This window comes from Aquarana catesbeiana, linkage group LG09, assembly GCF_042186555.1.
Source record: "Aquarana catesbeiana isolate 2022-GZ linkage group LG09, ASM4218655v1, whole genome shotgun sequence".
In the NCBI taxonomy this organism is placed as follows: Eukaryota; Metazoa; Chordata; class Amphibia; order Anura; family Ranidae; genus Aquarana; species Aquarana catesbeiana.
Window position 1 is genome coordinate 66,311,825 of NC_133332.1, and position 288,358 is coordinate 66,600,182.

General features: G+C 43.7%; 3 protein-coding genes and 1 long non-coding RNA gene across 7 annotated transcripts in view; 2 read left to right on the forward strand and 2 right to left on the reverse strand.

Moving 5' to 3' along the window:
- Positions 1 to 42,481: 42,481 nt before the first annotated feature.
- NOP53 (NOP53 ribosome biogenesis factor) lies at positions 42,482 to 74,749 on the reverse strand. Its single transcript, XM_073598688.1, has 13 exons — positions 74,511 to 74,749; positions 70,209 to 70,273; positions 67,790 to 67,871; positions 65,944 to 66,140; positions 65,793 to 65,863; positions 64,202 to 64,297; positions 63,673 to 63,777; positions 60,996 to 61,151; positions 51,440 to 51,615; positions 50,697 to 50,763; positions 47,985 to 48,061; positions 46,827 to 46,883; positions 42,482 to 43,239 (listed from the first exon to the last, which is right to left on the reverse strand). The coding sequence occupies exons 1-13, from the start codon at positions 74,702 to 74,704 to the stop codon at positions 43,233 to 43,235; spliced, it is 1,350 nt and encodes a 449-aa protein (XP_073454789.1). The 5' UTR covers positions 74,705 to 74,749; the 3' UTR covers positions 42,482 to 43,232.
- A 5-nt stretch (positions 74,750 to 74,754) lies between these two features.
- Positions 74,755 to 149,252, forward strand: LOC141107756 (uncharacterized). 4 transcript variants are annotated; one of them, XR_012235961.1, is made up of 5 exons: positions 74,755 to 74,860; positions 82,786 to 82,909; positions 90,504 to 90,650; positions 132,421 to 132,485; positions 149,185 to 149,252. It is a non-coding gene; the product is annotated as an uncharacterized lncRNA (long non-coding RNA). The 4 variants fall into 4 exon arrangements; XR_012235960.1 differs by lacking the exon at positions 149,185 to 149,252 and adding an exon at positions 141,747 to 142,144; XR_012235959.1 differs by lacking the exons at positions 132,421 to 132,485; positions 149,185 to 149,252 and adding exons at positions 100,595 to 100,683; positions 114,071 to 121,324.
- A 1,684-nt stretch (positions 149,253 to 150,936) lies between these two features.
- EHD2 (EH domain containing 2) lies at positions 150,937 to 228,819 on the reverse strand. Its single transcript, XM_073598687.1, has 5 exons — positions 228,142 to 228,819; positions 215,171 to 215,268; positions 190,061 to 190,473; positions 161,940 to 162,104; positions 150,937 to 156,277 (listed from the first exon to the last, which is right to left on the reverse strand). The coding sequence occupies exons 1-5, from the start codon at positions 228,543 to 228,545 to the stop codon at positions 155,741 to 155,743; spliced, it is 1,617 nt and encodes a 538-aa protein (XP_073454788.1). The 5' UTR covers positions 228,546 to 228,819; the 3' UTR covers positions 150,937 to 155,740.
- A 38,774-nt stretch (positions 228,820 to 267,593) lies between these two features.
- Positions 267,594 to 288,358, forward strand: part of LOC141107755 (calpain-2 catalytic subunit-like) — a 77,969-nt gene continuing 57,204 nt past the window's right edge. The window contains exons 1-2 of the mRNA XM_073598689.1: positions 267,594 to 267,866; positions 287,128 to 287,197. Of these exons, the coding sequence (XP_073454790.1) occupies positions 267,633 to 267,866; positions 287,128 to 287,197 (304 nt within the window). The 5' untranslated portion in view covers positions 267,594 to 267,632. The remainder of the gene's footprint in view (positions 267,867 to 287,127; positions 287,198 to 288,358) is intronic.

A 288,358-nucleotide genomic window follows, 5' to 3' on the forward strand; every position in this document is an offset into this window, starting at 1 on the left:
TTGCTTTATTAAACGTGACCAATTACGTCATATGCCTTTGCTACAGGAGCAGATAGCATGTCTAATTTTATTTGTTTTCTTTTTTTAATGCACAATAAAAAAAATTGTGGAGAATAATACTCGGCTATGTGTTTTACTTCAAATGATAGTTTGGGAGTAGGCAGTTACATTTTAAAAAATACAATGTAAAATTAACAAGGGACACCAACATAGTTATATCTTTAATCTTAAAAATTACGGGATAATGGTATTGTGGTAACTTGCACCAAAAAAAAAAAAAAATAACAAGCATAATAATATTATTCTTGATATCATTAGAAAAAAAAAGCCTTTGAAAATTTGTTTGCCAGAACTCCATCAGTATCACCAGCAAAGCAGCTTCATTATTATCCCATTAAAGAAGAAGAGAATTGTGCGCTGCATTTCAAGATTTCATAATTTGCCACGTCACGGATGTTAATTCCCCATTACCAACGCTAGTGTACAAGACTGACCGCTTCCAGCTCGTCCTTGCTTCCGAGCATGCGTGTTTGTACTTTGGACTTTTGTCTGACGGACTTATGTACACACGCTCAGAAAATCCAACAACAGACATTTGTCCGTGGAACATTTTAAAGCCTAACATCCAACATTTGTCCGTGGAAAATTTGACAACAATTGTCCGAGGGAGCATACAAACGGTTGGATTTTCCACCAACAGCCTGTCATCACACAATTCCCATCGGAAAATCCGATCGTGTGTACGAGGCTTTAGACTGGGATGCCATTAAAGTCCATTTGCGTGTAAAGGCAGGTTTCCCAATACTTTTGACAATATAGTGTATATTAAAGTCGAGAAAGGAAAGAAGGAAGCCATTGATCTGCATAACTATTCCAGGCCAGTGGCTCCGAAAATGTAACGCCTTTGGATCAACATGACAGCCATAGAGCAATTCATTTTAAAGGAGAGCTCAGCAACAGCCCCCTTGTTATATTTTTGGTGCAGTTTATCCTTAAAGCAGGTGTAGGCAAACTTTGGCCTTATGTCCCATGAGGCATTGTTAGATTCTGACCTTAGTTGGAGGGCCAAGATGTCAACAGTAGCAACACCTGCATTTTATCATGGAAGGTTTACTTTAAGAATAAGTAAACCCAACATTTCATATTCCTGATATGTGCCTGTTGTACCATGTACTTGTATGAAAAAGTATCCTGTTCTCTTTGCATTGCTTCCTTTGTGTGAAATACATGGTGCTCCTGCCAGTCTCTTTCCTAATAAAAATGGACTACGCTAGCACAGGGTGGTCAGTTCTCTAGCTGTACTTAGAACTCAGCCTGCTCTCCTCCAATGACCATACTTGTTGTCCCCACTCCCTGCACAGCCATTCACTGGGAAGATCAAAGTATTGCTGTTTCTCCACACCCAGCTCTTATGCAGGAACAGAGGGTGTTTCATCATTTATAAAAAAAAGAAAAATATGTATTTATAGTGTGTGTGTGTGTGTGTGTGTGTGTGTGTGTGTGTGTGTGTGTGTGTGTGTGTGTGTGTGTACACACACACAGTATCTCACAAAAGTGAGTACACCCCTCACATTTCTGTAAATATTTAAATGTATCTTTTCATGTGACAACACTGAAGAAATGACACTTTGCTACAATGTAAAGGAGTGTACAGCTTGTATAACAGTGTAAATTTGCTGTCCCCTTAAAATAACTCAACACACAGCCATTAATGTCTAAACCGCTGGCAACAAAAGTGAGTACACCCCTAAGTGAAAATGTCCAAATTGGGCCCAAAGTGGCAATATTTTGTGTGGTCACCATTAGTTTCCAGCACTGTCTTAACCCTCTTGGGCATGGAGTTCACCAGAGCTTCACAGGTTGCCATTGGAGTCCTCTTCCACTCCTCCATGACAACATCCCGGAGCTGGTGGATGTTAGAGACTTTGTGCTCCTTCACCTTCTGTTTGAGGATGCCCCACAAATGCTCAATAGGGTTTAGGTCTGGAGACATGCTTGGCCAGTCCATCACCTTTACCCTCAGCTTCTTTAGCAAGGCAGTGGTCGTCTTGGTGGTGTGTTTGGAGTCGTTGTCATGTTGGAATACTGCCCTGCGGCCCAGTCTCCGAAGGGAGGGGATCACACTCTACTTCAGTATGTCACAGTACATGTTGGCATTCATGGTTCCCTCAATGAACTGTAGCTCCCCAGTGCCATCCGCACTCATGCAGCCCCAGACCATGACACTCCCATCTCCATGTTTGACTGTAGGCAAGACACACTTGTCTTTGTACTCCTCACCTGGTTGCCGCCACACATGCTTGACACCATCTGAACCAAATAAGTTTATCTTGGTCTCATCAGACAACAGGATCCAGTAATCCATGTCCTTAGTTTGCTCATCTTCAGCAAACTGTTTGTGGGCTTTCTTGTGCATCATCTTTAGAAGTGGCTCCCTTCTGGGACGACAGCCATGCAGACCAATTTGATGCAGTGTGCTGCGTATGGTCTGAGCACTGACAGGCTGACCCCCCACCCCTTCATCCTCTGCAGCAATGTTGGAAGCACTCATACGTCTATTTCCCAAAGACAACCTCTGGATATGACACTGAGCATGTGCACTCAACTTCTTTGGTCGAACATGGCGAGGCCTGTTCTGAGTGGAACCTGTCCTGGTAAACTGCTGCATGGCCTTGGCCACCGTGCTGCGGCTCAGTTTCAGGGTCTCGGCAATCTTCTTATAGCCTAGGCCATCTTTATGTAGAGCAACAATTCTTTTTTGCAGGTCCTCAGAGAGTTCTTTGCCATGAGGTGCCATGTTGAACTTCCAGTGACCAGTATGAGAGAGTGAGAGCGATAACACCAAATTTAACACACCTGCTCCCCATTCACACCTGAGACCTTGTAACACTAATGAGTCACATGACATCGGGGAGGGAAAATGGCTAATTGGGCCCAATTTGGACATTTTCACTTAGGGGTGTACTCACTTTTGTTGCCAGCAGTTTAGACATTAATGGCTGTGTGTTGAGTTATTTTGAGGGGACAGGAAATGTTTTACAAGCTGTACACTCTCTACTTTACATTGTAGAAAAGTGTTATATACACACACACGTTTTGCCTTTTATTGCTATTTTGAACTAGATGGGTTGTTTCACAAGGTGAATGTTTACATGTACTTTAAGACACGCTGCTGTTTTATGGAGGTTCTTGGATCAGGCATATAGGACGCCAGTTTCTTCCTTTCTTTTATTTCTTCTGGCAATCTTTCCCAAATATAAAACTAATTGATGGAATTGGTCAGACAAATGGGGCTTACTACAAGCAATTATATATCATAACCATACATTAGCAACCCCCTCTTGGAATTGGGAGGGCTGAGATCATCATTGATCCAAGACGGAGAAGTAGAGGTCACACACTCCATATGTACTGAGTGTCTGACGTTGTGAGAATGCGGTTGGATAGCCTCAGTTCCTCCAACGGTTAATGAGATTTCAGCAACAGAGCAGAACAAGGTAGCCCCGGAGACTCGCATGTTCGCTCCTCCACACGCGAGCCCCCATCTTTCTTTGCGCCGCAAGAACCGCAGGGCAGCCTCACAGCTAAATTTAGAATGTAAAAAGGACAGAAGAAAAAAAAAATACAAATTCAGTGTTTCTATTTCTGTAGCATCAGCAGGAAAGGAGGAAGCATAACAGAATAGAAGACAGTGAAAATGCATTAAACCCTTGAATAATACATGGACCACAGCCAAGAAACCTCACATCAGCAGACAGCCAAAGAATGAGCAGTCGGGGATTAGGGGGGAAAAGGACATTTCTGCATTAAGCCGCAGCTCAGACTATGAACTCGTAATGACTGTATTGCATCTCTCCAGATACCTGCTACACCATGTAATTTAATAAACACCTCCTTCCCAGTACACATCAAATAATGGAGCATATAATTCAATCAGGATGTATAGTCTTCCATGCAATGAAATCATACAAGGTGCTATACAATAAATATCTAAAAAGTATACAAAAGGCTAAATGTGGATTTCAGAAGGGTGCTTTTAAAGCCACATCATGCTTAAAGTCTATATAAAACAGAAAAGAATGAAATACATTGATTGCCAATCTTAGGACTGATGTCAGACGGGTGACTCTGCTGCTCTGTCGCAATCACCAGTGGCAGAATCAATAAGAACCTGCCTGTGTCTCTATAGAATCCCTCCCTCACTACCTAAGGAAGCATGATGTTGCCCCCATTGCTAGCAACTGAGATTTGCAGCATTCGGTGGAGCAATTCAGCTTCCAAGGGAGAGATTTCATTAGAGACAGGCAGCGAGCCTCTTAGTGATTTGACTTTGGTGACTTAGTTGCTAGCAGCAGAGTCGCCCATCTGACATCAGTCTTAGGCTCCATTCACACCTAGGCGTTTTGAATTGCGGGTGGAATCACTGCAATTCTACCCGCAATTCCAACATGCAGGACGCATTTGCGATGCCATTACTTCTTAATGGTACCCCAATCACTGTTGCCCAAAAGAAGGTCCTGCTCCTTTTATTGCGCGATTTATCGTGGCAAAAATGGCACTGTGTTTGGGGTGCCATTAAGAGGTAATGGCATAGCATACGCATCCTGTGTTTTTCCACAATTTGGAATCGTTGGCATAACGTTGGCGCTTCTGCCTAAGATTCAAATCGCCTAGGTGTGAATGGAGCCTAAGATGTGGTGGTTGCATTCGTTTTCTTTTCACCTTCTTTATTTTCACAGCACTGCTTGGGTTTTCAGTGAAGCAGAGGCAGATTGCATAGGAAGTTGCCTTGCAAATCTGGAGAACAGTCGCTTAAAGCCAAAAAACAAACAACCCCTGGAGCACTCGGTATTGGGGAAATAGGATATCAGTCTTGCTGAGAGAAGCAATGACTGATATATACTATACACCGATCAGCCAATGTTTATGACCAGCCACCCAATATTGAGTATATCCCCCTTTTCCTGCCAAAACAGCTCTGATCTATCGAGGCACAGACGCTACTAGACTTCTCAAGGTATATGCTGTGGTATCTGTCATCAAGCTGTCAGTAGCAGATCCTTTAAGACCTGCAAGTTGTCAGAAGGGGTCTTTATGGATTGGATGTTTTTTCCAGCACATCCCACAGGTGCTTGATTGGATTGAGATCTGGAGAATTTGGAGGTCAAGTCAACACCTTAAATTCATTGTGCTCCTCAAACCTTCCTTGAACCAATTTTTGCAGTGTGGAAGGGCACATTATCCTGCTAAAAGAGGCCACTGCCATCAGGGAATACCGTTTCCATGAAGAGGTGTACTTGGTCAGCAACAATGCTGAGTTAGGGGGCATGTGTCAATGTATCATCCACGTGTCCCAACAGGACATTGTCCAAAGCATTACACTGCCTCCAACAGCTTGCCTTCTTCCCACATTGCATCCCCGTGCCATCTCTTCCCCAGTTAAGAGGGGCTCACGCCATCCACATGATGTAAAAGAAAACATGATTCATCAGACCAGGCCACCTTCTTCCATTGCTCTGTGGTCCAGTTCTGATGCTCACACACCCATTGTAGGTGCTATAGGCTATGGTCAAAGATCAGCATGGGCACCCTGACAGGTCTGCAGCTACACAGCCCAATACACAAGAAAAATTACAATGCCCATCTTTTGTGCTTTCAACACATCAAGTTCAGGAAAAACATGTTCACGTGCTGCCAAATATATCCCACCCATTTTCAGATGCCTTTGTAACAAGATAATCAATGTTTTTCACTTAGGGCACTTTCACACTGAGCCACGCCAGGCGTCGGCAGTAAAGTGCCACACGTTTTAGCAGGGCTATACCGTCGCTTTTCCCCTTTCACACTGAGGCACTTTACAGGCGCTACAGCGCTAAAAATAGTGCCTGTAAAGTGCCTCTCCTGTCACTCTAATGTAAAAGCCCGAGGGCTTTCACACTGGAGCGGTGGGCTGGCAGGATGTCTAAAAAAGTCTTGCAAGCAGCTTCTTTGAGACGCTTTAGGAGTGATGTATTTATCGCTCCTAAAGCGCCCCTGCCCATTGAAATCAATGGGCAGTGGTGCTTTGAACCCTTTTTTGGCCGCTAGCGGGGGTTAAAAGTGCTCCGCTAGCGGCCGAAAAAGGGTTAAAAGCGACGCTGCAGGGGCACTTTGCCGGCTCTGCCCATTGATTTCAAAGTGCAGGGGCGCTTTAGGAGCGATGTATAAACCGCTCCTAAAGGGCCTGAAAGAGGCTGCTTGCAGGACTTTTTTTGACATTCTGCCAGCGCACCGCTCCAGTGTGAAAGCCCTGAGAAGATCCAGGGAAGAGGCATGGACTTGCAAAAAGGGAAGAGCAACAAACTGGAAAAGCTGCTCAGCCACAGAAAAATGCAGGAAATGTTAGTGTGGAGGAAAAATTAAGATATAAACATTTTTCATGTTCGTGGAGCCCAGGAGAAACAGTGAAAACAACTGATCTGGCAGATTTTTGAACCCAGAGAAATTTGTTAATGATCCTCAGGGCAAATGCCACCTTTTTCCTTTGGAATAGTAAATCAATTTAAGGAGAATCCCTGAAACTGTTCCTCTGTAGGTATGGGGGGTAATGACCCCCAGAGAAAGCAACTGCTGCATGAAAGCATAAAATCTTTGTGGAGAGGGTGGTAAATCTGGGAGCATAAAGTGGGGTGGAAGTGGAGGTTGAAACTCCAGTTTATACTTCCTGACGAGTGTTGTTTAATACTGCTTTAAGCTTAGGAGAGATAGCGGCAGAATGAGCCCCCTGCTGCAGTGAATCCTGTGAAGAATCCACCTCATCCTCTGCCACCTCCTCCTCCTCCAGAAATGTAGTGCCCCTAACGATAGAATCTGAAATAGACTCAGGAGGGAAGGCAGAGAGGGGTCTCCAACAGGGCAGAAAACTTTCCTATGACGTGGTGCCTCAGAGCTCCTCCTTGATCCGATAGGAGGAGGGAGGTGCAGCCAACTGAGTATTAGAGGTCTCAAAAGGAGGGGCCATGGGTGGAGCAGTACTCATGACCAAAGAGTGCAGAATAGAAGGGGTTAAAGCTGTCCTGTGAAAGAGACACCTTGATATCGGTGCCTTGTCATAGCAGGAGCCATGGCAGTGATCTCTAAGATGTCTCAGAGTATGTGTATTCAGTCCGCAGGTGTAAATGGTAACAAATTCAAAAGAATGGGTGACTCCAGCCAATGTGACATACTGGAGAGTGTGGTGCAGCACTTGCCTAATGGCTGTGACATATCATTTAAAGTGCCACAGTCCATGCCACAGCTTTTGCTTCTTACAGCCCACACTCCATGTAAACCATGAGTGGAACTGAAGCTGCTGCATCCTGGTTTAAAGGGAAAGGCCCTGACTTACCCACACTCACAATGACAGGCCAAAAAGGTCTCAGAATTCAGGGAACCAGTCACACCCAATCCGTATGGCCCTGGATTACTATAACATCCTGTACCTGACATAACACATATGCACTACATACTAAAAGGTGGGCACCCAAAGCAACAGGCCAGTACCACGTTTTTCTTCTGGCAGGGTGGTAGAGTGCCTGAGGAACAACCACATTAAGCTACAGTGCAGCCAGAAGCTTGATAGAAGAATCTACAGATAACTTTCCACTGATAAAATAAGCCATTTACTTCTCTTAGTAGAGAGAAAATGTCCAACACACTGGCAAATATCTGAGGCTTTCTATGAGTAAGAGGGGTTTTACGGGGCAGTCCATACAACTGTTTGCCAGTATCCAATCACCTGAAGGTGGATGCATATAACACAGTAGACCAAAACGAGATCTGCCCTGTATTTTAAAAAAATAAGAATTTTAATTTTGACTTACCAGTAAATTCTATATCTTGAAGTACAGTAAAGGACACAGATCAGGAAGTTACAGACCATGGTTTATTTGCCACTACTTTCAGGTGATTGGACACTGGCAAAAGCTTTGCTGGGAATGCCCCCAGTGCACCCTCATAAAACCCTACCCACACTGAGGGACTCCAGTATTGTGGCAAACAATAAGGAGAAACAGAGGACACAAGGGAGGAACCATGTCCTGTACTTTAAGATATGGAGCTTACTGGTAAGTCAAAATGTCCTACTATCTTAATTATAAATAACAGGACACAGGACAGAAAGCTATAGTGTCATAAATCCAGAACTGCGTGACTGTGACAGAGTGAACCAAACGTAAGTAGGTAAAAAAGTAAGTAATTTATTAAGATAAATGCATTCAAATATAAACGCTCCACCAATACCAAACAGTGTAAATAAACCAAACAACGACAACAAACTAACCAGCATATACAGCAAAAGTAGGTTACCGGAATCGTAGTCTTAGCCAGGCCAGGGTCATAAACAGGAGATTAGCAGATGGGGGGCAAGGAGCAAGACAGACAGGGAGAAGGTAGAAGGGATCAGACTGCAGGGAAGGGGAACAGGAATACAGCATAACAGGATGGGCAGGAACAGGTACAAATACAGGTACAGGATCAGGTTCAGGTTTGCAGGTTCACAGGGTACAGGTTAGGGCTCAAGGACAATACCAAGGCAAGGATGTGTGAGCTTGCCGCGTATTTATTCCATTTTCTGAAATCAGGCTCAGGTGATGCCTGACTGCAGAAGGTGATATTGGCTCCTTACTGCCAGGATCCACCCGCTGGTGGACGCCAGTACCGCGGCCCAAAGATCACATAACACCAGCAGGGGAAAGCTCTCCTGACAGTTCCAAACTGCCAGGAGACACCTGCTGGTGGACATCAGTACTGCACGCCAAATGTCAGATAGTATTACCAGCGGGGGGAACCTTTCCTGACAGTATCCCCCCCCCCAAAAGGAGCGACTTCCGGACGCTCCAACTAGCCGCTGCTGGGGAAAGTTCATGGCGTCAAGGCAGGCAGCGTCACATCAGGCTAGGCATGAGGAAGGTCCATGGCTTTAAACTAGGCAATGGGCAGAGGCACCTCAGGCTGGGCAGCGGGCAGTGACACATCAAACTGGGCAATAGGTAAGTCAAACTGGGTAGCAGGCACAGGAACCTCAAGCTAAGTAGCAGGCACATCAAGCTGGGTGGCAGGCACATCAAGGTGGGAGGCAGGCAAATCGAACTGGGCAGCAGGCATGGGCACATCAAGCTGGGCAGCAGCCACGGGCACATCAAGCTGGGCAGCAGCCACGGGCACATCAAGCTGGGCAGCAGCCACGGGCACATCAAGCTGGGCAGCAGCCACGGACACATCAAGCTGGGCAGCAGCCACGGACACATCAAGCTGGGCAGCAGGCAAGGGCACATCCGGCTGGGCAGCAGACAGAGGCACATCCGGCTGGGCAGCAGACAGAGGCACATCCGGCTGGGCAGCAGACAGAGGCACATCCGGCTGGGCAGCAGACAGAGGCACATCCGGCTGGGCAGCAGACAGAGGCACATCCGGCTGGGCAGCAGACAGAGGCACATCCGGCTGGGCAGCAGACAGAGGCACATCCGGCTGGGCAGCAGACAGAGGCACATCCGGCTGGGCAGCAGACAGAGGCACATCCGGCTGGGCAGCAGGCTCCTGGTCCTCTGGCAGGGCAGCAGGCTCCTGGTCCTCTGGCAGGGCAGCAGGCTCCTGGTCCTCTGGCAGGGCAGCAGGCTCCTGGTCCTCTGGCAGGGCAGCAGGCTCCTGGTCCTCTGGCAGGGCAGCAGGCTCCTGGTCCTCTGGCAGGGCAGCAGGCTCCTGGTCCTCTGGCAGGGCAGCAGGCTCCTGGTCCTCTGGCAGGGCAGCAGGCTCCTGGTCCTCTGGCAGGGCAGCAGGCTCCTGGTCCTCTGGCAGGGCAGCAGGCTCCTGGTCCTCTGGCAGGGCAGCAGGCTCCTGGTCCTCTGGCAGGGCAGCAGGCTCCTGGTCCTCTGGCAGGGCAGCAGGCTCCTGGTCGTCTGGCAGGGCAGCAGGCCCTGGTCGTCTGGCAGGGCAGCAGGCTCCTGGTCGTCTGGCAGGGCAGCAGGCTCCAGGTCGTCTGGCAGGGCAGCAGGCTCCAGGTCGTCTGGCAGGGCAGCAGGCTCCAGGTCGTCTGGCAGGGCAGCAGGCTCCAGGTCGTCTGGCAGGGCAGCAGGCTCCAGGTCGTCTGGCAGGGCAGCAGGCTTCACAGGCGAGAAATGGGCATCGCAACCTCAGACCGGGAATTGTGCACCGCAACCTCAGACCGGGAAACGGGCATTGCAACCTCAGACCGGGAAACGGGCATCGCAACCTCAGACCGGGAAACGGGCATCGCAACCTCAGACTGGAACACTGACACTTCAGGCTGCAACACAGGCACCGGGACTTCAAGCTGAGACACAGGCACCGGGACTTCAAGCTGAGACACAGGCACCGGGACTTCAAGCTGAGACACAGGCACCGGGACTTCAAGCTGAGACACAGGCACCGGGACTTCAAGCTGAGACACAGGCACCGGGACTTCAAGCTGAGACACAGGCACCGGGACTTCAAGCTGAGACACAGGCACCGGGACTTCAAGCTGAGACACAGGCACCGGGACTTCAAGCTGAGACACAGGCACCGGGACTTCAAGCTGGAACAGATTAACTGGTGTGGAGGCAGGTTGGGTTAATGGCAGGATCGTATTGGTTGGAAAAACTCAGATCGGGAAACGGGCATCGCAACCTCAGACTGGAACAGACACTTCAGGCTGCAACACTGGCTCTGGCACTTCAGGCTGAGACACTGGCTCTGGCACTTCAGGCTGAGACACAGGCACCGGGACTTCAGGCTGAGACACAGGCACCGGGACTTCAGGCTGAGACACAGGCACCGGGACTTCAGGCTGAGACACAGGCACCGGGACTTCAGGCTGAGACACAGGCACCGGGACTTCAGGCTGAGACACAGGCACCGGGACTTCAGGCTGAGACACAGGCACCGGGACTTCAGGCTGAGACACAGGCACCGGGACTTCAGGCTGAGACACAGGCACCGGGACTTCAGGCTGAGACACAGGCACCGGGACTTCAGGCTGAGACACAGGCACCGGGACTTCAGGCTGAGACACAGGCACCGGGACTTCAGGCTGAGACACAGGCACCGGGACTTCAGGCTGAGACACAGGCACCGGGACTTCAGGCTGAGACACAGGCACCGGGACTTCAAGCTGAGACACAGGCACCGGGACTTCAAGCTGGAACAGATTAACGGGTGTGGAGGCAGGTTGGGTTAATGGCAGGATCGTATTGGTTGGAAAAAACTTCAGTTTTTTCTTTGGCTTAGCCACTGAAGCTCTGTGGGTGACTGCAGGACTGTAGGTAAGGGGTGCAGCAGACTGGAAAAGAGGGTTGGAATATGGCAGGGGAGAGGTAACAGTTGCTGGGGGAAGTTCTTGTGGGTTTGTAGGCAGCTGAGAAGAGGCAGGTGGGTAAAAGGCAGGATAGGTGCAGGGAGCAGAAACTGGATATTGGTATTTGGTTGGAAGCAGCATATACTGGGCTGCAACCGAGGTTGCCGTGGGTGATGGGGAAAAATACAATTGGGTAGGCAGGTGTCTGATGGCAGAGATGGTTTGTTTGGCTGGGGCTGATTGCATCATATCAGACCATGCTGAAACTATAGGTTGCATAAACTGCAGTTTTAATTCTGCCTGTCTAACCAAGGACTGAACAAACTCAATGCACTGTTATCATCTGTTGGGAACAGGTAGTGCTCACAAAAGTATGTGGGATCATCTTCGAGAAGCCACACCAGAGATACAACCTGATTAATACTAAAAGGGGGAGAGAAATCATCATGGACCTTTGGAATACAGAGCAGGGCCAGCTCTGTACAAATTTGGATCAAAGGCTGCACATCCCTAAACAGTATACAACCCTGATCAACCAGGGAGTGAGCCAAACTAATAATTTCTAGTCATTGGTCACTAGTCCACTCTTGCAATGCCTGGCGGCAATATTCACTACTCTCTGACGCCAGCAGAGCAAAATAAACAACCTCATCGGCATTCATGTTAGCAAACAAACTGAATCAAAATGGTTCCCCTGTGCAGCCACTTCTGGTCAGGGGCGCCTTGGTATTCTGTCATAAATCAGAAGTGACCAGAACTGCGTGACTGCGACAGAGTGAACCAAACATAAGTAGGTGAAAAAGTAATTTATTAAGATAAATGCATACAAATTTAAATGCACCACCAATACCAAACAGTGTAAATAAACCAAACAACCAAACAGTGACAAACAGTGACAAACTAACCAGCATATACAGCAAAAGGGGATACCAGAATCGTAGTCTTAGCCAGGCCAGGGTCATAAACAGGAGATCAGCAGATGGGGGGCAAAGAGCAAGACAGACAGGGAGAAGGTAGAAGGGATCAGGCTGCAGAGCAGGGGAAGAGGAATACAGGATAACAGGATGGGCAGGAACAGGTACAAGTACAGGATCAGGATCAGGTTTGCAGGTTCAGGCTCAAGGACAATACCAAGGCAAGGATGTGTGAGCTTGCCGCGTATTTATACCATTTCCTGAAATCAGGCTCAGGTGATGCCTGACTGCAGGAGGTGATATCGGCTCCATACTGCCAGGGTCCACCTGCTGGTGGACGCCAGTACTGCGGCCCAAAGATCACATAACACCAGCAGGGGAAAGCTCTCCTGACAGTTTCAAACTGCCAGGAGACACCTGCTGGTGGACATCAGTACTGCACACCAAATGTCAGATAGTATTACCAACGGGTGGAACCTTTCCTGACATATAGACCATGGGATAGCCTCAAGCACAAAACTGAGAGATGGGCATCAACATAGTAAATAGATCCCCTTGCTTGAAGCTAAAGCTTGCATCAACAGAGGCCTGAACATCTACCCGGTAAAGCTTTGAGAAAGTATTAACAGAAGAACAAGTGGCAGCAGGTGCTTGATTCTAAAAGGCCCGATAAACAACCACAGAATTGGTTGAATTTGTCCTGATAAGGAAATCCAGAGCACAAGCTCTGGAAATGAGAAGCCTGAACCCTCACAGCTGTGACCAGGCAGTGGAGTGAAATCTCCTTGGCATGTTTCGGAGCAGGACATAGGAAAGGGAGAGCAATATCCTCATTAAGGTGAAAAAAGGAATACCTTGGGGAGGAAAGAGGGTCTGGGTCTCAGGACCACCTTGTCCCTATGTAGGATAAGAAAAAGCCCCTTTCGAGAAGAATCCATCAAATCAGAAATATGATTGATGGAAGTAATGGCCACCAAAAAAGCCATGTTACCCGTGGAATCCCCCAGTTGGATATTCTGAATCAGTTCAAAGGGAAACTAAACCACCAGATTAGTTACACTACCAAGAATCCAAAGCTAAGGGTTTCTGCAATAAAATGGATAAGACAGAGACCTATCCTTTTTGGATGTTGGAAGGCAAGGCCGTAGCTGAGGCATCTTTCAGCAGATGATCATCTAGGTACTCTGTGACATGGATGCCCTGACTTCTTAGCAGGGCCAGGCACAGGTCAAGCATTTTTGTGTGGCAGGGAGACAAATTGATTGTGTTGGTCTCACACAGAAAAGCATAGAAAGCATTGGTGAGTGGGAAAGATGGAAATGTGAAGATAGGCACCATAGATGTCCACTGATACCAGAAATTCCACTGATCTGAGAGCGATGACAGATCTTGTGGACTCCGTGCAGAACTTGGAGACATGCATATATCTATTTAGGGATTTCAGGTCCAATGCCATATTTGGTTTTGGGACTGTGCATATGTTTGGAAAAAACCCTCTCGACATTTCCTCTGCAAGAATTGGGAATACTACTCTTTTTGCCTGTAGCTGACTCAGGGCTACCCACAAATCAGCCTGTCTTTCAGGTAAAGTTGGCATATAGGAGGGTAGGAATCGAGGATGGGGCAGTGATAGAAATTTTATTTTGTAGCTCCTGAAAATGACAGATTAGATCCAGAGGTCTGGGACTTCTGTGATCCAGACTGGCACAAATGCCAACAGACATATCCCCAAACGGGCTAGTGAAGGCACCCCTTCATTGAGAAGAGGACATCTGAGTAGGCTTTGAGGGTTTTGACATCCAAGACTTACAACAAAGGGATGGACCCACCCTTGACTTAGAAATGACACTTGGAGAGCAAAAGATCCCCTTGTGGTAATAAGAGGTATTAGTATGCTTATGCTGTTTTTTGTGGAGTAAAAGTACCTTTACCGCAGTAACTTCCTTGATAAATTAATAAAGGGATTCACCAAACAGGTATTCAACATCCAAAGGCATCCATAACATGTTTTTTGCAAGCAGGCTATGCAGAGAAGCCAAAGAGAGCAGTGTCATCCTAGAGACCTGGTGATATACATCCTCTAAGGCAGCGTTTCTCAACTGGGGTGCTGAGGCAAAAGGGCAAAAAACTGGCTACATGTTAACACCTGTATTTAGACGAGAGAGAGAGAGAGAGAGAGAGAGAGAGAGAGAGAGAGAGAGAGAGAGAGAGAGAGAGAGAGAGAGAGAGAGAGAGAGAGAGAGAGAGAGAGAGAGAGAGAGAGAGAGAGAGAGAACAACCCGCACCGCCTCCTGGCTCTCCCCTTCTCTGTGCTGCTATCTGAATTCTTTGTGACAACCTATAATCTTGTATGAGCTGCCTGCCCACGTCCTACCAACGACGTCATTGGTTGCTCAGGACGGGTCAGGGGGACCGCACAGTCTTGTGGGTTGCCAACAGGAATAAAGAAAGCAGAGAGTCGAGAGGAGGTGCAGGTTGTGCTCTCTCATCCCTGTCTAGAGTTAACACAGTCACTACTCCTGTAGTGATGAGATGGGATGTGGTGAGATTAGTCTTTGTAAAGCTTGAAGGGGCATTTGGAGAGAGGGGGAACAGAATTAGTGCTCAAAGGGGATATGGGGGGTATTTATACTAAGAGAATTTGGGAGGGGGAATTTGTGGTAGCAGGGGAAATTCGGGGGGGGGAGAGGATTTATAGTCTACAGACCACTGAACTCTGCCCCACAAACATTTTATGCATTGTTCACACCAGGTGCAGTGCGGTAACGTGCAAAATCTTGCATTTTCCTGCACCGCACAAAAATGCACTGTAGGTGATCAACAATTCTTAATGGCACCCCCACGCATCTAGCAAATACGCATGCTTTGTGCCTGCGAAAACGCATTGTATCACAGTACCAAGTGTTTTGGTGCAGTGTAATTTTAAAAATCATGGCAGCACCTTTTTTGCATGTATCACATGCATAGAGCAGCCAACTAAAAAGAGTATGCGGCGGAACAAGCAAAAAAGCATGTGCCCGGACGCACCTCCTAGGTGTGCACGAGCCCAGACTGTTGTGCCCAAGATTGCGCACAATTCTAAAAGATATGTTGACTGAAAAAAGGTTGAGAAACACTACTCCAGAGCATCAACACAATATAGCAGCGCTGAGAGCATAAGTTGCAATTATTGTAGCAGGACAGGTACCTCAAAGGCAGAATTGTGTTCTTTATTAATTTGCCCATATCCAGCGAATAATACCCCACATATAAAAAGAAGACCTGGTCAAAAATACAGGGAAACTCACTTACCTTATCCAAGTTTCTGGTTACAGGAGGCAAACAAACTTCACCTATCGCAGTAGGCGTAGCCCTATAGCCCTGAAGGGGTCTTCAGGGTCTGGGTGTCATTGAAATGGACCATGACCCTGGACCTACATAACACCCTGTGGCTTACTACACTCATTGCACCATGTGCCAAGGTGAGTGCCAAACGCAGGATCCAGTGCCTAAAGCAAACAGAGGCAAACCAGCTTTGGGGTCCTGATACGGTTCATTTGGTGTACATTGAGTACACAATCCAGAATTTGCTGGTGAGCCCCTGAGGCAATAAGAAGTTGGATCCTGATAGAAGTGTCAGTCGAGGTAGTGAAGAAAAAAAACCCCAAAAAAACAAATGTTCAACACCTCATGGTCTCATGGAGTTGGTAGGGTTATAGGAGGGGGAACTGGAAATGTTCCCAGAAAAGCTTTCATCAGTGTCCAATCACTTGCACGTAGTGGCAAATAACCCATGGTCTGTAACTTTCTGTCCTGTGCCCTTTACTGTGTGATTAAGATAATTTTTTGTTCCATTGTTTGAGACTACATGCAGCTGTATTGATGTGTACAGTCACATCCTGCTAACATCATTAAATTAGAAGTCTGATCAAGAATACATTAATGTGGTCAGAGCTGGAAGTACAAACATTACTTTTTTTTTTTTTAAATACAAGATATTACTACATTAGTATTTCAGTCATAAATCCCCCAAAAAAAACAGTGGGCTCATTTTGTACTTAAACACTGTAGATTTGAACGGTTATGTTTGTTTAGCCACAGGACACTTTTGACGCTGACAGTTTCTGTCCACTACTAGCATTAAGCCTAATTAGGTGGAGTTGAGGAGAGGACTGAGTTAAAAGAAACCCTGTTACAATCATGGGCAATCCAAGCTGATTATATAATTAAAGAATTGTGTAAACAGATTGGTTTCAGTAAAATCTGCATTAAAAAATGTTAAGGTTAGAGCATGTAAATCTCATGCTTTGCTAGGTTGAGGTCAACACTGCCTCATTAAACCTCTTTATTGGCCAATAAGACTACGCATTGTAGGGAACCCATATTGACTTTTGGCCAATTACACTTTTTTAATTCATGGCCTTTTAAACTTTATTTTTGTGCTTTCTCTATAGTGTATATCCACATGCACACAATCTTCAGTTCAGTTCTTATATTCAAATTTATTTCATGACAAAGGAATTTCAATGAACTGTAAGAAAAATAAGGAGACAATGGGCACTCCCTGCTTTTCTGGCACATTGAGGCTTCAGACTTAGCAATTTGAGGATTGCCGCTATTATTTTTAGGCACTCAAAACAGCAGTTCTTGTATTTGTTTCATAACAGCTTTAGGTTTTAAGGCTAGTTTTACACTTGCAGCAGACCTTGCCACCCATCTGAAAAGCAATTTGCAGTGGATGCTTTTAAGAGGCATTTGACAGGTGGTGAGGAGGCAGTCGCTTTCCCACTGCCTGTTTAAACACAGTAAAGCCTGCCCCACCACATCATGAATCCTTTCACTTGAATAGGTTACGTTCAACGGCATTATTGCCTGCTGAATGTGACAACAGGTAAAAATTTTGCTGCAGCATGTGTATCCTGTTCTTCTGCCTTTGCAGCTTAAAAAAGAAACGTGGGATTTAAAGAAAAAAAAACGAACATAGGTACTCACCTAGGCAGATGCAGCATCAGTCCCCTGCCGCCTCAATAGGAAGAACTGAGCAATCAAAGATCGCTGACTGCTTAGTTCTTGGTCTTCAGTAAGCAAAGAGTCAGTAAATGTCAGACCCTCTGCTCTGCCCCTATAGCAATTACTGGAGAACTAAGCTGTAGAGGGGGCAGGAGCAACTGGTTCAGGCTCAGTGGCTTAGCCAGCTGCCGGTCCAGGCATCTGGGTGGATCCCACATTAAAGCCGCAATCTCTAAAGAGCTTGGACCGGATGAGTGACGTCACCCAACAGCGGACATTAGCCCACTGATGGCTGAATACGGGTCACAGGAGTGCAGAGCTAAGTGCAATCCTGTAACCCATAGGAGAAGCAGGGACAAAAAAAAAAAAAAAAAAAAAAACTTTGGCCCTACTTCTCCTTTAAGGGAGCAGTAAAAGCACATTCTCAAACACCTATTTCTACCTCCCCAACTGAAAGTGTAAAAAAGCCCCAAGGGATTCACAAGCCTCAAACCTTTTTTTTAATCATACAGTACAGGCCACAGTCAGATTCAGACTAGCGAGTATGGGCAAGTTCAGGTGATTGGATACTGTAAAAAAAAAAAAAAAAAAAAGTACAAAACTGTGAGAACCCCCATAAAACTTATCCTGTTCCCAGCAATCCTCAGTCCTTTCCTAGTCTCTTTATGTGATGGATGTACCCTGTGCTGGTTAGTAGCACTTACTAAAATTCTTCAATCAACTTTTCCTGCCTCGACATTTTACTTAGCTACCGGATCGGTGTGCCATGGTAAGAACTTTGGGGTATGTACCTGGACCATGCCAGAATAGACAATGGGCTGGCTGTGAAGTTGTTTTGGGCATTGGATCCTATGTTAGGCACCCCCCTTGGCATGTAGGGTTAATAGCAGGGTGCTATACAGGTCCAGGGCAGAGGCAACCTGCTCTGGCGTGGCCCAGTCTCTGAAGACCCTAAGGGTGTCTGGCCATACGAAGTGGGTTAAGTCAGGGATATTGAGGATTTATCCCTATGCTCTCCTGGGTGAATCACTGGGATCTGTATGGGATGCTACCCTAGGTGTCTCCCTTTCCCAGGGTGGGGTTCCTCCCTCCTTCTCACTAATGTATGGGGTGTCCAAGCTGTCCTCCTTGCTTCTGGTTCTGCTTCCCTATCACCTTTTTGTGATTGCTTAACCTCTCACTGTGGGCAGCCAAGGTTTAAACCCCGGCTGCTCGAGCACTGCTGGACAGTCCTGTCACCCTCTTTGGGGTTTTCAGTGACTCAAGTAATCTGCTCTGCTCATCAGCCAGATGGTACTACATATCCTGGACATTGACAGTGGTTCTTCACGCGTCAGGGCACGGTTTGCTGAAGGCTCCCAACCTAAGCCCACCAAAATGCGCTTCCTTAAAAGGCTCAAACCATCTAGGACCTTTCCTGTACACTGCTTTATGGATGACATACGATATGGGGACTGGCAACATCCTGAAAAAAGTACATGCGCTGCCTAAGCACTTTGCTCAACAATATTCTATAGAAAACTTATTTCTGAAAATACTGGTGGTCCCAGGGGTTGATTTAGTTATTGCCCTTCTCAACAGATCTCTCATGGTACCAGTGGAGGATCTCCTTGATTATAAAATTTTAAGTCCTTTTCAAATCCTCCTTTGCTTTTATTGTTTGGACTTTTATTGCACTATTCAACCTGTTATCACCTCTCTTCCAGTATGCAAGATTCTGGCAGTTCAGATGAAACGCATTAAACAAAAACTTGATCGATCACAACAGACCCTGAGCTCCTTCAGCACCTGAAACTACAGACAACTGCTCTGTGGTAATGTATGGATGGATTGGCTGACTTCCTGCATCGGATGTTTAGGCCTCTTTTGTGTCCAGATGCACAGACCCCTGCGGCTTAAAGGATAAGTTCACTTTTTAGAAAAAAATAAATAAATACACATTTTTTTGCAGGTAAAAAAAATGTGCATTTATTAATTTTTGGAGCCTGTAAAGCATTGTACCAGCGATCAGTAGATCGCGGGTGCCATGTAGGTCTCCAGCAGATCTGCCAGTGTATCTGTGTGCCGTACATCCTGTACGGGTAAGCAGATGCAATCTGACAGGAAGAAGCTGACCTTGTCGTTTTCCATTCACAGGACACTGTGAATGAGTAACGCAGCTGGAGCCCTGTTCAGCCACTTTTTTTTTAAATTGTGACAGCTAGTGGGGGGAACCCCTGCTAGCTGTCAGATTGGGAATCGGGGAGGTGCAGAGGCCACTCCTTTCGTAACATGTTACATACGGAATACGGGTGTAACATGTTACGAAAGGTGATCTTTTGAATATGAGTTGTCAAAACCGAAGTGCAAAACTTGGCGGGAGTGGATTCCCTTTGCAAGGAGGACATCTCTTTGATGAGGAACTCGACGCTTTCATCAAATAGTCACTGGGAATTCCAGTGTGCTGGATACACAATTTGATGCTGGAGTTGGGAAAGTAATTTCTCATGCTGCACAGTGCTCTCGACAGATGCCAGGTCTGTTTCAGGGCATCTGATGCAGGTTCACTCAGATAACATCTCAGCTGTAGCTTACATCAAACAAAAGGATAGGAAGCGGACCAGATTCTTCTCTGGGAACATCACATTCCAGTTGCAGAAAACTGGCAGACGGGCTCCCTCAGCACCAGCAGCTAGACTGGTAAGAGTGGCCCCTACCCCCAAAGTATTTTAGGACATTTGTTAGAAATGGAGGCTGCCAAACGTAGTCATTCTTGGTCTATATTCAACCACAAACAGGAGAGGTTCATGTCTTGGTCAAGGGATCATAAGGCTTTTGCGGTGGACACACTGGTGCACCTCTCAGTTCTACCTGATATATGCCTTTCTTCCTTTAAAGATCCTCTCTCATCTGCTTTGCTGAATAGAACTTTGTACACTGACATACTCCAGCTTCTGCTGGATGTTCCATGGCCATTACAGGCCAGACAAGCCAAATTTACGGTCTCAGGGTCCGCTGTTCATACTGCTTCTCAGTCTCTAACTTTGATAGACTGGCTGTTGAAGCCCAAGTCCTGAGAAATAAGTGTCTGAATCCCATTATCCCTACGCTTTTTAGTGCCAGAAGGCAATAGTCTCAAAAAACCTACCACGGAAGTTCAAGCTTATTTTGCCTAGTCTTCAGTCAGGGCTCGATAAGAGGTTGTCCGAGTATGATCAAAGGCCAAATTTAAACTTTGGCTATACTCTCTCAATAGCTGTTGGCACTTTACTGCCTGGTGAAGGCTTTCGTGTGTGTGTGGGGGGGGGCTCATATTGTTCCCCCCTCCAGCAGCTCTCCGGTGGAATGATGGGGATTCTAATCTGGTATTTTCTACTCTGCAGACCTTTGAACCCAGAGATATATCTTTGGCCTTTGAACCCAGAGATATATCTTTGGCCGACCTTACTCACAAGGGTTTTTTTCTTATCACTATCAGCTCTGCCAGGCGAATGTCAGAACTGGCTGCATTATCTTGAAAGGAGCCCTTCCTGGTGGATCACAAGGACAAAGGTCATCCTTCCGGCTCAAGGTATCCTTGCCTATGGTAGTGTTTTCTTTTTCACCTCAGTCAGGACACTGAGCTTCTATTCTTTTATCCTGCTTCAAAACACCCTTTGAGATACCCTCAGGAAGTTGCACTTTACTCCTGGAGGTTGTTTTTTAGCTGTTAGAATCTACCTCACAGCCACACTAGGACAGGGTTCACATATGCGCAGCTGCCGTTTGCAGTCCGGGGTGTTTCTGTTCACTGGTTGAGGTGCAAATTTTTGGCCTGAATTCGCCCCTGAGTTGGACCCAAAAACGCAAAGCACCCTTGTTAAAATGCTGATCCGGACATATGTGAACAGGCTTTATTGAGAGCCAGTCGTATTCACGCCATGCAAATTTGCATATATGTGAACCCAGCCTAACAATCTGATTCTCACTGTGCTTCAGGAAAAATCTCACAGGAGGCATCTTGCTCCACCATTGCTAAGTGTTTTCATCTGGTTGTGGTTCAAGTAAAAAGTGTCCTGTCCTGTCCGAAGACTGGATTTTATTATTTACCTGTAAAAATGTCTCAATTTCTTATTGTACAGTATGGGACACAGGCCACCTGTCCCTCTGTGGTCCTTTGATTGCTTGCTAAAGAACTGAGAATTGCTGAGAGTGGAAAGGTTTATATGGAGGTCCTCGCAGTTTTTTACCAGTATCCAATCACCTGAAGATACCTCCCTATAACACACTCTGAATCTGCCTGTGTCCTGTTATCTACTCCAAAAATAGTCAAAATCCAATTTTTTAACCACTTCAGCCCCGGAAGGATTTACCCCCTTCCTGACCAGAGCACTTTTTCCAATTTGGCACTGCGTCGCTTTAACTGCTAATTGGGTACAGCATTGCATGACCGCGCAAACGAAATTTGCGTCCGTTTCTTCCCACAAATAGAGCTTTCTTTTGATGGTATTTGATCACCTCTGCCGTTTTTATTTTTTGCGCTATACACGGAAAAAGACCGAAAATTTTGGAAAAAAATGATATTTTCTACTTTTTGTTCTAAAAAAAAATCCAATAAACTCAATTTTAGTCATACATTTAGGCCAAAATGTATTTGGCCACATGTCTTTGGTAAAAAAAATGTCAATAAGTATATATTTATTGGTTTGCGCAAAAGTTATAGCGCCTACAAACTAGGGTACATTTTCTGGAATTTACGCAGCCTTTAATTTATGACTGCCTATGTCGTTTCTTGAGGTGCTAAAATGACAGGGCAGTACAAAACCCCCCCCAAATGACCCCATTTTGGAAAGTAGACACCCCAAGGAAATTGCTGAGAGGCATGTTGAGCCCATTGAATATTCATTTTTTTGTCCCAAGTGATTGAATAATGACAAAAAAAAAAAAAAATTACAAAAAGTTGTCACTAAATGATATATTGCTCACACAGGCCATGGGCATATGTGGAATTGCACCCCAAAATACATTTAGCTGCTTCTCCTGAGTATGGGGATACCACATGTGTGGGACTTTTTGGGAGCCTAGCCGCATACGGGGCCCCGAAAACCAATCACTGCCTTCAGGATTTCTAAGGGCGTACATTTTTGATTTTACTCCTCACTACCTATCACAGTTTTGAAGGCCATAAAATGCCCAGATGGCACAAACCCCCCCCCCCCCAAATGACCCCATTTTGGAAAGTAGACACCCCAAGCTATTTGCTGAGAGGCATGTTGAGTCCATGGAATATTTTATATTTTGACACAAGTTGCGGGAAAGTGACAATTTATTTATTTTTTTTTTTTTTGCACAAAGTTGTCACTAAATGATATATTGCTCACACAGGTCATGGGCATATGTGGAATTGCACCCCAAAATACATTCTGCTGCTTCTCTTGAGTACGGGGATACCACATGTGTGGGACTTTTTAGGAGCCTAGCCGCGTACGGGACCCCGAAAACCAATCACCGCCTTCAGGATTTCTAAGGGTGTACATTTTTGATTTCACGCTTCACTGCCTATCACAGTTTCGGAGGTCATGGAATGCCCAGGTGGCACAAACCCCCCCCAAATGACCCCATTTTGGAAAGTAGACACCCCAAGCTATTTGCTGAGAGGCATGGTGAGTATTTTGCAGCTCTCATTTGTTTTTGAAAATGAAGAAAGACAAAAAAAAAAATTTTTTTTTTCTTTTTTTAATTTTCAAAACTTTGTGACAAAAAGTGAGGTCTGCAAAATACTCACTATACCGCTCAGCAAATAGCTTTGGGTGTCTACTTTCCAAAATGGGGTCATTTGGGGGGGTTTTGTGCCACCTGGGCATTCCATGGCCTCCGAGACTGTGATAGGCAGTGAAGAGTGAAATCAAAAATTTACGCCCTTAGAAAGCCTGAAGGCGGTGCTTGGTTTTCGGGGTCCCATGCGCGGCTAGGCTCCCAAAAAGTCTCACACATGTGGTATCCCCGTACTCAGGAGAAGCAACAGAATGTATTTTGGGGTGTAATTTCACATATTCCCATGGCATGTTTGAGCAATATATCATTTAGTGACAACTTTGTGCAAAAAAAAAAAAAAAAAAATTTGTCTCTTTCCCGCAACTTGTGTCACAATATAAAATATTCCATGGACTCGACATGCCTCTCAGCAAATAGCTTGGGGTGTCTACTTTCCGAAATGGGGTCATTTGGGGGGGGTTTGAACTGTCCTGGCATTTTATGCACAACATTTAGAAGCTTATGTCACACATCACCCACTCTTCTAACCACTTGAAGACAAAGCCCTTTCTGACACTTTTTGATTACATGAAAAAATTATTTTTTTTTGCAAGAAAATTACTTTGAACCCCCACACATTATATATTTTTTTAAAGCAAATGCCCTACAGATTAAAATGGTGGGTGTTTCATTTTTTTTTTTTTTCACACAGTATTTGCGCAGCGATTTTTCAAACGCATTTTTTGGGGAAAAAACACACTTTTTTACATTTTAATGCACTAAAACACACTATATTGCCTAAATGTTTGATGAAATAAAAAAGATGATCTTAGGCCGAGTACATGGATACCAAACATGACATGCTTTACAATTGCGCACAAACGTGCAGTGGCAACAAAATAAATACATTTTTAAAAGCCTTTAAAAGCCTTTACAGGTTACCACTTTAGATTTACAGAGGAGGTCTACTGCTAAAATTACTGCCCTCGATCTGACCGTCGCGGTGATACCTCACATGCAGGGTGCAATTGCTGTTTACATTTGACGACAGACCGACGCTTGCGTTCGCCTTAGCGCGAGAGCAGGGGGGACAGGGGTGCTTTTTTTTTTTTTTTTTTTCTTTATTATTTTTTTGCTTTTTTATCTTATTTTAAAACTGTTCCTTTCATTTTTTTTTTTTTTTTAATCATTTTTATTGTTATCTCAGGGAATGTAAATATCCCCTATGATAGCAATAGGTAGTGACAGGTACTCTTTTTTGAAAAAATTGGGGTCTATTAGACCCTAGATTTCTCCTCTGCCCTCAAAGCATCTGACCACACCAAGATCGGTGTGATAAAATGCTTCCCCAATTTCCCAATGGCGCTATTTACATCCAGCGAAATCTAAGTCATAAAATGCTCGTAGCTTCCGGTTTCTTAGGCCATAGAGATGTTTGGAGCCACTCTGGTCTCTGATCAGCTCTATGGTCAGCTGGCTGAATCACCGGCTGCATTCTCAGGTTCCCTGTTGAGACAGGAGAGCCAGAGAAAAACACGGAAGACGGTGGGGGGGGCATTCTCTCCCACTGCTTGTAAAAGCAGTCTAGAGGCTAATTAGCCGCTAGGATTGCTTTTACATGAAAGCCGACCGCTGGCTGAAAAGAATGATACCAAGATGATACCTAAACCTGCAAGCATCATTCTGGTATAACCACTCAAAGTCGTGAATGGTGTACCTGAAGACAAAAAAATGGTTAACAATAAAGCACAGTAAACGGTAAAGTATAAAAAATTGCATACCTGAAAAGCAAACATGATAAAACATAACAATAAAACATTGCAGAATAGAATACAGTAAAAAAGAGCAGAACAATAGAGAGAATAGAGAGAGAGAGAACAATAAAACGACAACTATTATTTTTTATTTTATATTTTTGTTTGTGTTTTTTTTTTTTTTTTTTTTACACTTTTTTTGTAACTGTAACTTTTATAACTGTAACCGGTTCCAGGTTCGGGTCTCTCAAAATGCGATGGCATCTTGGGAGACCCTGTGAAAGTGTGTCCTAGTCTGTGCAATGCTGTACCCTACGCTAATACTCAACTAGTGAATGGTAGCGTTCAAAACATTCACCAATGCAAAGACCAGGATTGACAGGAGGGACAATAATAGCGGGTGTCACGCCTATATCCGCGTTTGCTGCAGACACAACATCTTTTTTGGGGGGGTTCGTTGGGTAGGGGTACTCGGGAGGACATAAAAATGCCTCTCATGCAGCCGACTGCATTTGGTTGGGGATGTGAATGGGGGAAGTACGGGCGCTGCAGAAGTGGTGGGTTCCCAATTAGGATTGGCGAATGCAGCAGGAAGGGCACTATGGGCACGACGGGCCTGTGTTTGTCTTCTTGGTGGCAGCGGGACACTACTTGTGCTTGCCACCTCACCAGCTTGAACTGCACTTATGGGACTCGCCACGTCAGCAAGTGTTACTGCAGTGCTGGTTTGACTACGACCGGGGTGTACTAGGCCGCTGGCGCTTGCCAGTTCACCAAAACGCTACCAAAAAAACTGTTAGCGATCGCAGGGATCAGGCCTGACTCTGCGAACGCTGCAGTTATGCGTTTAGTGTTTTGTAAGTGACAGTGATCGATCGATACTGCACTTGGGTGGGCTGGGCTGGGCCGGGCGGAGGGGCAAAAAGCAGGTGCTAGCAGGTATCTGGGCTGATCCCACTAACACTGCGTTTTTGGGAACCCTAAACTGCTGGGGACGCCAGTATAGATCTGATCGGATCAGATCAGATATTGATCAGTTCAGATACTATACCACTAAGGGATGTGTACGGTGCGTGCGTGGGTGTTAGCGCGACCGGCGCTAACCTGACGCTGCCTGGGGCTGGTGCTTGCCAGTTCACCAAAACGCTACCAAAAAAACTGTTAGCGATCGCAGGGATCAGGCCTGACTCTGCGAACGCTGCAGTTATGCGTTTAGTGTTTTGTAAGTGACAGTGATCGATCGATACTGCACTTGGGTGGGCTGGGCTGGGCCGGGCGGTCGGCTGCAGTCGGCTGCATGAGAGGCATTTTTATGTCCTCCCGAGTACCCCTACCCAACGAACCCCCCCAAAAAAGGTACTAGTACATGTACTAGTGGGATGTCACCTCAGCCCCAAAGGGTTAGGACCCATGCAAGCCTTCCCTATGCCCTTCAGAACCCTCTTTAGCTTCCTCCTAGCTAAGGAGCAGCTAACATTCCCCCTTCCACTGCCCAACAAGGAGTCCGTGTGAACACAGAGCATTTAGCCCCAATAGATTTCTTTAATTACATTTTTACAAAAGGACCTGTTATCATTAATTGAGGCCCAATGCAACCTGTATGTACAATTTATACCGAGTAACCCAACACCCTATTATTCCCAGCTCTATGAGTGGAGAGACCTAACAGTGGATTTTTGTTGGGCCTTACATTCAATATGGGACTCACCAAAAACAAAAAATAACCTACGTTCATACTGGTCCACCAACCCCATGCCGATCTACTTGGCAGTAAAGCCCCGAACCAGATATTTGATAATGAGGTTACTCAATTAGAACAACAACACCCAGTGCCCTCCCCGAAACGAGCCAACATATGACAAGTTATATTAAATTCGGCCACTTTTAAAATAATTTTTCTGAAAAATTCCCTGTTAGTTATTTACCCAGGACCAAAATATCCCTGTGGATAAATCGCTTGTCCACTTTACCGGCAGGTTGGGCTTTAAGCAATTCATCCCAGCAAAAAGGCCCAGTATGGGGTAAAAATGTACAAATTATGCAACTGAGCCACAGGGTACACCTATGCCTTCATGGTGTACGAAGGGAAGGACACCCAGCTACATCCCCCTAAATGCCAGGACTACTTAGGATCAAGTGGGAAAGTCAATCGGGACCTCATATACTCACTCCGGAACAGGAAGGGGTTCCCTCGAAAGCTTGTGAATATGAAGCTAAGAAGAGGAGACAAGGCGAGTTTGCAGAACAGACAAATTCTGGCTGTGAAGAGGGACCACTTCTACGATGTTACCTGTGATACGTGAGGTGACCTATGCAGTTAGAGGATTATCTGATCACTACCTGTTGGTTCATAAGTTGGCTTTAAATTTAACTCAGAGCCGCATTTTATGGAAAATTAACCCTTATTAGTTTGACCTTTTTCCTTCAAATCAGAAAATAATGCATGATATTTTGACTTATAGTACTGTTAATAAGCCTTCTGTATCTTCAGGGATTTATTGGGATTCTTTAATAGCTTATATGGAGAGGTTTATTTCTCAAATCCCAAGGATCAAAAAAAAGTCTAAGGCTTGGGAACGCTTAGTGATTGAAGAAGTTTTAAAGGCCGAACTATATATAGTGAACCCTACCACAGAAACACAACAGGAGGGGATACAAAAACAACAGATATATGCTGAAGTTTCCCATAAAAAAAAGCAGAACAGAAACGTTTTTTCCTTCAGCAACCTTATTATGAGGAGGGGGAAAACACAGGCCACCTTTTGGCAGCAATAGTTAAAGCTCAAAAACAAATGACACAAGTAGTAGAATTAAAAATCTCACCAAATGAAACTGCACAAACTACTTTGGAGATCCCAACAGTGTTTCTTGATTTTTATAAAAACTTGCATAGTAGTAAAGTATCCTATAAGGAAACTGAATTGCAATTATTTCTTAATGCTATCACCATTAACAGAATTGTCGGTGGCTGACAGAGATGTTGGACCAGCCTTTGACATTAGGGGAACTCCAGTTTGCCTCTGCCAGCTTACCTAATAATAAAGTCCCAGGTGCAGATGGGTTACCAGGGGAAGTCTAAGGTTTATGGAGCTGATTTGTTGCCTGAATTATTGGAGATATTTAATACAGCATTGGAATGTGGTCACCTCCCACTCTCTATGAATGAAGCAATTATTATGGTTTGGTTAAAACCTGATAAAACTCCTAATAATCCTGAAAGGAAAAACATAAAGAGGATATGGGACTTTCAAGGTGCAAAAATACACAAAGTGACAAAAATAGGATTTTTATAATAGATTACCTGTAAAATCAATTTCTTGGAGTACATTACGGGACACAGCCACAGTAATTAAAAAGAAATAACTCCTGCGCACAAGTGGATGGCCAGACAGATGATACGACACAGGCCTTGCTGCCCTCAAGGATGGGGAATCCTAATAAACAACGAGATATATGACATATGAGATATATGACACCAGCACACCCTAAACAGGAAGTTCAATTGCCCATATAACCCCTCCCCTTACCGGGATTACCCCAGTTTTGTAACAAAGCAATACACGTGTAACCAAAAAGAGGGAAGGGACCTCTGTGTCCCGTGATGTACTCCAAGAATAGGATTTTACAGGTAAGCTGTTATAAAAATCCTATTTTCTTTATCGTACATCAGGGGACACAGAGCCACAGTAATAACTGTATGGGATGTCCCAGAGCAATGCCACCTGAGGGGAGGGGACACAAGCAAAAGTAGGGTGCAAACAGACCTGAGGACCTATACTGCAGCCTGCAGCACACTGCGTCCAAAGGTGACATCCTCATGCCTTGTTACAATCCACCTGATAGAATCTGGTGAATGTATGGACTAAAGACCAGTTTGCGGCCTTGCAGATTTGAGCCATGGAGGCTTGGTGATGCACTGCCCACGAAGCACTAACAGCCCTGGTGGAGTGCGCTTTGACCTAAAAAGGTGGAATCTTCCTCTTCAAGCCATAAGCTTGAATAATTACCTGCCAAATCCATTTGGCAATAGTGGATTTCGATGCTGCCTGTCCTTTCCTAGGACATTCAGGCAACATGAACAAAACATCTGTTTTCCTAATCTGAGCAGTCCCCTTCAAATAGATTTTGACTGCTCTCACTACATCCAAAGAATGTAGTGAATTTTCTTCCTTAGAACAGGGTTCTGGAAAAAAATAGGGTAAAACAATATCCTGGTTTAGGTGAAAACCTGAAACCACCTTTGGCAGAAAGCTAGGATGAGGACACAATACTACTCTATCCTTGTGAACGATTAAATAGGACTCTTTAAAAGAAAGAGCCGCCAACTCTGATACCCTTCTTGCAGAAGAAATGGCTACCAGAAAAACTAGCTTCCTTGTCAAAAGGACCAAAGGAATATGTTGCATCGGCTCAAAAGGGTGTTTCTGTAATGCCGACAGAACTAAATTCAAGTCCCAAGGGTTCAGGGGTGCTCTAAAAAGGTAGATTAAGCCGCGTTACCCCCTGTATAAAGCTTCGGACCGAAGAATGCAAAGCAAGTGGACATTGAAACAATACCGATAAGGCCGAGACCTGGCCCTAGATAGTACTCAAGGCCAGTTTTATCTCTAGCCCCATTTGCAGAAAGGCAAGAATTCTACCTATGACATACTTCTTAGGATGCCAACCCCTGGATTCACACCAGGAAACATATGCCTTCCAGACTCTATAATAAACGAGTCTGGAAGCTGGCCTCCCTGCATTAATCAAGGTAGGCATCACAGAGACTGAAAGCCCACGATTCTTTAGAACGTGTTTCAATAGCCAAACCATTAAATTTAACGTCTGTAGGATGGACCACTGGTCCCTGCGATAGCAGGTCTGAACGTGGTGGTAGGGTCCATGGGGCCCCTACCGCCATCTTTACTATTTCTGCATACCAAGATCTTCTGGGCCACAAGAACTACGACTTCCTTTCCTGCTTGATCCTGCGAAGAAGTCGAGGTAGCAGAAGAATAGGAGGGAATGCATAAATCAGTGAAAACTGATCCCACGGGGTCACCAACGCATCTGTTCCGCATGTGAGTGGATCCCTTGTTCTTGACACAAAGTTGTTGACTTTGTAGTTGAACCTGGACACAAACAGATCTACATCCTGGATCCCCCATCTTTGGCCTATAGTCAGAAAGATGTCAGGGTAAAGGGACCATTCCCCCTGTGGCATTGTCGGATTGAATCCTGACAGGTGAATTCTGCAACCTGAATGTCCAGGCCCTTAGGGCTAGACGCGCTGCGCGAATCTCTAGAATGTTGATGGGCAAGATCCTTTCGGTTCTGGACCATTTCCCTTGGGCAGACGCTTCCTCCAGGACTGCTCCCCAACCTGAAAGGCTGGCATCTGTTACCACCTTCCAGATAACCGGTAAGAAGGATTTCCCCTTCTGCGGATTCTCGGATATCCTCCACCAACTGAGGCTCTGGCGCACCTTTTGCGACAAACGCATTGGAAAGTGCCTGAATCTTCTTGTTCCAGGCCGATAGGATACTGTTTTGCAGCAGTCTCGAAGGAAACTGAACACAGGGAACTGCTTCAAATTAGGCCACCATCTTCCCCAACAACCTTATACAAAGGCGAATGGAAGGACCCTTCTTTGCCCCTTCTGGGCTGTATCTATGACCAGACCCAAACATTCTAATCTTCTTACTGGCTTTAAAGAAGATTTCTCTAGGTTGATGACCCAACCTAGGTATTCCAGGTAGTTGACTGTGGTGACCACGCTTTGGTCCAAGCAGGCTACTGACCCGTCTATTAAGAGCAGGTCATCCAGGTATGCTATTATTGTTATACCTTGAGTCCTTAATCTGGCCAGAGGAAGGACCAAAAGCTTTGTAAACACCCGAGGTGCAGTAGCTAGACCGAAAGGAAAGGCTACAAACTGCGTTCGAAGTAGAAAAACTTCATTTTCAGATACTTCTGGTGAGCGGGGAAAATAGGTACATGCAGGTATGCATCCTTGATGTTGATTGATGCCAGAAGCTCTCCCCCTTGTAGGATTGAGACTACTGATCAGATTTATTCCATGCGAAAAAGAGCGAATCTTCAGGAATCGGTTTAGATCTAGAATGGGTCTGACACCCCCATTTGGTTTTGGTACCGTGAAAAGGTTTGAATAAAACCCTGACCCCTGCTCTTCCACGGGGACAGATTCTTCCTGCCAGACCTTTGAGAACTGCAGAAATCTTATCCCCACTCGAGCGAGCGGGGGCGCCCCTTCGTAAAGAGGCTTTAGCGTTCTGTCTTGCGGGTTTCCTCCCCCAGGACTTCTTTTGTGGAGGCTGCCGCGACTGCCTGGAGGCTAATGCCCCTGGCACTGGAGAAAGAGCCCGTTTAAATGAGGGACGTTTACGCTTTAACTGGCAAAGGGTAATTTTCCCACTTAATATTTTTTGGATATATTTGTCCAAATCCTCCCCAAAACAGCTTTTCACCGTGGAAAGAAAAACCAGCCAGGAGCTTTTAGCATGGCGCTTCGGCTGACCAACTTTTCAGCCATAAGATTCTTCCAACCCAAGCGTAAGGCAAGAGATTTGAAGAATAGAATCTCTGATTGTGTCAACTGCAAAGCACAAAGCTGCTGGCAGCTCAGCTAATTTCTGGGCCTGCTGTTCAGGGAATACCTTGAGTACCTGTTTCAAATGGTCTCTCGAGGACTGACATACCCCAATTGCTACCACTGCAGGTTGAGCCACTGAACCTGCCAGGGAGAAAATGTTTTTTTTAACAGGAATTCCAATTTTTTATCAGTTGGATCCCTAACATTGTCAACTGGACAAGTCACACTTTAATTCACAGAGGATATAGCAGCGTCAATTGCTGGTATACTCCACATCTTGGTAAATTTTTCCTCCATAGGATAAAGTGTTGAAAACTTTTTAGGAGGGAAAAAGTGCTTATCTGGGTGATCCCACTCAGAATACATAAGCTTTTCTAGTAATGAATGGACAGGAAAGGCACGCAAGGCTTGCGGAGGCTTTAGTGAACCCAAACAGAAAGCGGGCTCTTCAACAGACTCCATTAAGGGTAGCTTAAATGTGGACCATTTCAGTAAGAGAATGCACCAGCAATTTCTCAGCAAGTGAAGCTGAAAAAGGTCCTTCCCCACTTGATTCCTCCGAAGAGGAATCATCAGCCTGTTCACGGTCCCCTAAGGGGGATTCATCTTCCCTCTCCCACAGTTCCTCCGTTTGAGGATCCTGGGTGGTAGAAGAGGACCTAATGTGTTTTCTTCCACTCTGTGAAGACGTGATTAAAGCCACTAATCTTTCCTCTAAACCACTCATAGCTGAGGAGAAAACCTGCTCAGTTATATAGACAGGGGCTAAAGTAACGGAAGCAATTGCAGCCCCTAATGACCCTATAGGCTCACTCTGACCAGCCTCCTTAGATAGGGATGGTGATGCAGAGAGAGGGTCCTTAGGACCTAAGGGTGACCCCCTTTGTGTCCTTGGTTTTTGTGGCATTTGAACCACCCCCTTTGGTCCTAGTGCTGAGCACAAACGCAAAAGGTACCACCAAAAAAATGCACCCACTGCTGAGCAATAGTCCAGCAACTATCGCTGCTATTAAACTCAGCCTGATGCTTAAGTAAATGTGCCTGGGAATGCCTGTGTCACCCACTCACATGCCACCCGTCCGCTCTGTGTCCCTCCTGAAAAAAAAGGTGCAGTTTATAGCTATACAGCCTGTGTTGACGCTGAAGCGCGCCAACGCCACTAAGCCCTGCCCCATTCCTCCAACCACCCACCGCGCCCCCCCTCATCTATTTTAAATTATATTGTTTTCCCGCACGAGTGGGCTCCGATCCTGACTGGACCGCATGGAGGACTGGGGTGGAGGGGAAGAGGAGCGCTGCCAAAGGGAACCGCCATAATGGTGGCGTGGCATACCGGCGTCTGATGCCATGCTCCCTCTGCCTGGAGCAAAGCTATCCAGGTGTGTGTGTGGGGGGGGGGAACGACATTCCTAGAAGAAAAAAAAACCCTTTCCCACGACTTTACCTGGAGCCTGAGGCGGAGGAAGCGTACAGCTTGATACACAGAGCGAGATTGACAAGCATGGAACAGGTACGTGCTCTTGCCAGCCCCCGGTGGTGACTATAGGCATGAAAACAACATTTACTTAAAAGGATAAAAAAAATCCATAAGAATTAGAAAAATTCCTTAGGAATCTCCCTTACCTTATCCAGCTGGAGGGTTCTGTTATAACAGACCCAATCTTCACCTCTCACGGTGAGCTCCGTTGAAAAAAACCTTCAGGGACTGGAGCCCCCTTTTTTATCTTGGGATCCACAGCCCTGGGCCTGTAAAAAGCACCCCACCAGGAATATGGCTGAAAAAAAAAAAAAAAAAAATACAGGATCCTGGGGTCCAGCTCTCTAAAAAGAGAATTGTTACAGGTAAAACCTTGTTTCTTCGGACACAAGGCCCGGATACCATTCAATTTGGCCTGGAAAAGACACTTAGAATGCATCCGGTTGCATGGCTTGCCCCAGCAAGAAGTATTCCAGCGGAGCTCAGCACAGCACATCTTTACTCGTGACCAACACCTAAGACATTGGCGAAAAAACTGAGTAGTAGGTGTATGGGGTAAATCCGCGCAATGAATTGAATGTTTTAGTTATGGATATGGCTGCTGCCTCTACACATACAATACCACCTAAGTGGAAAGTATTAAAAAATGGTAAAAAAGCAGGAGTAGTATGGCGCTGCCCTTATGGAGACAAAATTTTTATTTTTTTTTTCTCTCTTTCCCTTTTTCCTTCTTTGTAGTGAATGTATTGCCTAGTATCCTTATAGAATTGCTTCTAAAACCTGTATATGTTCAAAAATTGAATAAAACTGACTGGTGGTGAATATTTCTATTCAAAATGAAAATACAACAACTGGTGCTCCAATTGTTCAACAAAGGTGCATTGTGCCCTTTAAGTTAAGTAATAAAGTAGTTGTGGATATAGATGTAATATCATCTAGGTGGAAAGTGTTAAAAAAAAAAAAAAAAAAAAAAAAAAAAAACACCTCTCTTTAAAATGACTTTATAATTCCTAAAGTGTGTGTGCCAAAAATGAATAAATATGTGACTGGTGCCAAGTCCTTACTGTTAAAGGTACAATTGCAACATAAGGTGCTTCAATTATTCAACAAAAGTGCATAGTGCAGCTTCACTAAAGTGACCAGTGTTAAATCATACAAATCCATACAACATTGTGCAAAATATCCATCATAAATAGTGACTTTTGTGCTGTGACCAGTATTGGTTGGATAGGAAAAGTTCCGTTTATGAAAAAAACAAGTTCTTTTTGGAGTAGTTTGTAGTGTTCAATCTTTGAGGGTCAAATATCTGTAGGAAAGCTTCTTATCCAGGTGCTGGTTTCTTTAATTAGTGCCTTGTCTGCATGTTCTGACAATGCTTGCACTCACCGGATTCTCCTTTCCCCTGCAGGGGTATGGATGGTCACAGTGTCTGCCACTGTGCAGCAATCAAGGATGTCCCCCAAACTTTACTTGCGTATTGTGGTGTAGTAATTACATGTAAAGGAAAGAAGGTATGCCCTAGGAGGACTTTTATTAAAACTTAATAGACAAATGTACTCACATTTCAAATGAACAAATCAAGCATGCCAAAAGTTAGCGAATTCCCTTTGTTAGAGGTGCTGCAAGACGTTCGTAACCCGCCCTACGCACGTTTCGTCGTCAGACTTCTACTGAAAAAAACTGAGGTACTCCCTGTAAGGGGAGGGGTTATATGGGGAATTGAACTTCCTATTTAGGGTGTGCCAGTGTCCATCCCCTGAAGGTGCTATATAACCCATACAGTTATTACTGTGGCTCTGTGTCCTGTCATGTACGATAAAGAAATATAAAAGAAAAATATATACAATTTTTATTAAACGAATTACATCAATAAAAACAGTACATTCAGTATACTCATGGCCAAGGATGAGTGCAAGACATCTTATGAATGACAATGGTTTACTGTAGTCACGTTCAAGTTTTCTACATGTTTCACCATATGGCTTCTTCAGGAAGGAACGTGAAGATTCTTCGAATATCAAGACCTATGCTTCAACAGCTTTAATCATACCGCCCAATATCATTACTTACATAGGATATGAAGTTATTGGCAAAGGTGTTAGCCATTAGATTAACGAAAGTAATATCCAAGATAGTGCATATAGATCAGTCTGGCTTCATTCCAAATAGATCTACTGCAGTGAATTTAAGGCACCTATTTCTTAATTTGCAAGTCCCATCCGAAAACGTGGGCAATAGGGCTATATTGTCGCTTGATGCAGCAAAAGCTTTTGACAGCATAGAATGGGACTATTTATGGCATGGTTTAGAAAAATTTGGTTTTGGATCCTAGTTTATAAGATGGATACTCCTTTATGCTGCCCCAGTGGCACTGGTGCAGGTAAATGGACATATATCAGTGCCTGTCTCACTGCAGAGGAACAAGACAAGGAAGTCCATTATTACCTTTACTTTTTGCTTTCGCTTTGGAACCGTTAGCTGCATCTGTTCGTCAGTCATCTAATATTGTTGGATTGCGTAGATCTTTAGGAGAGGATAAGATCGCTTCATATGCTGATACATTGTTATTTTTGGGAGATACATCTTCTCTAAATGCAGTGATGTCTTTAATATTTATGGTTCTTTCTCAGGATTTAAAATTAATTGGGATAGGTCGATTCTTTAACCTGTGGACCCCTTGGTGACCAATCTGCCAACATCTACCTCTCAGATAGGTGTGGTTTCTGTATTAAAATATTTAGGTGTACAAGTTACATCACAAGTGAATACATACGTGAAGTGGAATCGAAGTCCACTATTTAAACGGTTTAAGCAAGTGGGGAAAATTTGGAGTTAAATGACTTTAACGGTAATAGGTAGAGCTAATCTGATAAAGATGCTATGGATGCCACACATATTATATTTGTTGCATAATTGCCCTGTATGGCTTCCTCAGAAATGTTTTAAACAAACAGACACTCTGTTTAGAGACTCAATATATGCCTATATGGAATAATCTGCAATTACCTGATGTGGCAAAGCTTGAAGATTTTGATTAATGGAAGAGGGCTGGCATTCTGCTTTTCGATAGAGGTTTTGCATCCATTTGATACGTTAGCAGAGTTACCATTTGCCTAATAAATTAATTTTTTCAATTTTTACAGCTACGGCAGGCTTTGCAGAGCCAAGCAAGGACTTTCCTATTTAAATATAATCCCTCATCGATTTTAGCCTTGGCAGTAACTAAAATTCTCTAAACAGGGACTTATAGGGAGTATATACTCTTCTATAAACTAGTTGGAACTAATCCACAAGAGTGAGAAGATCATAAACACCTAGTGCTTGGAGACAGCAGGTGACACACACCTATCTCCAAGCACTGGGTGTTTATATGATCTTCTCACTTGTGTTACTTTCTCTTTTTTTATATATATTATTTTATCAGTATTACGCTATGTTGTTAATTTTTTTTTGGGGGTAAATTTTTTGTGAATCCACGCCAATTTCACGAGTGTTAATCGTTACAATCTACTGTGACTGGATCCTTAAAGGCCCAGGCTGGGTTTAAGCCACCTGCTTCATTTGGCTTACTATCTGGTAAGCATGTCATTCAACAGTTGGGACTTATTTCTACATTAAGTGTTATCAATTGGACAGTCAAAGAAGTTTTTTTTTGGATTTCCTTTTTTGTTGGACTTTTATTAGTTCTATACTATCAAGTAATCTTTCACATATGTTTTTCACATGTTTACCTATATTAATTTATTTACGCATCAGTTCAGTGCACGGCTTTTTCCACTTTTACTTTTTTGTTGTCGTGTGACAGTGATACTGATAAGGTGTCGAACGTGGCAGTATTTTAGTTTTATGCACTACAATTTTTTTTACTATTTGGTGGGATATCAGGGGTTTAAACAGACCCCTGACATCTCCCTTTGAGACAGGGAAATGGACTAAGCACACAGACTCCCCAGTCTGTTTCTCTGCAGCCTCAGCTGCACCAAAAATAAATGGAGGGGAGACAGACTCCTCTCCATTCATAAACTGAAGCATCATAAACACAGGTTACAATGTTTCAGTTATGAATGGACAGAGTCAGTAATCACTGACTGTTAATTCAGTAAAGGAAGGAGCCGGTAAATGACAGATTTACCAGCTCCTTCCTGCGCTCTCCATCCTGACAGATCTGGGACAGGGGGACCGGAAGACTCAGGGAGCCAGGGACCAAAGAGAGAGGGAGGACACAAGGGACAGTCGGGGGTGATTGGTGCGGCCGTGGGGGTAGTTAAAAGCTGCCGGACCAAATGTCTCAGCTGGCACCTACCCAAGGAGAAGATCTTATAAGTAAATATATTGCAGACTCCTCCCTTCCAAAACTTACAAGTGATGAAAAAAAAATAGCACTTAATAAAACTATAGGAAGAATTTATCAAGGCCTTAAAGAGCCTGCCGGTGGGTAAGGCCCTGGGGCCAGATGGGTTCACTTTATTTTATTATAAAACATTTAGTCAAACCTTAGCCCCTAAATTCGTATTAGCATTCGATTCAATACTACAGGGCAACTCTTCCAAAGGACACCTCACAAGTGCATATTACCGTACTTTTCAAACCCGATAAAGATCCCTCGCTCTCTGCCAGCTACAGACCAATTTCACTTCTTGATATAGATTTAAAACCATTTAGAAAGATATTGGCAAGAAGACTTCTTCCTTATTTAGAAAGGCTTATCTACATGGACCAGTCAGGTTTTGTACCTGGGAGAGAGGCGAGGGATAATACTACTAGAGCCCTTAATGTTATACATCTCTGCAACACTACCAAACTTCCTGCAATGCTTCTCTCCACAGATCCCGAGAAAGCATTTGATAGGGTGAGCTGGAAATTTTTTTTGAGGAATACCCTTTAATATATATTAATTGAGAAAAATGAAATGGATAGAAGCCCTATATGATTACCCAATACAGGTCAAAGCTAACCAGGTGCCATTTGCCAATTTTACATTGGCAAACAGTACACACCAGGGTTGTCCATTATCACCGCTTCTTTTTATACTAACATTGGAACCTCTGTTGAGATGTATTAGATGTAACCCAGATATATCAGGTGTACAGGTTGGGAAGACAATAAAGTAGCTGCATTTGCAGACGAACTACTGTTTATTACCAACCCAGAAATACGCTTACCTAACTATCAGAGAATTTGATTGTTACCCACAACTATCAAACCTAAATTAATCTAGCAAAATCTAAGGCAATAAATCTAACAAGCTAGAATTCCTGTTTTAGAACTCAATTTCCCATTTAAATGGGCAACAGAAAGACTTCAGCATCTGGGAATATACCTCACACGTTCTAATATAATTCCCCCCCCCAAATTGCTCATTAATATTAGGAATGACCTTAGGCGATGGCGAAACTTGACACGTGTGGTTTGGGAAAAATTGTATTCTAAAAATTAATGTACTGCCCCAGTTACTGTATCTTTTCCAAATTCTTCCGGTGACAGTCCCAACCAATTTAAAGACAAAATTAGAAGAGAGTTCATACAATTTCTGTGGGCCGATTACCTACCTAAGATCAAGGCTGATATACTTAACATGCCAAAAAAAAAAAAAAAAAAAAAAGTGGGGGTACAGAATTACCAGACCCAATTCGATACTACCAGGCAGTACATCTATCCAGAAATCTGGATTGGTGTAATCCAACGAGAGTAAAGAACTGGATACCTATTGAACAATCACGCCCATCCCCCTCAAGGCAAACCCCGTGGTTGAGCAAAAGAGAAATTGTCCAAACCAAGTAAAGAAACACCCTAATGTAGGCACTACATACAAAATTATCTACAGATGACAAATATGACACCAATGATTGGGAACCCAGATTTTCTACCAGGAATATCAGATCCTAAACTCCAATTTATTAAAATCAACAAGTTTCAAATACAAGACTTTAGTGACCTGGGAAGATGGAAATCTATAACCAATATCCAATGCTTACACCAGCCCTTCCACTATGGTAGGCAATCCAAATAAGACAAAACCTTAGGTCACTATCATTTCGACCCAATGACAGCAGACACGCCCACTACTTTTGAGCAACTATGTATGTCTGGACAAAATAGTAGGCAGCGTCTCTCCAGGGCATATGCAGAATTGACTGCACCGTCAGAAAATTACACCCCACTTTATATTGCCGTATGGGAAAGAGACTTAAGCACAATAGTTTCCATTGAACAGAGATTTTATGTTCTATTTTGTACATAAACCATCCATACCCTCTAGAATACAAGAATCATGATATAAGTTGATCACTAGGTTGTATATATCACCAGAGAAACTGCATTGTATGTTACCAAATGCAGACCCTACCTGCTGGCATTGTGGAAAAAGATAGAGGAACGCTCTTCCATATATTCTGGACATGCCATGAAATAGGCCCCTACTGGCAAAATATATGTATTATAATTAAGCATCTTACTGGCCTAATACTTGACCAGAATCCAGCAATCTGTCTACTACATCTTATTTCTCTCTCAAAAAGTAAATATCAATCACTGGTGAGGCATCTTTTGAATGCGGCTGGGGCTTGTGTGCCAACACATTGGAAATCCCCCAACCCCTCCTACTATAGGTCAAAGGATCAGAGCGGTATATGAAAATCATGAGAATGGAGGAACTTACGAGATTTTTAAATAAAAAGATTGCTTCCGTAAAACATGGTTGCAATTGACCAACTTTACTTTGTCAACAAAATATCAGGTACTAGTTGACCATTGATCTGGAGAGATGTCCCCCCCCCCCCCCCCATCCCTCTTGAGGTTGGGGGGGGGGGGGGGGTGGGTAGAGGAGGGGGAAGAGAGATGGCAGACCAATGGGATTCTGCTGTGTATCACTACAAGCAATACAAGCCTATTGAGGCATGGACCGTTAGAACAAAGGTAACAAATTTTAAAACCACTTTTTGGTTGACTAGGTAAAGAAGGAAATTTGTTACTTACAAAATATAGTTTTTTTATTGTATGTATTATATTGAGCCTGGGAATGCCCAATAGGCGCGCTGTTCTGTATTTTAAACCTTTAAAAAAAATTGAAGTAAAAAAAAAAAAAAAAAACACTGATCTCCCTGTATAACTTTCAATAAAGCACCTGACAGCCGTGGGAGGGAGAGGATTAAGCGGCTGTCAGAAGAACTATACTGGGGAATCAGTGCTTTTAACTGCCCCCCACCGATCACCTGTGAGGCTGCCCAGCCCCCTGTAGAGCTTGAGGATGCCTGGTCTCATATAACAGGTATCAGATTAGGCATCGGAGCATTTGCACGCGTACCGATAATAGTGCAAATGCTTAGTATTGGCACCAATACTAGTATCGGTGCATCCCTAGTTCCAAGCCTACCTTGCCATGAGAAGAACCCACCCATTGGTATAAAAGTCTCAATTTACTTTTCATTTTGCCATATACAATACTACTGTAATTTACCGCACATCCACGTGAGACCCTTATCCTTAGGAGGAAATCATCACTGCCCTTCTATATCCAAACAGCCCCCAAGAAAACATCAGATGTGATCAGCAGACTCCACAAACGCCATTTTCCCGAGAAAATCCCTCCCAAACAGACCAAAGACGTAAAAAAAAAAAAAAAAAAAAGTTAGAAGAGACCTTATTATTGCTCCCAGTGTCCTTACCAGGCTTCTGCATAGGTGACAGTTACCGCTTTGCTCTACATTATTAGTGAAATATGGTAAACATAATTATTAATTCCTGCCATTTACCTTCACACCCCTTATGCCACTGCTTGCTCTTGATCTGACCCTGGCTTGTTATTCGGCCACACCTTTGCCTGCCACTTTTGTACATACCTCTGCCTGCTCCGGGAACTGACCCCGACTTATTTGACCACGCTTCTGCCTACCACTACTGTACATACCTCTGCCTGCTCTGGAACTGACCTTGGACTGTTTGACCACGTTTTCTGCCCGCCTCTTGGACTGATCTTTTACGCTGCTACTGGAGTAGTGGGATTCATAACACGGGGTCTCAAATGCGAGGGGCTAAACTTAAATTGTTTTTTTCTGGATGAAGAAAACACTTTTTTTCGGTTTTCTCATTCCCAGATTAGGGTCTGGAGACCCGAAGCTTCAAAGAGATTTGGGTGGGAGAAGTCCCTACCCGTCCCCATTCTGTCTTGACCAAGGCCCTACACATCTGCCTGCAGGACTTGCTGTCATCATGCCTCTGCCTGCCGCATGAACTGACCACTCCTCTGCCAGCTACCTGTACTATGGACCATGTTCCTGCCTACTACCAGGGCCAACATTTTGGCACTGCTGACAATATCTCTGCCTGAACTGTATATGGACAGTATCCCTGCCTGTTGCCTGGCCAATATCATTCGCTGACCAAGTCCCTGCCTGCTACCTGGACCAGTGCTCTCCTAAAACCACGGGTGATCTTTTGTTTATCCTTTGCTCAGCAGAATATATTTTGGGGTGTAATTCTTGGCATGTGCATGCTATGAGTCCCTAGAACACCTGATGGTGCTTCTTGCGTGTTTGGCCTCTGTATGTGGCCAGGCTGTGCAAGTCTCACACATGTGGTATTGCCATACTCAGGAGTAGCAGAATGTATTTTGGGGGTGTCATTTTTGCTATGTACATGCTATGTGTTGGAAAAAAAAAAAAAAAATATTCTTATAAAATGGACAACTTTGTGTAAAAAAAAAAATAAATAAAAAAATAAAATATTTTTTCACTTTTCCAAAAACTTGTGAAAAAAACCCAAAATGTTCAAAAGACTCATTATGCCTCAGATTATACATTGGGGGTGCTTTCCAAAATAGGGTCATTTTGAGGGAGTTTCCATCGTCCTGGTGCTCCAGGGCCTTCAAAAGTGTAATAGGTGGTTGAGAAATTAGGTGCTCCTAGAACGCCTGAAGGTACTACTTGAATGTTGGGCCTCTATAAGTGGCCAGGCTGTGTAAAAGTCTCACACGTCTTATTGCTATACTCAGGAGGAGGACTAGCAGAATGTATTTTGGGGTGCAATCATGGCTATAGATATCTTGGAGAAAAAAAAAAAAAAGGAAGAAGAAGTTTTAATTTCCCCCCCCCCCACATTTTCCAAAAACTTGTGGAAAAAAAAAAAATAATGGCTAATTATGCCTCATAGAACTGGGGCATTTGCTTTCCAAAATGGGGTAATTTTTTTTGGAAAACGTGGAAAGAGAACGCTTTATTTTAAAGCTGTAGCTTCTGCCTCCTCTCACATTGTAAACACACATCTAAACCAACATGACGCCGGTTTGTTAACAGAACAATCACGTTGTAAAGGGCCCGCCGTCATTGGCCCTTTACCCCAAGCGCATTCTTGGGAGGAAGTCAATAGACGCTCTTCCAGAACTAGCCGGCCGCGCTGTAGCCGCCATTTGGCTTTAAACGCAGTCAGCAAGTGGTTAAGCGATTGAACAAAGTTTTGCTTAGGCAAAAACTGCTAATCTAGGTCCTGAACATTAGCAGCTGCTACGCCAACCATCTTCACTGCCAAGGGTACAAAATCAAGTTATATTCACCACACCAGTAATAAATGTACATGGGGGGGTAGTCCTGTCAATCAGGAAGACCTTTAACAAACCAATGAGAGATCAACCTTTATTTTAATTCTATCCAGAACAATCTACTTTTGGTGGGGTTGTGCTTGCACACCAAACTAGATGTTTTGGGTTATCTACAAAAAGAACAGGAAACATGGCAAAATTATTTTATAAATTCCTTTATTCTGCACAGAAAAATACATTTTTGTTTTTGTGTACTGGAAACAGAAACCAGAACATTGTTCAAATACTCAAGTCTATGGGGAGGATTTCTATGCATAAATGAGATGAACTCAGGTTAGAGATCTCACACAGTCAGGCCCATACAACAGACATCCTCACTCAAGGTATCCTTAAACTTTGCCAGATCAGATAATTATCCTTATGTTTACAGGCGAAAGAAGACTACCAACCAATTTCAGGTAGCTGACCCTCCCCACCTGTCCACATTGCACTAAGAAAAAAATGTGTGCGAGATACCAGCAAGTGTGTTTATGGGAAGATCTTTGAAAAGTAAGCACTATTAGCAGTCAGATGGTGCCTGCACATCTGACTTTCCTCTTGGGTCTTTTGGCCAGCTGTAGTCACGAAAGTGGCTTTTTTCTCAATGAGGTATGAAGAGGAATTTGATTAGATTATGGTGACCTGTGGTGGAATGCCCTGCAGACAGAGTTAAGCGAACATCAGTCACAGAGTCTAATGTAAAATAATTCAGTCTGGATAAACCACGTAAACCAGAGGCCTGAGTCTAATGAATCTGGTTAATCCTTAGGACAGAATTATAAGGCAGGAAGAGAGGCATGTCTGGGCTCAGTCATAACTGTAGCAGCTTCCAAGCCAAGCTTTCACAACGTCCACAATAAATAGAAAGCCCCGTGCCAAGGCCAGGTGCTGATATGGGGCCACGGTGTTTACTATAACCTAAAAGAAAAAGGAAAAACGGAGATTAGGACATGGCTGTATTAGTTTAAACATGCTTTAAAACCAGCCCTCAGTATTATTATAAAAGGGACATACTGTTAACTTAGTGATACTAAACACACACACACACTGTTTAATTCACATAGTTACTTCTATTTCTGTATGCGGATGGCAATAATTTTAATAAAAAAAAAAAAAAAAAAAAAAAAAAAGAAATCCAATTAACCTTTTCCTATTCGATATACAACTGTCACATGACCCAGCTCTTTCCCAGCCTGTCTGCGGGGAACCTAAGCAGGAGGAGCTTCTAGTTCACTGCTGCTGGTCACATGTTCAAAAATAAACTGGTTTAAATTGTCATACAAATATATATTTGAAATCAAATCTTTATTATTTTGTGGAACTAACATAGTGTAGGCAGATTTCTGCCAGTCACAAGCCGCCACGACCCTCCAGCCTGTGTCAAGAGGGAGGCAAAGCCTCCATCAATTTACATGCAATATCCCGCCCCCATTGTGTTTAGCTGGTTAGTGGTCATGGGCTGCTCAGATGTGATGGGGAGGAAACGCTCAGCATAGAAACGCACAGCAAACTGAGCATGTGCAGAGTTACCACCACAGCTGAATTGGAGACATGAACAGAATGGGGAGATGGAGAAAAGCAAGATCAACCAGGCTTTGTGCAGAATACAGAAAGCGAACCCCATAGTGACAAAGTATGAACAGCATGTAATACATTTATAGGTTTTTTTATAATGTGGGTTTAGTGACTACCAGCACTAAACAGAAGGGAGAGAATATTCCAGGTTTAGGTTATGTAGTTCTCATTTATTATTATTAAATAAAAATATATATATTCTAGCCTGCTCAGATATTAAAACATTTTGACCACAATCTTTTCCCTATATTCCTATAATGCTTCTATCCTGCCTACCCATTTTATAATAAATTGAAAGAAAATGATCACACCTATATTGCCACATTCTATACTCTGCGCCCTCAGACCCCAGGGGCTGGGAAGCACACCAGACCCCGAGACAGCAAACGTTTGCCTCACATTCCCAGCACCCAATGCTGAAAATCCTCAGTGCAAGGATGGATATCGTCATAGGGCAAAGCAGATGTTCAGCAAGTAAATTTAAGTACCATAATTAAAACACGTGACTGTACATTAAAGTGTGGTTTTAAAGGCGAAGGTTTACTCAAGGGACCCCAGTAGATATTAAAAACTAACATGATTAAGGTTATTGGTATAACCTGTAGACCATTTGGGCCCTCCCAAAAGCCTGGCTGGAAAACTCAGCAACCTCCAAGTCCTGCCCTGTTGCTAGGATGTAAAAACATTGGCTATTCACTCCAAGCATTGCAGGAGCGAAAGCCAACTGTTTTCATGCCATAGCACACAAGGAACATTTTGAACATTTTTAAAAGTTGCAGTTTAATACTTACTGTGGTGTTTTCTGAAAAAGGTGATCTGACAAGTATTCTAGCAGACTTTTCAAAGCGGATGCAAACCCTCGACTTTCTGCTCAACTTACTTTGTAGTAAATGCGAATAAACTTTTGGCTGAACATCTTTATATAGTTAGGCTACTGTCAAGAAATCCTTGTTAGTTTTTACTAGCTACCCACTGACTTTGAAACAGTAACAGCATATACCATTGCCATCTTATAAAACAGCTTTAAGCCCCAAACTCAGAGCCTGTTACAAAGGAATCAGCCGTCTTAATGTTTGGGATGGACAAGTTTTCTCCAAACATGTTGGTTAGAGGCTATACCCGATACATATACCAGTGTCCACTGGAATTTCCTGCTACGGTCCACAGACAAATCATTAAGCAGAGCAGAAGAGAAGTACTGGCAGAGACGGCTGTATATACATCAAAAAACAGATGCTGCATGACATGCGATGTACTCCTTTAAAAAAGTATGGCAAGTGTGCAAAAATAAAAAAACACACACTTAGCTTGGTTATGCTGAAACTCCAGACTGCACATGCAGCCAAGCAATCTTCTGGCTCAAAAACTTGGGCAGGAGCCATTAAACAAACATCAACTATTAATAACGTTAAAAGAGAAAGCAGTGCAAGCAGAGTTGTGGATGGTCAACGTCATTGTTTATATGAATAAGGACCTTAAAGTCTGAAACATAATCTTACCCACTGATGGTCAGGTTCAGATATTAATTAAGAGATGTCCTTCACAGGGTAGGCGCAGTTTCGGAAAGCCTCAACCCCCTTTTTCATCCTTCTCAAAATATGAAATCGTTTTTACAGGACCCCAGCTGTAGAGGAACGGTGATGTGCGTGCTGCAGGGAGTAACTACATTGATGCTGCAGAGGGGTCACACCAGTGTCAGCCCAATCCGTAGGGTTAAAGCAGTCTCCAGAGACAGCAAATATTTGATATGGTTTTTACAGAAGGAATTTCAGAGATAGACTGCCCAGCCCACTGGCAGACATAATTTGAAATGGAAGGTAAATGGGATGTGGGCTTTTTATCAATTACTGCTTAAGTTAATTCTTAGGGCTTTGACTATGCAAATAACAGGAAAGTTGCAAGAGGGAATTTAAGATTTACATCTAAGTAGAAGGTAGAGATTTGCATATAACGCATGTTCCCAGATTCAAGGGTGTCAACGGCATGTGCAATGGGGATATTTGGACAAAATAAATAAATGTATGTAAAGAAGCCTTTATGTGCCTTTGCAGAATTAAGGTCTTCATGATGACAACAGGCACATTTTGACAACACTAGTGATGCGCAGTTACCTGTAAAAAGGTAACGCCTGTCTTCAGCTGCCAGCACTAAGGCAAGCACCAGCAGGAATGCAGAGGAAAGGCAAGGCATTCCATGGGGAATTTAATAAATACTGTAAAAGTGAAGAAAGCCCATTTCTCAGAAAGGGCTGCCTAATGCTACAATGGACCTAAAACCATACATGCAGCATTTTGTGTAATGCACGTTGTTAGCGGTTATCACAACACATTGCTGGAGACTGGCTCTAAGGGCTCCTTCACACTGCCCCTCACACTAAGCCACAGCAATTTAGTGTGCAGGCAGCTGTCCATTTTGGCTGCAGTGGGTGGTGTGACGCCCATTTTACAGCAACGCTCCCTTTGTCTGAAATTTGTGAAGTGCACAAAGTGATACTTCATTCATGTCACTGCACAGCAGTGCAATGACATGCAGGGTCATCCAGAGAGGTGCAATATTATGCAAACATTTTATAGAACATTGCACCTCTCTGGAACAGTGAAACACCGCATTCTGATGTAAACATGACATGCAGAAAACTTTTTTACATGTCATTGCAGTTACCAGCATTTATGCATGAGGGAAAAATTAAGGTAACTGCACAAAGTGTGACCAGATTCTAAACATGAATTCTTAAGCTCTCTCAAAAATGTGTCCTCCCACATTTCTTTATTCTCTTCACTACGTCATATTGTGTTTCCTGTGTGATGTGCATGCCTGTATAAAACACAGCTCCATGGATTACCATTTTCACAAGTGCCTAGCAGGAGAAGGAATAAGATAAACCTACAATACCACCATTCAGATTTCCCATTTTCTTTCCTACAACTTACGTGATCTCCCGGAATGCCCGCTTCTCCACATATTTTACCTTCAACTTTCGCTTGAACCTGTAGGAAGCAAGAACAGTAGTTAATTGCCTAAACACTTTTTAGTCCTGCAGCCATTACAAAATGTTAAACTTAAATCTACTGACTTTTTTTGGATCTATTTTCTATAAAAGGTTTTAAAGTGGTTGTAAACTTTTGCCTGAATTCGCAACTGAATCAGAACCAAAAAGGCACACAGAACCCTTTTTAAAATGCAGACCGTGGTCACCCCCAGAGCTGTGGCATTGAGAGCTGGTCACTCTCCTGTCATATGAATTGGATGCGGATAAACCCGCATCCAATTTGCATTTGTGAACCCAGCCATAGTAAGGCTATTTTTACATTTTGCCATTGTGAAAACCGGTATTTCTTTCACATGTTTAGATTTTAGATTGCACAATTACATAAGTTTAAGACTGAACAGTCAAATCTCTCTCAAGCCCAGTAATGTCTGGCTCTCCCAAAATGATTAGGGTTTGTAGTTAAAACTTTTAGGCAATTGGCAAAGACACCCTAGGTTTTTTGAAAACTATTGTGGACATCAATATCCAACAGATCCGATTTCCTTTTGCATATACCCCTGCAATATTATATAACTGTAAATGCTGGATGACGTTTTTCCAGTTGGCCTTTGTGTGGGATTTTAGGTTCAAAAGTTGGATACTACTATGGATAAGTCAACATTATCATTGGGTTGTTTGTCATATTTGAGATAGTAATGGTTAAAAAGATCACCTGAACACAGTTGTCCAGTCACAACAGATCTACTTGGCAGCACAAGTAATACGACTATATTGAAGGACATAGAAACAAAAACTACTGCGGTTTAGGGCTAGTGAGACTGAACAATGTGTTTATTTTGCCGATAGTACGACTTTATGTTCCACAAAATTTACAAAGCGAGGCGGACATTTATGCAGGACCCAGGAGGCTGGCAGAATTTAGGAGCCAACAAGAAGTTCAAGCCAAAGAACAAATGCTTCTGCTGACAATAGCAAAAGGCATATAAAACTGTAGGCGTCAGCTGTTAATAAGGCACCCTGGCCTTTAGGATTTATAGAACCTGCATCAAACTAGTTTACTGATTACAATAATTCAGCACCATACTCAGCCAGCACTCACTTGGCTCTCTCTCTTGGTTCAATGAGATTTCTCTTCTGGAAACTTTTGAATCGGTCCTTGGCCAAGCTTCCCTCCGGCTACATAAAATAAAAATTTCTATTAATGGTCACAAAATACCGGTAATAGAGATAGATATATAATATCCTATCTACACACACGAGGTTGATCTGCTGATACTAGGCGTTTAAGACACAGGGCCATTTATTTCAATCAGCACCTTCTAAATGTCAACTTCAACACTCCCATCCACAATAGGTGTTCAAATCCATCTACACAGTCCAAAACTATAATAAAAGGTTGCCTTTAGTTCTGCTTTAAGCCAGCCTTCTATTTTCCACACCACTTTCTTTGCAAAAGCTCTGAAACCAGCTTTTCCATTTCCCTATAGCGGTGGGGCCTCAACAAGCAGTCTGCTATGATCCAGAGCAGCAACAGTGCAGCTCTATACCAAGGAGCTCGCTCGATCAGCTCCCGGGCTTAAAGTGAACTTCTGCCAAACAGTTAAAACACAAAAGATGACATACATATGAGGATGTGTTTTATGTGCATTCCTGCCCATCCAGTCCTGTTATTTGCACAGTTTTGCATGGCAAGAAAGGAGACCCAATTTTTTTTTTTTTTTGCTGCTCTTAACATGTTCCTTTTTAGCACAACTGATTGGCTCCTTGTGATGCTTCTCTCTCAACCAGGCAGGGCTCTGCTGTACATGGACTACAGGAGGTCAATAGATCATGTTCAGGTGCGTACACATTTAAAAATAAAAATATACTGATTCGGCATTGTGTTAAAAGGGATGTGTTGCAACGTCATCAGCACGTCATGTCTGGCTGCGGACATGACAGAGCCGATTTAACTCTGCACAACAGATCACGGCAAAAGCACTTCACTGCTGTAAGATCCATTTGTATCATCTAGTGTGCGATAGCACCAGACAGTCAGTAGTGAAAATTGGTTCTGATGGATCAATCATACATTTTCCTGGCTGCCTTTAGTGCCAGACAAATTACGTAAGCCTTAATACAGGTCCCCTAGTGCATTCTGTTGTGTTTTTTTTTTTTTTTTTAACATGGACGGCTAGAGCCAAGGCTTTTTCCCTCGAAATACTTTGGATTTGAGGCTCTTAACTAATAAACTTCTGAACCAGGCACTCCTCAGTACACATCCAAGAAGTTGTATCCTCAGGTGTACGGCCGTACCGCCTTTTTACTACCAATTCACCATTATTTACATTGCCCCAAACTGATACTGTTCTCCATAACACAACCATTTTCACAAGAGCTAATATGCCAATAAAATCATTGAATTTATATAGTCGTAACAAACTAGTTCAGGATCAATCCGTGTGTTTAAATATATTGTCATTGTTAATCTTATCACTGTTACCGGACGCAGATAGCATCTCTTCTATTTATACGCAACTTAGGCTTAAACTTGGCGGGAAATGTGGCAGAGGAGGGAGGAGGGTGCGAACAAGTGGCTCTGCTTTAAAATGTTACTAAACCCACAAACGTAAAATCTGTCTGTATATGCAGTAAAGCACGCTTGTTATACTCACTGTGGAATCTAGACCCCATACACACTTAGATTTTCTGCAGATTTTTGTCTACAGATTTACCAAAAGCATGTAGTGCAAGGGCCTGCCTGATTGCATACAAATTGAATCTCCTAAGGTTTGACCTCATATTATATGGTTTTGGTAAATCTGAAGACAAAAATCTGCAGAAAATCTAATAGTGTATATGAGGACTAAGGGGTAAATACTCTGAATTGTGTAAAAAGGCTGTTTGATCCAGTCTTCTCTGATCCTCCCCTGCTTGCACTATCCCCAGTCCATCTGCTGATGGTACAGAGCCTAGGGGGCACACTGCACATGCTCAGTTTGGTGCATATTACTAGAGTTTTTTTTTCCCTTAGGAGAGTGCATGTGATCAGCACAGGGCCAATCAGCACTGTCCAGAGGGTCCTTATTGAACAGTCAGAGTACAAGAAACTCCTCCTACAACTTTAACCAGACACCGATAGAAAAGTTACATGACTGCTATGTACTGCTAATGCGAAAAAACGTATTTAGCCGTTTATATCTACTGAAATATTTGCATTTCCATGTACTGTGGGAGACCAGATATTGAGAATGCAGGGTCCTGGGTTTAGTAACACTTTAATCCTTCCTAATTATTTATTCAAGTTTTACCTTTGTCACATTTGTAGAATGCCTATATATTTCCATCTACAGGTGTACAGTTTCATTTATAAAGAAGCCTTTCAAAAAATGACTCGTGATTTTATGAACTAAGTTATAATGAGCTTGTATGTCAATTTGCATTTAGGAAACCAAGTTTGGCAATGTTCACTTTTTTGGTCTTTATTCGCTTATAACTACACAGTAAAAAAATACATTTGCATTTTTTTTAAAACCTTTAGTCCTGATGAAAGGGGATGATCTTTTGACCCCGACATAGGTTGACTGTGCCATTTGATTTTCAGTAACGCAGATGGTTTGAAAATCGTGCTTTGTCACAGCTACTTTGGCGCTTTCAACACCCATTTTCACATCACAACAGAAAGTTCTGGTTTGTACATTTTCAGATCAAGAGGCCATCGATATTCATGCCTTTTTAAAATTTCTTAAAGCAGCATGCCCTTCACTAGATCCAGCACTGTTACACCTACTTCCTAAGAAGTTACACAAGATTTTACATGCAGAGAGCTCACCTTTAACTTCCGCAGGGAGTCTGTAAGCTCTTCACTCAGAAGTACAGCAATATCAGGCTCCTGGTACCTTTAAGAGGAGATAAAGCAGGGGGATTATATCAGAAGACAAGCCTTTCTATGGTACAGAATACCACCATTACCTGGAATTCCTATAAAGATGTACAAGTAAAAGAAAAGTCTCCACTTAGACAACGGTTACTGAGACAATACCCACTAGAAGAATTCCCACTCCATTCTTGCTCTGATGACCAAGGAAAATTTTGAACTTTTCCCCATTTTCATTATTACCAGGATTGGTCACCAAGACAAATCACATTAGAACACCAAAAGATAGATAGATATCTATCCATCCATCTCTTTCCCGATCCTCTGCCCTCAGACCCCAGGGATGGTAAAACACACCACTACCCAAGGGCACCCAGTGTTGGCATCACATTTCCAGCATGTCATGCTGGAAATACTCGCAGCGCAAGGATGTTTCTCATCACAGGGCAGAGGCCTACAGAGATACCGAAGATTACAAATCTCTGTAGGTTCTCAAAAATGCATTTATGTATATAACCAGTTTGTGATTATACCAAAGATCCAGAGGCCGGGCGGAAAACCATCTTCAAAATGTAGCTTTCCCGGGAGAAAAGACTTGCATGTATAGCTGACATAGTCCTGACTTAGCTCCAAAAAGCATTGTATCAGATCCTCCGACTCTCAATACTGATGAAGCATAGCCTTTCAATTGTTCTTACTTGAGGCGACCCAGCCGCCGTGGCTGCAAGGACTGCAATTTGCGTTTCTCCTCCCGAAGCTTCTTGCGTCTTAAGAGCTCGGCTTGTCTGGACTTCAGTGATGCATAGATAGACTTCAGCTGGAAGAGGCTCTGACGTCGCAGTCTCTCCGTTTTCTCTTTTTCTTGTCGGGCTTTCTGAGGAAAAAGCAGGACAAGTGTTTTTACCTTTACATAACTATGGCAACACTTTCTGCTAAAGCAAGCTACTATAAATTCATAGTCTAAAGTAAAATAAACTTAGGGATTTTTTTGTACATGAAGATTTATCCAATGCAGTCTGAATTAATGGGAGGATATCATAGGGCTTTTATCGCTCCCGTATCAGGAGTGCAGCATGTTTTCCGGACATTCACATTTTCTGTACTAAAAGAAACCGGTTGTAAAATAAAACAGTCTGCAGTTAATAATCTCTCCTTCTTAAAGTGTTTGTTGACAGTCATTTCATCTATTAACTTCAGTACTGTATCTTCTTTCTGGTTCTATATAAAATGCTCAGACATTCCCCCGACTTTCTAAAGTTGTAACCTTGTTCAGGATCAGGGATTCAAAATACTCAGGTCATTAGCTAGTCACATTCAGCTGCACTTGATCTGCAAATAAGATGACGTTTCATAGCTTATTCAAGCCACTCCAGTCTAATGTGTAAGGAAGATACCCCAATATCTATTGGCACACTGGTAACTTAACCACCATGGAATGTGTCAAGACAGATGTTGATTGTCCAAAAACAGAATGGGAAATGTAACAGTTGTGCAACCACCCCAGTTTTACTACTGACAATCCCATCCCTTGATGTCAGGAAACCTGCATGTCAAAATGATACTTTAGATTGGTGATAACAGGATGTGATCAACTACTACTAGCTATGCCATGACCTGCAGACATACTGAAAGGGATTGTAAAGTCTCGTTTTTACTGCTATAAAAAGAACATACATGTTATACTTACCTGCCCCGTGTAGTGGATTTGCACAGAGCAGCCCGGATCCTCCTTTTCTTGGGTGCCTCTTCTGTACTCCTGGCCCCTCCCTTCTGTTGAGTGCCCCCACAGCAAGCAGCTTGCTATGGGGGTACCTGAGCCGAGCTGCAGCTCCGTTTGTCCATTCAGACAGAGCTGTGGTTCGGCCCGCCCCCCCTCCTGATTGGCTGACTTTGACAGCGTGAGCCAATAGCGCCACTGCTATGTCTCAGCCAATCAGGAGGGAGAGTCCTGGATGGTCGAGACACTTGTGGACATTGCTGAACAGAGATGGGGCTCAGGTAGTTTAGGGGGCTGTTGCACACAGAAGCTTAGAACGCATTAAGATAAACAAAAAAACAAAAAACAAAACAAAAAAAAAAAACCTGACTTAACCCCTTTAAGTCATTGATACATCATGACAGCCAGGCAACTAGGATCTTCTGAAGCAGTCAGCATATCGTGGTCCTTTAAAAACAAAGCAATCCACCAGTTTACCCTTCTTGGTTTGGGTTTATTGTGCCAAGCTAGATCAACATAGAGTGCCACCTCTTGGGGAATAAGTCAATCTCTTCACTAATGGTGGTTTTCACTTTAAAGTGGACATTAAAGTGGTTCTAAACCCTCATCTTTAGTGCCAGCGGTATAAACAACCTTTATCAGTATTTTTCTACAAAAACGCTTTTCGATGATTAACATATCGATATCGGGCCCTTCCTGGATTACTTTCCCACAGCTTCCTTTCCAAGTGCGCTTCAGGGTGCTAGCCCACATAGCTTTCAGGACTACATGTTCTAACATGCTTAGTGCCATCGCGCATGTGCCTTCCTTCAATTCCGGGGCCGCTCGCTCAGGGACAAGCAGAGTTCTCGTCAGCCGCTGAAGAGTACTCGGTGGATGCTCCTCCCAACGAGATCAAAGCACCTATGAGGCAGAGCTACAGCGTCCTCCGGGGCTGGGATCCACAGGCGTGCAGACACACCCAGCATTGCCACACAGGGCTGTAGTCCCATAGATGTGAGTGCGCACACACACACACACAGGCACCCCTATGAGATCAGCAATACAAAGGGGGCACTTAATAAAGAGGGCAAACGGAAATTGGAAAAACAGGTCCAGAGGAAAAAAAAAAAAAAAAAAAAAAAAAAATTCATTTTCACAGGAGCCCATAAAGCACTGCATACACAATAAGTGGACTGCGGGTGCAGTACCAAGTTCCTGTTGGAGAGCTGGAGGAAGTGTCAATGGACTTAAGCCTCGTACACAGGATCCGATTGTTGCCCAACCGAGCGTCTGCCTGGATCTTGTATTGCATACCAACGGTACACAATTGTCGGCCAACAAACACGGACATAGTGAAGTACTACGAGGAATTTCTGCTCTTGAGCACCACCCTTTGGACCCCTTCTGCTAATTTTGAGTTTGGTGAGCACGGATTCTATGCGTATGCGTGTTTGTACTTTCAACTTGCGTGACGGACTTGTGTACTGACAATATGAAAAACAGACAGACCGTTGTCCGCCGAAAATTTACTAGCCTGCCATCCAACATTTGTTGGCCGAAAGTTGGACAACAAATGTCAGATGGAGCGTACCAACGGTCAGATTTTAGGACAACAGTCTGTCAACAGACAATCTGATCATGCGTACAAGACTTAAGAGTGCAGTAATTACTGCACTTGTTTTCCATCTAGAACTACAAGTCTGCCACGGTGGCAGACAGGCCTTATATTTCATTAATTTAAAAAGCAGTTTACTGAGAAACAAGTTACATCCTAAATATAGCTGTAACATGCTGCAAATGGTGGAGTTAGCCTTTAAGATAATTTCACATTACACATCAGAGACCACAATCCATCCTGTGTTCAAATGGGTACATTTACACTGATCAGCCATATTATAATGACCCACCCAATACAGAGTAGGTCAACACCTCAAAATTGTGTTGCTCAAACCATTTTTGCAGTGTGGCAGGACGCAGTATCCTGCTGAAAGAGGCCAATGCCATCAAGGAATACCATTTTTATGAAATGGTGTTGCTGGCCAAGTACGTTTCAGTAGGTAGTACATGTCAGGTAACATCCATGTGCATGGCAGGACCCAAAGTTTCTCAGCAGAACATTGCCCAAAGCATCACATTGCCTTTGCTAGCTTGCTCTTTACTCATAATGCATCCTGGGGCCATCTCTACCCCAGATAAGGGATGCACATGCACCCGGCCTTCCACATGATTTAAAAGAAAAACATTCTGCCATTACTCTATGGTCCAATTCTGATGCCCATATGTCCAGTGTAGGCACTTTTAGCTGTGAACATAGGTCAGCATGGGCATCCTGACCGGTCTGCAGCTTCACAGCACCATATACAACAAACTGCAATGCCCAATTTTTCTGCTTTTAACACATCAACAGGTTTATTTGCAGTCACCAACTTTTAGATGCTATTGTAATAAGATAATCAATATTGTTCACTTTACCTGTTGGGGATCTTATGGTATGGCTGATCTGTGTATGTTGGTTAGAGAAAAGTTTGCCATACCCTATAGCATACATTCATGCTCAGTCACTCAGTGACACCCCCCCCCCCCCCCCCAATGTCCAAGAGAGCGGAATTCCTTCTCCATTTTAAGAAGAAATGTAAAATGTAGACCTCCTCACTGCTCATATTAATTCTCACACAGCAGCAATGAATCTAGCTTTTATATGTTTAGAAGGTCTCAAACTGTTGGTTGGAGATACACTGCTTCAAGGCTGCATTTAATAACAAATAGGCCCCTGGTGAGAGATCCAGCTTATACCTCATTACACATTCATGTATTGTAAAAAATGAAAATAAATGTCCACTAAAGTATTTGTATCAGCACATTTGTGCTTGAAACGATTTTGTAGGTTTAATGCAATGTCTGTAAAGCACTATAATTTATGTCAGTATTCGTTCACAAGGATAATCACCATTTCCAGACAGATAAAGTGGTAAAAGCATCATTAGGATTTACAAGCTTAGTACAACTCAAACACTGAAGGAACAACATCACCTGGTGGTCAGAATAGGCAAGTACAGATTTTAAGGATCATTGCCTAAATGAAAGTCAGCAAACTACACCCCCCCCCCCCTACACAATTTTAATATGCTAATATTCTAGCAATTGTAATGAAGCTTATTGATCCATTAGGTCATGAGCGGTTGTACTAGCATACCCCTTGGTAGCTTTTCTATAGGGTTACTGGAAAGGAATTTAACCATGTGAGTACTAGCCTACCAATACCCCTTTATTACCAAGCAATTCTCAGTGCTGTGATAGTTTGACAATTACTTGGTGATGCAACACAGTACCCAAAATAAAGTTAGATATCTTTTGGCAGTATGAGGCAAACCCAAAATGAATTCTCTCATCTGCCACCTCCCCCCTCCCGCTTACACAAATGCACATAGTTTAGATCTTTTAGGAAAAGTAAATGACCTTTTCTATTATATAGTGGTGTGGCACCCCACTTCCGATTCCCTACCCATGCAAGGATGACATGGGAATTGGCCACCTGCTGTCGCCCGGGATGTCCACATCACACATCCAAGGAAGCAGTGGTTCAGCAAGGGACCGGAGTACAGAACATTTTTGATCATGGTAGACATGCAACGTAATCGGCCAGGTATTTGGGACCTTGCATAAGCATATACAAGCCACAAGGGCTCTGCCAGATCCCAAAAATGTGTCTACACATGTGCAGGATCTCGTGATATGCATGCACATGAAAAATCAGGAAGGAACAGGCGTTTCAAGATGGCAGCGCAGAAGCAGAGCGGTGTGAAGAGAACTTCGGCTGCAAGACAGACGACTCTGGACTTCATGGACTAGTACTATTTTTACATTACCAAAAAGGAACAAAAATGGAATTGTAATTTTATCTAGTCGGGTGAAGCTCCTCAAATAACCACTAGGTTTTGTTTTATTTAATTTTTTTTTTAGTAAAGTGCTATGTAATGAAGCATTCAAAAAGGGAACATTGGCCACCCATTAGTTTGTTTTTTATACACAAAAAATCCTGAGGTAGTAAGGTGGTTAAAGACATACCAAAAATATATTGCAACTCAGTCTAATGTAGTGGCTGCAGTCATTTTCTTTACCAGTAGATCCTGCCAGTAACAGGTACTGTCCTTGAACAACACTCCCCATACTGTATCTATGAAAGTAATATTTTCACCCTAGGACAGGGCAAGAAACTCAATCTACAGTATAGGGGGGTGATTTTGGGGTTGTAGCACTGGGAGCTGGAAGCATGCCGATAGGAGCCAGCATGGGCAGCTCCAACACCAATTGACGCTGTATTTTAGTGGCGTTTGCAAGGGCTGGAAGAGGGCTGGCGAGGAAACTGTAAAATGGTCAGAGGGTGGCTTTTATACAGACATCAAAAACTGCTCTGTATAGGCAAGGTGAAGGTCTCTTTAGATACCAATGCAGAATCCCAACGCACACCTGTAGGCTGTAGTGACCATTGGCTGGAAACGAAGAAAGTCAAGGCAGAAGGACATCACCAGCACACAGTGGATCTCCAACGTGGGGCCAAAGGGTTATTAAGCTATCACATTGTCTCAGCAAGAACAACATTTCAGAGCCTTGCAGGACCCAGGTCCTGCGAGGCTCAGAAACGCTGCTCTTGCTTTAACAATGATTGCTGAATAAAGCTTTGGACCCACATTGTAGATCCAGTGTGCTGCTGACATTCTTCTGCCTTTAGTTTCTTTAACCACTTGCCAACCAGGTACTTACACCCCCACCCCCTTCCTGCCCAAGCCATTTTTCAGCTTTCAGCGCTGTCGCACTTTGAATGACAATTGCGCAGTCATACTAAACCGTACCCCAACAATTTTTATCCTTTTCTTTTGGTGGTATTTAATCACTGCTGGGTTTTTTATTTTTTACAAAAAAAAAAAAAAGTTATTTTTCGCCTTCACTGATGTGCTCTGATGAGGCTGAACTGGTGGGCATTGATGAGGAGGCACCAATATGCTGCACTTATGGGCACTGATGAGCACTGTTAGGCAGCATGGATAGGCAGTACTGATTGGCACTGATTGCTGCCACTGGTGGGCACTGATTGGTGACACTTTTTCTTTATTGTAATCAGGGCCCTGATTACATTCCTACATGTCCCCCTGTAAGGAGATGCCGCTGATCGGCTCTCCTCGCCTCACACTGACAGTGTGAGGCGAGGAGAGCTGATTATCGGCATCTCCTTGTTTACATGTGACCGGCTGTGTTTGGACACAGCCGAGCACATGGTTAAAGGGCCGCGGACACGGCTCTTTAGAGATCGGGGTAGCGCCGTGTCCTAGCACATGACGTCGTCCAAGAACGAGAGCTGTATCGCCCCGCTAATTTCCTGAAGTGTGTTCCCGTTACCCCCTTTCCCTCACAGATTGACACGATAGACAGAGTCCATGAACATTTAAAAACTTTAAGGCTTTATTTTGTTTCTGATATTTGTTGTTGCATTGAAGAGCCACTCTGAATAACTCACAAAGATTTGGGCAATGAACATATAACACTCAAACCAGAATATGTAAAGCCTTTTTCCGATATAAGCTCTATCTTGCACTGGTTCCAAATGTGTAATGCATCTTTCCTTCCCCCTGTTAGTCACCATTTCCTGACTGCAAAGCACTTCTAATTTAACTCCAAGGACGATACTCTGAATAAAGTCCAAAGAGATGACCTTTTGGATTCCTCCAGGGTGTTAGTTCTTTAAGGCCCACTCCTATTCCTTTTCCTGGACCCGAACTCTAACCCCTTTATGGTCTCTTAGAAGCACTGTTCCCCTGGGTACTCACGTGTGTTACCGAGCAACCATCCATTATTCCACAGAAGATCCTCTCCCAGTCCTTGTGTTTGTCAGTAGTAGCAACCTTCTTATCACTTCTCCTGAAGTCTCATCTCCACATGCATATTCTTCCTCCCAAGGGGAGAGCACCCAAGCTGCACTGGGCTCTACATCCTTCTCTGGATCTTCACTCTCGGGAACTCCCAAAAAAAAAAAAAAAAAAAAAAAACCCCTGGAAGCATGTGACTTAGTCTTTTATAGAAGTCCCGCCTCTGCCCAAGCAATCAATGATTGGCTCAGAGGGGTCTCCAGAAAACTACCTGCCACTCTAGTCCTTTATTCCTCCCACTTCCCAGACCAGGTCATGGAAAATGAAAGAAACTACACAGGCAGAGTGTAGGTGGCCAAACCTTCCTCTACTCTAATCAACCTCCCATGCCAATCAAACCCACCAGCTTACACCACAGGGTAAAACACTGGCAATTTGGCCTATTTTTAAACCTAATCTAGCACACACCTAAGTAGGTGGGCGCTACACATATAGAGATAGATATATATATATATATATAGATATAGATATAGATATAGATATAGATATAGATATAGATATAGATATAGATATAGATATAGATATAGATATAGATATAGATATAGATATAGAGAGAGAGAGAGAGAGAGAGAGAGAGCTATAGATATATATATATAAATCTATATCTCTATAAAAAAAATAAAAAACACTTCATTTATAAACCAGACTTAAAACGCTACACAAAGAATTCACTGTTAGAATTTGGAAAAAAGGAACATTTCACTGCAAGGTAGATAACTGAGCCAATAGCAACTTTCTCCAGAGCAGAGAAAAGCAATAGAGGCTTAGCAAGTGTCAGACAGAAAACGCACCTTGACAGCAGACTGAGAAGTCATAGGACTGGGAGGGGGTGGGGTTGTAAGCTCATTCTGGCTGTATGCCCAGCTGGCACTGACTTATCAAGCAGGGATTTAAAGCCTGAGAAGGGCATCACTGATTAACGCTACCATGGGGTCACTAGACCTCAGATAAGCTCAAAATATAGATGTATGAGCAAAGTTTAAAGCAGTTGTATAACCGCACAGAAAAAAACAAAAACAAAAAAACCCCCCACACACCTGTAAGGCAAAGGCATAATGAGCTAGTATGCAGCGCATACTAGCTCAATATGAAATACTAACCTCAGAACGAGGCGTCGGCATCCGATGCCGGTCCACGTCGAGGGAGCTGACATTTTGCCCTCTGCGTTTCTTCAGTGTTCACGGATCTGGAGCGGAGTGGCCTGAGCCGCGATTATCTCACTCGTGGGAGTCTTCTTCCCGGCAAGGTCCGGCAGCGTCTGCTGGACCTTCACATCGCATGCGCTGCTGACCTCAGCGGCTGCATGCAAAGTGAATATCTCCTAAACCGTACAGGTTTAGGAGGTCCCACAGTCAGAAATGTCATATTTGAAAATGGGCTGGAGCACTCCTCCCCCTCCTCATTACCTCTTATTTAGTGGCCACCAGTGCATAGGATGTATCCCCTTCAGTTCTCCCACATAGAGGAGTTCAGCTCTCATGGTTGAGACAAAGGATCTTCCATTCTATTACTAGAGTAGGACCCACTAATTCGGGGTACTTTGTCGCAGTAAGTGGGCTTAGCACTATATGACCATATAGTGTGACCAAACCCCCGTATTTTTTGAATATGTTCAGGTGTTTTTAACTAGCCTTGCAGGAAATATCATTCTTGAATGTGTGCGCGCTGTAAAATATTTTATACCTGGAAAAAATAAAAATCAGGCCTGGGTCAATAGACACAGGTAGGTAGGTACAGTTTCCTTTTATGTGCCTGCATTGAAGTTATATTACTTTAGTCAATGGTAGATATACTTAAAGTGATTGTAAAGTGGCACAGGAGCAAGGCCATGCAAGTCAGTCTCTCTCTAGGGGCTAAGCAGAGAGCACAGTGGTTACATGACCTCCCGAATGACGTCAGAGGGATCTTAGCCCCTCCTACTGTTGCCCTTAGATAGGGGGAAGAGAGCTGCCGGAGAACATGTCACTGGCCAGAAATGAAAGGTATTTACAGGTACAATTTTATACAAACATGTACACAGTGTAGGATGGCTTAGTAGAACAGAGGGGCTGGTATTAATCTTTGACTTTACAATCACTTTAAGTATATCTGCCATTGACTAAAGTAATATAACTTCAATGCAGGCACATAAAAGGAAACTGTACCTACCTTCAGATTTTTTTCTAAGGCATACCATTATACAAATACAGTATTGATTAAACTTAATAAGGCAGGTTCCCCCCACCCACTGTCTGTTACGCTGCCAATGAAATTACTGGGCGAATGGGAAATTAGAGGCTAGCAACCTGGTTTGGGGCTTTCAGGGGGTTCTAGAAAATAACAGGCTCCTTTTTATTTAAAATTACTGGTTTAATAAGTACACTTTGTATTTCTTTAACTCAGTTCTCTCAGTTCAATGCACCTGTATTCGACGTCAATTTATATATACACGGGTGTGGACATGAGTGGATAAGCCTTAAATGGTTAGTATCCAAAGTGCACTGAAACGTTACCTGTTCTATAGGGAATCAAAGGATGAAATGTAGAGTGGGTCAATATCTTTTCTACCTGTGGCATCCAATAGTGCAAGCTGCTACTCTTCTTGCCCATTACTGAATTTTGTGGTTTTCCAAAAAAGTGTAATACATTGCTTACCAGAAATTTGGCCTCTTTCTGCTTCTTCTTCTGGCGTTCTGTTTTTCGTTCTCTCTGTGGAAAGGCTACAGCTTGCTGCTCCGTGCTCTCCTTCTGTTCCATTTCATCATCAGACTCCTCCACCAGACCCTCACAAAGTTCTTGCAGGCGGCTCTCCTGGAAGTACACAGAGCATGCATTTGCACCATTGTTTTGACATTCAGCATAAGGCCAAGGGGCTGCACAGAAACCAGTTTGTGGTAGGACTTTGTTTCAATGTGTAACACCAGTCAGACAATTCAGAACAAGCTGCATGTTGACAGCCTTAGTCAGAAAGACAAATCTCTAGACCATTATACTGCATGGCTGACACAGGTGCAGCATTACACAGACCATGGCAGACCTGTCAGATTTGTCGGCTTCTGAGGTCTGCATTTGTTAACTTTTTGGTGAAGGCAAGGGATGCAGGGGTTCTGTGTTGATTTTACAAAATTAATCTATAGAGAAAATCTGAATATTTATACTTTTATATTTTCGTACCTCTGCTTGGTATAGCTTACTTTAAACTGCAAAAAAAGCCTGCTTATATAGTTGGACCAGGTGGAAAAGCTTCCATTGCATTTGCACTCTTTATGCAAATAACAGCGCCGCAGCCATGATTGACACCAGCCCAGGTGTTGTGTCTATCTCCTGTGTAGGCTTGACTATGCACTAAAAACATAGCCCATTATGAGGATTGTGTTCGCCCTGTGTGTAGGAGAACACAATATTCATCACTGGCTGTGTTTAGTGCATGGCTACGCCTACACAGGAGGTGGTATCGTGGCATCAGGTTCGATGTAACTTATACCTTGCAGTACTGGTGTCGGAAGAAACACCAAAATGGAAAGGGTACCAACATGTCAAATCATAAGCAGAATTTCTATTCAATTTGAAGGGAAGAAAAAAAAAAAAAAAAAAACCCTTACACTCTTCACCAGTGATAAGGGGAAAACAACTCGAAATATATTATAATCATATGGCCTAGACTTTTAGATTTAAGTGGCCATTTCATTTCCAACATGAAAGCCAGGGATGACACCTGCAGCACTAAACCTCATTTATTTTGCATGCTCTAGAAACATACCAATTCAACGTAATTCATTGAAAAAGCAATCATGTATATTGGGAGATCCTGAAGTATATCGGTCTTGAGGATAATATGAGAAAGTGACTTGATACCACTCTACGCTCACCCAGTTGCAACTGTCCAAGTAAAATAAGCTCTATTCACGGACTTCCCTCTCAAACAAAAACACAACAGATGCACTCCCTGTCTCTTCTTATTTTAGCATTACAGCAAAACACATTAAAAAAAAAAAAAAAAAAATGGGAACCCCACTTTAAAGTCAGCAGCTACAAATACTGCAGCTGCTGACTTTTAATTGGACACTTACCTGTCCCAGGGTCCAGCAATGCGGGGGATCGAAGCCCCGCTCATCCCCCCCCTCCGCTCAGCGGCACTGGCATTCTAACTGTGGGCACCCCGCTTTGGCTTCACAGACGGGCACCCACTGCGCATGCACGAGCCGTCACTGGCCCCGCAATCATCTGGGACCGGCCACATGTCCCAGATGATTGACAAGAGGGAGGGGAGAGAGGCAATCTCCCTTCCTACGCCGAGGGAAGTGACGTCAGGAGCCCAGGCACCGAAGGAGGCAGACTACGAGGGACCCCCTAGCAACAGGCATTTAGAGGTGAGTAAAAAAAAAAAAAAAATCTCTCCAAATGTTTTTAAACATGTTACAAATTTTTTTTTTTTGGGGTTGGAACTCCACTTTAAGGGTATACAGTCTTCCAAACACCACTTAAAATGTCTACATTAAAGTGTTAATCCACTCTAACACTAACCTCCCTGCATCTACAGGCATCCATGATCAAACACTAACCTATCTAAGCCCTGTAAAAGAAGAAATCAGTATACATACCTTTTTTGAAGCAAATCCAATCTGCAGCGGCAAGCTCTGTAGAGGACACAGCCCATGGCTGTGACATGAATGGGGATTGACGTCACCCATAGACTATGGGGCTTCTGCTGATGGGTGTGTCCTCTGCAACCCCCTCCACAGCACAGCCACAGCTGTGAAACTTGTAGAGCTGCAGTCTGAATAGACAAGCTCTCTGCTTATCTACCTCCAAGTTTCCTCCCCAACACAAATTTCCAGATGCTGTTATCTCACTGGGAGCTTTGGAGAGAGATAAGTAAACACTACAGATATGTGCCCAGGTCAGATTTCATGAATGGGGTTTACTTCCACTTTAAAATAAACTTGACCTTGAAATGGGCCACCTGTAACATTAAATACCTAAGGGTGCAGATTACACCATCTCTCTCAGGCATCTTGGGGGGGGGGTTTGTTGTAAAAGCAGTTGGTTAGGGTCCCCCATTTCTTTTGACATGGAAAAGATACGTTGTCTCACTTTCACTCAGGAAGATTGATCATATTCTGTTCCTTGCACACAAATCTCCAGCAGAATCTAGGAAACCGGATTCTGACCAGGTGGTAGGGAACCCCAACTTTACTAAAAATTTGCCCCTGCTTTTCCTCTAGAGCCGTTGCATCCCCTGCAACAGGGACTCTATTACAAAATGGACACTATTACCTGCCCGGGTGACATGGGATATTTCAGAAACACCAAATGGCTAGAAAAGACAAACCTCTGTTGTGACCTCAGCTCCAGCAGGGAGCTTTAGCTGTCTCTCCAATTTCTCCTCCATCTTCAGCCTCTTCACTTCTACCTCATGAGCCTCAAGAAGCAGTGCCTGAGAAAAAAAAAAAAAAAAAAGACATAACAAATAAAACAAATCTCTGTGGATAACCAAGTGCTAAAAAGCTTAATAATTGCAGTTTTAAGGTTATAATTTGATTTAAAACAATGTCTCAACCAGCAGGACATTTGCATTTGTAAAGTGGTACTGTCAATTATGGATTATCTTTGCTGCAGTCTGTGTGTACAACCTCTCTTCTACCAAGGGGCACTGTCAAAAGCCTAGAGTAGAATTCCATAATCCCCTTATATTTTGCAAGTGGTAATTACCAGAATGCAAATACCAATAGGTTTCAAAATTCTAGTGTATTTCATATGTTACAGCAGAAGTCGGAATCACTGGTCAGTTACACAGCAGCACATGCTGTGATATTTTTACTTCATCTCACTGACAAGATGCTGACTAAACAAAGTCTTACCTGGTGTGACTCAAATGTTGGGTTGTAGGAGGCCCCAGGAGCAGCAACTTCAACCGCAGGTAGCTGTGATGGTTTCTTATTTAGTCTTTCTGGACGCTGCAGAAAAATAAAACAGATCCAGAAAAGGTGAGGCATGGAGGGAGGAAAAGTAAAGGGATCATGAGAAAGGCAAAGGGTACCTGACATGCTTACAATTGGATTTACATGGTTTTGTCAGGAACTCAGACTTTTTGTCAAATTACTGGAGGTAAACCTGCTGCAAGAACGACACATGAAGAATATTTGTCCTCTTATATTATTGGTAAATAACGTGCCGATGACCATGAAACCGTTATTTGTAGTAGATGGGAAATTCTGAACTTATTAGTCTCCAACCTACTACTGGACAGAGTTTACTAAGGGACAGCAATCATCTGCAGACCACAACACCACCCTAGAACCAGCTGAAGATAAAGAGGAACTGCTTCACCAGTATGAGCTATACCCTTGCACCAGATACCAAGTCCTCACATTTTGCTTTGGATCTGGCCTATGCATCATTCCTTATCATTCGTTCCATTGGTTTGTTGTGCCATTCCTAATACGTCAACCCAGTAACGCCCAATAAAATATAGGGAATGAATGTGGTAAAACTATTCCAGCAGAGGGAAACACCGGTAGGTCAGTTAGACTAGTGGTAGGTGCATATCTTTGGATATCCAACTATCTAGGGAGGGATCAAAACCTACATTCACCCAAGTACTTATGCAGACCTTAAACCAGGCGTCAGGAACCTTTTTGGCTGAGAGAGCCATGAACGCCACATATTTTAAAAATGTAATTCTGTGAGAGCCATACAATATGTTTAAAAGTAAATACAAGTAAATGTGTGCATTTTATGTAAGACCAACACTTATAAAGTACAATAAGTCTCTGAATTCTTTTTAACAACGTTATGCTGTTGCTAACCAATGATGAATAAAGTACTTCTTACCATTAAAGCGACTTTTCGTGCTCGATGAATCGATTTTTTTTTTTTTTTTTTTTTTTAAAAGAGGTTTATGATCATGTGACTGCCGTGAATGCCTGTCACAGCAGTCACATGATAGAAAAGCGACCGCTCGCAAATAGCAATCAGAAGCTTTCCTTTAGCCGCCGGTTACGATGCTGGGAGCATACAGTGCACATGCTCTCGGCAAAGCTGAGTTTGCAAATGTGCAGCCTCTCCGTGCCAAGGCCCACTCCACCAAGAGGCTGCATATTTGCATACCATCGGCACCAAGGGTTTAATTTAAAATTGAACATTTCCCATATTGTAGAAGAAAGCTAGGCAAGTTAATTGTGGCTAAACAAGTTACCTTTCTGGCATGTAATTGTATCTAGGTTCTTGTATATATCTGCATTGTGAGATGAAAGGCACTGTGCCTTTAACGGCAATCCTCAAGATTTAGCAATGCCACTAATGTGCTGCTCTCAATTGTCTTTAAGGAAGCTGCTTTCATTCTTGCACTTCCTCTGTCTCTCCTGTTACTGATCATTACCCCAATTTTTTTTTTTTTTTAATGAGCCTTTTTGTATTTTACTAAATATTTGCAGAAGAGCAGAAATTTACCTTAACACGGCTCTTCTTGGTCTGTTCTAGATACCATTGGTCTTTTCCTTCCAGAGCAGAGTCCAAAGGATCTGCAAAGGAACAAAAGCATTAAGATATAGTAGATTGGAAAGTGTTCCCAGAACTAAAGCACTACAGTACTTTTACTTACTGCTGTGTCCCCAGAGATCATAGAATCCCCGGGATGGGTTGTTGTTGGCCTCTGGTTTGTGTGCCTTTTTGGTCTGGTTTAGCTGTGCTCTCAGAAGTCTCTCTGATCGAGGAAGAATCCCCTTCTTTTCTTGTTTCTCTACTCGCTCCCGTTTCCTCTTAAGCTTCTTCCCATTGGGTACTTGGTGAGAGGAAATACTAAGGAAAAAAAGGGATAAATGTGACATGACACAAATGAAGTGTAACAAAAGAAATACTTTTTTTGTCTCTTGGAAATTGGCAGTAGATCAGGGAGCAAGCAGAGGCAGTAGTGCAACTATAGTAAGCAAACTGGGGAAAAAAAAAAAAAAATTAAACCCCACTTGTTCACTGGACAATGAGGGAGTAGCTGATTTGATGTGATCTCCCCTTGCTGCAAGCATGCTCACACGCAGAACTGTGCAAAGCAGCAGGGCCCCAACTGGTTAAGTGTTGCCTATACCAGTCTAAGTGCTGCTCTACAGAGGACTTCAGGTTGCCAAGATCATATTATGGTTACAAGACACACACTGATAGATATCACAAAAAATTATAACAAATGCTGCCACCTAGTGCACAAGAATCATAGAACTCCCTTGTCCTAATTAAAAGCAGAAGTAGGACCAAACCTCTTTTGGCCCCACTTCTCCTGTGGGTCACAAGAGTGCACTTAGATCTGCATTCCTATGACCAGTATTCATCCGACAGTGGACTAAGCCTGCTTTCGCCAGGCGTCACTTAACCAGTCCAGGCTCTGGAGGGATCCTGACTAACCCACCTGTAGCCATGGTGTGAGCACTCGACAACGATCCACCAAAGCACCCTGCTGCCAGACCCTCATCTATCACTTCTGAGACAATGAGCAGTCATTTGCGTAGTTTTGTTGCGGGATACAACTTGGTTAGGGTAAAGGAAGGTATGAGATGCCGATAGCACTTATTGAATTGTCACCACATTTGTAGAACATTGATTAGCAGCTTTAGCCCTGAAAATGATGCACTTCTAACTTTCACAGTCTGTTTCCCCTGAATATATCTCCAATGCAGACAATTGCTCCTCTTCCTCTGCACTCACTCCTGCAGATTATCACTCCTCTAGCTTCCTCTCTTGTACAAATCCTCTACTGCAAAACTGTTATATTCCTGTTGCTTCACTTCCAGCAATACAAAAAAGGTATCACTCTGAATAACCTCAGTTTGCTGGCTGTAATTTGTTACTGTAAGAAAGTCTCTTGAATAGTGTTGCTTCAGCAAATCAATAAGCCAGAGGCATGCAATTACCTCTCCTAACAGGCTATTTAAGATTACCTATTAAGTCTTAAAGCTGAACTATGAATAACGTTGATGAGTTTGTCAATAGCATTACAACTAATTTTTGCTCCTCTACGAGTGTCCCCAATAAGACTAGGTTCACACTTAAGCAGCTCTGAGCCGCAATTTGAATGGGCTGTGGTGCCTCCTGAAAATGCAGGGAAAGGTCCCTGCTCCATTTTCAAAAATGCTGCCCTCACAGAAGCTGTGCAGTGTGGGAAGCCGCGCTGCGATTTCCAGTACGTAACCACTTTAAAACATGGTTACAGAGAAGTATTAACATTCAGCAAGTTTTGAAGAAAAGATCAAGCTAAGGCGGTGGATACAACCACTGCAAACACTTCAGAAACAGAACATAGACCTTTTGTTTACTATCAACAACAGTTACATCTTTCAAAGGGTAATATAATCAGTTGCAACATCAGTCTAGTTAAAAGTTTTTATTATTCAGCCCCCAAAATATTTCTCCTTGCAGGTGGGAAGTTACCTATCCCAAAACACAACACAGCAGGTACTTACTCTTTGGGTACAGGTACTTTAGAATCTGGCTGTAAAATGAGGTCTATCCTCAAGGGCTTAACACGTTTGTTGACCTTAGAATCTGTAAAGATGGAAAATATCAATTGTTAAATCATTCAATAAATAATTCTGTATAATTGTGCCTCATAAGTAAGCAGGTTTTTTTTTTTTGTTTTAATAAAAGATTCTATAACCGAACCCCCACTTAAATTAAAATTGGTTTTGAGTAGATTTTTTTTTACTTTATCAACCCCTTCATGCCCAGCCCCGGGGGTCGCTTTAACTCTTTTGCTGCCACAGGCGTATGTCATACCTTGGCATGCCATGTGTAAATCTGTCAGAGGTAAGCTCGCACACCCCCTGGGAACATTCAAGGAATGGATTTGAGAGCAAGCAAAAAGTATTTTAGAACACACAATTTGGGGTTGACTATGCATAAAAATGTTGATTGCGCTACACAAGTTATCACCGGATTTAGAGCAATAATTCATGGCCCATTTTTCATTGTTAACTCTAAATTAATGTTTTTACATAGAGGCTTTTAAAAAGTGTACGGAAAATTTTGGGTAATAAAGTTTGTTGCTGTTTCATGGGTGCATGCATTTTTAATGCTTTACGTGTCGGGCATAATTTTTCTGAATGCAACCTCATTTTTAATATTTTGCCAACAAACGTGTATTATATTGCATTTGTGTGGCCTAAAATTAAAGCGATTGTTACCCCAACATTTCATATTCCTAAAATGTGTCTGCTGTACCATGTACTTGTATAAAAGTATCCTGTTCTCTTTGAATTGCTCCATTTGTGTGAAATCCCTGGTGATCCTGCTAGTCCCTTTGCTTTCCTATTAACAACTGACCACAATAAACAGGACAGCACACCGTGGTCAGCTCTCTAGCTATGCTGGGAGTTCCGTATGCTCTCCTCCAATGATCAGACTTCTGATACGCCCTGCTGCACACCCATTCACTGGGAAGCTTAGTGTGCTGCTGCTTCTTCTCCACCCCCCCCCCCCTCCCCAGCTCTTATGCAGCTGAGAACAGAGGGGATGTGATCATTTATTAAAATGGGAAAAAACAAAAATTAATGGTTTTTCTATATCTATACAAAAAAAAAAAAGTTTGCCTTTCTTGTCTACTTTTAAACTGAATGGATCGTTTTACAAGGTAACCTTTACTCAAATTTTGCGCTATTATGTGACATGGAAAATTCAAACAGCCATTTTTCCCAGGGTGTCCAATCACATGACCACTGTTTCCCTGTCACAGTGATCACATGATCAGGAGCTGGTCCCACCTAAAGACCGAGAGGCAACTTCTTACTGTCCATGTAAAGCATTACATGGACAGTAAGAAGTTAAAATGAACCAAAGAGATATAGTGTGCATCAAACTACACTAAGCTACTACAGCCGATATCTGATTCTATGGATTGCTCGAAACCTTAACCACTTGCCACCCACCCACTGTCATATGACGCACCCAGAACAGCCCCCGGGGGCACGCAGCGTGGCGATCGTGCCATGTTGCTAGGACACGGCCCGACCCCGATCTCTGTAAAGAGCCACGGCCCTTTAACCATGGCGCTCCTCGCCTCACACGGACAGTGTGAGGAGAGGAGAGCCGATCAGCGGCATCTCCTCAGAGGACAACTAGGGATGTAATCAGGGCACTGATAATCAGTGCCCCGATTACAATAAAGCGCTCACCAGTGCCAGCAGTGAGTGTCCACCAGCGATGCCCAACTGTGCCACATATTCGTGCCTTCTCATCAGTGCCCATAAGGGCTACCTCATCATTGCCCATCAGTACTCCCTCATCAGCGCCCAAAAGAAAGCTCTATTTGTGTGAAGAAAATGATAAAAAATGTTCACATGGTTACAGTGTAGCATGGCCGTGCAATTGTCATTCAAAGTGTGACAGCGCTGAAAGCTGGCTTGGGCAGGAAGGGGGTGTAGGTGCCCTGTATTGAAGTAGTTAAAGAATTAAAAAAGGTATTTAGAAGCCATCAATGGAATTGACAAAGACATTTGGAGAGAAGCTACATCTGGTAGCGGTGTCAAGCTGCACCCGGTGTCACCGGAAGAGACGCCACTGACGGAGCAAGATGACTGCTGGAATGAAACAATGCCTCAGATGACACATCCGGCCAGGGAGGTCTTACCAACCCAGAAGCCCTAAAAAGCAATGCAATGGAGACCAAAGAAAAAAAAGCCAAGGTAAATGCTGGGGGCTTCAGCAGTTGCCCCTGTAAGCTACAGAGCAAAATCCTGGCATGGGCATTACCTGCCCACAAGGGGGAATCCCTCTAGTAAAAAACTCCAGATACGCAACAGTTAATAAGGGACCAATGACCCAACGAAAAAAAAAAAAAAAAAAAACAATTGTCTAGATTTTCTTCTGCTGGAAGGGGAGGCTTACCTTTTTGTTCATTACCAGTGTCCACAAAGAACAAGCTCTCATCTTCCTTCTCGGCTAGCAGACCACTGTTAAAAGAAAAGACAAGTCAACTTTATACATTTTCAACTTTCACAAATTCTTGTCACCAGCCCATGTGCAGTCTAGGAACGCTCATCTGACTGTGCACAGACATCCGACCATCAGGCAGATCAGGAAACGATTCAGAGCTCACACTAGTGGTTGGGGGGCAGTAACACCCCACGGTTGAGCACTGCTTTAACTACAGAAGCAGTGACTAAGTGTGTACACGTGCCACGGTGCTTTGCTTCACAGGAGCAATTATTCCCCCATTGCTTTGGGTGGGCGTAGCACCTGCTGAATGCAACTCATTCAAGTGAAAAGGGGTGCTCTGCAAGTGCCCTGCAACCGCATGCAAGTGTGGGGTTCAAGCAGTTAAAGCAGGTGGTGAGGAGCGGGGGAAACACTGCCTCCTCACCGTCTGTCAAGTGCTCTCTCCCAATGCAGATCTCTCCCCAGAGACCAAAGCAAGTGTGAACCAGCCCTAAAATGAGAAAGGCAAAGTCTACAGATCACCTCCTGTACAAAACACAGGGGGAGGTGTCCTATAGTTCACAGAGGTAGACTAGGAAGAACTGGAATCGGTGCTTGAGATATTACTACAGACTGTACAGGAACCTAAGAACTGTACTTTCTTTTAAGGATCAGGGTTTTTTTTCCCTTAAAAGGGGTTATAAACCCTGTGTTTTTTCACCTTAATGCATCAAGGCTGCAAACTTCTGGCAGTGACCAACCCGACCTGACCCTGTATTTCCCTATGGGGAGACGCACTGTCCCTCTCTGCACGGGTTCCTGGCTCTTGATTGGATAGACAGAAGTGCAGCCATTGGCTCCCACTGCTGTCAATCAAATCCAATTACGTGGGCGCCGGGGCCCGAGTCCGGTATTCGCGTCTATGGACGCCGAATGCTGTACTCGGGAGCGCGCCCGCGAGGTAACCCCCCTGGGAGAGCGCTTCTCCTAGGGGGTTATCTGATGTGGGGTGGAGCCACAAGAGCCGCCGAGGGACCCCAGAACAGGTGGATGGGGGTCACTCGGTGCAAAACAAGCTGAAGTATGACATGTTTGTTATTTTAAATAAAATTAAAAATCGAGCTTTACAAATCACTTTAAGTGGTATATTTGACAGATCTAACTATCAAAAAGAATAGAGGCGGCAGAATCTGTTAGCCATCACTGTGTGCACTCCATATACACTTCCCGCCCCAGATATATACACAATAAGGAGAAATCTCCTCTCAAACAGCAGTTACTCATAGGTGTGCGCAGACTATTGCATTAGTGTGTGCACCCCAAAGCTCAAACACACATGCCTTTCTCTGCAGCCTCAGCTGCACAGACAGTGAATGAATGGGAAGTGCTCTCTATGCTGAGCGGCTTCCTGTTCATTAACAAACAAGCATAGTAAACAGTTTGCCATGCTTTGGTTATGAATGAACACCATGAGTGTTCACTGTGTTAATTTAGAAAAGAGAGGGGCTGGTAAATGACATTTACTAGCCCCTACTCCCACTCTCACTCTCCTTTCTGGGAGCACAACATGTGGGGAACACGTTAAGACTGCAACAAGAAATGTAAGGGTGCAATTAGGGCAGCTAAGATAGAACAGGAAAGACACATAGCGGAGGAAAGCAAAAAAAATAAAAAAATACAAGAAATTCTTTAAGTATGTAAACAATAAAAAAGGGAGGACAGACCATATTGGCCCCATAAAGAATGAGGAAGGACATCTGGTTACAAAGGATGGGGAGATGGCAAACATATTGAATTATTCTCCTCAGTCTTCACAAGGGAATCGGGGGGCTTCAGTAACCAAAACTACAGTGTTTATCCTCATGACATATCACAGGAAGCACCTCCATGGTTAACAGAGGACAGAATTAAAATTAGACTTGGGAAACTTAACATTAATAAATCACCGGGACCAGATGGCTTGCACCCGAGGGTACTTCGGGAACTCAGTCAAGTAATTGCCAGGCCATTATTCCTCATTTTAACTGACAGTCTACTGACTGGAATGGTACCAGCTGATTGGAGAAAAGCCAAATGTAGCACCAATATTTAAAAAGGGCCAAAAATACATCCCTGGGAATTACAGACCAGTTAGCCTAACATCAATAGTATGCAAGCTCTTGGAGGGGATGATAAGAGACTATATACAAGATTTTAGTAATAAGAACGGTATCATTAGCAGTAATCAGCATAGATACATAAAGACTCGTTCTTGCCAAACCAATCTATTAACCTTCTATGAGGTGGTGAGTTGTCATCTAGATAAAGGAAGGCCTGTAGATGTGGTGTATCTGAGACAGTTCCCCATAAACGTTTACTGTACAAAATAAGGTTTGTTGGCATGGACCATAGGGTGAGTATACATGGATTGAAAACTGGCTACACGGTGAGTTCAGAGGGTGGTGATAAATGGGGAGTACTCAGAATGGTCAGGGGTGGGTAGTGGGGTTCCCCAGGGTTCTGTGCTGGGACCAATCCTATTTTTGTTCATAAACGACCTGGAGGATGGGGTAAACAGTTCAATCTCTGTATTTGCGCACGATACTAAGATAAGCAGGGCAATAACTTTGCCGCATGATGTGGAAACCTTGCAAAAAGCAAATTAACAAAACAAATTCATGGGGTGAGCAACTACATGGCAAATGAGGTTTAATGTAAAAATGCATTTGGGTGGCAAAAATATGAATGCAATCTATACACTGGGGGGAGAACCTCTGGGGGAATCTAGGATGGAAAAGGACCTGGGGGTCCTAGTAGATGATAGGCTCAGCAATGGCATCCAATGCCAACAAAGCAGAATATTGGCATGCATTAAAACCGGGATCAACTCCAGAGATAAAATGATAATTCTCCCGCTCTACAAGACTCTGGTCCGGGCGCACCTAGAGTATGCTGTCCAGTTCTGGGCACCAGTCCTCAGGAAGGATGTACTGGAAATGGAGCGAGTACAAAGAGGGGCAACAAAGCTAAAAAAGGGTCTGGAGGATATTAGTTATGAGGAAAGGTTGCGAGCACTGAACTTATTCTCTCTGGAGAAGAGACACTTGAGAGGGGATATGATTTCAATTTATAAATACTGTACTGGTGATCCCACAATAGGGATAAATTCCCTTCCGTGAAAAAGTTTTAACAAGACACATGGCCACTCATTAAAGAAAAGAGGTTTAACCTTAAATTACGTAGAGGGTTCTTTACTGTAAGAGCGGCAAGGATGTGGCATTCCCTTCCACAGGCGGTGGTTTCAGCAGGGGGGGGCATTGATAGTTTCAAAAAACTATTAGATAAGCACCGGAACAACCACAACATACAGGGATATACAATGTAATACTGACATATAATCACACATAGGTTGGACTTGTGTCTTTTTTCAACCTCACCTACTATGTAACTATGCAATGGGGGGACTGGAACTGCACGCAGTGATTACGGTATGCCCAGGAACACACTTTCCAGTTACTGAAAAAGATTTCCTTATCGGGCCAGTCAAAAGTGTAAACACGTGCCATAGGAGTTGTCGTAAACTGGGGACATGCTTCAGATAGTCATAGACTACTATAACAGGACAATGGAGAAACAGATCAGTGTTTGAGGGGGTCCCCAGGGGCCACACAAAAAGTACCAGAGGTCCAAATTTTGGTCCCGGGGGGGGGGGGCGCCTCTATACCCTCTGTCAGTTGTTTAATGCTGACTGTTGGGGAGATCCTCCCTCTGTTTGTCCCGGTGAACATTATCACCAAGACCAGAAAGGGAGGGGAAATCTGAAATTTTAGATTTGTCACCAGAGCAATAGATGACGGGAAAGAATTCCAACAGGGACACCTGTCTAAAAGGTTGCCAAACACACACACTACAACCTGATTGTACAATCTCATTTACCATCCTATGTAATGTGAGGACTCACCTATACAACCCAATCCATTTCTATCTAATCACACAGGACTTAACATTACACAGATGTCAGTAGATTTAAAGGAGATTGTACACTCGGGTTATATAATGTATGGTCACTTTAAGAGGAGATTTCCTCTAGCTTCCTGCTGCATCTCTGGGACAGGAAGTGAAGGGAAACCTCCCCAATGAAACAAACACCAAAAACACCCTGACAAGGGATTAACTCTTCCCCACTCCTCCAAAATGTAAAGCACTTTAAAATCTGAAAATGCCCCCCAGGCTGAGGGGGGGGGGGGTCATGGATGGGGGACACTGAACTCCCGGGACCCTCCAAGCTCTCACCCCGCAGTCCTCTCTTGCAGCCGCACATCCTCCAGGAAGTCCTCCACATCCCGGACATCGCTGTGCCGCTTCCAGTTCTTCTTCTTATTCCGGTTCAGCCGCTTCCTCTTCTCCGTTCCCTTCTGTCCGCATTTGGACAGCGCGCTGAACCCCAAGAAGTCCCCTTCCACGCGGGGACCACCGGTGGCCGCCATGTTGGACTTAAAGGACGTGAGGACGTCAGCGCAGGAAGTACGTCAGCTCGGCGGCGTGTGAAGCCAGGCGGTGGCCATCTTTGTAAAGGGCATAGTGCGGTAACGCTGTGGTGAGGTCATGGGACATGAGAGGGCTCGGTGAAGAGAGGCGTGAGGGTTGGTATCGGGAGTTGTCTGCTTCTCATAGTCGTAGTAGCTCAGTTTTTGTATGGTGAGGGACAATTATACCTCCCAACTATACAGGGGTATGTGAGGAAAAATCTCCAAATTTAGGTGGGTAAATGAGAGGAAATCTCCTAATGTGAGGGAAAATCTCACAACTTGACTGAAAATCTCTCAATGTGAGGGGAAATCCCACAACTTGGGTAAGTAAATGAGAGGAAATCTCCCAATGTGAGGATGAATCTTGCAAAGTGAGGGGAAATATCCCAACTTGGGTAGGTAAATTTGAGGAAATCTGATGTGAGGATAAATCTACCAACTTGATGGGCAATCTCTTAATGTGAGGGGAAATCTCACAACTTGGGTAAGTAAATGAGAGCCAATGTGAGAATAAATCTTGCAAAATGAGGGGAAATCTCACAACTTGGGTAAGTACATTTGAGGAAATCTCCTAATGTGAAGATAAATCTCTCAACTTGATGGACAATCTCTTAATGTGATGGAAAATCTCACAACTTGACTGAAAATCTCTCAATGTGAGGATAAATCTTGCAAAGTGAGGGGAAATCTCCCAACTTGGGTAGGTAAATTTGAGGAAATCTCCTAATGTGAGGATAAATCTTTCAACATGACGGGCATTCTCTTAATGTGAGGGAAAATCTCCCAACTTGGTGAGAAATCTCGCAATGTGAATTCAAATAAGTACCGTGTTTAAGAGCAGCTGCTGCTACAAACCTATAGCTTGAACTGTGATATGTATTCCACTAGAGAAAAGCTCCGTGTTTAACAGCGCTTGTATTATGTATCCACCAAATTAATGATTAACAATAAAGTGACATTGTGCAAACAATATGAAGTATCAAATATTGTGAGGTGAACCAAAAACCAAAACAAAAAAAAGGCAAAAAAGTGAAGTCCAAACAACAAATGTTGTGATCTCCATGATCCTGTGTATAAAGTTCTCTCAGGTATACGAGAAGCCTTTACTACGTGTGACCTGCAATGGCTGATTGATAATCAAAATATTCTTCTCCAATGGACAAACACATCAAAGAAAGGTGAAGTAATGATCCCTACTCACCAGACATCGTCAACTTTCTTTGCCTTATGACAAGAAGAGTCAAATCGGGCTTAAAAGGTCTTCATGACTGGATAGTATTCACCGACCATTTCTCCCGTCCTCTCCACACGGCAGTTCAGGGTTCCAAGGGCGGGCCACTTTGGAAAATTATGGTGGAAGGTATATATTATGGAGCCACACACCATAACCTTTAGCTTCTGACATCACATCGATGAGGAAACGTGTCAAGTTGAGACACACAGCACACCATGCTGAGTTCTAGGTGGAACGCATGCCGATACCTAGACGTTTTATACTGCAATACCACTACATGCGGTCATTGACAAGGGATATTTTCATGCTTTTTATCGATGTTGCCTTGTTGAAGGATTTTTAATAAACCATAGAAACTTTTTTGCGCTATGAGGAGCTTCTCTTTTTTCCTTTTTATCCTGCCAACTGAGAGACCTTATCCTTGGAACCCTGAACTGCCGCGTGGAGAGGACGGAAGAATTGGTCGGTGAATACTATCTGGTCACAGAGACCTTTTAAGCCCGATTTGACTCTTCTTGCCATAAGGCAAAGAGGGTCAACGACGTCTGGTGAGTAGGGATCATTACTTCACCTTTCTTTGATGTGTTTGTCCATTGGAAAATAATATCTTGATTATCAGCCATTGCAGGTCACACAAAGTAAAGGCTTCTTGTGAACCTGAGAGAACTTTATACACAGGATCAAGGAGATCACAACATTTGTTGTTTGGACTTCACTTTTTGTTTTTGGTTCACATCACAATATTTGATACCTCATGTTGGTTTTGTAACTGTAAGGAAATCTCCTAATGTGAGGATAAATCTCCCAAAGTGAGGGGAAAGCTCCCAACTTGGGTAAGTAAATGTGAGGAAATTTTCCAACTTGGTAATGTAACTGTGCGGAAATCTCCTAATGTGAGGATAAATCAAAGTGAGGGAAAATCTCCCAACTACGGTAAGTAAATGATGGGAAAATCTCCCAACTATGGTAAGTAAATGAGAGGAAATCTCCCAAACTGAGGGGAAATCTCCCAATGTGGGGATGTGTATGTGAGGAAATCTCTCAACTTGGGTAGGTAAATGTGACGAAATCTCTCAAAAGTGAGGGTAAATCTCTTTTAGGTCTCATGCATACGGCGCTTGAAAACCGACTCTCATACAGGCCTTTTGCTGTTTTTTTTTCAGCCTGTAAAAGCTAGGCCCATGTATTCATACACACAGTGGTGTATTTAGGTTTTGTGCTGCCCTAGACCTGACTAAACTTGTGCACCCCCTAATTTCAATATGACACACCCCTTCCTGTCAAGACCGCACCCCTTCCTGTTTAAGACCCACCCTGAAATTTTCCAGTGGGGACACTAGTTCTGGGGGCCTTTGGAGGGGGACATTCCCTTAATTTGCAGAGATTTCCTCTGACTTCCTGTTTGGCTATGGGGCAGGAAGGGAAATCTCCACAATAGGACACAGATGGCAAAAAATAAACTGACAGGGGCTATAACCCTCCCTTACTCTATCCAAAATGAGAAATAAAAAAAAAGTGTTGCCTATAGTTCTACTTTGAGCACAAATTTCTGCTAAGTTTATGGAGAGGACTAAGAGGATAGTGGTGCAGCAGAAAACATTGCACAGTGAAGGTATGTGGTCCTAGCATTGAACAAAGGAAGGATTGGGGCTGGAATAAATAAATCAATCTGTTTATTTTTCTTATCAGCAATCAACAGAAATAAAATGAAGATTCCTTAATACAGTATGTACAACTGACACTAGCAAAGGATTGCAGGAGAGTTCTACTACCTACCTGCCAGGTATAGGTGACCATGTCTGTGTCATGCCTGCACCATCCCTACTACCCAGATTAGAAGCCCAGTGGCAGGTGGATAATTGTCCTGCAATTTCCACTCAACTGGTGTGGTTTTCCTTTCAGCCTGGGTACTTACAGCCTGCCTTTCTCCTTTCCAGTGGCGACCCATCCATAAGAGGCATAAAAAGAGAACATCCAACCACACCCATAAATAATTGCCAACATCCCTTAAAACAGTTAATAAAGAAAGGAGCTACCCCCCAAATGAACTGGGACTTTAACGGCAACAAAAGTACAAAGATATGAATATAATTTATTCAAAAAAGTATACATATAAACAAATATGAAATATCAAACTAATAAAAATTGATAACAATGATGATGAAATTCCCATAGAGGTCCAGACAGCCCAGCGCGTTTCAGGACATAAAACGTCCCTTCGTTAGGGGAAGTAGTCAGGAAGGAATCGCACCAGGACGATCATCATGTAAATATACTGCTGGAGTGGAGGTGGCAATGGCATCACAGACACATCACTGGTGTCACAAGGACATTGTTGTCCCGGATGGGTCAACAAGCATCCACACAAGTCCCACACTCGGGCAGCAAGAGATGGCGCACAGAAGAGTATACCACTCAACAGTCCTAAAGGCTCCCCAAAGTATGTAATCTTAGTGGAATCCACAATGGAAATATCGCCAGGAGAGCACAACGGCCGAGGACATGCACACAAGTATCACTTTTTAAACTTTTCTGTTTAGGGAGTGAATCTTTGTATGTGTTAATGTAGGGTATATGAAAAGCCAAAAAATCCCTCCATCTAGGTCATCCGGCGTGAGGTGCGCGCCCCTCCATCCATTACAGTGACCATAAGAGGCGCTGCCCCCCCTAATCATTGCATCCAGGCCCCTAATCTCCATGCCTGAGGGTCTAATTGGATTCAAAAAAGGGTGGGCTCGGGGTGCAGAGCACTGCACCCTGAGCCCACCCAGTTGTGTGACAATAGCAAAGTAATATTCGCTAATGTCTTCCTGGTTCTCCTCCCGGCCAATCACGAAGTGGGTCCAGAGACCCGATTGGCCAGGGAATCTTAGGACTCCTAGCCAATTGGGACTCAGGACCCACTTCCTGTTTGACCTGGAGGAGAAGCAACGTCTGCTCAGCCGGGAGGAGAATCCTCGGCTTTTTCCTTGGCTGGAGCAAGGAGAAGCAGCCCTACCCCCGATCCTTGTCATCTCCTAAGGTAAGGCCGCCTTCCCATCCATCTCACATGGGGGGGGAGTGGCTTGGCGGCAGTGCGAGTGAGGGGGGAGGTTTGTTTGCCCCCCCCCCAAATATTGAGCAGCAGCTGCCACTGCTCCCTTCACGTGTCTCCACTGCACCTTTCCTGACATGGGGTTTCCTCCCGCAGTGAAGAGCTCCTCCCACTTTTTCCACTTGCCCGCGCCTATCAGCTGACTTTCTCCTCCAGACAGTTTCAGCCTCCCGACATGGCATTTGTCTCTCTGTAGCTGAAAACTCAGGTGAGAGGTCCGCTGTAATGATAGGGCATTCAAAACTAGAAGCGGCGGGCCCTCCCCCACAGTTGCAGAATGACGGCCGCCCGAACAACAACTCATTGGTTGGGTTTTGCCGCCTGGGCCCCTTGGGATCCTTACATATGTATGGGCTGTCTCCCCGTGATGGCGGCCCTGTCAGCATTATCATACCGGCAGCAGTGTGGCCGCTTTATGGGGGCGCCAGACCGATTTGCCTCCCAGCCCAGCCCACCCCATAAGACTGCCGCTACACTAAAAGTGTAGCGGAAGCCAGCGGGGAATCTTTTCGTGCTGCTCCCATGCAAAGTGCCGCCCTAGGCCAAAATACAGCGTTGCATACACACACAGACATTTACAGGCAGAAAACAAAAAAAAACCCCAAAGGCTCACTCTTGAGAGAAGCTGAAGGGCAGGAAAAACACACAACTTTTCTAAATGCGTTTATTCACACATAAACACAAGATGCATAAAGCATATACGGTCAACAGTATATGGCTTCAAACATGCTTGGGACAAACATACAGTCAGGTCCATAAATATTGGGACATGGACACAATTCTAATCTTTATGGCTCTATACACCACCACAATGGATTTGAAATGAAATGAACAAGATGTGCTTTAACTGCATACTTTCAGCTTTAATTTGAGGGTATTTACATCCAAATCAGGTGAATGGTGTAGGAATTACAACAGTTTGTATATGTGCCTCTCACTTTTTAGGGGACCAAAAGTAATGGGACAGATTAACAATCATCCATCAAACTTTCACTTTTTAATACTTGGTTGCAAATCCTTTGCAGTCGATTACAGCCTGAAGTCTGGAACGCATAGACATCACCGGACGCTGGGTCTCATCCCTGGTGATGCTCTGCCAGGCCTCTACTGCAACTGTCTTCAGTTCCTGCTTGTTCTTGGGGCATTTTCCTTTCAGTTTTGTCTTCAGCAAGTGAAATGCATGCTCAATCGGATTCAGGTCAGGTGATTGACTTGGCCATTGCATAACATTCCACTTCTTTCCCTTAAAAAACTCTTTGGTTGCTTTCGCAGTATGCTTCGGGTCATTGTCCATCTGCACTGTGAATCGCCGTCCAATGAGTTCTGAAGCATTTTGCTGAATATGAGCAGATAATATTGCCCAAAACACTTCAGAATTCATCCTGCTGCTTTTGTCAGCAGTCACATCATCAATAAATACAAGAGAACCAGTTCCATTGGCAGCCATACATGCCCACGCCATGACACTACCACCACCATGCTTCACTGATGAGGTGGTATGCTTTGGATCATGAGCAGTTCCTTTCCTTCTCCATACTCTTCTCTTCCCATCACTCTGGTACAAGTTGATCTTGGTCTCATCTATCCATAGGATGTTGTTCAAGAACTGTGAAGGCTTTTTTAGATGTTGTTTGGCAAACTCTAATCTGGCCTTCCTGTTTTTGAGGCTCACCAATGGTTTACATCTTGTGGTGAACCCTCTGTATTCACTCTGGTGAAGTCTTCTCTTGATTGTTGACTTTGACACACATACACCTAACTCCTGGAAAGTGTTCTTGATCTGGCCAACTGTTGTGAAGGGTGTTTTCTTCACCAGGGAAAGAATTCTTCGGTCATCCACCACAGTTGTTTTCCGTGGTCTTCCGGGTCCTTTGGTGTTGCTGAGCTCACCGGTGCATTCTTTCTTTTTAAGGATGTTCCAAACAGTTGATTTGGCCACACCTAATGTTTTTGCTATCTCTCTGATAGGTTTGTTTTGTTTTTTCAGCCTAATGATGGCTTGCTTCACTGATAGTGACAGCTCTTTGGATCTCATATTGAGAGTTGACAGCAACAGATTACAAATGCAAATAGCACACTTGAAATTAACTCTGGACCTTTTATCTGCTCCTTGTAAATGGGATAATGAGGGAATAACACACACCTGGCCATGGAACAGCTGAGCAGCCATTTGTCCCATTACTTTTAGTCCCTTAAAAAGTGGGAGGCACATATACAAACTGTTGTAATTCCTACACCGTTCACCTGATTTGGATGTAAATACTCTCAAATTAAAGCTGAAAGTCTGCAGTTAAAGCACATCTTGTTTGTTTCATTTCAAATCCATTGTGGTGGTGTATAGAGCCAAAAATATTAGAATTGTGTCCATGTCCCAATATTTATGGACCTGACTGTAGCTCTATATTCAGACTAAAGAGTAAACAAAAAAATGGGCAGACTCATTGGACCAATTGGTCTTTTTTCTTCTGTCACTCTTCTGTGTTTCTTATGCCCGTTAATGCATTCCAATGGGCAGAATAAAATATTATTCTGGCCAGTAGAAAGCATTTACGCTGAAACACTAGATGCACCTAAACGCCTGTGTAATATGCAGCTTTTATCACATTTTTTAAGCAGCATTTTCCTGCCAGGAGTTCTGGCATTCAAAGGGGCCTTTACAGACGCCTCGTGTGCGTGAGGCCTTAGGCTGGATTCACACCATGCCCATTGCATTTAGCGCACGTTGACACACAATAAATGTTGCACGCTGCATTAAAATGTTCCAGTTCCAACAAGTATGCATTAATGCAACACAGAGCCTGTTATAAGCGGTAGATTTCAGCTTGTTGTTTTGTGCCCATAGTGTGAAAAAGCCCTTAATCTAAGCGGAGATCACCCAATGGGGACACTTTTCTGAGGCTGGACTCACACCCATGTGTCTTGCTTCGATGCTTCTTCCATTGAAATCAATAGAAACGCGTCAAAACGTATGTGGACGTCATTATGATGCTTTAATATGTGTCACGATGTGTTGACATGCACCTTGCCGTGTGTGCTGAGATGCGTTTTGAGCCTCTTCCATTGATGTCAGTGGTAAAAGCATTAAGCAAAAACACAAAGGTGTTGATCCAGCCCTTTGACAGAAGTTGATTAAACAATTGACTTTTATTAAGCAGGGACAGCCACACACTGATCTAACATTGGCTGGTCCTTGCTAAAGCGTCAGAATTTCGATCAGTGTGTGACCAGCTTAAACCCCATGTCAGACTAGTGATCCAGTTGTAGCAAAATCGCTAGCAACAGGATCCCTATATTGTGGAAACTCACTTTCTTCTACAACATTGTCTCACTGGCCAAAGTGCTGCAGAATCCCCCCACTGGTGAGGAAGAAGTGTTGGAGAAACATATGGGAACGGCGTGCAATCCTGGTGTTTTAAAGGGTTAGTTTACTTTTTCAGAAAAAAATTAAAAGGTGAATTAACGCCCTACATCCTCCCATCACCCCACTGCCCCTCTCAGGCCCCGCATTACTTATCTCTGTGGGTGTCGAGCTGTCAGTACCAACAGAGCCCATGTAGTGGTGCTGGGATTTGAAATCCCCGCTCTTCTCTCTCTTCTTTATGCAGCGCTTCCAGAATGGATCATAGCAATGCTCAGTGCCGGCGCTGGCCAATCACAATCACTTTATATATTCCTTATAAATGATTTCTAATGTTCTTTCTTTTTTGACAGGAAATAAGTGATGACTGTAAAAATAATTCACCTCGGTGATTAACACCTGCTCAGATGGAGGCCAAGATAAGGAGATGCAAGAGTACAGACAGATGTCACAACCTCAGTATAACCAGCAGCACAGGTATCAGATTATTATTACTATTATTATAGATTCACTAGCAAAAGGTTAAAGCAGCCTTTCTCAAACCTTTCACCTCAGAGGAATGTTTAAAATACTTTTCAGGTCTTAGGGAACCCCTGATGAGTGATCAGTAAGTTGTATCTAGACTTGACAAGGCAAATCACTTTTTTTAAGTTAACACCCTTATGAGATAATTATTTTCAGTAATAATCATACAATGAATATGAAGTAAATATTATTAGTCAGAAAAGAAAACCAGATAGTGAAAATAGTGTTCAATGACATTGGAGGTCAGCAGAAGAGGCCCTTCCCTTACATTGGTGGCAAATAGAGAAGGTGGCCCCTTATCTTAGTGGCCAGTGGTAAAAGGATCTTTTGATGCTGGTAGCCATTGTATTTTTCCCTTACATTAGTGGTGAGTAGGAGATAGGCCCCACTACATTGGTTGTTAGAGGGTCACTGGGAAAAATGCCCCTTACGCTGAGGATCATTAGAAAAAATGCCAGTTATATTGGTGGTCACTGGAAAGAATGCTCTTTACGTTGGTGGTCAGTGGGAAGAATGTCGCCCTTATAGATGGCTAAGAAGATCTTTGGTGTCAGTGGTTACCTATCAGAGAGCAGTGGGGTGAGACTCCACTGGTTCCAAACCACTGACACAGCCGGATGACATTTCCCCTAGAAATTTTCCACATTTTGTCATGTTACTATTAAAAATGTAAATGTTATTTTACAGTAAAACCTCGGATTGCGAGTAACACGGTTTACGAGTGTTTCACAATACGAGCTATTTAAAGAAAAAAATCCTGACTCAATTTTCAAGCATTGTCTCGCAAAACAAGCAGGGTATCAAGCCGCTGGGGTGTGCAGTCCCACATCTGGCCAGAGGTGCAGGGGCGCCGATGGCGCTCGGAGACACTCATAGACACTCCATTCCCGAGTGTCTCTGAGCATCTCCGAGTGTCTCTGGCGCCCCTGCACCTCTGGCCACATGCGGTACTGCATGCACCAGCACCCCTGCACCTCTGGCAACATACAGTATTGCATACACCAGCAGTGACTGTGGAACAAATTATCTGAGTTTCCATTATTTCCTATGGGGAAACTCGCTTTGATATACAAGTGCTTTGGATTACGAACTATGCTCGTAATCCACGCTACTACTGTATAGGGATTTTATGTGATAGACCAACACAGAGTGGCACATAATTATGAAGTGGAAGGAAAATGATAAATGGTCAATACTTTTTAGAACCACCTTTTGCTGCAATTACAGCTGCAAGTCTTTTTCGGTATGTCTCTACCAGCTTTGCACATCTAGAGAGTGAAATTTTTGCCCATTCTTCTTTGCACAACAGCTCAAGTTCTGTCAGATTGAATGGAGAGCGTCTGTGAACAGCAATTTTCAAGTCTTGCCACAGATCCTCAAATGGATTTAGGTCTGGACTTTGACTGGGCCATTCTAAAACATGAATAGACTTTGATTTTAACCATTCCATTGTAGGTCTGGCTGTATGGTTTAGCATATGGCTTTCTTCTTGCCACTCTTCCATAAAGGCCAGATTTGTGGAGTGCACAACTAATGCCGCGTACAAACGATCAGAAATTCTGCCAGAAAAAGTCGGACGTGAGCTTTTGGTCAGAAATTCCGACCGTGTGTAAAAGATTGAGAGCAGGTTCTCTAATTTCCTATCCGAAAATGCGTTTGTCTGTATGCAATTTGGATGCGCAAAAAATCACGCATGCACGGAAACAATTCGACGCATGTTCGGAAGCATTGAACTTCATTTTCTCGGCTCGGCGTAGTGTTGTAGGTCACCGCGTTCTTGACGGTCGAAAGTTCAGAGAACTTTTGTGTGACCGTGTGTATGCAAGGCAAGCTTGAGCGGAATTCCGTTGGAAAAACCATCCAAGTTTTTTCTGAGGAAAATTCCGCTCGTGTGTACGGGGCATAATAGTTGTCCTGTGGACAGATTCTCCCACCTGAGCTGTGGATCTCTGCAGCTCCTCCAGAGTTACCATGGGCCTCTTGGCTGCTTCTCTGATGAATGCTCTCCTTGCCCAGCTTGTCAGTTTAGGTGGACGGTCATGTCTTGGTAGGTTTGCAGTTGTGCCATACTCTTTCCATTTTCGGATGTTGGAGTGAACAGTGCTCTATGAGATGTTCAAAGGTTGGGATATTCTTTTATAACCTAACCCTGCTTTAAACTTCTCCACATATTTATCCCTGACCTGTCTGGTGTGTTCCTTGGCCTTCATGATGCTGTTTGTTCACTAAGGCTCTCCAACAAACCTCTGAGGGCTTAAATTACACACAGGTGGACTTTATTTACTAATTAGGAGACTTCTGAAGGCAATTGGTTCAACTAGATTTTAGTTAGGGGTATCAGAGTAAAGGGGGTTACGAGTTCTGGGGGGCCTCAAGGGATTCCCTTAATTTGCAAGAATTTCCTCTCACTTCCTGGTTTGACTATGGTACAGGAAGTGAAGGGAAATCTCCGTAATAGGACACAGATGGGGTAGAAAAAAACCTGATGGGTTTTAATCCTCCCTTAAGCTGGGTACACACTGTACGTTTTTTTCCTTCAACCCAGCGCTCTGAATATACAGATCACTGTACTAACACAAGTGATGTTAGTGCAGTGATCTCCCTCACTGAGCTATTTTGTTCTGACAGGGGGACTGCCCCCTCCACCAGAACACACTAATCAGTGCTCGAAGCCATTAGCCATTAGCTGCGAGCGCTGGTCGGATAATAGTTTTCCAGCATGCTCATTCAACAGATGCTGGTCATGAAACCGGCTTCTGTTGGAAAGGAAGCTGTACACACGGACTGAAAGTCAGCTGGTTCCTGGCGAACCAATCACTTTCATCTGATTTTCGTCCCATGTGTACCCAGCCTTATTCTATCCAAAAAGAAAAAAAGGTTTGCTTATAGTTCTACTTTAACTATTTCAGTATTTGGTATCATTGCCACCTTAGTAGTAGTTGTCTTTAAGGACTTGCATCAATAGGTTGATATGGGTTAATGCAGTTTATGTGCTGTTCTTTCTAAATCAGTGGAATAGCACTGAAAATTAAAATGTGACTTATTACATAATGATTTTTTTCACTTGCTATAAATAGTTCAAGTTAATATTTCTCACACATGATAGGGCATGCCCACAGATTTCTCCTTCAGACCAAAATTCCTTTGTAATCCAGATCTCCTTTCCAAACCCAAATTTCTTTACAGTCCCAGTTACGCCCACATCTATACTATGTGCCAATTAGACCATTTTCAGAACTTGACAGTAGAGGGCGCTTCTATATTATTAATTCAGGTCTGCAGAAAGGGAACTCCCTGTCTTATCTCTCTTCCTATATGGGAGCTGTTTGATGGATTTTCCCTTGTGATTACCAGGATTCCCTCCGCTAGATGATAGATGGCTCAGGGTGGTGATGGGGTTTTTATTATAGTTTTCCATCTGCTGGTTATTCTCATCTGTCATTATTAGGTTGGCCTCACAAGGTAGATTTTCTTTCAGATCGAATCTGTTAAATCAGCAAAACAGTTTGAGTTCCAACCTGCTTGGGTGGGACAGCTTAAATTTGAAAGAAAATGATGACACTGTTTGTGTCCAGTATAAGAGTTTAGAACCAGAAACATCTAATTGTTTATTATGACATCTCTCCCACCCTTGCAGTAAATGGGTATTGGAGGTTCGGTGATTAACTTCTATAAAAATGGTTCACACTGATGGAATTAAAGCTGCCATCCAAAACTTGATTTTCTCTTGTTCAACCTGTGGGCCGGACAAGCGAAAATTAGTCAATTCCCCCATCCACTCTACAACATGGATGGAGAAATTTCCACTGTCAACATTGTATTCAGCTAGTCGCAGCACCTGCAGCTGCTTAAATACACTGGCACCTATTCAGTGTTACCAGGCTCAGTCAATTTTTAAATTGGCTTTTGTTGAACTGGGTGGTGCTTGCAAGGTCAACTATGGCCCTAATTTCAACCAATTTAGCAAGTTTCAGCTAAGAATCGAGCCATTTATGGGTGTTTTTAGACTGCCCATAACAATGCAAATATGTCTTAACAATCACATGTACTATCTACAAAGCCTAATTCAAAGTGTTACATCCTGCAATATACCCGTGTTAAGCCAGCCATAGATGGTTCGAATCTCGATTCAGTCCATCTATGGGCAGGCTGATTGTACCCATGTCGATCCATCAAACCACTTGGGTACAACCAGCCTGTCGGATTTCTCACCTGCCATGAACATAAAAAAAAAAGATTGACTTTGAGGGTCGTAGCTTGGCGACCTGGGGTCTCAGAGACCCCAAATTTAGGGGGTAGGTAGCTGAAGTCCTACCCCACCACTGGTTCCTACGACCTATGGTTCCGGAGATACAGGGCAGGCTGATTGTACCCATGTCGATCCATCAATCCACTTGGGTACAGCCAGCCTGTCGAATTTCTAGCATGAGATTATTGCCAGTGGCTATAGCCGCTAGCAATAACAATTGTGTTCTCCCAGCAAGGACGGTTCCCCACTCCCCCTCCTTGGGAGAACACAATAGCTCAACAGGAAGGATTCCCGTATCAACACTGGCAGTGTTGTTGAGGGAATCGAGCAGGGACATGCAGTCAGGGGAGGCAGGTGAGGCAGAGCCATGCCATGAACATACTACCCCACCACTGGTAAAAAAAAATTGGGGCTCCTACGACCTATGGTTCCAGAGTTACGGGGCTCCTAGTGCAGAAGCTACAATCAGAGCAGTCAGTTTAAATAAAAGCTGGCACACTCTGTTTGCAGCAGACTGAGAGGATGAGTTCACAGTGCCTCTTCTCGCTTCTTGTCAGAGGCACTGAGCTCAATGGACAGCTTGGAGTCTTGGACCAATGATAAAGTACCATTGGCCCTAGCTGCCCAATAAAAATGCTGCAGTGGAGACACGCCTCTCACTGCAGTGTCATAGAAGGGGGCGTGTCTAAAAGACAAATGCTCCCTTCCAGCCCAGCCCTCTTATCTACAAAGAAAAAACATGTGTTTATGGGTATAAGATTTACCCACAATCCAATGTTTTTCTCACAAAGTTAAGAGGGAGAATGAGAATCTGCTGCTGATGAAAAGGTACAAGCTAAATCATATATTATATATGCCATATGTTATAAGATAGTAATTTATTATTTATCTATTTACTGTGAAAATACTGGTTGGAAGTTATAACTTCAAACTTCAGTAATTTGTCTGTTAAAACACCTGCTTGAGTACAGTTTTTGAAAAATATAGTAAATTACCTTAAAAACAATATATAATAATTATTTGTATATTACTTACTTATGGTAATTAACCCCTTACCACCCAGGCCAATTCTGACACTTCTCTCCTACATGTAAAAATCATCATTTTTTTGCTAGAAAAATACTCAGAATCCCCAAACATTATATATACAGTTGTGCTCATAAGTTTACATACCCTGGCTAAATTTATGATTTCTTGGCCATTTTTCAGAGAATATGATTACACAAAAACTTTTCTTTCACTCATGGTTAGTGTTTGGCTGAAGCCATTTATTATCAATAAACTGTGTTTACTCTTTTTAAATCATAATGACAACAGAAACTATCCAAATGACCCTGATCAAAAGTTTACATACCCTGGTGATTTTGGACTGATAACATGCACACAAGTCGACACAAAGGGGTTTGAATGGCTGTTAAAAGTAACCATCCTCACCTGTGATCTGTTTGTTTGTAAATAGTGTGTATGTATAAAAGGTCAATGAGTTTCTGGACTCCTAACAGACCCTTGCATCTTTCATCCAGTGCTGCACTGACGTTTCTGGATTCTGAGTCATGGGGTAAGCAAAAGAATTGTCAAAGGATCTCCGGGAAAAGGTAGTTGAGCTGTATAAAACAGGAAAGGGATATAAAAAAGATCTGCAAGGAATTGAGAATGTCAATCAGCAGTGTTCGAATTCTAATCAAGAAGTGGAAAATGAGGGGTTCTGTTGAAACCAAACCACGGTCAGGTAGACCAACTAAAATTTCAGCCACAACTGCCAGGAAAATTGTTCGGGATGCAAAGAAAAACCCACAAATAACTTCAGGTGAAATACAGGACTCTCTGAAAACATGTGGTGTGGCTGTTTCAAGATGCACAATAAAGGAGGCACTTGAAGAAAGATGGGCTGCGTGGTCGAGTCCCCAGAAGAAAGCCAATACTAGGCAAATGTCACAAAGTATCACACTTACAATACGCCAAACAGCACAGAAACAAAGCCTCAAACCTTCTGGCACAAAGTCATTTCGAGTGATGAGACCAAAATTGAGCTTTTTGGCCACAAACATGAACGCTACATTTGGAGACGAGTCAACAAGGCCTATGATGAAAGGTACACAATTCCTACTGTGAAACATGGAGGCGGAGCGCTGATGTTTTGGCATGTGGGCTACAAATGCACAGGAAATTTGGTCAAAATTGATGGCAAGATAATTGCAATATGTTATCAAAAAATACTGGAGGAACATTTGCATTCATCAGCCAGGAAGCTGCACATGGGACATACTTGGACATTCCAACATGACAATGATCCAAAACACAAGGCCAAGTTGACCTGTCATTGGCTTTAGCAGATTAAAGTGAAGGTTCTGGAGTGGCCATCTCAGTCTCCTGACCTCAATATCATTGAGCCACTCTGGGGAGATCTCAAACATGCAGTTCATTCAAGACCGCCCAAGAATTTACAGAAACTGGAGGCTTTTTGCCAAGAGGAATGGGCAGCTTTACCATCTGAGACGATAAAGAGCCTCATCCACAAATACCACAAAATACCTCAAGCTGTCATTGATGTTAAAGGGGGCAATACATGGTATTAAGAACTGGGGTGTGTAAACTTTTGATCAGGGTCATTTGGGTAGTTTCTGTTGTCATTATGATTTAAAAAGAGTAAACACAGTTGATTGATAATAAATGGCTTCAGCCAAACACTAACCATGAGTGAAAGAAAAGTTTTTGTGTTATCAATCATATTCTCTGAAAAATTAAAGCATAAATTCTGCCAGGATATGTAAACTTATGAGCACAACTATATTGTTTTAGCAGACACCCTAGGGAATAAAATGGTGGTCATTGCAACTTTTTATGTCACACGATATTTGTGCAGCAATTTTTCAAGCTCATTTTTTTTTGGAAAGAATCTGTTTCGTGAATAAAATATAAATAAAAAAAACAAAAAAAAGTATAAATTAGCATAAAAAAACATACTTCTCTTTTAAGCTGGCCATACATTATACAATTTTCTTATTTAATTTCCTTTAGATTTACCTTTAACTATGTAGTCCAAGGGCCTGTCTGATTGGATACAAATTGAAAGTGTTTAGGTGTGACCTCATATTATAAGGTTTTGGTAAATGTAATGGAAAATTGTACAATGTATGGCCAGCCTGTGTGTTATTCATTGCAGGTCCTTATATAGCACCATCAATTTAGGCAGCGCTTTACATATATATATATATATATATATATATATATATATATATATATATATATACCGTATTTATCGGCAAATAACACACACTTTTTCCCCCTGAAAATCAGATGGAAACTGAAAGGCTGCAGATGGAAACTGAAAGGCTGCAGATGGAAACTGTAAGGCTGCAGATGGACAGTGGAAGGCTACAGATGGACAGTGGGGAAGGCTGCAGGTGGACAGTGTGCAAGGCTGCATTGATGGGCATTTAAAATGTAAGTTTTTTTCCTTAACCACTTGACCACTGGGCACTTAAACCCCCTTCCTAACCAGACCAATTTTCAGCTTTCGGTGCTCTCACACTTTGAATGACAATTACTCAGTCATACAACACTTTACCCATATGAAATTTTTATCCTTTTTTTCACACAAATAGAGCTTTCTTTTGGTGGTATTTAATCACCGTTGGGTTTTTTATTTTTTGCGCTATAAAAGAAAAAAGACTGAAAATTTGGTAAAAAAATGAATTTTTCTTTGTTTCTGTTATAAAATTTAGCAAATTAGTAATTTTTCTTCGTAAATTTTGGCCAAAATTTATACCGCTACATATCTTTGGTAAAAATAAGTACAACTTGGTGTATATTATTTGGTCTTTGTGAATGTTAGAGAGTCCAAAAGCTACGGTGCCAATATCTGAAAATTGATCACACCTGAATTACTGACGGCCTATCTCATTTCTTGAGACCCTAACATGCCAGAAAAGTACAAATACCCCTCAAATGACCCCTTTTTGGAAAGAAGACATTCCAAGGTATTTAGAAAGATGCATGGTGAGTTTTTTTGAAATTGTCATCTTTTCCCACAATTCTTTGCAAAATCAAGATTTTTTTTTTCTTTTTTTTTTTTTTCACAAAATTGTCATATTAGAAGGGTATTTCTCACACACAGCATATGCATACCACAAATTACACCCCAAAACACATTCTGCTATTACTCCTGAGTATGGCGATACCACATGTGTGAGACTTTTACACAGCATGGCCACATACAGAGGCCCAACATGCAGGGGAGCACCTCCAGGCGTTCTGGAGCGCCCAGGCCAATTCTGACATTTCTCTCCTACATGTAAAAATCATAATTTATTTGCTAGAAAATTACATAGAACCCCAAAACATTATATATATTTTTTTTAGCAAAGACCCTAGAGAATACAATGGCGGTTGTTGCAACTTTTTATCTCGCACGGTATTTGTGCAGCAATTTTTCGAACGCGTTTTTTTGGGGAAAGAAACAGTTTTGTGCTTTAAAAAAAAACAAAACAGTAAAGTTAGCCCAATGTTTTTGCATAATATGAAAGATGAAGTTACGCCGAGTAAATAGATACCCAACATGTCACCCTTCAAAATTGCACACTCTCGTGGAATGGTGCCAAACGTCGCTACTTAAAAATCTCCATAGGTGACGCTTTAAAATTTTTTCCTGGTTACATGTTTTGAGTTACAGAGGAGGTCTAGGGCCAAAATTATTGCTCTCGCTCTACCGATCGCAGCGATACCTCACATGTGTGGTTTGAACACCGTTTTCATATGTGGGCGGGACTTACGTATGTGTTCGCTTCTGCATGCGAGCACACGGACATGGGCGCTTTAAATTTTTTTTTTTTTTTTTTTATTGTTTATTTTACTTTATTTATTTTAGTTTGACACTTTTCCCCCCCAAAAAAAATTTTTGATCACTTTTATTTCTATTACAAGGAATGTAAACATCCTTGTAATAGGAATATGGCATGACAGGTCCTCTTTACAGTGAGATATGGGGTCAATAAGACCCCACATCTCACCTCTAGGCTGGGAAGCCTGAAATAATAATAAAAAAAAAACGATCTTGGCTTCGATCGTAGCGGTGAGTCGGTAGAAGCACCGGAGGGTGGCGGGAAGGGGGGGGGCGTCCCCTCTCGCCTCCCATAAGAATGATCAAGCAGTGGAACAGCAGCTATGATCATTCCTATGGTGTAGGAAATCGCCGGCTAAAAAAGCTGATATCTGAATGATGCCTGTAGCTGCACCCATCATTCAGATATACCCGCTCAAAGTCAGGGATGTCATATGACTGTGGGCGGGAACTGGTTAAAAATTGCGGAGTATTGCGGGCTATTGCAGAGTATTGCGGGCTATTGCAGAGTATTGCGGGGTATATTGCAGAGTATTGCGGGGTATATTGCAGAGTATTGCGGGGTATATTGCAGAGTATTGCAGGGTATATTGCAGAGTAGTGCCCGCGTATATTGCAGAGTAGTGCCCGGGTACATTGCAGAGTAGTGCCGGGTATAATGCAGAGTAGTGCCGGGTATTATGCAGAGTATTGCGGGGTGTTATGCAGAGTATTGCAGGGTATAGTGCAGAGTATTGCAGGGTGTTATGCAGAGTATTGCAGGGTGTTATGCAGAGTATTGCAGGGTATAGTGCAGAGTATTGCAGGGTGTTATGCAGAGTATTGCAGGGTGTTATGCAGAGTATTGCAGGGTGTTATGCAGAGTATTGCAGGGTATAGTGCAGAGTATTGCGGGGTGTTATGCAGAGTATTGCAGGGTATAGTGCAGAGTATTGCAGGGTGTTATGCAGAGTATTGCAGGGTGTTATGCAGAGTATTGCGGGGTGTTATGCAGAGTATTGCAGGGTATTATGCAGAGTATTGCAGGGTATTATGCAGAGTATTGCAGGGTGTTATGCAGAGTATTGCAGGGTGTTATGCAGAGTATTGCAGGGTATAGTGCAGAGTATTGCAGGGTATAGTGCAGAGTATTGCAGGGTATTATGCAGAGTATTGCAGGGTGTTATGCAGAGTATTGCAGGGTATAGTGCAGAGTATTGCAGGGTGTTATGCAGAGTATTGCAGGGTATAGTGCAGAGTATTATGCAGAGTATTGCAGGGTGTTATGCAGAGTATTGCAGGGTGTTATGCAGAGTATTGCAGGGTGTTATGCAGAGTATTGCAGGGTGTTATGCAGAGTATTGCAGGGTGTTATGCAGAGTATTGCAGGGTATAGTGCAGAGTATTGCAGGGTGTTATGCAGAGTATTGCAGGGTGTTATGCAGAGTATTGCAGGGTTGGCTGAGCATGGAGGGATGGATGGATGTGACTACAATTGTCACTGAGCACCGCTGTGGGCACTACACATCCAGCCCACAGCGGTGCTGCCATCCGATCCCTCCCCCTCTCCCCTCGCACTGTACCGATCGGTACAGAGAGGGGCGGGAGGAACCGGCGTCATGAGATGACGCCGGTCTGTTGACATGTGATCGCTCCGTCATTTGACGGAGCGATCACATGGTAAACGGCCGCGATCAGCGGCCGTTTACCGTGATCCGTGATGCGCCGGGTCCTCTGGACCCGGCGGTCACGGAAGTTCTCGGGTGCGCGCCCCAGGGGGCGCGCGAGAGCAGTATTCTGGGAGGACGTCCATGGACGTCCACCCAGAACTAGCCGACCGCGCTGTTGCCGTCTTTCGGCTATGGCCCGGTCGGCAAGTGGTTAAACTTCCCTCCTTAAAGTTTTTTCCTTAAACTTCCCTCCTAAACTTGGGGTGCGTGTTATACGCCGATAAATACGATAAATATATATATATATATATATATATATATATATATATATATATATATATATATATAGTTAGTATCGCACAAAGGTAAGTATCACATTTTTGTAATATTTCATTATATCTTTTCATGTGACAAGACTGACTTTGCTACAATGTAAAGTAGTGAGTGTACAGCTTGTATAACAGTGTAAATTTGCTGTCCCCTGAAAATAACTCAACACACAGCCATTAATGTTTAAACCGCTGGCAACAAAAGTGAGTACACCCCTAAGTGAAAATGTCCAAATTGGGCCCAAAGTGTCAATATTTTGTGTGGCCACCATTATTTTCCAGCATTCCCTTACCCTCTTGGGCATGGAGTTCCCCAGAGCTTCACAGGTTGCCACTGGAGTCCTCTTCCACTCCTCCATAATGACATCATGGAGCTGGTGGATGTTAGAGACCTTGCGCTCCTCCACCTTCTGTTTGAGGATGCCCCACAGATGCTCAATAGGGTTTAGGTCTGGAGACATGCTTGGCCAATCCATAACATTAACTCTCAGCTTCTTTAGCAATGCAGTGGTCGTCTTGGAGGTGTGTTTGGGGTCATTATCATGTTGGAATACTGCCCTGCGGCCCAGTCTCCGAAGGGAGAGGTCATGCTCTGCTTCAGTATGTCACAGTACATGTTGGCATTCATGGTAGTTCCCCAGTGCCGGCAGCACTCACGCAGCCCCCCCAGACCATGACACTCCCACCACCATGCTTGACTGTAGGCAAGACACACTTGTCTTTGTACTCCTCACCTGGTTGCTGCCACACACGCTTGACATCATCTGAACCAAATAAGTTTATCTTGGTCTCATCAGACCACAGGACATGGTTTCAGTAATTCATGCCCTTAGTCTGCTTCTCTTCAGCAAACTGTTTGCGGGCTTTCTTGTGCATCATCTTTAGAAGAGGCTTCCTTCTGGGACGACAACCATGCAGACCAATTTGATGCAGTGTGCGGCGTATGGTCTGAGCACTGACAGGCTGACCCCCCACCCCTTCAACCTTTGCAGCAATGCTGGCAGCACTCATACGTCTATTTCTCAAATATTAAATCTCTCGATATGACCGCTGAGCATGTGCACTCAACTTCTCAGAAACAAAGTAAAAGATAAAAGGGGGGAAGCCTGACCTGACAGCTCCGTCTTCTGTCTCCAGTGGCTTCTGCAGGAGGGGATGTTTGCAGCGGTGAATTGTTCTTATTGATGAGCTTTGCATTACTTCATACACTGTGAGATTTTAAAGCTGTTATTAAAGTTGGTTTTATTACTACTGTAGATAGCGCTTCCCCCCTTTTTTCTTTTCTTTTGTGGAAGCAGAGAATCACTGTAGTAGTCGCTGCTACTACAGTGATCAGCGCTGTCTTTTGGGTCCCATGTTGAATGTCTGCAGTCCTGCATATAACCACAGGGAGTCACTCACTATTCATTAGAGCTGCACGATTCTGGCTAAAATGAGAATCACAATTTTTTTGCTTAGAAGATAGATCACGATTCTCGCGGCGTAACATCATCTTTCACATTAAAACAAAAAAAATTGGGCTAACTTTACTGTTTTTTTTTTTTTTTTTTTATTCATTGAAGTGTATTTTTTCCTAAAAAATTGCATTTGAAAGACCGCTGGGCAAATACAGTGTGACATAAAATATTGCAGCAATTGACATTTTATTCCCTAGGGTCTCTGCTAAAATATATATAATGTTTGGGGGTTCCAAGTAATTTTCTAGCAAAAAATATTGATTTTAACTGAAGAAACAAGTGTCAGAAAAAGATTTAGACTTTAAGTGGTTAAACTTCCTGCATTTACACGTTGTTTAAAAACTTGGCAGACTGCCTGGATTTTTTGTTTCATTTTAAAAACTTGGCAGACTGCCCAGATGTTTTCTTTTGACAGCTGAGTGAGCAGATAAGTCTCTCTACTTGTTATATGAAAGAATCGGCAAACTCAGCAATAGAGATCATCAGTGGGGTTGAATCGAGATCACGATTTTTTAACGATTAATTGTGCAGCTCTACTATGCATAGACCCTATTCATGGAACACCTTGCATTTTTCTCAGTGAATGAAATGCATTCTCTGATTGGGCAAGATGTAGAGGCGGGACATTGATAGCGTGATCTCCACTTCATCCTGTCAGAGTCCTCTTTGCATGCATAGAAAAAAATGCAAGGTGTTCTGTGAGTGGTGCCTGTGGTTACTATGCTGCAGGGCGGCCACTAGGCACGGAACCTGGAAGACAACGTGATCACTGTAGTAGCGGTGTTCCACAGTAGTTCCACAGGTATGGCATATCCATACAGTGGGGAAAATAATTATTTGATCCCCTGCAGATTTTGTAAGTTTGCTTGACTGTAGGGATGGCGTTCTTAGGTTCATAGTCGGCATTTTTCTTCCTCCAAACACGGCGAGTCAAGTTATTGCCAAAGCGCTCAATTTTGGTCTCATCTGATCACAGCACTTTCTCCCAATCCTTCTTTGAATCATTTATATGTTCATTGGCATGACTGTACATGTGCCTTCTTAAGAAGGGGGACTCGCCATGTTTGGAGGATGAAAAATGCTGACTATGATCCTAAGAACATCATCCCTACAGTTAAGCACGGAGGTGGAAACATGATGCTTTGGGGTTGTTTCTCTGCTAAAGAAACAGACCGACTTTGCCGCATTGAGGGCCCAATAAACGGGGCCATGTATTGTAAGATCTTGGATGAGAACCTTCTTCCCTCAGCCAGAACACTGAAGAAGGATCACGGATGGCTCTTCCAGCATGACAATGACCCAAAACATACCACCAAGGAGAGTGGCTCAAGAAGAAGCACATTAAGGTCATGGAGTGGTCTAGCCAGTCTTCAGACCTTAATCCTATTAAAAATTTATGGAGGGAGCTGAAACTTCCAGTTGCCAAGCAACAGCCAAGAAACCTTAAGGATTTAGAGAAGATCTGTAAGGAGGAGTGGACCAAAATCCCTCCTGAGATGTGTGCAAACCTGGTAACCAACTACAAGAAACGTCTGACCTCTGTGCTTGCCGACAAGGGTTTCTCAACCAAGTACTAAGTCATGTTTTGCTTGAGGATCGAATACTTATTTTACTTACTGAACTGCAACTCAATTTATAACGTTTGTTTTATATGTTTTTTTCTGGATTTTTGGTTGATATTCTGTCTCTATCATTTAAAATACACCTATGATAAACATTATAGAACCTTCATTTCTTTGTAAGTGGGCAAACTTACAAAATCTGCAAGGGATCAAATAATTATTTTCCCCACTGTACTTACATTGCTCCAAGCTGGACCAATATAACTCTGTAATAAAATCCATAGCTGGAGTTCAACTTTAACGAGATGATGTCAGGATAGGAAGCATGAGCTGCCATTCATGACTTGCTCTTTTGGGATAAAAGCTTTAGGCTGGATTTGTAAATGCATTGTAGGTGTGAATGGGCCTATAGAGCTCTTCTTTGTCATTCACACTAAGCTGAATTGCATAGATGTGAATCACCTCATAGAATAGAATAGGATTTCTACTTGTCATGCATTTTCCTGCAGACAAATGTAAGACTTTTGCTGCAGCAAAATGGACAAATGTGAATATGGCCCTAAGGTGTTATTGTTATCCTTACTTTACTTTACTACTCAGCGAATCACTAATCCAGAACAGTCCATATACATTTCAAGTGTTCTAATAGCAGATACACACAAGCTTGTTCCAGGTAAGCAACTCTTTCAGCAGGGAAGGATGACAGTCATGGAGTTTGCACCTACAGCATATGAAGACGTTAGCTGTGAAACCTCCCAAATTTCTATTCTGACAGGTTCCCAACAAACATCTGACATTCCCTCTCCCCAGCTTCATACCGCATCACTGTCATGTGGCAGTGAAAGGGTGGCTGCGTTGAATGTGGAGGATGAGTGTTGTGTGACTGAAGTGAGAAGTGTGTGTGAAGTTCTCCAGATTTGGACCATATATGAACATTCCTCTGTGTAAATAACACCCCCCCCCACACACACACACACACACACACCCCTCCGCTTTCACAACGTTTACTCAGAGTTTCCCTTGACTCCCCCTTGTATGGGCACACCCAGAATCTACAGGGTCACATTTGGGTTATGCCCAAAGAAAATCCAAGGAATTAAACACCTCTCAACGGAGTCATTAATTACGCACTCAGAAAATATGCCGGGCAGGACAATTGAGGGAAGCACCAGGCAGCTGGATAGGAGATTTTCTAGGAATGTGTGTTAATGAGTCCTATTAAACAACATGTACGGAATCCATTTGTGTAATATATCCTACAGCTCCATATAAATCTAGGATGAGCTCATTTTTGTACGCAGTCCTCGGTTTTCTCCCTGTCTTCACAATCTATGTAGTCTTTGGTTGATGCATTATGTCTAAGATGTGCCTGGCTTTTGGCTGGAGTTGGAGGGATGTCTTCAGACCAAGGGAGGGAATTTCATGATTGCGTTAGAGTTAGACAGACTATTTTAGTTTTATCCTGAAGGCAACCATTTGAAAACGAATTAAAAGGCAGATGTGGGCATGGTTGAAAGTACAGATAAATATATTAGTAACCAAGCATAGCATTTAAAAGAGAAGTATGGGGTTGGGAAAAAAAATAACATTTCTACTCACCTAGGTGAATGTAGCATTGTTCCGATGCTGAATCTATCCCCCACCGGCTTTACACAGAGAACTGAGCAATCAAACACCTCTGATCTCTTAGTTCTCCTCTCTGCTCGGAGAAGAAAGCTGTGACTGTCAGTCACCGGCTCTCTGCTCTGCCCCTCCAGCGCTCACTGGAGTGCCAGACTGTCCAGGGAGCAGGAGCATCTGGCTCAGTCTCCCAGCAACTTGCTAAGAAGTTTGGATCAATCCAAAGCCTGGACCGGCTGAGTGATGTCAGCAGACTTTATCCCGCTGTCGGCTGAAAACAGGTCACAGGAGTGCAGAACTCCTGTGATCCATAGAAGTAGGGCCAAAATAGCCACTGCTAGCTTGGATAGATAGATAGATAGATAGATAGATAGACAGATAGACAGACAGACAGACAGACAGACAGACAGACAGACAGACAGACAGACAGAAGATTGTCATTGCAAAAAATATTTACAAGGATATTTAAAAACGTAACTCCTCACTATACCACACAAATCCATAAAACACTGTACAAAAAGAAATAATAAACCTCCCTAAAAATAACAAAAACACCAACCCTGTGTAGTTATAAAGGGCCCTATTTATACTCACCTTACCAGTGCTCCCTTGCAGCTCCTGCCTACGCTGCAGCTAGCACAGAAATCCAATAGGATTGATTTACTAAAGGCAAAAAGACTGTACACTTTTGCAAGTGCAGTTGCATTCAACAAGGGCATTTTCTTCAGAGCTTAGTAAATAAGGTAAAGCTTCACTTTTGCAAAGAATACCCAATCACATGCAAGGAAAATTAAAAAACAAGATTTTTTGCTTGCATATTATTGGATGAGGGAAGTCAGCAGAGCTTCCCCTCATTTACTAAGCTCTGGAGCAAATGCCCCTGCAGATTGCAACTGTACTTGCAAATTCAACAGTCTTTTTGCCTTTACTATATCAACCCCAATGTGTCACCTACATCTGATTACGGAAAATGTGTACACTTACAATGGGGGGAGGTCACATGCTTCCCATCCCTGGAAACACCAGTATTTCTAATCAGTAGCAGTGTAGCCAGCAGCAGTGGGGGCAGAAAGGCGGGGGGGGGGGGGGGGGGGGGGGGGTGTAGCTCTGGTAAGGTGAGTATGACTAGTATAGTGGCTTTTAGAAACACACTGTCATTTTTCCAATGTAATTACTGCATAACCAGCATGCAAAGTAGGCCCAAATTGGTGAAGGAAACATTACATTTATAACATTTACATAACTACAATTGAACTTACCCAGCATATATTATATGTTTACAATTCATTTGAAAGTGAACCTGTGTTCAAATTTTTAATAACAGACTTTATTAAAAGTCATAAAAATCAAAGTTATAGATAGACAAAGGCTTGTCAGCAGCTGGCGCTTGCTTAGCCTGCAATCCAGATAAGCCTGTGCCTGTACCTTGGTCCCAATATTAACTAGACTTTTTCTACTAAGTCCACATACAGGATTTTACATATTTAAGCTGTGATGAAGCAAGCCAAGGCTTAGCCCAGAAACACAATGGCTATGGACAGTCTTCATCTGATTTCACATTTTAATAAAGCCTGTGCCTGTACCTTGGTCCCAATATTAACTAGACTTTTTCTACTAAGTCCACATACAGGATTTTACATATTTAAGCTGTGATGAAGCAAGCCAAGGCTTAGCCCAGAAACACAATGGCTATGGACAGTCTTCATCTGATTTCACATTTTAATAAACCTGTATCTGGGGTTTAATATCACAGAGTGATGCTTCCCTTTACTTCATTCAGTAGGAAACACTGCAACATGCCTTGTTCTGGTGTTTTCTATTAGATCAATGAAGCGTGACTTCATTGTGTGTGTGCTAGAGCTAACATAACATTAAAGCCCAACTCCAGCCAAAATTCTCTGGTTTTATTATTGTCTTTGTCCCTGCTGCAGAGATTTACCCGCACTTCATGTCTTGATGAAACTTTGGAAGAAGAACCTGTGTAGAAGCCCAATCTTCTTGATTTTACTTGGTCTACGAGGTGTGTCTATTAAATAACGAGACTGATTAAATAACTCACCTTTATTTATGTGTATTACAAATGTAATGCTTGTCCCCTTCAATATATTCCTCATTTGCACTAATACATTGCTGCAGTCTTTTCTTTCCACTGGCCGAAGGCATTGAGAAAATCAATTTCTGTCAGCTGTTTAAACACATCTGCCGTTTTCTTCTTTACAGCATCAACTGACTCAAAACGTGTCCCTTTAACCACCTCAATACAGGGCACCTACACCCCCTTCCTGGCCAAACCAATTTTCAGCTTTCAGCACTGTCGCTGTTTAAATGACAATGGCGTGGTCATGCTACTCTGTACCCAAACAGAATTTTTATCATTTTGTTCCCACAAATTGAGCTTACTTTTGGTGGTACAGTATTTGATCACCTCTGCGTTTTTTATTTTTTGCTAAACAAATAAAAAAAGACCTAAAATTTTGAAAAAAAAAAAGTTTTTCTTTTGTTTCTGTTATAAAATTTTGTAAATAAGTAAGTTTTCTCCTTCACTGATGGATGCTGAAAGGCTGCACTGATAGGCGGCACTGATGGGCACTGATACATGGCACTGATGGGCACTGATATGCGACACTGATGGCATTGTTAGGCATCACTGATGGCACTGGCAGGCATTGGGGATGGGCACTGATTGGCAGCTGCCTGAGCACTGATTGGCATTTCCCTGGTGGTCTAGGGTGGCATACCTGGTGGTCCAGTGTGGTGGCCATCCCTGGTGGTCCTGGCGGCATCCTGGTGGTCCTGGGTGGGCATCCGAGAGGGGCTGCGTTGATAAACAATCAGCACAGACCTCCCCCTGTCAGGAGAGCAGTCGATCATCTCTCCTCTACTTTCGTCTGTCAGACGCGAGTGAGGAAAAGCCGATCAACGGCTCTTCCTGTTTACATCGTGATCAGCCGTGATTGGACACGGCTAATCACGTGGTAAAAACCCTCCAGCAGAGGCTCTTTACCGAGATCGGTGTAGCGGTGTGTCAGACTGACACACGGCACCACCGTTCACCGCGATGTGTTCCCCCATGGGTGCGTGAGAGCGATCGTTCTGGGTGGACGTCATATGACGGCCTCCCAGAACGAGAGCCGCGCCGCCCGGCCGTTAAATGGCGGGCAGGAAGCACTGATTTAACTTTTGGGAAATCATTCTCACATCCCTCTCTGAATCTTTTGTGCCACTCACACGCATGCGCATGAGACAGACCGTCATTCCCATAAGTTGTAGTAAACATTTGAAAACATTCTGTTGGTGTTTTGTGCATTTTTTACTAAAAGTTTCAAATTGACATGTTGTTTAACCACTTGCTTACTGGGCACTTAAACCCCCCTCCTGTCCAGACCAATTTTCAGCTTTCAGCGCTGTCGCACTTTGAATGACAATTGCACGGTCATACAACACTGTACCCAAATTAAATTTTTATAATTTTTTTCCCACAAATTGAGCTTTCTTTTGGTGGTATTTGATCACCTCTGCAGTTTTTATTTTTTGTTAAAAATTTTTTAAAAGACTGATTTTTTTTTTTTTTTAATTATATTTTTTTTATATTTTGTTATAAAATTTTGCAAACAGGTAATTTTTCTCCTTCATTGATGTATGCTGATGAGGCTGCACTGATGGGCACTGATAGGCTGCACTGATGGGCACCGATGGGCTGCACTGATGGGCAAGGATGGGCTGCACTGATGGGCACCAATAAGGCGGCACTGGTGGGCACTGATAGGCAGCACTGGTGTGCACTGAGAGGTGACACTGAGAGGTGGCACTGATGGGTGGCACTGAAGGGCATTGATAGGTGGCCCTGGTGGGCACTGAGAAGTGGCACTAATAGGTGGCACTGATAGGTGGCAGTGATGGGCACTGATGGGTGGCAATAATGAGCACTGGTAGGTTACACTGATAGCCAGCACTGCTAGGTGGCACTGATGAGGCACTGATTGGCACCACTGGTGGGCATTGATAGGTGGCACTTGTGGGCATTGATAGGTGGCACTGTGGGCACTGGAAGGTGGCAATGGCAGGTGGCACTGGCAGGGGGTACTGATTGGCATTCTCTTCGGGACCGATGTCCCTTGCACATAAGTCGGTGATCTTTTTTTTTTCTCAGCGTGAGGAGAAAAAAAAAATGATTATCAAGCTTTTGTTTACACACGTGATCAGCTGTCATTGGCTGACAGCTGATCACGTGGTAAAGGGCGGGGATTGGTCCCTTACTCGGATATGTGATCACCTGAGTCTCGGTGATCACAGCGCGGCCCACGTGCACCCTGCAGGGAGCGTGCAAAGGGGAGGACATCATATGATGGCCTCCCGGAAATTCAGGTCCACACTGATGCCAAGAGGTTAACTTTTAAACTTAGCATTTTTTCGGCACACTACAGAAAACACAACCAAACTAAATGGCGACTCACAATCAACTGAACGTCATAGAGTGTTGCTGCTTGTCATGCAGGTTCAAACATGTTCAAGGTCACCACGCATGCAGTTATAACTGGTTCTGACTGCTTTGTTTACTAGGAGGGATCATAGTCTCATTATTTTTTTTTTTAATCAGAAAGGTTTTTATTGTGTCTCAATATCAGGTGTACAATATAAACAGATATAGCAATATAACTTCAGGGTGTACATCAGTAGCATTATAGTATACAGGTGTTGGGCCAAAGCATGGAACTCAGATGTGACATTTCTAACAAAATACTTATAACAGGTGTGTTCCGTCTCTGCTTTTAGCCTCATATATATCACTAGTATGTTGATAACATTGTAAGTGACACACTGGTAGTCATAAATAAAAGGAAACTGTGATTAAACTAACTACCTTCCAACGGGAAGGTGAAACTAACTGAAGCTTCTCATCACAACCAGGACCTTGTTGGGTCACAGCGGTCCATACCGCTGGCTGACCAATAAGGAAGGAGGTATTGAAAATGATCCCATATGCTTTAATCAGGCTCAAGGCTTTATACTATTGTGACATGGTGCAAAAATTAGCTAATGTTTTAAGGATCTAGAAGGTTACATTTGGAGCAGTCTATTGAGAACTAGCTGAGAGGGATTTTATAGAACTTATTTGCTGCATTTTTGTGTTGATACGTCAGCTTTTCTTTAATTAGAGTATCATTTACCTGTTCGATCCACTGCTTCATTGTTGGGCTATGCGGTGATAGCCATAGACGGGCTATCTGCTTGCGGACAATATACAACAATCTTAAAACAGCTACATTAGTTGGAGGGGTGAAAAATTCCTCATTCACCGCACCCAGCAAGCATGTGACAGGGTGTAGCGGGACAGTGGATTGAAAGACATATGATATGGTATTAGTTACCGCCCTCCAATATCTGAATAGTTTGGGACAGCGCCACATCAGGTGTATAAGATCCCCGTTGGCCCCCCCACATCTGGGGCACAGAGCGGGTTCCCTTCTGCCCCATCTGAGAAGCAGCGCTAAGGTGCGGTAGGTTCTGTGTAGAATGAATAGTTGGGAGAGCCTATACGATGGAGACACCGAGACCATTGGCAGAGACTGTAAACACGGTTCCCAGTCCTCGCCCCCAATCTCTCCTAGTTCCTACATGGGAGTTTAGCTGCATCCTGCGTTCCAGATGAAAGTGTATTATAGATTTGTGAGATTACACCTTTTTTATTCTGTGCGTTAAGTATGTGAGTTATCACCGGATGTTCTATGTGTTCCAGCCTGGACAGTTGTGTCTGCGACTGAACAGCATGCCGAAGTTTGAGGTATCTATAAAAGTTATGTCTTGGTAGCCCAAACTCCTCCTGTAAATCAGTGAAGGATGTAAAGATGGTCTGCGTATAGGGTTGCGATATGTACCTAATGCCCTTAGCCTTCCAAGACTGAAATCCCTCTAATTTCTGTAGTTACGTGTAGCAAGGATTGTGCCACAGCGGAGTGTGTACTGTGAAGTCCTTCATATCTAAGCTATGTTTAACGAGGCCCCATATTTTGGACTGCACCCTCCTGACTCCCCCCCCCTAAACCACACCCTCCTGACCCCCCTGCACTACACCCTCCTGACCCCCCTACACTACACCCTCCTGACCCCCCTACACTACACCCTCCTAACCACCTGCACTGCACCCTCCTGACCCTCCATGCACCGCACCCTCCTGACCCCCCTGCACCATGTTCTTCTGACCCCCCTGCACTGCACCCTCCTGTGTCATGTCTACCTGACCCCCTGCACTGCACCCTCCTAACCCCCCTGCACTGCACCCTCTTGCATCATGTCTTCCTGACCCCCCTGCACCGTATCCTCCTGATCCCCCCTGCACCACACCCTTCCGACCCCCCTGCATCATGTCTTCCTGACTCCTTTGCACCGCACCCTCCTGACCCCCCCCCCCTGCACCGCACCCTCCTGACACCCACTGCACCACACCCTCCTGACACCGCTCCCCCATGTCTTCCTGACCCCCTGCACCGCACCCTCATGCCCCCCCTGCTCACTCTGCCCTACATACTACTGACCTCTAGACACCGCTCTACATCCTACTGACCTCTGTACTCTGCCCTATATCCTACTGACCCCCCCAACACCACACCCGCCTGACCTCTGTGCACTGTACCCTGCTGACCCCCCTGCGCCACACCCTCCTGACCCCCCTGCACTGCACCCTCCTGACCCCCCCGCCCCATGTCCTTCTGAGTCCCCTGCACTGCACCCTTTTGACCCCCTTTCACTGCATCAAGTCTTCCTGACCCTCCCTGCATCATGTCTTCCTGACCCCCCTGCACCTCACCCTCCTGACCCCCCGTGCACCTCACCCTCCTGACCCCCCCTGCACCACACCCTCCGGACCACCCTGCACCATGTCTTCCTGACCCCCTGCACCGCACCCTCCTGACCCCCCCTGCATCATGTCTTCCTGACCCCCCCCTGCACCGCACCCTCCTGACCCCCCCCTGCATCATGTCTTCCTGACCCCCCCTGCACCGCACCCTCCTGACCCCCCCTGCATCATGTCTTCCTGACCCCCCCTGCACCGCAGCCTCCTGACCCCCCCTGTACCACACCCCTCTGCATCATGTCTTCCTGACCCCCTGCACCGCACCCTCTTGACCTTATCCTACATACTACTGACCTCTGCACACTGCTCTACATCCTACTGACCTCTGTACTCTGCCCTATATACTACTGAGCTCTAAACACTGTCCTACATACTACTGACCTCTGTACTCTGCCCTACATACTACTGACCTCTGTACACAGCTCTACATCCTACTGACCTCTGTACATTGCCCTACATCCTACTGACCTCTGTACACTGCCCTACATCCTACTGACCTCTATACACTGTCCTACATACTACTGACCTCTATACACTGCCCTACATGCTACTGACCTCTGTACACTGCCCTACATACTATTGAACTCTGTACACTGCCCTATATACTACTGACCTCTGTACACTGCCCTACATTCCACTGACCTCTGTACACTTCCCTACATCCTGCTGACCGCTGTACACTGCCCTACATCCTACTGAACTCTGTACTCTGCCCTATATCCCACTGACCCCCTGCACCATGTCTTCCTGACCCCCTGCACCGCACCCTCCTGACCCCCCCTGCACCACACCCTCCTGACCCCCCTGCACTGCACCCTCCTGACTCCCCTGCACCATGTCCTTCTGAGTCCCCTGCACTGCACCCTTTTGACCCCCTTTCACTGCATCAAGTCTTCCTGACCCTCCCTGCATCATGTCTTCCTGACCCCCCTGCACCTCACCCTCCTGACCCCCCCTGCACCTCACCCTCCTGACCCCCCCTGCACCACACCCTCCGGACCACCCTGCACCATGTCTTCCTGACCCCCTGCACCGCACCCTCCTGACCCCCCCTGCATCATGTCTTCCTGACCCCCCCCTGCACCGCACCCTCCTGACCCCCCCCTGCATCATGTCTTCCTGACCCCCCCTGCACCGCACCCTCCTGACCCCCCCTGCATCATGTCTTCCTGACCCCCCCTGCACCGCAGCCTCCTGACCCCCCCTGTACCACACCCCTCTGCATCATGTCTTCCTGACCCCCTGCACCGCACCCTCTTGACCTTATCCTACATACTACTGACCTCTGCACACTGCTCTACATCCTACTGACCTCTGTACTCTGCCCTATATACTACTGAGCTCTAAACACTGTCCTACATACTACTGACCTCTGTACTCTGCCCTACATACTACTGACCTCTGTACACAGCTCTACATCCTACTGACCTCTGTACACTGCCCTACATCCTACTGACCTCTATACACTGTCCTACATACTACTGACCTCTATACACTGCCCTACATGCTACTGACCTCTGTACACTGCCCTACATACTATTGAACTCTGTACACTGCCCTATATACTACTGACCTCTGTACACTGCCCTACATTCCACTGACCTCTGTACACTTCCCTACATCCTGCTAACCGCTGTACACTGCCCTACATCCTACTGAACTCTGTACTCTGCCCTATATCCCACTGACCCCCTGCACCATGTCTTCCTGACCCCCTGCACCGCACCCTCCTGACCCCCCTGCACCACACCCTCCTGACCCCCCTGCACTGCACCCTCCTGACTCCCCTGCACCATGTCCTTCTGACCCCCCATGCACTGCACCCTTTTGACCCCCTTTCACTGCACCCTCCTCAAGCCCCCTGCATCAGGTCTTCCTGACCCTCCCTGCATCATGTCTTCCTGACCCCCCTGCACCACACCCTCCTGACCCCCCTGCACCACACCCTCCTGACCCCCCTGCACCACACCCTCTGGACCCCCCTGCACCATGTCTTCCTGACCCCCTGCACCGCACCCTCCTGACCCCCCTGCACTGCACCCTCCTGACCCCCCCTGCATCATGTCTTCCTGACCCCCCCTGCACCACATCCCCCTGTATCATGTCTTCCTGACCCCCTGCACCACACCCTCCTGACCCTACCCTACATACTACTGACCTCTGCACACTGCTCTACATCCTACTGACCTCTGTACTCTGCCCTATATATACTGACCTCTAAACACTGTCCTACATACTACTGCCCTCTGTACTCTTCCCTACATACTACTGACCTCTGTACACAGCTCTACATCCAAATGACCTCTGTACACAGTCCTATACCCTACTGACCTCTGTACACTGCCCAACATCCTACTGACCTCTGTACACTGCCCTACAACCTACTGACCTCTTTACACTGCCCTACATCCTACTGACCTCTGTACTTTGCCCTACATACTACTGACCTCTGTACACTGCCCTACATCCTACTGACCTCTGTACGCTGCCCTACATATTACTGACCTCTGTACGCTGCTCTACATCCTACTGACCTCTATACACTGCCCTACATACTACTGACCTCTGTACACTGACCTACATCCTACTGACCTCTGTACACTGTCCTACAACCTACTGACCTCTGTACACTGCCCTACATCCTACTGACCTCTGTACACTGCCCTACATACTACTGACCTGTGTACGCTGCTCTACATCCTACTGACCTCTGTACACTGCCCTACATCCTACTGACCTCTATACACTGCCCTACATACTACTGACCTTTGTACACTGCCCTACATACTATTGAGCTCTGTACACTTCTCTACATCCTGCTGACCTCTGTACACTACCCTACATCCTGCTGACCTCTGTACACTGCCCTACATCCTGCTGACCTCTGTACAATGCCCTACATCCTACTGACCTCCAGTCTGTACCCTGCTTTACATACCACTGACCTCTGTACACTGCCCCACATCCTACTGACCTCTGTACGCTGCCCTACATACTACTGACCTCTGTATGCTGCTCTACATCCTTTTGACCTCTGTACACTGCCCTACATCCTACTGACCTCTATACACTGCCCTACATCCTACTGACCTCTGTACACTGCCCTACATACTACTGACCTGTGTACGCTGCTCTACATCCTACTGACCTCTGTACACTGCCCTACATCCTACTGACCTCTATACACTTCCCTACGTACTACTGACCTCTGTACAATGCCCTTCGTACTACTGACCTCTGTACACTTCTCTACATCCTGCTGACCTCTGTACACTACCCTACATCCTGCTGACCTCTGTACACTGCCCTACATCCTGCTGACCTCTGTACACTACCCTACATCCTATTGACCTCTGTACACTGCCCTACATCCTACTGACCTCTATACACTGCCCTACATCCTACTGACCTCTGTATACTGCTTTACATACTACTGACCTGTGTATGCTGCTCTACATCCTACTGACCTCTATACACTGCCCTACATACTACTGACCTCTGTACACTGCCCTACATACTATTGAGCTCTGTACACTGCCCTTCATACTACTGACCTCTGTACACTTTTCTACATCCTGTTGACTTCTGTACACTGCCCTACATCCTGCTGACCTCTGTACACTGCTCTACATCCTACTGACCTTCAGTCTGTACCTTGCTCTTCATCCCACTGACCTCTGTACACTTCCCTACATCCCACTGACCTCTGTACACTGCCCTACATCCCACTGACCTCTGTACACTGCCCTACATACGACTGACCTCTGTACACTGCCCTACATACGACTGACCTCTGTTCACTGCTCTACATCCCACTGACCTCTGTACACTGCTCTACATCCCACTGACCTCTGTACACTGTCCTACATCCTACTGACCTCTGTACACTGTCCTACATCCCACTGATCTCTGTACACTGTCCTACATCCCACTGATCTCTGTACACTGCCCTACATCCTACTGTCCTCTGTACACTGCCCTACATACTACTGACTTCTGTACACTGCCCTACATCCTACTGACCTCTGTACACTGCCCTACATACTACTGACCTCTGTTCACTGCCCTACATACTACTGACCTCTGTTCACTGCCCTACATACTACTGGCCTCTGTACACTGCCCTACATACTACTGACCTCTGTTCACTGCCCTACATACTACTGACCTCTGTTCACTGCCCTACATACTACTGACCTCTGTAAACTGTCCTACATACTACTTACTTACACTGGTCAGAAATGAGAGCAGACAGCCAGGCCTGAAACTAGTAGAGCAAATCAGCCCGCAGTACTAGATGTTCTGCTTTCATGATGAACTCCGGCACCAGACTTGTAGGGGTGACCAATTACTCCAAAGACATGAAAAAAATTGTGAATGAAAGTGGATGTCGAGTTTGTCACTGAAGCGAAACTTTAAGGTAGATTGAGTTTATATTTTTACACTGACATTAGTTTTATTAGATCTTTCTAAGTTTCCTTTAAGTAGTCTTTTTTCGTTTATTGGGGGCTTACTAGTTAATTTCTTTTTTTTTTAAAAGCGCCGCACCCGGCTGTGATCTTTGATCTTTTCTATGTTGTCCAGGTAGATCTCCACCTCTCAAAGATTCCCTACCCCTGTTCTAGGGTTTCTGATAAAAAAAAATATTTAATGTTTGGGGGTTCTGAGTAATTCTCTAGCAAAAAACATTTTTTACATGTACCAGAGAAATGCCAGAATTGGTACTGTAGGGAAGTGGTTAATCTACCAGCATGTCTTTGGAGTATGGAAGGAAACCGGAGTACCCGGAGGAAACCCACGCAGACACAGGGAGAACATGCAAACTCAATGCAGGTAGTGCTGTGGTTTGGAGTTGAACCGACCACCCTAGTGCTAATGATTTGTTTGAAGTATGAGTTAAGGCCCGTACACACCATACGAAAATCCGAAGTAAAAATTTTGTCCGACGAGCTGTCTGACGATTTTCAGATCGTTAGTATGGTGCTTTTGACAGCCGATTTAGATTTTTCATACGACAAAAGCTGGATGATCAGACTATACCATTTTAATCATTCATGAACACAACTTTCGATTATCGTTTAATTAATTATTAGTACGGTTTTTGTCTGAAAAAAATCGTAAGAGCAAGACTAAGCATGCTCAGAAATGAAAGAACGCATACAAAACTATTCAACACATTACATCACTTCTGAAATTGAATTCTGTCGTATGAGAATTTTTGCAACCTCTTCCCTTTCGATATGAAACTAGCATGCAACAAAAAACGGACGAACGTTCGTCCGAAAATCTAATTGTGTGGACGACGCTTTAATCACAGTTGATTTCAGACAGCTGCAGCCAGGAAGCCTGTACAAAGCAATGACAGGCTGACAGCAGCCATAGCTGTCCTCGATTTTCTGATGCTGTTTGCATGTGTCCGCACACCAGCAGTTACCTGTGGCTAGGGATAGAAGGCTGGCCCTGGACCCAATCTGCCTGCCTTTATTGATTTTTGCTATTGGCAAGATTGTTGCTTACTTCCTGTTCAGGTGATGGCTATGCAGGAATCAAGAGGAAATCTCCCCAAGGCCAACAATACAATCCTGACCGTTTTCTAACTCTTCCTCACCCAAGCAAAAAAAAGATTTTTGGCAGGCGTTCCAATTTTTTCCTATCCACACCTTAAGATTCCCAATGATGCGTTGTATAAATCATTGTTATTATTCCCTTCCAATGCATCTTCTTTGGTTCTTTATAACCAATTTTTATACAATATTTTGTTTGTATATACACTTTCCAGCTCCAGATGGCTGTGTCTATTCCTTGTAAGTAATGTAGTGATGAGGGAAGCTTTGTTCAGTGAGAAGCTGAGAGTGAAGTGTCTCATTCCTGCGCACTCTTAGAACCATCTAATCTGCTGATCCCCTGACCCAGCATAGTTGCACTGTGCTGAGGAATCTGGGACAGCGCTGGCAAGAGAGGGTGGGGTTATGGCATTTCTTGCCAAGCACTGATTGTGCAAATGCAAAAAGAGGAAAAAAGGTATTCTCATATATATGTACTGTGAAATAATTGTGGTAATACGTGTTAGTCTAGCCCCTTGTGTTTTGACAAATCTAAAACGTGCCCATTGTGATTGCCAAGTACCTCGCTAAGGCCAGTTCTCCTACACTCCTCCTACACAAAAACTACTTTTTTTAACGCTATTGTACCCCATCTGTGTTGCTGTGTTTTTTTTTTGTTTTTTTTTACAAATACTTTTTATTGAAAATGTTTCAAGTTTGTACAAAACATGCACAGCAGAAAAGAAAAGTAAAATTAAAGAAAAAATAAACATGACTGTTACATTGAGGTGGGTATCGTACATGTACAATCATTAATCAGTAAGCGTATAAATCTTCCATCCCTATGAGAAACGAGTAGTAAGCACAGTGACATCTAAAACAGTAATAACAGGTTGTTCATTCATAGAGAAAAGGCGGATTAGACCAATCCCACTCATCTCTAGTTAAGGTATAATCGTAATGCTAGCATTGTAAAACAAAAACAAAAAGAGAAAATAAAGACATTCAGCCCTGGTTCACATTCAGCCCTGGTTCACAATTTCAAATCGCATGTCAAATCGGTGGCAATTGCCAGCAATTGCACCGTCCTAATCGGTGTGACGCTGCATTTGCAGCGCCGCACAGATTTAAAACAGTAGTTTCTGTACTATTTTTTGCGACTTCGGGCTGCGATTTACATTGACATCTGTGCAGAAACCTGCATAAATGTCTCTGAAATCGCAGCCGAAATGATGTGTGTTCAGCTGAACTCGCACGGCTTCATTCCCCCAGCTCCGTGTGAACCTGGGCTAAAGAAGTAAAAGAACTGTGTTGCAACTGTGTTGTTTTTTTAGGATGCTGGAAGATCTCTGCTACCATTTTTCTATACTTTGACAATCAGAAGCGGCTGGTGGTCAAAATTTTGGGGGGGTGAGATCGGCATGGCAAACAGACCTGGCCCCCTCACTCACACCCCCCAGCGGCTCTCGATAGATTGTTAGATTCCCACAATTATTTCACAGTACTCTGCGCCCCAAGCCCACCCTTTTTGAGGCCAAGTAGCCAAAAAAAGGAAATCTTCATTGAAATCCATGCGTCCAGCGCCCTGCATGGAGATTAAGGGCCAGGCGCATGGATTGGGAGGGCGGCCCTAATGGACGGGCCTCCACTGATCAGAAGCTATAGAATTATTTTATTAGTTTAGAGGTCTTTATTTCAAGTAGAACTATAGGAAAAACATTTTTTTTTTTCCATTTTGGATAGAGTTGTGAAGGAATGTGATGTAGATAATAATAATAGTAATCTGAAAATGTCTATTTTCTTATGTGCATACATATTTTTCTCCTTACTCATTATATAAGTATACAGGTTTGCTCTGTTCCTATATTTTCTCAAGATGGCGGGTACCCCCTACATCCCACACATCAGAAGAACGCGGAACTGAAGATAAAACCAAAGACAGCCAAACCTCGTTATGAACATTCTCCGTTTTCTTTTTCTATCTTAACCAATGAGATGTACCTATTAGACTAACATAGCAATGACGTATTTGTGTGTATAAAACATTAACACCGCCTTGAATAAATTAGAAGTGTAAAAGGTAACGGTGCTGAGCGTGTCTCAGAGTGTTTACTTTTATATGCATGCATATCAACACTTTTCAAATTAGAGACAGCAGCAGATAACCTTGGGCTCGATTGGAGCTCTTAATCATTTCCATAACAGATGGTGCCGAAACCCGGGACCTCAGGCTACAGTCGAAGCCATACCTCGACAAGCGTTCGGGCGTTAATTGAAAGATAACAGAGGGGGTCTTTGCGCAGCCCTAACAGTACCGGTGAGTTTGATTTATATTCTTACCACTGTACGACTCTCTTATCTTTCGGTTGACGGCTGGATTCTGTCGGTATGCTGAGACTGTCTTAGAGGCAGGTATTTCCTCGCCTGAGGTTGTTTAACGAACCTGCTGATGGGTTTCTGCTGACTGTATTTGTTCACTGTCTGCCATTCTTTGGGCCACGAAACTCAGCAGTCTAAGGGTGCTACATGTGTGAATGTGTGTTCTCATTTCCAGACGAGCTGTCGGCTTCTGGAATGAGATGGGTTATTGTGGCAGTTGGTTATAGGACGGGTTACTCAAGGATTTGTCGGATCTTTAAAGGGAAATCTCAGCTGCTGGCGTTGCAGTCTGAAAGCATTACAGATGTGTCACCCCCAGATGTGCTGTCGGCCTCTGGGAGGTAACTGTAATGACGGCCTATAACTGGATTGTGAAGGGGGTGATGTCTGCCCCTGGGGTTATCTTAGCCTGCTGAAATTTTGCAGTTCGAAGAGTGGCAGGTGTAATGTCCTGACGTGAGTGTATTTGTGATTTACTGTTTGCTACGTTGCTCCCTATTACCCCTGATGTGTTTGTTCTTGTTCTGAGATTAACCGTACATTAGTCTTATGTGCCCCCACCGAAGGAATTTGTTGATAAGAACACTGAGAAAAAATATTAACCCCTTGGTTGTATGTATTCTCTTCTCAAGCCGTTAGCCGAGAAAGAGAGAGAGAAAAGAAAGTGATATTGTAAAGAAAGTCATATTGCAAAGAAGGAGAGAAGAAGATGTTGAAATAGTTAACAAAGTTGAACGAAGTGGCGAAAGTTATGTTGCTAAAGAAACGGGGAGAAAAATCCTGTGTGATAAAGAAAATTGGATAAAGGAAGTTAAGAAAGATGGCGATTGTATTATGTATGTGTATCACAGAGCTGATGATATGTTGGAACTTGAAACAAAGGAGGGGAGGGACAGCACTGCCCTCCGTCTAACAACCACTCCTTTCTCACCACCCAAGCACAACCCACTGTGACAACTCAGCCCGGCAGCCATCTTAGTGCACCCATGCCTTCACTTTCTACCCAGTCCAGTGCACTTCCTGCCGGCAGCCATCTTGGTACACCCAGTAAGCTTAAACAGCCTGTACCCAGCCCTCCCTGTTTTAAACCAAGATGGTTCATACCACACACCTGTCTTCCCCAATACGGGAGCATCACATTCCCAGGCCGGATATGTTAATGATGAAGAAGCATCTGAGTGGGAAGCCCAACAGCAGGCAGCAAGGTCACCCACTGATTTAACCCCCAATCCGGCTCCAGACTCTCAGTTCCGAGAGGATCTCAAACACATGCTGGCAACCGTAAGGAACAGTGCTTCTTGCCAGCCCCTGCCCCAACAACAGTCTTGGTTACCAGAAGGGGCACCAGTGATGTATGTCGCTTTTACTCTATCACAAGCAGCGGCCTTAGTGACAAGTCTGCCTGACCCAGAGAAGCAGCCAATTCCCTTCTACCACAGGATAGTGCAGATACAAGAAACTTACTCAGCTGCCTGGAGAGACTTGATCAGCCTATGCCAAATCAAAGCAGGATATGTCTTTTGGCCAGTCATGCAGACGGCCTTCAATGATGCCAGCCTGACAAGTGCCACTTCCTACACCTCAGGCGTGGAGTTCTGTGCACAACTCCACGACTGGGCAAAGGAGAAGTTGGCGGATCAGAAGACCACAATCCAAGATATTACCCAAGATAAAGGGGAGTCTGAAGAAGTATCATACTGAACTCGTACAGGCCTTTGATGATCTGAGTTTCTCCCACTATGAAAAGAGACACACACGTTTCCTGCGTGGGAGTGGATGGGGTGCTCTGCTCCAGTCCATTTGCAGAGCCACTCCAAGTGGGGACATTTCCTGATTTTCTTGCCAGATTTGTGGTGTCCTCTACATGTCCCTTGAATCTACTAGGAGCTGATGTGTTGTCCGGACTACAGGCCTCAATCAGGACACGCCTGAAGGGGGGATGAAGTTACATACTCCCCTATCTTTAGAAGACTCATCTGCCTTGTGTTCTCTGCCTCTCCTGATGACACTTAATGAAGAAAAAACTTCAAGTTCAATACTGCAGGAAGTACATGACAGAATCCCTGCGTGCCTATGGTCCACAGGACCGGAAGACAACGGTCACTTAAAGGTGCCACCAGTTTCAGTCAAGCTAAAAGAGGGCGCATCATTGCCCCGGAAACCACAATAACCCCAAGAAGAGAACCCCTAAAGGAGAACCAGGTACCTGCTGTGGATGCCTTTGACTGCAAAATACCTCACAGAGGTGGACCTTACAAACGTTTTCTTCAGTGTCCACCCTCACCCCTCCTGCTGGTACCTTTTTGCATTCATCCACGGAAAGAAACGGAAACATACCTAAACAGTTGTGCCACAAGGGGTACAGAACTTTCCAAGCCAGTCTGCAAAAACTATGGCTATCATCCTTGACACATGACAAGAGGAACAGCCGGAAGTGATTCTCTTCCAACATGTTGATGACCTTCTCCTTTGTGCAGCTGACTTACCCCCTGTTGAAGTCACCTCAGAAAGCCTGTTGTGCTATCTTGCCAACCAGGGCTGCAGAGCCTCAAAGCCCAAATTGCAGTGGTGCTCAACACCTGTCATTTTCCTTGGACTAATTTCCGAGTGCAGAGCATGGATTCCAGAAGCCTTCCTACTGATGCTCTGCAATCAGACCCTTCCAGATGTCTCCTGAAGAAATATCTAAAGTTTGAAGCCTTTAAGTGCGCCATCCCCGGCGCTAGGGCTCCCAGCCTACGGCAAAACGCTCAAGTTCTTTGTATCCGAACGTCTGGGACATGCTGCAGGTGTACTCACCCAATCACACGGCATCAGCCTACGCCCTGTAGGATATTATTCCTGTCGACTGGATGTGGTAGCAAGAGGAGGCCTATTGTGTCTGTGAGCTGGCTTTGCTACACAAGCCTTGCTTGACAAAACTTTGAACTTGGTCCTCGGACACTGCCTCGTTCTGCTTGCTCCCCATGACGTTGTTGCCATATTCAACCAAGATCCAGCCGAAACACTTGTCTACTACCAGACACTTGAGACTCCTGTGTTCCCTCCTACTGGACAGCATTACTCTATTAAGTTGTCAAACACTGAACCCTACCACCCTTCTTCCACTTCTCGAGGGGGGAAAGGAGGAGGAGGAGTAGAGTCTTGACTTGTTACCCCATGACCACACAGGACACGCGGTCACCACTGAAAACACTGTTCTACAAGCTGAAGCCTTACCACTGGTGATGTCTGCACAGGAGGCAGAGCTGTAAGCACTTACTACAGCATATAAATGGGCAGAGGGAAAAAGAGCCAACATTCATATGGACTCAAGATATGCTTTCAGCATTGCCCATGATTATGGTGTTATCTAGGACAGAGGATTCCTGATGGCTGCAGGAACACTTGTGAAAACTTGATTGATGCCTTGCTTCTCCCAACCCAAGTGACTATTCTGAGTAAAGCACACGACAAAATGAACTCAAAGGAAGCTTAAGGCAATCATCGAGCCAATACAGCTGCCAAACAGACAGCTGGTGGTCCACGGGAAGTGGACAGCAGGGTGGTAGAAGAAGACCACCCCGTGCTTACCTTACAGACTTTCCCAGTGGACAGAGTTTATCTAAAAGAACTACAGGAAACAACAAGTGCGGATAAGAAGGAAAGCTGGAAACGGAGAGGAGCAACTCTCAGAAATGGACTATTCGAGTGCAACAAGAAGCCTTGTCTACCCAGGAGTATGTACCCAGCCGTGGTGCAATGGGCACATGGAGCTGCCCACTTGACAAAGACTTTTATGAACTCTCTTATCAACAAGTGTTGCACCAAGAGTTACTCCACTGACCGACAGCTTCTGCAGATCATGCATTATCTGCACCAAATGTAACCCAGGATGCACAGAAGAAGCACAGAAGAAGCACAGAAGAAGCACAGAAGAAGCACCTGGCAAAAGCCCTATACCCCATTCCAGAGGATGCAAATTGATCATTCTCAAGTGCCAAGAAGTGGCAGATTCGAATACGCCCTAGTGGAAGTGGTCATGACTGCCAGGACCACAGCTAAGAAACTACTGAGTTAGATAGTATGTAGATTTGGGGTCCCAGAGTTGATATTGAGAGATCAGGGACCAGCCCTAACAACAACCCTTACTAAAGAGATTTGGGCAGCACTGGGGGTTCAGTTGGCACTACACATCCCATACCACCCTCAAAGTAGCGGGAAGGTAGAAAGGATGAATGGCACACTAAAAACAGGATGTTAAAGATGGCCCAAGAGACTAACATAAGTTAGCCCATTGCCCTGTTCAGTGTCAGACACACCCCCAGGGGAAACATGCCCTATCCCCTTATGAAATTTTGTTTGGTTCAGCTCCCAGACTTGGTTGTTACTTTCCACAACAGTTACAGTTACAGTCTGATGTGTTGACTAATTATGTAACCATTTTATCACGAGAATTAACCTGAATGCATGTCCAGGTGTTTTCTTCCATTCCAGATCCTGAATTAGATACAGGAACACACCAACTATTGTCTGGAGATCCTTGAGCCAAGTTATGATGGCCCATTCCAAGTTTTGGTGACCACAGCCACCTCAGTCAAGTTGGCCAGGAAGAACACCTGAATGCACGCTTATCACTGCAGGAGAGCGTGTTTTCGGGTGCTGCATATCCTTTTTCTGTTTGATCTAAGGGGGGGGGGGGGGCCCAGGGGGTGGCCATCACAAAAATGATAACATAATTACGTTTTGGTGTAACTCTTCAGGTACACATGTGACCACCTTTACCTTAGATTACTGTGACATAGTACCTTGTCCGTTTGACCCTTCATGGTGATGCCATTGGTACAGTGATATCCCTGACGGTAAGGACATATATGTATGACACACAGACAGTTACTGGGGACAGAGTTGTGGTTTCTGTGGGAGCCAGTGGGTTGGAACACAGGGCCAGACTGGGCGACCACAGAGTGCATTTGACAAAAAAAAAAAAAAAAAAAAAAAAAAAGGAAGATGAAAATAGAAAGCCCCATATCCTAACCAAAGATACCCCTGATACATACACTGACCCAGCACACAGTCAGAGGAGGAAGCGAGCAGCTCTCTCCGGAAGCTTTGATCCTCATGTATACATACATGTCATAGGGGTTACAAGGGGGGTCCCTGATGAGTTTAAAGCCAGGGATCAGGTAAAAGCTGGTTTTGAGTCTTTGATCCCCATAACAACTGTCAGCAAGAATGTAGATTGGATTAACTACATGTCATGGTTATGCAATAGAGTTTGTCAATCAGCATACCTGTCTCCATGTGTTCATCTCTAGAGACCAGCTGACCCTCACCTGACTGCTTTTGTAACCTCTCCTCTAAGCATGGCCCCACCCCAGGCCCTATCAGGGAACCCTATATTAACCTGTGCACTGCAAGCCAGCAGTGCTGATCAACCACTGTGTGTTAGCCTCTGTGTGTACTTGCTGTGTTTCCTACATCTGATTCCTGTTACCGACCTTAGCTTGTCCCTTACTTTCCTTGTTGTTCCAGCCTGCTGCCTCCTTCCTCTTCTCCTGTAGTCTACCGTGAGCGTGAGCTGTGAGACCCTGGGGGCCGCGACCTGGAGCCAGACTGCAGCGCAGTCCATCCTTACCTTTAAAGGCTCTGGTGAACACCTGCTGGCTCTTAGACTCCGCGCCCTGGGGAATCTATGCTCTAGCTCCCAGTGAGATCTGTGTCAGTGATCCAGTAGACCTGCTTCCTGAACCTCCCAGGGTACAATCCGCAGCAGTCAGCCATAGGGTCCACTACCTTGCGGTGCACTCCTGATCACCCAGCCTCTAGGTGACCTGACACTACACATATTATAACCAACAGAGATTTGTAAATTACACTAAAGATGCCCTCCAGGGAATTGCTGACCAGTTAGCCCCCACTTCCTACATGACATTCCAGGACCGGATGGCCTTAGACATGGTGCTAGCTGGGAAAGGAGGTGTTTTGTAAAATCATAGGAAAAAAACCGGAACCTGTTGTACATACATTCCTGATAATATTGGCCCAAATGGTAAGGTTACTCTAGCTATAAAGAAATTAGAAGATCTGTCACTGGAGTTGAAGAACTCAGGTATCACAGACCCATGGGACCAATATTTTAGCTGGATGAGTGGGTGGCAGAAGGTGCTCGCCCAGATACGGGTAAGGGTATTAATAATCCTGGTTCTTTTAGCCCTGATTGTATGCTGTATTCTACCTTTTGTAAAAAGTTAATGAGCAAGGCTGTAGACAATAGCACACCTACATTTCTCCACCAAGAAGAAGAGGACCTCCTTATGATGGAAGATGACAAACCCTTCACTCCTCTACAGTCACTGCCTGTCCAAAATCTCACAATCCTATAGGGTTATAGGGATAGATAGCGCCTGACTGCACCTCTCCAGCTGTATCGAGGAGGGAAGTGAACAGTTGCTGCCCAATTCTATATACAGCCTAAAAGAGTTGCTGAGGAGAAGGGCCAGGCCAAAGTAGGACCTTTAGTATTAGGGACAGAAAAAAGAAAATAGTCATTTTAGGGGGGATTGTGAAGGAATGTGATGTAGATAATAATAATAGTAATCTGAAAATGTCTATTTTCTTATGTGCATACATATTTTTCTCCTTACTCATTATATAAGTATACAGGTTTGCTCTGTTCCTATATTTTCTCAAGATGGCGGGTACCCCCTACATCCCACACATCAGAAGAACGCGGAACTGAAGATAAAACCAAAGACAGCCAAACCTCGTTATGAACATTCTCCATTTTCTTTTTCTATCTTAACCAATGAGATGTACCTATTAGACTAACATAGCAATGACGTATTTGTGTGTATAAAACATTAACACCGCCTTGAATAAATTAGAAGTGTAAAAGGTAACGGTGCTGAGCGTGTCTCAGAGTGTTTACTTTTATATGCATGCATATCAACACTTTTCAAATTAGAGACAGCAGCAGATAACCTTGGGCTCGATTGGAGCTCTTAATCATTTCCATAACAGAGTAACCCCTGTCAGTTTTTTTTTTTTTTTGCTATCTATGTCCCTTTGGGGAGACTTACCTTTACTTCTTGTCTCATAGCCAAAACAGGCAGTGAGAGGAAATCCCTGCAAATTAGGGGAATTCCTTTGGGGCCCCAGGTCACCAGAACAAGTGTCCCCATTGGAAGATTTCCCCTCTATTACTTTTCTGGGGACAACCCAAAATTTGGGATTCTCTTATACTTTCAATGATAATGGTGAACAGGACAAACATAACAGGGGCACAGACAGCGATAAAAACTGACAGGTGTTCTAATCCCTCTTTACTCTTTTTTTTTTCCCTTTAGTTATACTTTAAAAACAGTATAAATCCCATAATAATAAAGCTTTACTGTGCAACAGTTGCAACATAAACCTATACCTGGTATAGTGAAGTAATTACCAGACAATCACCACTTGTCCCCATGACCTTCTAGGTGACACACCACCCCACTTACCTTGGCTACGTCTTTGTCCTGACGGAGCATCATCTACAGTCTTTGTCCCACTGCCGATGTGCATGGGAACGGCTCAGAGTAGAACAAGGTTAAAGTCTTGCAACTGTTGCTCTTCACATAAGCTAATGTTTAGAAGGTTAGGCAGTAGTCACAGCTCTATACTTAGTTTGTGAGTCTCACCACCTTATTTTTTAGGCAGCCAAGAGAGCCTTTTGCTTTGCATGCAATTCTGAAAAGCCCAATGCCCCTGCTCACATCCAGGAGGAGGCAATGAGCACCTGCTGCCAGACACCCTGTAATGGTATAGTAAATCACCAGTGATGTTTTCATATATAATAAAGTTATATGAGCTGTTCTAGGTTCATACATGGTTGTATCAAATATTAAAATAAAACTCTTCAAAATGTATTCTCTTCCAGTATGTTCTTATGTTCCCCCCCTTCCATGCCCCAGCATGCTTCTGACTGTGACTAGTAATCTTAATAATTACTGGAAGGGGAACATGTTCGAGCGGTCTGGTTATTGTGCTGTTCAGTGCACACATTTTGACAGAGTACATGATCAGTTTATGTATAGGTCAGATAATGAGAATTAAAGTAGACCGCCGTCACATAGCTTTCTAACTCTAAAGTGTAAGTCCACAAAAAAAGTATTTTGAGGTGTTGAGGGCAAGCTAAATACACATTTTGAAATGGATATAGCCCATGGTGGTCATATGCCCTTCTGACCCTGCCCTCGGCTAGCATGGGCGCCCCCAACTGACCTGTTGCTTATTAGCCTGCAGGACCTTCTTCTGTTCTTCCACTCATCTTGTTCTTCTTTTCCTTTTACTTTTTTTTCTCTCTTCTCCTCCCCCCCCCCCCCCCCTCCATTTTTTTTTTTCTATTTCTCCAACCCCATCCCAGATGGGAGCCCTCTCTCTCCGATGAGGCTCATCCCCACCCCTCTCCCTTTTATTTTGTGGGGTTTTTTTTGTTCTTGAGTTGGGTCTTTCGGACCCATCATTTGGGACCACCTTTAGCTCTATTGGTCATGATTGTTTCCTTTTGACCCTATAAAAAATTATTGTACCGGAAATTAATATATATTTATTGTTAATATGCTGCATTGTGGCACAGATGTGTAAATCACAAGACTGTACAAAGTTGAACAAAATTACAAATGGGACAGAGCAAAAGTTGCAGTGGCACTTAGTATGTGCATTCATTTGGCTCTTGAGGTTGTCATGCATTGAATGTGCTTAAAGCAGACCTTCAGTAATTTTTCATCTAGTAAATCCTCTGCCCTTGTTTTAACTTTGGATAGCAAAACATTTTTTTTTCTGACAGTAAATACTATCTATGTGCATTCGTTTTCTTCCGAATGCATTTTCGTCCGAATTTCAGGTATTTTCGTTATCGTTTTAACAAACGGTAACGAAAGTGCAGAGTCCGAAAAACGAAAGATCCGACATAAACAAATGCTTTATTTTCGTTTTCGTTGCTACAACAGTTCGATATAGATAGGAGATTCGACATGATGATGACAATAACAATCTGTGTCCATCAAACCTGTGGTCGAATGTGCCTAACCTTAGCTCTATTAGTCCAAGATTATTCTACATAGAGAGAAAAGATTTGACATAGAGAGAAAAGATTCGACGTAGGGGAGAAAAGATTCGACGCAGGGGAGAAAAGATAAATACAAATAATGATGATGATGAATGTTATTGGCTGATTGTAACCAAAGAGGAGGAGCAGTAAAATAGCTAGAACTAAGTACACACATACTTTGGCTTATGGTATCTGTTGAAAGTTCTAAGAAGATTCGACGGAGCAAGTAAACTATACGGCGTCGTACAGTTTAGCTGCTCCGTCGAATCTTCTTTGAACATTCGACAGACGCCATAATCCTTCAATGACAGATTCGACCTTAATTTGGATTTTCGGACGAATGCAATTTTTAACGAAAAACAAAATAAATAAAAACGAATTTTGGGAGTAACTAAATAAATTTATTTTTCGGACGAAAACGAAATTCCGAAACGAAATATTTCAGTGTGCATACATCTAATAAATATACAGCCCACTTCCTGTTTCTTGTCTGGTAAAAAGCCTAGGCTTATGACATCATGCACAGCTCTCTCTCTCTCTTACTCTTGTGAGAGTTTGCCAGGAAGGGAGGGGGGATGAGTCATAAGAGGGCCAATGAAAGCTGCACGACTGCAGAGCTGGAGGTGTGCCTCTATGTAAATCCAAGAAGTGAACAGGCAGCAGCTTTAGCTACCCACAGTTAAAATAGTTGCAGCCAGACTTAGTGGAGGGAGATTTTTGCAGCATATTTGGCAAGTACAGAATCACAGTATATATAAAATAATATGCAAAGTGGTTGGAGGGAAGCTTCAGAATGACAAAGATGTTTTTATTAAAATTATGTAAGCAGACTGCAGTTCCTCTTTAAAGAGGAGTAAGGCCAAAACTTTTTTCACAGGGGTGCACTGTAGCCTGCTGTCGGCTGACGTCACAGAGCACACCCTCCTGCTTGCGTGTTTGAGCCAAGGGCAGATGGATTTCAGAAAGTAAATGCTACTTGAATCATCTGCCCTTGCTCAAGATGGCCATGGCTAGAAATGATGGGTGGTGTTTTTTAAAGTGATTTCTCAACAAAAAAAAAAACATTGAAACATGGATGGATGGGTGGGTTTTCTTTGAATATAAAAAAATTAATTAAATATAATTTTCAGTTTGTGGTGCTCAGATATAGTTTTGTATGTTTTAACACGACCAATCAAAGGGTCTGAATTGGGTGCTAAAGGGGACTAGAGAGTATTTTATTATGCTTGGCAGACACACCCTTATTGTCAACTTTTCTAAATGCATCAATATTTCTATTTGACAAAGTTTTCCGTTCTAACAACCAATATAATATTGCATAGAAATAAATTAGAAATAAATTATAGTTTGTTAGAGACCAAATATGATATAAATCCCATGCATATATTGCTTAGGGGCCTAATGTGTTCCATTATCCTGCTGGACCTGTAGCATGTTTGGTATCTAACTGATTGGCATCTTCCCATACATTAGTGTAACTGACAAGAATTTGTATTTTCTCAAACCATTCAACAAACCAGTTTATGCCATTTGCGACCAGGCTGCAGTAGAAGCCTTTTCTATCTAGTTCATCTGCTACTGTACATGTCACTGTGTCTTAAAGTGGTTGTAAACCCTTACAGACCACTTTAACCTACAGGTAAGCCTAGATTAAGGCTTACTTGTATGTGCAAGAAATATCTCCTTAACCTACATGGTTAAGGAGGTATTTTCCTAAAAACGGGCACCGATGACTACGGCGCATGCACGCTGTAGACAACGGCGCAGGCGCACTGAGCATGCCGTTAGTGAAGGCGATCATGCTATCACTGACGGCTTCCGCGCACATGCGCCGGAGTGACGTCATCGCTGAAACGGGCAGTCACAGCGCCGGAGCAGCGATACCCGGAAGTCACTCCGGGTATCATGGTGGCGACGGAGGAGGTGAACGAGGGTCGCTTCGGGGGCTTCGATCTCAGGTAAGTGATTCATAATCATTATGCCTTTGTCCTGCAGGGTGTTTTTTTTTTTTTTTATTTAGAGAGGATTTACTTCCTCTTCAAAGTGATTGTAAGGGTAATTTATTTTATAGAAGTCTGCCTAAGATACAAGTCAGATTTCAGGCATCCCCTGCAACAAAAACGTAATTTTTGGAGAATTACTTTCAATAGGAACATGTCTAAATGGATGCAGGCCCAGCGGCTTTCCTCATTAGTGCTCTGCAGCTGCACACCTGACAGTTAATTATGAAACCACTCCCATTTGACCCACTCAGTACAGAGGCACAGAGAAACACAGAGGGATTTCTTTAGAATAACAAAAGGTAGGAATCTGCAGCAAAGGTTGTTATAATCCTTGCAATGTACATAGATCACACAGAGGGGAATGTTTTTTCTCAACAAAAGTGGAGTTACGCTTTAACACAGTTTGGGGTTTGTCTTACTTAAAGGGTAACTCCACTTACGTAAGGTAAAAAAATAGCAAACAAAGAAAAGATAATATAGCATATACAGTTGCGACGCAAGTCATATTGTAATTGAATGTTATTAAAAATGACCTCTCCTTCTCAATCTGCAGCTCTGTAATGTTCTGTAAAATGCAATGCAATATGGCTACCTGGAGGTGTTCTGTACACAGAGTGTGTAAAGAACGCCCCCCTCCCCCCACCCCCCAGAAACATATTTTCCTGCTTGTGTGATTGGCTTACTGATTTTCCCAGAAGTCTACACTGAGATACAAGTCAGATTTCAGGCATTCCCTGCAACAAAATTTTAATTTTTGGTGAGATACTCCCAATAGGTAATCATGTCTAAAGAGATGCTGACCCTGCAATATTCCTCATTAGAGCCCTGCAGGTGCACAGCTGGTTGATAATTATGAAACCCCTCCCATTAGACCCACACAGCACAGGGGCTTAGAGGAACAAACAATGATTTCTTCAGAATACCAAAAGCTAGGAATCTGCAAGTTTGTTAAAATCCTTGCAATGTACATAGATCACCAAGTGGGAAATGTTTTTTTTCCTAACAAAAGTGGAGTTACGCTTTAATTGAACAAACTGAAGTTAGAAGCTGAATGGCTGCCATGCAGGGCTGCACTAGATTTTGCACTCTCCAGTTTTAATAAATGAACCCCATTGTTTTTATCAAGGAAAAAAAGTGTATGGAACTTTCATAATGGGCCGTGGATTGTTCATATGGTTGGCAGTAGTGATGTGACCCCCTCCTCTCAGTGTTTAGCTCCTTTGTGTTACCTGCTGCACTGCTTTGCTTTCCTGTATGGGGAATGTGAGTCATGCACAAGTGATTCAAAAGACGAGCTGAGCCAGTGTTATTCCTGAGAAAAACACAGCAACGTTCCAGAGCGGAAAAACAAAATCAAGGAACAGAGATCTCTGTAACGGCCTGTACTACTCAATGCTTATAGGTGGGGCAGTGCTCTGAGCCTTATTCTAGCCACACACACATTCAATTTGAACCAGTTCTTTTTGGATTTAAGGAGTTGTAAACCCTCAAGGTTTTTCACCTGAATGCATTTCTATGCATTCAGGTGAAAAATCTTCTACGCTGCTCCCAGAGCTCCCCTTTTTCTTACCTGAACCCGATCGTTCCAGCAACGAGCATGAGCCCAGCAGCTCCAGCTGCTGTCTCGGGTCCTCATAGGATAGATTGATAGCAGCGGGAGGCTGTCAATCAAACCCAGTGACACGGGAGCCAGGGGCTGGTCTCCACAGCAGTACTCGGGAGCGTGCCCCCATGGAAAGCATCTCTCCCTGGCGGCACCCGATGAAGGGGAGGAGCAGGAGCGCCACCGGGATACCCCAGAAAAGAAGGATTGGGGCAGCTCTGTGCAAAACCCTTGCACAGAGCAGGTAAGTATAACACGTTTGTTATTTTACAAAAAAAAAAAAAAAACCTTTACAGTTACTTTAAGTGCATATGGGTGCTGGATGCCAAGCAGCAACTGTGTTCCTGCCCTTGCAGGAAACATTCGCCAGGTGGGGCAAAAGTAAAGGTGAGCATTTGGGCTCTTTTTAATAGTCGTTGAAAATAGGCGATTGTGTCGTGTTTTTACCACTTCCCAAACACCAATCAACTCCACTCAAAATTGTTAAAATATGGAGTGAATGGAGTTATATACACTACAGAGTAAGGCTGGGTTAACATATATGTGAATTTGCATGACAGGTGAATGTGACCGGCTCTCAATGGTGTTGGTTCACACAGGTCCGGGGCGACCACGGTCTGGATTGTAGAAGGGTCCTGTGCATCTTTGGGTCCGGTTCAAGTGCGAATTTAGGCAAAAATTCGGACCTGAATCCCACCTGAACCGGTGAACAGGGACACACTAGACCCAATGCTGTGAACCGCGGCTGAACATACAGTATCTCACAAACGTGAGAACACCCCTCACATTTTTGTAAATTATTTATTGTATCTTTTCATGTGACAACACTGAAGAAATGATACTTTGCTAAAATGTAAAGTTGTGAGTGTACAGCTTGTGTAACAGTGTAATTTTGTTGTCCCCTCAAAATAACTCAACACACAGCCATTAATGTTTAAACCGCTGGCAACAAAAATGAGTACACCCCTAATTGAAAATGTCCAAATTGGGCCCAAAGTGTGAATATTTTGTGTGGCCACCATTATTTTCTGGGACTGTCTTAACCCTCTTGGGCATGGCGTTCACAAGAGCTACACAGGTTGTCACAGGAGTCCTCTTCCACTCCTCCATGACCACAACACATAGCTGGTGGATGTTAGAGACCTTGCGCTCCTCCACCATCCATTTGAGGATGCCCCACAGATGCTCAATAGGGTTTAGGTCTGAAAACATTCTTGGCCAGTCCGTCACCTTTACCCTCAGCTCTTTTAGCAAGGCAGTGGTCGTCTTGGAGGTGTGTTTGGGGTCATTATCATGTTGGAATACTGCCCTGCGGCTCAGTCTCCGAAGGGAGGGGATCATGCTCTGTTTCAGTATGTCACAGTACATGTTGGCATTCATGGTTCCCTCAATGAACTGTGGCTCCCCAGTGCTGGCAGCACTCGTGCAGCCCCAGACCATGACACTCCCACCACCATGCTTGACTGTAGGCAAGACACACTTGTCTTTGTACTCCTCACCTGGTTGCTGCCACACACGCTTGACACCATCTGAACCAAGTTTATCTTGGTCTCATCAGACCACATGACATGGTTCCAGTAATCCATGTCCTTAGTCTGCTTGTCTTCAGCAAACTGTTTGTGTTTTTTTTGTGCATCATCTTTAGAAGAGGCTTCCTTCTGGGACGACAGCCATGCAGACCAATTTGATGCAGTGTGCGGCGTATGGTCTGAGCACTGACAGGCTGACCCCCCCACCTCTTCAACATCTACAGCAATGCTGGCAGCACTCATACGTCTATTTCCCAAAGACAACCTCTGGATATGAGGCTGAGCACGTGCACTCAACTTCTTTGGTCGACCATGGCGGGCCTGTTCTTAGTGGAACCTGTCCTGTTAAACTGCTGTATGGGCTTGGCCACCATGCTGCAGTTCAGTTTCAGGGTCTTGGCAATCTTCTTATAGCCTAGGCTATCTTTATGTAGAGCAACAATTCTTTTTTTCAGATCCTCAGGGAGTTCTTTGTCATGAGTTGCCATGTTGAACTTCCAGTGACCAGTATGAGAGAGTAATAACACCAAATTTAACACACCTGCTCCCCATTCACACCTGAGACCTTGTAACACTAATGAGTCACATGACACCTGGGAGGGAAAATGGCCAATTGGGCCCAATTTGGACATTTTCACTTAGGGGGTGTACTCACTTTTGTTGCCAGTGGTTTAGACATTAATGGCTGTGTGTTGAGTTATTTTGAGGGGACAGCAAATTTACACTGTTATACAAGCTGTACACTCACTACTTTACATTGTAGCAAAGTGTCATTTCTTCAGTGTTGTCACATGAAAAGATATTATAAAAAAATGTGAGGGGTGTACTCACTTTTGTGAGATACTGTATGTGCGGCCGCGGTTCACAGCATTGGGTCCGGTGCGTCCCTGTTCACCGGTTCAGGTGAGATACTGTATATGAACCTGGCCTTAGCGTTGCCCCGTGTTTCAGCAAGGCAAAAATATCACTTCTTGCAGATTCTGGCAGGTGTTTACACTTTGCAACTGCCTCCATTCACTTCTATTAAAAACCATAATTGTGCTGTAAATGCACCCATGACTTTTACAGCGTATTTAACCACTACAATACCAGGCACTTTTACCCCTTTCCTGCCCAGGCCAATTTTCAACTTTCAGCGCTGTCACACTTTGAATGACAATTGCTCGGTCATTCAACACTGTACCCATAAGAAAATTGTATCACTTTTTCACACAAATAGTTTTCTTTTGGTGCTATGTAATCACCACTGGGGTTTTTATTCTTTGCTAAATAAATGAAAAAAGATGGAAAATTTTGAAAATAAAACAGGTTTTTCCTTGTTTCTGTTCTTTTGCAAATACCGTATATACTCGAGTATAAGTCGAGTTTTTCAGCACATTTTTTTGTGTTGAAAGTGCCCCCCTTGACTTATACTCGAGTCAAGCACTTTTATGCAGCAAAAAAATTCATTTTCTGAACCGACTTTGGGGCCCCGTATCTCAGGGCCACTTTGTGCTAGGAACCCCAAATTTGGTGTGCAAACCCAGTGGAACTTGTACCACAACATATCCAGGACTGGGGTTCCTAGGACCAAGTGGTCCTAAGATACGGGGCCCCAAACCCGGTTCGGAAAATGTCATTCTCTGCTGCAGAAAAGCGCTTGACATTTTCTGAACTGATTTTTGGGGCCCTGTATCTCGGGGCTAGAAACCCCAGCTTTGGATATTTTATGGTGCTAGTTCCACTGAGTTTGCACACCAAATTTGGGGTTCCTAGCACTAAGTGGCCCCGAGATACGGGGCCCCAAAATCGGTCAACTGTGTCCATCTGCAGCAATGTCATTTCGGGACCATTTGGGTTCAGAGACCCCAAATTTTGGCTGCAGCTAGGGGGCATCTAGGAACCCTTAACTACCGAGTTTGAAGTTCGGGGGACCTATGGCTGCAAAAGGGCACAGTGAGGCTGCAAATGGGCATTGTCGACCCTCTTTTCCACTTACAGTAGCTGTGCATTTCTCACCCTCGTCTTATACTCGGGTCACTAAGTTTTTCCCATTTTTTTGTGGTAAATTAGGGCCTCGACTTATACTAGGAACGACCTATACTCGAGTCTATACGGTAAATAATCTTTCTTCATAAATTTAGGTCAAAATGTATTCTGCTACATTTCTTTGGTGAAATAACCCAAATAAGTGTTTATTATTTAGTCTGTAGGAAAGTCCACAAACTGACACCCCATCTCATTTCTTGAGGCTCGAAAAAAACAGGACAGTACAAATACCCTCAAATAACCCCGTTTTGGAAAGTAGACAGTCCAAGGTATCTAGTAACCAGTGCAGTACAGGGTTATTGTATAACTGGTGTGGCAGTGTTCAGGGACACTGACTGGTAACAGTATGTAAAAAATAAATGAATTAATCATTTTTCTTTAAATGTTTTTTTATTAAATTTTTTTAAATATTTTTTTTTTACGATTTTTTTTTTTCTAACACACTGTGACCAGAGCAATACAGTGTTACCATAGTAACACTGTACTACTCTGAGGACATGATCAGGATTTTTTTTTTTTACACATTATGATTGCTTATGCCGGTGAATTTCATTGGTATAAGCAACCATTCAGTATTTCTTGTTGTGATTAGCTGTGATTGGTCAAAGCTAATCACATGGTACAGATGGGCTGCGATTGACCCTGTCTGTACCATGTGATCACTGTGACCTATCAAAGCTAGCAACACAATTGTATAAAAAAAAGATGGCATAAAAGGAAGACATCCATTGTTTACAATTGTCATGTTATCTGCTGTGATTGGTCACAGCGATCACTTGGTACTGCAGCGGGCTGGATCAGTCAGCAGCTGTGTCCGGTGCGGTGACAGATCGGGCACGTTCTAGGAGGATGTTATATGATGTCCCCCCAGAACAACAGTGCTCCTGATTAGACAATCATCAATTCTTCTAATATGATAAATACTAAGGACCCATGCCCATGGATTACAGACACATATTTACTGCTTTTTACATGATATACCATTCATCCATATGAATGACATTGTCTGAAAGCAAAACGAAATCCTCCTATTCTTTACAGCCCAGGAAGCTGCCATCTGAGCCTCTGTTTGATGTGCAGTTACCATGGTACTATACATATGATCAGTTATGACTTCAATTTAGGTGAGAGCTGACATAAGCACACTGGTAATTGTATAACCGTTATAATTCACAGCATGCCTTGAATATAACTGTTTTGGGGGAAAATTATTAATTCTTCTAATTTGATAAATACTAAGAACCCATCCCCATGGATTACAACCACATACGTGTTTATTACTTTTCACATGTTGTACCCTTTTTTTCATATAATTGTAGTGGTCTAAATGCATGTTGTCAATATACCTGAGCAAATTATTGAAGCATATAAAATATTAGCTAATCATCCATTCTTCTATTTTGATACATTTTAAAGCGGAGTTCCACCCAAAAAGGAAGCCTGACCCCCTGACTTGCCACATTTGGCCTGTCATTTGTTTTTTTGGTGGGAGGAGCGGGTACCTAGTTTTGACAGGTACGCAGCTCCCACTTCCCCTCCCTCCCTGCAATCTTCTGGGACACGTCACAGGTCCCAGAAGATTGCCCGGCCATTGAGGATGCGCAGTGCGCACCCGGCTGTGAAGCGGCAAGCTGTCACAGCCGGGTGCCCACACTAGTGTTGCCTGCGCCGTGAAGAGGAGGGGGAGAGAACCGAGGCTTCGGGCAGCTGCATCGCTGGACCGTGAGACAGGTGAGTGGGTGTTTATTAAAAGTCAGCAGCTACACTTTTGTAGCTGCTGACTTTTAATAAACACAGAAACCGCTGTAACTCATTTAAGTACCCATGCCCATGGACTACACTGACTTAAAATGAAGGCCCCTTGACCCACCCCGCCCTAAGGAAAGGGAGCCTTGACTGCTGGATGCTTGGCAACCAAGCGGGGTGTCAACCTAATCAGGGAGTCGAAGTGGCTCCGTTGGGATTGGCTACAATGGCACGAGGTGACTGGATGGAGCCAGAATTCTAGAAAAGGCTACGCAGAGGCACATCCCACTACTTTCAAGATAATTTGACGTCACAAGAGTTGCCCACCCACCCGCCCGTTGTGTGTTCGTCACAGCTTCCTTGCAAATTGGTATTACCTTGGTTTTACCTTGCCAGCAATTGGGATTACTTTATGGGCTATGCCTTCAAGTTAATTACGGGGTCAGTTTAATGCCTGTCTCGCACTGATGGTGGAGAGACAGGCCTCTTAGACTATACAGTTTGGTTATAGATGCTTACGGTATAACCGTGACTGACATGGTATTGGTATTTTGAAGGCTTTTATACTAAGATGTTTAATAACGTTGTGGCCTTGCCCTACTTCCAACTTAAAGTGGTCTATGTGTCTTTTTGGGGGGCAAGGTTTTGTTGTGGGTTAAGACAAGACCAAGCTTCTCAGCAGTCAAGCATGTTTATTGCTTTTTACATGATGTACCATTCATCCATATACTGAATGCAGTTTCCTGAATGCATGTTGTCATCATGCAGTTGTTGGAAATGACACAGATGCAGAAAGCAGTATTGTTTAAAAGCACTCCACTGTAGAATGCTTATGTTATGGCTGTTCTATTGAAAATAGTAATAGTCTAATAGTATAATGGTATAGATCTTTCTATGTGCTGTAGGTGCAGTTTAAAGTATGCTGAAAGTGCAGAGGTGTGAATGTGATGTGTCCTATGAGTGAATTTATATACTCAGTCCCAACATCACCTTTTTCATACAGGAGTACATGGCTGGGAAGACCACAGAAGACCATGGCTGGGTGTATGCAAACAGTGCAGTAACCTTGTAAGTAAAATAGAATGAAGCTTTTGTGAATATTTGGTCTTGTTGAAGGAATACCGCTTTGCACTGTGACTTGTCATCTTCCTGTGGAATGTGAACAACTGTCTCTGATTTTCAGGGACATTCCAAGTATTTAAAATGTGTCCCTGGAGATCGCCTGGATTTTGAAAAGTGTGTAATTATTTTCTGCATCATGCAAATTAATTTAAGAGCAGAGCTTAAAGAATTGTTAAACTCTTTCAGATAGCAGTTGGTGAGGGGTTGATACAACATCTCCTCCTCGACTGTCAAGTGATTTCTGAAGAGCTTTCTGATTGTGTATTGTTCTTCAGAGACCAAATGCAAGTGTAAATGAACCTTTAAAGTGCCCTGTGCTTGCCCAGGAAGGACTAAACCAGGGGTGCCCAACCTATTGAAGAGTGAGGGCCACTTAAAAGGGGTTGTAAATCCTCCTGTTTATTCACCTTAATGCATCCTATGCATTAAGGTGAAAAAACTTCTCTCACTGACCAGCCCCCCCCCCCTGTTTTACTCACCTGAGCCTATTCGTTCCCTCAGCGGAGATGTGCTCTACCTCTCTGCCCGGGGTTGTTTGGATAGATTGATAGCCACGCAGCCATTGGCTCCCGCTGCTGTCAATCAAATCCAATTGCATGGGTGCCGGGGGGCAGGGCAGAGTCCGGCATTCTGTGTCTATGGACGCAAATGCTGGACTCGGGAGCGCGCCCGCAAGGTAACCCCCCAGGGAGTGCGCTTCTCCTGGGGGGTTTACCGATGCGAAGAGGCGCCGCAAGCGCCATTTCGGGATCCCAGAAGACGATGATAGGGGCCATACTGTGCAAAACGAACTGCACAGTGGAGGTAAGTATGATATGTTTATTTAAAAAAAAAAAACGAGGGTTCATAACCCCTTTAAGTGACTTGGTAACGGGCCACAATGAGCGGAACTGGCGGGTGACGGGTCTGTGTTCACTCTGCATATGCAGAACAGACAGGGACACAGCCCACTCTACTTTATGGGCCCTCCAATCCTATCCATCCAGACGGAAGGGGATAGATCCCCTTCTGTTTTTTGTTTTTTTAGCATATCGGATTGGAGCTAGGCGGGTGTAAACAGACACAAATCCGTTTGCATCTGCCACTCCATAGAAGTAAATGGAGGGTTCAATTGGGTCTGCCTTAAAAATAGACAGGCGGACCCAATCAGACTGATCGTGTGAAAAGGGCCTAAGGCTGCCTTTACACTGATGCACCTGTGGCTTTCCTATGGGTTAGCTGCACTTTGCCATAGAATTCTATTATATCTTCCAGGTGTAGAGCACTTTCTGAAATTGCACCAAACCTGCAGGTAATAACAGAAGTCTATAGCTCAGTGCAGGTAACCTGCGGATCAGTTTGAAAGCAGTCCAGTGTAGCTAGTCTACCAGTGTAAAGAACAGATATGCCCATTGCTGTTTGAGTTTAATTAAAAACTGACCTCAATCTTCACTTCATCCTCAGGAAGTGGCTGGCTGCTGCTGTCCCCCAGGTGGGTATGGCTGGCTGCTGCTGTGCCCCAGGTGGGTATAGCTGGCAGCTGCTTCTGTCCCCCATGTGGGTATGGCTGGCCGCTGCTGTCCCCCAGGTGGGTATGGCTGGCTGCTGCTGTCCCCCAGGTGGGTATGGCTGGCTGCTGCTGTCCCCCAGGTGGGTATAGCTGGCAGCTGCTTCTGTCCCCCAGGTGGTATGGCTGGCTGCTGCTGTTCCCCATGTGGGTATGGCTGGCCGCTGCTGCTGTCCTCCAGGCGGGTATGGCTGGCGGCTGGTGCTATCCCCCCAGGCAAGTATGGCTGGCAACTGCTGCTGTCCCCCAGGCGGGTATGGCTTGTGGCTGCTGCTCTCCCCAAGAGTGGGTATGGCTAGCGGCTGCTACTGTCCCCCAAGTGGGTATGGCTGGCGGCTGCTGCTGTCCCCCAGGTGGGTATTGCTGGCGGCTGCTGCTGTCCCCCAGGTGGGTATTGCTGGCGGCTGCTGCTGTCCCCAGTATCGCTGGCTGCTGCTGTCCCAAGAGTAGTGCATTAGGTATCACTCCACCTGTGACAGGAGCCGGCGCTATACTGGAAGCATCAGCTCTGCTCTCTACTGCAGCCCCATGCTTCCCACAGTTCAGCAGTTGGGCACCCCTGGACTAAACAATGAAATTACTTATCCCACCCCTGCTGCTTTCATACAGCTTTCCTTTAGGGGACATTCACGAGATGTGCAGTTACCTATGTGCATTTTTCCTCACTGGATGAATGCAGGTAATTGCAATGACACATGGGGGATGATTTACTAAAGGCAAATAGTCTGTGCACTGCAAGTTGTTCTAGATCTGAGGGGAACATTCAAGGAAAATAAAAAACAGCATTTTTGCTTGCACATGATTGGATGATAGAAATCAGCAGAGCTTTCCCTCATTTCCGAGCTTCCCCTCAGATCTAGCGCAACTGCACTTGCAGTGCACAGTATATTTTCCTTTAGTAAATCAACCTCATAGAAAGTAAAAGTTTTCTATGTGGCAGGTTCACACTAGAAAACGGAGTTTATATGCACGCCAGAGATGTGCGTTAAAAAACAACAATAACGCACATAAACATATGTAAACACCAATAAACGGACCACAGTGTACCTCTAACCCACAACAAATAAGTCAGAGGAAACATGCATGTGCAAAAAAAGAACTATGCAGAAAAACGCATATAAAAATGCATAAAAATATGCAGAAATGCATGTGACTGCAGGCCAACAGAAAAGCGTTTTTATAGTTTTTTATGCGGGTAAGGCCCCTTTCACACTGGGGCGGCGTCGGCGGTAAAGCGTCGCTATTGTTAGCGCCGCTTTACCGTCAATGTTCAGCCGCTAGCGGGGTGGTTTTACCCCCTGCTAGCGGCCAAGAAAGGGTTAAAAATCACCGCAAAGCGCCCTCTGCAGAGGCGCTTTGCCGGCGGTATAGCCGCGCAGTCCCATTGATTTCAATGGGCAGGAGAAGTGAAGGAGCGGTGTATACACAATATTCCCAACACACACGTTCCTGAAACCGGCTGTAAATGGATGCTGCAGTGACCTTTCAACTAGAAACTGAAGACAATCAATGCAAGAAATATGTCACCAGCGCACCAAGGATCTCCAGAATGGGTCCAAAGCTTTATTCAATGATCACATCATAGTTACAGTAGCGACATTTCAGATCCTCGCAGGATCCCTTCATCAGACATGTGACGTCTCCAATTATAAAGGGAGCTATTATAAATTAGGAGCTGTTGAATTTGGCACATGTTCACAATTACCTCCTTTCCTTATGGTTAAAGTGAACATGTCAGATGTATATTAATATATAAAGTAGGTGCTTGCAGGCACCCCTTAAAGTGATATTAAAGTTTGTTATTTTTAAATAAAAAACAAAACAGGTCATACCTGCTCTGTGTAGTGGTTTTGCACAGAGCAGTCCAGATCCTGCAGTGTGCCCTCACGGCAGGCAGCTTGCTATGGGGACACCAAAGCTGCTTTGTGTGTCCATTCAGACACAGAAACATGGCTCGGCCCCGCCCCCTCTCTCTCCTCATTGGCTCACTGAGTTTAATTGATAGCAGTGGGTGCCAATGGCACCCGCTGCTGTGTCTCAGCCAAACAAAAGGGAGAGTCCCAGACAGCCGAGGCTTTTGTGCAACATTACTGGATCGAAATGGGGCTCAGGTAAGTATTAGGGGAGCTGATGGGGGGCACACTGAAGGTTTTTTTATCTTAATGCACAGAATGCATTAAGATAAAAAAAAAAACCCTTACACCCCCCCACCTTTTTTTGTTTTGTTTTGTTACACCTACTCCCAATGTTAATCTATGGCTATAGCAGATTAGAGACCTAACCCGCTGAGTAACTAATTGTCACTGTTAATATACTATTTTATCTGCTCAGATACGATTGCGTCATATTGTTCACTATGTTTTGCACTGAACTATGAACTGTGCCTTAATGTTTACTTTCATTTAACTACCTATTTTTTTTCTGCCCTTTTTGTCTGAATGCATTGTAATTTACTTTTTCTGGATATAAATAAAAACTCTTCTGTTAAAAAAAAAGATAAAAAACTGTCTGCCTTTAGAACCACTTTAATGCTGGGTTCAGGCACTGAGGTTGGACGAGAAGGTCTGGGTCGCAGTCTCCACTCTAATGCCCCGTACACACGGTCGGACTTTGTTCGGACATTCCGACAACAAAATCCTAGGATTTTTTCCGACGGATGTTGGCTCAAACTTGTCTTGCATACACACGGTCACACAAAGTTGTCGGAAAATCGTTCTAAACGCGGTGACGTAAAACACGTACGTCGGGACTATAAACGGGGCAGTGGCCAATAGCTTTCATCTCTTTATTTATTCTGAGCATGCGTGGCACTTTGTCCGTCGGATTTGTGTACACACGATCGGAATTTCCGACAACGGATTTTGTTGTCGGAAAGTTTTATCTCCTGCTCTCCAACTTTGTGTGTCGGAAAATCCGATGGAAAATGTCCGATGGAGCCCACACACGGTCGGAATTTCCGACAACACGCTCCGATCGGACATTTTCCATCGGGGCAATATTCATCCCAAAGGTGTTCTATCGGGTTGAGGTCAGGACTCTGTGCAGGCCAGTCAAGTTCCTCCACCCCAAACTTGCTCATCCATGTCTTTATGGACCTTGCTTTGTGCCCTGGTGCGCAGTCATGTTGGAACAGGAAGGGGTCATCCTCAAACTGTTCCCACAAAATTGGGAGTATGAAATTGTCCAAAATGTCTTGGTATGCTGGCGCCTTAAGAGTTCCCTTCACTGGAACTAAGGGGCCAAGCCCAACCCCTGAAAACAACCCCATACCATAATCCCCCCTCCACCACATGATTTGGACCAGTGCACAAAACAAGGTCCATAAAGACATGGATGAGCGAGTTCGAGGTGGAGGAACTTGACTAGCCTGCATAGAGTCCTGACCTCAACCCGACAGAACACCTTTGGGATGAATTAAAGCAGAGACTGTGAGACAGGCCTTCTCGTCCAACATCAGTGTCTGACCTCACAAATGCACTTCTGGAAGAATGGTCAAACATTCCCATAGACACACTCCTAAACCTTGTTTACAGCCTTCCCAAAAGAGTTGAAGCTGTTATAGCTGCAAAGGGTGGGCCAACTCAATATTGAACCCTACGGACCAAGGCTGGGATGCCATTAAAATTCATGTGCATGTGAAGACAGGCATCCCAATACTTTTGGTAATATAGTTTATGTGTGTCTGGTTTTGGTGAAGAGTTCAGTGCGGTTTCCATTCAGTGGTTCAGGTGCAAATTTGACACTGGAATCACACCTGAACCGGACTGAAAAGCGCACAGGACCTTTTTAAAATCTGCACCGCAACCAGCCTGCGTATTTGTGAACCGGTGTGCTGTCGATATGTGCCCGCCATCGAAAAGTGTTGGCGCATGTGCAGAACTGAACGGCACTCCAGCTGATTTCCCGATCAGCTGGAGTGACGTCACCATAATGCATGCGCACATCGTATGAGCCTTTTTTTGCTAGGAGGTACCATTTCTCGGGCACAAATTAATGCTATGCAAACAGCGGAGGGACACCGTATTTGTCATATTATGCGTCACTGTTGCGCCGCAGGTTTACAGCGAGGCACAATCTGGCATCTACGGTGTCCCTCCGCTCTTTGCATAGCTTTCAATTGTGCCCATGAAATGGGATTTCCCGTCAAAAAAATCCTCTTACGATGTGCACATGCGCTTTGGTGGCGTCACCCCAGTTGATCGGCAAATCAGCTGGAGTGCCCTTGCGTTCTGTGCGGGCACTTTTCAATAGAACACCGGCACCATTGAAAGCCGGTCTGGTTCACATGTTATGCGAATCAGATGCAGTTCAAAATGCATCCATTTTGCATATACTGTATGTGAGCCTAGCCTAAATCCTCCAGTTTTCAGTTAGCCCCCATCCTGGACACCTTCCCCAGAGGAGGCTAAAGACTGCCTGACTTGGACCAAAGCCCAACACAGCAGCTCCCAAACCCATCCTTCTGACATCAATGATCTGGCCTTTTCAGCATCTGTTAGGTCAGCTTTTGGGCCATTCTAAATAATATGTTTACACGCAAATCAAGAGGTAATGAATCTGCCATTGTATGTCTTGGTTTATGGACTTCCACATATACCAGTGACACAAGTGCTTCAGGAGAAGGTTTATATTTTGTGGTCAATATGTTATCATAAATATTATATAATGGATGAGTGCCCACCATGAAAAAGAAGTTTTATTTCACTACAGCATAAAAGGATAATGAGATTTTACCATTTATATATAAATAACACATAGCGGGTTACTTTAGCCACTTCAGCCCCGGAAGATTTGACTGCTGAATGACCAGAGCATTTTTTGCAATTTGGCATTACGTCGCTTTAACAATTGCGTGGTCGTGCGACGCTGTACCCAAACAAAAGTGACGTCCTTTTTTTTCCCACAAATAGAGCTTTCTTTTGGTGGTATTTGATCGCCTCTGCGGTTTTTATTTTTTGCGCTATAAACAAAAAAAGAGCGACAATTTTGAAAAAAAACACAATATTTTGTACTTTTTGTTATAATAAATTTCCCCATTTTTTAAAAAAAAAAAGCAAATTTTTTCTTAGTTTAGGCCGATATGTATTCTTCGACATATTTTTGGTAATAAAAAGCGTATATTGATTGGTTTGCACAAAAGTTATAGCGTCTACAAAATAGGGGATAGATTTATAGCATTTTTATTATTATAATTTTTTTTTACTAGTAATGGCGGCGATCTGTGATTTTTATCGTGACTGCGACATTATGGCGATACTTTATATTCCCATCGCACACATTCCTGGATGAGCTCACGAGTATGGGTGCTGCAGCAACAACCAGCTGGATACTGGTTAAAGTAACAATGGAGATATTTGCCAGCACACCATGGAACGACATAGATAGCGTCCAAACGTGTAATTTATTGCATGATCACAACACAAGGAGAGTGCAACGTTTCAGAGTCACGCAGGACCCCTTCGCCAGGCATGTGATGTGATCTTCACATGCCTGACGAAGGGGTCCTGTGTGATTTTGAAACGTTGCACTCTCCTTGTGTTGTGATCATGCAATAAATTACACGTTTGGATGCCATCTATGTCGTTCCATGGTGTGCTGGCAAATATCTCCATTGCGACATTATGGCGGACACATCGGACAATTTGACACATTTTTGGGACCATTGGCATTTATACAGCGATCAGTGCTATAAAAATGCATTGATTACTGTAAAAATGTCACTGGCAGTGAAGGGGTTAACACTAGGGGGCGATCAAGGGGTTAATTGTGTTCCCTAGTGTGTGTTCTAACTGAAGGGGGGATGGGACTAGCTAGGGGAAGAGATAGATCGGTGTTCATACTTTGTATGAACACACGATCAGTCTCTTCTCCCCTCAGAGAACCGGGATCTCTGTGTTCTCGCCGTGTCACAAGCAATCGCGGGAGCCCGCACTCGCATTGGCTCCGGGGGCGAGCAGTGGGCACGCGCCCATAGTGGCCAAATAAAGAAGCGATGTAACATAACGGTGATTCGCGCAGCCGAGCCATGTTGCCGCAGTACAACTGCGGCGGCTGGTCGGCAAGCAGTTAATGTCAACTCCAGCTATAAAATAAAATTTTCAATATTGCAGAAAGGTTAGAACTCTCCACAGGTTTATTTTACTAAACTCCACAACACAGACGGAAATAAAAATATGACAGTCTCTAACCCCACCATTATTATTATGCACAAAAACTGCTTTCGTTGATGTCTCTTTTCCTACTGGAGAAATTTTCCATAATTTTCTTTGCTTCTGTCACCTGGACAGGAGATGAAGTGGAATCCACCTGATGGGGGCACAAACCCAAGAGAGTTCATAACCCTTCTCCACTCAGTCTAAAATATAACAAAAAACATTTGCCTTGAGTTGGCCTTTTAAATCTGTGCATGGAATTCCAATTTATAATGTGCAGACATGACCCTGCCTGTGAACATGTTCCCAACGCGCCTGGCAGACAGCCTAAAACTTAACAATGGAGACAGAACAGTTTGCTGTGGCACAACAGACCTTATACATGGACACATACATTTCTGGGTGTTGGCTGCTCTGGAAAGTGGCCAAGCATATTAAACATATATATTTATATACTGTACACATTGCACATCAACAACCTTGTAGAATGTTTTTATTTCCAATGATAGTTACAAAATAGAACAAAAGGTTAAAATTGTTTAGAGGTTAAACTTTCAGGAGGTTTTTTTTTTTTTACAAAGGTTAATGGGACTTCAATTGTTGAGGAAGTTCCAGATGCTGTTTTAAAACTTCTGTTAAGTTTTTTTTTTTTACTTACCTACAATAATGGAAGGCATATTGTCATGAAAGCTCCTTTCCATGTGCAGCGACACGCTATTCATAACATGTTCGCTACTGTGAAATGTAATCCCTGAGCACATAAAAGTGATGAGTGTGAGCTACTACTACCTGGCTACTACCAGTGTAGAGTTTGAACAAGGAGGTTGGGGTGGTCTTGTGATGGCAGCCACGATGATCAAAAGTATTTTATGGGTCGAAAAATTACTAACTCTCTAGGAAGGGGATTAGGGACCTCACAGCAGGCCTAGCATCAAATAGAATGCACACTGGGCTTAAAAACTGCTGCTTCTACACGAGTTTTGTGTTCTGCCTGTAGAAGCAGCTCAATATTATCCTATGTGTCCATGCACATTAGGACAACTGGAGGCATATTATAAGCTGAGTGTTCAGAGGCAGGGAAAAAAACCCTTCTGGTTTGCGTTTTTGAGCTTTCTGGCAAGCAAAAAAAAAAAAAAAAAAGCGCTAAATACTCCTAAATGCACCAAAACATGTGTACAAAAATGCTCTATATGAGCGTTTTTTTCTGCTAAGGGGACTGGCATTTTTTTAAGCCCAGTGTGCATGGAGCCTTAAGCCTCATACACACGATCGGATTTTCCGCAGACAAAGCCTCGGACTTTTGTCCGAAGGGCATTGGCCAAAAACTTGTCTTGCATACAATCAGCACACAATTTTCGGCCAACAAACACGAACATAGTGACGTACTGAATGTACTACGAGACAATAAAGAGGAAGTTCAATTGTCATGCGCCACCCTTTGGTCTCCTTCTGCTAATTTCGTGTTAGTAGAAGTTTGGTGAGTGTTCATTTTCATTTCGTGCTTTTCAGTTAGTTTCTGAACAGCCGTTCGTCAACCAGCCATGTTGCGGAATCGGAGGAGATAACGTGTTATTTATTATTGGCCTTGAAGTTATTGCTTTGATCCAAGTCCAGTCCAGGAACAGGAGGAGGAGGATTTCTTGGACCAAAAATTGGTTGCTTTAATAATCGTGAACAATTATGTCATTTGCCTTTACTGCGGGAGCTCCAGGAGAATAATCCGGATGATTTTCGGAATTATCTCCGGATGACGGACCCCTGCTTTCACCAGCTCTTGGCTTTGTTGACCCCCTATATTAGGAAGCAGGACACATGCATGCGGCTTTTTTTTTTTTTGGTTGAATAATGATTTGGTATTTTCTATATTTTTGGATGTATAGAATGCACTTTTTGGTTAAGTTCTATTGGCAGATAGCATGTCTAATTTTATTTGTTTTCTTTTTTAATGCACGATAAAAAAAATTGTGGAGAATAATACTTGACTACGTGTTTTATGTCAAATGACAGTTTGGGAGTAGGCAGTTTAATTTTAAAAATTCAATGTAAAAGTAACAAAGGACACCAACATAGTTGTATCTTTGATCTTAAAACTATGGGATAATGGTGTTGTGGTAACTTGCACCAAAAAAAAACAAAACAACAAGCATAATAATATTATTCTTGATATCACTAGAAAAAAAAGGCTTTGAAAATTTGTTTGCCAGAACTCCATCAGTATCACCAGCAAAGCAGCTTCATTATTATCCCATTAAAGAAGAAGAGAATTGTGCGCTGCATTTCGAGATATCATAATTTGTTGCGCACGAATGTTAATTCTCCATTATGAACGCTAGTTTACAAGACCGACCGCTTCTGGTTTATCCTTGCTTCCGAGCATGCGTGTTTGTACTTTGGACTTTTGTCCGACGGACTTGTGTACACACGATTGGAAAATCCAACAACAGACCGGTGTCCGCTGAAAATTTTAAAGCCTGCCATCCAACATTTGTCCGCGGAAAATCCGACAACAATTGTCTGATGGAGCGCACAAACGGTCGGATTTTCTGCCAACAGCCTGTCATCACACAATTCCCATTGGAAAATCCGATCGTATGTACGAGGCTTTAGAGTCACAATAAATCCTAAACTTTCAATTTTATCTTAGCATGCAACAGTTTAACATCTATTTATGTGTGCTTTTGTTTTTCTCTCAAAAGTCGTGCTGTGGCTGGAAAAACCCAGGGAAACTGCCAGTTCTCTATTCAGAGTGGCAATACTATTGCAGGCGATCTGCGCTCATCCATGTTGCCACTCATTGTGCACATGTTCCAGATCTAAAAGTAAATAACATTATTTGAAACAAATGTTTCGTTTATGGGTTTGTCACAATGGGATGACCAAGAAGACTACAGTATTTTTTGTACATTATAATCGTCTATGTGCATAAATGAAAACAAGCATTGCTTTATTGTGTTTTCATTTAAATAATGGTATTTGCATTTAGATTTGTTTTTTTCTGTAAATTCTTTATTTAAGAAGGAAGAGCATGTGGAAATACAGAGACCACCACACTGGTATGTAAAAAGAGTAGAAATAAACATTCCCAAAACATAATCGAATGGTACAAACATCACAGTGTGATAAAGGATGGTCACCTATCTGTAGGGAATAACACAGAGTTTCTGGGGACTAGGGTGGCTCTGTACCCCACACAACCAATTTTTTTTTTTTTTAACAGCAATTACCATTTTGTAAATAGAAATAAAGACAAAACCGAACCATGGACCAGTTTCCATGGTGCTGCACATGTGATCAGCTATGACACCATCAATTTGATGGCTTAATCTCTTAGCTTCGGCCCTTTAATAGGGTTATGATCCCGGGAGCTTAAGGCCACGTGACCGCTGTGATTGGCTGTTACGGCAGTCACGTGATCCGAAATCTTTTGGTTAGACGACGGTAACTGTGCCGGGAGTGCGCAGCACGTGCGCTCTCGGCACAGGTGTATGGGCAGCAGTTCACGCAAATATTCGGCCCCTCGGCGCTAAGGACCAGGCGTTGAGAGGGCGCATATTTGCATAAAGCCACGTCAAGGGGTTAAAGTAGTTATAGAATGCATGAAGATAAAAAACCTTCAGCCTTCTAGAAAGGTAAAATCTTCTATGCACGAGAAAATGGGCTCCACCAGCTCTCTCCCTCATTGGCTCAGATACAGAGCCCTTGGCTCTCGCTGCTGTCAGTCACAGCCAGTGAGGAGGGGGCGAGCTGAGCCCCGTTCTGTATGTCAATGGACACAGGGTGGAGCTTGGGAGCGAACATGCATGATTGCCCCCATAGCAAGGGTCACTCAACAGGGGGGAGGAGCCCAGAGCGCCAGCAGGGGACCCGAGAAGAGGAGGATCAGGGCTGCTCTGTGCAAAACCATTGCACAGAGCAAGTGAGTATAACATTTCTGTTATTTAAAAAAAAACATCTTCCTTTAGTATCACTTTAGCAATTTTGTTGAGAGCTAACATAATCTTACTAGTAATGGTAACAGTTAAATCAGTGATTTTAGTTCCACTTTAATAATTCCTAAGCAATACCATGAAAAATGTTGAGAATGGTCTAGAATTCCTCTAGAAAAATAGCACAGTTCTTCCTGGTATATGACTGGGCCTAGGCACTTCTCTGCCCACAGCACCCTAGCTGTATATTTGCAGTGTAAGATTTAAACCACTGCTGCCTCTGGACTGAGATATGGTGATTTCACTACTGTGCTGCTCTGTTCTTCTTGCTAGAGGCTTCGACATGAGTAACCAAAAGCCCTGAATCTACCAAGATGGCTGTCTCCACACAGAGACACAGTGCAAAACGAGGCATAGTAAGTCACTAATGGGGAAAACATGGAGACCACAGGCAATGCTGGTGACTAGTCTATTGTCCTTTGCCAGCTTTTTCTGGGTGCAGCTTCCAGAGTACAGTTCCTCTTTAAAAATAAAGACTAATGGATCAGTGACTCCCTAATGGTCTTAGAGACGCAAAAGAGAGATCTCTTGGTTGTGTTCCCAGCAACTTCAGAGATTGATATGCTTCTACCAACCTTAGTGGAGTGATCATTTGAAATAGATATGATAAGGTCCATTATTTTTAAGAAATAGGCAGAGGAGGATCAATCAGAAGTCAAAGATAGGCCCTGAAGTTCAGGACTGGTTACACAGATGTACTAGTCAGAGTCTTTTGGGGAAATAAATTATAGAGAGCTAAGGAGTTATATTTATATAACTCCTATAATGTGTATGTCCATAAAAGTTCAAAAATATGTTAGATCTGCTCAAGGTTGATGGCAGTTCCCACATTTAATTTAGTTGCTATCAACATTTTTAGCTTTTTTAATGTTTGCCAAGTTTCTGTTTTCATTGGAGGATATTCCCAAGCCTGTATTCCTCCTACATTACACAGTTACTAACTGCGCCCACATTTAAAAGCTCTTTTTTACTGAATAACTAGTTATAAATACATTTGCCTATTTACATACAGTATGTTAGATATTTTAGAGCATAAAGGGTCTAAACTCAAAAAGTGAAGATTTTCTATCTTATAGCCATACCTTTGAATGACGTTGAGCCTGGGATTGGGTGATGGTCAATGAAAGGGGAGGGACTAATAGCAGCACACAGAGCACGACAAGCTGAAATGGGAGCAAACAGCGTATGGTTTAAAGAGGTTGTAAACCTTCCTGGTATGTTTATACCTATAGGTAAGCCTAGAATAAGGCTTACCTATAGGTACTGTAAATATCTCCTAAACATGCGCCATTTAGGTAGAGCTGCACGATTCTGGCTAAAATAAGAATCACGATTTTTTGCTTAGAAGATAGATCATGATTCTCGCACGATTCTCGCGGCGTTTTCGTTTTTTTTTATTCACTGAAGTGTATTTTTTCCCAAAAAATTGCATTTGAAAGACCGCTGGGCAAATAACGTGTGACATAAAATATTGAAACAATTGCCATTTTATTCCCTAGGGTCTCTGCTAAAATATATATAAAGTTTGGGAGTTCCAAGTAATTTTCTAGCAAAAAATATTGATTTTAACTTAAGAAAGAAGTGTCAGAAAAAGATTTAGACTTTAAGTGGTTAAACTTCCTGCATTTACACGTTGTTGAAAACTTTTTTCTTTACAAACAGAAATTTTTTCTTTACAAACAGAAGTGTATCCCTTTGATCTAAGAAGGAAGAGTTAGTTACAATGTTTCATATTAAAAACTTGGCAGACTGCCCGGATGTTTTCTTTTGACAGCTGAGTGAGCAGATAATTCTCTCCACTTGTTATATGAAAGAATCAGCAAACTCTGCAACAGAGATCGTGAGGGGGGTTGACGCGAGATTGCGATTTTTTGACGATTAATTGTGCAGCTCTACATTTAGGAGATATTTACTGTATACTGCGTCGATGATGTAATTGGCGCAAGCGCTCTGAAGGAACGGCAGCCCATGCTGTTTTATCAGAGGCGGACTCCGGCCAGGCACAGATCTGGAGTCCATGGCCCGGAAGGAAGACAGGCAAAGATGGATGCGGCCTCCAGTGGGGACGACGAGGGCTTCGTTTGCACTATGTGATGCATACTAGCACATTATGCCTTTACTTTGCAGGGAAGAAAAAAAAAAAAAAAAAAAAACAACCAGACTTTACTTCTTCTTTAACAGTGACAGGCCTGCAAGAGATTAAAGTATAGTAATATGACCCTCTAAAGAAAAATGTCCTGACTTGACAGTACAGATGATGAAAAAAGGACATTTCTGATACAGTCTGGCAACTGTTAGAATACTTTGGCAACAAATGAGCTAAAGTCATAGTAGTGACAATAAGGCCCCTTTCACACGGCAAGCCCACTCGGATCCACCTGTCTGTTTTTCAGGCAGATCCGAGCGGGCCATCCATTGACTCCTATGGGGAGACGGATTTCAGCAGAGATGTGTCCGCTGACACCCGTCCGCCATCCGATCGGTCTTGGCGGATCGGATCAGATGAGATCTGATGAAAACGGACATGCTGTTTTCATTGGATCTCTCCATAGGAATCAGCGGTGCTCTGACAGGTCCCTCCCCACTCAGTGAGCAGAGACGTACCTGTCATCCGCCGGCTCAGCAGGGATCAACGGAGCGATCTCCTGCTGAGCTGGTGGACTCCGCTGAGCGGATCCGCATCATGTGGAAGAGGCCTTAGAATGACATATTCTATAAATATTAGTTCTGTTTAGTGTCCCTAGCAGTGGCCACTACAGATCTCAGTGTCCCCATCAGTGGCTAGTATTGATCTCAGTGTCCAGAGTTGTAACCAGCAGGTCTCAGTTTTCTCAGCAGTCCAGGTGGTCCAGCACCAATCTTGCATAGTGGAGCCAGAAGGAACTCCCAGCAGGATTACTTTTTCATTGGAACGAGTGAGGGGAGGCTGTTACTGCTTTAGTGACTGAGCCAGAGGAAGCTCCCGACAGCACAGTGACCAGACTCAAAAGCCAACGTCTCTGAGCAAAATCCAGAAAGTTCCCAAGTATACTTATAGGGAGCATCTAGAAATGTAATGTATGCGTATGCATAAACAGATATACCCTTTTGTCTTGAATAGTTAGGGATGAATTAAAGCTGTACCTGAAGACCCGCAGTGCAAGGACCTCTCTGCTTCTGCTTCATTCCTCCTGTGGATCTGTTCTTTATCCACCTCTTTTACTGCTTCTTGAGAATACTCTTACCACTCAAAAGAGGGGCAGCTCTTCAATGCAGAATCAAGGACCTGCTTCTCAATCAAGATGACTGCCTCCACACAGAGACACAGTGCAGCAAAAGGCATAGTAAGTTAGTAATGAGAAAAAGATCAACTGCACAGAGCCATGGGCAATACTGGTTACTTGTCTGTTGCCCTCTGCTTGCTTTTGGAGTGCAGCTTTCACATCAAAAGACCCGTAAAAGGGTTATCAAAGCCAAATATTATTTGTCTGTTTTACAACTGGCTTTCTAAAACCTTAGTAACTGTTTATTGACTCAGTTTTCCACACCCCTGCAGCCCTTAGTACTTGGGATATGGGGGAGCAAGATCTGCTACGTACATTATTCTGTACATTGCCAAGGTGCACATTAGAGGTGAATGGGGTAAGAACCACTGCCCTGATTCAACACCCTGTAGGCAAGGTTTAAACCAGCATTTAGGTTCCATGCACACTGGACGTTAAAATAACATTAAAAAAACACCAGTAGCTTTGTAGTGAGTCTTTAAAAGTTTAATGTTTTAGCAATAGTGTTTATTAGCGTTTTTACTTTTTTTTCAATGGATCAAAAATGTTAAAAATGCTGGTGAAGCCACGTTTTTTAGCGTTTATCTACGGTTATCAGCATTTATGAGCATTTGGAGTTTTTTGGTGGTCAGAAAAATGACTCCTGAATGCCATTTTATGGCATTCGGAAAACAACCCATAAACTCCACTTCTGATAAAAACATCCATGGACACATCCATCCATGGACACATAGGATAACAGAGGGGAGTTTATGGGCTGTTAAAAAAAATGGACTTTGAAGGGCAGGAGGGAGTAAATGGAGAATAGATAAGTGTAAAAAGCACAAGTTTGCCAACTTTATTGGTATACAAATGTAGAAAAATTGTTTTAAAACTGGAAATAATTCACTTAAACAATACAAACAGTGTACCAATGATAAACATCATAAGTTATACCAATGGGCCCCAGCCCCATTGCACCAGTAGGAGCCTATCTACGTCTCTGCCGCCGTTTCCATGACTAGCGGTGAGTGCCCCCGCCGGTAACGCATGACGTCATCACGCTCTTCTGGCATTCTGGGCGTGGCTACGCCGCGCACTCCCCTGTCAGAGAGACGCTCTGACCTCCGCAATCAGCTGCAACACATGGAGCTGATCAGACGGAGTGGACTATCTGATTGGCCTACGCCAATCAGATCAGGTATATTAATGCTGACACCTGGGTGGCTTGTGTCAGTTCACTGGCCGCCACCTTGATGTCAGCCGCATATCATGCTCTAAACCTAAGGTAAATAACAGTTACATTAGTCGCTGTACAGACATGGCCTCTTGTCCAAGTGTTTGTTACAATTTACTATTATCTCTTTGTTTTTACTACCCTGTAACAAGAAGAGGTTGATTTAATCGCCTTCCTGTTATGATTGCCCTTACAGTGGCAAGATCGCTGCTGTGAAATCAGGCGACCCTTGTGAATGCGTCTCAGTAACCAGCCTATAGACACATGGACAAACTCTATGTCGTGTGTGTGTGGACTCATGCAGCCAGCATGTACCCCTCTTTGCTGTTTTTATCTCTCTATTCCCCAATGAGTCATTATTATGCAAGTATTCCCTATATTACTACTTTGCAATATGATATAACACTCTTTAAATTACAATTTGATGCTTCTATTACAATACTATGTCTACATTGCTATACATATATATTTTTGTGTTACAGATAAGACAATAATACACCCAATTATAAATCTCCCCTGAAGAAGGAAAAATACACTCCAATGCGATTTTCCGAAACATGTCGGGACAAATGCTGAAAAATTCAAATTGAGCTCAACTCATCCTGAGCAGTATTTTGGATCAACAGCTTTGGGTGATATATATGGTATAACTTATTATGTTTATCATTGGTACACTGTGTTGTTCAAGTGAATTATTTCCAGTTTTGAAACAATTTTTCTACTTTTGTATACCAATAAAGTTGGCACCCTTGTGCTTTTTACACTTATCTATTCTCCATTTACTTCCTCCTGCCCTTCAAAGTCCAAGGGGGCGTCCCTTTAGTGCATTTTTTTGCTTTTTTTTCTCAATAATGTTATGTAGGATGTTGGCAGGTTAGCACATTGTTCAATTCTTATAATTTCCATTTTTCTCTTCAGCCATACGCAGTAATTTCATAACTGCAGTTTTCCATTAAAGTAAAACCTTTACTGACCAAAAGTTTAGATTCTGCCTTTGTTGACAAAACTTTGATCATTTGAGTTGTCTGTCGGATCCTTGCTTAAATACATTTTCAGATACTGATCCGAAACAAGCATTCAAATCCGGAAAGTCAAGTCAGAGTCACAGCTGCTAGTTTGCATACTTATTCTAGGTTAATGACTTGGAAGATACTGGAGCCACTGATTCAACACGACACCCAGAGAACTAGTAGCAGCCCCAATAGTTATTTTTGTACATCCCTTTAAGTCTTTACCAGTTCAAGGAGTTTCTTTACAAGAGAACTCTAACCCCCAGGTTCACAGTGATGTGATTTCAGATGTGAATTGGATTGCACTGAATTGCATGACAAGGGAAATAACATTGGTTCCTATAGAGTTTGTTCACATAAATGGAGTGCAGCTTCGATCCGACTTTGGGAAAGGCTCCTGTGCTTCTTTGGAGCAATGCAGTTCGATTCTGTAGTCCATAGACTTCAAGGGAGTTGCTTTCAATCTTCTGTCCTGTTGTCAAACGATTGCAGCAGGTTTTCTTCCCCAGCACAGGAATCACAGCTGTATCAAATTCGCATCAGAATCATATCAAGTCGCACTGCAACTGCACTGGAAATCGGATCAAAATCGCAATGCATAAGTGTAAACCTCAAAAAAAAAAAAAAAAAAAAAAAAAAAAAAAGAAAAAAAATCCTAACGATGAAGTCAGCTTACATTTTATTTCTGAGAATTTTAATACCCATTGTTTTTAGTACTAATAGAATACAATGAGCCCTATAAATTCCCTTCTCTTTTGCATATCTTATGTGCGTTTGAGCCATATGAGAGTGTCAACTAGGGACCTGCTTCTTTCCATGCATCAGCTCTGGGAGCGGATGAAAAAGCGCTTTTTGACCTTATTTATGGTAAGGGGTCAAACCGTGGAGGTGAGCAGATTGCATGGTCACGTGGAGGAGAGCACTGGTGTTTTAGTGGAATTATGGATGCATGAAGCTCCAGGACAGATCTGTCACACTCGGATGTTGGACTGTTGCTATTTACCAACCTCCATGGGACATTTTGCAATTGATATGAATATGAGTTTTTTAGAGTTGCTCTACAAATTTATTTGTTTTGAATCAGTGTGAACCTAACTTCGGAATTCAGATGCAAAAGTCTTGCTTTGTCAAACATGTTTCAGATGCAAAAGTGTTGCTTTGTCAAACATGTTTCAATGACAATCATCAGCAAAGTAGTAGGACAAATAACTTTCTGAAGGAATGTTTTAATAATAAACACTTTTTATTTATAATTCAGACTTTTTAGCTCAGAAATACATTTGCGTTTGAAATATATTAATATCCAATAGTGGGTGTACTTCATTTATAAGCACCAGTATTATATAGTAGTCACATGTGCATGTTAGAATTGGATTTAGGACATGATTCAAGAGTGATTAGATCTTGCAAAGACTTTCCAACTTTTATACCTTGATTTACTAAAAATCTATCTCCACCCAAAACTGTACTTGGATGTTGAATCACTTGCTGAATTCTTGTGTCACCAGGACTTCGTTTGCGAGACATTCGCACCAGAATTTGCAGTTGTGCTCAATGGCTGCAGGCATGCCCTCATGGGGGAAACATTTTCCTGATGCCTCCATGGAGGCATACCTGTGATAAGCTCTGCCCGGACTCCTCCCCTCAGGAGAGTGAATACATTATAAAAGTGAGAACCATACCCCCCCTATAGCATTCTCGTTTTTTTTCCCTCATACCTGATGGATAGTGTTATTGCGTGTCTTTACCTCTGCCATGTGCAGCTTCTGTCTGGGTTCAAGCCTCTCCCAGATGCGGTCCCCTTCCTTGGGCTGCTAAAAGCGCTGATAAGAGGAGAGCCCCTTCTGAGGGTCTTTTGGGGCAGCAGCAGTTTCCAATCTTGGAACGGTAGTCCTGCATTTTTTGCTTGGCTGCTATCCTCTGTGTGGGCAGGTAAGGGCTTCCTTTCCTATAGCCTTAGCGTACTATGTTGTATCCGTTTTTTCTTTTTTGTGCCTGTACACCTGTCCCCTCTCCTTGCCAGGTTCAATGGCGTCCCTTGTGCGGCGAGCGCTGAGGCGCGAACGCGCCGCTGATTGGTCCTTTCTGGGTTCGCCGTGGTCTCCGATTGGCCGAGCGACGCTTCCGGCTGCCCGGCGCATGCGCAGGCAACTGACACTCTTGGAGCCATCTTGCCTATGGGTGAGGCCCTATTGCTTTCACTTACTTAGGACGGGAGCGTCAGGGCCGGAACGAGGGAGGAGGGACATGCATTTCCCGCTTCCCCTTGCCCGATTTATGATCAGGTAGGGTTTAGTTATTCTTAGGCTTAACCCCAGCAGGTCCTTCTCCTGAATGCTCCTGTGGCCTCAGTATTGGCTGCTCATGGTTAGTATTCTCTGGCCATTTTAAAGGGGTAGTAATTTTTTTTTTGTCTCCAATGTCTTGGAGTTACGGGCAGCCTATCTAGCCCTAGTGAGTCTAGGAGAACATCTACATCAGAAGCCAGTCCTATTACGCCTGGACAACAGGGCAGCAGTATCGTATATCCAAACGACAGGGGGGAACCCACAGCATCCCTTCACTGAGAGAAGTGAAGTGGAGCCCATTATGTTGTGGGCAGAGAGAAATCTACTGGATTTGAAGGCAGTCTACCTTCTGGGTCAACTGAACGAGGAGGCAGATCATCTGTCTCGGAATTTAAGACAACAATGACTGGTCTCTTCACACCTCGGTTTTCAATTGGATCAGGAGTCTACAGAATCCTCCAGAAATCGACCTTTTTGTCTCACCAATAAATGCCAAACTGCCAAGATTTCTCTCCCGCCTGCCTCACCCTCGTGCAGAGGCGGTAGATGCCCTCTCGAGCCCGTGGCAATGCAAAACAGCCTATGCATCCCCCCCCCCCCCCAAACACTAATCTCGAAGTTTCTGCTCAGGTTGATAAAGGCGCCAGTCAGAGTGGTGGCAATTCTACCATATTGGCCGAGGAGGCCTTGGTTCCCCTGGGGAATCTGCCTCGGTACTTGTTGCCCTCTCAAAATTCCGGTGATACCTCAACTTCTCTCTCAAGGGAGATTTGTGCATCCAGCTCCTCACAAATTGAATCTGCATGTTTGGATGTTGAAAGGGAGAAATTCCAATCCTTAGGTTGCTCTTCAAATGTGATTTCAACTCTTTTGAAAGCCAGAAAACCCTCCACGAATTATGTGTAGTCTGGAATAAGTTCAAACTGTTTGGCGGACAAGTGCTCGGATCCCACAATTCCTTCCACTGCACTACTCTTGGATTTTCTACAGGCTGGCCTGGACCTTGGTCTCAGTCTAAGCTCACTAAAGGTTCAGGTGGCGGCAGCTACCCAAAAAAAGATAGGCAGAGGACTTGCTCATCATTCATTTCTTCAGGGCAGTCAAAAAAAATCCGACCACCGGTAAAGCGTTCTTTTCCTGCTTGGGATCTGCCCTTTGTCCTGGACTGTCTGATGTCTCAGCCTTTCGCCCCAATAGAATCCGCTTCCCTAATGGAACCTGATGCTCAAGACTGTCTTTTTAATTGCAGTGACTTCAGGGAAGAGGGTCTCAGAATTACAAGCTTTGGGGCAGAAGATGAGCACATATCTTTCTTCCCGGATAGGGTGGAGCTACGGACAGTACAGGGTTTTGATCCTAAAGTTTCTTGTCAATCCACTCTCTCAGAAGCCTGGGCGCTACCTACCTTTACGGATCCGCACTCAGGTTCACTGCAAGAATTGGACATTTCCAGAGTTCTTAGAGTATCAAGCAAATTGTTCATACTTCCTTGGGGCAGGAACAGAGGGAAGGAAGCCGCATCAAGAACTATCGCCTCCTGGATTTGTAAGCGAATCCAAAAAGCGTATAGGGCTAGAGGGATGGATCCTCCGGCGGTGAAAGCCCACTCAACGAGGACAGTCTCTTCATCTTGGGCTGCAAGGGCTAATGTCTCTCTAGAGACTATTTGCAAAGCGGCCACTTGGTCATCCCCAAACACGTTCATGCACCATTACAGGATTGATCCAGGGGCACTCACTTCAGTGGAGTTCAGAAGAAGGGCAATTGAGTCAGCTCTCTCGTTTCCTTAATACATTTTTCTTTATGAGCAGTACCCACCCTGTTGTTAGCTATTTATTTTTTTACAGGTATGCTGCCATGGAGGCACCAGGAAAACAGAAAATTGTATCATACTTACCGTCATTTTCCTTTTCTGGTGCCAATCCATGACAGCATACATGCCCTTCCGTGGTATTCGATATAATGGGAGAATGCTATAGGGGTTATGGGTGTCACTTTTATAATGTATTCACTATCCAGAGGGGAGGAGTCCGGGGTAGAGCCTATCCCAGGTATGCTGCCATGGATAGGCACCAGGAAAGGAAAATTACGGCAAGTATGATAACATTTTCCGTTTTAGATCTCCAGCTTTGAGTGGGTGATTGCTTCCTTATTCTCTTGTGGGGAGAGATGGAGGCAAAAACAACTGCAGAATAATCATGCCGTTGGAGGCTTCCAGGGGTATTAGAAGGTAGAGGTGATCACGACTATTCGAAACTCAAACTGGGGAGAACTAAAAACTTTAATAGGCTGTCTACCTGAAATTTATTTTTTATAAGCAAGTATTGATAACCTAAATGCTCTGACTACCTTAGGAGCCCAGGCAAGAAATCTCCCTGTCATAATTCCTCCACGTTTTACCCCTCAGCCATAGAGTCTTAAGCTGTATTCTCTGTGAGGTCAATGAAAACAAAAACATCTATCAGTGAAGTGAGACCCTCAAGTATTAATCACAGCAAATGGGATAACGCCTAAAGAAACTGGTAGATGTTGGTTTGTAAAATCGAATATCAAAATGCGTCAGTTGAGGAGAAAATCCATACATCTTTTTTTATTCATATCCATTTGAACCTTTTGAAACATTTCTCTTCCAATGTATCTCTTTCCACAATCCTTTTTTTCGCATTACAAAATACTCTCTTTTTCAGTTACATTCATTCTCTCCTTGGCCACAGCTTCCCTGTGGTATTACTTAGCAATCATGTATACATACATACAGTATATATAAATTTTAATTTTATATTAAAGCAATAAAGGCACAAAAGGTGACCTGCAGCTCAACTTTCATTCAGTGAGAAAAGCAAAAGATATAAACAGCAATGGTTATTTTCTAGCGTGGGGTATGGAACACTGGATATATCAAACAATATAGGACAAAAAGATGTGCAGAACATTGCAAGTAATGTTACAAGTGGTCTATAGGAAGTGATATACAGGGGTTCTTTGTATTATTGAGGAGCCTTAGTGGGACATTGGTGGAATGTCTCTTTAAGGCCGCTGTCACACGGACGGCTGTTCTGCCGCTGTTAAAAGCATGTTTTGTTATTTTGAAATTCCAAGACTCCAAGCACAGCGATCACTTGCAGTTGTACATTGCGATTTACATGCGGCTGCGTTTAGCTGCGTTGGAACATTCTTGCCATTTCTGACATTCTTCCTGTTGTTTTTCTTTCCATGTTGTCGCTGCTATCTGCAGGTGAAATAGTACACTGCGATTACCTGCAGTTATGTGCAGATAGATGCAATAAATCGGTCCAAGACGCAGTCAAATTAATTTTTTTCTAACCGCACCAAACCCCATGTAACAAAACTGTTGCTAAATGCAGTGTGTGAATGGGGCCATAGGAAAGCATTGTGTGAGTTTGACTTCGGTAGATAACTTGATCTATCCGCAGCTAAAAGCTGAATTCTATCCGCCCGTGTGAAAGGGGCTTAATGTCTTCACTATTATACTATTCTTGCCAGTTGATGACAGTGTTCTGGGCTTCTGAAGTTGAATAGGGTGAAGTTTATTGTAATATTCAAGCAGACAGTGTATTTGAAGAGAATTCGCTTGTGTTAGTAACAATGTTCCTGTCAACCTGCCCTGGCGACAGACATTACATTTGTAAGCACGTAAAAGGTTATGTTTATCACTGTCAACAATGGAAGGTTTGAAGAAAAAAAAAAAATTATGAGCAAGAAAACATGACTTGATGGAATTATTCAGCAGAACCTTTCTGTCTCCTCTTGGATGGTGGGATCAGGTATCTAGGCAATTCTGGGGGTAGGCCATGCCCATCCAATTTGACTTCGATTAAGTGGCTTGCCAAGGCAAACTCTTCATCATCCAGCATGCCATCGCGATCAACGTCAGAGAGCTTCCATATCTTACCTAGTACAGAATTGGGCAACTTAGTGGTTATCATCCAGTTTTTGGCTTTGGTGCCAGTTAATTTGCCATCAGTGGGTGCCAAGTTGAAGAAGATTTCATCATATTTAGGCTTGTCTTTCGTAACTACCCAGTCTTCATTGTCAACGCCTTCAAAGGCGCCATCCATGAAGCCTTCAATGAAGGGACCATTGTGGGTTCCCTCAAAGGCTCCACCTTGTACCATATTGTCAGTGGTATCCAAGTCTTCCTGCTTCAGCAGTGGCATAAGTTTTGCAATGTCAACTGTAAGCATCTCATCCAAAATTCCAATCATATTTAGCTTCAAGGAATGAAATTTTGTGAAGTCATGAATCATTAGCTGCTCCTGTTAAATGGTTTGAAAAATGTAAATAAAAATGTAAATGTAATGTAAATAAAAGAAAATTAATAACATTACAGGCCTCTTACAACTAAAGTTAAAAATGACACATATGTTTTTACCCTGCTCCCAGGCTGACAATCATAAAAACAACATTTAAAAAACAGAATTCCTTCTTTTTGATCTCTATTATTGCTTTCCGTGTTTAGGTATCTTGTTTGCAAACAAGCAATTATTGTCCATTGGGATTCTGTATTCATTTGTTATACACTTATAGCACTGTCTGTGCTGGCCAAGGTCCCATACCCCTCCTCTCACCGCCATACATAACCTCTTATGAAAGAGCTATACTCAAGCTAATAATCTGCACCTGCTCAACAATTGTGAATTTGCCTAAAATATATGTGAAAATACAATAAAATAAATGTGTCTACCATGTACCCAACATATATACTGTACATCACCAAGCTCAGAAGAGGTAAAGATGTTGAAAAGGAATTAACCATACCACACTCTATATAGACATTATATACACATATATATATATATATATATATATATATATATATATATATATATATATATATATATATATATATATATATATATATATATATATATATATATATATATACACACATACACACACTAAAATTAATAGTCCATAATAAATAGTCCAGGAAAAGTGAAGTGACGTGTCCTTCCTTACGGCCTTTGGAATGCAGGTGGAGCCCAAACCAGCATTTCCGGTTTTCGTTTTATAGGCTTGAGCATTTTTTTTGCCCTCCAGAAGATTTACCCCCCTTCATGACCAGGCCATTTTTTGCAATATGGCACTGTGTTACTTTAACTGACAATTGCGCAGTCATGCGACACTGTACCCAAAAAAATTCATGCCCCTTTTTCCCACAAATAGAACCTTCTTTTGGTAGTATTTGATCACCTCTGCAAGGTTTTATTTGTTTTGCTATAAAAACAAAAAAAAAAAAAAAATGAATACCAACAATTTTGAAAAAAAACAAACTATATTGTTTAAATTTTTTGCTATAAAACACATGCAATAAAAAAAAAAAAAAAAAATCTAACTTCTTAATCAATTTAGGCCAATATGTATTCTGCTACATATTTTTGGTAAACAAAAACCCCCCAATAAAAGTGTAAATTGATTATAGATGCTATAACTTTTGCGCAAACCAAACTACTATGGGATATTTTTATTTGATTATTTATTTTCTTAATAGTAATGGCGGTGATCAGTGACTTATAGCGGGACTGCGATATTACGGCGGTCAAATCGGACATTAGCTGACACTTATTGGGAACCAGTGACACCAATACAGTGATCGGTGCAAAAAAATATGCACTGTCACTGTACTGATGACATTGGCTGGGAAGAGGTTAACAGCGGCGATCAAAGGGTTAACTGTGTGCATAACTGGTGTTTTCTTACTGTAGAGGAGGTGCTTGTACTGGGGGAAGGCATGGATTGGTGCCCCTGCTTTGCAGAGACACAGGATCCATGCCTTCTGTACTAAAAAAAAAAAAAAAATGATAGTCGTTCACCCTCTGTACCGTATGATCGGCGGGCAGAGAGTTTGCTGTACCCACCGACCAGCTCCCACTGTGTATAATCACAGTGGGAGTGGGCTGCTGGGAGCGCGTCTGTGCGCGCCCCAGACCCAGAAGTACCTAGTACATGATCCGGCGCAGCCATGCCACTTTGCCGTCGCTCGGGAAGTGGTTAACTAATGTAAGTGCAATTTTACACATTTCCCATTAAAAAGTGAATTGCTACACTATGAAAGGTTCCTTTACCATTTCTCTTTTTGCAAATGAGATTTACATAGAGTCTCTTAAAGGCGCAGGAGTGCTATTAAGTATACGGTGGTGTACAGTTGTCCATGTGTACGGGATATCATAGTGGATTGAGGAGTAAGAGTGAGTGAGAGTGAGATCCTAACAGCCACACCTAGGAGATTACCAGTTGGAAACACAGGCGTATTGTGACCTCACTGAGAAAGGAGGCCATATATTTCTGGTCACTTACTTGCACTGGGGACTTTTCCTGGACTTTTCATTTTACTTTGCAATTGTGTACATATACTGTTTTATATAATCTTCATTTTATCATATGTATTTGTAAGAGCGCGGTCTGGTTAATTCCTTTTTAACAAAAGGGAAATACTACAGTGTATCACTTGAGTGACAGCTCTGAGTCTGCTGGGGCTGCTGACATCACATCCAAGATGGCGGTGCACAGTGGCAGTCTCAAGGCTTTATGGAAGTCTACACATCCAAGGAAAGCTTGGCTGAAGGGGAACATGCAACAGCCATTTTATTTAAAAAAACATTCCTCTCTTTGTCTTCTAAGGAGGGACACCTGGCCCCTTACTCCCCCTCTTCCCTAACGTCCCCTCCCACCCCCTTTCCCGCTTTCTTCCCCCCCCCCCACCTCATATACCTGGTTCAGCCGTGGGCATTTATTTTTTCAGATATTTGGGCTTACCTGTAGGTTCTGGAAATATCTCCTAAACCTCCACGTTTTAGGAGATATTTACGAAAGACCAGAGCGCCGATGACTACGGCAACATTGGCGCATGCGCACTTTAGAAAGGGCACATCGTGCCGTTTCTAATAGGGGGTCATGCCGTGACTGGCGGCTCCGGCGCGCATGGGCGGGAGTGACGTCACGCAACTCCGGCCAGTCACAGAGCCGGAGTTCGTGGCCCCGGCAGAAAGAGGGGCAAAAATGGACGCTCCCTGCTAGTGGGGACAACAGTGACATTGCGGGCTTCGGTTTCAGGTAAGTGACACATGCGATGCATAGTAGCCCATTATGCTTTACCTTTGCAGGGAAATAAAGTGGAAGTAAAACCCACCAGGGCCAGGGTTTACTTCCTCTTTAATACTGTGAGAGTCTCTATTCACTACTATAGTTGGTAAGATGATGGAACCCAGGGTGTCAGAGATAATGGAGGATTTGCAGAGTCGAGGTAATCAATGGGGTACAGAGTCAATTAGTTGCCCTCATGGGGGTACCGCAACAAGAGGAATTACAAAAAAAAAAAAAACATTCCGTCTCGATTAAGCAGAAATATTGCATACTGTACATTCTGCATGTTGGAAGACCTATCGTGGGACAGTGGGGTTGATTCACTAAAACTGGAGAGCGAAAAATCTGGTGCAGCTGTGCATGATAGCCAATCAACTTCTAACTTCAGTTTGATCAATTAAAGCGGAGTTCCATCCAAAAGTGGAACTTCCGCTTTAAGTACTCCTCGCCCCCTGACATGCCACTATTGGCATGTTTTTTTTTTTTTTTTTTTTTTTCATCTTGTTTTGAGTGGGACTTCCTGTCCCACTTCCTGCTTCCACCTTCTGGCCACCTAAGCAACTACTCCTCTTCCCCTAGGTGCCCCCCCCCCCCCCCACTAGGCAATCTTCTGGGACACGTCACAAGTCCCAGAAGATTTCCTGTCCACTCAGAGAGGGTGACTCGCATGCGCAGTGCGCACCCGGCCGCAGTGGCGTCTCCAGCTTTCATATTTAGGGGGGGCACATGGGGGGACAGGGACAAAAGTAGGGGGGCAACTATAAAATGCAATTATATATATCCTGGGGCCCTTTACTACGACCCCACAACGGCCCTTTCACATGTTCTGCAGTGAGCTCCCTTCCTATTGTATTGGGGCCCCCCAGGGTGGCAGAAAACAAGAGATATATGTCACCAGCATACCAAGAAAATATAAGGGTCCAAAGCAGTGGGAGAACTATCAGGGTTGCAAAGGTTGTCTTGCCTCCGGGCCCTGATGTTCTGGCACTGTGGGGTTTCCCAGCCGCCTCTTGCTGTCCTGCCCCTGCTATTGACTGCGCTGGTCTGGCATCTCTTGGAATTTACAGGCTGGTTCTCCTGTCCTAAGGATGGGAGAAATCAGTCTGTTTTTTCAGTAACTGAGAGTCCTGGTGGAGTCCTTCCTGCAACTCGCTCTTCTCCCTGCCAATGAGGATGCAGGGGGAAGGAGCAGATCGGGCGGCCATGGTTGTGTGAGCGCTCGCATTATGCAGTGTCAGCAAGCAGAGGGAGGGGGGAGGAATCACCCGCAGGAGCTGACTGGGGACTCTCTTCCTCTTAGACATTGATTTTTTGTAAAAAAAAAAAAAAATAATAATAATTTTTTTTTTTTTTTAAATTGAGGGGGGGGGGGGCACATGGTGGGGCACAGCATAATGTGGGCCCCCCCTAGGGACGCCATTGCCCGGCCATGTAGCCACAAGCTGTCACAGCCAGGTGCCCACAGTTCCAATGATGGCGCCGCGGAGAGGAGGGGGAGAGAACAGAGGATTTGGGCAACCGCATCGCTGGACCATGGGTGAGTGGCTGTCCAATAAAAGTCATCAGATACACTGAAAAAAAGCCTGGAACTCCGCTTAAAGCTTTGAAAAAATCCTGGAAGCTGATTGGTTTCCTGATAGAGCTGCACCAGATTTTGCACTCTCCAGTTTTAGTAAATCAACCCCATTATTCTCTGTCCTGTAAACAAGGACGAAACCTCAAAGTAAATTGAAAACTAGCTTTTTACTCACCCTAGGACATATAAAATTGTATTGGATGCCCCAGCTAGGCAGAGCAAATATGAATCCAATGCTCTGTATTGTGTTGCTCTCCCTGCATGCAGCTATTCTTGTATGCGTGTTCGATAAATACAGTATATCTACTTTTTCAATTTGGCTTCAGCAGTCAAAAAGTTACTGAAGCCCCATGAGTTTGGGTTTCCCTGTCAGGGTAAATATCATGCCTAAAATATATTAAATGCACATATAATGTTATGGGAAGGTTGTTGTTGAAATGAGTATCCTACTGACAGGATGCCATTAATGCCAGCACTGTGAGCTTTCCTATTGCTGGTGGTTAGCCAGCTGAACAGGTTCATGCACAGTTCAGTTTGCTAGGAAATAAGTCAAGTCAGAGATGTGGGCATTCTATTTCTAGTTGTCAAGTAGTGATTGTGAGGATCAAATTGATTTTTCAGAGCACCTTGCACAAGAATCAATGGAACTGTTTTCTACTCCTGAGATATGGTATCATGGGGTGGCTGCTATTTATGGCTATACACTCCCTGTCAGTGCTTTATTAAAACAAACAGAGGATCTGATAAAAGAAAACCTGTCACAACCACACATTTCCTTTGCACCCCCTCCTCCCCACATTCTAAGCACCTAATATGAGCAATACAATTGAAAATAGCATTTAGGGTTTATCTGTAACTGAACAGTAAGCCAAGGGGTTTATTTTTATAATAAAAATATTTTTTCATCCAGAGGAACTGCTGGTACAACTGTTATGGAATAATGAGGCAAAACCAAATGTTTCCTTCTATTTCTTCTAAGAGTAGTTTGGGAAAACACTGGATTATGGCTACTAGATGGAACTGAGGAGCAGTATTTTTTTTCCTATAATCCTCAGAGCCATCTAGTGGCCATAATTCAGTATTTTCTCAAACTGCGCTATATATTAAAAATGAATAACATTCAACCGGTGGAGGTAATAGCCTGAAAAACTTTCAATTTTGCCCCATTCTCACAGAACAAATGTAGTGGCACCTGTGCTGGACGAATAGCTAGGCAATTCTTCTTTCTTAAATACACCCCTAAGTCTGCATGCACTTACCTGCATTTTGGCACAGTCTGGGAAATCTCCCGGGGAGATGTGATGTTCTAGCTGTATTTTGGCATAAATAACAGGCAACTCTGCAATTAGCTGCTTCTTCTTGTTTCCTTTGCGAAAGACGGATGGCATTTCCCTTTTCAAGTAGCTGATAATATAAGCATGAACCTGTAATAAGCACAAAAATCTCATTAACCATTAGAACAATAGCACAAGACTTTCTTTTATGCAAACAGCTACTAATAACCCACACATTTTTTATAATATAATATATTATATATACATATTTTTTTTTTTTTTTTTTTTTTTTTTTTTTTTACACTCAAAGAAAGTTCAGTGAATTCACTTTAAACGGAATTCTATGCCACACAATGCAGTCAGATTTCAAAAAGGATCTTCACATGCAGAGTGGACTCCAGTACTGATGCATTGGGGTTTCTTTGTGTGAGAGACACCTAGGGACACTAACATTGCACTGTTGCAGAACATGGTGACTCTAATAGCCAAAGATCTGGAAACCCCTTTTGCCCACCTGTTTTTAAGGAGAGGTAGAAGTATTCCTAAACATTGCACAATCCTTGCTGTCGGTTATACACTCACCGGCCACTTTAATAGGTACACCTGTTCAATTGCATGGTAACAAATTGCTAATCAGCCAATCACATGGGAGTAACTCAATGCATTTAGGCATCTAGATGTGGTGAAGGCGAATTGCTGAAGTTCAATCCGAGCATCAGAATGGGGAGGAAAGCGGATTTAAGTGTCTTTGAACGTGGTGGCATGGTTGTTGGTGCCAGACGGGCTGGTCTGAGTATTTTAAAAACTGCTGATCTACTGGGATTTGCAAGCACAACCATCTCTAGGGATTACAGAGAATGGTCAGAAAAAAAGAAAATATCCAGTGAGCGGTATTTGTGTGGATGAAAATGCCTTGTTGATGTCAGAGGTCAGAAGAGAATGGGCAGAGATGATAGAAAAGCAACAGTAACTCAAAAAAACAAACAAACACTCATTACAACCAAGGTATGCAGAATACCATCTTTGAACTAACAACACATCGAACCTTGAAGCAGATGGGCTACAGCAGCAGAAGACCACACCGGGTGCCACTCCTTTCAGCTAAGAACAGGAAACTGAGGCTACAATTTGCACAGGATCACCAAAATAGGACAATAGAAGATTGAAAAAACATTGCCTGGTCTGAGGAGTCTCGATTTCAGCTGCGACATTCCGATGGTAGGGTTCAGAATTTGGCGTAAAACATGGAAGTATGGATCCATCCTGCCTTGTATCAACGGTTAAGGCTGGTGATGGTGGTGTAAAGGTGTGGGGGATATTTTCTTGGCACACTTTGGGCCCTTTAGTACCAATTGAGCATTCTTTAACCACTTCCCGCCCGCCCTATGGCGGATTGACGTCCGGGAAGTGATTCTGTTATCCTGACTGGACGTCATATGACAGACGCGAGTAGAGGAGAGCCGATCGGCGGCTCTCCTGGCAGGGGGGGTCTGCGCTGATTGTTTATCAGCGCAGCCCCCCCGCAGATCACCACACTGGACCACGAGGGATCGCCACTAGGACCACCAGGGAAGGGGCAACATGTGGATGGCCAGGTATGTACCCCATGGCCATCCACATGTGCCCAGTGTGCCAATCAGTGCCCACAAATGGGCACTGATTGGCATCATCATGTTGCAGTGATGCCCAGCAATGCCACCCTTAGGGGCATCACTGCAAACAAGCAGTGCCATCAGTGCCACCCATCAGTGTCCATTCATGCCACCTGTCAGTGCCCATCCGTGCCCATCAGTGCCCATATATCAGTGCCCATCTGTGCCAACTATCAGTGCCACCCATAAGTAACCATCAGTGCCGCCTATAAGTGCCCATCCGTGCCCATCCGTGCCGCCTATAAGTGCCCATCCCTGCCGCCTATGAGTGCCCATCAGTGCCACCTATCAGTACCCATCAGTGCCGCCTATCAGTGCCCATCAGTGTCCGTCAGTGCCACCTCATCGGTGCCCATCAGTGCCGCCATATCAGTGCCCGTCAGTGAAGAAGAAAACGTACTTATTTACAAAAAGTTTTAACAGAAAACAAAGAAAAACTTGTTTTTTTTCAAAATTTTCGGTCTTTTTTTATTTGTTGCGCAAAAAATAAAAACCGCAGAGGATCAAATACCACCAAAAGAAAGCTCTATTTGTGGGAACAAAATGATAAAAAATTTGTTTGGGTACAGTGTAGCATGACCGCGCAATTGTCATTCAAATTGCGACAGCACTGAAAGGTGAAAATTGGGCTGGGCGGGAAGGTGTCTAAGTGCCTGGTATTGAAGTGGTTAAACCCCACGGCCCACCTGAGTATTGTTGCTGACCATGTCCATCCCTTTATGACTACAGTGTACTCATCTTCTGATGGCTCCTTCCAACAGGATAATGCACCATGTCACAAAGATCAAATCATCTCACCACTGGTTTCTTGAACATGACAATGAGATCACTGTACTCCAATGTCCTCCACACTCACCAGATCTCAATTCAATAGAGCACCTTTGGGATGTAGTGGAATGGGAGATTCGCATCATGGATGTGAAGCCGACAAATCTGCAGAAACTGCGTGATGCATTCATCTCAATATGGACCAAAATCCCTGAGGAATGTTTTTAACATGTTGAATCTATGATATGAGGAATGAAGGCAGTTCTGAAGGCAAAAGGGGGGTCCAACCCAGTACTAGCAAGGTCTACCTAATAAGTGGCCGGTGACATTTTGTATACAAAAATCTTATGCATCAAAGCGTCAACACCATAAAGTTCTTTGCAGTTAGTAAACAGATTCAAACTTGCTTTGGAAGTTTGAATCTGATTGGCAATTCATCAAGCGGAGGGAAAGTTTTATACAAAACACATGGGTGAAAGACCCATCCAAACCGATGTGAAATCTAGCATTGGATTACAAAAAAAAAAAAAATCAGGCTGATTGAATTGAGTAACTTTAGAGCAGTTGCAGTGTTTCTTAGGTACCAATAATAGTTCATTGATTGAATTCACTTATTCCCTGAAATTGCTCTTTAAGGCCCGCCATAGATGAAGTGAATGTCTTTCCTGCGACTATGGGTTTTTTGATTCCCCCATCAACACAGACATTGTTAATGGGGGAATCCCTCCCGCTGAGACATTGTGTTCTGTGTTCAAATTGATGATTGCTAGCGGCTGTACTAGCTGCTAGCCATAATCCCATGTAAAAGCGATCAACTTGCGTACATTCAGCCTGCCCGTACATGGTTTGATTCTCGACCGGTTCCTGCTGAAATGGCTGAGATTCAAACCGTCTATAGCCGGCTTAAGTCTTCATCCCAGAACACAGATTATTGCATACATGTGAACAGAAAGACAAGATGGAGGACAGATTTAGGGTTCAGCAGCAGCTCAACAATTGAAAGCAAAATACTAAGCAATCCACTAAATACATAAGGAGCCGTTTTACTTCCATAGGATTTGTATCCCCCCCCCCCCCATCTATTCCTGAGGTTTACACAGCCCTGCCATATAGACAGGTGGATGACACTACTAAGACCCCTTCCACACTGATGTGCCTTTCAGGCGCTTGCACGCAAAAAAAAACACATTAATAGCGCCTCAAAAGCTCACGAAAACCTATTTCCATTAAAATCAATGAATAATGCTTTCACACTGGGTCAGTGCGCTCCCCCCCCCCCCCCCTCTCCATTCAAATGAATGAAAAGCTCTTCAAAAGCGCCTGAAAAGCTCTTCAAAAGCGCTTTTGAAGAGCTTTTCATTCATTTGAATGGAGAGGGGGGCAGTTTAGAAGCACCTCAGTCTGAAAGGGACCTTACAGTTAAAGATAAAAGTAGTGTCCTCTTCCCAGCCCCAGCTTACTGACTGGACAGCGGAGGAGGAGCAGCAAGTGATGAAGTTAGTATGTTTTTTTGCCGGGACATTTGCATTCATAACTCCTGATTAGCTCCCTGTCCTGCCCCCTTTTTCTTTTAGCATGTGTGCTGCTGTATTGGGGATGGCATAAATTATGATACCAAGTCACATTTGAGTACCGGAAAAAGCTGAAGTTTAAGTATGACAATTACATAGTTACATTGCTCCAGCTTGGACCAATGTAAGTATGTGCCATACCTGTGGAAGCTGGAAATCACTGTAGTAGGCACTGCTACTACCGTGATCTCCCCTTGTTTTCAAGTCCCGTGCTGAGCTGCTACTCTGCTGCATTGTGAACACAGAAAGTTGCTCGCTATTCAGGTAACACTTTGCACTTTCTCAATGAATGCAACACATTGTTTAATTGAATTCGATGGAGAGGTGGGGCGGTGACGTCACAATCTTTACCTTGCCCTATCAGTGAATGCTTGGATTCATTGAGAAAATGAAGAGCAGGAAACCTAGTCTGTTCCGTAAGCAGCAGAGCAGCTGTTTAGCACAGGAGCCTGAAACTAGTGAAAATCACTGTAATAGCTGTGCCTACTACAGTGATATTCAGCTTCCATGGGTATTATACAGATATGGCACATACATACAGTAATTACAATGGCTAAGTTATGTAACTGCGAACCTAAGCTTCAGCTTTAACTAGTTGCATTAGCTTGGATACATTTAGTTGGGTCTTATGGCCTAGAGTTTCCAACACTGGAAGAAAGTAAGGTCATCATAACATTATATGACAGTCTTTCCAGTCAGGCTATTTTGTTGGTTTGGGTAACAATCTTTTATTCCTAAAGTACTCTCACACATGCCTGTTTAGGTATTGCTTCTCCTCCTTATAAACTAGCACTGGGATCGTTACCAAAAAAAAATAGGTTGCCCCCCCTCATTCCCTTTTCATCGCATAAACAGGAATGCTGTGTGGCCATTCCTGTTTGACCCAGAAACTTTGTTTGCAGATTTCGTGATACAGTTGGATCGTACATGCACGTTTGACCATTGCCTTACGATGACTGCTTAGTATTCTGCAGATCTTTGTGGATAAAATGGTGTTATACTTAATGGTTGATTTGCCTGGAACCCACTGAGGAAAAACAGTTTACCAAGTGGTGATCCCAAAAAGAAAAAGCAGGCACGCTGTGCATATTAGTGGCTATAATGTTCCTTTTTTGGGTCTCCAAACTTTGTAAACAAAGAACCAGTTTACTGTCCTTCAGACTTAAGGGGGGCCAAACTGTGGCCAATGGGAGTAGAAATTGTCCTGGCGTCAGTGGGAGTAAACAATGCATCTTTGGTATTGGGGGAGAAATAGTGTCCTGTTGGTGTCTGTGGGAGGAATAGTGTCCCATCGTTGTTATCAGTAGTAGGAATCGTTACCCATCATTGGTATCAGTTGGAGAAATAGTGTCCCATCATTGGTATCAGTGGGAGGACTAGTATCACATCAATGGTAATCAGTTGGAGGAATAGTGTCCCATCATTGGAATCAGTGGGAGGAATAGTGTCCCATCATTAGTATCAGTGGGAAGAATAGTGCCCTATCAATGGGAGGAATAGTGCCCCATCTTTGGTGTCAATGGGAGGAGTAGTGGCTGTGGCCATCTACCCTGTCACCAGTGAGGCTCTTAACCTGTTCAAAAAGGTTAATCCCTTGTGATAAATTGAAACAAGCTTTTCAATGTTCACTGGTTAAAGAGGTGTAATGCTTACACTGAGCCAAGGAACAGTGGTAAATTGAAAGAGGGAAGTGCCCAGATGGCATAATTACCCTGAAAATTTGCTGGCACCAGAGGAAGTATACATTCCGGAAAGGATTGAAATATTGATCGATTTGCTAAAACTCCTTGAAACATTAGGTGCTACTACAGGGCAATGCCCTTTCTCCTCTTTTTTTGGCACAGACGTTCCCCATAAAACCTCTTGATGGGTCTAGGGGATCATTTGGAACCAATATCATTTTGAAAGGTGGTAAATAATAAATAACAAGGTTCTACAAAAGCTCCAGAAGAAGCCACGTTTTGTGGTGAAACATGTAGAGGCAAATCACACTTTTGTACCTTGACCATTGGGTTGATATGGCCCAAATTTTATAAATTGTTTTATATTATCTATGTAATAAAATTTCTATATTTTTTGTTAATATTGCTTTTGATTGATTTTTCTGCACCTTAAAAACTACAATAATTTGCTCTCTGGGTATACATTGTTTTATCTTATTAAAAAGGAGGTGGTGCATTTATTAGAGTCTCCCAGCTCCAATACTAATTTGATAAACTAGAGTAGTGTCTCATCATTGGTGTCAGTTGGAGAAATCGTGTCCCATCTTTAGTATCAGTGGGAGGAATATAAAGTCCCGTTGTTTGTGTCAGTAGAAAAAAAAATATTGCTCCATTGTTGATGTCAAAAGCAGGAATTATGCCCCATTTTTGGTGTCAGTGGGAGGAATAACGTCTTGCCCCAAGGGACAGACAAGAGCAAAGGGCCACATCCGGCCCCTGGGCTGCAGTTTGGAAACCACTGTATTAGATGATGGTGGAGGAGGCACCTGTTTGTAGGAGGCTGCAACCTAATTAGCCATGAAGGTCTTTATCATTGCAGTTGCCTCCCACCTCACTGTTTTGTGGTCTTTATTCTTTTCATGGAAAGACATAACAATTGGCACAGACAAGCTCAAGAATAAACTGTGCGGCTAGCACTTGTAGTGTCTCTTCTCTGTCCACGTCACTGTCCGTCTGTCAGCATCCTGTGCTCTTCCTGCCGAGGAAGCCTGAAGCATTCTCTTGAGTTGGCAGTGAGTACCAAAGACCATAATATTAATAAAGAGAATGGTAGGAAGGGCAAGAGGGAGGGAGCGTGGGACATCTAACACTTCAAGGGGACAGGATGACCGAAAAGCTCTGAGCTTCCTCTGGGACTGACACCATTAGTGACACAGACACACTTATCTCTTTCAGATGTGACAGGAACCATCAGATCCAAGATAAGATAACACCCTCCCCAGCCACTACCAGTTCTGCATATTTAGCTCCCATATTACATGCACTATGCCCTTCTACTGTTTTCTCATATAGGCGTATGTGTTGCCATTTCTTCAAAACCATTCTGGTTTCCTTAAACATTACTATTGACAGGTCCATTTTTTCTGGCATATTTAAAAAGACACTTCCCTTCATTAAAGCACAAGTTAACTTTTAGCAACATTGTCTTTTCAAAGTTTTTCCTCTCGTTTCTCACCCTGCTCAGAACTGTAGCGTTCTGTTTGGCACTGCACAGCCTTGCAAAAAAAGTCTTAGTTGGGCCCTACACTTACTCCAGATGGCGACAGACCAGCCATAGGTATGAATTAGGCTGCATCACTTGGGTAGTAAGTGCAGGGCCAGGCTGGGGCATTTTTTTGTAGAAAAGTTGTGGCACTAGACAGGGCTATACAGTGAAGATCTCCTAAGTGGGGCTAAAAGTATGTATTTTACTATGTGTGTTATGATGTGCGGAGGGGAAGCTTATAAAAGGGACAACTTTACTAAAAGTAGGGTTCCAGTAAGTTGCCACATGCATACAGAGCTGAAACTAGCAGATATAGATAGAAATAGCAGGGCCCCATAGCAAAATGTTGTATGGGGCCCCCCAGCCCAGCGTCAATGCAGCGTGACCTGTGCCACATACAGCGTGACCTGTGCCCAATACAGCCTGGTCTGCCTGTGCCCCATACAGCCCCACCTATGCAGAGGAAGAGGCAAGCCACCCGGATCAGCAGAGAGCGGGATTGCCTGCTGTAATAGCTTTCATTTGAATTTCCCGTCTTCCCGGGGCTCATCGTCACATAGCCCCACCTCTTGGCCCAACGCCTTTGATGACGTCACATGTCCCGCATTGGATCGGCATTCTGTTTATCAAAGACACTGGGACAAAAGGTGGAGCTATGTGACGTGAGCCCCGGGAACACTGGAAGTTCTAATGAAAGCTATTACATCGGGCAATTCAGCTCTATGCTGATACGGACAGCTCGCCTCTTTCTTTCCTCTCTCTTCCCCTCGCCGGGAGACTGTGCCGGCGGTGCTCTTATCCTCACTGGGCCCCACTCGGCTGCGGGCCCCATAGCGCCCGCATGGGTTGCTATGGTGGTAGTTACGCCCCTGGAAACTAGGCTTATATTGGGAGTGTGTGGGGAGGTGTGGTGTGGCGGCAGTAAACACCCAGAGTCCAGTTGCAGAAATAGAACTTGTATTAAAAGTTAAAGTTCATAACAAGTCAGGCGGGATGGCACCCAATAGGGAGCACTTACAGTATGTAACATCGATGTGCAGAAGAGCAGATCTCGGATGTGCCGACAGCATCGGTCTTGAGAGGTGGAATGCGGCCTGGCTGGTCTGTGCCCAATTGGGGAGGCTTTCAGGAAGGATGGCGTGCCCCTATCCTTTCCCTACTCATCTGGAACCTCTCCCTACTGCTACTTACTGTCCCCGACAGAGGGGTGACCTGTCCCTACACCACCCACATGTGAAATGTGTGCCAAGCTCGGGAGCCAGGGTCTTAAATAGGCCCTGTCTGACCCAAGATGGCCACCAGAGCATCCAACCAGATAGCCTCCCCAGTGGCCCAGGAAACCATAGAAGAACCATGTTCCTCTTAACTTTCTTTCTTTCTCTCTGCAATGCTGCTGCAGTTGAGCTCCACCAGCAGTGGATAAAGTAGACTGCACCTGCCTACAAGTGTCTGCTGTGTAACTTAGTGGGAATTGCAGGGAGAGGGTTTCTAATGCCCCTTTAGGAGGGAAGGAGCTCAGGCTAGGTATCGCCAGTGTGGTAATGTTTTGTAAATGTTTAAAGAACAACCACAGAGTCTGTAAAAGTTGTTGTCATCTTCCTCGTGCTATGCTCACACACACACACACACACACACACACACACACACACAGCACAGCACAGCACAGCAGGGATGGGTGGATCATACGAGTATGCACATTACTTTACAAATCTCTTGGCAACTGAAACAGTCCCTTATTGTTCCATATTAACAGTATGCTTTTCAACTGTGTGCTTGTCTTTTACATTGGAGATGTTCTTTAGGCTGCATTCACACTACAGCGTTTTGAATCGCAGGCAGATTTGCCACAGATCTGCCTGCGATTTGACAGTGCCGAGGTGTGAATGACAAAATGCGGGACTCGCATTCGAGATGCCATTCATTTGAATGACACCTAAAATCGCGGTGCGGGTCTGCCGCGCGATAAATTGCGCTCCAATTGCGGCAACCAGCATCACGGGAACGCATGTCACCCAAACATAGTTCAGGAGCTACGCGAATCTGAGTCCCGTGTTTTGTCATTCACACCTCGGCACGGTCAAATCGCGGGCAGATTTGCGGCAAATCTGCCTGCGATTCAAAACGCTGTAGCGTGAATGCAGCCTAATCACAAAGTACTTCTTCAAGTAAGGAAGAGTCAAAACGTTGAGGTACATCACATATTATGTAGGGAAATCATAGAGCTTCCCTGCTCTGAATTATTGCTGCTCGTCTTGTCCCTTTGTGTACTGGACAAAACTTAAGTCATAAATTCTGCATTTCTTTCCTGCACTTTAAGTCACACACAATCCTATGACCTGTATAAGACCCCAAGCACAATCTTCAAAAGATCTTTAAATCCTTGAGCCTCAAGACAAATGTGTCTAACGCAAATAGATTGAATATATCCTGAACCTCTAAACATGTATGAGATATAAATACTTCAAGTACGGGGGCCAACATATCATAACTAAAAGACACTGTAAACCAAGAATTCACAGCAGAAGTGTAATAATAAGTTCAAAGGAACAAAAGTTCACAGCAGCAGATATCGTGGAAACTTACATCTAATTCCACTTCATTCTCCAGCCCTTTGTTTGTGTAACCCATCCACACTACTTTCATTAGTTAGGGACTGCAGGAAACTGGGTGCCTTGGCGGGGCCTGCAGCTTATGCATGTATTTGCAAATGTGTGCAACTAAACACCTGTTCTTAACGCATATTGTTAGAAGGGTCAATTCGGTTGGTAGCTGGCTGGTAAGTTTGAGCTTGGAAATCTCTTTGTTTGACATACATTGCCCTTCCAGTGCTCCTTGCTACAAAGACCAGTCATAGGTGGGGCAGTGGCCACTTTTTTGAACCCATCCACACTAAAGCCTGGTACACACTAATAGCTTTTTTTTTTTTTTTTTTTTTTTTGGGTGAACAAAAAAAACAACTAACAGCTCGGGTCGGAGCTGTTGTACAAATGATCGCGAGAGAGAATGATGTGGTCCAAGGCGAGTAATTGGCCTCCATCCCAAATTTGAACAAAAAGAGAGAAAGTTTGTTTTATATCCCACATGCTTACTCTATATAGTGATTGGCCTCATTCAAAGTCCCGCCGACCAAACCTTCTCTCTTTTTGTACTAATGATCTGACGTTAGTACAGCGATCTTTCCTGCTGAGCTTTTGTGTTCTGACAGGGGAACGCCCCCACCAGCCAGAATACTCCATTGGCTGGGAGCTCTGATCAGCTGCTGGTTTTCCAGCATGCTTGCCTGACAGAATCTGGCCAAACAGCCAGCTTCTGTTGGACCGGCTCTTATACACACGGGCCGAACGTCGGCTGTTTTTTATTGAACCGGCCGAACATTAGGCCCGTGTGTACTAGGCATTAGGTATGCCGTGTTCATGTGACTGATTTATCAGGAATGGAGCAAAAGAAAAAAATTTTTCTCTATAATACATACTGAGAAAGCATGTTTCATTTACCCAACTACATCTGTAGTGAGCTTTCTGTGAGTAATAAGCAAGTTTCCACAAATCAGCCCCATAGTCTCTATTGGCAAAAAAAAGGAGACATTTATCAGCAAAGGAAGGTTGCTTTATACCTCATTTCTTGGTTACCGGTGCAACCATGTACTGTTCCCAGGGCCGGTGCTACTGCTAGGCGGCCTAGGCAGCTGCCTAGGGTGCACTGCCACCTAGGGCGCAGTCACAGCTGCTGGTTTCCTCAGGGCTGGCACCAGCACAAGGCAGCTTAAGCATGCTGTGGATTTGGATTTTTAACGGTGCTGCAGCAGTGTGTTTAACACACTCCCGGCCGCAATACCAGCTAGGAGTGTGTGTACTTCAGTAAGGAAATGATACAAGCTGCTGTTAAGCCGCTTATCACTTCCACAATGTGCTGCCCTCCCCTACAAGACCCCCCCCCCCCATGTTTTTCGGGCTACGCAATCACCTCTGTGGGCCCAGTGCAGTCATGGGGGGGGGGGGCCTGGGAAGGACGGCGGGAGCAAAGACCAGGAAGTGACATGTATGACTTCACTTCCTGTACCTGCTCTGCCATTCTACAGGAGCCCCTCCACACACACACACACACACACAAACACAAAATGCATGCACTTTGGCGCCTGCGATTGCTCTACACATGTTATGTATCCCTGCCCATGCTGGAGTGAGAGCAATAATTCTAGCATCAGAACTGATGACTGGTAGGGGCTTTTAAAGTGTTGCCTATGAAAAAATTTGGGGCACTGAAGTTTTTCACCATTTTATGGGCACACACATGCAAAGTTCTGGTGACAGAATTAGTAAATTAATTTTGAACTTTTATTTTTATTGTTTTCTGTGGGGTGGGGTGGGGGGGGGTGCATATAGCTGGTCTTGCCTAGGGCACAAAGTAGCCTAGCACTAGCCCTGGCTGTTCCTGACTTTTCTGCCTATTTTTTAGCTGTAATGATGTAGAAGATGATTTGCTATCTATTCAGTTCTAGTGAGTGCAATTTGAACATAACTGGCTACTTGGGTAAATATGGAAACATCATTATTACAGAAAGACTGAAAGATGGAGGACACAGTAATAGAAACACATAACTATGCTATTCATAATCAATGGATCAGTTAGTTAAGAACCTGATTTGGTCAACCTAAAATATCACTTTTAAAACATGACTTGTACTGTTTGTAATTGTGACTTTAGCTAGACATAGCAAAAGGGAGATCCTAGTGTTAAAGTACCTAGTATACAGGGTGACTCTGTAGGTACTTTAATATTATTTGTGCCAACGTCCCCGACAATATGTAGGAGGCATCAAGGGGCTAAATAGTGGGACTTTGAGGGCACAACCATAATAGACTACAAAAAGTATAAAAAAACTTAATTTTTATTAATAGCATACAAAAAACATAGAGAGTAGACATGAGAGTTTAAAAACACATCTGATATAGGCATACAACTAAGTTAAATACACCATAATGAATCCTATCCTGCAGTCTCCTAGATAATTCTCTATAACTATGTACAGACAATTTAACCAGTAATTACGGGTAAGAGAAAGGGTACACTTCCCCTGTAAAGTTGAATTTAAGAGAGTACTGCAGGTCTGGTGTCCCAAGGTGGTGTAGTCTCTAATTGCTGCAATTAGAGACTACATCACCTTGGAACACCAGACCTGCAGTACTCTCTTAAATTCAACTTTACAGGGGAAGTGTACTCTTTCTCTTACCCGTAATTACTGGTTAAATTGTCTGTACATAGTTATAGAGAATTATCTAGGAGACTGCAGGATAGGATTCATTATGGTGTATTTAACTTAGTTGTATGCCTATATCAGATGTGTTTTTAAACTCTCATGTCTACTCTCTATGTTTTTTGTATGCTATTAATAAATATTAAGTTTTTTATACTTTTTGTAGTCTATTATGGTTGTGCCCTCAAAGTCCCACTATTTAGCCCCTTGATGCCTTTAGCTAGACATAGGTGGATCGAATCTCGGTCAGTTCAGCAGGGACCGGCTAAGATTCGATCCATCTGTGGGCAGGCTGATTGTACCAAATTCGATCCAACCAGTATGTCAGATTTTTAGCATGCGATTACTGCCAGCGGCTATAGTCGCTAGCAGTAATCACTGTGTTCTCCCGGCAGGGACAGCCCGCCGTGAAGTACACAATAGCTCAGCAGGAGGGATTCCCCCATCAACACTGATTGTATTGATGGGGAAATAGAGTGATTTTCTTTCCTGAAGCCCATGGTCTATGGCTTGTTTTAGTTACTTTAATGCAAACATGATATGAGAGAGATATGAAGGCTGCTAGATAGATATACTTTATTGTCATTGTATACTGCTGACCTCCAGGCTGGTTGTTTGGCTGTTTTGATAAACGTCTCTTGCTTTGAATCACAGACCTACAACAAGCATGCAGGTAAGGACCTCTGATATTTCTCAGACTTTCCTGATCTACATATGTGGTTCTTGTAAGTGAATTGAGACTAGTAGGTCCAGTCAGACAGCTGATTTTCTGGAGGTATGCAGTGGTTCTCTGATTTTCTCTCATGATGGCCTTACATTAACGTGGAGCTCCACCCAGAAGGGGAAGATCCGCTTGTCTCCCTCCTCCTCCCCTCCGATGCCACATTTGGCACCTTTTTTTTGGGGGGGGGAGCGGGTACCTGTGTTTTATAGTAACCACTCCCACTTCCGGGTGAGTTTGCCACGGAAAACTCAGCTGGAAACTCAGCCCCCCCCCCTCCTTCACCCACCACCGGCCTGTTTCACAAAGTGCAATGCGCTTCGCGAATGCACAGTAGGGAACCGGCTGTGGAGCCGCAAGGCATCACTGCTGGTTCCCCTTAGCCGAAATTGTGGCAGCAGCACCTGAGAGCAGATTTAAAAAAAATCGGCTAGGGTGAGGACCCCTGCACAGGCAAGTGTCCCTGGACAGAGAAGTGTTCTAATATTAAAGGGGTTGTAAATAGGGTTGCCACCTTTTCTTCAAGTCAAACCCAAACACTTTAGCGGCGGCATTTTCTTTTTTTTGGGGGGGGGGGGGGGGGTATACGCTATAAGACTGTAAAAGACCTGGGACACTTTTGGTGGCCTGAAAGAGAGTAGTAATGTGGCGCATAGCTCGCCGGAGCAAACAGTGTGCATGGCTGAATTGTGAGCGTTCTGCATGGAATGCATGGGTCAGATCTGTCCTGCGGAGAGGGCTAGTGCTAGCAGGGGGTGGGGAGCATTAGATATGTGCTGGGGGGCAGTGGCAGCTGGTATTTGTAGGTGCTGACTTTGATTTTTTTCTGCAGGAGCCTGGAGCTTCTCTTCAACCCTGTTTTTCAATTGTCCAGTCCTAGTACAAGTTTTAACTAGAAGAGTCAAACGCACAAATACAATAGCCGTGTGTATTTGACTTCATAGTTCAGGGTTTTAAGATTTGTCCTTGAAAACGTCCTCGAGGTTGACCACCTGCATGTTTTTTTCCTGCAAGTTAGACCAAATATGCTGTCCCCTCCTATATTGAAGAAACAAAACAAAAAGATTTGGCTGGAGGTCTACTTCAAAAGTGGAATTCCAGCCAAACTATTTTTGTTTTGTTTTGAATAGAGGAGGGAAGGAATAGAACCTGTGTCAGGTTTTTCCTGCCATCTGTGCCTGCACTGGAGAGATTTCCCCCTCATGCCTTGGTAAAGGGACATGCTACAGGGGATCTCTACCCAATTGGTTTGAAAGAAAGTATAAGCTTGCCCAATCCATTTAACTCTTATGCCGCGTACACACGGTCGGAATTTCCGACAACAAATGTTCGATGTGAGCTTGTGTAGGCTCCATCGGACATTTGGTGTCGGAATTTCCGACAACAAAAGTTTGAGAGCTGGATCTCAAATGTTTTGTTGTCTGAAATTCTGAGCGTGTGTACACAATTCCAACGCACAAAATTCCACGCATGCTCGGAATCAAGCAGAAGAGCCGCACTGGCTATTGAACTTCATTTTTCTCGGCTCGTTGTACGTGTTGTACGTCACCGCGTTCTTGACGTTCGGAATTTCCGACAACATTTGTGCGACCGCGTGTATGCAAGACAAGTTTGAGCCAACATCCGTCGGAAATAAATCCACGGTTTTGTTGATGGAATGTCCGATTGCGTGTACGCGGCATTAGACCTCAGCTTACTGGTCGTTTTTGCAGAGGTTTCTAGGGGCGTCTGGAGTTTTTTTTTTTTTTCTGCCTCTAAACTCCCCTGCATGTTTGCCCATTTGTTCATACACACATGGGCTTTTAGCAGCGTTAAGTGGCAGGAAAAAAAAAACCCACTGCCGGTGCATCCAGAAGCAGCAGAGTCTTGGCAGAAAAAATGCTTGTAAATGCACGTAAACACTATTAAATGTGTGTTACTGCTAGGAATGTTTAGTGCTTGCGCATTAATTCATGTCAATGACCAGTATACATTATTATTCTGGCCAAGGAAATGAATTAACATTCAAGCGCCTGACACCTGTAAAACGTGCATAAAAGCTTTACACACTTTTACAAGCATCAGGTGTTTTTTCTGCCAAAACGCTGCTGCCATGAGGAAAGGCTTCTAGAGAGAATTTGCAAAACGTCCTGTGTGCATGAGGCCTAAACGTTTTGCCAGGAGTTACCCGTAAATATTTGTTATTCATTAATATTATTATGGCTGTAAAGTGGACCTGAACGCAAACAGTGAAGATTTGCTATGTTATTGGGAATATCTAAAAATGTTAATTGTTCCTAAAGCTGGCCATAGACGGTTCAAAACCATGTTTGGGCAGGCTGAATGTACCCAAGTTGATTGATCGATAAACTTGGGTACAACCAGCCTATTGAATTTGGCGTGCTATTAAAAGCGGAGTTCCACCCAAAAATGGAATTTCCGCTGCCTGGATTCTGGGGAGCAGATACCTGTCTAATACTAGTATTTGCCCCCACTTCCAGCGAAAGATTGTCGCACTATCCGCAGCGATCTAAGCCATGTCTGGCCCCTCCTCCGTTCCCCCCCCTTCTGTCTTCTAGGAGACACACAGGTACTCAGAATGTGCAATGCGACTCGCGCATGCGCAGTAGGGAACCAGGCTGTGAAGCTGCAAGGCTTTACTTTCCCAGCGCCTCCACCCGGGAGCTGAGGGGGCTTCGGGTGAGGACATCGCGGGCGCCCTGGACAGGCAAGTGTCCTTATTTTAAAAGTCAGCAGCTGCAGTATTTGTAGCTGCTGACTTTAATTTTTTAAATCGGCGGAACTATGCTTTAATGCTTGCAGCTGTTATAGCCACTAGCAATAATCACGGTGTTCTCCTGGCAGGGACGGCTTACACCGCAGTTTTTTTTTCCCCTGCAACCTTTCCTGAACATCTTATTGAAAAACAAAGAACTTCCTGGTATGTGAGGGTGACTCATAGCTACAGATTCATAGCTGTATATCTACAGTAAGATTCTAAAGCACTTGCTGTCTTGGGATATCTGGAGTCATATTTGGTAATGTCACTACTGTGCTGCTCACTTTTCTTTTTACTGGAGGCTCTGACGTGAGGAAGCAAAGCTCTGCCTCTACCAAGATGGCCGCCTCCACACAGAGAGACAGTGCAGAACAAGGCATGGTAAATCAGTAATAGGGGAAAGATCAACTGAATGGAGACCACAGATAGTACTGGTGACTAGTTATTTGTCCTCCGCCCGTCTTTTTTTTGGGCACATCTTCCTGGGTTCAGTTCTATTTTAAGTTATTATGTATTAAAACAGTTAACATGGAAACAAAGTATTTGCATTTTAAAGCCCAACTACAGTAACAGAGCTTTTTTGTAATTTCTGGTGTCCAAGTAAACCTCTTTTAAAAGGTGTATGGCACCGATCGCTGCACTGTACATTAAGATCTATACCAGTGATGGCGAACCTTGGCACCCCAGATGTTTTGGAACTTCATTTCCCATAATGCTCAAGCCCTCTGAAGAGCAGTTGAGCATCATGGGAAATGTAGTTCCAAAACATCTGGGGTGCCAAGGTTCCCCATCACTGATCTATACTTTACCCCAGACAGGGCAGCTCCTGTGGGTCTCAATAGCATCATTTAGCTGCGTACTCTATGAACCATTCACAAAATACGGCTTGGTATTAACATTATAGGTGGGCCTGCATCATTATGGTCATCTTGCTATGGATATGGCGGCTGCATACCTACGATGTTGCCAATACTAATCAAACAAATTACTTATTTAATTTCTTTTTCTTTTGGTTTTCTTGCTGCCAATTTCAGAATTCAGCATTGATCTGTCTGGGTGCCAGTGAATACTAAAAAAATAAATAATAGAATTTAAAGTATTTGCTTATGACTAGATTAGAAAAAGGATGTTTCTAAAAAACATTTTGCAGCTTTTTCAGATACCTGGCTTACAGAGCCGAGGGAAGGGGAATTTATGATGTTGAATTTTGCTGGTGATGCAAAATTAAACTGGCAACAAGGGTGTCCTCCTGTGTTTGACCTCCCATCTCTAAAGGCATAAAACACCTTCATGCATAGGTGATGAAGAAATCTTTCAGTAGCAATATCGACATCTGCACGCCCACCTGTCATTTGTTGTCTATGACAAGCATTAGAACTGCCAAAGTAGTTAGAAAAAGTGACATTTAGGCAGACTTAGCAGGTTTTCTAAACTTTGATCCTCCCCTTTCGCGAACACCACATGATCAATGCATCGGTTGTGTGTCCAACACTGGAGTGGAAAGAATTTCATGAGAAAAAGAAGTATATCTGTTTTGTAATTAATTTTTTTTTGAATTGTCACTTGGGTGGATTGCACTAATAGTGCAACAAATGGACCTCATATATGCAATTTGGAAAAAGGAATGTAAAATATAAAGAAAGAGAAAGACATTGATGTATACATCGGCCAAACAAGAGCCAATCTGCATTTTACCCTGAAAAAATTACAGCGATGATTTCTTGCTATTGACACATCTCTATTAATATGTTCCAATTCTGATCCAATGCTAGTTTTTATGCCATATTGGTGTATTTGTCTGTAAAGAATATGAAAAGTATGGTATTACTTCATATACATCAACTGTAAAAGGCAGCGGTGAGCTTACATCCAGGTCCTACATGAAGTATTTTCACAGATGTCCGTGCACCAGGGTTATATACACCTCCCTCCTCTTGGTGAGGAAATCCCATGCTTAGCACTCATTAACAGGACAAAGCAGGGGGACACGGTTAGAAGGTGACAGGAAGAGATAAGGAGGTCCTAATGTTTCCAGGCTGTCTCTGGAGCTATCGCTCAGCTTCCCAATGTAATCAGAAAGACGTGTACCTACAATGTTCCCCCACCCCTCTACCAACATAACAAGACTCTAAATAATTGTTACTCTCCAAAGTAAGGCCAACTCCACAGGGGCTTCTGCAACCATTTACAAACAATATTCCAAATAAATCATCCAATGAGTAAACATACACGGAGTCCAGGTGGAGATAAGCCCAATGGAAAATTAAACAATTGAGAGAGCCAAGACGGAATGAGAATAGAGACTTTTGTTGAGGAATGGTTAAAGGCTAGAAGGAGAGTATGAGAGGATTGATAACAGGTTAATTGCTCCCTGGGCCTCTATTGTTTTTCCAGAAAAGGCTGGAAAACAGTATATATTTCAGTGTGGTATTAACTTTATTTATAGAGTTAAAGTGTATGTAAACCCTGACATGAGCTTCACTTATTTGCTTCCTAGTCTGTTTAATATACTATAGCAGTATATACTGTACATAGGACCCTGTAGTGCCATGTAAAGTATGTCAGCGGTCTGTATAAAAGTTTGCAAAGAAATCTTTGGCAATCACTAGAGAAGAGAGATCAGGAGACAGAGAATGAAAGTCACTTGGGGTGGATGAAGAATCACTGGTAATGGGAGTTCAGGAGTCAAGTGAGAGAAGATAAGGAGTCACTAGAGGGGGTAGATCAGAAGTCACTAGTGATGACAAGTAGAGTGTCTTAAGGAGGGTAGATGAAGAAATGGGTAGGAGAGCACATTAGTCAATAAAAAGTCAGGGATCACAGATGATCAGAATTTGCTGGTGAATGGGGATCAGTAGTCACTGGTCAGGGGAGATCAGGAGGCACTGGTGATAGTAGATCAGAAGTCACTGGCAATGGTAGATCGGGAGTCACTGGTGAGGGGCGATTGGGAGATCATTAGTCACTGGTCATGAGAGGTTATGAATCACTGGTAAAGGGAAGATCAGAAGTCACAGGAATCAGGACCAACTGAAAATCACTAAAAGGGAGAAGATTGGGAAACACAGATGAGGGAATTACCAGAATTACTGATGACGGTAGATCAGGAGTCACTGGTGAAGGAAGATCAGCAGCAGCTGGTGAAGGGAAAATCATAAGTTGCTAGTGAAGGGAGATCAAGAGTCGCTGGTGATGAAGATCAGGAGTCACTAGTCAGGAGAGGTGAGGAATAACTTATAAAGGGTAGATCAGAAGTCACAAATGAGGTAAAATGAAAAGCATGTGAAAAAAATAATCAGATTACACTGGTATGAAAAGATCAGAAATCACAGATGAAAGGTATCTAGGAGTCACTGATGAAGAAAGATCAATAGGCACTGGTAGCAGGAGACCAGGAGTTAAGCTTGCCATACACATACAGTATAACAGGAAAAAAAAAAAAATGAACAGATTCCTCTATCCATGCTACACAGCACAGATGGCCGAATCTACCCTTGTGTCTATTTTTTTTTTTTGACAGTCAACTCCACCAGCTCTCAAAATACCCAAACAATGACTGTATCTGATTGGATACAAGCATTCCTCAGCTGCAATTATTCACCTGACTCCTATTTTTATTTTGAGGGATGTTGGGTGGCATCATCAGGAACTAGTTGAAATTCACTCAGTGTATGGCCAGCTTTAAGCTGTCCATACATTGATTGAAATTTGGCCCAATCAGCAGGGACTGGACAAATTTCGATCCATGTATAGACACTATTGGTTGCGCAGAAGTCGATCTACCAATTGTACAACTGCCGTGTAGGAAAATGGCTATAACCTGCAGCTCTGATCTGTGTATTCTGATGGAGCCGAAGTCTCCCGGCTGTCAGAATACAAATGACTCAGTGGGAGGATTCCATCATCCACTACAAATGTGTGGATGGAGGCGTCTGGTCATATTTTTCTTCTTTTTTTTTTTGTTTAACCCGCTGTTTGAACAAAAAAAAAAAAAAAGCTTACTCATCTATGGCCAGCTTTACTAGTGAGCAGAGATCAGGAGTCACTGGTGGGGGGGAGATCAGGAGTCACTGGTGGGGGGGGGGGGGGGGAGAGATCAGGAGTCACTGGTGAGGGGGGAGGGAGAGATCAGGAGTCACTGGTGAGGGGGGAGGGAGAGATCAGGAGTCACTGGTGAGGGGGGAGGGAGAGATCAGGAGTCACTGGTGAGGGGGGAGGGAGAGATCAGGAGTCACTGGTGAGGGGGGAGGGAGAGATCAGGAGTCACTGGTGAGGGGGGAGGGAGAGATCAGGAGTCACTGGTGAGGGGGGAGGGAGAGATCAGGAGTCACTGGTGAGGGGGGAGGGAGAGATCAGGAGTCACTGGTGAGGGGGGAGGGAGAGATCAGGAGTCACTGGTGAGGGGGGAGGGAGAGATCAGGAGTCACTGGTGAGGGGGGAGGGAGAGATCAGGAGTCACTGGTGAGGGGGGAGGGAGAGATCAGGAGTCACTGGTGAGGGGGGAGGGAGAGATCAGGAGTCACTGGTGAGGGGGGAGGGAGAGATCAGGAGTCACTGGTGAGGGGGGAGGGAGAGATCAGGAGTCACTGGTGAGGGGGGAGGGAGAGATCAGGAGTCACTGGTGAGGGGGGAGGGAGAGATCAGGAGTCACTGGTGAGGGGGGAGGGAGAGATCAGGAGTCACTGGTGAGGGGGGAGGGAGAGATCAGGAGTCACTGGTGAGGGGGGAGGGAGAGATCAGGAGTCACTGGTGAGGGGGGAGGGAGAGATCAGGAGTCACTGGTGAGGGGGGAGGGAGAGATCAGGAGTCACTGGTGGGGGGGAGGGAGAGATCAGGAGTCACTGGTGGGGGGGAGAGATCAGGAGTCACTGGTGGGGGGGAGAGATCAGGAGTCACTGGTGGGGGGGAGAGATCAGGAGTCACTGGTGGGGGGGAGAGATCAGGAGTCACTGGTGGGGGGGAGAGATCAGGAGTCACTGGTGGGGGGGAGAGATCAGGAGTCACTGGTGGGGGGGAGAGATCAGGAGTCACTGGTGGGGGGGAGAGATCAGGAGTCACTGGTGGGGGGGAGAGATCAGGAGTCACTGGTGGGGGGGGAGAGATCAGGAGTCACTGGTGGGGGGGGGAGAGATCAGGAGTCACTGGTGGGGGGGGAGAGATCAGGAGTCACTGGTGGGGGGGAGAGATCAGGAGTCACTGGTGGGGGGGAGAGATCAGGAGTCACTGGTGGGGGGGGAGAGATCAGGAGTCACTGGTGGGGGGGAGAGATCAGGAGTCACTGGTGGGGGGGAGAGATCAGGAGTCACTGGTGGGGGGGAGAGATCAGGAGTCACTGGTGGGGGGGAGAGATCAGGAGTCACTGGTGGGGGGGAGAGATCAGGAGTCACTGGTGGGGGGGAGAGATCAGGAGTCACTGGTGGGGGGGAGAGATCAGGAGTCACTGGTGGGGGGGAGAGATCAGGAGTCACTGGTGGGGGGGGAGAGATCAGGAGTCACTGGTGGGGGGGGAGAGATCAGGAGTCACTGGTGGGGGGGAGAGATCAGGAGTCACTGGTGGGGGGGAGAGATCAGGAGTCACTGGTGGGGGGGGAGAGATCAGGAGTCACTGGTGGGGGGGAGAGATCAGGAGTCACTGGTGGGGGGGAGAGATCAGGAGTCACTGGTGGGGGGGAGAGATCAGGAGTCACTGGTGGGGGGGAGAGATCAGGAGTCACTGGTGGGGGGGAGAGATCAGGAGTCACTGGTGGGGGGGGGAGATATGGGGTCACTGGTGGGGGGGAGATCAGGAGTCACTGGTGGGAAGAGAGTATGGAAAGTTCAGACCAGCAGCCCATATGAGTAGAGAGACAGTAAATGACCATGGTAAGAGACTGCTGAACAGATCATTAGAAGGCAAAGGTATGTTAGAGCAAGACAGGTTGTATTGGAGAAAGCAAACACAAAGGCAAAGAGAAGACAAATTAGTGATAAAGCCAACAGGAAAAAAACAGGCAAAATGGAGAGGATAGGAAAGGAAATAGTGTGTGGTGGTACATTTTAGGGAAGTCCGACTAAAGCTAAACAAGAAAAAAAAAACTCAAGTGCAAGCAAAAGAATAATGGGCATGTGGAATGGTAGGGAACAGTGGCACAAATAGGGGGAACATGAGGGACTAGGCTGGCTTTGTACGAGACCATGATTGACAGGTGTCAGGTCTTTTTTTATTCCTATGACCATCCCATTATTTTCCTCTCAGTAATGTTTCTCTTACACTACAGCTTTTGTTCTCTCACATGCTGTTCTTTCCTCTCTCCCCCACTCAAACTCTCTCTTTCTGTGAGTAAACTGACAGGAATGTGCTGGCTTTGGGTCACACACCATTTTCCCAGTCTGTCTGCCAGAGACCAGAACGAGAAGCAGAATCTTCTGGTGTCAGAACAGGCCTGTTCTTCCATGTTCAGTGTCGTTGCCAAGGTCTTTACCTTTCTTGTACCTCACTAACAGGCTGACATACTTTTCCATGTGTTCAGGTGCAATCACAAAAATTACTAGCGTAGTCTAGAAAAACGGAGTATAATATACAGCGGGTAAAATAAGAATTGAACACGTCACCATTTTTCTAGGTAAATCTATTTCTAAGGCTGGGTTCACACTATGTACAGCTACAGGGCACAGCAGGGGGTCTGGTGTGTCCCTGTTCACCAGTTTAGGTCCGAATTATGTCCAGATTTTTGCCTGAATTCAGACTTGAAACTGAGCCAAAGACGCACTGGACCCTTCTGCTGTGCGCTCCGCGGCTGCCCCGGAGATGTGTGAACCAGCTCCATTGAGACCCAGTCACACTCTCCTGTCATGCAAATAGGATGCAGGGAAACTGGCATCCAATTCGCATCAGTGTGAACCCGGTCTAAAGGTGCTATTGACATGACCTGCAATATTTACCATGAAAAATGGTGACGTATTCAATATTTCACCTACTGTATATGATGCAGTCTCCCTGCTAAAACAGAATCCATTTCTCAAGCAACAGCCATGCTATAGAAAAACAAAAAACATAACCACCTAAAAGGATAACTTCACCCAAAAAAAATAAATAAAAAAAAGCTATTTCATACTGGTGGACAGAGGATGGGGTCTAAAGCTTTCAGCATGCAGATCTTCATCTCCTTCCATCCTGGCTGTGACAGACTTTTCTTAGATGAAGGCAAGTAATAGTGTCCTCCATACATTCTGTTGGAGAATACAGGAAGTGCAGGTAACTTTGCCTGTAAAAGGCAAGTCTAAAACCACCAACAACTATGTAGTGCAAGGGCTTGCCTGATTGGATACAGATTGCCTGGATAGTTTAAGAAAGCCCTCGTGCTAAATAGCTGTGGTAAATCTAAAGTTGATTGTAGAAAGTTTGTGCAGTCAGATTGTAATGTTTATGCTGACCCTAAAGCAGGCCAAAGAGCAGGGGTGTCAAACTCAATTTTATCATGGGCCAAATCAGCCTATGGCTGCCCTCAAAGGGCCAGTTGTATCTGTAGGACTATATAAATGTATCCAGGGCTCTATTTCTCAGAGACTAGGATCAGGAACTCATCTGCAACCCCACCCCACATCAAACAGTGGGTGTGGCAATTGCACCAACAATTGGGGGATCATAAAGGGGCAATAAATACCAGGAGTGCATCAGGGATGCATTATGTACAAAGATCAGGAGTGCGCTACGTACAGAGTGCAGGATTTAGGGGTGTGCAGCTCTCTCTCTCCACAGGTGGGGATCACAGTTTAGCTTATCATGTGATGCCACATCCCACACTGCACCATATTAATGCCCTGTACACACGGTCGGATTTTCCGACGGAAAATGTGTAATAGGACCTTGTTGTCGGAAATTCCGACCATGTGTAGGCTCCATCACACATTTTCCCATCGGATTTTCCGACACACAAAGTTTGAGAGCAGGATATAAAATTTTCCGACAACAAAATCCGTTGTCGGAATTTCCGATCGTGTGTACACAAATCTGACGCACAAAGTGTCACGCATGCTCAGAATAAATAAAGAGATGAAAGCTATTGGCCACTGCCCCGTTTATAGTCCCGACGTACGTGTTTTACGTCACCGCGTTCAGAATGATCGGATTTTCCGACAACTTTGTGTGACCGTGTGTATGCAAGACAAGTTTGAGCCAACATCCGTCGGAAAAAATCCATGGATTTTGTTGTCAGAATGTCCGATCAATGTCCGACCGTGTGTACGGGGCATGACACTTTGGGCCCAGTTTGGACATTTTCACTTAGGGGTGTACTCACTTTTGTTGCCAGCGGTTTAAACATTAATGGCTGTGTGGTGAGTTATTTTGAGGGGACAGCAAATTTACACTGTTATACAAGCTGTACACTCACTACTTTACATTGTAGCAAAGTGTCATTTCTTCAGTGTTGTCACATGAAAAGATATAATAAAATATTTACAAAGATGTGAGGGGTGTACTCACTTTTGAGATGCTGTATATCCTGCCAAAGTCATGCTTTTGAGAAGATTACTTTAATAAAAATTTCAAATTAATAGAAAATTGACTGGAAAAAAATCTAGTTACTATTGACTCATTTTGTGAATACAGGTAGCCTAAAGAGCCAGGTAGCTTTATATTGCTTGTTATAAATGTTATTAGTAAGAAGATGTAAACCCTAACTGAATGTTGTTTGAAAAAGCATTGTGTATCATAAACATCTTTTCTGTAAAAGCACAGGAAAGTTGACAGCTGGCCATACACTGAGGGTTCCTTTACATTTATGATGCCTACTGAAGAGCAATCACTTGAATAGGTCCTGTTTGGTGGGTGGTAGTGCCCATCAAACAAGACAGAGAATTTAGTTCCCACTGCTGCCTTTGCAGCTTAAAGGGGAGTGGTTGGGGGCAGAAAATCTGCAGTTCTGAATTCAGTAAATCTGCAGACTGAATGGAGAAAAAGCTAATAGATTCCTCTATCCACATCTCTCGCTTCAGCTATTGTATTTTGACAACCACCCCCCACCGGCTGTCAAAATAACTGAACAGCAGCTGCATCTGATTAGATGCAGTCTCAGACCAGCCAAAATTTTTCATCTGACTTCTTTGATTTTTTTTTTTTAGTGGAGGGATGTCTGGCCGGAAGCAGCTAAACGGGCCATCCACTGAGCGCATTTCAGCCAGTTCCTCAGGAACCAGACAACATTTGCATAGTGTATGGCCAGCTTAACACAGGTACTTGCAGTCACAATAAGATGCTACACTACAACTCTTTTGTTATCTAATGTTTTAGGCAAAATAAAGTTAGGCCAGTCTTGAAAAAATATCCACAGGAATAATTTTGTTTAAAGCAGTGAATCTGACATTCGCCAAATTGTCACTGCAGGTCAATCTGCCAGGTGCAGGAATCAAATCTAGTGATTGATTCACCACTAGGAAATGTTTAGTGGAAGACATGTTCAATGCTCTGTAGATATCCCCCTTTGCATCCAGGGTTGGTGGTATATTTTGAGATTGGTTAGTTACGATTAAATGAAAAACTGACAAAATATCAAGTTATAATACAGGATCTGTCTTGCACATCTATAGGGCTAATTTATAATCTATATTTAAATAAACGTAGGTCTCTTCAAATCATATTTTTGAAACTTTGCTGTACTACTTTTTTTGAACAAGCTCTCCAATGTACGAATGTGACCCCCTTTCCCTTTAGACCACTTCCATATGGATCTAATAGAGCCATATACATCCTTGTTATGGCTCCCTGCCCTGCGATTGTGTGACCTTGTTAATTGAGCCCATGCTGTGCGTTTATGGATATCAGTCTATTCACAGTGAGAGGTCTATATATCTACTTTCCTGTTTAAACATGTGCCTATGTTACTTGGATGAAAACACGTGTGATACCAAGATATGTGTAACAGCAGCTGTCCAACTTAATGGCTCAATAAGAGGGAGCTCCCCCAGATTCACTTTCAAAAGAACTTGTTTCACCCATCAGCCAAGTAGACCGATATCTGAAGACCCACCGTACAGTACAAAACTGGACCTGAACAGAGACTGTGTTTTTCTCTCTATTACTCACGCAAATGTAAACATTTAAGTAACATTTATGAGAGTTTGATGAATATTTTTTGGTAGAGTAGCTTTGAGCCAAAATATACCTGGGTACAGTTTGGTATATTTGTTGAGGTTTACAAAAATTCGGACGCCAAATAGAAAGCTCATTAACATCAAAAGGAAGCTGAAACTTAGAAATCAGTAATGGCCATTTTGTAGGCTGAGGCTTTGTTTCCACTATTGCAACCACAAAGTCGAGCGATTTAGGATGCGACTTTGAGTGCAGCTTTGATCCAACTGTACAGTCTCTGGATCAAAGTTGCATCAAAAGTCGCATCAAAGTAGTGCAGTAAACTTTTCAAAGTCGCAGCAATTTTAAGTCGCATAGGTGGAAACAGGTGCCATTGAAATTAATGGGCTGTGACTTGTCAAGTTATACTAGCGGAAACAGAGCCTAATAGGAAAGGGATTGCCAAAAACAAGTGGCATGGGGGCCTAGGAATTACCCTGCAGAACAGGAACCAAGGCAAAAAAAAAAAATATTTTAGTGGGGAGCAGCAATTTTAATAAGATAAACATTAAAAATGCAGAATTCATTTAAATAACATTCTTGGGGGTTGTCTTTAACCTGCCTGTGAAGGGGCACATCTGTACGATGTATACAACCTACTACAGCAGAACTGACGTTTAGCCCTGGTTCACATTGGTCCGATTTGACATGTGAAATCGGCGGCAATGAAGCTGCACCGATTTAAAATTTAAAAAAAAACAGTTTCTGTACTACTTTTTGCGATTTCAGGGTGCGATTTCCATTGACATCTGTGCAGAGACCCGCACAGATGTCTGTAAAATCGCCACCGAAATCGGGACTGACATGCAGGAGTAAAATCGTGCGAGTTCAGCTGGACTCGCACTGCTTCATTCCTGCAGCTCAGTGTGAACCGGGGCTTAGATGGTGAAATAATGCAGTTTGAATTCTTGGTAAATGACAGTTCCCGGTTGCTTTGTTCTATTTGTAATCAAACAGACAATGACTTACTTACATCTATACCAGACCCTTATCCTGGTAAAGGTGTTAATGGGGGATCCCGTGCAAAAATAAATACATAAATAGATAAATATGACCACCCTTATCTTTGATGAGAGTCTGGTACGGATGTCAAGGGGAACTCCATACAGCAAAAAGAGGGGGGGGGGGGATGACAAGGCTCCCCCCTTAAAATTTTTAAGGGGAACCCCACATTAAAAAAAAACAAAAACAAAAAAAACAAAACCTGGGCTCCCCACCAAAATCCATACCAGACTCTTATCTGCATGCCTGTTGAGCCAGACAGTGGAGGGATGGAGGGATGAGGGGGGGGGGAGCGTGTTAGGCCCCCCCCTTCCCTCCTGAACAAATATTAGACCACATGCCCTCAACGTGGGGAGGGCACCTTGCCAGCTTTTTTAAGAAGTTGGTACTTGTGGCACTCTTGTACGTGTTTGGAATGGGCATTTTATGCAACATTTCCCCAAACTACAATGGTTGTTGAAAATGCTTTAGCCCCGGTTCACACTGACTGCGGGAATAAAATAGTGCGAGATCAGCTGAACTTGCACGATTTCATTCCCGCATGTCAGTCCCGACTTCGGGGGGTGATTTCAGAGACATCTGTGCGGTCAATAGAAAAAAAAAAAAAAAACGCACCCTGAAATCGCCAAAAGTAGTACAGAAACTACTTTTGGGAATCAGTACGATACGGCATTGCACCGATTCTGATGCTGCCATTGCCGGCAATGGCCGCAGATTTGACATGCAATTTGACATGTCAAATTGCATCAATGTGAACCAGGGCTAAATGCACAATGTTCTGGTGTCAACAGCCCATGTGAAAACAATGCATTTTCCTATGTCCAGGCTTCAAAGAGCTGTAAAAAATATTTGCGAGAATATTTAGTGTGGTAAGGCTCTGAAGTAACACGCCATCTAGTAAAAAGCAGCAGTTTGTTTTAGCATGAAGAGCTGTGAAAAGCTAAAGATAGCTATTTAACCTTTTCACCACCTTTCTTTGTAATAGGGTACGATCAGATTGCAATGCGTGTGGCCAGCTCTATTAAGAGCTAAGCAGGCTGATGTATAAAAATACAAAATTCTTACCCTAACAAGCCGAGCCCTTTTTACCAGGTCATTGAGCTTACGTAGGGCTGAGTTCCTGGGCAGATTCTGGATATCTTGAAATAAATCCTGTTCTTCCAGCTCAAACAGGTGCCTGTTGTTAGAAATCATGAGTGGCTCAGACCAGAAGGAACCGATGTAGACTCTAAGCACTTCAGGAGTATTGAACACTTTGCCCAGGGACCACATGAGTGCACCATAGACACGCATCAGTTGTTGTGTTTCCACCATGTCGGCCTTGTTGAGAACAACACGGATCTTGTCTTCATTGCCCTTGAGGGCTCTAATGGCTTCTGAGAACTCATCAGAAATCTCCAACTTATGGGCATCAAACAGAAGGATGATGCGATCCACTCGCTCAGCAAACCACTGCAAGACCGATGGAAAGTCATAACCTGAAGCAAGATGAAAAAAACAAGATGAAAAAAATGGATGCCATCTCACAGACTCATTAAAGTGGATGCATGAAAGGCTAACAAAATATAAGTTCAATTCAGCCATCCTTTTTAGAGGTAAGGAAGGTAATCGTCAGTGTCATACCGGGGGTTACTTACTAAAGGCAAATCCACTTTGCACTACAAGTGCAAAGTGCACTTGAAATTGCAGTTGCTGTAGATCCGAGGGCAACATGCAAGGAAGATAAAAAAACAGCATTTTAACTTGCAAAGGATAATAAAATCAGCAGAGCTTCCCCTCATTTCAGATCTACCCCTCAGATTTACAGCGACTGCACTTCCAAATGCACTTTGCACTTGTAGTTTGCACTTGTAGTGCAAAGTGGATTTGCCTTTCGTAAATAAGCCCCATAGTCTTCTGCATGAAGTCTCAATTGCAAGGACTGTCATGGATGCCTTTGGAAACCTTCAACTCAATGAATCTTTCCCAGTGACATCGGTGATCAGGACAATTCGAGAGAATGAATCTCCCTAACAGGGGAACCAACAGCAATAAAGATCTGACAGGGCTTCAAACTCCTAAAAACTCCATCCAAGTCTAAACAAAAAACGCTTTTCTCGTAGATGTACTTTAATGTGTAGCTAAATCCAAATATGTTTATCATTTTAGATTAGGTAACCCTGCCAGGTGTTTTTTTTTTTTTTTTTTTTTTTTTTTCTTTGGAAAACCTCCCTTTATTTGCACAGCAGACATAATGAGAAGTAAGAGCGGATTTCTCCAAAGTGAGGGAAGTACCCCTTTTGAGAGTTGTCATTGTAACATTGAAATATTATTTTGTTTTGTTAACAACTGACATTTTGGATTTTGCTTCACTTTCTATCCTTGTGACAGTAATCAACAAGACAAATGCAGACAAACACTGAGATCAAATCCCTCCCCGCCCCACAGGACACAGACGGCAATAAAAACCTGACAGAGGTTCTAACCCCCACCTTTCTATCCAAAATTATTTACAAGTTTGGCTTTAGACTTATTTTAGACATGCATAATGTGGAATAAGTTTGTTGAGGTAAACAAACTGTGTAAGATATATATATATATATATATATATATATATATATATATATATATATATATATTATACACACACACACAATAAAATATTTTTAGCAATTCGTTCTTCACATACTGAGATGGGCCATGGAAGTGCACTTCTGAAAGTTTATTTTACAATAGTGTAAAGTCACATGGTGTAAAGTCACATAGTTAACTAGGTTGAAAAAAAGACATCTGACCATTACTATTTAGCTTCATTCAAACTGAGTTATCAGTCCAGAGGAAAATATATACCCCCTTCCACCCCAAGTGAGATGTATCCTGTCTTGCCTTAGGCAGGCCATACACAGTGTAAATTTCTTTCCTGTAACCACTATTCCCCCATCAACACAGACAGGGTTGACCGGGGAATCAGCAATTGTCTTGCCCCAAAATACAATTCTTTTCCTGGGTTTTTTTTTTTTTTTTTTACTTCTATACCATCCTTTAGTAATAATTATGTTAAAGCGCATAGATGGTCAAAATGATATATTCATTCTCACATTGTATTTCAATTATTTCTAGCCTACTCCTATTACTATGAACAATCTTGAAGATTGTAGATTCCTGCACATTTACTTCCTTGAATTCTGAGACACGTAGTCACTATGTCCTGTGAGTAGGCACTGCTGTGTCACACATTCCACAGAGCCTGCCTTCTGACCTACAGAGGTGTGGAGAGGAGGAGTTTCAGGAGGTGGAGTCAGTATAGGAATCACTTCTTGCAGGCTGCAAGGTACCATGGGATATGTAAACATGAAAAAGACCTTGCGCCAGGGGCGTTCCTTGGTCTACAAAAGATCTGGGGCTAGAGCCCATAGCAGCGTAGTAAAGAAAGTCATACGCTTGGGTGGGCATACACCGGTATATACAGTAATATACGTGTGTGTGTATATCCCCAGAGAGCCCCCCACTTCGATCAGGGTCCCCAGAGAGCCCCCCACTTCGATCAGGGTCCCCAGAGAGCCCCCCACTTCGATCAGGGTCCCCAGAGAGCCCCCCACTTCGATCAGGGTCCCCAGAGAGCCCCCCACTTCGATCAGGGTCCCCAGAGAGCCCCCCACTTCGATCAGGGTCCCCAGAGAGCCCCCCACTTCGATCAGGGTCTCCAGAGAGCCCCCCACTTCGATCAGGGTCCCCAGAGAGCCTCCCCCTTAGATCAGGGTCCCCAGAGAGCCTCCCCCTTAGATCAGGGTCCCCAGAGAGTCTCCCTGCCTCTTGGGGACCCCTGCAGAGACTCGGGGCTATGGGCCCCAGATTCGGGGCTATAGCCCCATAAGCCACCCCCTAGCCACGCCACTGCCTTGCGCTATGGAATAGCAAATTGTGCTTAATAGTGAAATCTAGAAAAATAAGCTGCTCCCCTCAAAGTGCATAGTGGTGTCTTTGTAGGATTTGGGGTGTGTAGTAGTAGGGGGCGCTATATGTGTTCAATTATGACATTCCTTATACATACACAGTTTAAAGTGCATAGTGCTAATTAATGATATATAGGAAATAAATAAATCCTGACAATCCAGTGCTGAAATTGATTTGGCAGTGATTCAAATTAATACGTCAAAAATAAAGTCCATAAATCTTTTTGGGTGCAGCTTCATTTCTTACAACTGTCACCAGTAGCAAACCTCATGTAGATCACCCAGTGAATGTGAGTGAATCGCCTACTCACCAGACCACCATGACCTTTTAAACTAAAAAAGGATCAGGTAAAGCTGTTAGCGTGGATCACTGGTCCTGCTGATGTGCCAAAGGAGATGTGATTGGCGATCAACAAACAGCGCAAGCGGGATGGCTGCGGTATCCATCTGTCTGGCGATTCATGTCTGAAATCCTCAGTGCCAGGCTAAGGCACCAACCAATGTAAGCAGCCATCTGGCCCATGTTTTTATATTCATTTTTTTAAATAAATGATGTTATACTATGGTCCCGTTTTTATCTATTTTTTAAATGGGCTATCGCAGTGTTGAAACTACAAGGTTCCCAATCACATCTCCTTTGACACATCAGCATTGACGTATTCATTTGAATCATTGTCAAATCAATTTCAGCACTGGATTGATTAACTGTATATCATTAATTAGCACTATGCACTTTAAACTGTGCATGTATAAGGAATGTCATAATTGAACACGTATAGCGCCCCCTACTACTACACGCCCCAAAACCATGGCATATGTAGGCCTTAGAAATGGAAAGTACACAGCAGAGAAGCTGCAAATCATGTATGGAATTCTGGAAGTTGTGGAAGGAGATGACCAGCAGGTATCACGAAAGGAGATTTTTCAAGTAAGCTTATATTGGATTATTAAAAATAACTATTGTTTGTATTGCTATATTACAATGCTGATGTTAGAAAATGAAAGTGGATGCTGTGACCATAGACTTCCTTTAATATTTTAAGAAAATATAGTAATAAAATCCTTTCTGTTACTGGCAGGATCACCAGGTAAAAATAAAAGGGGGGGGAAAAAGCCTGAAAAAAAGAAAACAAATGCAACCTCTACATATAAGGACAGGTAAGTTACAATACAATACATTTTTGATCATTAAAGCAGAATTAAAGGCACATTTAAAAAAAAAAAAAAAGTCACTGACGGGTAGGGTTTTTATTACAGAAGACCTATTGGTCTCTTTTGTCATAAATGCTTCCCCCTGCCTGTCAGCTGTAATGTACATTGAGCTGTGCATGGGCAGCTTGGCACACACTTATGGCTTTGCTTTTTGGTGTGATGACATGATTCCCTTGCGCATGCGCAGAAGTGACGTCATCGCACCCTGGCCATTCAAGTGACCAAACAGACGGAGCCCAGAAGGAAGACCGGGGGAAAATGAAAGCGCCCAGGAACAGCAGGAGCACTGACAGCGCAGCACTGGAGGACTTCATTTCATAAGTAGGTCTGTCATATTGTGCTAATGTGCTGGTCATACTAGCACATTATGGATAATTTATGACATAAATCACCTGTGGGAACATTTAAGTGGAGTTTAATTCAGCTTTACCCACAGTTACTTTAAGGAACCCCTTGCTACAGGAAAATAAAATAATATCTCCTCTGTAAGCAATGCCCCCTTGTCCTTTGTACATTCCTTGTGTTACCTATATTTATTCTGGTCACAGATACATTTAAACATATGAATACAATCACCTCTAAAGCCTTGTACACACGGTACGATTGTTGGCCAACCGAGCATCTGATTTTTGTCAAAATGGCGTGTGCCAGCATCTTGTCTTGCATACTAATGGTACACAACTGTCGTGCAACAAACACGAATGTAATAACGTACTATGAGGAATTTCAGCTCTTGAGCGCCACCATTTGGGCCCCTTCTGCTAATTTTGTGTTTGGTGAGCATTGATTCCAAGCATGCGTGTTTGTACTATCGACTTTTGTGAGACGGATTTGTGTACTGACCATCCGAAAGTCAGACAACAGACCCTTGTCCGCCAAAAATTTACTAGCCTGCCATCCAACATTTGTTGGCCAAAAGTTGGACAACAATTGTCAAAAGGAGCGTACTAACGGTCAGATTTTAGGACAACAGTCTGTCAGCAGACAATCCCTGCCAACAATCGCATCGTGTGTACGAGGCTTAAGTCATGTTTTTAGTAACCTCAGGAACCAATCAGTGTTTATCTTTCCTTAGCCTGACAATAAGACCCCTTTCACATTGGGGCGCTTTTCAGGCCTTTTAACGATAAAAATAGTGCCTGTAAAGCGCATCTCAAGCGACCCCAGTGTGAAAGCCCTAGTGCTTTCACATTGAGTCGGTGCTCTTGCAGGACAGGGAAAAAAAAAATCCTGCAAGCAACATCTTTGGGGCAGTGCGGGAGCAGTGTATACACCACTCCCAAAATGCCCTGCCCATTGAAATGAAGAGGCAGCGCCGCCGAAATGCCTGCAAAGCGCTTCGGCAGCGCCACAACAGACGCCTTTAATCCTTTCCTGGGCCGCAAGTGGGTGTTAACAGTGACGCTATAACAGCGGTAAAGTACCGCTAAAACTAGCGGCGCTTTACTGCTACCACCCACACCGCCCCAGTGTGAAAGGGCTTTAAGAGATCCAAATCTGATTTTATAATATGAGTAATATGGCTGCCTTATTACATAAGCCCAATCTGGTTTCAGCATTACTATTTAAATTAACTTGAGTCTGAAAACATGTTGGCGGTAACATTTGTATTTGGTATGAGAAAAGCTATAAACAGTTTATCCAGAACTGGACAGCAAATAATTCCATGATGAACGAGAGCAAGCCAATAGCTGTGGATAACTGCAAAATGTTTATTAAAATGTACTTAAGCCTGGCCTAATATGTGTAATTTCTCTTCTATATTTCCATGATCCTCGCTTTGGTTAAGCTGGAGCAAGTTTGGATTCTATTAATCCAGCACACTGTTCTCCAGGGTCTGTTACATATCCACCTTGACACCTGCTCAGCACATAGACACGAGCAGCACAGGAAGGGTGGTATGTAGACTATATCAATTTAATATATACTGGAGCAAGGAAAAGTAAAAACTTCCAGCTTTGTATGAAGTATGTGTCATAAGCTTCTAGATTGTAAGCTCTAACGAGCAGGGCCCTCGGATCCCTCCTGTATTGATTTGTATTGTAAGTGTACTGTCTGCCCTCACGTTGTAAAGCGCTGCGCAAACTGTTGGAGCTATATAAATCCTGTATAATAACAATAAATAAGAACACTTGGTTAACTTCCATGGCAAAAAAAGCCAATTTTTGCTTTGGCTCTGTTTTTTTGGTCATATACAAGCAGAAATATATATGTGCTCATCCTAAAATCGGTCACTCAAGTCCTGGAAGCCACAATTCTTGACTTGCAATGACAGGCACGCAGATGCTATACTTTGATCCTTACTTTTTATGTATCTTTGACACTAAGATTTCAAAGTCTTGATGTGTAGTATATACAGTGCCTTGAAAATGTATTCATACCCCTTGAAGATTTCCACATTTTGTCATGTTACAACCAAAAACTTACCATAAATGTATTTTATTGGGGTTTTATGTGATAGACCAACACAAAGTGGCACATAATTGTGAAGTAGAAGGATAATGATAAATGGTTTTCAACATTTTGTACAATTTAAATATGTGAAAAATGTGGTGTGAATTTGTATTCAGCTCCCGAGTCAATACTTTGTAGAACCACCTTTTCCTGCAATTACAGCTGCAAGTCTTTTTGGGGATGTCTCTACCAGCTTTGCACATCTAGAGAGTGAAATATTTGCCTATTCTTCTTTGCAAAATAGCTCAAGTTCTGTCAGATTGGATGGAGAGCGTCTCTGAACAGCATTTTTCCAAGTCACAGATTCACAATTGGATTTAGGTCTGGATTTTGACTGGGCCATTCTAACACGTAAATAGGCTTTAATCGAAACCATTCCATTGTAGCTCTGGCTGTATGTTTAGGGACATTGTCCTGCTGGAAGGTGAACCTCCGCCCCAGTCTCAAGTCTTTTGCAGACTCTAACAGGTTTTCTTCTAAGATTGCCCTGTATTTGGCTCCATCCATCTTCCCATCAACTCCGACCAGCTTCCCTGTCTGCTGAAGAAAGCATCACATTATGCTGCCACCACCATGTTTCACATTGGGGATGATGTGAAGTGTTAGTTTTCTGCCACACATCGCGTTTTGCTTTTAGGCCAAAAAGTTCAATTTTGGTCTCATCTGACCAGAGCATCTTCTTCCACATGTTTGCTGTGTCCCCCACATGGCTTCTTACAAACTGAAAACAGGACTTCTTATGGCTTTCCTTCAACAATGGCTTTCTTTTTGACACTCTTCCATAAAGGCCAGATTTGTGGAGTGCACGACTAATAGTTGTCCTGTGGACAGTTTCCCCCACCTGAGCTGTGGATCTCTGCAGCTCCTCCAGAGTTATCATGTGTCTCTTGGCTGCTTCACTGATTAATGCTCTCTTTGCCCGGCCTGTCATTTTGGTGGACGGCCATGTCTTGGTAGGTTTGCAGTTGTGCCATACTCTTTCCATTTTTGAATGATGGATTGAACAGTGCTTTGTGAGATGTTCAAAGCTTGGGATATTTTTTTTATAACCTAATCCTGCTTTAAACTTCTCCACAACTTTATCCCTGCCCTGTCTGGTGTGTTCCTTGGGCTTCATGATGCTGTTTGTTCACTAAAGTTTCTCTAACAAACCTCCCAAGGGCTTCACAGAACAGCTGTATTTATACTGAGATTAAATCACACACAGGTGGACTCTATTTGCTGATTAGGAGACTTCTGAAGACAATTGGTTCTACTAGATTTTAGTTAGGGGTATCGGAGTAAAGGGCGCTGAATACAAATGCACGCCACACTTTTCACAAATTTATTTGTAAAAAAAATCTTGAAAACCATTTATCATTTTCCTTCCACTTTACAGTTACTGTATGTGCCACTTTGTGTTGGTCTATCACAAAAAATCCCAATAAAATACATTTAAGTTTTTGGTTGTAACATGAAAAAATGTGAAAAATGTCAAGGGGTATGAATACTTTTTCAAGGCACTGTACTGAACCTCCAACATTTATGTTTACACTTCCTAGAGAGGTCAAAGAAGTCAATGCTTCGACCCAGAATCTAATTTGTAATAATACCAATCAGGCTGTATATGACTTCTTTAAGACCTAAGACATCAACTCTACATTAACCCAATGATTCGGGCATATCAAGCAAGATGGCTGATTCATAGGAAGTGAATTAAATTCTAACAGTAGGTGCCAGCTCAGCAAAAGTCAAAAGCGGAGTTCCACTCACATTTTTATTTTATTGGCACCTGTTCTGTTATTAATGCCATTTTATAAATGATATTGTCAGTAAAACCGCTGCTGTATTTCCTCCCTTTTTTTTTTTTTTTTTTTTTTTTTTTTTACATTTATTTATTTATTTTAAACTTGCCTTTTTGTCTTTGCTTTGAGCGCTTACATCTTGCTTGTGGCCATGTGAAGCCCACTAGGACTCTTTTCCGGGAGAAGGTGCTGCTGGCTACCCAACATGCACCTCCCGATCTCGCGCATGCGCATTAAACACAGGGTGCAGCGCAGAACATGTCTCTGGTTGCCATTACAATCAGCAGGGTCAGAGGAAATGCCCGCCTCATTGTTATGGCAACGAAGCTAATCAGTCAAGAGGCAGCAGTGCCCACTGACTCCTGGCAATCATGACACACATCTCCCAGAAGCCAGTGCGCCGCAGGAAATGATGTACATCGCCACGGAGGGAGGAAGCAGGAGGAAATAATGAAAGCCCTAGAAACAAGGTTAAGAGAGAGAGAAAAAAAAAAACCCACAATGCTGTGGTTTGGGGTTTTTTTTGGTCAGTTTTGAAGCGGGTGGTGTGCAGATGAAAAAGTGGGTGGAACTTCCCTTTAATGGACTTTTGTCGAAGGAGCCATTGACGGGGGTTGTCCATTTGTGCTGTTTTTTTGTTTTTTTTTTTTTTTGTAATTCCATTATTTTCCAAAGAAATTTGCGTTTAATGGCCATAGTATACAATAGTAACAAATAACATAATCAAGTAGCAAAAAAGGGTCACACAGTAAGGGTTGTATAACAACAAGCCCAGCACTTCACAGTATGAAAAAAAAAAAAATATTGCGGTTTTGAATATAGTTGTCAGCGTGTAGAGCTGGGGAGACAGACAAGCAAGTACCAGGAAGACCCAAAACATGGATTAATAAATGCAAAACATTATAAAAAAATAAATTTGAAATAAAACTTTTACAGTATATTGGGGGACATTGCATCCCAATGGCCCACTTAGCCCAGAAATGGGACAATGAGGTGAGAGTGATGTAAGCAAGGATACGCACCATATCTGAATAATATAGCCCATTACTGAACCAGGGATACAGGGGAGGGGGGACTACCAGAGGAGGAAAGGGTTTGGGGATCAGGCGTCCCCAGAGTGTGAAAGGAACAGGATCAAGAGAAGAGAGGAATTATTATACAGGTAGGGCCTCCCGCCCAGGGAGTGGGACCAAAACCAGGAGGTCAGCCTGATTGCGCCACCTCCCGAAGATAGGCATCGGTGTACACAAAATGGTGCCAAGGTCTTCTCCCGTTTGTGCTTGGTAGCGATGAGGTCCTCTATATCTCTCAGTTCCTTTACTTTAGAAAACCACAGAGATTTTGACTGGGGGGTTCTCCGATCTCTAACAGAGGGGAATGCATGCCTTGTCCACATTCAGCAACTGGATTGTTTGGGAGGCCTTGTATTTCTTAATCGGTCTCTCTGAGAGATGGAGCAGGCAAGCTGCAGGGTTCCCTTCCAGATCAACATTTGTCAGGTGTTCGTGCAGATCACCTCACGCCAAAAAGGCCCAAGTTTGGGATAATCCCAGAAGATATGCAGCATTGTTTCTTCAGCATTGCCACACCGCCAACATAAACTAGGGATATGAGGGAAGAAATGGTGCAGAGTGGTAGGCACTCTGTACCATCTGGTCAAAATCTTGTAACAGGTCTCTCGAACTCTGGTAGCTATGGAGGACTTTTGGGCAAAATGAAGGCTCTTCTCCTTCTGAGAGTCATTGAATTGGGTGCCATTCGTGCTGTTTGTGTGGATGGAAGAATCTGGTAAATGTCTTTCCTGGCACCAACATGGCAGCATTATACCACGTGTATACTTCCATGGATTGGTGCCAGGTAAGGAAAATTATTGTATTTGACACACATTTATTAGCACAAACATGGCAGCATACATGTGGTAGTATGCTGCCATGGATTGGTGCCAGGAAAGGGAAATTATGGTATATGTATATGATACAATGTGCTGTTTTTGTTCAGCCTTTGGGTTGATCAAAAGATATCCATTAGTGTATGGCCAGCTTGAAGTGGAACTTTAACTAAAAAAAAAAATTGTGAACAGACCGCACGTAGCTCAGTGTTGAATTTCCGCAATGCTGAGATCACTGAACTCCCTCCAATGGAAATGGCTGGAGATCGATAAACAGAAACCCCTGGACTGAAGATGTCTGTGGCCAGCAGTAAGCTCCGGGACATCCAGTGCTGGAGAAAAGGTGAGTATACCTCTGCGGTTCTGTGCTAACATACTAAAAAATAGTATTACAATCGCTCCTTGCCGGTTGGGATTTTTTGGGATATGGTTTCAAAGTTTGTACCTTTTTATTACATTTAGAAAATTTCCTGTGTATGCATAGGCAAAACTTTTTTTTTGTTTAAGATGACTTAAGCATAAGACTTACGATACGTTAAAGCACAAGATTTACACGGTACGGTTAAGCACAAGACTTGCGGTGCGTCCATAAGGGTACACAGGCGCCGCCCCCTCTCTCCAGCCACCCCCCTCTATCACCAATAGATTAATGCATTGAATCTATCCATGGCTGCCGCTGCCTCCCCCTATTCAGGCGCCCGGCCCCTTTTCAGGCGCCTGAATTACGGCAGCAGGGGGTGTTTTTGAAGCACCTGATTAGAGCCGTGTCTTTTACCCGTCACCCGATTGGATGAAATGACAGGCGCTGTTATTGGACACCTATCAGGTGTCCAATCGTAGGAGAGGACAGGAGAAGACATCGAGGACATGGAGGAGCATGGAGGACACCGCTCGCCGCCGTCATCAGCTGCCCCACCGAGACAGGGTAAGTGCCGCGCAGATGGCGGGCTGGGGGCAGTTGATGGGGCACAGTGGCTGCGTTTGATGGGCACAGTGGCTGCGTTTGATGGGCACAGTGGCAGTGTTTTGATGTGTGTTTTTTTTTTTTTTCCAGAATTTTTCAGTTTGCGCCCCCACAAAAATTTTGAGCACCAGCCGCGACTGGACTTAAGACTTAGACTTTGATCTAAGAAATCCTGGCCTGATTATTTTTTGCTGTTAGTGGACCATTGGGGAACTTTCCCCTTATTTCCTTTCCCAGAGTTACTAACAGGAATTAGCGATATTCCTCATTTAGACAGTTGTCCTCAGAACAAGTGTTCCCATTAGATTTCCCCACACTTTTTCCTCCTCACTTTTTTTATTTCAGTAACAGTGGTCACCAATACACATAGAGAGGTGAATCTTCCCAATGGGGTAGAACACTACAATAAAAACTTGACAGAAGGTCTAAACCTTCCTCACTGCATCCAAAACTAAAACAAAAAGTGTAGCATAGAGATCCACTTTCAGGTGCTTTTTAATGTGTCGGTACAATGTATATGTATATCAAATGTATAGTTTTTATAGATTGAGTTAAGCACTATTGACACTGTTTCTATTTTTACATAGAGAGTAACTATATCTAGTTTCCAGCTGCTGCCTGTAGTTGATCACTTTGATACACTCTAAGCTCCACACACTATTTCAGTATTTTTTTTTTTCTCCTTAACAGACAACTAAAGGTAAAACTTTAAATTTTGGATAAGGTAAGGGAGAAGTATTTAATCTTTCTCAGGTTTTTTTTTTTGCCATCTGTGTCCCACTGGGGAGATTTAATTTCCTGTCCCATAGCAAAAACAGAAAGTGAGAGGAGATCCTTACAAAGTGAGGGAATGGTGGTTGTCATCCGAACTAGTGTCCCTACTATTTTCCTCGCTATTCCTGTTCGCTTGAGAACTCAAAGTTTGGCATTTACTTTCAATCTTTGATAATGGTAAACGGGACAAATAAAGAGTGAATCTCCCTAAAGGGGGCACAGACATCAATAAAAAAAAAAAAATGGCAGGTGTTCTAAACCCTCCCCACACTGTCCAAAACAAAACAAAAAGTGATAAGCACACAGAGCATTGCTTTCAGCAAGTCAGTTCACACTAGTAGAATTCCATTGGCAGAATAGAGCGGTGGGGTACAACCACTGTACAGCACTACTAGGCAAAGCAAATGGGAGTGTTAGTAGAACAACATAGTGATAAGATTATTTACATTAGGTGAATCACTTTCACATATGTCTATAAAGGTTATAGTGTTTAGAATACATAAACAATCTAGTCTGTCTGTTCAGAAATAATCAACAAAAAAGTAATAGGCGCTTTGTAGAGAGGATGCAATTACAATGTGGTCACTAAATCAGGTCCACAGGATTGAAGTCTCCCTCCCCTGTGGCCCGGACCTGGAACGGCTTTGAAATGTACTCTCTGGAAGGGAAAGATAAGGGAATGATTCTTTGTTAGTGGAAAAAGAAATCTCACTTCACACAAGGGATATGATTTCATTATTTTCTTCTCTGGCAACAAGAACATTCCCTCCTCCCTTTCCCTGCATCTGAGCGGCCTCTCCCTCTCTTGGACTCAAACTTTCCAGCAAACCCAGGGAACCTAAAGCCTTTTTAGGAGATTTAGATCTGGGAGGGAGCAGAGCCCAGGGAGGGTTTGCAGCAATGGCATGGATCCAAATGGAATAATCTGTACATCCAAGTGACAATCAGAGCCACGTTGTACTACATAGTTACACTGAACTTACTAAGAGCTATTCTACTTTTCAGCAAGAAGACACAAAAGCAATTGGCCCTCTGCTGCTTGTTGGCAAGGGTGCCCTTCTCTGAGCTTTCACCAATTAACTATTTTAACAGAGCAGCCATGCAGCTCCAAATTTACCACTACGTGGAGATGCTTGGCTTTCTCTTGCTCCCTGGAGAAAGACAGACATTATTTTACTATGGGAAGGCAGATACAGTCCACATTGAAAATGAGTGGGTTTCCACAGGTGGGTTGTGACTTCTGAAGAAAGCAGTATTGCTGGGCTCCAGTGTCCTTGAAGCTACCCAACATTTCTGTTAAAACGGCTGATCGGTGAAACTCCAGGAAAGATACCGTTCTAAAAATGACTGTTCCTCTCTATGGAGCATGCTCTGGGCATGGTGACATCAGGAACAGTCCATTTTCAAGAACGAGGGAGCGCCAGGGTGCCGGACCAGTCTTGTCCAGGGAGGATCAGGTAAGTATATCTCTGCTCTTTTCTGCCTTAGAATGAAACAAGCAGTTTACCCATGCAGTGCAAGCAAAGCCCCACTGCACAGGAAAAAAAATGTGCCCAGAATTCAGCTTTAAATGCTGCTTTCAAAATTCAACAGACGTAGTGGTACTCCTTAAAGTGGTTGTAAGGGCAAAAACTTTTTTAAAGTACTGTATGGCTGTATGGGGTGTTTTTTTTTTTTTTTTTTTTTTTTTTTAATTTATACTTACCTCGGTGGATGCAGCATGGGTCTGATGCTGCACCTGTCCCCCGGCGCCTCTGCACTGAGAACTAACCGGTTAAACACCGCAGATTGCTTGGTTCTCACATTATCCCCCAGCAGATAACTCCTGACTATCAGTAAATGCTCTCTGCTCTGCCCCCTCCTCACTCACTGGATCACTGAGCTGTGGAGAGGCGGAGGCGGCCGGCTCAGTCTCTTAGCGGCTCGCTGAGAGGCTGAGCCGGGTGTCAGTCCAGGCACCTGGTGGATCCAGACTTTATTGTTGTGATGACGCGATGCCTGCACTGACTTCTGTGACATCAGCAGAGAGCGGACTTCAGCCCGCTTTCTGCTGAAAACGGGTCACATGCAAAATGATTTGCACTCCTGTGATCCATAGAAGTACAGCCAAACGAGCTTTGGCTATACTTCTCCTTTTAACTACAATAAAAAGAAGCGGTTTATACTTGCCTGCTCTGCGCAATGGTTTTGCACACAACAGCCCCTTGCCACCTCTTCTGAGGTCCCCTGCCAGCACTCTGACATTCTCCCTCCCCAGTGCATTTGATTGACAGCAGCAGAAGCTAATGGCTCCCGCTGCTCTCAGCCAAGCCTACAAGACCAAGAAGAGAGGAGAGAAGACCTGCAGTCAGGCACAGCGCTGAATTGATAGAGGCCTCAAGTAACTGTTAGGGAAGGGGGTTAACAGGCAGTGGATGTGTGGTGTTTTTTACCATAATGCAGAGAATGCATTAAGGTAAAAAAAACTTGAAGGGGTTGTAAAGGTAAATTTTTTTTTTTTTTTTTTTTTTTTTTTTTTAAATAACAAACATGTTATACTTACCTTCACTGTGCAGCTCGTTCTGCACAGAGTGGCCCCGAACCTGGTCTTCTGGGGTCCCTCGGCGGCTGTTTCAGCTCCTCCCCGCAAGCATTAACCACCTTAATGCGAGCTCCCTCGCATGGTGGTTAGTGCTTGCGGGCGCGCTCCCGTGATACAGCCGGCGGCTATAGCCGCTCACTGTATCACTCGGCCCCGCCCCCCAGCGCGCCGCGTCATTGGATGTGATTGACAGCAGCGCGAGCCAATGGCTGCGCTGCTTCCAATCCATCCACTGTAGCCAATCAGCGGCCAGGGTGAGCGGAGGAATAGATGTCGGGAACGCGAAGCTGACTTTCGAGGCGTCAGGTAAGTAAAACGGGGGGGCTGCGGTATTGTCAGAAGTTTTTTCACCTTAATGCATAGAATGCATTAAGGTGAAAAAATTTTTACCTTTACAACCCCTTTGAGTGCTTAGAACCACTTTAAATCTGTAACTACATATTAACCAAATGCAAAGGACAGTATTCCTCAAACTGGTCAGCAGGTGGATTGCATGTTCTTTAGCTGCTGTAGGATATGCAGTCATTGGTGGTGAGCTGGTGCAGTGTTTGAATGGAGATTTAGACAAGCAGCTGTGTGGCAAAGAAGAGAACATATAGCCAATATATCATTGTATTGGGAACAGGTATAAGTATAAGACTGGAAAATAATATGTAACTGCACTAAAAGCCAGTAAATGACATTAAGAAAAACTGGGGGCACATTTTTTAAATGTGCCCCCAGGAGCTTGTAGCCATAATGTGGTAGTATGCACCGCCTATGAGCGTATTATGGCAGACTTGCCTGTCAAAACAATGCCCTCCATCGATGTTCTGACGGTGCTTCAACTGGTCACGGGAGATTCCATCTTCTGGTCTTCCTTCAGAGTTTATTCTGTTCTGAATCTTGAATGGCTGGGCTGTGATGGTATCACTCCCGTGCATGGCCAGGGGAGTCACATTATCAGAGCCATAAAGGTGCCATAAATGTATGCTGAGCTGTGCATGAATGGCTCAGTGTACATTACCACAGCCAGGGAACAGAAGAGGCCAATAGGGTCTCTTCTGTAACAAAAAACCTACCTGTCAGCAATTTAATTTTTTATTAGATTAAATTCCACTTTAAGGGCCTGTGTCCATGGACTCTGAAGTAAATGGTCAGTATGGTCAGTAAAAATTAGGAACAATGGTCTGGCAATTACTTGACTGAGTTCCCTAAGTACCCTCGGGTGCAAGCCATCTGGTCCTGGTGATTTATTAATGTTAAGTTTACCAAGTTTAATTTTAATTCTGTCCTCTGTTAACCATGGAGGTGCTTCCTGTGATGTGTTATGAGGATAAACACTGCAGTTTTGGTTATTGAAGCCCCCCGATTCCCTTGTGAAGACTAAATTCAATACCTTTGCCATCTCCCCATCCTTTGTAACCAGATGTCCTTCCTTATTCTTTATGGAGCCAATATGGTCTGTCCTGCTTTTTTTACTGTTTACATACTTGTGGCTGGCTGTGGGGAAGCTACTGGTTAAAGCACTCTGGGCAATCTACTAAGCTGTTTCTTACTGGGGTAGCGCTACACACTAATAACTTATAGTCCACCTCTAGGATTATAATCTTGAACCTGAATATACTTCCTGATGAGCAAACATGCAAGATCTGAGCTTAGATCTTAAAACACTACTAGATGTGTACTTGTTTGATCTGAACGACCTATGTAGTAAAGCCATAATCATCATGCCAACCCAGGTGTAATCACTTTTAAATCCAAAAAAATAGCATCTACCACTGCCATTTTTCTATCTTCGCATGTTTACCCTACAAGAGACAGTTGACATTTGTGATCCTAGGTGTAAGTAGTAATGCCATGAATACCCATTAGAAAGAGTTTTGGTAAGCTAAAGTGGTAACAAAGTGGTTCTAAAGGGAATTTTTTTTTTTTTTTTACCTTAATGCATTCCCTGCTTTAAAATAAAAAAATGAGTCCTCACTCCAATCCAGCACTGTGCCCGTCTGCAGCGGCTCTCTCCCCTTTCTCACAGGATAGAGAGGCAGGAGGAGGAGCCATTGGCTCCTGCTGCTGTAAATCAAATTCTGTGAGCAGGGGGCAGGGCCAAAAAGTGTCCAGTAAATCTACGGACCCACAGAGCAGGACCCAGGAGTGCACCTGCATGTGTGCCACCATAGGAAACGGATTCCTATGGTGGCACACGGAGAAGAGGAGGTCCCTAGAGCACTGGCGGGGGGCCCCATAAGATGAGGATTGGGGCCTTTCTGTGCTAAACCATTGCACAGACCAGGTAAGTATACACAAAAAAAACAAAAAGACAAAGATTTACAACCACTTTAAACCCAAAAACTAAAATTTGCTATACTGTAGTTTACCAATTCTTAGATATGATGGCTGTATTTATTTTTCTTTTTTAAGCTTTTTTTTTTCCCTTTATTTTCACCTGGTGATCCTGCCAGTAAGTCTGTTATTTATTATTATACAAGATTTACTATATATAGTGCCAACAGTTTGCTCAGTGCTTTACAAAATAAAGGGGGACAGAACAATTAAAATACAGTTCAGTACAGAAGGAATAGGGGGCCCTGCTCATGGAGCTTACAATCCTAAAGAAAGAGGGAGGTGGTACAAAAGGTAATGGCTGCAGGGGATTATCTGATGTAGGTGACTCAAGTATAGTTCTTAGGTGGAGATGGGGTAGGCTTCCCTGAATAAATGAGTTTTCAAAGATCGCCTAAAGGCAGACAGGGTGGGGGCTGACCGGACAGACTGGGGTAGGAAGTTCTAGAGCAGTGGTTCTCAACTGCAGTTCTCAGGACCCACCAACAGGCCAGATTTTAAGTATTACCTTGGGGAGATTCAGACCAGAATACTGCAATCACTGAGCAGCAAATGATATCACCTGTGATGTATTTCAGTTATCTTGCAAACCTGGCCTGTTAGTGGGTCCTGAGGACAGGAGTTGAGAACCACTGTTCTAGAGGATGGGAGAGGTTCTGGAGAAGTCCTGTAGGTAAACAAGGGAGGTGACAAGGGAGCTAGAGAGCAAGATGTCTTGGGAGAAGTGGAGAGGACGATTTGGACAATATCTGCAGATGAGGTTGGTGATGTAGCTGGGGATATTGTTGTGGATGGCTTTGCACACTGTGGTTAATATTTCGAATTTGATATGTTGGGTTAGTGGAAGCCATTGAAGGGATTCACAGAGAGGAGCAGCAGTCTTGGATTATTTAGTAAGGTGCCTTAGTTTAGCAGCAGCATTCACAATAGACAGAAGGGGGGATAGCCTGTGTAAAGGTAGGCTAGTGAGGAGGGGATTACAGTAATCAAGGCATGATATAAGCAAGGCATGGATAAGTTGTTTAGTTGTGTTAGTCAAGAAGATGCAAATTCTGGAAATTTTGCGGAGGTTGAGGTGGCAAGATTTAGCCAGTGATTGGATGTGGAGCCTGATGAAGAGGTCAGAGTCTAGGGATTACGCCTAGCACCCTGTCATGTGGGGAGGGACCAGTGGTTGTGCTGTTGACCTCAGTAGTAAAGTCATGAGTGGGAGATCGGGAAGGACTAAATATGTTTCAACTTCCTTTAACAGACCAGGCTGTCCAGCAAATGTGGTAGTTAAAGGGAGGAGAAAAAAAACATTTACCACTGACAGGGGGGCTTCCAGTGGTAAAGGCTAAAAAAAAACTGATGCAGGCAGCACATGTAAGAACTGATAAGTTGCAATATAGAACATTTTTGTTGTGGGGTTTAATACCATTTTAAATGCGTTTTTTTTTTTTTTTAATTCTTTATTTTATTTTAAGCAATTTTATACAAACAATTCAATTGCATGTGCATCATAAAATACAACATAACACAGTTTGGTTCTATTTTAAGTAGGTATACAAAATCTTTAAAGTCACCATTCTTATTTTATATATTTCTAATAAAAGTATAGACTTTGACCTCTGTTGTCCTAGCTATTCACAAAAAAAAAAAAAAAAAAAAAAAAAAAAGATTAAATGCTAAAGAACGAAATGCTTTCTAACCAGTCAAGACATACAGTACATTGTACACATAAATGCTGCATATTTTGGGTCATGTCACTTTAGCAAAACAGCTTCAAGTGCAAAGTGCAACTGCCACTTTCTGTCATGGAAGACCAGTGACCAAAACCACACCTTGCCAGCTAGTATCTCATTTACTCTTACAGTAAAACACCAGTATAATAAGAGCTATCATTCCAGTAAGTGCAAGGATTCTGATAGATTACCCCCAGCTTTAAATATCCTACCAAGTAAGTACAGTAATGTTTTATGAGCTCTTAGTGAAGAAATAATATTGTCATTGCCCTAGGCTAGAGTCCTTTCTCCCGGTCTTGGGGAACACCTCTGTTTGTGCTGCTGCTTAGTAACAGACCATTACAGAGCTAAGATCTGTAGAGGGCGGAGCTGTGCAGACAGCAGAAAGTAATACAGCTACTGGATTCTGGGAAGGATTCTCCACTGGTAGAGCTATTTTTATAATGACCCTGATTTAAAGTGCTGATATATTTTGCAGCAGCAGAGCGTTTCAGTATGAAGGCTTGTAATACAGAAAAGGAAAAAATAACATGGGCTTAGTTGTTTCTACTTTTTTTTTTTTTTTCCACTCCACTTTTATCCACATTTAGAACTATGTCCAAACCAGCAATTTCTTCTTATATGCCAGTGTACAGTATATCTGAGTCAGCCAGCAGGGAAACCGTTAAACAGCTGTTGCTAAACAGCCCTGCCCAATGTTGAACATATAACAGAGCCGGTATTCATATATAACACAGCGATGCAAAAACATAGCAACAGAGGTCTCAACAAATGGAAATAAATGAGTAATGTTCCAGTATGTTCAAAAATGTACCACAATTCTGGTATATACAAATATTACTTTTATAGAGCATGATGCTGGCAAGCTGCCCCTTACCTCTATTATAGCTCCCAACTAATTTGGAGCAATGTCCCTCTGCCCCCTGGCCCCCCCCATTTGTCCCTCATTTTGGTCTGATCTATATAGTTGTATATAAAATTAACTTTTAATCTTTCAAAAAGAGTTTCCCAGTGCTAAACCTTTCATCCAAATTCTAAATTGCTGCATTTGTAAATTTTAAAAGCCAACATAAAGGAATAGTAGTGGTAAAAAAAAAAGCCCTTGTAGATTTAATTAAACTTTTTCTAGGTTCATTCTCCTTTTTAAGGGGGTGTGGCAGGGGGTGTGTCCTATGCCTACATACGTTTGCCAGTAGGTGTCCCTCATTCCCATCTCAAAATGTTGGGAGTTATGCCTCCTATAAGTATAGCATTACAGAGTCCTACAGATGGCGGGGTTGCACCCCTCTTATGTATTATTATACAGAGCATGACATACTCAGCATATATGAGTATTACAGAGCTAGGCTCTTCCCGCTGTGTATTATATTATACTGCCTGACAGTTGCAGGATGATTCTCAAATATATACAACACATATACAACACACATATACAACGCAGAGCTCACAGTAATAGACTGATCAACCTGTACTACAGTACACTACCTGACCATAGCAGGCTAACCCTCCAATATATAACAGACAGTACAAAGCCTGACAGTGGCAATATGCCCCTCTAATATATAACAGTACAGAGTCTGACAGTAGCAGGCTGCCTCTCCAATATAGGACTGTATATAGCCTGGCAGCAGCAGGTTGTCCCTCCAATGTATAACCGTATAGAATAGATCCTGACAGTAGCAGGTTGCCCCTCCAATGTTATTATGTATAATAGTATAGAGCATGACAGTAGTAGGTTGTCCCTCCAATGTATAACAGTATAGAGCCTGACAGTAGCAGGCTGCCCCTACAATATATAACAGTACAGAGCCTGATAGTTGTAGGCTGACCCTCTAATAATATATAACAGTACAGAACTTAGCAGTAGCAGGGGCCCCTCCAGTATATAACAGTACAAAGCCTGAAAGTTGCAGGCTTTTTCTTATATAAAACACAGTACACTGCCTGACAGTAGTTCAATTTATAACAATGCAGAGCCTGACCGTTGTAAGCTGCTTCCTACATACCTTACAGTACAGTGCCTGACACTTTTAAAGGTATCCTGTCACCAAACCCTTTATTTAAAAAAAAAAAAAAAAAGTCTTCCCATAAGGTTATAGTGAAGCATGAGTGTAGCTAGAGCATTTCATGACCGTGGCCCGAGCATTAGAGGCTTTTGTGCGCACAACTTGTAGTGCAAGAGCAGAATCCTGCATTTTTACCCCATAGATGTTTTAAATTGGTGCGCGTGCGCCTGAAAAATGTGCACACACAGCTGTTTTTCAAGCATTTTTCAGATGTTAAAGTCTATGGGGCCAAAAACGCAAGTCTGCCCCAAATAAGCTAATGTAATTTTTTGAGTGAGATTTTTTTGAGAATAATACATTTCTTCTAAGAATTGCCTGACAAAACACTGTGGATGAGGGCTTAGGATATTTATGATAGGTCTCCTAGGAATAAGGAACATCCCTAATTATCTGGTTCTTTCTGATCTCCTAGGTGCTTCACCAAGCCTTCCATATAGCATAAGGAGTTTTTCAACTAGATAAGAAATGCCTGTGAATGAGACTCACACTCACTCTCACTATACGTAATATAAGACAAGATAAATACTTTAGGGTGTTACTTTACACCCCATTCACACTTGTGCGATTTGTCATGCAACTTTGAACATCAAAGTCGCATAACAAGTCGTACCCCATGTTTTTGAATAACCATTCATATACAGTATGTGCGACCTAAAGTGGCAATGACTTCGAAGTAGTTCATGCACTACTTTGGTCCGACTTTCATGTGACTTTTGTACCATAGACTGCAAAGTAAACCACCCAAAGTCGCCTAAAAGTTGTACCTGAATGTTCTACATATAGTAGTTGTGCAACAGTTGTCCATTTTCACTGGTCAAAGCCAAAATCGCATCCAATTCGCACCCATCCAAAGTTGCATCAAAGTTAATGGAGTGCTCTTTTCTTTTTTTGATGCTCTAAAAACTCAATATCAGCTTCCCAACTCTCACCTATTTAGATGTCTTCAGTTTAGGCATGTATTTGGCGCTCAATTTGGCTCCTCTACTCTGTGCGTAAAGGTTAGTGACCTAGAATCCTTACTCGAGGACGGTGACCTCACTAAAGCGTTGTCCAATATTTAAAAAAGAGTTGAATACTGCGCTCAGCTAGTGCAAATTACAAACTTGCAGACCATTAAAAAATTTGCAATACAATCACAATTATATATCACAATTAGAAAAATGAACAGTCTTCGTCCCACTTTGTGGTGAAGTAAAGTGCTTGTGCATTAATCGGATAAAAGGTGCTCCGATTCAATATGCAGATGCAGGTGCCCCACATGGATGTGCACTCACCCTTATGAATGGACCATCTATCGCTAGAATGGTCACTTACGCTTTGTGGGGATAATGTGACCCCCTAGATGGGAGCTTCCCTTTGTCATTTCTCTTCTCCATCCATGGAGGACTATTTCAAGTTTAGCTGATCTGCATATACCATCTAGGGGTCACATTATCCCCACAAAGCGCAAGTGACCATTCTAGCGATAGATGGTCCATTCATAAGGGTGAGTGCACATTCATGTGGGGCACCTGCGTCTGCACATTGAATTAGAGCACCTTTTATCTGATTAATGCACAAGCACTTTACTTCACCACAAAGTGGGACTGGAACTGTTCATTTATATAACTGTGATTGTATTGCAATTTTTTTAATGGTCTGTAAGTTTGTAACTTACAAGAGCTGAGCGCAGTGTTCAACTCTTTTTTTTTTTTTTTTTTTTTTTTTTAATTTAATCGTGACACCATTTGGTTTACATTTACACTGCTGCTGGCAATTTTATAGATTTTTTTTTTTTTTTTTTTTTTTTTACTTCACTTATTGGTGTAAAGTTTTTTTTTTTTCTTCTTTGCTATCCAATATTTATCAACAGCTATTCATCAACACCCCAAAGGTCTTGCTTTCTTGCCGTGATGCTTGGATTTCTTACAATTGAACGCTGATGATTGGGATGACATATGGGGCCCCACCTTTACTAGATTGGTGTCAGTGCGTGATTACCTAATACAATATAAATTCCTTCATAGAATTTATTATACCCCTGATAAATTTGTGAACATTTTTCACACACAATCCTCTACATCATGATTCTCCAAACTTTCTAAACAAAAGGCCAGTTTACTGTCAATCAGACTTTTGGGGGTCCAGACTGTGACCATTGGGAGTAGAAATTGTCCTGGCATCAGTGAGAGTAAACAATGCAAACAATTCCTCCCTCAGTACATGTACACATATACTAGGGGGAGGAATAGTGTCCCATCGTTGGTGTCAATGGGAGAAATAATGCCCAGTTGTTGATGTCAGTAGCAGGAATTATGGCCCATGTTGGTGTCAGTGGGAGGAATAGTGTCTTATATCAGTGAGAGGAAAGTTGCCCCAAGGGTGGGATAAAGGCAAGCAAAGGGCCGCTTCTGGCCCCAGGCCGCAGTTTGGAGACCTCTGCTCTAATTACTGGAAGTGTGCAGACTTTATACTTTTTTTTTTTTGGCATTGCATGGCTATCCAACAGTTCTGGTCGGGGGTCATGCACTGCGTAAAGTTGGTTACGAAGATTGGCATTACACCTTCAATTGCAGTCTGTCTGTTGGGCCTGGTAGATCCGTTGGCACTGACTAAGGTAATACGCACGCTCCTTACTATACCATTTTAGTATAGTATTATGCACTGAAAGCTATTATCTTGGCATGGAAAAAAACTGTAGCCCCTACGGTATTAGTGTGGAAGGCTTTAGTGAATAAAGAGCTTCCCTTGTATAAGGTGACATGCAAAAGTAGAGATGTACCAACCAAATTTGGGAAGGTGTGGGGAGGCTGGATAAATGACAAATCTACTATATCAGATTGACCATTCTGATTGGATTTATCTTTACTGGGAATGACTTAATGACTATTATGCGTTGTTGTCGATTGATTGAAGGTTGTACATTGCATCCCAGAGGAAGACTTACTGGGTAAATATTATGTTGAATGATGTAATGCCTTGCTGTTTTCTTTTCATGATGATGCCATTATCATTTTAATAGGAGCTGCATTGTCTACTGGCACTGATGCACTATGCTGTTGTATGCTGTTTGTTGTTTCTTTTTTGTAATTTTCTATGGAAACTAAATTTAAAAAAATAAAAAGTTGCACCAAAGTTGCATGACTTTGGAGTCATATAAGTGTGAATGGAGACTTAGGTTGAGAATTGTACCAGATGTAGGTGCTACAAGGACTAACAAATATCTCCCACCAGAAATAAACTATGGTAGACTGACATTGATAAGAAATGTAAGGGGTACAGGGAGGCCACCATATTTGCGGGGGCATGGCATGGACCCATCAGATGCCAACTGCATCCCTATTGAGAATGCACAGCTTTGACCAGGTGTACTATCCACTTGGTTTACTGCAGGATCCTGAAGGTTGTAGCTGGGCCCCCAGACCCTAGGCTCCTTCTACTGGCTACACTTAACAGTAGTAGGTTGCCCTTTCTATATGCTATAGCAGTGTTTCTCCACCACGAGGAAACACACAGACTGCATGCAGTATAGTATCCTTGGTGGTAAATGAACCCAGGATTCCTGCCTCACAGGTCGCAGTTACATTATTAAATTTTTGGGTGTCATTGAATTTTTTAGGCTGAATTATGAAATAGATAGGCACATCAGCAATAGGTAACCCATCTCCTAAGGGCGTACTCCATGCTGCTGGCTCCCATTACTCAGTGTTTACACAGTGGAGCCAGAAGGCACAAAGCCAGAATTGGAACCTGAACCGCTCCTAAGTAGAGGGGATATTTCCATAAACAATAGTGGATTATGTTTAGATCAGTTAATGGGTGCAGATTCCTGCTGCCCTCTGCCCTTCCCTTCTCCAGACACACAGGATAGGACATCCTGCACTGTGTCTGACCCAGCTCACTGGACATGTCTTCCTCAAAGTCACCTAATCCCAAGTCTAAAACTACCTACGTACAGCTTCCTTCCACTTTTTTTTTTTTTTTTTTTTGCCCTGATTTGAGAAATTCAATGTCACACAGTGAGGCATCAGACTGCTAAACGCTGATATTTAGTACTTAAGAAGTTCATATTCTTTGTCCAGCACAAAAAAAAGGTTTCCGCTTGCAAGCAAGAGGAAACTGACACATTGGAATGCCCTACATTCAAAAATTGCAAAGTCACGTGTACATAATTGTAAATTACTGAAGATAAATCCCAATAAAACTAAGCTAATTTCCCCACTGAGTACAATGCATGTTTCAAAAACTGGTACAACCATAGTAAAATAGATACTTTATTCACATAGTGGATAAACAAAACTTCTAAAGAAATATGTCTGTACTGATTGGTTGCTGTTAATAATAGATCTCCTTTTGCTTCAGTTTCCATACACCATCCCCATTGCTTTTAGATATTGTGTCTCCCTTTAGTATGCCCTAACAAAGCAGTAGGATGTTTTGTATGTGTACAGTAAGAAGCGACCTTCTCTTTAGTACATTACATGGTGGTACTCACCTCTGCTCACCCTCTGCTTGGCACCAGACAGGATTCCAGGAGTGTCTATCAAGCTAATGCTCTCCAGGACTTTGTTAGGCAGCTGGGCACACATAAACCTGTGTCAGAAGATAACATAATTAGAAAAACTGAACATAAGTTAAGTCTGGATGAGACAACGAGTATGCAGTTTAAAGTTTTGATAAAAAATCAAAGTTTAAAATTATTCCAAACACAGCTGTGGTGCATTATAGTCCCTCTCTGTTACTAATCTTGTGACCTGAAAAGTTAACTTGTGCTTTGCTTCAACCCAAACATCTATCTCTGCTGATTGAGTAATTGGGGTGAAATTTTAAACTGAATGTAAAAATAGTGATTTTTTACAACTACTAATTAGATTTAGACCTGCCATGGAAGTTTGTATGTGATTGGTGATAAAGGCAGTGAGAGAGAAAATTGTACAAGAGAAGTTCCATTCCCAGTGACCCTGTGAGGTGCTCCTTCGATTCTGGCTACAGCACATTTTTAGATAAACTGAATACATTTTGTGTTACTAGGAGTGTTGCTGTGTTTGCTGTAAGCATTAGTTACTCACTCATTGCTTTGACGTTTTGCCTGAATATGCTGAAGAAGCACTCTCATGATGAATAACAAACAAAATACTGGTCAGTACAGATTAACAATCATCCATGAAACTTTCCCTTTTTAATACTTGGTTGCAAATCCTTTGCAGTCAATTACAGCCTGAAGTCTGGAATGCATAGACATCACCAGATGCTGGGTTTCATCTCTGGTGATGCTCTGCCAGGCCTCTACTGCAACTGTCTTCAGTTCCTGCTTGTTCTTGGGGCATTTTCCCTTTAGTTTTGTCTTCAGCAAGTGAAATGCATGCTCAATCGGATTCAGGTCAGGTGATTGACTTGGCCATTGCATAACATTCCACTTTCTTCCCTTAAACTCTTTGGTTGCTTTCGCAGCATGCTTTGGGTCATTGTCCATCTGCACTGCGAAGCACTGTCCAATGAGTTCTGAAGCATTTTGCTGAATATGAGCAGATAATATTGCCCGAAACACTTCAGAATTCATCCTGCTGCTTTTGTCAGCAGTCATATCATCCATAAATACAAGAGAACCAGTTCCATTGGCAGACATACATGCCCACTACCACCACCATGCTTCACTGATGAGGTGGTATGCTTTGGATCATGAGCAGTTCCTTTCCTTCTCCATACTCTTCTCTTCCCATCACTCTGGTACAAGTTGATCTTGGTCTCATCTGTCCATAGGATGTTGTTCCAGAACTGTGAAGGCTTTTTTGGATGTTGTTTAGCAAACTATAATCTGGCCTTCCTGTTTTAGAGGCTCACCAATGGTTTACATCTTGTAGTGAACCCTCTGTATTCACTCTGGTGAAGTCTTCTCTTGATTGTTGACTTTGACACCTACCTCTTGGAGAGTGTTCTTGATCTGGCCAACTGTTGTGAAGGGCGTTTTCTTCACCAGGGAAAGAATTCTTCGGTCATCCACCACAGTTGTTTTCCATGGTCTTCCGGGTCTTTTGGTGTTGCTGAGCTCACCTGGTGCATTCTTTCTTTTTAAGGATGTTCCAAACAGTTGATTTGGCCACACCTGTTTTTGCTATCTTTCTGATGGGTTTGTTTTGTTTTTTCAGCCTAATGATGGCTTGCTTCACTGATAGTGACAGCTCTTTGGATCTCATATTGAGAGTTGACAGCAACAGTTTCCAAATGCAAATAGCATACTTGAAATGAACTCTGGACCTTTTATCTGCTCCTTGTAAATGGGATAATGAGGGAATAAGTAACAACACACCTGGCCATGGAACAGCTGAGCAGCCAATTGTCCCATTACTTTTGGTCCCTTAAAAAGTGGGAGGCACATATACAAACCGTTGTAATTCCTACACCGTTCAGCTGATTTGGATGTAAATACCCTCAAATTAAAGAGGAAATTCTGCAGTTAAAGTACATCTTGTTAGTTTCATATCAAATCCATTGTGATGGTGTATGGAGCTAAAAAGAATATATATATATATATAATGTTCTGGGCCATGGATCTAGTGGGGATGAATATATATATATATTATAATTTTTTTTTTTTTTTTTTAAATATACTAGTTTTACACCTCCTCTGTTCTTCCCCTGATGGAAGCCCAATTTGTGGGCATTTTAGTTGTTGAGCGGTGGCAGAGCTCAGTTGCTACCACCCTTTGTGTATTAAGCATACCTGTTAAGTATGGCTGTTGCTCACACAGACGGGACCCAGAAGCATCCCTCAGCACACCACACAGCTTTGCTCGGCTGTGAGTGCGCCTGTCTCAGCGGTCTTATTTACTGGAAGTGTAGCTGCCTACAAAGTGACGGCGATTGTCTCAGCAAAACTCCTAGTGCCTCAAAGCAAACGCTGTTGATCATCGCTCATTTAACATTTGCCTCCTTCTATGAGGCGATCATTGTTGTACTATTAAAACCAGGAAAAGGCGCTGCTCTACCGGATTCATACAGACCTATCTCCTTGCTCACAACCAATGTCAAACTACTTGCTCGTGTGTTAGCAACCAGATTGGCTCAGGTGATATATAAATTGGTGCACAGGGACCAGTCAGGATTCATCCCCACTAGATCCATGGCCCAGAACATTCGGAGGCTTTTCCTGAACCTGCAGCTTCCTGTGGATAATCCTGGTAATCGAGCCATCTTCTCACTGGACGCAGCTTAGGCCTTCGACATTGTCGAGTGGTCTTATCTGTGGAAGGTGTTGGAACATATGGGCCTGGGTGCTAATTTCATCAGGTGGGTCCAGATATTGTATGCTGAACCATTGGCTAGGATCAGGGTGAACGGGGAGCTTTCAGAACCATTTCCATTGTTCCGGGGCACTAGGCAGGGGTGTCCTTTGTCACGCCTGCTGTTTGCCCTGGCTTTGGAACCCCTAGCGTCACGGATACGGGGGGGGGGGGGGCAATTAAGCTGGGTTCAAGTGAAGCACAAGTACTGACGTGGTGTCGCTGTACACTGATGATACCCTACTTTTACCTGAGTGATACTCAGGGTACTTTGCAGACCGTCATGACCCCTATTAAGGCCTCTGGCGCACTATCAGGCTTTTCCAATAACTGGAACAAGTCAGTGCTGATGCCTATAGATCCTATAACAACCCCCCTCCCTGAGTGTGCAGAAATGATACAAGCGGTCTCCTCCTTTCGCTATCTGTGCATTCAGGTTACCCCAGACCCATCTCAATATGATGAACTTAACCTAACTCCCCTACTCTGCAAATGTCATGAAAAATGTACTACTTGGTGTAATCTACAATTATCAGTGGTGGGAGGATTAACCTCATCAAAATGGTATGGGCACCACAGTTATTATATGTATTCAACAATTCTCCGGTCTGGGTTCCTCAACAGTGGTTTGTCAGGATAAACTCCCAATTTAGGGAACTGATATGGTGCAAAAAGATAGCCCGGATTGGTCTGTCCACATTACAATATATCAAAGATGAGGGGAGACTGGTGGTCCCTAATTCTAGAGCCTATTACCTCACTTCCCAGCTACAACAGTTGGGGGGCTGGGGAATGGTAGACTTAATGGACCCTATCCACAGACTTTTGATCCTTCCGGGCGATGATGTCTCCGCTCTCGCATGTTTGGAAGCGGGATGCCTTGGACCCTAGGGCCCCCACAGTTACTCTATTGAAGACTTTATGGTCATACATTAAAAGGATACTGGGGATACGGGGCTTTCTAACTCATACTCCATAATGGCGCAATTTGAACTATAGAGAGATACTGAAACTCAGGGGTTTTGGAGATTGGGAAAGGGCGGGAAAACGCTATATATCACAATTATATAACAGGCTGAACCTCAAATCCTTTATGGAGGTGCAAGCAGAGTTTGATATCCCACGTACCCACTTTTTCAAATACTTACAGCTGCGACATGCCCTACAAACACAATCAAGAGATGGGGGAAATCGTAGTACCCCCTTCTGTCCAAATTGTGAGAGATCACGGCGACCTCATTCATATGCTTTGGAAATGCCCCAAGCTCTTCCGCTACTGGAAGGAGGTTCTTGACGTGATCTCTCAGGTTTTCATGTTTATTATTCCACGGAACCCAGTTGTATGTCTGGGTGCCCTGGATGAGGAGTCCCTACTGTAACTCCGCAAGCTCTCACTGTTTTGCAACGGCTGTATGTTGCACATAAACTGATCGCACAATATTGGATTGTTCCCAGGGTGCCCACCAGGCGGCAGTGGGTGGAGCACGTTAATAAATTATTGATATAGGAAAAGTTGATGTACTAACATAGAAATGTCTCACATAAATTCTACTCGATTTGGCAGGCCTGGCTGGATGTCCCGGGATTAGCACCACATCAGCTAATTAGAGACAGGCTCCTACAGGGGTAAATGATATGAGAAGTCCAGAACAGTGGCTGACTGGGTCTCACATCACATAAGATCCCATATGGCATTGGTGACTTTGGGTCGTGTTCGTTTGTTTTTGGTCTACCCATACCTCCCAACTTTTTGAGATGAGAATGAGGGACACCTATCCGCAAAAGTATGCAGGCATAGAACACACACCCTGCCATGCCCCCTTTAAGGAGAATTGTACAAAAAAACAAGATTGGTTCACCACTTGCCGACCAGCCGCCGTCGTCATACTGCGGCAGGTCAGCACAATCCCGCCAGCCGTCGTAGCTGTACGTCCGCTCCTTTAAGCAGAATAACAGGTGTGCGTGCCCGCTGCACTGTGGGGGAGCCGATGTTCGTGGCCGGCAGGTGCGATGACCGCCAGCTATGCGCGATTGTGGGCATGAGAGGCAGAACAAGGACGTGTGCGTATAAACACACAAATCCCTGTTCTGAGAGGAGAGGCAGCTCGTGAGTTCCTAATAGCTAGGAACCACGATCTGTCATCTCCCATAGTCAGTCCCCTCCCCCCCACAGTTAGAACACACACTGGGGAACACAGTTAACCCCTTGATTGCACCCTAGTGTTAACCCCTTCCCTGCCAGTGACATTTACACATTTTTATAGCTCTGATGGCTGTATAATTGTCCGTCGTCCCAAAAATGTGTCAAAAGTGTCCGATGTGTCTGCCATAATGTCGCAGTCCCGTTAAAAATCGCAGATCGCCGCCATTACTAGTAAAAAAAAAAAAAAAAAATAATAATAATAATTAAAATACCATAAATCTATCTCCTATTTTGTAGACGCTATAACTTTTGTGCAAACCAATCAATATACGCCTATTGCGATTTTTAATATGTGGAAGAATACATATCGGCCTAATCTGAGGAAAACATTTGCTTTTTTTAACAAAAAATTGGGGATATTTATTATAGCAAAAAGTAAAAAATATTTTGGTGGTTTTTTTTTTTTTTTGTTTTTTGTTTTTGTTTTTTTCAAAATTGTCGCTCTTTTTGTCTGGGGTGTTGGGCTGTCAACTACACTGTTTCAGGAACAGCAGCACCTAGTAAGATGAGACCATTGGCTACATATACTTTATTGCCTGGGAGACGAGAGCCACTCAGAAATGTTTGGTGATACTTCTTCTTTTAAGTTAATTTGGTAAATCGTAGCGGTTGCAGGACAACTTGTTCTGTTGGAAAACAACAGGCCTACTGGCTGGATCACCAGGTAAAAAGAAAAGAAAGAAAGTCTTTAAAAAATAAAACTAGTGCAGCCACCGCATCTAAGAATTGGTAAGCTGCAATATAATAAATGTTTGCTTTTGGGTTAATTCTGCTTTAATCGGGGGCCCTCGAAGTAGTGTGGTGACACACAAGCACAGTTGAGAGGCAGTTGCCATGTTACCCTATAACTGGAAGTGCCTGAATAAAGGCTTTCATGGCAGAATAACCAGGTAATCATTTTAAGAAAACACAAGATTAAAGAGGAAGGCCAGTCAAAAAAAAAAAAAAAAAAAAAAATTAAAAGTCAGCAGCTACAAATACTGCAGCTGCTGACTTTTAATTGGAAACTTACCTGTCCCAGGGTCCAGCGATGCGGGGGATCGAAGCCCCTCTCATCTCCCCCTCCGTTCAGCGGTGCCGGCATTGCAATTGTGGGCGCCGGGCTGTGACTTCACAGCCCGGCACCCACTGCGCATGTGCGAGCGGTGCCGCTCGCCGTGATTGGCCGCTCAGTCACCTGGGACCTGTAATGGGTCCCAGATGATTGACAAGAGGGAGGGAGCAGAGCTGTGCCGAGACGGAAGTGATGTCACCAGCCCAGGCACTGAAAGAGGCAGACTACGAGGGACCCCCTAGCAACAGGCATTTAGAGGTGAGTAAAAAAAAAAAAAATCCAAATTTTTTTTGTATTTTTTTTTTTTAGGATTTTTCATGTAGTTTTTTTTTTGGGTGGAACCCCACTTTAAGATGTTGAGGCTGATATGAAAATTTAGTGAGTGAGTTTAGCATTACTGCTGAGGAAAAATGACCACTGGAATCCGATTGGCTAATAGGGGCAGTGCAGACTTTTTCCTTTCTTAACTCTGCTGAGTGATCTTATCGACAGTTCCTGAAAATGATGGCTGGGAGAGAGAGGATTCTGGGTACATTCAGGACCCATTGTTTATAAACCATTCTAGATTTACGTGTGTGAGGAAGCCATTCCCAGCAAATATAAACATTGTCACTCTAATAATACCCAGGATCATGTAATCTTAGGAAATGTTTGAGGCCTGAACATGTAACTTCATTTGTACAGTGCTCTGTGGTGAGCGGAGTATACAATATCTATTCTGGCAAAAATTCAGAGCACAGCAAATAAAAGGTTCTTCTTTCTAGAGTTGTCATATTGTATTTACACCGGCGTATATGATACTTCTTACTGCCCACTTTCTGTTTGATAGCTATTTACAATGCCTGTTTAAAAAGAGAACCTGTCAGGACAGAATTTTATGAGCTTTAAATGCTGGCTCTTTTTTTTGATGGTTCAAGCTCTTGGGCTGTCATCCATCCTTGTTGTACGACTCAAAGAAGAATTCAAATTCAAGGGGAACAGCTACATACATATAAGCATAGCTCCCAACTGTCCCTGATTTTGAGGGAGTGTCCCTGATTTGGAACAAAGTCCTTCTGTCCCTCTCTCCTCATTTGTCCCTCATTTTGGTTTTGATCTATATAGTGTTGTATTTAAAATGCACTATTTATTTTTCAAAAAGTTTTTTTCCCCAGTGCCAAGCCTTTCATCCAATTTCTAATTTGCTGTGTTTGTAAATTTCAAAAGCCAATATAAAGGCAGTGGTAAAAAAATAAATAAAATTAAATAAAAAAGCACTTGTGGGTTTAGCTAATCTTCTTCTTTTTTTTTTTTTTTTTGTTTAAGTCTCCTTTGATGGGGTGTGGCAGGGGGGGTGTCCTACATACTTTTGCTAATGGGTGTCCCTGGTTCCCATCTCAAAAAGTTGGGAGGTATGACATAAAGGAGCAGTTTTACCTGCCAAAGGATTTGTATTTCTGGCTAGCCCATCTTGGGATTTAAACAGCTCTGCCATACAGCACAGCCAGCCTGGTGCCATGACCTAGGCAGGCTATACACGGTGCAAATTTCTTTCTTGCAACCACAGGAAAGAAATTTGCACGATTCCCTGCCAACACAGAAAGTGTTTTCTCCATGCAGGGGTGGGGGGGTGGGGGGGGGTAAAGCGGCCCCAGGCCGTCGGAAGACAGTGTTCACAAGAGAATCCAGCAGGCTGGTTGTACCCAAGTTGATCAACTGATCAACTTGGTACATTCAGCCTGCTCATTAACGGTTCGAATCTTGGATGGTTCCTGCCGTGTATGGCCGGCGTTAGTCTACTGCTTTAAATATTATAGCTAGCTTGGTCACCTATTTGCCGTTAGCCATTGATTTGGCAGCTACAAACTGATTAGGTGAACTCCTTGCTCTCTCCTCCTATTAGCATGTTGGCATACGTATTCTACAGGACGCTTGACTAGCTTCTAGCGCTGCCTCTCCCCCTCCCATTCTCAGTGCTGCTGTACTGGGGATTACAAGAAGTTACAATCAAGTTAAATTTAGGTGTACTTAAAATACATTAATTGCCTGTGTCAAGTGGGTTTTCTATTGCCATACAAGTCTTTAGGAAAGCAAAACCCACTTTTAGTAGGTCAGAACGAGGTACACTGCAGGACAAATGCAACCGTCATTGCATCTTTAATTGATGTGAAATTTATGCTATCAACCAGGGCCGTCTTTAAGGCAGGGCAAAAGGGGTAGCTGCCCTGGGCTCTGTCATTGCTGTGGGGCCCAAAGTAGCTGCCTCATACTTGCCAACTATCCCAGTTTAAATTCCCTTGTCCCTTGAAGTTTTAGTCCCATGCTGTGTCCTGATATCTCAGTCTGAAGTGCTGCTACTAATGCTGCCCAACTCTGCCCTATTGTTTTGTACAAATGACTCACCTGCAGACCCTGTGTTTACATGTAAATAACCGGCAATCATATGTAAATAGCGGCGGCATTCATATGTAACTTGCTGCATCCGGCGGCATATATATGTAAATAAAGGTGGCATTCATATGTATATCATGCCCCCTGCAGTGAGGAGATAATGTGCTTTAACCTCTAGCAACCAATCAGCGAGCAGTATTACTGTACAGTAATCTCTAGCAACCCGATCAACAAGCAGAAATCGTGTGCTGTAACATTTAACAACTAATCAGTGAGCCACAATGTGTGCTGTAACCTCTAGGAACCAGTCAGTAAGTGGTAATGATACACTGTAACCTCTGGCAACCAATCACAATTGCTGCCTGATCTGATACAGTGAACTGATTTTAAGTCTAACTGCTATTTATTGTATGTCTCAGAGCAGGTGGAGAGCGAAATTGTATGAGGGGGGGCCAAGAAAACGTTTGCCCAGGGTCCAATCAATATTAAAGACGGCCCTGCTATCAACACAAGCCCAAAGTCCATCAACGCCTGCAACATGCATGTACTGTAACCAGTGAAGTATATGGAAACCTGAAATGCATATTCTTGTTCAGTGATTCACCAAGTAGAGAAGGAAAGATGAGGATGACAGCCCTGTGGCTTGCTCCTTTAACAAAAAAGAAGTTTGTAATGGTAGCTTGTACATTATATAGCTATCCTGACAGATTGCTTATAAGGGAACCTATCAAGAGGCTTTGATTGAAGAGGCCACTCCCTGACTTGGGGGAGGCATGCTAGTTCCAGGACAGTGAATTGAATCCTAGTCCCCAAATCGCTCTTGTGAAACGAATAGATGCAACTCAAATCAGGTTATTACTGCTTCCACTGGAGCCTAGGCACACATGTTTTGCCTTGGGTGTCTTTTTAAATCTGGTTGCAGTAAACATAACTGTGCATTACACAAGTGAAAAAAAAAACATATTGTTTTGTTATGAAGATCTGTTAATGCTGGAGATGACAACCTGAAAGAAGGTCTGTGACTATCCCCTTCCAATAATAAGCCATTTCAGATACAAATTTAAATTTAGTAATTTTAATCCTTGACCACTCTTCTCATAAAAAGAATTTAAAATTTAATGTCTGCATCCCAATTGGAGAGATTTCACGTTACTTCCTGTAGTGGTGACACCCGGTCACTGGTACAGGAAGTGGGTAGGAATCTCTCCAGACTGCACTAGATACCTGGCAAAGATTCCTTCCCTTCCAAATCAAGAGCTACAAAAAGGTATATCTTAAGACTGGGTTCACACTTATGCCAATTGAATGCGGGTTTCCCCACATCAAATTCGCATGACAGGAGAATGTGACCTGCTCTCAATGGAGCCGGTTCACATATCTCTGGGGCGGCCATGGAGCGCGCAGCAGAAAGGTCCTGTGCGTCTTTGGCTCTGTTTTCAAATAATTTGGACCTGGAATGGTAAACGAGGATGCACCAGCCCCCTGCTGTGCCCCGCGCACTAATGCTCCGTACACACGGTCGGATTTTCCGATGGAAAATGTCCGATCGGAGCGTGTTGTCGTAAATTCCGACCGTGTGTGGGCTCCATCGGACATTTTCCATCGGATTTTCCGACACACAAAGTTGGAGAGCAGGAGATAAAATTTTCCGACAACAAAATCCGTTGTCGGAAATTCCGATCGTGTGTACACAAATCCGACGGACAAAGTGCCACGCATGCTCAGAATAAATAAAGAGATGAAAGCTATTGGCCACTGCCCCGTTTATAGTCCCGACGTACGTGTTTTACGTCACCGCGTTCAGAACGATCGGATTTTCCGACAACTTTGTGTGACCGTGTGTATGCAAGACAAGTTTGAGCCAACATCCATCGGAAAAAATCCTAGGATTTTGTTGTCGGAATGTCCGAACAAAGTCCGACCGTGTGTACAGGGCATTAGTGTGAACCTAGCCTTAATCCTGGCTATGTTGTATGGGGATAACTTGGCATACACAAATGACAGTGATAAGAATGTGCACATTGTGTGTAACTCCAGAATTCCATTCTGGCAAAGATTTGACAAAGATTTTGCAACTAAAATTGTTTTAAACCATGAACTCCACCCAACTGCCACCCATTTGGCAGTTTTGGGTGGGAACTATTGGTCTCTTGGAGATTTAAGTGCAAAATATTTCTTCAGATATTTGTGTCTCTGCTCCTACCTACTAGGCCAAAAAAGACGTCAGTCTCTAGCAGCTGGACAACTGTTTGTGCAGTCCTCTTTTTTTTTTGGGGGGGGGGGGGGTTTGACCCCATCATTATAGTGGGAGTGACAGGTTAGGTGGGAATTCTAACACAGATATTACCACAAGAGTCCCAGAGAGACATAAGGGACAAGCAAGCAGATCCACTTGACAATATCTACTCAAAACTGACATATTAATTTTGGGTGGATTTGCTGCCATTGCTGATCTCTCCCTCTTAATGTGCGTGTTGCCTGGTTGTCATGTCGATTCTCTGTCTTTGGTGCTTTGTGAGCTTTGCCTTCACTTGTTGCAAATTTCTTCTAGATCACTCATTACCAAGCCAACAATTCAGTATGGCAGCCAGGTAACTAGCAATTTGAGGAGCTCAACAAAGGCAGCATCCCTATTTTTCTCATGGCAAGTTTCCTTGAGGCCTCTTGCACACAGTACTAATGTTTGAGCATCTGCTTTTTTGGACATAATTTCAGGCATTTGTTTTTAGCGTATTTTTGTGCATATATTTGCGTCCACGCATTTGTACGCACAATACATTCTTAGGGAAAATTTGTTAATTTTCATGCTCATATGCACGTATTTGCACACATTTGCGAGTACCGCCACAAAATACTGACCGGGAACGCAGATTTTTCCATTTTTTTTTATTTTTTATTTTTTTTTACTCAAGAATACTCAGCGCTTGTTTACATGCACATTGTGAACAATGTGGGCTGCATTTTAGATAAAAAAAAAAAACACACACTGTACTGATCTTTTTTAATCTGCAGTGTGCAAGAGGCAATAAAGTGCATGTCTGGGAAAAAAACATATTACAGTACATCTTTGCAATACATTTATATTTCCCCATGTCTAATAAATACAAATACATGCAAGAACAGAAACATACTGTATGATTTGCCAGAAATTGTTTGGTACAATCCGCTGCAGAATACCCAAAAAGTGTTATTAGTCCTGCCCCAGTTTTTTTTTGCTACACCACAGATCCTACCCCCCTCTCTCATCGATCCTGCTTCAAAGACAGCTGATCACTCGGTTCTCAGTCTTCAGTGAGCAGAGAGCCAATGACTGTCAGTCACCGGCTCTCTGCTCTGCCCCTCCAGCATTCAGTGGAGCACTGGGCTGTGGAAGCGGAGGGAGCACCTGGCTCAGTCTCCTAGCGGCTCGCTGAGAGGCTGAGCCAGCTGCTGGTCCAGGCATGTGGGTGGATCCCGACTGTAAAGTCGGGATTGATCCAGAGCCTGGACTAGCTGAGTGGTGGCAGCCCACAGCGGGCTTTAGCCCGCTGTTGGTTGAAAACTGGTAACAGGTGTGCAGAACAAACTGTACTCCTGTGATCCATAGGAGACGTAGGGCCATACATGAGGAAATGTACATGTATTGTATATTTATTTTGCCTAGATATGCTGTGAACATTACATTTTCATGTTTTTAATCAGGATGTCAGAATGATCTCTATGCCTGGGTTCATCGTAGCACTGTACTTTGTATATTTCAAAGATTTTACTTGAGCCATCATGTAGTGTGTAATTCCTTCATGCTAGTTTAAAAGAGGTTAACATTAATCTGGGTAACTCCTCCACCTGCATAGAGAATGCTGCATCCTTCTTGACCAATCTTTTCACCTTGGATCAGTGCCAAGGTTATGTCAAAAGACAGATTTCCATGCCAGTGATTTTTCACAGAGCTGATGATCAGTGTATGATCTCAATGGGAAAAACTCAGAATTTATCACACATACAACATTTTTTTTAGCAGATTATCTGTTACAGTTTCAGACATGAATACCTCTTGGGCAAGCCAATGAATGCTTTAAATAATTCATATTTAGCTTGTAATAATCAAGAATTGTAGATGCAATCGTCAACATCTTGACATAAGCATTAAAAATTATTTTTTGTCTGTTTAAGGGTTGCTTAATGGCCCAGTTTGATAATGGGGTAAAGACTGGACCTCGGAAGGGTTTACTGGGGAGAAGTGAGGCGTTGTCCTTGAATTTCTTGCAAAAGAGGGAAGGAAATGGTTAACTGTGACTACTCCAATGTTGGCCAACTTATACAAATACTCATGTTGGGTACTTGAAGGTCCAAGAATAGGCAGATGCTTAAGTGTATATATTCTTGGACATACATCTACCTGTCCTAAATATCATGTAAAATTGCACTTGGAAAGTGTACCCATGTCACTTTTAGCTAGGTAGGTCTTGATACCCAAATATTACCTGCTTAAAAAGCTCCATACCTTTCTAGGCAGATGTCCACATTAAGCACTAATACAGGAATTGTATTTAACTGGCATTTACGCCATGTACACTCACCTGTTTAGAAAGGTGTTCCCAAAAGGGTTGAGCTTGCGGAACGGTTTGTTGGGATCTACCATGAGGGCGTTCCCAGGGATGACACCCTCTGTCTCTCCATGCATGACCGCAATGAAGGAGTCGGTTGTGGGTTCAGGTCCAATGCGACTACCTGGGATGTCCTGCTCTAGGAGATACTTAATGAAGGTGGTCTTTCCAGTCGAGTACTGGCCCATTACCAGCACCATGGGCTTATTATTAAAGTCAGCATCCTCCAGGGCAGGAGAATGGAAGTCATGGAAGCGGTAGTATTCTTCCACCGGCTTTAGCTTCTTCTTGTACAGGTCTTTGAGACCCTCGGTCACAGTGTGGATGACTTCAGGGGTCTTCTTGTTCTTCTCATTTTTCTTCATCCAGCTGAACATGTTCACAGTTAATGCAGACGGACAACAATGTAGAATAAGCTTATTTTCCTTTTTCACAAAGCCTTTTCTGCACCTTCTGGTTATAGTAATAAGTCTTTTGTCCCTACGCAGTGTCTGCTTAGTGTGGCTCTCTTGCTGTTCTAAGCCTGCACTCCCCTCTTGTGATGTCAGTCTGAAGCTAAGTTAGGTCTATCCCAGAACATCACAGAACCACTGGAAAAAAGGGCAGGCAGGAACAGGGTGTGTGTGGTGGAGGCAGGAGGGGCAGGAGGGTGGGGAATTTAGGACCACTTTAACATTTCTGTGCAAAGGGTTAATAGGTTAAGGAAAAGTGGGGGAAGCTTATTTCACGTTCCAAACGTAATATGAAGCCAGGAAAAAAAAACGGTGGAAAACAGATGTATTGTGCAGGAAAGAATGTATATTTGGAGAGGAGGTCTGCCCTGTATTCCACTCCCTGGGTGCCCACCCCACCAAAGGAATGTACAGTACTGATGTAACTGTCATGCTGAGTATAATGCTAAATCTTATGCCACCTAGTGGGGTGAAAAGTTACACATATGTTTTAAATGATAAAATAATGCAAGGAAGTTTGAACTCAGTAGATATTTGTAAATACCTTTGTTTAGTGCCTGATTGGATGACCACTGACCTGTGGAAATTTTGGTTTTAGGATTACTAAAAATTCAGAGTCCCATAGTTAGAGTCAGACCACCCCAATCACAGCTTTTGGCAGATTCTATAGAATTAAACGAGATCATATATTTCTTATAGCGTTAAGGCTGGGTTCACATCAGGGACATGCAGTGAGGTCAGTGGCTGGTGAGGCACTGGCTAATATCAGAGCCAGATACACGCAGGTTACATACAGTCGTTAAAGCGAGAGCAATAATTTTAGCACTAGATCTCTAACTCTAAACATGTAACCTGTAAAAAAAATTTAAAGCGTCGCCTATGGAGATTTTTAAGTACTGAAGTTTGGTGCCATTCCACAAGTGTGCACAATTTTAAAGTGTGACATGTTAGGTATCTATTTACTCATCGTAACACTATCTTTCACATTATACAAAAAAATCGGGCTAACGTTAGTGTTTTTTTTTTTTTTTTTATTCATTAAACCATTTTTTCCGGCAAAAAAAAATGCGTTTAAAAAAATTGCTGTGCAAATACCATGTGACATACAAAGTTGCAACGACCACCATTTTATTCCCTAGGGTGTCTGCTAAAACAATATATATAATGTTTGGGGGTTCTGAGTAATTTTCTAGCAGAAAAATTATGATTTTTACATGTAGGAGAGAAGTGTCAGAATTGGCCTGAGTGGCAAGGGGTTAATTGCCATTACCAAGTAATATACAAATAATTATTATATATTGTTTTTAAGATAATTTTACAATATTTTCAAAATCTGTACTCAAGCAAGTGGCTTAACGGACAAATTACTGAAGTTTGAAGTTATAACTTCCAACCAGTCATTTCACAGTAAATAGATTATTATGTTACAACTAGGGATGAGCCGAACACCCCCCGGTTCGGTTCGCACCAGAACCCGCGAACGGACCGAAAGTTCGCACGAACGTTAGAACCCCATTGACGTCTATGGGACTCGAACGTTTCGAAATCAAAAGTGCTCATTTTAAAGGCTAATTTGCATGGTATTGTCCTAAAAAGGGTTTGGGGACCCGGGTCCTACCCCAGGGGACATGTATCAATGCAAAAAAAACTTTTAAAAACGGCCGTTTTTTCGGGAGCAGTGATTTTAATGATGCTTAAAGTAAAAAAAAAAAAAGTGAAATATTCCTTTAAATATCGTACCTGGGGGGTGTCTATAGTATGCCTGTAAAGTGACGCGTGTTTCCCATGTTTAGAACAGTCCCTGCACCAAATGTCATTTTTAAAGGAAAAAATCTCATTTAAAACTGCTTGCGGGTTTAATGTCATGTCGGGTCATGGCAATATGGATGAAAATCAGTGAGACAAACGGCATGGGTACCCCCCAGTCCATTACCAGGCCCTTTGGGTCTTGTATGGATATTAAGGGGAACCCCGCACCCAAATTAAAATAAGGAAAGGTGTGGGGCCACCAGGCCCTATATACTCTGAACAGCAGTATACAGGCGGTGCAAACAAGACAGGGACTGTAGGTTTGTTGTTAAGTAGAATCTGTTTGTAATTTTGAACATTTTTAACGTGTTTAGCTCCAGCCAAAAAATCTTTTCTAAGCTTTTTGGAAAACATAGGGAAGGGTTATCACCCCTGTGACATTTGTTTTGCTGTCTTTCCTCCTCTTCAGAAGATTTCACCTCACTTTTTTGTCCCAATGAAAAATGTTTTTTGAAAATTTGGTTTTTTTTGTGGAACAAGGATTGGAAAGCATCAGTGGAAAGGAGAAATTGTTTTCCCATATTAACTCTTACAGGAGAGAATTTCCCTTCCTAGGGGTAGATTTCATCTCACTTCCTGTTGTCTCCTTCCGTTTGCAAGTAGGAGTCGTTTGTAAGTTAGATGTTTGAAAGTAGGGTCCTGCCCTATATACTCAGCAGAAATTTGGGCCTTAGGTGTTGCTGTGGCCACAACACTGTAAGCCCTCACAGGGCCCTGCTGTGAAATATTAGATCAAGAATTGTAATTACATGCCCCTGTTGAACAGGAGCTGAAAAATTAGGCCTTAGGCACTGGTGCTGGTGCCACAACACTGCAACCCCTCACAGACACTCTAGTTGGAACGCAGGAACGAGCCCTGCTGCAAAGTATTGCATCAAAAATTGTAATTACACGCCCCTGTTAGACAGGGGCAGAAAAATTGGGCCTTAGGCACTGGTGCTGGTGCCACAACACTGCAACCCCTCACAGACACTCTAGTTGGAACGCAGGAACGAGCCCTGCTGCAAAGTATTGCATCAAAAATTGTAATTACACGCCCCTGTTAGACAGGGGCAGAAAAATTGGGCCCTAGGCACTGGTGCTGGTGCCACAACACTGCAACCCCTCACAGACACTCTAGTTGGAATGCAGGAACGAGCCCTGCTGCAAAGTATTACATCAAAAATTGTAATTACACGCCCCTGTTAAACAGGGGCTGAAAAATTGTGCCTTAGGCACTGGTGGTGGCGCCCAGAACCAAAAATGTTCTTACAAGCTATCAGCGTGATGATTGAGGAGGAAGAGGATAATTACTCAGGGATAGTCACTCAGCATCAGCATAGGCAGTCTTTGAAGGGATCTGAGATTTCAAAAAAAATTATTCGGTTACATCAGCATCAGGTGCTTGGTAGCTGGTGGTGATCCAAGACTCATTCATTTTTATGAAGGTCAGCCGATCGACCGAGTCGGTGGACAGACGCACCCTGTGATCGGTTACCACGCCTCCAGCAGCACTGAATGTGCGTTCCGAAAGAACGCTGGATGCAGGACAGGCCAGTAGCTCAATTGCATACTGTGCAAGCTCTGGCCAGTGATCCATCCTCAAGACCCAGTAACCCAGAGGATTTTCGGTGGGAAAGGTGTCCAAGTCTGATCTTGCCCCTAGGTATTCCTGCACCATGTAAAACAGACGCTGGCGATGGTTGCTGGAACCGATCATACCTTGGGGCTGCGGACCAAAAAATTGTCTGAACGCATCGGTCAGACGGCCACCTTCTCCACCGCTCCTTCTTTGACTGACTGAAGCCTCAGCAACACGTTGTCCAGAAACAGGAGTTTGTAACCTCCCAGTCTCTGGGAACGCGTTGCACAGACCTTTCTGCAAGGCCTCCCGAAGATGTTTCATCCTCTGCTCCCTCTGCGATGGCAAGATAAGGTCCGCAACCTTACCCTTGTAACGTGGATCAAGGAGGGTTGCCAGCCAGTATTGGTCCTTCTCCTTGATACCACGAATACGAGGATCCTTACGCAGGCTTTGCAGGATCAGGGAGGCCATGCAGCGTAGGTTTGCTGAGGCATTCGGTCCGGAGTCCTCTGGGTCACTAAGAACGACATGGTCCGCAGCCACCTCCTCCCAGCCACGTACAAGTCCATGTGTTTCTTGGGACTGATCCCTTAAAGACTGCTGCTGATGCTGAGTGCCAGGCTCCACCTCCATACTGACACAATCTTCCTCCTCCTCCTCTTCCTCCTCGTCCTCTTCCTGTGTGATCGGCGGGCACGCAGGAACACTGTCTGGATAAAGGGGGCCTTGAGAGCTAAGGAAGTCCTCCTCTTCCTGCCTCTGTTCTGCCTCAAGTGCCCTGTCCATTATTCCACGCAGCGTGTGCTCCAACAGGTGGACAAGGGGGACAGTGTCACTGATGCATGCACTGTCACTGCTCACCATCCTCGTGGCCTCCTCGAATGGTGACAGGACAGTGCATGCATCCCTGATCATGGCCCACTGGCGTGGGGAAAAAAAACCAAGCTCCCCTGACCCTGTCCTGGTGCCATAGTCGCACAGGTACTCATTGATGGCCCTCTGCTGCGTGTGCAGCCGCTGCAGCATGGCCAACGTTGAGTTCCACCTGGTGGGCATGTCACAGATTAGGCGGTTCTTGGGCAGGTTAAACTCCTTTTGGAGGTCCGTCAGCCGAGCACTGGCATTATATGACCGGCGGAAATGCACACAGACTTTCCTGGCCTGCCTCAGGACATCCTGTAAGCCCGGGTACCTGCCCAAGAACCGCTGCACCACCAAGTTAAGGACGTGAGCCAAACAGGGCACATGGGTCATTTGTCCCTGTCGGAGGGCAGAGAGGAGGTTGGTGCCATTGTCGCAAACCACCATTCCTGCCTTAAGTTGGCGTGGCGTCAACCACCTCTGAACCTGCCCCTGCAGAGCTGACAGAACCTCTGCCCCAGTGTGGCTCCTGTCCCCCAAGCACACCAGCTCAAGCACCGCATGGCATCTTTTGGCCTGCGTACTTGCGTAGCCCCTTGAACGCCTACGGAGCACCGCTGGTTCCGAGGAAGAGGCCATGGAGGAAGAAGAAGAGGAGGGGGTGGAGGAGAGAGGTGTGTCACAATCAGCATTTTGGAGGCGTGGTGGCGGAACAACCTCCAACACTACTGCACCTTGTCCTGCATCCTTCCCAGCTGCCAGCAGAGTCACCCAATGCGCCGTGAAACTTAGGTAACGTCCCTGTCCATGCCTGCTGGACCATGAGTCAGCGGTAATATGCACCTTACCGCTGACCGCCCTGTCCAGCGAGGCATGGACATTGCCTTCCACATGCCGGTAGAGAGCCGGAATCGCCTTCCGTGAGAAAAAGTGGCGTTTGGGTACCTGCCACTGAGGAACCGCACATTCCACAAACTCACGGAAGGGGGCAGAGTCTACCAACTGAAAAGGCAGCAGTTGAAGTGCTAGCAATTTTGCCAAGCTAGCATTCAACCGCTGGGCATGTGGATGGCTGGGAGCAAACTTCTTTCGGCGGTGCAGCAGCTGGGGCAGGGAAATTTGCCTGGTACAATCTGACGTCGGTGTACCAAAAGCAGATTGCCCACAAGTACTTGGCTGTGACACACCTAATTCTACACCTTCATTCCTCTCACTGCAGGTCTCAGAGAGGACTGAAGGTCTAGTGGGGTTGGAAATCTCAGCTGATGAGGAGCAAGGAGAGATCCTCTTTGTTCTTTGGTGTGGGTCTTTTAGATACGCTTGCCAACGAACTGCATGGCAGGTCAACATATGTCTGGTCAAGCATGTGGTACCCAAGCGGGAGATATTTTGGCCACGCGAGATACGCTTGAGACATATGTTGCAAATAGCAGCGGTGCGATCTGATGCACTCGTCTCAAAAAAGGCCCACACCAAAGAACTTTTTGAATAACGCGCAGAGACTGCAGCGCCCTGCACATGTGGAGCTTTGGGGTGTGATGCAGTCAATGTGCTGCCCTTAGGCTGGCCCCTGGAGGGCACCCTGCCTCGTTGGTGATGTGCTGCCGCCTCCTCTTCCTCCTCCTCCTCCTCCTCCTCTCTCCTATCAGGCACCCACGTTGAGTCAGTGACCTCATCATCCCCTCCCTCCTCATCACTGGAGCAAACCTGGCAGTATGCTGCAGCAGGGGGAGCATGACTGCCAGATTGCTGTCCTTCTTGGGCACCCCCTCTGTCCGCGCTCATGTTGCTGCCTTCATCGAGCTCAGTATCGTCATCAGAGCCTTCCAAACGCTGGGCATCCTCCTGGAGCATGTACCCAACACTGTGGTCAAACAGTTCGAGGGAATCCTCATGAGGACATGGTGGAGCTAGGGAAGGAGTCACTGATGACATTGAGCTGAGGGAAGAGGCCGCTGCTTTGCCAGACAAAGCACCCTGGGCATGGGTGAGAGAGGATGAGGACGGCTTGGTCATCCACTCGACCAAGTCTTCCGCATGTTGCGGCTCAACATGGCCAGCTGCCGAAAAAAAGGCCAAGCATGTCCCATGGCCACGTGCTGATGAGGATGCACCGTCTCCACGACCAGCACTAGACACAGAGCCTGCTTGCCCTCTCTTATTGGCTTGTGACTGTCTGCCTCTCCTTCTTGGCCTTCCAGACATACTAATGGCCTGTAGCTGCACTAAGCTGGGATAGAACACCTGTAATTTTCTTCAAGTAGCTTTATATACTGTAACCAGACAAGCCTGCCTGTCAGTAGGAAGATAACAGGAACGGATCTAGCTGAACACTGTGAGCAGGACGCACTGTACTAAATGTAAATAGTCTAGCTGCCTGACCGTGGTACTAATAGGATCAAATAGAACACCTGTAATTTTCTTCAGGTAGCTTTATATACTGTAACCAGACAAGCCTGCCGGTCAGTAGGAATTTAACAGGAACGGATCTAGCTGAACACTGTGAGCAGGACGCACTGCACTAAATGTAAATAGTCTAGAAGATAACAGGAACGGATCTAGCTGAACACTGTGAGCAGGACGCACTGCACTAAATGTAAATAGTCTAGAAGATAACAGGAACGGATCTAGCTGAACACTGTGAGCAGGACGCACTGCACTAAATGTAAATAGCAGGAACGGATCTAGCTGAACACTGTGAGCAGGACGCACTGCACTAAATGTAAATAGTCTAGAAGATAACAGGAACGGATCTAGCTGAACACTGTGAGCAGGACGCACTGCACTAAATGTAAATAGCAGGAACGGATCTAGCTGAACACTGTGAGCAGGACGCACTGCACTAAATGTAAATAGCAGGAACGGATCTAGCTGAACACTGTGAGCAGGACGCACTGCACTAAATGTAAATAGCAGGAACGGATCTAGCTGAACACTGTGAGCAGGACGCACTGCACTAAATGTAAATAGCAGGAACGGATCTAGCTGAACACTGTGAGCAGGACGCACTGCACTAAATGTAAATAGCAGGAACGGATCTAGCTGAACACTGTGAGCAGGACGCACTGCACTAAATGTAAATTGCAGGAACGGATCTAGCTGAACACTGTGAGCAGGACGCACTGCACTAAATGTAAATAGTCTAGAAGATAACAGGAACGGATCTAGCTGAACACTGTGAGCAGGACGCACTGCACTAAATGTAAATAGCAGGAACGGATCTAGCTGAACACTGTGAGCAGGACGCACTGCACTAAATGTAAATAGCAGGAACGGATCTAGCTGAACACTGTGAGCAGGACGCACTGCACTAAATGTAAATAGCAGGAACGGATCTAGCTGAACACTGTGAGCAGGACGCACTGCACTAAATGTAAATTGCAGGAACGGATCTAGCTGAACACTGTGAGCAGGACGCACTGCACTAAATGTAAATAGTCTAGAAGATAACAGGAACGGATCTAGCTGAACACTGTGAGCAGGACGCACTGCACTAAATGTAAATAGCAGGAACGGATCTAGCTGAACACTGTGAGCAGGACGCACTGCATTAAATGTAAATAGTCTAGATAGAAGATAACAGGAACGGATCTAGCTAAACTGAATACAGTGTATATATATATATGCAACACCTGGGATGCATATATATACACAATACACTGTAAGTGCAGCTAACTGACTGACTGTTCTGCCTAATCTATCTAACTCAAATCAAATGACACTCTCTCTCTCTCTCTCTATCTCTCAGCACACCGGAACACACACTACACAGGGCCGCCGTGCAGGCGGCCTTATATAGTGTGGGGTGTGTACTAAATCCCCTGAGCCATAATTGGCCAAAGCCACCCTGGCTTTGGCCAATTACAGCTCTCTCTACTGACGGCGCTGTGATTGGCCAAGCATGCGGGTCATAGTGCATGCTTGGCCAATCATCAGCCAGCAATGCACTGCGATGCCGCAGTGAATTATGGGCCGTGACGCGCCACACGAATTTAGCGCGAACGGCCCATAACGTTCGCAATTCGGCGAACGATCGAACAGCCGATGTTCGAGTCGAACATGGGTTCGACTCGAACACGAAGCTCATCCCTAGTTACAACATATAGCATATAAATATACGATTTAGCTTGAATATACCAGTACCTTTTCAACAAAATCTGTTTCTCCCTCCTAACTGTGTGAGAAAATCATGGGATTGTGGGTACATCTTATACCCATAAACACATTTTTTTTTCCTTGCAGTTAAGAGGGCTGGGCTGGAAGGGAGCATTAGTCTTTTAGACACATGCCCCTTCTATGACACTGCAGTGAGAGACGTGCCTCCACTGCAGCATTTTTATTAGACAGCTGGGGCTCATGGTACTTTACCATTGGTCCAAGACTCCAAGCTGATCATTGAGTTCAGTGCCTCTGACAAAAAGTGAGAAGCACTGTGAACTCAACCTCTGTCTGCTGCAAATAGAGTGTGTCAGCTTGTATTTAAAGTGGCCACTCTGTATTTAGCTTCTGACAGGTTGCCTAAGGAGTCCCATATCTCTGGAACCATAGGTCGTAGGAGCCCCAAATTTTTACCAGTGGTGGAGACTTAGGCTACATACCCCCCGAATTTGGGGTCGCTGTGACCCCAGTTTGCCGAGCTACGACCCTCGAAGCTCCTTCCTTTTTTTTTTTTTTTTTTAAATGTTCATGGCAGGTGAGGCCCTGCCTTACCTGCCTCCCCTGACTACATGTCCCTGGTTCACACTGAGGAACAGAGCAACTCACAGGGGGTCTGCTGCATCTCCATTCACCGTTTCAGGTTTGATTTCAGTGCAAATTTTTGGCTGAATATGGACCTGAAATGGACCAGACACACAGGACTCCTGCGCAATTCGCTCCAGAGATGTGTGAACTGGCTTCATAGAGAGCCAGTCACAATTTCCTGACATGTGAATTGGCTGCAGAGGAACCCACATCCAATTCGCACTGGTGTGAACCCAGCTTAAATCACTTAAAGTGATTGTAAAGGTAAACCTTTTTTTTTTTTTTTAAATAACAAACATCATACTTAACTGCTCTGTGCAATGGTTTTGTACAGAGAAGCTCTAATCCTCCTCTTCTGGAGTCCCCATCACTCCCCCCTTATGAGTGCCCCCGTGTACACCATCTGTGGCCAATGGCAAGAATGAACCCAGGTGCCCAGATGATGTAGCTTTAGCACACATGACCTCCTAATGGCCAAAAAGGTAAGATATCGAACCCATCAGAAGGCCAGGTGAAAACAGCAGTGGCAGGATCAATGACAGATAGGCCATACCTCTAGAGAACACTAGGGAGTAAACCTGCCATAATGTGCTGGTATGCTGTGCAAATCCTATGGGGCATGCTGGAGACTTGGTTTCATTGTAAGTGTGTTGCGTATAGAGGAACATTGAGGTGCATTAGAAGGGGCGTATGGTGGTCACCCATCTGGGATTCACACAGACAGTCCGGGTATTGAATTATGCGTCCAGGTTTCAGACCGCCTGAAACCCAGACACATTATTCAGACCCATAGGCATGCACATGGGTTTGCCTGGGCACACCCTAATAACCCCGTGTGGTGCAGATTTGCCCTGCGCCTGGGCCCCCTCCTCTCCCTTTTGGGTGCTGCAGGGATCATTTCAGGATGAAGAGCGGAGGGAAGTATATGTGTTATAATATGTTATTTACCGGCCTGTTCTTTTTTGAATAAACACAGTGAGTGATTGGTCCTGATCACTGTGTTTATTCATAACTGAAGCATAGTAAATTTACTATGCTTCAGTTTGTGAATGAACAGGAGGCAGCTCAGCACAGAGCACTTCTCATTCATTCACTGTCCAGTGCAGCTAAGGCAGGCAATAGATAATGCAAACTTCTTTTCTGCAGCCATAGGTTGCCTGAAAGAAAATCGCTCAATTCCCCCATTACCCAGTCAGTGTTGATTGGGGAATCCCTTACATGGAGCTATTGTGATCTCCTGGCAGGGGGGAGAGAAGAGCCATCCCTACTGGGAGAATACAGTGATTATTACTAGCAGGTAATTCCCTGGCAATAATCTCATGGAATAATCTGACATCCTGGTTGTACCCAAGTGGATCCATTGATCCACTTGGGTAAATCAGTCTGCCATAGGTGGACTGAACCATCTATGGCCGGCTTATGGCTGCAGTGAAAGGGGCTGGGGAATCTCTGTCCCTTTCTCTATCTCAAAAGTGAGACATCGGGGGTCTATGATATTTCACCAAAGCCCCCCAACCAGGCTCCTAAAATAATTGTAAAAAAAGATTTAAAAAAAAAAAAATATTGTAAAATTAAAAATAAAAACCTACGGATATTGTCCACTGCTCTACTGACACCGTATTCTGCACTACTGACACCATCCTCTGCCCTACTGACATCAACCTCTGCCCTACTGACACTGTCCATGTGTTAAAAGATAATTATGGTATTTTGCGGGTCACAGGAGTGCATAATGAACTGTTCTTCTGTGATCTACACAAGAAATACAGCCAAACAAGCTTTGGCTGTACTTCTCCTTTTAATACACGCATAGGCGTGCGCACAGGGTGTGCCAGGTGTGCCTGGGCACACCCTAATCATGCTGTGCTGCACAGATTCCCCCAGCTATTTGACTGCAGAAGAAGGGACTGGGGAATCTGTCTTAAAAGTGAGATATCAGGGGTCTGTTTAGACCTCGGATATCAAACCAAAGCCCCCCAATGGAGCTCCTAAAAAATTGTATAATAATAATAATAATAATAATAATAATAATAATAAATAAATAAAATTGTAAAAAATAGAAAAATTGGAAAAAAAAGTTATGATAAAAAAAAAATAAAAAGATAATATAAATAAAAAATACAAATATAAATTAAAAAAAAAAAAAAATATATATATATATATATATATATATATATATATATATATATTGTATGTGTGTTTGAGCTTTGGGTGCACGCCTATGAATACACGTTAAAATGTTTGTTTGCATTTAGTTAGAAGTAACTGAGTACCATAACCGCTGAGTGCAGAGTTATGCACAGGGGCTGGATGTGTCTGGGCACACCCTAATTACCAGGGTTGTCAACCATCTGGAGCAGTGGTCCCCAACTACCACCTGGGGAGCGGATGTGGCCCTTTGCTTTTAATCCGGCCCTTGGGGCACTATTGCTCCCACTGATACGAGACACTATTCTGCCTACTGACACCAATGATGCACTCTTCCCAATAATACCAATGATGGGGCACTATTCCTCTCCCTAATACCAAATGTTGTGATGTTTACTCTCACTGATGCCAGGAAAATTTCCACACCCACTGGCTATAATCCGGCCTCCCTAAAGTCTGAAGGACAATAATCTGGCCCTTTGTTTACAGAGTTTGGAGACCCTTGATCTGGAGGGCTGGCTGCATTGTCTGTCTAAGGCAGGCCATAGATGGTGGAAATTTCTTTTCTCCAGCCACGGGTTGCAGAAATTAAATTTTGCATGATTCCCCCCCCCATCAACACAGACAGTGCTGACAGGGGAATCCCTCCTGCCAAGCTTTTGTCTTCTTTCAGCGGGGGGAAGCCGTCCCCACCAGGAGAAGACAGTGATTATTGCTCGTGGCTGTAGCAACCGCTAGCGATAATCGCAAGTAAATCAGGCAGGCTGGTTGTACCAAAGTTGATCAATCGAATCCGCTGAACCAGCCAAGATTAGAACTGTCTATGGTCAGCCTAAGCCGAGTGTCTGTGACGTTCTCTCACACTGCCCAGAGCCAGCACAGTGTTCCCCCCTCCGCACGGACGGGAGAGGAGAGACGGACCTAGAAAGAGAACATGTTCTAAATTTTTCCGACGGAACCAATTCCTATCGGGAAAACCGCTCGTCTGTATGCTTCCGTTTTCTAGTCCCGTCGTACGTGTTGTACGTCACCGCGTTCTGGGCGGTCGGAATTTGGTGTGACCGTGTGTATTCAAGACAGCTTGAGCGGAATTCTGTCGGAACGCCATCAGGAAAAACCTTCAGAGTTTATTCCGACGGAAAACCGGTCGGGTGTACAGGGCATTAGATATATTAGCAGATTTAGATACACCAATAAATTGGAGCCAGACTCCATTTTCACTTTTTAAAGCTGAGTTCCAACGTATAATACATTTTTTTTTTTTTTTTTTCTAAATTCCTAAGTTCATCTAATGAAAATGTACCACTCACTTGTTTCTGTTAAAATATCCCCTGATGTCCGGTTTCCTATATAAAAGCAACTTTTATTTGTTTGTGGTAGTTCTCATCTTACCTGTGGGCATGTGAAGCCCACAAGCATACACTTGCGGGATATGGTGATGCTGAGCTACCAGCATGCACCGCCTGTACACGTCGCAGCGCCGTAAGCTTCCGGCGTTGCCATCACAACGGGTGTCGTCGTCGTAAGTGCCCGCCCTGTTGTGATGGCAACTAATCTCTTGATCTTGCGATAATTAGCGGCGGCTAGCCACACTGACTCCTGGGAAGATTGATTCATAGCTCCCAGGAGTCAGTGCGCCACCCCAGGAGACATTGCGCCGCCGGATCTGACTGCAATACCCGCGGGTGGCTAGGACAGGAAACGCCACATCAATAATCAATAAAAAGGTAACCCTTAGGAAAAGATAAAATTCTTGCCATTTGTCACTGTCTATTATGCTAGCTTAGGAATAAGCTTAACTTGTGAAATTGTGTGCCACTCCGCTTTAAGCAGTTACAGTACCAGTTTTGTTTCTTTTGGGATAAAGGTTTTACATATTTATATACAAGATTTATTGTAAGCACCCCTGTCAGTGGTAAATGGTTTGTCTCAACCCTCTAACTACTGCATATGCAAAAGAGCTTGTTTTGTTGAAAAACATTAGACTTACTGACCAGATCACCAGGTGAAGATAAAAAGAAAACAAATGCAGCCGTCAAATATACGGATTGGTAAGCTGAAATATAATTATTTGCTTTTGAGTATAATAAAGCTATAAATAGCTTAGTCTGATTTCACTGCAGACTGTGAGCTTCTCACAGTGTGTGTTAGCATCTGCAGCAAGTTAGCAAAAGCCCACCTCATTTCCTGGGTGGAGGATTTCTGGCATCTTCTAGCCCTTTCCTCCCAGCCTGACTGCCCTTGGTATGTCCCTTTCATATTTCTGACTTTTTAGTCGTGGAAGCACAGCATTAAATGTAGGCATTTCCTAGGGTGATCTTCATGCAAATGCAGGTTGCCCAGGAATGTCAACTCCTCCAGACTGACACCCGGACATAAAGCATATTCATATTTACGGAACTCCTCCCAAGAGCCAGCCAACTGCTTGAATGAAGGTGGAGGATTCTTTAAAGAAGTACTAAGGCAGAGTTCTGTGATGTTTTCAGGAAGCAACCAAAATAATTGTTGGTCTTGGGAGCCCTGCGGAAGTATCCACACCAAGGTGGTGCTACCCTGTTACATATAGGGTGGGTGTAACCACAAATAAAGTAGGGTTGCACTGATACCGATACTGGGCATTTGCACGAATACTTGTACTCATGCAAATGCTCCAAGGCTTGACCAGATACCTGGGATGATCTGTGCAGTGGTGGGAAGAGTTGCAAGCACCGATCACCTTGTGTATATTTCAATAAAGCAGCTGACAGCTGCCCCTGACTGCACCTGTGTCCTTCTCCATGTCCTCCTCCGGTCCCCCTCTCTGTGATTCTCCGGTCCTCCTCCAGTCACCCTCTGTGTCCTCCATGCTCCTCCAGTCCCCCCTCCGTGTTCCTCCGGTCCCTCTCTCTGTGCTCCTCCGGTCCTCCTCCAGTCCCCCTCTGTGTCCTCCGTGCTCCTCCAGTCCCCCTCTCTGTGCTCCTCTGGTCCTCCTCCAGTCCCCCTTTGTGTCCTCTGTGCTTCTCTTATCCCCCCCTCAGTGTCCTCCAGTTCCCCCCCCCTGTCCGGGATCTGTCAGGATGGAGAGCAGAGGAAGGAGCCGGTATATCTGTCATTTACTGGTGTTCTGCCGAGAAAGTTCCCCTCGGTGGATAAGGACCCCCCCTCTACTGTGCAGGCGCTGCGCCTGCGCAGTAGGAGCCGGCGGAAATAGCCGAAGCCGAATAGTTGGAAATCGGCTGTACACGGCGCCTTTAAGAGGGCCCCTCGCGGGCTCGCTTCGCTCGCCACGCTTCAGGCATGACCTCGCTTCGCTCGGCACTTTTTTATTTTCCCTCTAGGTCCACTTGGATGGTGGGGCTTGAACCTGGACCCAGGGCGCAGGTGCCGTGTACAACTGATTGAAGATTACCAGCTTTGGCTATCTTCGGCGGCTCCTAGTAGTTCGTGCTGCGCCTGCGCAGTACGGGGGGGGTCCTTATCCGCCGGGTGAACTTTCTCGGCAAGACACCGGCTCCTTCCTTTTCTGAATGCAGTGATCACTGACTTTGTAAATTCATAACTGAGCATCGTAATCTGTGTTTATGATGTCTGGTGTTTATTCATCTTCAGTGCAGCTAAGGCTGCTGAGAAAGGGACTGGGGAATCTGTGTCCTCAGTCCCTTTCCCATCTCAAAGGGGAGATGTCAGGGTACTGTTTAGACCCCTGATATCTCACCAAAGCCACCCCTAACAGGGCTGATAAAATAATAATATATAATAATAATGATAAAAAATGTTGCAATAAATATTTAAAAATGTAAAATTGTAAAAAAAAAAATAAAAATTAAAAAAAACAGACACCATCCACCCCCCCCCCCCCCCAATAAATAAATAAAGCATTGTAAAAAAAATAAATAAATACAAATAAAGAAAAATTGTAAAAAAAAAAAAATATATAAAAAAATACTACTGACAAAGTCCACTGTCATATGACATTTAAAAAAGTATTAGTAATCGGCGAGTACTTGAAAAAAGTAACGGTACTTGTACCCGATCTTAGAAAAGTGGTATCTGTGCAACCCTAAAATAAAGGTGTACACACGCAAAAACTACCTCCTCAAGAACAGTTTATTGATATCAGATATAACAGAATGAATAATTAACAGCATCAAAAGTCCCAAATCGTCAAGCCCCTCACCCCCCCCCCCCTCTCTCTACTGTATAGACAGTCGTCCCCCCCCCCCCCCTACAATGAGCTGGAGCAACAACCAATCCCTAATAGATCCCCCTGCCCCCCTATTATAGGCAGACCAAACAAGACCAGATAGGATGCCTCAAGGAACTGTGACCTAGAGTCTAGACAGCCCTTCACCTAAAGACTACAGATCATTGGATCCCAAGTCATCCACCACAGTGCACATGCTAGGATAAACTTGCTGCAATGACTCATGCCTCAATATGCGTGCCACCTGTCACTATTAAACCACAGCCTAACAAGGTTGTCTCAAGCAAAGTTCATAGGATGACAACTATATATGAAAATGCACCGGTGATGATTGCTGCTGATCGCATGCTAGCTGCTAGGAATCATTGTAGTCACAAAGAGATAAGTGGGCTGTGGAATGCAGGAGTGGATGGATGGATGAGCAGCTGCATGCAGAGTGGATGTATGATGAGCAGTGCGGCCAAATGGATGTAAAGTAAAGCCCAGTACACACTATTCGCTGTTTTTTTTGTTTTTTTTTTTTACAAAAAAAAAACCTGACAGTTCCGGTTTGAGCCTCTGTACTAATTTTCCGACGTTAGTACAGCGATCTGCCCCGCTGAGTGGTTGTGTTCTGACAGGGGGATGGCCCTCCCGCCAGAACACTCCGATCAGCGCTCTTAGTCATTGGCTGAGAGCGCTGATCGGGAGCCAGTCGGCTGCTACTTTTCCAGCATGCTCGCCCAACAGAAGATGCTGACGTAATTACCTTTTATTTTTCTATTCTTCTTTGCACTTCCTGGTTCTCCTCCCGTGGGAGTAGGCGTGTTTCTAGCCTCTCCCAGACTCCTGGGAGCTAGTCTCAGGCTTCCCAGGATGCCACTGAGCATGTGCGGGAACGAGCGGTGAATGCTGGGAGCACAGCATTCACCACATCCAGGAAATAAATGCTTGTGGGCTTCAAATGCCCACAATGAAGATGGAAACCGCCTGCAGTGAATAATATAAGTTATTCTTTCCGACGAAATCTGACACAGGCGGACATATTACACACAATATGTGAGTATGTAATGCTGAGAAGAAAAGTTTGTGAATGAACTCAAAAAAAAAAAAAAAACGATAGGTGGACCCCCGCTTTAAGGTGCTCCTTCCAAGTCCAGTTAAGACATGTTTTCAGGAAGTGATGTGCAGCACCCTGCTGCCCCTCCCACCAGCCATGATATGCCTGCATTGCATAGAGGAGCACAGAGACCTAATGATGACAGCACAGAGTGTAATACAAGGTATGTAATAAAAGCTGTTTTTAGTTATAAATTTTGTGGGCATTTTGATGAGGGTGGAGGGTGAAACCAGTAAAGGCATATATTATTAGAATAAACTTCAGCTTTAGCTAATAAAACAATATGGGATGATGTCAATAAATGTCTATACTGCTGTACGGTCCTGATGTCCCTACAGGAAATACACTTTGTTTTTTCCTCTGGCAAATACTTACATTGGGGCTGCTGTAAACTGAATTGTGAGCCCCAAGTAACAAAAGATTTTGTCTTCTACAAGTTTAGGCTATACAATAAGGATAAAAAGAGGTCAGAGGTCTACAGAAAATCAGTGTGGCTCCGATATCACATTATGCTTATTAAGTTGGTGGAGACTGCTTTTAAAATTATCAAAAGCTGAACTCCAGGCACAATAACTTTAATTTATGGTATAAACCTACTTTGTATTTTATAAATTCCTTTACAGACCTAGTCATTACCTTGTCAGGCTGGGTTCACATATGAGCACGCAGCGGCTCACAGCAGGAGTCCAGTGTGTCCCCATTCACCATTTCAGATCCGATTTCAGCCTGAATTTTTGGCTGAATTTGGACCTGAAACGGACTAAAAGACGCACAGGACTCCTGTGCAAATTGCACCGGAGCCACTGCAGAGATATGTGAACCGGCTCCATAGAGAGCGGTTGTTCTACCGAGAAAGGTCCCCCGTCGGATAGTGTCCGCCCTGTGCAGTGCTTGCGCAGTACGGAGTACAAAGGAGACGCCGAAAGTCTCTGAACATGAACAGCTGTTCATCAGTTGTACATGGCGCCTGCGCAATTAACACTACATTGTGCCACACGCTCCTGATGCTCGTGCAACTCTGCAGGGGGGGGGGGTGTAGGGGCAGATGCACACAGAAGAGGCCGCATGATGCATCCGCCCCTTGCACGCTTCTCAATAATACATCCGCCCCTTTGGGGAATCCACCCCCATCGTATGAGCTCTGGTCATCATGCGGCCTCTTCTGTATGCATCTGCCCCTTGCAGAGTTGCACGAGCATTGGGAGTGTGCGGGAGCGTGTGGCACAATGTAGTGTTAATTGCGCAGGCACTGTGTACACCTGATGAACAGCTGTTCATGTTCGGAGACTTTCGGCGTCTCCTTTGTCCTCCGTACTGCACCTGTGCAGTACAGGGCGGACACTATCCAACGGGGGACCTTTCTTGACAGGACACCGGTCTCAATCTCCTACTATGCGGGGAAACCCGCATCCAATTCGCACTAGTGTGAACCCAGCCTAAAAGTAGCAGTGGAATCAGCACTGTGCTGTACATAGCCTGAGCAGAGCTGTGGGAGGGACAAAGTAGCTCCACCCACTACAGGCTGCCTGCGGAAATCTAGAGGAGGGGGCGGAGACCAGACAGGTTCATGCTGCACAAGGGGTTAGAGCAGCATTGATTGGTCTTTTTTGCAGCAATCTCCTGCACAGAGGCAAACCTTTACACTGGATTACTGCACAGATTAGAAAGAAATACATAAAACACACCACAATTCAATTAGGAAAAAGCATGCCTCTTGTATTTAGACAATATTTGTTTTAGCCTGGAGTTCCGCTTTAACATCCTCTTAAAGTGGAACTTCACCCATAACAACTTGATGGAAAATAATGTTCTTTAGCAAAGAACATCTACTACTCCACATTAATAATTATGCTACCAAAATGAGTGTGTGCTGTAAATTGCCTCCAGCATTGCCCCTGTTTCTTCTTTCTGGAGGCTGCCATTTTGCTGAAGCCCAAATCCCCTGAACAGCAGTAATCTGTAGCCTGGCAGCAGATCAGCCTCTACAAATTCGGCACAGTGTTTAAAGATGGAGAGCAACTGAGCATGTGCAGAACAAGGTGAGACAGTGTATTACTCCATTTTAAACAGTACAGGCTTATTTTTAATGTTTTATGTAGCTAGCTATAGCTGCAAAAGGGGCCAGCCTAAAGTGATCTAGCGGGACTTAATTTTCTGACTAAAGTTCCTCTTTAAAATGGATGTAAACCCTTGCATATATCCAGTGAAGTGAACAGCCTCAGATGATACACAGGGATGAAAAAAATCTCCCTACGTAAGTTTTACATGTATATCTGCTGTCTTCAGCTTCCTACTTTCTTTAGAAAGTGCATATTGTGTTAGAAAATGTTCTTTCTGTTTTAGCAGCGGGAGGGGAGTCTGGGCATACATGGTGTGTGAGCTGATTGGAGGAAAGGCACACACCTCCTCTCCACATTGGCAGAGAAAGGAAGAAATGTGCAGAGCTGTGCTGTGCTGTGAATAGACCAGCTCTCTGCTCATCCGTCCAATAAGCACCATCCCCGACACAAATTTCAGGCTGGTTTTATCTCAGTTGTCGCAGAGCTTGTCAGATGTTATCATGCTGATAACAGAAGAACCGAGCACCAGAAAGACACGGGACTTGGAGAGAGATAAGTAAACACTACAAACATATGTGCCCAGGTCAAATTTCATGAATGGGGTTTACATCCACTTTAACCAGTTGCCGATCAGCCGCGCAGTTATGCTGCGTCAAGGTGGCTCCGCTGCGTGAAACGATGTACTGGCACGTCGGTTTGTGCACTGGCTTTTGCGGGCGCATGCCCGCCGCCGGAGGGAGCTCGCCCGTGGGTCTGGCGGACTCTATGGCCACCCGCGATCGCTGGAAAGAGAGGCAGAACAGGGAGAGAGAGAGAGAGATCAGTTGTTCCTAGTGATCAGGAACAGCGATCTCTCTTTACTCCCAGTGAGCCTATCCCCCTGACAGTTAGAAGGCAGATAGCTCCACCTCTCTTCCCCTCCTCTTCTTCTAGAACCCTCCAGAAGGAAGAGGGAGGTGACAATGGAGTGATGCTGTCTGTGAGTCATAGCTGCTGCTCTGAGCCACTCCCAGCCCACACAGATCAAAACAAACAGGCCTAGCTTCTAGCTAGGCCTGCCTAAATTTACCTGCACTACAAAAATGCTCACCACTAGCACCTACCTAGGTAGGGGGTGCTACATTTATGTTTTTGTTTTTTTTGGATATGTATTATAGCAGTAAAGTAAAAAAAAATATTTTTTTTTTTAGTCTATAGCGCAAAAAAATAAAAAATCGCAGAGGTGATCAAATATCACCAAAAGAGAGCTCTATTTGTGGGAAAAAAAGAACATCAAATTTGTTTGGGTACAGCATTGCACGGCCGCGCAATTGTCACTTAAAATAACGCAGTGCCGTATCGCAAAAAATGGCCTGGTTAGAAGGTTGGGTAAATCCTTCCGGGGCTGAAGTGGTTAAGTAAAGCCCTGCACTGCCCCTAAAAGCCACTAGGTGTTCTCGCTGTACAGATGGCAGTTGGTTAGGGCTTAGTGCAGACTTTAAGGCTTAATGTACACGGGACGTTTTTGAAACCTCTCCTGAACGATTTAACTTGACAGATAGTAACCGACGTTTAAAAACGTCCGTTTTGCCGTGTTTTGCCTTTTAGAAGCATTTTTTTTCCAAATCAAAAATGTATCTCCATTATAAACGCCTGTAAACGAAACGCGGCTAAACACGAGTTACCATGTTTACATGTGTTTACAAGCTGTTACAGGCATTTGGCATCCGTCCGCCCTGAACGCATTTTTTTTCCTTTCCAAAAAAAGGCTCTAAACTCACCTGCCTAGAAACGGCTGTAAATGACCCTGTGTACATGTACTGATAAGATAACAGAGGAGAGTTCAGGGGCTGCTGAAAAAAATGCCCCACTGCTCCTAAACGTCGGTTTACCAGCAGCAGTGTACATGAAGCCTAAGACCCTGGTAACAAAGTGACGCTAAATCAGAGAGGTGCACAGAGAAGGGTTTTCAGGCTAACAGCATTGATTATCTGCCTTTGGGCAATCGCTGTCGAAATTAAAAACGGCTGATATACTGTAGCTTAAATTATTACAGATATTTATATAGCGCCGACAATTTATGCAGCACTTTATATACTATACATTCACATCAGTCCCTGAAAAAGCTTGTTAGCTGGCCATATACACAGTGAATGGTTGAACACAGCCAATGTTGTCACCACATCTTTTGGTACAACTTTAGGCCTAAACGGGTATGCTGTAATGAAAGATCTTTCCATAACTATGCACTTGGGAATGGCCAAACATGCATATTTATCTGTATGGAGGAGTGAGGAGGAGAACACCGAAACTTCCACAGTGCCAGCTAATCACAAGTGAAAACAATATCAAAAGGCAGAACATATCCAAACCAGCTGATCGATTCTCTCACAGAAAAGTGTTGTTCAGTATATGTCAGACGTTTTCAGGGAGTGTCATTTGCTTCCTGATCTGACTGTATCTGATTAGATCTGGCATTTAATGTCTTGTGACTGTGGGAACCGAATGTGTTACGCAAAGCAGTGAAACCAATCTATTACCTATAACCGTCAGTATTGATTCAGAGAGGCGTAGAAGTACCTTTGTATTCTGTTATCTTTAGTAGAAGATTAACCCAATGAATAATGATAGCTTGATGTCACAATAAAAATCAAAATTTCCATCTGTCACTGATCTATTTTAAAATGTTTACCCCTAGAAATGTATGGTAAAGTTTAAAAAAAAAATAGCGATTGACTTTTGGATATACTGTAATCCAAAATTTTTCTCCTGACTGGTACAAATTAAGATTCTTGAGTTCTTTTCCCAGTGGGGACAACCATCATTATGCAAAAACAAAAAGAAGTGAGGGTAGGACTTTGCATGAGGCATGTTGATGTGTATAATAATGTATGGTGCAAACATTTATATACATTGATTCTTTATAAATACATTCCTGTATCATAAATGTTTCACCGTTTATACATGGGTTTCCTCCAAAAAATATTCTGGTAGGTAGGGGATGCAGGAACTGAATTGGAATTTGAAGGAGGTGGAATTTCCTGATTATTTCGCAATCAGCCTGTTTAGCTGATTTGTTTATCACTGCTCTGTTATAGAAGTCCCAGACATCTCTGACCAGTTCAATTAAAGCGTTTTTAAACCCGAAGCCAAAAATGTATTATATTGCAGCTTACCAACCATTAGATGTGGTGGCTACATCAATTTTCTTGCTTTTTTCCCCCCAGTTTTTCACCTGGTGATCCGACCAGTGACACACCTCCTGTATTAGGCTGGGTTCACACTGATGCCAGATGCAGCAGAGGTCCTTTGCGTTCCTGTTCTCTGTTTCAGGGATGACTCGGGGCTGAATTTTTACCTGAATTCGGCCCTGAAATGGAGCCAAAGACGCACAGGACTCCTGTGCAAGCCACTCCGCAGCCATAGAGAGCCAGTCACAATCAGTCTGACACACCGCAACACCAATCTCGGTAAAGAGCCTCTGACGGAGACTCCTTACCACATGATCAGCTGTGTCCAATCACAGCTGATCACAGTGTAAACAGGAAAACCTGTTAAAAAGCTGTGTAATGGCTTTTCCTCACTCGCTTCTGACAGACATGAGTAGAGGAGAGCTGATTGGCGGCTCTCCTGACAGGGCGGGTCTGCGCTGATTGCCCCCCCCGCGGATGCCCACCCAGATCCACCAGGGATGCCGTCAGGACCACCAGTGATGGTGATCATGGATGGCCACCAGGTATGCCACCCTGGACCAACAGGGATGTCAATCAGTGCCCAGACATGATGCCAATCAGTGCCCATCAGCAACGCCTGCCAGTGCCATCATTGATGATCATCAGTGCTGCCTATCAGTACCCATCATCAGTGCCACCGCATCTGCTCCCTTATCAGTGCCCGTTAGTGCAGCCTCATCAGTGCCCATTAGTGAAGTAGAAAATTTACTTATTTACAAAATTTTATAACAGAAACAAAACTTTTTCTTTATTTTTTTTTTTCGCTATTTTTTTTTTTTTTTTTTTTTATTAAGCAGAAAAAAAAAACGCAGAGGTGATCAAATACCACCAAAAGAGTTCTATTTGTGGGAACAAAATAATAAAAATTTTGTTTGGGTACAGTTTAGCATTACCGCACAATTGTCATTTGAAAATGTGACAGCGCTGAAAGCTGAAAATCGGCTTGGGCAGGAAGGGTGGAAAGTGCCTGGTATTGAAGTGGTTAAACAGCGGTAAAGCGCCGCTAAAACGAGCAGCGATTTACTGATAACGGCCGGCACTTACAGTGTGAAAGCAGCCTAAGGGAAAGAAAGCTTGTAATAGAACATAAATGCAGCCACCACGTCTAAGAATAGGTAGGCTGCAATATAATGTTTGCTTTTGGTTTTAATACCACTTTTAATGGTAATGTAGTTTTTGGGAGCCCATTCTCGCACTCCCCTTGATAAGAGTAAAGAGTAGCGCAACACTTTTTATTACATATTTCTGTTAACTTTAATGAAATGTGTTTGTTTATACTATCCAGACACATGGCTGCATAGCTGGAAATCCTCACTGCACGAATTTTTGGCACACAAGGAAAAAAGTACAAAATTCTGATACGAAGGAGCATGTTATCAAAGGCAGTTTGGCACATGTTGTATTCCCTCATGTACACTAGATGGAAGTAGAGACTTGCTAAACTAGATCATGTTGGACCAGACTTTCAACAATCAGGGTTTCTCCAGAGGTTGCTAGGTGTTCCATGAGCAAAGAGCATAGTCTGCCTCTCGGATAAGTTCCCACTGAAACCAATGATCTTTTTAGCTATCTGTAAAAGGGGGATTCTTCCCACTCACCACAAATTTAAAGAGCATTCTTCCCATTGACCATCACACTAACGTTCAAAGAGCTGTACATACAGTAATTATTAGCAGGGTTTCCCTGAGACTAGAAAATTTATTTCAAGAGTTCCTTTATGTTAAAAAGGTTGAGAGACACTGTGCTAGCCCTTCCATCGATCTTAAAATGGTGGTTGTATAGTATACTAACAGTTCAATTTTCAGGACAAACTTGTCTACCCCCTTTTTCTAAGGTTGGAGCAGTATATGAGTACTGTTTGGAACAAAAAAGGAAAAAGGTTTCCCCAAATGGGGTTTTTAGGCAGCAAAATTAGAATATTGAACCAATGTATGTAAAAAAGATTATATTTTATTGTACAAAAATTGCTTTAACACACCGGTTAAAAAAAATGAGCTCCAATACAGAGTGTTTTACAAGTCTCGTGACACTCAACACAAATAATACTGACATGTTTTCATAGCAACATTGTATGTATATTAACAATATCAGAAAAATGGACCTGACGCGTTTCGACCTATATATTCCAGGTCTTCTTCAAAGGTCAATCTGCTAGAAATATACAACAAAGGTACATATATCAAGATTTGATTGCATAAATTTCAAAGAAGGTATACCATATGTTTACATGACATAATTACCCAATGATGCGTGTCCTAAGACGAGAAGCTTTCTATAAGGAGGTCCCCTTAAAATCAAAAGATTGCCTGCTCACTTTCCCCCAAAGGTCCCATGATATCACTGCTGCGTGCCTTCCCGGCAAGGTGGGGGGGGGGAAGGCCACCTGCATGGCTGGCTCCTCCTCCCCTCCTTCCCCATTGGACACCCAGGCTGGCCCTGGCTACCACACTGGGGATTCTCTCTCCCTTGCCGGCGGCGTTCGGGGACATCCTTGGACGCTTCCGCCCACTGCACATGCGCGGGGCCCCGCGCGTGCCACGTGATGCGGACGCGTCACGCGATTGCGACGGCGATGACGTCAGTGACGGAGTCCCGACTCGCCCCGAACGCCGGGGGGGGGGGGGGGGGGGGCCACGCGAGGCTGCCGTTTGGCTGCCATGTCCCCCAGCACGGTTCCCATGGATCGGTCTCATTACGAGGGGGAGGCGCCTGCACCTGCACCTGCTACTAATCAACTCCCGTTGGACACACGCCTAAAGATAAGGGTACATATAACTTCCCACACACTCAACACTGACAATCTTTCTGTCTGGTTGGTGGATTTTCCTGCAGCTTCACCCTGTAAGTACACTTTATCACCATATGCTCCCGTACTGCTGTTGTCCTATATAGATGATTGGTTTACTACACTGATCATATATATATTATAAACGTCTTTGTGTATACAATACCTTTTTACTTTATATATTTCCAGACTTGCCAAACTCTACTTGGACAGGCGCCTACTGAGCCCGATTCAATGCTGTGGCCAATCCCGGGTTAGGTCACAATTGAGTGTAAGCACACAGGGCAACACAGTGCGGCATTACACTTATCTTCACACTGTTATTAGGTAATATATCCAAGTCTATTTGGTCTCTCTCATATGTGGGCACTCTCTCACCATTTTTCCCTATTTTCTTTCACTTTCATCACTGTTTCCACAGTTTTGGTTTTGCATGACACTCCCTGCGTGTTCACATCTCATACACGTTTGCTGCTCACACTATGGGATTCACTGCGTTTTGTTGTCTCACATCTTCTATCACCATCTCTATATTTTATCTTTAGAGCGTCACTTTCCACCAGCAGTATAAACTAGTTTTTGCACACTATTTGGGTATACTCTAGTTATAAAATTTAGTTTAAAACTCAAATCTCATGCACGATTTATGCACCTATATATAATTTTTGTACATTAAAATATAGTCTCTCTCTCTCTATATCTATATCTATATCTATATATACACCTAACACAACAAGGCTACAGCCTGTGGATTAGGTGTACACATTGACCTACGGTATCCCTTTAATTAAGCAAATACTTCTTAGACTCAATGTTGGAGTGCACACAATGCATGTGATTCCAAATTGTGTTTCCTTCCTGGATTGTTGCTGCAGGTATCTTCTTCCTCCTGACCGGCCGTGGGGTCCGGGCCTACAGATGGGGGGCGCTCTATAGTGTGACCTCTCGTAAGCCACATCTTTGGGATTTTGCCCAGGGATTGGAGGCTGCAGCAGTGATATCATGGGACCTTTGGGGGAAAGTGAGCAGGCAATCTTTTGATTTTAAGGGGACCTCCTTATAGAAAGCTTCTCGTCTTAGGACACGCATCATTGGGTAATTATGTCATGTTAACATATGGTATACCTTCTTTGAAATTTATGCAATCAAATCTTGATATATGTACCTTTGTTGTATATTTCTAGCAGATTGACCTTTGAAGAAGACCTGGAATATATAGGTCGAAACGCGTCAGGTCCATTTTTCTGATATTGTTAATATACATACAATGTTGCTATGAAAACATGTCTGTATTATATGTGTTGAGTGTCACGAGACTTGTAAAACACTCTGTATTGGAGCTCATTTTTTTTAACCGGTGTGTTGAAGCAATTTTTGTACAATAAAATATAATCTTTTTTTACATACATTGGTTCAATATTCTAATTTTGCTGCCTAAAAACCCCATTTGGGGAAACCTTTTTCCTTTTTTGTTCTGATCAATAGGGGTGAGCAGCATTCCCCCCCCCCCCCGTGTCCCCCTTTCTCTCATGAGTACTGTTTGAACCTTTCGAACTAGAGGGTAGTCCCTGAAAAGCTTGTCCTGAAAATGTAACTTTTATAGTGCCAATAAAAATTATCATGGATATCAAGATAGGAAAGTCTTTTTTTTTTTTTTTTTTTTTATTCTCTGATGCAGCTGTAAAAGAACTGCATGCTACACATCCTCCAATTCAATCCATCCTGATGTCAGTTAATCAAAGCTAAAGGAACGGCTTGTGTGCAGAGTTGTTTCTGATAATTTTGATTAATTCAGGTTGAATATAAAAAAAAAATTATAAAAAGTTGTCCCAGAAAATACAACTAGGTATGTTCTAGCTAAATGGCAGTTCCACAACTGTCTAGTTAATAAACCGTAGGCAACCTGCCTACAAGCCTGTCCCCCATTCACAGGTTGCGTCTTATTAATGGAAGCTGTAGCACAGATGCTATGAATATAGGAGGGGTCGAAAAGGTGGGCATGGTCAATAATTCCCGATGAGCACATATGACATGTCTCTTGGCTGATATTACATGACACCATCAGTCAGGTTGGTCTAACCCATCTAGCACAGAGTTCCTCCTTACATCAGAGTCTTCAGGATTCCCCCTTACAGTGCAAGGGAACTCTGACATAAAGGGGAATGCTGACATGATACAGGAGGTGGACAGAGGCTGCGGACATGATACAGGAGGTGGACAGAGGCTGCAGACATGTTATGGCCAGAGGCTGCAGACATGATACAGGAGATAGACAGAGGCTGCGGACATGATACAGGAGATAGACAGAGGCTGCGGACATGATACAGGAGGTGGATAGAGGCTGCAGACATGTTATGGCCAGATACAAGTACATATTTGGGGGGCACACCATACAATGCATTTAAATTCAAGATGGTGCTGCTGTAAGACCTATAAACAGTACAAAATATTTTACAGCGCACACATACAAGAATGACATTTCCTGCAGGGCTAGTTAAAAACACCTGAACATATTCAAAAAATACGGGGGTTTGGTCACACTATATGGTCATATAGTGCTAAGCCCACTTACTGCGACAAAGTACCCTGAATTAGTGGGTCCTACACTAGTAATAGAATGGAAGATCCTCTGTCTCAACCATGGGAGCTGAACTCCTCTATGTGGGAGAACTGAAAGGGATACATCCTAATCACTGGTGGCCACTAAATAGGAGGTAATGAGGAGGGGGAGGGGTGCTCCAGCCCAAAAACCTGGTCAGGGCCTATTACAACATACAAGTACATATTTGGGGGGCACACCATACAATACATTTGAATTCAAGATGGTGCTGCTGTAAGACCTATAAACAGTACAAAATATTTTACAGCGCACACACATATGTTATGGCCAGAGACTGCGGACATGTTATGGCCAGAGGCTGCGGACATGATACAGGAGGTGGACAGAGGCTGTGGACATGTTATAGACAGAGGCCGCGGACATGATACAGGAGGTGGACAGAGGCCGCGGACATGATACAGGAGGTGGACAGAGGCTGCGGACCTGATACAGGAGATGGCTAGAGGCTGCGGACATGTTATGGCCAGAGGCTGCAGACATGATACAGGAGGTGGACAGAGGCTGCGGACATGTTTCATGTATTACTGTCCCCCCGACCCCCACTTGTCAGCTTCATGTATTATTGTTTGTCCCCCAGGGCCCCATTGCCCCGACTTGTGTCAACTTCTCCAACTCCAATCTGATTCCATTTGCTCTCCTCACCTTCTAATCTGGACTGGAGTGCCGGTGGCGATCCACTGGTCCAGGTTGTGGCTCCCAGGCAGTCTGGCCACGGCCGGAAGTGAGGAGGAAAGGTCGGCACTGTGCTGCGGGCAGCCGTGGGTCTGAGCCAGCACTGCAGAATGCCGCCAGGCCGGAGAAGGTATGAGTAAGCATCAAATGATGTGAAACTCTTTAGCTTTTGATCCCTGTTCCGTCCACTTTTGATTTGACTGTATGTTGAATTTTTTTAAATTTTTTTCTACAATAAAGATGCCTTTTCTACGGAGTGCGGCAGTCCAGGACTTTTTTCTTTCTACAGGCCCGACAAGAAGGTGGAACTCACGGGTTGGAGACTGGAGACGCAGAGTGAAGAACATCAGTGAGTCCCTGGCTACAAGTCCGCCGCGGCCCGGGAAGAAGAGGAGGTGGGTGGACTTGCAGCACTAGCGCAGACCTCACTCTGAGACTCTGATTGTGACGTCACTGGATGCTAGACGCCAGGCAGGGCAACCCTAGCAACCAGTTCTGGCAATCAGCTAGTAGGATGGTTTTGTGTCCTCATTTCATTTCGGGACACTGTATCGTCCCGCAATAAAGGTGACCGGACACACATGTGAATTGCGGGACGCAGCTGCTAACGGGAATGGCGTTCCTGCTTTGGAAAAAGTGCAGGAACGCTGTTCCCATCCATTCTTGCAGGACTCGAGCCCTGCTTTTCTAGATCTTTTAACACTTACTCTTATTTTGTCTCTTTTTAACTGTTTTCTAAAATAACTCCTTTCACTTAATTGTATCGTACCTAGTATGCATTGACTGTGTTCAACAATATCCTTTACACAGTTAGCAGCATATCGAAATATTATTGAATAGCTTTACCTGTTCATATAAATTTGCTGGATACATACCCAAGCAACCTTTGTACTAATTTTATTGAAAAAAATTTAAATATAAAGACGGAACAAAAAAATTGACTTCTAAATATAATTCAATATTTTTCTTATTTAACCACTTGACAACTGGGCACTTAAATCCCCTTCCTAACCAGACCAATTTTCAGCTTTCGGTGCTCTCACATTTTGAATGACAATTACTCAGTCATGCAACACTTTACCCATATGAAATTTTTGTCCTTTTTTTCACACAAATAGAGCTTTCTTTTGGTGGTATTTAATCACCGCTGGGTTTTTTATTTTTTGCGCTATAAATCAAAAAAGACTGAAAATTCGATAAAAAAAAAAAAAAAATTCTTTGTTTCTGTTAAAATTTATGGCAGAGTATTGGCAGAGTATTGCACAGTGTTGCAGAGTATTGCACAGTGTTGGCATTATTTACATTGAGCAGCGCTGTGGGCACTAAACATCCAGCCTACAGTGCTGCAATCTCTCCCCCTCTCCCCCTCTCCCCTCGCACTGTACCAATCGGTACAGAGAGGGGAGGAAGGTTTGTTTACAAGTGATCGCTCCGTCATTTGACGGAACGATCGCATGGTAAACGGCCGTGATCAGCGGCTATTTACCGCGATGCGCCGGGTCCGGTCACGGATGTTCCTGGGTGCGCGCCACATTCTGGAATGACGTCCATGGACATCCACCCAGAACTAGCCGACTGCGCTGTTGCTGTCTTTCGGCAATGGCCCGGTCGTCAAGTGGTTAAGATTCTTGCAGGCTCTGTTATCATAAGTTCTTTTTCCAGGAAGGACATCATCTATATGTAGTTTTTATCCTCCCCCATGTTTGCATGGGTTTTCACAGAAAACATTAGGGTAGGTAGAGGATGGGTGACAAGAACTGGAATTGGCTGGAGATGGAATTTTCTGACTATTTAAGGACCCCTTTGCCCCCTGGTAAAATGTTCCTTGAGATCTTGACCAGTTAAATGGTTGCAGTTTTAGGGAGCCCATTTTCCATTGCAGGCTCCCCATTCCTAAATTGGTGTCCTATGCACCCTGTGTTCATTAAAGAATATGTTACCCCAACATTTCGTATTCCTGATATATGCCTGTTGTTCCATATACTTGTGTTTAAAAAGTATCCTGTTCTCTTCGTATTGCTTCCTTTGTGTGAAATTCCTTGTGATCCTGCCAGTCCTACTGCTTTTCTATTTCAAACTGACCACACTATGCATGAGAGCACATCCATCCCGGAGTGGTCCGTTTTCGTTCTGGCTGTGCTGGGAGAACAGCCTGTCTGTCCCCCAATGACCAAACCTGTGCTGACACGCCCCCCCCTGCACAGCTGTTCACTGGAAAGATCAGTGTGCTGCTGTTTTTCCACCCCTAGCTCTCTACAACATATATGTAGCTGAGAACAGAGATTATCTAATAACTTATATAAAAATGAAAACAAGGTATTTATGTTTTTATATCTATACACACATGTTTTGCCTTTCATTTCTATTTACTGAATGGGTTGTCTTACAAGGTAAGGCTTCACATATACTTTAAGATAGCAGGGAATCTCCATTTGCTAGTAAGGAAACCAGTGGCCCTTTTACCAGTTCGCTTCACTAAAATTTCTGTTCCTGCAATTTAGTCTTGAAGGGTTATCAATCTGAGTGAACTGGTGGACTGCTTATGAAGTGAATCCTGGCAGTAGTGCTAGGGAGTGCGCAGATGTAGACCAGAGGTAGGGGTGAGTTGTTGTGGGAACAAGAGCTGGAGTAAAGGGTTCTATAAACTGAAAGGGGTTCTAAAGGCAGAAGGTTATTTACCTTCCACTGTGTGTGCCTACCCCCCTTCCTAAACATTCACAGGTTTGGCTGAGAGCAGCGGGAGTCATTGTACATATATTGTATGTTTGCTTCCAAATCTGACCATAACTGTCTGAATGGTGCCCTGTTCATTTTACAACTATGGATACCTTCCTGACAGTACCAGCAAGAGACAACCATTTATGAGGAAGAGGTAAGGTTTGATCAGTCCTGAAAGTGAAAGCAAGATACAGGTCATCCTGGATGTCTACATTTGGTTGGTTGTCTCTCCAGTTTTTATGTTCCAGATAACAGGAACAGCTTCAGTAAGTGTATGCATTTCCAGGAAGCTGTTTGTAATGAGTGGTCATTACACGCCATTGTAATAATGGAAACCAGATAAGTTGGCCTAGTGTAGTACACCTTGATAGTCAGGTTTGGCAATATCCCGTCTTGGTAGAAGAAAGGGACCCGGCCCTTGTGTATAATGATCATAAATTCAAGGATACTGTGTTCTCATTACTGCAGGTGGATGAAAAGAGGAAGAAATTGAGATGGGAGAATCTACAATTGAAAGGGTGGTCAGGTTTTAGAATTGGCTGCCATTTAAAATGGAAATGGTCAACAATATAAATGTAAATTAGAATTGGATGGCTTTAGTCAGAGTGTCTTCTCCAGGTGTAATTAGTAACGTTCATCAGAAGGGTGACCGTTCCAGAGAATTAACAGTAACCAGCGTGAGTAAAATATGTAGCCTAGTTGCCTGGCTGTTACGCTGATACTCTGGTTTCACTACTTTCTTAGGGTCCATTTACCTGGGCGATAAGCACACACTACTATCTCCAGTAGCAATAATCTGCAGATTTTTTTGTCTGGGATGCAGGGGCGGATCCAGAGCCTAGTCTCGGGAGGGGCACTGCCAGAAAATAATTTTTTTTTGCGGACAATTTATCGGGGAAATGGCTGTTGTTGGTGCTTTAATCATCCCAGCACCATGGTTGTTATGGTGTCAGGTTGATTGAAGCGCATTATTTCTATTAATACATTGTAATATAAAATGAAATAATTCAACTCACCATAATGCAGAATCAGTGGGAACCCCGAGCGTGTCACTTGCCACCGTCGCCTGCCACATTTTGTGGATTGTCACTTGCCTGCCACCAGATGCAGATTGACACCTGCCACATGTTGCGGATTGTCACTTGCTACATCAGCTGCCACTAGATGCGGATTGTCACTTGCCACACCTTGTGGATTGTGACTTGCTACGTCACTTGCCACTGGATGCAGATTGTCACTTGCCACGTCATATGCCACACATTGTGGATTGTCACTTGCCACGTCAATTGCCACTAGATGCTGATTGTCACTTGCCACGTCATATGCCACACATTGCGGATTGTCACCTGCCACTGGATGCAGATTGTCACTTGCCACGTCATATGCCACACATTGCGGATTGTCACTTGCTACGTCAATTGCCACTAGATGCGGATTGTCACTTGCCACGTCATATGCCACACATTGTGGATTGTCACTTGCCACGTCATATGCCACACATTGTGGATTGTCACTTGCCACGTCATATGCCACACATTGTGGATTGTCACTTGCCACGTCATATGCCACACATTGCGGATTGTCACTTGCCACTAGATGCGGATTGTCACTTACCACCAGATGTGGATTGTCACGTACCAGGTAAGGTGGTGTTTTGCTTGTTTCTTGTTTCCTTGTCCCAGAGACAGGCAGCAGAGAGATAATGTAATCTCCCTGCTGCCCACGCTATCTGCACAGTGAGGGCGGAAGTTAATGCAGAGATGTGGGGGCGGTGAGAGATGATGTCATCTCTCTGCTCCCCTGCCCGTCGGCTCGCTGATTGGCCAGCCACCCCCACACACACACCTAGCCTGCTCAGCCTCAGTCTCACCCGCCCATCCACACACGGAGCCGCCCGGCCAATCCACTCTCTCTCCCGCCTGCCTGCCCGCCCTTACATGGAGCTGCCCGGCACTCCCGCAGAGCCACCTCTCTTATCCACCCGTGGTGGAGCCTCCCGCCCTCAGAGCCACTCGTGGTGGAGCCGCCCGCGGAGCTCACCTGCCCGGCCTGCAACAGATTTCTCGGGGGTGGCAATTGCCCCGTTGCCCCCCCCCCCTGGATCCGCCCCTGCTGGGATGGCAGGCACATGTGAAGAGCTCTTACCACTCAGCCCATAATACAATGACAGGCTCATAACAGCCGCAGCTATCCATGAGCAGGGATGAATTCAAGACACAGCGTATCTTGATTTCAGCAAGGCATTTGATACAGTTCCACATAATGATCTAATATACAAGCTAGGACTTAATCCTTGGGTGGTTAAGTGGATATGCAGTTGGCTAAAGAATAGAGTGTGGTTGTAAATGCATACCTCCCAACATTTTGAGATGGCAACGAGGGACATCTACTAGAAAATGTATGTAGGCACACCCCCTTAAAGGAGAATTAACCAAGAAAAAGTTCAAAATAAATCTACATACCACTACTATTCCTTTATATTGGCTTTTAAAATTTACAAATGCAGCAATTTAGAATTTGGATGAAAGGTTTAGCACTGGGAAACACTTTTTGAAAGTTAAAAAGTGCATTTTATATACAACTATATGAATCGGACCAAAATAAGGAACAAATGAAGGGGAAAGAGGGACATTGCTCCAAATCAGGGCCAGTCCCTCGAAATCAGATAGTTGGGTTCACGCAGAACAGATTCCATTCCCAGTGGTGTACCACAAGGCTCTGTACTGGGTCCTGTTCTATTTAATCTCTATGTAAGTGATATATGTTGGGCAAGCTATGTCTTTTTACTGATGATACAAAGGTGTGTACAAGGGTTGATATCCCTGGAGGTGTCTGTAACATGGAACATGATTTGGCATAGCTGGAAGATTGGTGAAAGCAGTGGACACTGCAGTTCAGTGTTTCTAAATATAAAATAACGCACCTAGGGAAAAAGAATCCCTTGAGAGAATACAACATTGGGGGTACAGTGTTGGGCAGTACTACAGAAGAAATATATTTGGGGGTACTTACAGTGCCTTGAAAAAGTATCCCCCCCCCCGCCTTGGCATTTTTCATGTTTTGTTGCCTCACAACCTGGAATTAACATGGATTGTTTGAGGATTTGCATCATTTAATTTACAGAACATGCCCACAACTTTGAAGATGTTTTTTTTTTTTTCTTCTAATTATTATTGTGAAGCAAACAACATATAGGACAAAGTAACAGAAAAAGTCAATGTGCATAACTATTCACCCCCCCCCTAAAGTCAATACTTTGTAGAGCAACCTTTTGCGGCTATCACAAGTCGCGTTGGATAAGTCTCTATGAGCTTGCCACATCTTACCACTGGGATTTTTGCCCATTCCTCCTTGCAAAACTGCTCCAGCTCCTTTAAGTTGGATGGTTTGTGCTAGTCAACAGCAATCTTTAAGTCTGACCACAGATTTTCTATTGGATTGAGGTCTGGGCTTTGACTAGGCCATTGCAACACATTTACATGTTTCCCCTTAAACCACTCAAGTGTTGCTTTAGCAGTGTGTTTGGGGTAATTGTCCTGCTGGAAGGTGAACCTCCATCCTAGCCTCAAATCACACACACAGTGGTACAGATTTTGCTCAAGAATATCCCTGTATTTAGCACCATCAACTCTGACCAGTTTCCCAGTCCCGACTTCTGAAAAACATCCCCACAGCATGATGCTGATTATATAGAAGAAAAAACACAATGTGTGAGCCCCTAAAGCTGCATAACCCAAATGTATACAAAAAATAGGAAGTTTCCCCAGGGGTTTTTTAGCAGCAGAGAATTCGTACAAAAGTAGTTGATATAAAAAATCATTTATTAACAGACAATGCTAATTTCAAATGAACAATGATAAATCAATATAGGTGGTGCAACACAAAAACAAACATGCAACATCTCTTATAGCAAGGAACACCCTATGTACAAGCATGGTTTGCCAATTGTATTTATGACATATGTATCCACATGAAAAACCCCGATGCATTTCGACCCTTGCGATTTTTCTGTCTCTTCAGGGGAATTCATATTCTAGGAAAATATCAAAGTATCTAATTAAAGTCATTGGACAATATAAAGAATGTAAGTATAGCATTTCAAATTGAGCAAAATGATATCTCCATGCACATAGAGGTATAGTTACCAATGGGTGGATGAAGACATGAAGATGTATCGCACAAACCAGCATTGCAGGATTGTAGTTGTCCAAAGATCCCATCGCTGCCGCACATCCCACCCGCATCCTCCTGGTGGGCGCATAGTCCACCGAGCTTGCAGGGGGCCACGTTCTAGGACCCGGAGAGGAGGATGGGGGTAAAACACCTGCAGATGGACATGCAAAGACTTTTTATAAATACGGTAGTCGTTTAGATAATATTGGAGGAGTGTATAGAAGTGCTTGGCAGCTGTAGGTTGGTTGTTATTTGGTCACTAGTGGAGTCATGTTATAGAAAAATTAATTAAGTTATACATGACATAGTGTAGTTTATTCGTTAGTTGGATTGGTTATAAAAAGGGTTGGCTAGCAGTGAAGAAAGGTTGAGTGGGGGATGGGGTGTAGTGATGTGATTAGTGAAGTGAAAGTGCATGATGTGGGATTGACTGATGATGGGGCAAAACAAGTGTAAAAGTGAAAAAATTAAAAAACAAAAAAACACTAAAAAACAAGTGTTAAAAGTGTAAACAATTGTATATGTGAAGTGAGAAGATGAAATGATGAAAGTGAGATAGATGTAGGTGCCAAAAAAAGTGATGTGACACTGAATAGTATATACAGTACGTAAGGTAAGAGGATATGACTAAGGTTTTTACTACATAGGGATGGTAGTGTAAGGTAAAAAAAATCACGATGTTGGAAAATGAAAATAAATGGGTATAACACAAGTACATAGATTAGCCAGCCAAACAGCATTCCAAAAGGCTGCACTTACCAAGCACTCCATCAGTTTTGTATTTGTATATAACAGCATTACCAGGGAACACCTCAGGATCTCCTGGGAGCTGTGGGGTTTTAAAGTGTCTGCATGATTGTCCATTGTCTGCAGGTGTCAGGCACCTCCCCATCCACCCTCCCAATGGGTCTGCGGCGCCAAAAAGGCATCGTCCGCGTGGTCCCCTTGGCATTCCGGAAGGCATGGCCCCAGCATGAGCCGTCGCCTCTGACGCAAAAACGCAACGTCATTGACAGTCCGGTGGTGATCACGGGACGCCGCCAGCACGGGAGGGGCTCCCCACAGTGGCCCAGGGGGGGACTCAACTGTAGGAAAACACGCATTGGGGAGAATCGCAGAAGGCATCCGCGTCTCCCCACCGTGTCGGGAAGCTGGGCGGAAAAGAGGCACCCACCCAATGTCGCAGGGCTGAACACAGCGGCCCACAACGTGAGGATGGACAAAGTAAAACACTGCAATGCATGCAAAGTGATGAACAAAATAAAATGATTTACAAATATTCGTATATTATATATAGGTATATGGTTGGTCGGAAGAGCCAAGGGCATATACAGTGCCATCAAAATAAAAAAAGTGGGGGGGAGAAAAAGAAAATAGCTTTTTGCACCCCAAGAGCTTTTTGCTCCTATGCTCAAACAGTGATTCCACATGTCGGAGCCAATTGCAGGTGCCTTTCATTATAGGCTATTAACGTTTGATATGCGTCCCTTCATTGTCACCTCAAGGGTGACTGGAGGAAAATACCTGCATTGTATATATTTAAATATTCAAGAAATTGACAATATGCCTTGGCTCATATCAGGGCTCACATGTGTTGGAGAGGGAAGAACGGGTGTTTAGCCACCCAATTGGTATATTTAGAAGGAAAAAACACAATGTGTGAGCCCCCAAAGCTGCATAACCCAAATGTATAAAAAAAATAGGAAGTTTCCCCAGGGTTTTTTTTAGCAGTTTGCCAATTGTATTTATGACGTATGTATCCACATGAAAAACCCCGATGCATTTCGACCCTTGCGATTTTTCGGTCTCTTCAGGGGGATTTATATTCTAGGAAAATATCAAAGTATCTAATTAAAGTCATTGGACAATATAAAGAATGTAAGTATAGCATTTCGAATTGAGCAAAATTATATCTCCATACACATAGAGGTATAGTTACCAATGGGTGGATGAAGACATGAAGATGTATCGCACAAACCAGCATTGCAGGATTGTAGTTGTCCAAAGATCCCATCGCTGCCGCACATCCCCCCCGCGTCCTCCGGGTGGGCGCATAGTCCACCGAGCTTGCAGGGGGCCACGTTCTAGGACCCGGGGAGGAGGATTGGGGGTAAAACACCTGCAGATGGACATCCAAAACTTTTACTACTATTTACGAATTATTGTAATTGGTAACAACCACGTAGTGGTTGTTAATACACTGTGGAGCTCTATGCATGTTATTGTGTATGTTTTTAATCACTCCTCCCTCCCCCCTCCCCACTCCTGGATCTCTCTCTCTACATTCTTTATATTGTCCAATGACTTTAATTAGATACTTTGATATTTTCCTAGAATATAAATCCTCCTGAAGAGACCGAAAAATCGCAAGGGTCGAAATGCATCGGGGTTTTTCATGTGGATACATACGTCATAAAAACAATTGGCAAACCATGCTTGTACATAGGGTGTTCCTTGCTATGAGTGATGTTCCATGTTTGTTTTTGTGTCGCACCACCTATATTGATTTATCATTGTTCATTTGAAATTATCATTGTCTGTATATAAATATCAACTACTTTTGTACAAATTCTCCGCTGCTAAAAAACCCCTGGGGAAACTTCCTATTTTTTTGCAGCATGATGCTGATGGTGTTCTTTGGGTGATGTGATGTGTTGAGTTTGTGCCAGACATATTTTCTTTGATGGCCAAAAAGTTAAATTTTAGTCTCATCAGACCAGAGCACCTTCCTCCATACATTATGGGAGTCTCCCACATGCCTTTTTGCAAACTCAAAATTCGCAGGGTGTGCTAATTAGATATGACTGGACCCAAAGCGGGTATACTGAAGATCTGTCTTTTTAATATTGTTTTTTGTTGCTATGCTATTGACAATCAAAGGGCTACCTGGCTGTTGTCTGCGACTCCATTCAGGTAACCCAAAAAAAATCATTTTTTTTATACTTCATTGGCTGTATGCTTGTCTTGGGTTAGTGATTCCCAAGGTATTGAATTCCAAAAATCAGCATGACATGGCAAGTGGATTTTTTTTTTTTAGGAGGTCAGCAATAGGATACTTCCTGTAACTGACGGCCGTTGTTGGCCACAGTCTGGGCAGTTGCTGTGTCATTAGGTCTTTCTATAATTTTACTGTCTCTCGTAGTATGGCAAGTGGCTAAATCTTTTAAAAGAGAGTTGTGGGTAGAGTTTAGATACAAAATCTGCATTTCTGGTCAGGTTGTGGGCACAAGCTTGTTCAAACACGGGTTCTTGGTTGGGATGCAAGTGAAGATCTATAAAAGGAGACCTTCCCAGGTCTCTATTCCCTGTGTTCTGACACTTCACCCATGTACCTTCCTGGGTGAGTCTGTTTACCCTCTGAGGCTTCTTGGTGGCTGAATCTTGCAATGACCGGAAGCTAAATACATAACATTGAAAGATGGTGTTTACACCTTTTATAAAGCTGCAATCTTTCCTTAAAATAATACTTGGTGATCCTACTATGAAGGTCCTTGTACCTCCCGTTATAGAGTGACAAGGCTCTGTCCCTGTCTCACAAAGGTGGTCCCCAATATTGTCACATGGGCTTCCATTAGAGACTACAAATTTCCACACACCTTGCGTTGGCATGGTCTACAGCAGAGGTTGTCTTAACTTATGAGCTAAAGGGGGCCTCAAATGCGGCCCTTGACATTACCAAAGGGCCGTACATTGTGTTCAATATATGTAATGCTTGAGAGGACTGTCAAACTGCAGACTTAATTGAGGAAATGAGGGTCAGAGCATTTGGACATGTTACATTTTTGGCTGGGTATATGCTGCAGAAGACCATATGAAACTGGGAACGTGTTACATGAAGCTAGTAAGAATCAATACTATTGCCATCAATGTTCCCACTACAGACTACCAAGGTCCGAGGGCCTCAGGTTAGACTCCGGAGGTCCACAGTTATCACCATCAGGAAACCCTGCCCTGAACTATGTCATGAAGACATTGCTGTAATGCATGCATGTAGGCAGGAGAGCAGGCTTGGGATACAACAAAGGAAGAGAAAGAGGTGAAAACAACATTTTTAATAAACAAAAACAACAGTTCATGATACACAATGCTTTTAGCAAGCTAAATGTCATTCAGTTTGCTTTAGTGGCTACTTTAAGTTTGTAAAATGTTTTCTAACTCGTCTTAATTTTATTATTGCATTATCTGTGTAGGAGCAAAATTGAATATTCAGTTCCTGTGTACTTTAACACAGCATGGAACCAAGTCTGTATTGTCACTGATTATAGAGCGTCAATAGAAAAAGCTTATCTTTTGTCACCTGGCCCCTCCCCATCTCCTTTTACACATATACACAGGCACCACACAGGTGATCTCACTTTGGTCACTATGGCCCCAGCAGGAATCACTGTGCGTCTGGTAAAGGATGATACGTCCAATGATTCTAAAGCAAATATTAGCCCTTATCTGGATCAAGACTACAACCAACTGCGCAAGAAATGTCTGCAGGAAAAGCGCCTATTTGAGGATCCCTATTTTCCAGCACAGCCCAAATCACTGGGGTACAACAAGTTAGGACCCCGGTCTCCAGACACCGTAGGGATTCAGTGGAAAAGACCTCAGGTAAGGCATGAGGGGGCAAACAAGTCTAAAAAAATGAATGTATATCTAAAGACAAACCTTTTTAGTTTTTGTCTAGTGTGTGTAATTTGTAGAACCCCTGTTGAGATTTTTATTGTCTGCTCTGCTGGGAGATTTACTCTCTATGTATTCTGGTGATCATTTTCACTGGGACTAAAAATAAGGGAAATATGAACATTTTAGATTGTCCCCAGAACAGGTGAGGGGAGATTTTCTAAAGGACATCTGTACTAGTGATAGCTATCCAAGAGGGGATTTTCCTTCACTTTGGAGAGATTTTCTCCAACTGTCTGTGTCTACAGGACAAGAAGTAAAAAGAAAACTATCAGATGGGACACAGATGACTCAAGAAACTTGTATCGGTGCAACCCTAGTTACTGCTGTAGATATACTTTAGTCAATGAAAGGTCTAGAATGGGCAATATGCATTTTTACAAGCAGCTGAATATGTGCTGATCTTGTATTGAAAATAACAGGAGTTTTTAAAATGTTTTCATTCATTTTAGCACGCAACAAATTTAAATGTTGAAATCCTAAAATTCTTCTCTCACAAAAAAACTTACGTAGACAGTTTCCAAGCTGCTGGGCATTTTTGGCCACGCTAACATTCTTTTTATTTTTTATTTGGTAACCCTTGCAATAACCTAAATACCAAAGAGACAATTCTTTTGGTTTCATCGATAATGAAAATGTTTAAGGCCATTTGACACCTCTGTGCTTTTGGTACATAATTCTTCTTACTATCTTTGGTATGGTTTCCAATAAAACATACATTCGATAGAGATAAAGAGTGAAATGTGTAAAATGTGCTTAAAAACACATCTGAAACGCACCGCACCTCAAGTGCGGTGCATTAAAATGGCCAAGATAGACACCAACGCAGGTTATTGTAATGCAAGGCAGCACACATTAAAATGGCCAAAATAGACACCAACGCAGATGGTAATGCAAGACAGCAGTGCGTTGTCATTCATTGTCAAATGCATACCACTGCACATCAACGGTGCACAGCAACACACCGGCACTACATCATAATACACAGCTTAAAATGCTCTGGGTGTTGTGGTGTACTGTGTCTTGAAATTGTTTTCAAGTACAATATGCCCAATGCACACATTCCTGCATTTGGCAATAAATGTAATTGGCTGATGTAGTGACCAACCAGCTGGAGACCAAAGGCATTCAAGGCAAGAAGAATGTCACCAGCAGTCTGCATGTCCATAATGGACATTCATGGACAGATGAAAACTGTCTGTTATTTTACTGACAGTTCGCAACCCTGGTTCCTGCATGGCTCTAAAACATCGCTATTGTACCTATGATGTGATTGCTGAATAAAGCTTTGGACCCTTTCTGAAGATCCTTGGTATGCTGGTGACATACTTCTTGCCTTGCAGAGACACAGGCTCGATCCCTTCCCCCCTGTCACAACTGAGATATGCCTTGTTTACTTTTTGTCAATCAGAGGACATAAGAGTCCCCGGGACCCGCAGATCGACTTCTGATGTGAATTTTAACAGCAGAAGTGGCCCGCCGGCGGTGCACGCACCCCCTGCAGGCGGAAGTGCAGGATCACGTGTGTGTGTGTGTGTATATATATATATATAATTAAAAAAAATTGTATGTGTGATCCTGCGCACAGCTACCACCCTGTAGCAGTACAAGTGCCATAGGGTGGTCAGCAAGTAGTTAATACATTTTCATTTTAATTTAATGCATTGTACAGACAAATGTATAGAGTATCTTGAGGATCTCAAACAGGTATATAAATTGTCAGTGAAGAGTGAAACGATAAGAGTTCTGTTACAAATATTTCCCAGGGTGTTCCTCAGATTTCGCAGCAATACAAGTCGCAGGCTATTGGGATCCAATGACTCCCCACTAATGACTGGCTCTTGTCTATTGGTTTGAATCCCTTGGATTCCACCCATGAGCTCCACAGAAGAGTTGAATGCTGTTCTGGCACCATATACCCACCCCTTACAATGTATAACTACATTATCGCGTTTTTGCTTCCAAATGTTTGTTGTAAATGCGCTGTGCTGGGTTGTAGCCTGGTAACCTATACCATGCAACCATTGCTGCCGATAGAAAGAGAAAGCATCAGCCTCCAGAGGTTTGCTGAGTCACCTCTTGGCTTTATCTTCTGGGGACTCCAGGAGAAACAACCTCTTGCTGTAGTTCCATTCTCTCTTTCAACCCTCTTTTAAAGTCATAATATAACGGAAACCTGTGCTAAGACAAAACAAATACATACTGTAAGCTGTGATTGCCGAACTTGTTGTGAAAATGCTATTTACCTGGCTTTTAGTGACTTCAATAGTTTGAGTCGCTGACCTGCAATAAGCATGCAAATGAGGAAAGATTGAAGGCACAACCCTAATCTGCTTACATTTACTGGGTCAGCGACACTACTGAAATCACTAGATTGGCATGACAAGAAACTAGTTTATTCAGGAGAGGTCACTAATGGCCACCTCCAATCTACTTTACGGCAGGATTCTGTTAATAATGTAATTTGGCCAGTGGGACCCCTCATAATGGGCACAGCAGGTTTCTGGACCCGGATAGTAAAGACCACAGATCTCTTTTGCCTTAGGATTTCTTGTTTGAGTCAATTTTATCTATTGAATACATCAGGTAATTATCCTTTGTACTGGTTGTGCTGGTATTCTTATCTTGTGAATGGCCTTTAGTCTTAGCATAAGTGTATGCAGAGACGGATTAAAGTTTAATAAAACCCCAACAACAAAGTTCTCTTATTTGTTCCCTTTTGATCTGTTAAGTATACAATTTAGAGTGTTCTGGTTGATAAATGCAAATAAAACCCTTTTTATCCTGCCAAAAATCTTGTTAACTGATAACTTCTGGTGCTGCATTGTCAGTTACATTGTTCCCAACTATCTCTGTGTACTACAAAGCACATCATAATGTAGATAACACAACAGAGGGAGGTGTTCTGTCCTAGGGTGACAATGGTGTTCCTCAATAGATACTGTACGGTAAGGTTGGCCATAGACAGAGCGATTTTCTTTCTTGTAACCAGACAGTATTGACAGGGGAATCCCTCCCATGGAGTCATTGTGTTCTCCCGGCAGGGGAGGTGGGGAAGCCGCCCCTGCTGGGAGAACAGTTATTATTGCTAGCAGCTATAACAGCTGCTAGCGAAAATCACATGTAAAGCCTGTCAGGCTGGTTGTACCTAAGTTGATTGATCGAACAGCTTGAGCACGTTCAGCCTGCCCATACATGGTTCGAATCGTTTGAACTATCTATGGCTGGCTTAAGTGAGCTTTGTCACCCTATGACAGATGTGTGGTATGCTGGTCATATACATCTCAAAATGTGGCCGAATCCTGCTGAACTGATAGCCCTGCCACCACTCGACAAAATTCAATGTGAAAATCGAAGGAGATGGGCAGAAAATTATTGGTGAACAGTGACTGCAGCCAGCCAGATGCAGGCACTGTTCTAGTATTCTGAAAGCCGTTGGAGCAGCAGCTGTCAGTATACAAAAGCCAGCAGGGAAGATTTCTCCATCCATACTGTTTATTGTGGATGGGGACAAGGTGGATTTGATTTAAATCAAGTAGATTTTAAATCATGATTTAAATCACTATCAACTCGAATTAAATCATAATTTTTCATTTTCAAAGAGCAACTGTCATCTCTGTCCGACAGCGGCTCTTCATCTGATCCACTGTTGACACACCAACAATCCTATTCACTTTAATGAGATGGCTGGTGATGCGGCAGTGACACAACGAGGTGAGGGATGTGGCAGCAGTAGGTGAGTGGAGGCCCACTAACAGGCTCTGCCATGATGGATCTAAAATGACAGGTGCTCTTTAACTGTAAGGACTCATTCTTGCTGGTAGTTTGAATCTTTAATACCAATGCAGTGCATGTTATCTCAACTTGCAGGAAAAAATCCGATTAAATCAAAAAAATCAGATAAAAATCCAGATTTTTTTTTTTTTTTTTTTTAATCATCGATTTTTATCCACCGTGGATGGGGGGTCTATTTATTTCACTAATTTAGTCAACAGGGCTGAACAAAATTTTTTTAATGTATATGACTAGCCTTACTGTCAGGATTACTGGGTGAAAATAAAGGGTAAAAAAGTCTAAAAAAAACGAACAAATTCAGCTACCACTTCTAAGGACTGGTAAACTACAATAAATTACAACTTGATTTTGTGTTTAGATACACTCTTGGCATTGGAAATAGGCACAGGAAAAAAACTTCCCCATTTATGCATATCTCTCAACTGTTGTACTACATCAAACCTTGTATTCAGCTTACAACACAGTTAAGTACTGTCTGTAATGCTTTTTTATTTGCTGGACAAAGTTTTGGGGTATAGCTCCTTCTCTATTGCTTCTATACTGTGGTATACCCTGAAAGCTTGTCCTGAAAATTTAACAATGGCTACAATCAACTTTATACCACATATAAATTAATTCGCGTTATTATGAGAAGCCAGTATAAAGTAGTAGAAAAAGTAAAGCACTTGATATAGTCAATCATTTTTTGCCTGTTAATTCCCCATGGTTCACACAACTGGGGGTGTCCTTTTCCTACATACTTTGTGCTAAATAATGCCCCTCTCTTCTCTTCTAAAGCTGTGAAGTATGTGTCTGCTGGCATAATCTGCCCCAATGCTCCATCAACCATCAACTGTCTACACATGCATGCTCCCTCAACCGATTGCCATATATCCTGATCTACTGTTAGAGCTGCACAATTAATCGTTAAAAAAATTGTGATCTCGATTCACCTCCACTGATGATCTCTCCTGCAGATATTGCCGATTCTTTCATATAAACAAGTGGAGAGACTATCTGCTCACTCAGCTGTCAAAAGAAAGCATCTGGCATTCTGCCAAGTCTTTTAACTTGAAACATTGTAACTAAGCTTCCTTCTTAGATCAAAGGGATAGAACATCTGTGTAAATAAATAATCTTGGCAGTCTGCCAAGTTTTCAACAATGTGTAAATGCAGGAAGTTTAACCACTTAAAGTATAAATCTTTTTCTGACACTTCTTTCTTAAGTTAAAATCAATATTTTGTGCTAGAAAATTACTTGGAACCCCCAAACTAGGGTTGTCCCGATACCGATACTAGTATCGGTATCGGCACCGATCCCGAGCATTTGCCCAAGTACTTGTACTCGGGCAAATGCTCCCGATGCTTCCCCGATACCTAAAAGTCAGCTGTGATCGGCGCATGGGGGAGATACAAGCTTCTCCCCCAGCGGCTTTCAGCTGCTTTAGTGACACAGCGGTGATCGCTCACCGCTGACTGTCACTGCATTATCCTCCATGCCCCCTCCTTTCCTCTGTGCCTCTCCGCTGTCCCCCTCCGTTCTTCTCTCCTTTTCTGTCCCCCTCCGCTGTCCCCTCCGTTCCTCTTTCCTTCCCTGTGCCTCTCCGCTGTCCCCCTCCGTTCCTCTTTCCTTCCCTGTGCCTCTCCGCTGTCCCCTCCGTTCCCCCCTCCTTCTCTGTCCCCCTCCGTTCTCCCCCTCCGTTCCGCCGTCCTCCTCCTCCTTCCTTTGTGAATAGACAGAGTCAGCTGACTCTGTCCATTCACATAACTGAAACATTGTAATCTCTTGTGATTACTATGTGTCAGTTTATGAATGGAGAGGAGCCGCTGTCTTCTCTCCATTCATTCTCAGTGCAGCTGAGGCTGCAGAGAAAGGGACTGGGGAATCTCTATCCTCTGTCTCTTTCTCTGTCTCAAGGGGGAGATATCAGAGGTCTGTTAAGACCCCTGATGTCTCACCAAAGCCCCCCAACAGGGCTGATTAAAAAAAAAACAAAAACAAAAAAAACACATATTGCAATAAAGAATAAAAAAAAAATTATTGTAAAAAATAAAAATTGTAAATTTAAAAAAACAAAACAAAACACACACACACACATAAACCATTCACCCCCCCCCCCCCCCCAAAAAAAAAAAAAAAAAAAAAGGAGCACTGTTAAAAAAAAAAAACAAAAAAAAACACTGTCACGTGACATAAAAAAAAAAGTATCGGTATTCGGTATCGGCGAGTACTTGAAAAAAAGTATCGGTACTTGTACTCGGTCCTGAAAAAGTGGTATCGGGACAACCCTACCCCAAACATATATATTTTAGCAGAGACCCTGGGGAATAAAATGGCAATTGCTGCAATATTTTATGTCACACTGTATTTGCCCAGCGGTCTTTCAAATGCAGTTTTTTTGGAAAAAATACACTTCAATGAATAATAATAAAAAAAAAAAAAAAAACAAAACAGTAAAGTTAGCCCAATTTTTTTTTTTTTTTTGTTTTAATGTGAAAGATGATGTTACGCCGAGAGAATCGTGATCTATCTTCTAAGCAAAAAAATCGTGATTCTCATTTTAGCCAGAATCGTGCAGCTCTATTTACTGTAATGCCCCGTACACACGATCGGACATTGATCCGACATTCGTCGTCGGATGTTGGCTCAAACTTGTCTTGCATACACACGGTCACACAAAGTTGTCGGAAAATCCGATCGTTCTAAACGCGGTGACGTAAAACACATACATCGGGACTATAAACGGGGCAGTAGCCAATAGCTTTCGTCCTTAATTTATTCTGAGTATGCCTGGCACTTTGTGCGTCGGATTTGTGTACACACAATCGGAATTTCCGACAACGGATTTTGTTGTCGGAAAATTTTATAGCCTGCTCTCAAACTTTGTGTGTCGGAAAATCCGATGGAAAATGTGTGATGGAGCCCACGCACGGTCAGAGTTTCCGACAACAAGGTCCTATCACACATTTTCCGTCGGAAAATCCGACCGTGTGTACAGGGCATAAGAGTGAATGATGTAGCTGGCCCCCCCTGGACCTTTGCCCATCTTTGTGGATGATCTGACACTAATTCTGCGTGTTTTTTAGTCCAAACACTGCTTTTGCCTACATTCGTGGCAGCCTTGTTAACATGCCTTGCTCGTGAAGCATAAGAGATTGAACAGCACAGAATTGTGAACATGCTAGTGTCTCCATCCTGAAAATCCTGTTCAGTTTGTCGGCAAGTAATAATGTATCAGACTACCTTAAAGTGTTTTGTAAACTCTTACATATACCCAATATAGTGACTAGCCTCAGGTGAAACACAAAGATGAAACAAATCCTCCTACTTTAGTTGTACCTCTGCAGTGCCGTATTTCCAAAGAAGCAGAGTAGGCACTGACCTATGGGCCCCATGCCATTCAAGGGCCCAGCAACAATGGATTAAAATATTATTCTTTTGATCTTGGGAAAAAAAATGCAATCAAGCTTTCTTAAATTGCTTACAAAAGATAGAAAAAAAAATATTCAACTCAAAGAAATTTAAACCTCTTTAGAGGAAACCCTGTATAACCCACTTAAGGACCACTTGACCACAATGTTCTGCAGACAGGCAGCCCGTGCAGGCAACTGGTGTGTTGCTGCCTGCTTCCGGGTTTAGGCAACCCCCCCAACATCCGCTGTGATTGTATACAGCGGGTGTCTGTCAGCAAGTCCCAGTAAATGATTAATGCCCAGGACCTGCTGATCAGCTGTGTCCCGTCACAGCCCAGAGCCCTGTGTTTAACAATCAACACAGGACTCTGTACAGAGGGAAAGATATCTCCTGTTACTTAATCCAGGGATAAGAAACCGAGAGATCTTTAGTAAAAAGCCGTAAACATTACACTCATTTAGCCACACATCTTGGATGCCCTAGATGTTAACCCCTTCCCAGCAGGGTACGGGGGGGTTGGATGTTCTAAAATTGAGGGATCAGGAAGGCATGGTACTAACGGGTCAGAAGGGCTCACAGAGGTGTCAGGGGAACTTGGTACTGGGGTTTAGAAGACTCATCCATGACTTTATGGACCTTGCTTTGTGCACTGCTCCAAATCATTTGGTGAAGGAGGGATTATGGTGTGGGGTTTTTCAGGGGTTGGGCTTGGCCTCTTAGTTCCAGTGAAGGGAACTCTTAAGGCGTCAGCATACCAAGACATTATGGACAATATCATGCTCCCAACTTTGTGGGAACAGTTTGGGGATGGCCCCGTCCTGTTCCAACATGACTGCGCACCAGTGCACAGAGCAAGGTCCATAAAGACATGGATGAGCGAGTTTGGGGTGGAGGAACCTGACTGGCCTGCACAGAGTCCTGACCTCATCCCAATAGAACACCTTTGGGATGATTTAGAGTGGAGACTGCAAGCCAGGACTTCTCGTCCAACATCAGTGCCTAAGCTCACAAAAGCACTTTGGGAAGAATGGTCAAACATTCCCATAGACACACTCCTAAACCTTGTGGACAGCCTTCCCAGAAGAGTTGAAGCTGTTATAGTTGCAAAGGGTGGACCAACTCAATATTGAACCCTATGGACTAAGACTGGGATGCCATTAAAGTTCATGTGTGTTTAAAGGCAGGTGTCACAATACTTTTGACAGTATAGTGTACTGTCTGTGTGGTACTCATTTGTGGGTGTATTCTCCAGTATCCGGGCCAATGTTGTGACACCGTTCATCCTGTGGAGTGTGTAATAAAAGATTTTCTTACACAAATACAGTGCATTGGAGTGTTCATACTGTAAAACTATGCTTTGTGTATGAACTGAGGAGAGGTCGGCTTCGGGAAACCCTATACTTTTCATAGCACCTGTTGTGCTGTATACTTCCATTAGTGTGTGAAAAGGATCTGTGTTGTAACTACATATGGCTTGCTGAATTCTATACACTGGGGTATTGATTTACAAAAGGAGGAATTTTCACACCTGTATTGACTTCAAAGACGCAGTCATGTGGCGTGCCGTACCATAAAAAATGGAGTGTCTCCTGAAAAATGCATGTTAGTCTCCTGGACATTTCTACTTTACAAGGGTTGTTTAGTACAGTACTCTTATTATTTAAGAGACAAAAAAGGTCCTGTGCTTCACTGCAAGACCCTGTGGCTATGTGGAATGACGGCCTCAGCCCGGGCTCTAGCCAAGCCAAAGCCCCAATGCATTTTACTTCATCCCGAAGCTTAATCATGGGGATCATGGAGCTTAAATTGATTGTAAAGGGTTATTTTTTTTTCCATTACAATACTAAACATGTCCTACTTACCTGATCTGTGCACTGGTTTTGCACAGAGTGTCTGTCTCGGATCCTCCTCTTTTTCGGTCCCACGCCTGTGCTCCTGGTCCTTCCTAAAGTGATTCATTCATTTTAACCCACAAAGAGTCAAGAATTCTGCCCTGAGGTGAAATACTAGCTCACCTGGAGATCTTCCAACACTGCCTAGGGGAAAGGGGATGCTACACGTAAACACACTACTACTGCCAATTAAGACAGGAGCCAGTTAGCCTATCAGCATGTCTGTGGAATGTGGGAGGCAGCGGAGAATCCGGAGGAAATCCATGCAAGCACAAGGAGAACATGCTAACTCTTCTAGTGAGCTTACTTCCATAACCTGAAATGTAAATTTTCGCTGCAGACATGACAAAGGATCAAATTGTTGCACTCGTTATGAAATCAGCCTTGGTTCCAGTTAGTGCCATTGCTTATTAAGCCCTGGAAGATTGTACCCCTTTCCTGACCAGAGCACTTTTTGCGATTCGGCACTGTGTCGCTTTAACTGACAATTGCGCAGTTGTGCGACGTTGCACCCAAACAAAATTGACGTCCTTTTTTCCCACAAATAGAGCTTTCTTTTGGTGGTATTTGATCACCTCTGTGGTTTTTATTTTTAGCGCTATAACCAAAAAAAGAGCGACAATTTTGAAAAAAAAACGCATTATATTTTACTTTTTGCTATAATAAATATCCCCCAAAAGTATTTAAAAAAAATATTTTTTTCCTCCGTTTAGGCCGATATATATTCTTCTACATATTTTTGGTAAAAAAAAAAACAATAAACGTATATTGATTAGTTTGCGCAAAAGTTATAGCGTCTACAAAATAGGGGATAGATTTATGGCATTTTTATTTTAAATTTTTTGTTATTAGTAATGGTGGCGATCTGCGATTTTTATCGGGACTGTGACATTATGACGGACACATCGGATACTTTTGACACTATTTTGGGACCATTATCATTTATTTATACAGCGATCAGTGCTATAAAAGTGCACTGATTACTGTGTAAATGACACTGTCAGTGAAGGGGTTAACCACTAGGGGGCGATAAAGGGGTTAAGTGTGTCCTAGGGAGTGATTTTAACTGTGGGGGGGGTGGGCTTCAAGTCACGTGATCTCTGTCACGACACAAGCCAGAACGGGGAAATGCCTTGTTTACAAGGCACTTTCCTGTTCTGAGGCTCCGTAACATGATCGGTGGGAGACTGGCGGACATAGAGTCCACCGGTTCCCGCAGGCACGTTCTGCTATACCTGGCTCTTAAAGGGGACATACAAGTACGCCCATTTGCCCACCGCTGCCATTGTGCCGACGTATATCGGCGTGCAGCGGTCGGCAAGTGGTTAGTGTTCTTTTAAGATGCTTTTTTTTTTGGTTTTGGTTTTTTTTTTTTGGTATTAAATGTCAAATTACCTTCTGTACCATAATCTTTACAAAAAAAAACTAAAACTTGCTGTGTAAAAAAAATTTTACCTGGAAAGAACAGTAGTCATGCAGCACCACTGGAACAAGTGTGTGGACTTTCATGGGCAATATGTAGAAAAATAGCTTTATATTTTTCAGGACCATTCCAGCATAGTGAGGTATCCTGCAAAGACACCTTAGCCATGATACTGTATACTGCAATGTAACACCATAGCCAGAGTTGTGGAGATATATTACAGTGTGTGTTATTAGTTTTACTAATACTTGGAAGGCTTGATATTTGAATTGGAGCCCTGCCAATATTATATAGCCCGGGAGCAGTTTACATAAGATTATGTTTTAATTGCTTTCATGTTCTACCCTGTACCATCCCCTAACCAGCATCCTCCTTCTTTTCTCCTATTTTTATCTGTAAGAACTAATCCCTGCCCACACAAACCAGTCTGCTTTCTTTTTGATCATGTGTAGCGGTACCCCCCCCCCCCCCCGTGAGGGCTGCTGATTGACTCTATACCCCACTGGCTACCCCGACTCTGCAGATTCTCTTTTAACTCTGACACCTTGGGTTTCATTCTGCAATGGGATGTTATCAATGAGAAACTCACACAATGTCACTGAACTTTACTAGAGTGAATATCAAACACAATGATTAAACACAAACAATAAATAATCAGTATAGATATGAAAACTGTGGATTCAATAATCACCGTAGGGAGCATATGTAGACAAGTGTACAATGGGACAAAGTGTTCAATATTCTCCAAAACCTATATTAAACACCTTCCCACCGAGGCCTCAATACACACACCAAGCTGCAATATAATGGGGTTGATTTACTAAAGGCCAATAGACTGTGCACCTTGGAAAGTGCAATTGCACTCTGCAAGTGCAGTTGCTCCAGAGCTTAGTAAATGAGGTAAAGCTTCACTTTGCAAAGAATACCCAATCACATGCAAGGAAAATAAAAAAAAAAAACAGCATTTTTGCTTGCACATTATTGGTTGAAGAAAGTCAGCAGAGCTTCTGCTAATTTACTAAACTCTGGAGCAACTGCTCTTGCCATGTGCAACTGCACTTTTCAGAGTCCACAGTCTTTTTGCCTTTAGTAAATCAACCCCAATGTTTCTCACATTCAATAACACAATGCAATATTTAACCTGTACTCAAGGGCTCCCCCTAGGTTGTAATTCAAAGTTCAAGCTACAAATAGAACTGTAATGCTTTGCAGAAGATGATAAAAGTTCCTTGACTCCAGATATCTTCAGCTAGCCTTTAGTTTAAACTGCAGTACTTGTAATCCAACAGGACAAAAGAGAGAAAGCAAACTGTAGCATAAATGGCTAATAACTAGTTAACTGCTAATTAGCTAATGACTGTTTAACTGAAGAAATATGGCACTTGTAACTTCCTCCTTATGTGTGAGTGTAATACAGTACTGACCTTACAGCACAGGGAATGACAAACCCCAGACTTCAGATGTATGTTGCCTGTGAATAAGTAGAATCGCTTCTGTGAAACTATAAGTCTCACCAGCAGTATGTAAGTAACTCAGCAAACAGTGCACTTTACTGAAATGGGCATGTGCCCTCTCACCACAGTAGACTCTGAGGCTGTGAGGCTCTGTCAGGACTCCCCTCCTGATGTCTCAGTCTGATGAAAAAGATGGCGCCACCGCGCTATAACACTCCTCCGGTTGGCTGAAATGCAGGAAAACTTCCAGATGTCCTGGCACTGCACACCGATCCACTAGCAGCTGGCAATTCCACTCCGCGCTGTATAGGCCGCAGTCTCCTATTCACACAGACCTCCTGCTGGCAGGTATTGAATGACGTCCAGAGAAGCTAAAAGATGGCCACGCTGTTCCTTTTATTACTGCTACCAGCATGCAGTGCTGCGCACTTTGCATTGTCTGTATTGTAGTTCAGGGCTGATCCAGCTAACAGAGTCACTTCCTCCTCCAAACTACATCTCCCACAATGCTTTGCAGCGCTGCTTCTCAGGAATTAAAAGAAAGTCCTAACAGCATTAAAAGGACACTAGAGGGAGCCAAACTAATTTGCAACCATAACAACTGTAATGCATTATATTAGCAAACCCTTGGCTACATGTTATGTTTTTTTATTCTTTTAAGTGTTACTAAACCCACAAAAGTAAAATCAGTCTGTATATGCAATAAAGCGTGCTAGTTATACTCACTGTGGAACCTAAGGGGTTATTCCTCCACAGTGTGTAAAAGGGCTGTTTGATCCTGTCTTCTCTGATCTTCCCCAGTCCCCAATCCATCTGCTAATAGTACAGAGCCTTGGGGGTACTCTGCACATGCTCAGTTTGGTGTGTATTGCTAGGGTTTTTTTTTTTTCTTGGGAGGCTGCATGTGAGAAGAACAGGGCCAATTGGCACTGTCCAAACAGAGGGTCAAACGTCATGCAGCCTCATAGGACAGTCAGAGGAGAATGAAAACTCCTCCTACAACCTTTAACAAGTGCTCAGCCAAACACTGATAGAAGTTACAAAACTGCTATAAACTGCTGATGAGAAAAGGGTATTTAATAGTTTATATTTACTAAAATAATTGCATTTCCATGTTATGTGTACTGTGGGAGACGGTACACAGTATTCAGATATAGTGAATGCAGGCTCCTGGGTTTAGTAACACTTTAAAAACAATGAAATGCATTTATACATAGAGATAGTATAAGTACCTGAATCTGTTTTGATATTGGCACCACGGGTCACAGAGCCTTCAGTGCATTTCACAGTGCCAGAAAAACCTTCATCTCCACCTTCCAGCAAAGCAACGGTTAAATCCCTTGCTGGCCACTGCCATCTTCTCCCCAGCTACTTTATGGTGTTGGGTTTTTGGCCTCTTGATTGGCCATTGGTGGAATGATGTCATCCTGCACATGCACATGGGAGTCAATCGTTCTTGCAGTCGTACTGTGGCATGAGCAGCTCAGTTGGCAATCAGTAGAAGACTGTGAGCAGGCAGGTAAGTTTTCTTACTACAGAAGAAACATTGCACTATCTCTTCTGCAATAAAGAGCTACCTGCTCACAGTTTTTAAATAGTTATGTTTAGTGCCACACCATACACATTACAATCTGATTGCATAATCTCCTTTAAGATGACCATACCTTGTACAGTATTCGTTTTCAATCGCTGTAAATCTCTTTACTAAAACTATGTAATGTGGGACCCTACCCAAACTATCCATTTATCCATGCAATTTGTAGGCAGGCCCTTGTACAATCAGAATATATTGTAGTGGTGAGTTGTAGATTCACCAACACCTGTGTAGTGTGTGTGGGCTTCATTTAATTGGATATAAATGAAATAGATTATTTGGTCAGGCCCTTAAGCTGGGCATAGATGGGCTGTTTTTTTTTTTTTGATCAGCCAGCGTGCTGATCAAAAAAACGGACTCCCTCGTCTACACAAGTGAGGTGGATGGAGGAATCCTCCCTGCTGTGCAATTTTATTCTGACAGCGGAGATGCTTATATTGTCAGAATACACTGATCAGTGCTGCAGCCGCTGATCAAACTAAAATTTTCCAGCATTCCCGTTCAACAGAAGTTGATTGTGAGATCGACTTCTGTTGAGTGGGAACGGCCACAGATTCCTGCTGAATTGGCCAAATTTTGATCCATCTATAGCCAGCCTTAAACTTCATAGTTGTTGGTAAATCTCAAGGTTGTAATGCTTTCTGGCTGAACCGACCGAGATTTGAACCGTGTATGACCGGGCCTAACACTGGTTGGAGTAGAGAGCAGAGTAATACCCCATCAATGTACTGGTGCTACATTCTTCAGGAGCAGGTGGTAGACCAGGCTGTGTTGCTTAGCAGCAGTACAGTCTGAAGGGAGTTTAGGGTCTGGCAGCGCTGTGTGTCAGGGGTGCATTGATCATTACCAGCTGTAGATAATTTCAAATTACAATATTTTTGTGTGTTTACTGAACTTATAACTCTATAGCAGTCAAACTGCAATAATTTGATGTCCATGTGCATCACTACTATCAGCTGCCAGTCTGTGGCAGTTCCAGCCAGGGCCGTCTTTAATATTGATTGGACAATGGGCAAAAATTTTCTTGCCCCCCCCCCCATATGCAATCTCACTCTCCACCTGCTATGAGACAATAAATAGCAGCTAGACTTAAAATCAGATCAGGCAGCAATTGCGATTGGTTGCCAGCAGTTACAGCATATCATTACTGCTTACTGACTGGTTGCTAGAGGTTACAACACACATTACGGCTCACTGATTAGTTGCTAGAGGTTACAGCACACGATTTCTGCTTGTTAATTGGTTGCTAGAGATTACTGTACAGTAATACTGCTCACTGATTGGTTGCTAGAGGTTACAGCACATCACCTCCTCACTGCAGGGGGGCATGATATACATATGAATGTCGCCTTTATTTACATATCAATGCCACCGGCCGCCGCTGTTTACATATGAATGCAAGTTATTTACATGTAAACACAGGGTCTGCAGGTGAGTCATCTGTACACAACAATAGGGCAGAGCTGGGCAGCATTAGTACCAGCACTTCACACTGAGATATCGGGACACAGCACAGGACTAAAACTTCAAGGGACAAGGGAATTTAAACTGGGATAGTTGGCAAGTATGAGGCAGCTGCTTTGGGCCCCACAACAATGACAGGGCCCAGGGCAGCTGCCCCTTTTGCCCTGCCTAAAGACGGTCCTGGTTCCAGCATAAAAGGAATGTATAGAAGGAGTCCTAGGATCTCTAAAAACAGCCAATCAGTTTGGCCATAGACCTAATGATGTCCTGGAAGATGTGATAAAGTGTTTTTAAATATTTAAAAAATGTTCAATCATTATTATCTATTGAATGTGCGCAAACTGCCATATTTTCCATTCAGTTTATGTGATTTGTAAGATTCTAGGTTTATCGCTCATCCTTTCCAATTGAACACACCTATCTTGTCTTCTCCATGATCTGCCTAAACAAAAACAGCAATGATTGGATCCAAAGGGGGTAATTTACGAAAGGCAAATCCACTTTGCACTACAAGTGCAAAGTGCAGTTGAAATTGCACTGAAAGTGCACTTGGAAGTGCAGTCACTGTAAATCTGAGGGGAAGATCTGAAATGAGGGGAAGCTCTGCTGATTTTATCATCCAATCATGTGCAAGCTAAAATGCTGTTTTTAATTTTCCTTGCATGTCCCCCTCAGATCTACAGCAACTGGACTTCCAAGTGCACTTTCAGTGCAATTTCAAGTGCACTTTGCACTTGTAGTGCAAAGTGGATTTGCCTCTAGTAAATAACAGAAGAATGTACAATCAGATGGTAATGTATGTGGCCAGCTTTCAACTTGAGTGTTTCTCTAAGTCCCCTTTCACACTTGTACGACTTGTCCCACGATTTTGTACTGCAAAATCGTATGACAAGTCATTCTCCATGATTTTCAGTGACTACCATTCATATTGGCACGTGCCAACTTCAAAGTAGTCCCTGCACTACTATGGTCCAACTGTCCATAGACCTCAATGTTAAACCCTCAAGTAGCATGCAAATCGTACCTGAATAATGGACACGATTTCAGTAGGACTTTGTAAGCACAAGCTGAGAATGGTTAATGCCAAAGTTGTGGCAAAGTCGTACAAAGTAGTACTGCTCCCAAATCGCCGCAAAATCGTGGTAAAATCACAGCAAAATTGCTGTAAAATCGCGTGACTTTGAAATCGCACAAGTGTAAAAGGGGCCTGAGGGCTTGCCTGTCAGTCGGCTGTCACATAAACAGGCACTCTTGGTGCTCATTATGTGGAGACTAGAAGTGCATCTGCAGCAAGACAGCTCTGGATGTAGCTTATCAAATGTAAAACAATAGTGACATTTCAACCAGAATAATCAGCCTTTCCCTTGGTGAGATCTGTTGTTTGACAATTTTTGTCGTCTGCAGTTGCCAGCTGCTGGACACAAGATTATCACTTAATAATGTTGCAAATGACAGGTTTCGGCAGCATAAACACCCTTTAAATAAATTGTGAAGAGTTTGTAGGTAGGTCGTTAAACAAGCATAGAAATGTGTTCATTTTAACTGAACCAGTTTAGCAGGACCTGTTCCACCCACGCAATGCCTTGACCTTACTGCTACAATAAAGGAGTTGCTAATATAATAATGTTTAACATTTACATTATTTATAACTGTTTTCAGAGCTCATGACCATATCAGATAAAAGTGTCATAAAAGACGTAGCAGACATAATTGATTACCAAAGGCTGGACCTGCAAACAGTGGCTTAACAATAGCCATAGTACATAGCTCCCAACTGTCTCTGATTTCGAGGGACTGTTCCTGATTTGGAACAATGTCTCTCCTTCCTCCTCATTTGTCCCTCATTTTGGTCTGATCCATATAGTTATATATAAAATGCACTTTATATCTTTCAAAAAGTGTTTCCTAGTGCTAGAACTTCATCCAATTTCTAAATGGCTGCATTTGTAAATTTTAAAAGCCAATATAAAGGAATAGTAGTGGTAAAAAAAAGCACTTGTGGGTTTAACTAATCATTTTTTTTTATAATTCTCCTTTAAGGGGGCGTGGCAGGGGTGTGTGTCCTATGCCTACATATTTTCAATAATAGATGTCCCTTGTTCCCATCTCAAAAAGTTGGGAGGTATGATAGTAGTCCATGTGCATATGCATAAGAGGGGTGGCCCATTAGGGAGGATGTTAAGGAAAAATAAACTGTAAACTTTCCAGTATAGAAGGGCTGAGTTCAGACCTCAAAATTTCCCTCTGTGCAGTTGAGCTGGTCATACACGTAAAGATTTCTCTTGTTCAACCCAACAGACTGATAAGCAAAGAGAAATCCAGATTCCTCTATCCATGCTGAAGAGTGTTGATGGATGAATCTCCCACTGCTGGTCATTGTATTCTGATAGCTGGCACTTGTTGGCTGTCACAGTACCCAAACAGTGATTGCATCTGATTGGTTAGTGTCACAGTTTTGCCTACTTTTTTCCAATTTCTGAATTGAAAGTTGCTGAGCCATGTGGGCCTAGCCATAGGACCACCCAAGGTTATGCCCCGTACACACGACCGGACTTTCTGACAACAAAACCGTGGAATGTTGTTCGACGGTTGTTGGCTCCAACTTGTCTTGCATACACACGGACACACAAATGTTGGCCAACAATTACGAACGTGGGAACGTGGTGGCGTACAGGACCTACGATGAGCTGAGAAAAAGGAAGTTCAATAACCAGTGCGGCTCCTTCTGCTTGATTCCGAGCATGCGTGAACTTTTGTGCGTCGGACTTGTGTACACACGATCGGAAATTCCGACAACAAAGTTTTGTTGGCGGAAAATTTGAGAACCTGCTAGCCAACATTTGTTGGCGGAAACTTCGATAACAAAACAAATGTTCGATGGCGCATACACACGGTCGGACTTTCGGCCAACAAGCTCACATCCAACATTTTTGTTGGAAAATCCGATCGTGTGTACGGGGCATAAGAGGTTGCGCTGTGTATGGCCAGCCTAAAGACTAACGCCAGGTTTTGGTGAACTTTAAATAGTTTGTTTGGACCAAGCTGCTCCAAATGTCCTGTTTTCTTCATTAACACAACCTCCTGCTGTGAGCGCTGTATCAACTGCATCAGCTACATACATTATACAGCTTTGTATTCCAGCAGTGGGACAGAGACTTCCCTCCCTGTTCCCAGATCAGTGAATGCAAGGCTTCCTCTAATTGGCTGAGGTAGAGATTGTGATGTAATCTGCCCGCTTCTCTAAGAGCCCTTGCACACTGGGGCGGGGGCGGCGTCAGCGGTAAAACGACGCTATTAATAGCGGCGTTTTACCGTCGGTATGCGGCCGCTAGCGGGGCGGTTTTACCCCCCGCTAGTGGCCGAGAAAGGGTTAAAAACCACCGCAAAGCGCCTCTGCAGAGGCGCATTGCCGGTGGTATAGCCGCGCCGTCCCATTGATTTCAATGGGCAGGAGCGGTAAAGGAGCGGTATACACACCGCTCCTTCACCGCTCCGAAGATGCTGCTAGCAGGACTTTTATTACCGTCCTGCCAGCGCATCGCTCCAGTGTGCAAGCCCTCGGGGCTTTCACACAGGAATACATGCAGCGGCACTTTCGGGGCGGTTTGCAGGCGCTATTATTAGCGCAATAGCGCCTGCAAACCGCCCCAGTGTGCAAGGGCTCTACCGCAGCCTCCCATAGGAAGCTTTCCATTCATTCATGTGAATGGCTGAGCAGCACTCAGCCCAACTCGATTTTGTGTCGGGAGCAGACCAGGAAGCCCCCATCCCGTTGCCATAACACAGCACTGTATACTGTATGTAGCTGATGCTATCTATAGTTTATACTGTGCTCACAGCAGAAACATAAGTTACTGAAGGAAATAGTTTGTTTTGACCAGCTTGGTTCAGCAGCCAAGCTTTAAAAAGCATTTGCTCAGCTGTCTAATCAGTGTATATTTATTGCCTTTAGAACTTCTGCTATAAAACAGAATTTAATTGCAGTTAGCAACCACAGAGTTTCTCCTTCAAATGCCCGAATAGCCAAGGTTTGGGTGGAACCTAGGTTCGGACTAAACTGTTGGCTCATCCCTACTGTGTATATACACTAAATATACGATTTCTTACATGTTTATCTTCACAAAAATTCTGGAGATGTCTAAATACTGAATATATATGTTTTCCTTTTCCAGGAGATCTGTAATGTTCCTCAGTTCATCTGTGAGAATATGAAGTGGACGGATATTTGCCAGGGACAACTGGGTAAGTGTGCACCGTATTCTTATAATGGCCGCAGGGCAGTTAATGCCGCTATTGCTGAATTTTCACAGGATTGTATTTAGCTTAAGCGGCTCATAATTATATTGCCAGCTATAGCTGGCAGCACTGATCGATCAGAATTTTTCCAGCAGGCTGGTTGCACTGAAGTTGGTTGGTTCTTTACAGCCATGGTGCCCATACTGTATATGGATCAAAATTCGGCGGGTCCTTGCTGAACCAGACAAATTTTAATCCATGTATGGCTAGCTTTACTGGCGAAGTAAGTGCTACATGTAAACCATAACTACATGATGGCAGAAGAATCCCCTCTCCTCTTTCTTCCTTGCATTCATTTGTTTTGTTCTCAGGTCAATCGCTGTCTTAAGGCAGGCAGAGAGAGAGAGACTTGAACCCAAGTGTAAAGTTGGCTATTTATGGAGCAAATTTTGTCCAGTTCCTGAACCTCCCGAAACTCATTCCATGGGTAGTCCTGGCGACACCCTCCCACCAAACATCCTTCGACTGAAAAATTGGAAGGAGCCATGCAGACAGTTGTTGGCTTAACATCACCTGCATCCAATCTGTTTAGCGTGAATGGAGGAATCTGTTGGATTTTTTGTTTAGCCAGCAGGCTGAATGAAAAAAAAACAGGTTGTGTATGGCTACCTTTTAGCTACATAGGACCATTAGTCTATAGTCATATAGTCAAGATGGCCAAAAAAGAGCAGAATGGGGAGATGTCAGTGAAGTGAAGATGTTAAAACACAGTGATGGAAGCCAATTTGATATATTGATAATATTTTCTTCCTATACTCAGGCTAGCCATACATGTTTAGATTTCGTCTGCTCAGCCCTTGGACTGAGCCCTTTGACTGAACAAGAGGAATCAAAAAGATTTCCCCTTTCCATGCTAAAAAGCATAGTTGAAAGAATCTCCCCCCGCCGGGTATTGTATTTTGACAGCTGGCACCCAAGGCTGCCTGAGTACCTAAACAGTGCCTGCATCTAGTTTAATATAGCCACTAAAGATGAGCTCCGGCGTGTTCGCACACTCCACGTGCTGAGCCCGCCAGGAAGTCGGCACTGCGCTAATCACAGGCAGTGAGACATTTTCCCGATGTGCGGCTGCAAAGATCGGGAAATGTCTCACTGCCTGTGATTAGC

Bases quoted from the DNA above. Each gene is read 5' to 3' on its own strand.
- NOP53 (XM_073598688.1), bottom strand. From the start codon at position 74,704: ATGGCGGCCACCGGTGGTCCCCGCGTGGAAGGGGACTTCTTGGGGTTC. The intron at 61,152-63,672 runs GTTTGTCTTTTC...GTGTACTTCCAG, and splicing joins GAGCTGAGGTCACAACAGAG to GAGAGCCGCCTGCAAGAACT. The intron at 50,764-51,439 runs GTAAGAACAATT...CTCCTCTTAAAG, and splicing joins CGGCGGCTGGGTCGCCTCAA to GTACCAGGAGCCTGATATTG.
- EHD2 (XM_073598687.1), bottom strand. From the start codon at position 228,545: ATGTTCAGCTGGATGAAGAAAAATGAGAAGAACAAGAAGACCCCTGAA. The intron at 162,105-190,060 runs GTAAGAATTTTG...TGCTTATTACAG, and splicing joins AAAGGGCTCGGCTTGTTAGG to GTTCATGCTTATATTATCAG. The intron at 156,278-161,939 runs GTAAGTGCATGC...ACCATTTAACAG, and splicing joins CAGACTGTGCCAAAATGCAG to GAGCAGCTAATGATTCATGA.